This window comes from Falco cherrug, chromosome 17 (assembly GCF_023634085.1).
Source record: "Falco cherrug isolate bFalChe1 chromosome 17, bFalChe1.pri, whole genome shotgun sequence".
Lineage (NCBI taxonomy): Eukaryota > Metazoa > Chordata > Aves > Falconiformes > Falconidae > Falco > Falco cherrug.
In genome coordinates, this window is record NC_073713.1 from 2,277,784 (window position 1) to 2,564,203 (window position 286,420).

The window sequence follows — 286,420 nt, forward strand, 5'->3', positions numbered from 1 at the left end:
GTTAAAGAAGCATTGGCAGGGGTTTTGTAGGAAATGGTGTCGTTCCAGTTTGCTAATCTACTTTCCTTGCCATCATAAGTGCTAGAATGTCAGCTTCATAAAAGTGGTAGTCAGCAAAAGCCTTTGCACCACTGAAACAAATGAACGCAAACCCTGCCTGGGCACTATCATTACAATTTTCCATTTGGCCTCAAGACAGGTCTTTCAAGGGTAAATGGTTGAAAATGGTGTCTGGCTCTTGTCACTCAGAGTGCTTCTAACCTTCCTGAGGTACTGTATCAATCTTCCAGGCCAGAGACAGTTCAACAGTAGGGTACATGAGGCTTCTACATGCTATTAGGAATAGATTTAAGCAGGGAAAAGCAGCCTGTTTTGCTAGGTGCCGAACAAAAAATATATTTCCTGCCCTACAGAGTATACTGGAGGCAAATTAAGTCAATTATGGAAAGCTTAAAATAACTCTAGCAATTGCTGGCACACTGCAAAGAGGCTAGGCCCAACCACATCCTGTTCACTGGAGTTTTGTGGTTGACATCTGAGCAGCTTCTCCAGGCTGAAAGATGCAGAAGGCTAAAGAGCAAATGCTGGAGTTACTCTTTTTGAGGAGAATGCTTTTACTCAAAGGGAAAGTTTCTGCTTCTTTACAAGGGAGTGAAATTACACTTCCCATTAGAGTTTTTAAATCTTCCCTGTGGACCTGTGGGAAGGGTGGTCAGCCTACTTAAAAACCAGGGTGTGCTGGAATACTTCCTTAGTGAAGAGACTGAGCTTATAGTGCTGGTCTCTTTTCCTGTATGGATGAAAGCAGTGGCACAAAAGATGGAGCTTTTGTCAAGTAAAGCCAAAACTTTGACACCTTTAGCTGAACAGTGGTATTAATTTATTAAGATAGTCTAGGTAGCATGAGTTAAGATGTTACGTGACTATTTCATACAGGAATGCATTCATGCCTGCACAATGGTGCAAGTTTGTATTTATAGTATCATGCTCTTGTGTTAAGTGGTATGCTGTCTCTGTTCTTTAATACTCACTTTCTGTTCTCCTAGCCTCTGGTATTCAGTCGTGAAATCTGACTTCCCAGTTGTCAGCACTGTCCTACTGGCATCCCTAGAGAGCAGATGACTTGGAGTAATCAGTGTTCTCAGTAGCAATCAGTCTGCTTTTCAAGTGGGTAGCAGTTCAAGCTGTGCTTCGAAAATGTTGATTGAACATGGAAGGCAGCATGTATCCTTGAAGGAAATAAGGCTTGCTCTGAGATTAGGTGTGCTTTTTCATGCTCAGCTTACCACAAATTCCTGCAGCCCAGGACATGAGGAACCACTCTTCAGGCTGGAAAGCCATAGACTTGAGCACAACTGAGATGAATTTGAGTGCTCCTTATATGTGGAGTGAGGTTTGAGTGAAGACATGTCTGTTACAGAGAAGCTTTTCTTGACTGAAGTGGAGGTAACATTGAGTGAGGCCTCAGGTGGTCTGAAAACAAATGAGGGATTTGTAGATGAAGTGATGATAAACTTGGATTTATACTGACCTTTCACCCAAACACAATCCTAAAATATTCTCTATAGAAGCATCTTGAAACTTAAGCACAGTGACAGCCACCTCTGGGTGGCAGCTGCTGAATGCAGTGTGGCTATGCCACCTGACAGTTGGGAAAGAACACAAACCACCTCCTGTGTGGTAAGTCCATGCCCTGGTGGAATTCTCTAGCTCAGTTATAGCTTTTATGTTAAGACCTTGTATGCTAAGGACAGCTTCTCTCCTGCCCCTTTCTGTATGCAATGCCTTCTTTCTTGCTTCCGAGTTCTGTGCAGTGCAATGCTGTAGCTTATGTAGCAAAGCTCATGCCTTTCCCAGTCTACATAAATAAACTTAGGTCAGGCATGGATTTGCTGAAGGAGGCTAGAAGGGCTGGAGCCTATGACAGAAAACTGTTAAGGTAATGCATATACTCACTTCACATGATGTGATAGCAGTTCTTCCCTCGCTCAGATTGGGGAATGAATCTGCCACTGCTTTATATAAAATGGGCAACTTAGCCTCTAGGAACACACTGGATGTGGTTGTGTAATAAAGCCTAGCAGGGAAAAGACTGCAGCAGGAACATGAGTCTGGATAATACCAGCAAAAAGAACTCATCCTTCTATATTTGATACAAACCCTGTAGCTATGAAAAATGATTTGGCATGAAATCTTCAAATGAAGGTCTGTAATTTGCCATAGTACTGGAAATAATTTTGATTGTTCCAGTCTGGCAGACCTGCTACTGCAATAATGTCTCAGTAGTCAAAATAAGTAATGTGCTGCTAGCCTTGCCTGCCACATGTTCTGACCCCCAAGGCTCACAATCTCCTGCTAGTGTTCCTTCTTCATATTGGAGGCTGCCTGAAGACACCAACTCTTCAATTCTAGGAGACACGTTTTTATGCTCATTGCTATCCAACCTGTTGTCAGCCAGAAAACTCTTCTGTTTGTCACAAAGCACAAGTCCTGAAGGAAGGACATGCTAAGAACCACAGCAAGAAGTCTTAGGAGAGGAACTCCACCTTTACTTTCTATCTCCACACACAGCCCACACTTGTGTTGTTTAGAGCGTTTCACCTTAGAAAATGGTCTTGGTAAAAGATTGGTGTGACCCGAGTGCATATAAAAGTACTGTTAATGGAGCCTAAAAATATGATCGAAGTAGGGAGTAAATGAAAGGTGCTAGTATATCCTCGTGTGGCTTTTTTTGGTTAAGTTTTCATTTTTGCTGAATTAATTAGTTGTGCTGAGGGGAAATATTGGCAAATGCCACCACATCTTTTTTTTCACCCCTAGGGTGCTTGCTGATAGATCTTGCACGGAATAATTGCTATGAATATTTTACTTTGCTGTTTAACAGGCTAAAATATGTTACCCTAGGAAACCACAAAATATTAATGCTTTCTATTTGGCAAACAATGAGTAAATAATGTCTAAGCCTTGGATCAGAGGTGCTCGGGTAATCTGGGTCTAGATAAGGAATAATGAATTTGCATGTAACTGTCTTCTATTGGAAAGCGTAAGATTCAAATGCTGTACGTCATCCTGTAGCAACTGGAGGGAACTGTATGTCTGCTAGACCTCTCTAGCTGTTGTGGTGGGACAGGCAAGAGATTTCCCTCTGACAATTCTTGCATGTAAGGACTTGTCTCTTATATGATTAGTAGAATCCTCAGATTTCATATCAACTTTTCTCACTGTTACTGAAATAATCTAATCTTTACTCTTAGAGGTAAATTTGCTGTTACACTGGACTTTATTCCTGGTGTGTTGTGTTAAGAAATGACTAGACCTTTAGCTTTCCATATAACTAAGGGTAGCATGCCCCTCTCTGTCTTTTCAGTTAATAAGTTCAAAAGTTCAGTCAAAGAATACTGAAATTTTTTTAATGTAGTTTTACATGCTTGTTTAATAGGTATAAAATTTTCTGCCAAGGCAGCTCATGTGTGTGAGACTACACAAAGTAGAACTGAGAGACAGGAAAGCTTATTCAACAATAGTAATTCATTGTGTTCTCCTTGTAACCTAAGGGCAGTTTTACAAACTACCTAAAGTTTTTTTCTTTTTTAATTTTCATTTTAATTTTTTGTTTAATTTACAAATTCCTAAAGAGATTTACAGCTGAGGACCCAAAGATCTGTAGTAAAATACTACTTGCTTTATCCCAGCAAGGGCCCTTTACCAGAAAGGAAAGGAAAAGCTAAGCCATAAGGAAATGAGGGTAAGAAAGGAACATATCATCCTGTGTTTCAGCTTGCCTAAACTTCACTGATACTGAGGAAAAACACCAACGGGACTGGTTGTCGCTTTAACATAGTAGCATCCTGAATCTGCATTGGCTGTGAAGGAAGAAATTGCCCTTGCCTAATGGAAGCAGGCTGTATTTTACTGTTGATTTGAGTCTATTGAAATAATTAGAAAGCTCATGCTGTCACAACAACATGGGGTGACAGAAAAGATATAACAGGGTAGTCTCTCGCTGAGATAAAATTCACATATGCTGCATGTTGTTCTAGCTGAGTTCATTTGTATGCCAGACATGAGACAATTAATTGTCTGCACCTTGAAACCCTTGATAATTGCAGGTGCCTGGTGAGGGTTTGGGTTCCATGACTAGAATCACCTGTATTTGTCCAGCTTTCTGTTCTCTGGTTTATTCTTAATTCTTCTCTCCATCAATGGAAGGAACTCACAGAGAAGGGATTTTCACTACCTTTCTTCCAAATGGAAAGAAAAAGGAACAGTGGCATATTAGCTCTGTTCTAGTCCCTGGCTGGACACAGCTCTATTATGACTGAAATGACTTCAAAGAAGTTAAACTGATTGATCATGTTGCTATGAGCTTTTATGGAAGGTGTTAGGAAGTCAGCTAAACTTTCTGATTCAGACAAGGCTCCTCAGGTGGCACACAGCAAGTCATTAACTTACATTTAGTTTATAGTAACCTTTCCCTAAAAACGATTCCTCTCTGGACCCTTTCTAGTGGCAATAGCAACTCTGATTGAACTAAGAAACAGATGTATATGTATACTTGTGTTTGCTAATCTTGCAAGGTTACCATTCCCCTCTGCAGGGGCCTTGAAACACTGGGTGCTCTGGGGGCTTTGGAAAGGCACTTGTGGAACCTGCAGGCTTGGAAGGGAAAGAGATATGAAGCAAGCTGCCTGCCTCACTTGTGTCTTGGGTAGGCTAGGTTGGTACTCACTTGAAGCTAGCGTCTAGGGGTCAAAACAAAAAAAAAAAAAAAAAAACAACAAAAAAAATCAAAAACCAAAGCGCCAGGGAAGGTTCTTCATGTGGTGAAGTATTCATCTCATGCAATGGGGAATTCAAACAAATGAAACTTTGCTTCCTTTGGTATTTTTTTCAGTAGTTAAGGCACTAGCAGTTGCAATCAATGCTGGAAACCTCCCACAAAATGAGCAGTCAGCAGGGTTTTCTGTGACAGGGCAAGACAGCAGCGGGTGGGGTGAAGAACATGGTGGGCCTGGTACACTGAGGCAGAGGGCTGCAGAACCATAATGGTCGGCTCCCCTGACCTGTGTGTGAGGCAGTTTCACAGCCTGAGGAAAAACCTGCCTGTGGGAGGTGGTGTGGGGGGTGAAAGGCTGAGGGGGGGCTGGTTCTGCAGCCTTCCCCCCCATGCCCTCAGCAGGGAGCCTGGGCACAGCTGTGGGGACGCGGCTCCCTGGGAACTGAGAGGACTCACCTGTGTGGCCTTGCACAGCTGAGGTGATGATGATGGCGGCTCTGGGGGGCCTGCCCAGTGCCCCCTTCCTCGGGGCGGCAGCTGTGTGGCTGTGTCCCCTGTAAGCCAGGTGGCTCCAAACCAGGAGAAAGGCAGAGTGGGGGCAGCCCCTCAGGGGCCAGTGCTGCCTCTGGAAGGTTCCACACACCTCAGGTGACCCTGGGAGCCTCATGCCTGCTGCTCTGCTGTCCTCTTACATTTCAGGGTAGTTATGCAGAATGCAGTACCTTTATAAACAGGTAAATTATTATTATTTTTTTTCCCCACTGTCTGAATCCATCCTGTCTGTTGGGGCCCAGGAGGATGGGCCATGCTGAGGGGGTGACAGTCCCCCAGGCTGTGGTGTGGGGCAGCAGCTGTCTGCTGAGGCTGTGGCTTCGGTGTGCATGGAAAAAAACATTAGAAAATGAGGGAATAAAGGAGACTTTAGGACTGTTGCTTTTGGGGGTCAGGAAGCCTGAGGTCAAGTCTCCAGTCCTGTTGGTAAATCTATTACTGCTGCAGTTCTTGCTTCCTTGGTGTCTTGGTGACCTCCCTGCTGCCTCTGGCACTATAAATAGCACCTGCTGTTGTGGCTGGTTTTTTTTCCTGCCTGGAAAAGCAGGAATGAGAAGTAGTGACCTGTAAGGTTGTGAGAAGAGTGAGGTCCTTGGAAAATGAGAATTGTTTGGGTGTCTCAGGTATCCAGCCTTCCGTGTATCTGTTGTCCCGTTTGCCTCAGACTAGGTGATGTAAATGGCCATGAGCATCTGCACGGGGAGGAGGATGGAAGAAAGGACTTGCTTGCCGTGATGCCTTACGATTAAGGGTTGGTCTTGACTAGTAGTGTTTAAGGTGGGGGTTTGTCTCAACCCTGTTGTCACATTTCAGGTGGGCGCTTTTTTTTTTTTTTTTAACCTGAATTTCTGGAAACTGTCTAGCTCCTGATACAAAACCAAAAGCAGATGCTGTAAATCTGAGTTTTTCTGGTTACAAATGTTATAATCTTTGAGCCAAATGTCTCATTCCAGGGTTTGAATTGTATTAATTTGTTACATGATTTTACTCCTTTCCTAAGCTCATGGTTATTAATGTATTTAATAGCAATAACTAGGCTGCTTTGTTAATCTCTGGAACTTGAATTTGCTTCACAGCTGCAGAGTTCTTTCTGGGCAGATAAAGGCAAGTACCTGCAGTATGAAACTTAAATGTTGTTTTAGTGATGGAAGAATAGGTTAGTCTTGAAAGAAAGGTTTTTTTGCCACATGCTTTGTACATATGTGCATGTTTAACAAGTTTTTTACTGAAGCAATAGAGGGACATGAAAGTGATGAACCATTGTTGCAGCATTGCAAATCCCCAAGTGTTACTGGTGCTAAAGTAATCAAAATAGTTCTGGTGACTGTCAGAATCTGATATAATACCTTAGCTGGTGTCCTTGGTTTATAATTTGGGCAATAAAAATACATGCCAAAGTCCACAACAATTTATGTTTCTAAATATCTGTCTGGAGTAGGCATGCTTAAATAACCCTATGGCAGAGTCCACAAGAGTTGAAAAATATTATAATCAGGTGTTTCAGTGACTGGATTAATGAGGTAGGAGCAGCTGTGACTTCATTGGTGCGTTCTTTCAACTTCACTGTGTGAAATCAAAGTTTATGCCTTCTGTGTAGGGTTAAGAAACTGCCTTGCTTTGCATATAGGCATCAAAAGCCCAGTTTTTAGGTTGAAACTCCAGGTACCTGATAGTTCTTGTTGCTTAAGCACATGACATGGGAGTGTATAGTGAGATTTTAAGTGTGGTGACTTGGAGTTTGGCACCTCTGTGTAAACCAGTGACTGTCAACAGTATTCTGTGCTCCCAAGGTCAGGCTGGGAAATGTTTATCATAGTTACTTATATTCCAGAAAGACTAGGAAAGTTTGAGCTTTGAAGGCAGATGCTCTCCCCATATGCTCAGTGCAATTTCTTTTCCAGTATCATATTGAAAGCTTTATCATTAGCTTATTCTGAAGAGGAACTGTTTCACTGATGAGCAGGAATGATGCCCTTGATATACTTGCGATTTTTCACTTGCTTTGTTCTCTTTGCTGCTTTAAAGATCTTCTTGAAGAATGTGTTGTGTGTGGAAATGCTAGAAAGAAGGGGAAATTAAAGAACTAAATTTGGACAACGCATCTGTTTGGAGCATTTTTGGTATGAAGCAAGCATTGTGAATATGCTAAATAACTCTAATAAAACAGGCTCAAGCCCTGTCTTTTTCCCTGAAGGCCTGCCTTGGTGATTGAGAGCTGTGTTAATCTTGCATTTATTATTAAACACTCTGTCCTTGAAAAAAGTCTTGAGGCCACAGTTTTCCTCATGAACTTTTAATCTCTGGTATTTATTGTTTACTGTTGCCTGTCTGTCTCTAATGTATCAGCTTTATGCTTGTCTTGGCCTTGGTGGCAATGACCACGTGGATAGGAGGGGAAAGGATTATAGTGAAGATGTCATGATTCTTCTCTGCTTGGCTTCTGGCCTTTAAAACAAAAGTCATTGATGCCATTACTCTGTCAAATGACTTGGATTCTAGCCCAGGAGGGCACAACTCTTAACTCTGCCATAAAGTGTACACTTCACCCAGTGCACAATGAGCTTCTATAAGTAGAACAAAATTTTGCCTCTGAGTTTGAGCACCGAATTTATATCTGAACTTGCATAAGGCTTATATTTGTGCAGAATCTGGTACAGATTTGGCTTTTTACAGAAAGTAAAATTCTAAGTTGCAAGGCTGGAATTGCAGTTTTAAACCTGCCAGTGCTCTGATACAGAGAAGGTAGTCATTTTACAGTATGCAAGACTTAGATAATAGATTTATTTCCAGAGAAAAGGAAGCTCAAAGCTATCATGTTTTTTGCTGCCAGGTCTGTTATGCACCCCCCTGTTGTCAGGGGCCTTTGGAGACTATACCTTTTTGGCATCCAATTACTCATCTGTGCTTTTTTGTTATTTTAAGTGGGTAGTCTGAAGTAAACATCAGTTAAGAGTAGGATGCAGTGGTTCACTGAAGAAATTCAGCACCTACAGCTGAGCACTTATGCCAAGAATATTCAGTTGGAGAAAAGATACATCTGTTATAATTATTTTTCAAATCTGGCATGACCTCCATAAATTGAGGAATGTCTAGTTCTTCTGGTGTACATGGTATTTAGGCCAAGAAGTCTTTATGGAAATGGTTCAGAGAGTTAATATCTGTATTTTCGAGTTCTCAGCAGTCTACATGTGCTTTAATTTCTCCAGTTCAGCACTTAAAGGTACTAAGATGTCTTTTATCTTCGGATTTACTTGATGCCTTTATTTGAAGCTAGCTTTGGTTATATAGGAAAAAAATATGGAAGGAAATTAGGTCAAGGCCTAGGACCTTGATAGAAGCACAGTATCTCAGCAAAAAACCCAAACAGGTCCTGAAGGAACTCCTTTTGTGTTTGTGTAGTATTTATTAGCTGACAAATTGTAAACTCAACCTTGTGATCAGCTGACCCAGCTTTTCTGGTGAGGGTGTTTGAATAGTTTAAACTTACATAATATGGGATAGCAAACAGAAAATGTTTCAGCAAAAAGCTTACTAAGAACAGTATCTGAGTGCACTATTGTTTCCCAGGAGAGAAGGTGAATCCATCTTTGGTTGTATCATTTCACATTAGTGCTCCCAAAGACTGGATTGCATGTTCTATCAATCTCCAGGAGGGAACAATCCTGCAGAATGCCCAAGGGGACTGAATAGATGTCTAGTGACCTCTTAAATCATATGCAGTTGCTCAGATCCAATGCTCCAGCCACCTTGTGCAACACCAGAAGCTGCTTAATTTTTTCTTGAACTTCCTGTCTTTAATCTTCTTTCCTTTCTCCCTGCTCCAGTTCACTGATAACTGGTTTGCATTCAAATTTATGGGTGCTGGGAGGGGGAATTAATTTCACTGCTCTTACTTCCTGTTGAATGGAAGGGCCAAATTTCACTTTCTTCCAGGTGTCCCTAAAGGACTTGCAAATGAAGAATGAGGTCTTTTTTGGCTTTTTCTAAGGGGCAGTAGGAGAAGTAAAAGCTAGTCCCAGCACTTTCTAGTTGGAGGGAGCCAGCTGGAGTTGTACTTGCAGTGCTGAGCTTCCAGCTGCTTTCTCTACTTGGCTCAGGACAGAAGTGAACATGTGGTCCTAAGCTAACGATGTCTGCAAAAAGCAAAGCAATAGGCTCACTGAAAGAGTTCTCTAGTGCAGATAGGGGTTTGGTCCTAAGTTCTGATCACATCTCTACCAATTTTTTTCTTTTCTTTCTTTTTATGGGATGGTGTACTTCTGCCTCAAAGGGATACTACTGTAGCATTTTGAAAGCAGAGGAGTGCTAAGTCTAAGTCTACTTCTGTAATTTATTTCTCTGAGAGGTGCTCTTTGCCTGCTCGGTAGAAGAAAAAAACCTCACCTGTACTACTTGAGTAACAAAGCAACATGTGCCTGACTCTTTTTTTTTTTTTTTTTTTTTTTTTTTTTTTTTTTTTTCTGTGTGTCAAACCAAATGGCAAAAATGAAATGCTGGTTTTACCCTTGAGTCAAGTCTTAGCAGAAACTTCATATTAGGGGGGGAATAAATAGGAACCTGTTGTGCAGTTGGACTTAATACCATGTCTAGGTGGGCTATTTTAGATGTTTTATTCTTTGTTTGTAAAACTAGCGCTTTTTTGCAGCCTCTCAATATCCACATAAGTCTTTGAGGTCCAATTCCATTCTCAGAAGCACTGGGTTAGCTTTGGGCTGACTCCCTGCGTGCAGAAGGGAGATTAGAGCTGTGGGAGGTAAAATGGTGGAGCTGGCTGTAGGGGCACAATTTTTTTTTCTATTCCCAAGGGAACAGCTTTAGATCTGAAAATAGGCAGGTGAAATCCTGATATCCAATTGCATAGTTACTGTAAGCACAGGAAGCATGCTTTTTTTTTGGCATTACTAGCATATTTTTTTTTTACCTTTAAAAGTCACCATCCCAGCTCCTATGGAAATCCCTATGTGACTTTGTCATTTTGAGAATATTTTAAGCTGTATGTTAACAGCTCTGTCCTCAAGGATGCTTTTCTGAGCCATCAGGTGATGCGTGACTGAGTAGACTTCTGGAAAGGGTCTGCTTTTGCTTTTTATAGATGAGCACTCAAAAAAAAAAAAAAAAGAGATGAACACAACAAACTTGTTTAAGGGCTGTATTTTGAATAATAGCTGTCTCCCTTTTTTTTTTTTTCTTCAAGTCGAGGTGGACTAATGCAAGACAGGGATTACAATGTGAAATTTGCAGTTTGTCTGGATGGTCTCTTGCAGGCAGACTGGTGCTCATTTTGCTTGTGCTGTCAGTTGACAGAGAGCACAGCAAACAGTGCTTTACTTGGGTATACCCAGTTAGCTGAAGAGCAGTGGCTTTCGTTCTGTGCTTGCTTCTATATAGCAAAGCGTGCAGGCAAAACTATTTCCTTAGTAGAAGGTCGGGGGATGGAGCTATATTTTGTGGACTACTGGTACTTTATACTGTGATGGGCTTAAATGCTGGCTGTGCTCCCAAGAGAAGGCAAATCTGCAGGAAAAAGTTCTTTGAGCAAATTTTCTTGCTTACCATCTGGAGAAAAACAGTTAGCTGAAGCTGTTGGGAAGTGGCTGTGTTGCTTGTTAACTGCTATGTTGTATATAAATGTTGCTACAACCAGGTGGCAATCACAGCAGTGGTGCATCTAGGCATGTATGATGCTGCTGTTCTGTGTATCTATGTATGTAGATCAGAACAAGGTGTAAGTTGCACCCTCTGTGAAGGGGGATTTTCACACTGGGAATTAGGAAGAGACTGCTGAAGAAATTGGGTGGTATCGGTTTTTCCTTTTACTTGCTCTCTGTGCACTACTGTGCACATGAGCCAAGTGCTCTAGCAGCACGTTGTAGGTCATGCTGAGCAGGCTAATACACCGTGCTGCTCTGTCTCTGTTCAGATTGCATCTGCTGTCCAAGATACCCAGGTTATCTGTTCTGCAGTGCAGACAAACCTTTAGTCCCTGATGACAGTTTTGTCTGGCTGCTGCAGTACTCTTCTATGCTAGATAAGGTTCTTCTCTAGAAGCTACTTGTAAAACCTGATTGCACCCAGTCACGTGCCCTCACAGATATTAAAGAACAAACACTGAAGTCTGACAATGTCTGACTTAAAACTGTGGTGGAAAGGCTGAGGTTTGCTTTGAGAACAAACAGTATAGAAGATGCCCTGAATTAGACTCTCTTGAGGGGGCAGGGAAGGGTGTTGGAAACGGCTGGGCTTTGTTTTGTGGAGGTTTTTTGGTGATCTACTGTCTACATCATATGTTTTAAGGTACACTGCATTTCTTTGACCATGGTCCATTTGCAATATGTGCTTGGTTCTGAGTAAATGTCTTTGAGGAAATACGCTTTATTTTTAATTTTTATTTATTATTTTTTATTTTATTCTTTCTCTGATTAGGGTGGGGCATATCAACCTACTGGAAAAACAGTCCACCAGCTTTCTCTGGGCATTACACAAGTCAGTCTGTCCCCTGAGACTTGTCAACCACAGGATGGTTTCTGGCAGAACTGGAACTCTGAAGTGCTGTACTGAACTGTGGTAAAAAGTAGGCTCAAATATGAGCCTCAGGCTACACAGTGGATTTTGACTTGATTACAGTTAATGAGAACTCGGTGTCTGAATCCCTAGGGCATGTTTTTGAGGAAGGAAAATTTGGTCACTGAATTAAGACAGTGGGCAAAAGCAAAGTGATCATATGATCATAATTAGGAAAAGAGGATCACATCAAAGCTGTGAGCTTGTTTTGGCAGAGAAGTGTGGTATGCTCTATTCAGAAGTTGTTTAATGCTAGGATAAACCTGATTACCCATTAACCTGCTCTAGCTCATTATCTGTCTTCTGTATGTCACTTTTGTCAGGTATTTATATAGTCCTAGTGCCCTCACCTGTCTGGTGATTTGATTCTGGGAACAAATAAATACTTAAACTCCCAAAGAACTGTACCCTTGCTGCAGGTGGCAGGGACAGATGCACAAAACCTTTGACCCTCTCTAAATCCTTTTGTAAATGAAGGAAGTATAAATACTCAGAACACATGCTGTAAGATTCAAGCCACTTTCTACCTCCAGTCCTGTGTGTTTGGTAACGATGTGGGATTCAGTTAGTCTAGGCACCCTCCTTCCACAGCAGACCCTTGTTCTGCTGATAATGGGGTTTGTTTGTACCGTCTATATCTGCAGCTGCTCTTCTGGGGTTTTGTTGGTTTGGCACCCTCTTGTCATTCCTTTAAATCTCTTCTCTTTTAGATTACATCGTAAAATCCCGCCTGATGTGGAAGAGGGGTTTCTCCAGGAGTGGCTCCGAGAGGATGGTTTGGAAATCACGGGGAAAGGAAGATGCCTTAAGAAAGGAGAGATCCTGCTTCGTGCCCTGCGGCCAGAAGAGGGTTAACGAGGCGCACAGCTCCTGTGAGGGAGGCAGCGTGTGCACTTGGCAGTGAGAGATGCGCTACGGCATGAGAGGAGCGGAGCAGCGCTCCGTTCGGCGTGCCGGCCCTCAGACTGCCCCTGCATGTCCACAGCGGGTGTCCGGCTCCCACTGAAGGGTCCCCGCCTCCCAGCCCCGCATCCCACCGCTCCGGAATGGGGTCTTCCCCCCCCTCACACGGCGCTGTCTGACACGGGCGTGCTGCTGTGAGGCGCTGGCTGGTGAATGAGTGCCCCTCCGAGCAGAGCCAGGTAAGACAGCGTCACTTTTGTTCCCTTTCCAGCTGGGATTCGGGTAGCCACTGGGTTTTGGTTGTCTGTGGGAAGCGAGGCAGACACATGATGGTGCTGGTCCCTTAGCACAGAATAAAAAGTACTGGTCTTTGGGGACGCTGTTGTATCGTCCCCTCTGGAGGTGTCTGAGGACACTTGCATCGTCTTATCAGCTATGTTCTGTATTTGAAGTGTTGAAGTTACTGCAAGTCAATAGTAAAGCTATTAACATGGACTGTTGAAAAGGCTGTGATGGGAAAGATCAGCTTGTGTTTTTGGAAGGATAAGAAATTTTGTTACTCTTCACTTGTTTCATTTCACAAGATTTAAATGTCTTTGCGAGTCACAGCATCAAAATATTACCCACCATGTAAGAACAGAAGGCATGTGTCTTTTCACACAGGAGGATTGGTATGTTCAAATAACTGTATACTCTAATAACATGGTATTATTCCTGGATATAGCAAAACACCTGTGCAGATACTGCTTTAATTTCAAAACCAAGCTTTTAGCTCTGTTCTCATTTTTCTTAATTCTGTGGGAGTTTTCCTCTAATTCCTTGGTTGTTTTTTTTTTTAAAAATAGCTCTTGGCTCTGTCACCATTTATCCCTAGCTTGCACATTGAAGTGATTGCCTTGGAAATAGCACGCCACATGTGAGTTAGCAGGCTACTGAACGCAGCAGGTTAGTCTAGCCTTCTCATTTGAGTTCTCAGAAAAGCTATTGCAACAAATTAATATCAGGCTGTCCATGGTTTTTGTAGCTAGTTGTTTGTGTGCTTTTAGAATGAGCTTAAGGATCCTGAGTATTTTGTATAATTCATACATACACACATATATGTATGACAGGAGGCATTACTTGGAGTAGTAAAGGAACAGAGTTGCCAAAAATCCTTGGCTGGAGTGTGGACTGAGCTAGACAAGGATTTTGACCACACATTGATTATTCTGCGAGTACTCGTGGCTCAGAAAATGCATACCCACCTAACCTTATTAATAGCGATCCTTCTCAGAAGCAGGCATTAGGCCTTAAATGAGAGATGACACTATTAATCTTGGTTGTTAGCTGGCTATGATTCTCTGAATGTTTGACAAAGAATGTTTATAAAATATTAGCCCTGTATGTTTACATGTGTAGAGTGAATGCAGAAATTGCAGGCTTCATAAGCCACTGGAATTCCGGTAGAAATGTCAAACGCTGAAAGCAGGTGAAAGCTTGACTTAAAGTCTAGGAAGCATTCCCTCTGTGTTTTGTTTAGCTTAGTGGCCTGTTGCTTATAGATATTGCAAGCATGTAAACCAGAATGAAAGACTACTGTTATTTGCGACCAGAGCTGATCTGCTTATCTTTCATTTATCTAATTACAAAATGCTGCATCATGTGATATATAATCCATTGTGCTTGTGTGCATATTTCATAAAAACATGCTGAAGCAAATGGGAGGAAAAAGAAATTTAAGGTCAGTTATAGAGAGATCAGGTACTGTTACCATCATCTGCTTTTGAGCTTTCCCATACAGGAGGCCTGAAACAGTTGGGTGAACTTTAAATAAGGTAATTGTTACAGAATTATACAAATTTTCATATATTAAAGAATGATTGATTTGGATCTTGCTTTATCTGGATTAATGACCTCTGAATGTTTCTTGTTTCTTTCCCTTTGCAAACTATATTTGGTGAATACTAATGACAAGACTGGAGCTCAGGTCTTGGAAAACCGAAAGCTTAAGGCTTGAAGCTCCTGTTGGCTTTTTTCACCCTAATCATGGAAGCAGGGGAGCAAATACTTCAATCTCTGGCTTACCCTGGAAAGGACATGTCTCAACACTTTATAGCATCAATTTTCTTTTGCAAATGTAGATGTTTATCGTTAAAATCAATCTGGAAACATCCATTTTTTGCTGGGAAGTCAGAGGTCAAGGACACCTAGACAAATGAATATTAGGAGGGAGCACAATTAGAGCATCACCTAATGATGCTCTTGAGGGTCCTGTGTGTGCCAAGGAGACATACTGTTGAGGTGCCCTAGAGGATGTGTGTAAAAAACATTTCAGGTAATGCCATGTGGCTGGAGTGGCTGTTAAAACAGAAAAGGAGTTCCTGGCTTTAATTTAGTGACCAGCAGCTAAGAATGTGCAATACTTAAGTACAAAATATTGCTGTAGTTAACATTCCCTGGCCACCTTGGAATAATTCAGGCAGGCTGAAGAAATGCCTGATGGAGTTTCTTGGTTTTTGAGATGGCCCTTGAGAAAAGGGAGAATCTCCTTGTTAGCCATTAGCACTATTTCCCTGGGGCAGCAATAGTCAGTTGCATCTGTCATGGGACCTGGCTGGTGTTCCAGCAATGAAACATGGCTAGTGGAGTCTTGGGAGGGATGGTGGTATAAATCCCTGGGCTAAGAGGAAATGGGAGGCCTGTGCAGCGGCATAAAAACACATGTAAGTGGTGGGGAGAAGAACCTTGAAGAGAGGTTGAAAGTGCTAAAATTTTTGGGAACGTATGGGCTTTAAGTCAACACACCTGTGCACCCCTTCAAGCATCCTTACTGTTGGCTTAAAGTGTCTTTTTTATTATTCTTATTATTTTATTTTGCAAAGGAAAAAGGGCTCTGCTTATTCAGTTCAGGAGCAGGAGTGTATTTTGACATCAATGATCAGTACAAGTTGGAATACTTACCATGTATAACTAACAAGTGATTTCTAGAGTGAAGAGATATTTATGGAAAGGCTGTGCATGCTGCCGAAGGGCAGAAAATGCATGATTCTGATTACCTTGCATCTTGAAAAAAGTCTGAATGTTGGAGGAGACTGTCATCCCTGGGAAGAAAATTATTCCATGTCAGGTGTTGCACTTGACTTGCTTCATGTTATTATATGTTTGGCTAAACTTTCTATGAGTGTTCCATTTAGAAAAGACAAAGAATTTATATTTGACTGTCTGCGAAATACTACACTTGTAGCTAGATTGTAACGTGCCTGTATCAGAGGTGAATTTAAGCAGTGAGTTTGCAAACTTGTTTAATTTACTTAGAACTAGCGGTTTTTATTTCTAAAGCATCTGTTGCTCTTTAATTACATGAATGACTTATGAATGTCTTATTTAACTGTGACTATTCACACTCCTTTGGGCTTTATTTTTGGTGTGGTGGGGTTTTTTTTTGTGGTGTGGTGTGTTTTTGGTTTTTTGTTTTGTTTTGTTTTTTGTTTTTTAAATAGACTTCTAAACCCAAGCTTTTCTCTTGAAGCAAATTTGATTTATACCATAAAGGGTGAGGTGCTGGGGTTCGGGGCTCCTGGTTGAGGAAGAATCTTAAGTTGATTTGCGGGTGAGCAGTAATGTGAAACAGTGATAGTAAAAGGCACTGTAGGAGAAGAGGAAAGACGAAGTATAGTCTTATCTGACCTAAGGAATACAATCATGTTTCCATGGCATGTTTCATTTTTTGATCTAAAAAATAAAATTGCTGATAACGCTATCTCTGGCGACATGTGGTTGTCTGGCATGCCTGTGGTTAGCATATAGTGCATCATGCTTAACAAATGCTCCTATATGTATTGTTCTTGTGTACCACAGAGCAAGATGTCACCCCGCTTTCACCCATTGTCACATTTGTCATGCATGCTGCAGTCATGAGAACTAGCGCCCTGTGTATATATTCTCCTGATACCACATACTGATGCTCACTTGTCCTATGCACTTCATGTCTGTCCCAAGCTACTTAATGCAAAGGGTTGTGGTACACAGGTTGATTAATAATCCACTCTGGAAGCAGAGATCTCAGGTCTCAGAATGGAGTTGCATATGCAATGATTTTTTTTCATGGTAATGAGATGCAAATTAACAACTTTTCTGTACTTCCATGCTCTGATACCTTTTTCTGGGGGGAGGGGGGAGGTGCAGGGTGAAATTAGAGATGCTTTCAGTGCTGTAGGCTCTAAAATGTTACTGCCTTATAGGACACAGTCAATATGCAAGCTCAGCTGGATCAGGTGTGCAGACAGCAACTCACTGGGTATATATGATGAATTTCATTGCATTTCATATGTACAAATTAACAAGTGTGGAACTAACTGTGTCCTTGATCTTAAAGGCTTTGGGTTTGTCTGCGGTCCAGCTATTCATGAAAGGCAGTTCTGCTGTTCTGGGATGACAGATGAACAGTAAGATCTATATTAAACTTCTAATTAAAGATATAATGACAGGTTGGTTAGAGAGTGAAGATAGGACACTTGGAGGCTTTAGCTTTGTCCCATTGTAGACTGCTGGAGTGACAGTAAGTAGGTCATTTAAGGTCAGCCATTTTACAAGTATGGTGGTATTGATTTCAGTGGTATCCGAGTGTCTGAATACTGCTGGATAAGTGTGAGCTGTGCTGGCCCTCAGCCTCTGGCAAGGAGGATGCCAGCATCATCTTAGAAGATGTTGTAATGATAAATACAGAAAAAATAGAGAAATGCTCTATAGTTGTAATGGGAACCCGTTGAACCCTTTAATGGATAGACTACGGTTATCATTGCTTCTAGACTAGCGCAACAGTAGTCTTTGTTTTTCCTTTTGCTCTCCCCCAGGCTGCTTAGGTTTGCTTCTTTCAGAGACTGTCTTTCCTCTTGCTTGTGGTAGCTATACCAGTGACTGCCTCAGAGACCTCGCATGTCTTGGACCCCTTTCCGCTTAGCTTTGACTATTTTGAGACTGCTTGCTATGCCACTCCCATGTCTGGTTATGGGATTTGGCTTGAAAGCTTGATGTGAAACAAAGCAGTAGCCTTGTTGTCTGCAGCAGTGCCTGCTGATGTTGTTCCATTTCAGAGAATTATTCTGTTATTGTTTCTGTCAGATGTCAGCCTTGTGATGCAGTGCTAAGGATTTGTAAATATTTCCGTGTTGCGGTGGGGTGCTACACTCATGTTGCAGTGGGGTCTCTTGAGCCACTGATGATGTATGCTGCATAATCAAGATGTGGCATTCTACCACTACAAGACTGTCAAGATGTGGGTGCTGTCCTGTGTAGTGTCTCCTGCCTATAAACCAAGAATAGGTGCTATGCTTTTCAGCTGTTCTGTACCCTATCTATTTCCTGTTGATCAACAGTTTTATTTCTGTTGCCAGCCTTCTGCTATTTCTAGCACTTCTCACATATGCCCACATCTTTCCACATCCTTTTCCCACCCTCCCCTCCTTCCTTGGATGTTTGGCAAGATGGACACTAAGGAATCAGGCTTTTATAAGGATGATGGTACTTGGCTTCTTAAAATAGTTTAAAATGGAGTGACTTTTATAAGGGGTGGAAGAAGTCACGCTTCTGGCATTGATGACAAGCAAAAATTTGGGGGTGGGGATGGAGGTGTTTCAGGTCTAGCTGTAGAACATCTTGCCTAACCCACTGATGAGGCAGCAGTAATAGATGGGAATGACCACGTTGTGTTCTAGGCTTGTAGCTGCCATGTTTTGTGCTGTGGTGCATTAGGCTTTTTGATGGCATACACCCAAATGCTGAACAGTTGCCCCATATTTTTTCACCACTTCTTCCTTGTGAGATAAATGGATCATATGGTGCTACTTTTGTCCTATGCGTACTGCATTGGAAGGAAGAGGGACTGGAAATGCTATTTGGAGATAATTACGGCCATACTCATCCCTTATGTCTTCTAAGCGAAGTTAATGTAAAAGAACAAGCTGTTGTCTCTGCCTGTGCTGTGACACTTATTGCTGTGACACATGACGCAGTAGAAAGGGCAGAGACCCGCAAGCTGTAGAACCTTGCTGCCCTCCTGCCCCCTTAAGCAAGGAGGGAACCCATCCAGAAAGGAACAGTTTACCTGATCTGACAGGCTTGGTTTTTCAAGTTAATTGTATAAAATGTGGAACAGAGTAATACAGAGAAGGAAGATGCCTCTTCCCTTGTGCCTTACTTGTCTAATGCTACACTGACCAGGTGGCTCTGAACCCAAAACTGTCTGCGCCATTAAGAGGGATCTTTGCTTTTGGCAGGACAGAGCACAGGTGAGTACGGAAATGAAACTAAAGGCTGAGTGTGCTGGCGTAGGCTGTAGGGCTGATTGAGTGTGAGATTTCTGCAGCTTTCTCTCCCACATTTCCATTTCTAACTAGGTCATTTACAGTAACTATGCCTAGCTGGCAGGCCTGATGACTGCAGTAGAGCCACATGTTTTTGCTATTCAAATTCTTAGTTAATGAATAAGTTAGTTATTTTAAGCAGCTCTCGTGAAAATCTGCAGTGGGGGATAAGGAAGAACAGAATTGGCGTGCTTGCAGGCCACGATATATATGTTGGTTAGTTGATGATCCCATAGGAAACACTACTCCTGGAACTGTGTGCTACTCTTCCTTACATTTTTAATTAAGTCTGTGGTGGGGAAAGAGGACAAATAACCTCAAACAGTAACAGATATTATCTGTGTTGAAATAAAAGATTAATCAAGGAGCAGCTCTGGTGCACTGCTGTGATTAAGGTGAAACTGCAGAGTCCAGCTGATGACTGACGACTTGGCCGAGGCCAGAGTCCCAGGAGAGCACACTGTTGGGTTAATATACTTTTTTTTTTTTATGCAAATGATTCATGATCTTGCAGCATTTGCTGACACAGTATTTGTAAGTAGTAGAAATGGAGATAGGCAAAGTATGCTTATTCTATCTTAAGTTCCTTGGAGCATTTATTTCTGTGCCTACAAATATCTATATGCAGGGCACCCAACTGTGACCTTGGATTGCAATTTTTAGAAACTACTGCAGTACAACTAGTAATTGCAAGGGAAAGTGCAAGTTCAAATAAATGATTTTACGAAAGGTGGCTTGTAGACTACATAACATCATCTAGCATGACAAAGGGCTAGAAGAATGGTATTCAAAGGTATCTCAAAGCATCATGTGCAAATATGCATGTATGTGTCATAAGCTTTTTCAAAATGTACATGTATTGTGTCCTGAAAACAGTTTGTTTGAAACCTCTGCTAACTACTATTATGTTTGTGCTATAGTAGATTTCCTTAAACATGCCACTGCTGTCAAGAAAATAGAGAACTGGCTTTACATAAGGGACTAGTCACACATGGAACAAGATAAGATGTTATCCTGAATTTAAGTTCCTGTGGGGAGTTAGACTTGGTGATCCTCTCTTTCAAATTTACCTTTTCAATCTGAATTACCATTACCTTCAGGTTGCTGATCGGGATACAGGTATTACTGTGTTATAATATATAGATGCAAATTTGGTCAAGTGTTTTCCAATTTAAAAGAGGATTTGTATTTCAAGGTACACAGTGAGTACTGCTGCTATAGTACCTGTGAATGCACCACTGCGTAAATGTTGTCTGGCTATGAAAACAGCTTGGTCGTCTGATATTGTCATGTATGTATCAAAGAGCACAACCCACTTTTTTACTTGCATTATATTATTATGGATATACGAGGATGCATTTGAATATCAGTGCCTTGCACCCGAAGTTTGCATGATGCTTTTTTATGGTATGAGTCTGGGACAGTTGCATCCAGGTAGCGTTTGGTGATACAACCTGCAATGTCTGAGCTACACACGATGAAGACATGCTTCAGGAGTTGTGGCTATGGAGCAGTGGCTGGGCTTGAAAGGATACTAGTGTGTTTTTGGTAGACCTTAGGCACGCTAAGACCTGGCACTGTGGAGTTGGTGGAGGAGATGCACGGTGTATCGGTGATGCTAAAAATAGGAGATCTGTGCCCAGTAAATGACTGCAAGCAGAGAAGCTTGAGTCCTTCAGTCAATCAGGCTTGAGTCCTAGGCTGCTCTGAAAACTTTTTTTGTTGAATGCAACCCAAAGGGGATACAAAACACTGACACATTCATCCAAGGAAGGCAAGCCTCATGGAGTTTTCCTCCTCCTGTGCTGAGAGACTTAAGTAATGTATTTATGGCAAACAGAATACGAAACTAGCCAAAGCTATTTTTATCACTTGGCCCCTGTCTGTCTGTCTGCCTACTCCTTTCCTTTGCTCAGTTTTAGTTCCTGCCCCTTCAGTTCTCCTTCCTCTGAAGTTAAGCACACCTTTTCTCACACTTTGAATCTGTTTGCTCTCTATTTGCCTGTTAGATGCAAACACATTTTGTGTTACTAGTTTTTATCTTACAACCTTAAATTCCAGGGAGAGAAATGAGAGCTCTGTTAAACTTGGTCTGGATTAGCTGTTGCCTTTCAGTGAGGACGCTTTGCCCTACCACTTCTTCTGTCTTATGGCCTCAATGTGTGTTATGCTTTCTCTCTTCTATATGTGAGGAAATGGGTGGAGAAACTAATTTGTCAGTGTAATGTCAGGCATGTTTAAAGGTCACATTATGAAAACAACTTGAGGATTCTCCTTTTATTTAATAGAACTTTGTGACCATTGCTTGTGAGTTGTAACTCCTTGTAGCTTCACATTAAGGTGTTCAGAGTTATGTTCACTTTGCGGTATGTACACTTGTTTGTGGACTCTCTTGGGTGGCTTCCCTTGTAGGGTTCTTAAGAAGCGTTTAAAATAATAAAAATGCCTGTGTGGCTTGCATAAACCTGCTGTGATGTGCTTGCAAAAAAGTCAGTTTACTAACTCTTGCCTACCTTATTTGTGAATTCTGAAATTTCAGTAACATGGGAACAGAACTTCGACTTGCTGTAACCCTGTCCTAAGTCTTCATAGTATAGATACTTGAAGAGCCTAATGTAGGAAAGAGCAAGAGGCTAATGGGATTAGTAGAGATTAAAATGAATAGCTTGGTGATGCTAGCGTACTCAAAACCCCAGGCAGGTCTACCAGAAGTCTTGCTGTAGAGAAGGTTTTAAGACTTGGTTTCCTGACAGTGCCAGGTCAGTGACCATGCTTGGGACTTGCGAGGCCCTGTGCTATAAAACTCTTTTGAAATGGGACACCTGGAAAAGCAGTCAGCAAGATGGAGAAAACAAGCAGCTTGTTTGTTATGCCTGTGTGATTGTTTGCTGTGATGATGTCCATGGTTACGACCAGTCCAGCCCTAATAAAAGGCATGGGAAAGATGGCTTCATTCTGTAATGAGTTCCACCCTTTGTGCTGGGAAATGGTTACAGAATAATCTGCTTCTGATCAGCAGGCTGGAAATCACAAACCCTGTCTGGATGTAAGTATTGTAAGACTCTTAAACCTTATTTGTGCCTCAATCCACACCCCTTTGCGTACCTCTTCACCTTCAAGTTCAGCTGTGTTACAACTGAAAGAAGCATCCACATAACTGTGTAAGTTCATTTTTATCCTACTGTTTCTTGCTTCACACTCTGGAGACCTTTTTAAACAACTTGGTTGGCTGTGTGATATTTTATCATTATGAGTCACTGCAGCTGTCACCTAGCCAAAATGAACACATACAAACTTTTTATGGTAGCCTAACCTACTAAATTCTTCTTTGTTCTTCCTGATATATCTCTCTTCTACCAGTTGTCTTTTTAATATTTAGCCTTTCATGAATCTGGAATGCCCAATAATTAACCAGTATTTTGTTCTTTGCTTTCAAAGTCTGAGTGGTTAGCAAGATAAAATCAGTAGACTGGAAACCAGTTCCATGGGCCAAAGTAATCTTTGTATCCAAATTACTTGGTTCTGCCACATTTTCCACTTGGTGGCAAAGCTGGCCAGTTTCCTGTGAGTATTTTAACTGCAGAATCTGTTACCAAATCTGTGAGATCTTTCCTTAGCTTTCATTTTAATTGCTATCCTTTCTTCTACAGGATAGGGAAACAGCTATGTAACATTTGTCTTTAATCTCATCTGAATTGAACATCTGTTCTTCTTTGCTTTGCCAGGGAAAGCTTTGGGCATCTAGGATAGACAGAGCGAGGGAATCTAATTATTTAGTATTAGAGCAGTCTAACTGTTGAAAGACTGACTCCTCGCTTGTGTCACAAGGGAGAGAAAGTTTAAAAAATCTGAGTAGTGTGCATAGAAGCTCCGAGCTACCTTGGTAGTGTGAAAGAAGCTCCTCATTTTGTTTTAATGAGGCCTGGGGGTACAAAGGCAACTCTTTCATTTAGTGAAGCTGGAGGAGAAGCAAAACAGGACAGTGTCCCTAAAGCTTTTACCTTTGAACTTCTGCAAGGCAGCCTGCTGGTCTGGACTGTGAATGTTGAGCCTCTGTCCCACTAGGAGATCACTTGGTACTCATGTTTTTATGGCTGCCTTTGAGCTGCCTGTGCAGTACTGCACGAACGTTTCAGTGCACAGAAATGAGTATTTCCAGATCTAAGTGCTGCCCCTTGGAAAGCTCAGAAATGTTAGTGCTCACTTTCCAATCTTATAGCTGGAGTAAGCAGATCAGGCCAGCTGTATGTTTACTTTTTGTGTAGGTAAGCCTTTTATCTCTCAATGTTTCTTTGAGGAAGGACCTACCTTTAATGAGTAGTTAAAATTTGAAGACATGGGCTACTAGCATCTACAGGAGCTCCTTGGCTGTAACATTGTGCAGAGCAGTGTTCTTGTGTAGGTACTATCCCTGTGTATGTGAGGGGGAAGACGGACATGAGAAATTTTCTGGGGAATGGGTAATTTAACTGGAGCAGGAAACGAAAATGAGCTTTTTAACAGTTTGGCATATAAACCACTATTGAGATTGTCTTTTTTTCCAGTGGAGTGCGCTTGGTGCCGGAGCACAGATGATATAGATTACAGCTGGGGGGGCTTAAAGCCAAGCTCCCCACTGCTCTGTACTAGCTGATGCAGCTCTAAAGAAATCAATGGAGCTGCTCCAGTTCAGGCCAGCTAAGAACTTTTCCCTGGAGTGGTCTGCTTTTTAATGAGGTCCTGCAGGGCTGGCCAAGTCACTGCAAGCCTGACCTTTTATGTGGCCCCATCTTTTCATTCATTGTCTCTTTGACTGGTAATTGTGGAAATTGAGACTGAACAGAGTAGGCCAGATGATATTACTGACAGTATTTCATTGGGTGTGAAGAATAAAATGCATGTAAGAGACTTGCAGAGAAGAAACAAGTTTGGTTTGGGTTTTTTTGCAGGTATTGCCATTGAAGCCAAAATTACTTTTTAAACAGGTCTAGTGCTGTTCCCAAGTTGGCTATCTCCTTTGAATTGTTGAAATGTCGATTAATATTGAAGCTGCCTGAATTTGCATGTGGAAAGGGAGATGGCTCGATATATCTCTATTTCTACACTATTGAATGCTCTCAGTTTAAACACTATAGAGTAGAAGGGTTTAGAGTGGCTGTAGATCTCAGCCCTATATGGGAAACAAAAGAAACCTTTTGGATGTGTAAAACAAGTTGTGAAGACCCTTTTGCTAAAGCTGATGATGTCACAAAGTATTGTGGGGCTCAAATTCCAGGCCTCTGAAAACTACTCCTAATCCAAATGGGACACAGTGACTGTTGTTCTGTAACTTCTGAATGCAGCCTAGATTTTACATGCTTCTTACTATGAGGTCTGCAGGGCTACTTTAATCTGCTTGTTTTTAAGAGAGAACTGAGCTCTGCAAGCAAGGGGTTTAGACTTGTTTTGTAGCTTCCCTTCCCCTCCTATTTGTATTTGTAGGAATCTAAGGAGTTTAATGCTGCTCTGCTCTCAGCCTGTCATTCTTCTGTGATGTTTATTGATGTCTTCTCCCTCCCACCCCCCCGTGTTATAGCAAAAGCCTAAATTAAGCCTAAATTAAATTATTCTGGGCTATAAGTTAAATGCCAAGTGTAATTATTGCTGAAATGATCTGCTTACTAGTGCTCTTCACTCTCTGGAGACAACCCTTCATCCTGAAGAGTGAACAGAAATTGAGCTGATTGCTTGAGGCCAATACCTATAAGCCTTGTCCACAAGAGAGCATTTTTCTCTTGCCCTCTCTGCAATCTGATGAAACTTTTATATGAGAGTATGTAATTTATGATTAAAGGGACTATTAGGCATATAGGAGGAACACAGTCTTACTGATCTCTGGCATAACCCTGAAAGAGGGCTGAGGTTAGCTCTAGTCTAGGATTTATAGCAGCAATCTGGGAGTCAGCATCTTGTGGGTTATGCCCTTCTGAAGATGGGCACTGGTGACGGGCTGGATGATTCTGCACAATTCTGCTCTGGGTTTAGAGCAGATGCTTCTGGGATTTTTGGCAACACAGGATCACTGAATTCAGAAATCTGTATGTCTGTATCGTATCCTATCCCTTGCTGCTGTGGCAGCTGTAAGATTATCAGTTCTTCCTCATTTGTAAAAAAACGTGCTATTTAAAAAACCTGTGAAATGGCTTTCACTTAATAAGCACATTTTAGTATCTTGTATAATAGTACTCATGAATCATCATGCAATGGAGTAGAATTTTGCTGAAGTAGTTTAGCTGACTGCAAAAGTGCCAGAGAGGATTTGAATTAGTTTTAAAAACAGGAATTGGGCCTCTTCAGCTGCTACATGGGTTGGGAAGCAGAAGGAATGGCAAAGAACATCTCACCTGTAACCTCTGTGGTGGATAGAGAAAGTACAAGACATTGACTTTTTTCTTTTAAGAGCTTTGACAAGTTGGTAGAGGTATCTAAAGATCACCCCAGTGGCCACTTCCCTGAGCTGGGAGTAAGAAAAGTTTCTGAAGGTGTCCGTTCCTTTAGGTATATACTTCTCCTGGGTTTACATATTGCCTTTCTTTTTCCATTGGCTTCTGAGTCCTTCCAGGCTCAAGAGGGAGAAGAACACTAATCACAGCAACATAGCAAATCCATGTTAATAGTTTTACTATAAGCATGCTCAAAGATATGTGCTGCACCTGTGTTAAAATATGAAAATAAATGGGGTAGAGTTTTGCTGATGGCAAGTAAGCTGCTCTGAGTAACAGCTTGGAGTGTTCAAATCCAAATGTGCTGCCTCCAAAATGTCATAAAATGTATGTGTAGCATTTGACTGTCTGTGTGCCATCTGTGTGTTTCTAGTAAAGCTCTGAATAACTTGCTAATTGTTACTGTATGTTGTTCCTTTCTTTTGCACCCTTGAATGGTAAGCAGAATCCCTCAGATATTTTTTTCTTAGGGGTTTAATTCAGCTGATTATTCTGGAGCTCTTATCTGAGGAGGGAATGAAGTCAGGAACTCGTACATCTATCTGAGTGTTTTTGATTAAGGAGTGATCCCATTAAAACAAAACAAAGCAAACCAAACAAAAACCAAACGAAAAGGCCCCTACTAAAAGGTCTAGAGCTCAGCTTCTGTATGCTGAGCAACAGAAAATTCAAGCTGATGCCTCAGTATCAGAAATGGAATTGATGAAGTGGTTTGAGGAGAGAAAGAGGGAGAGAATACCATATAAAAAGTTTGGAGAAGATTTGTTAAGAGTAGAACAAATAAACGCTTGAGTACTGTGTCAAGGTAATTCTGTTCAGTGGTAAAAGCAAACCTGTTAGAAAGGCATCCCTGAAGGATGATTTCCTTTTTGGTTTAAATTTTGGTTTACTGCAAACCTGTGAATGTTGTTCCACCGCTTGTAGTTCTAAAGAGCCATCTTCATGGTGTTCATGGCATATAATTTTCCAATCAAGATGCTACAAACAAGCCATAAAGTCAAGTTCTTCCGTAACGGGAGTACTTTAAATGCAATGCTAGCCAGGAATATGGGTAACAAAATCATGAATTTGGAAGAAAATAAGGAGTTTACCATCAGGTACTTAGGTGTGTTTCAGCTGTTATAATATTGACTGGGAAATACAATTAAGGGATAAAAAAGCTGTACTTCTAAGACTGGGAGGAAAAAGAATTTTGTGTATGTATTCTTTCCAGAGAAAATACTGGTAGATGTTATCTGAGCATAGCATCTTGCCTGAGGCCCCCTCCAGCGCTTAGAGCCTGAGTGTTGCACTACCTACTGAATTTTACATTTGTGTAGATATACATTTATCTAGACAAGATAAGCATCCTCTAATATCTTAAATTTTCAGAACTAGGTGGACATAAATACTCTGGAGAGGAATATTCTATGCTGAAGATTGGGGCACAGTAAGGAGTACTTAATTAGCTGCTATCTTCATTTCTTGGCTTGAGTTTTATAAGTTTTGTGGAAAATGGGAAGGAATTAGTGAGTAAAGTTCTGACAAGCTGAAGAACTAGAAACATTTCACCAGGGACTCTGCAATGTAAATTCCCTGTAAGTTTAGGACTACAGTTGTGCACGCATTTCTAATGTACTTATGTAACTGAGGCTGTGACATGTTAATAAAATTACTAAAAACATAACTTACCCTTCCTTGTGAAGAAAACGGAACATTAGCTGTATGACACTGGCTGGACAGTTGCATCTGAGGGTCTTCAAACCAAACTTAAAAGACAACAAAATGAAACACTCCTTTGAGATCCTACTGGTATTTGTAGTCACTGATTATTTTGACCACACGTTGGCCGTGTGGGTGGCTTGCTTCCAAATTAAAGCAGCACACAGGTAGGTAACCCAATCTACTTACTGCTGGATCTGTGCGCTCCATTAAACGCAGGCTCCCGTGTGAGTGTTTTAGTGTGGATCAGGACTATGCTTCTGAATCAAAACTTCCAGCCTGACTCAGTCTGCATCACAGAGCATGCTATTTACATAGACTGGATTGCTTTCAGATGAAGCTAAATTGTAAGATGTTCTTCATACCATTAAAGTGCCTTCAATCCACAAAACCAGATTTAAAAAAAAAAAGGTGCGTCTGGAATGTTGGCAGGTCCTCAGTACCAACTGTTTTTGGAGCTCTCTTCGCTTGTGCTTCTTGCTAATTTGGATGCAGCCAACGAACTAACCTGCGTAATGTAGTCTGTGTGAGGTTTTGCTGCAGGTATGCATCTGTCTTGTTCTCTCACTGGTATCCCACTGATTATTTTACTTCAAGTAAAACATATTTTCATAGAAGAAAACAGTGTAACGTGATCCAGAGAAAACATGTAGTCTTGCGTGAAGCTCACTTGGAACTGAGGGGAAGGCCATAAAGTCAGACCCATGTCTTATTGCAAACATAGGCATTAAAACTATGTAAATTAGCAAATGTGTGCTGGCATTATTAAGGTCTTCCCTGATAAAGGAATAAAAAGGCAGCTGGAAAGGCAAAACTCTTGAGAAATTCTAGTGACGATCGGCACCGGAAAGAATGACCTGTGAAGACTTTACCAGTGCTGCAGCCCCAACTGTAGTAGTTTTTATCTGTTCAACACTTTCTGACCCTGCTAAGTTATGTTCTAAAACTTTAAATTAGCTAGAACCTGATCTTCCTACTTTGCCGTTACAGAAATAGACAAAAGAGTTACCTCATTCTTCCTGTTCTGCTAAGCTCCTGTAATACACCTGGATTTCAGGAGGCTATTTATGCCATGCCCTCACTCTTTTCTGGCTTTTCTGCTGTCCTACTTCCCCACCAGAAACATGCGTGTGAGGCAGAAGCTTGCCTTCCATGCTTGTCCTCTTCCTTCCAGATACATGACTCTTCTGTGTTCGAGACAGCACAACAAAAGCACATACCCTTAGAAAACCAAATTATCTTTGAAATGCTTTCAAACTAGTATGCTAGCCAGTACAACTTCTATCAGCCCACCTTCCTTTCGACGTTCCATAGGGCAACTGTCAGCAGGTTGCAGGTAAGCATGTACTCAACAGATAGAGTTGGTTGGAAGTAGGACTCCTTCCCCCCCCAAAAAAAATCTGTTTGCATGGCACATATCTTGTTAGTGATGCTGGGTGAAAATGGTTACTTCAACTATTCATCAACCTGTTGTAAATTTTCATGACTGTAGATAGGCAATTGGTCTAAGTGTAAAATGCCAGCTCTAATATTTTGATGCACCTCTGTCTTGCTGGGAAGAAAAGTGTTAGGTAAACAAATTAACAAATTGCATCTGTGTTTCTTAGTGTTTCTGACTGACTTTGTAGAACTGCTTGATGCTGCTTCTTGTGCTGGGGAGAAAAAAAAAAGCTCTGGCAAGAGAGAAGTTCGGAAGGTGCTCACAACTTGGAAATTGTAGAAAATGTTTCTTTGACTTCTGTTAATTGTGGCAAGGGGAAGCACAGTAGCCTAGGAACTGAGAAAGTTTTTCAGCTTCAGTCTGTACAACACTGATATCTCTTATGCTTATTTATACAGCCACGTAGCCATATGATTGGCAGTCCAAAATCAGCAAGACTTGTTTGTGCTTTTGAGATGTGACAGTGTTTATTAGAGGAGTACAGGTGTCTATTGAAGCTGTACACAGCATAGTTTTACTTAGAAGGTGTTAACATAAAATTTATTTTGACTTGGGTATTTGTTCCTGTTCCTTTCACTAAATCCTTTTTAAAATTGTTTGTCAGAAACCAAAGGCTCCAGAAATTAATGACTTCAAATTGTGAACTTGGCATCTAGTTCTTGCTGTAATAATGCTAGCTTTTCACTCAAAGCTCAGCGTTGATTCTCTTCATAAGCATATGGTGAAAACCAATTCTGAGCTCCAAAGAGACTTCAGTCCGCATAATGCTAGAGTTTCAATGGCTCTGTGTCAGTGAGCTGAAATTTACCTTTTGAGTTTGTGATGCCTTTTTTCCCCACAGGTTTGACTGAACATTCTGCAGTGGAGAAAGCAGGATTTTCCAGCTGTAAAGACCAGACCTGTTATAAGGGCTGGAGAGATGGTTTAGAAAACTGGATTTGCTGAAAGATAGACAAGTAAGGCTATTCCTGAACCTTGAAGAGAGGGGAATTTTATAAGACAAGTGTCATGTGAGTTAGGTGTTGGCAAGCAGTCAGGGGAATGTGAAATCGAGCGGGGCAGGAAGAAGTTTGAGAGTTGTGGTGTAAGGTTGCAAAAACTCCTCATCCTCCCTGCCACGTGGAGGGAGATGAATGGGGTCACTAAAAGCCGCTTTGAGATGCTCTCAGTGAGGAAGCTGTGATCAACAGGGTTTGGAAAGCTAAGGGCAGGGCAGGATGCTGTGTGTGCCTTTGAATTCTGGTCTTGTTAGAGAAAAGTCTTGCTCACAAATTTCATGAAAGATTGGAGTAGCTTCAGAGAGTCCTGTGTGTACAGTCTGTCTGGCCATGAGCTGTCGTTGTAGGTGGTTTCACAATATTTCACTAGTTAAGATTGTAAACTACAGCTGGATGGATGGATGTGAGTTTCCAAAACAGTGTCCCAATACAAAGTTCTTTTCAGGTAAATATAATCTGAGACAGAGAATGGAAAAAGGAAATCTAGAATGGAAAAAAAAAAAACCAACCTGAGAAAAGGGCTGAGGCTATAACTCTGCATCTCTAACTTTGTACCTTTTGTAACTGTGCGAAATGTTTGTTCTCAAATGAGTGACAAAGCAGTCAGACAATGGAAGAGCTGATTTTTTTTTTTTTTTTTGGAAGAATTTGTCACACTACCATATCTATTTGAATGCTTCCTATGCTTTACTTACCCTCATCAATGCTTAATGAATGAATCCGATATTAGCTGTGATAATGTTCCTGTTCTGTAGCTAGGGAATGAAGGTGCAGATAACCAGCTGCTCAGTTTCAAACAGCATTAAATAATTTGATTGAGGTTAGTAGACTAGTGTGTGTTGATTAAGCATCAGATTTGGCTCATTTGCTCTAGGCTTCTGATCTATTTAAATGCTTACGCTGTTGTCTCATGGTGAAATGTTTATCTCTGCCTACTGCAGAGGGAGCTCAGGGTAACTGCAACAGACTCAGATGTTTAGGGTAGCTACTCAGCCTTGGTGACTAGAGCTCAATCCAACAATAATATGCATTACTATGGTTTAGTCTTCCGTCTTGTGAAGAAAATGAGAATTTTCGGAAGGTTTTGGGCTGTTTCTTAAGTTAGATGGTGCCTGTTCCAGGGTCATTACCTGAAAGAATAAATACCATCTTTTTCAGAAGAGGCTGATCTGGTGATATTCATAGGCAAGTGGGATGAAAGTTTGAGATCTCTCCACATTTATCTGTCAGAGCAGGCTGGCAGATTCGTATGGCTGAGAGTACTTGTGTGCGCACACAAATGTACAGACCTCTCCTAACCTTTTTTATCTTGGATAATTTTTAATTATGCCAGGTTGCGCTGGACTGGCTCCTAGGTTTAGTAGCAGTATGGCGTATTATAACTGTAGAGACAGATATTTGTACATCTGCAGTGCCTGTAGGCACTGGAATCACTGGCCAACACCTGATCTCCAGTATGTCAGGGGTTCCTATGCTGTTAGGTCTCAGTGCCAGTCAGGAAGTAGGCAGAGACTTGAATGGCATCTTGCCTGGTTTGCATGACTCTTGTTTTACATACTTAGATGATGATCATCTTGGTGTCTTCCCACACAAACCCCCTCCTTTAATCTCTGACAGCCAGAGCTTGTTTCCATGGAGCTATTTCATCCATACCTTAGGAAACCTTTTTTCTGTTCCCCTATAGACCTAATTTGAGGTTTCTATGGCAACACCTGAGGGAAGGCCCATGATATCTCAAGCAAGTAAGAGCTGATTCTTGGTAAGCCCCATGTATGATTGTATGCTCATAACACACATGATGGCAGTGTTCGCTGCCCTATTAGTTATTCTAGCTTATGTCAAATATGGTGGAAAAAAGCCTGAGGGACTGCCTGACTTAATAAAGCTCAAACTCTGGAAGTTATGGTTCAAAAAGAAAAAAGGAGTTTTGGGTAGTTAAACTTCACTGTCATGCTGCATATAGCTGTAAAGACATTTGAGATAAAAAAATGAATGGTGTAATGTAAGTTTATTCAAGGTCAGAGAATCTTCTGGAAGGATAGTAATAAGTCCTGTAAATCCATAAGCTCTTGTTTTAATATGTAAAGATTTAAAAAAAATATATTAAAAATGAATAATTTAAAAATAATTAAATTGATGATTAACTATAGAAAAAATAGTTTTTTCTTTAAACTTCTCATGCTTATTTGGGAAAGGGAGGGAGTAAAATATTAATGATAAATTACATGAAGGCCAACACCAACAGCATTGTGTAATTTCGGGAGAATCGGGAAGCCGAGTTCATTTGTGTTGGAAGCAGAGCAGAGATCAGGAAATTGCTGTAGTTGAAACAGCGGAGTCTGATCTGAGGCTCTGTGTATGGTGGGGTTGCTACAAAACAATCTAGACTGGAGCTGGTTAGAAAAATATTCTAGAAATTTTTGGGAAAAAACATAACTGCAGGTCTTAGGCTACCTGAAACGGTTTTGCCATGTTCTGTCCTACAACGCCTGTGCTCCACAGCCAGTTATTTGAACTTCAGTTTGAACTGATGGGAGGTGAGAAGAATGTAGTATGTTTAATGAATAGTTACTGATGTTTATTTGTATCACTTAAGACAAACAGTCAAGAAGTGTGTCCTTTCTATGCCTGCATTCCCCTGCATTTCTAGAAATGCTTCACTTGGTCGGATCGAGTTGATGAGAGGTTTTATTGCTTGGAGTGGTTTCTGGATCACATCCTGTGACTTTTAATCTTGCAAGATCGTTTGAAGAATCCTAGAGAAGGTAAATGTGCCAAAAACTCCTAAGAAACATAGCCCTGCGCATGTATGTCACTTCAGTGACCCAGTTGTGTTTCGGTGGTATTAACTGAGACGAAGATGGGAAGGCCCTGCTAATGCCTTCTACATAGAGGGTAGACTGGCAAGTTTTGTGAGCTTAGCTGAAGTACTGTGAGTGTCTGGAGGCGGATTATCAACTATTGCGTTAAAGAAATGCCTGAAGAAAAATATGAACCTTGAGTCGTCTTTAAGAAAAGTACAGCTCTTTGTACTCTTGTCACTTGCCTTTTGTTGAATTGCAAGTGACTAATATGGGGTATGTCCTAGTAAGGGATCAGGTTCACATGCATGTGCATATCTGCTACTTGGATTGCTGACAGTTGTTTCACATTGTGAGCTTCTGTTCCCTTTTTGCTCCTGCGTTCTGTGTGTATTTTCCTAAGCAGCATCTGAGAGTGAAGAAACTAGCATATAAGCCAAATTCCTGCTGCAGTCCAACTGATAATTCTCAGAAGGGGGAAAGAAACCCTTTCAGCCATAACCCAGTTTTTACGCATCCAGTCAGACTGCTGAACCCTTCTAGAGTGAAAAAGGATGCATGGAATTACTATTCACTTCTGAAAAGTTGTGTCTTTAATCTTCAGTATGTAAGACACTCTCCTTTCACATCTCTTGCTCCCTTCTGTCCTAAAAACAGATGCTGCATGCTGCAGAAAGGCTGTTTCATAGAGGAGGCACCATGTGAGGGGACAGAATTTCATCATCCGAGTATGCCCGCAGGCTTGAGACCCACCTGACAGCCACCCAGTTTCCTTCTGGTCCTTGTGACAGCTGCTGCAGTAGCAGTTGCTGCTTGCAGTTGCTTTCTGCGCTTGCTGAGATGCCAGAGAAAGCTGTTAATTTACCGCACTTTCAGACAGATTAGGGCCAGTGTTATAAATATGAACTTCGTTAGCCATGGTCTTTTTTGCTGCCTCTGGCTTTGAAATATTCTCACAATAGTGCTGGGAAGGGAGGGGAAGAGAGCATGGAAGATCCTGCCTGATTCTCAACTTGATTTAGCAGGATTTCCTATGACCCAGTGATCCTCCCTACTCCACTTCCCCCCTCTTTTCTGTCCACATATAAATCCATACAGTGTGCTTTACCCTCCAACACCATTGCAGCTCCCAAAGGTAATGGAATGAATCCAATGCTGTGTTTTAGAGGTTTCTTTGATGAAGATAGCCACAGAAGACTGTCTATGCTCTCCGCTGTTTGTTTAACCCTGTAAGTGCTCTACTATCAAGCATGTTTTATACTGGCTATTTTGAAGTGTATATTCTACTGAGCATGTAACTATTTAAACTTTGGCAATTTTTAGGTTTGTGTTTTTTTTTTTTAAAAAAAGGTACTGGCTACCAGAAAGGAAAAAAGTGTGAGTAGAGGATTTGCAAATTAAACAGGCTTGTTGATTGTAGCTTATGTTTTTTCTCATGTGAGGATCTATGGAACAATAACAGCTTTCTTGATGTATCTGTGAAGGAAAATGCAATAAATGCGGAGGAATTCACTAGAGGAACTGGATTGTCAAAGTGTCATACAGAAAAAGCATTGCAATGTAATGTAGGTTAATTTTGTAAAACACCGATTCTTAATCGGTGACATAGAGGTGAAATGACTTAAATATTGTTGTGCATACTATAAATATCAGTCTGTAGTAGAATTGTATTTATATGAATGTTAGATGCTCTTATCCTCAAAAGTAAGGTAAGGGGTGAGTAATTCTTGAGATAGATGGAATTGGTCAGAAGTGTGAAGGGATCTAAGGAATGTGAATTCATACAAGCCTTTGGTGGTTACTTACATTGATGTTTGCATCTTCTGGCTTATCGGTGGCCTATTTGAGTAAAATAATGGATCTTGGTCTCCTTTCTACTTATATTTAGCTTGGGTTTAGTTTGGTTCTGGACCCCTGAAATTATTTACCTGGGAGAGGTAAGTATCACTTTCTACATTGTTTAAAAGCTTATGGGAAAGATTTGACCAAGGACATAGGGTAAGCAGAGACAGAGCTATGCACAAAATTTATGCTTTCTGTTGTGGTTCTTGTTGGCCCGTAATAGGCGGATCACGTTGGCTGTAAAAGGATGCACATCAAGTGTCAGAAGTGGTCTTGGTGTGACGGTCTTTGGAGAAATATAATTTCACTTGTTGTTTTGTCCTGACTGAATTAATCAGCCTTGGTTGGAATGTATCGCACATGCGAAGGGCAAGTACATCACTGAATGCTTCATACATTTGTTGAACTGCGACATAAATGGGAGTGTTGACTGCGAGTAAAGTTAAAATGTCAAAGTACGTTTATATGTATATAAATGTGTGTGTGTATATATATACACACATTTATATACATATATATGTGTGTATATATATGCATATAAATATACATACAGGTATGTATATATGAATAACCAGTACCAAGCTAATGTAGGGGTACTGTTTGTTTTCACCTTTTGGGATCTACCCTTCTTGCAAGTTAACAATGAACTGTGTTCCGCTGTGTAGTGTCTGAACCTAAGCTCCCTGGACTGGAACTCCTTAAATCAAAGGAGTTGAAGAATCGCATTGCAAATGTCTGGGCCAGGGGCAAACTTTTCCTAAAGTTTTAGACAAAAAAAATAATCTGACTTTGTAGTAGATGGTGATGATGATAAGACTTATACTTGGGAGCAGCTTTAAAAAAAGTAAATTTGATGGTGGCTATGTATTTTGGCACTACTTCTTACTGAAAGGTTTCACTGGACAAATATTAGAGTATGAGGAAAATAGGGGAGAGTGAGAGTGTGAATATCCATTACTATTAAGATATGAGCTGTTCTAAAACACGGTGCAACAGCACCGAAATATTTTATGTAAAAGCTTCACATAGAGTAAGGAAGAACATACCTAGGAGGGCAGAAGATAATATATTTATCCTGACGCATTCAACGTTACCATGACTCAAGTGGGAAGTCCAAAATGTGAATCACCACAAATGGTCATTGCTTAGTTTTACACGTGCTTGGAGCCTGAGCAAGAAAAATTTTTTGGCACAGGTTCATTTGAGAAAATGGCTTTTGTAAGCGCCTGCTGAGAAAGTGTGTTCGTACCATGCTGACTTCAGTAAACATCTAATTCCTTCATCTGCCCTCGAGTTTTATGTGGGGAAATAGCAGCCAGCAGTGACATGAGGTACAGATTCCCTACTCCAAGGTCAGCGCTGACTTGTATGTTCACGAGTTTGGTGCAACTCCTCTGGAGAAGAGCTGGTTTTCTTAGAGCTGAGAATCTCAGTTCTTTGTGTATCTGAGTATGCTTAAGTGATTTGAGACTGACAGATGATGATTATTTTTATTTGTGTGACAGGAACCTTCTGGATGTCTTGAGCAGATGCTGTTGAATCCTCACTTCTTGAGGGGGAGAGACTCAGCCTGCTCATCCGTCTGTCTGGGCTTCTGCCTCATTAAGTGCTCTATATTTTAAACTAAGTGGGCACATCATTTTGATCTGAGCTGTTAAATGTATTTCTATGTCTCAGGCATACAGCTCACTGTGTAGGTATTTCATACCTGATTTGCCTGTCCATCTAAGTCTGGAAAAATGGAGTAACAACTCGTGCACAGCACTATTCCACTGAGCACAAGGTGCGTTAGCAATTCTCATCCTAAAAACCTGCTGGGTATGGGAGTGCAAATTTCACTGAAAGTTGGTGAAAGTTAGTTCTAAACAGTTAAGGATATCTGAAAATCCTATCGAACTATGGCACTGCAGAAGCAAAGTGTATGAGCACAGATCTATCACTTTCTTTGCTGTCTTAACTTTATTAGGTAAAAGCTGGTGGAAGTATTAATTACTTGTGGTGTACTGGAGACGAAAGCTTAATTCTCTATCTGCAGACTTTCACTGGGATTCTAATGGTAATTCTACACAGTGGTCTAGGCAAATGCTTGAAGCTCATGAGCTGCTTTCCAACATGCTTAAACTAAGGGAAAACTTAAACACAGTGTGACTTGGGAGATGATTGCATGTCTATACATAAAGATTGAAGATGCAACAGGTCCAATCTCTTAGGTCAGGGATGACATTTAGGATCATTCTCTTTGGAGGCAGACTAAGTTATAGAAGAAGAGAATGAAGATCAACAGGTCCCCAAGCTCTGTCCCAAAAAGATGGGAAGAGATTTATTGCTTTCTTGGTACACAGTATTTAAATAAAAAGCTTCACTTGGACAACTCTTCAGGAATTGCATTGGGCAATTGGCAGTTATTGTACTGCTATCTGTGCCTTTTTAACTACGCCTAATTACAAAGCCTATTGGTTATTTTAGATCCAGATCAACCACTTAAATAAGCTCTGTGCCTTAAATTTAATTACTAGACCTTATTCCCATCAGGGACACTGATTCATCCAAAGTAGGCAATTGCCAGATTCCAATGTATTAAGGACAGACATTTATCTCATGCCTCACTGAGCTTCTGCTTACCAGGGCTTTTTCTTTTCCATTTAATCTGGGCTTTTTGATTACAACTTCATAAAGGTGTCATTGTGCAGTTTAGCTCTAGGCAAACTGATGAAAGGCCCAGAAATATAATTTACAAAAATAATTTAATGAGTGTCATTGTTTGCTTGTATCTAATACTGGTTGGCTGGGAAGAAGTGGGAGTAAAATTGCATGCAGGCAAGAATGAATGGCAGATATATTTATAACTAATGAAAAGATCCTGCAAGGAACTAAGTATTCATTCCTGCAGAGGCTGTTGACTCAAATTCTGAGTCTGGGCTGAATAATTTTGTAAATAAGGGTCAGAACTTTGAAAACTAAATTCACAGTTCAAAGTTTTCATCTCTGCCTTTCCAATTCTGTACCAAATGCAGTGATACCGTTCGTTGAAATTGGCTTTTCTCCCTACCTGTCGCTACAGCTGGAACTTGACCCTGAGAATAAGATGTTGTTCTGTTTGTAAGTTGTTAGTTCAGTCTTTAAAATGTAATGCATAACTTTAGGTAGAAATTACCACGCCACAAACCAACCGTAGACCTTTTCAAGACAGACAAATAGTTCAAATTAGAAATGTCTTGGAATGACACTATTTCTACCCCCACATCCACACGCCTTCCCTATGTCCCTCCTACTTTATATGCACTTCTAAAATTATCAGCAATTAGTATTTTAACATCCAGAAAAAGTCTGCTTTAAGAAAGGAGCCCTTGATTTCAAAATTCAATGGACTGGGCAAAATAGGAAATTCAGACACCTCTGAAAGATCCGATTCAGTGAAAGTGATTAGCAAAAGATGATTTAGCTAGTCTGTAGCAAACACTGAATTTAAAGGCTTGAGTTAACTTTGCCTTTAAGTTGGTGGGGTTTTTTTGACACACACATGCCCACACCCATTTTTGGGTTAAAATTGATATATTTTGGGGAGGGTTTTTTGCCTCTGTTTTCTGAAATGAAAGAAGCTTACTGAGGGGGGAAAAGTATAATCAAGCCTACTGTTAGATCTCTGTAGAATTAAATTTGGGGAAAAAAAGAAATCATTTTAACTCTAAAAGGTAGTGGGGGAAGAAGATAAAATCTAGAACAGAGTCTTTCCTGGTGTAATTTCTTTGACTTCATTAGTTTATACCAAAGATTAAATTGTTCTTCAGCAAACAGTATGTAGCACATCTTGCACACCTGCCTAGCAAAACCCATCTGGCCTCAGCTATGTCCTCCAGCTTTTCTTTAGAATGTCTGCCCAGGAGGAGGCTTTTTTCCTGAAGATTTTCTCAGAATAACCCTCAGAACCAGAAAAAAAAAAAATCAAAGGTCCCAGTCTGAGCTGGGATACTTGGCATAGTAGGAGGAGATACGATCAGTCAGTTCGGTCCTTGGTCTGCTAGTGCCTATTCATAACCTTTGGTCTTTCGAGTGCATCTGACAACCTCACGATATCTTGTACTCTGAGGCGAGAACCATGTGAAGATCCTTAGTTGCTGTATGAGCATTGAGATCGCTGGTAATGGAAGGACATAAGATGTGCAACTGGAGTGTTGGAAGGAAAACCTTTTAGCTTATGAAGGAGCTCCAGTGCTGAGGAGCTCAAATGGAGTTCCCAAAGCAGGTGAATAGGGTTAATAGGTACTCAGAGCTGCCAGCTCTTGGAGAATGGGGTATTCTGTGGCTTAAGGTGACATGTCTGGCTCACCTCAAGCTCTGCTGCACCCCTGGGCTTTCTGCTGTTGTCCAATGAAGTGGCTGACAGACTCCTTTGAGCTAGAGATTTATTTTTTTGCAGATGGCTTATGAATTTATGGGCTCTTCGCAAGAGAGTAGCACTTAGATGGAAAGTGTCTGGCAACACTTGGTGCCATTTCAAGTTCAAACACTTGCAATGTTGTGTTAACAGTAATTCCTGTGTACCTGTATTTAACAGTATTTTGCAGCCAAGGAACCGTTTTAAAAGCAAACTTACACTGACAGTGTAGTACAACTAGGCTGTTACACGCTGCCCGCAGCTTCTTGCCACCAGAGAGCAGCAGGGTCCCGTTGGTAAAGGGTTTTATTTCTGCCATACTTGGCCTTCAGAGAATCTGTGGGGCTGTGGGCTTTGGAAGGCAGGAGGAGGATCCTGGACCAAGTGTAAAATGCATCATGTTTTAAGGATTCATGACACATCCAAGAAATCTCATGCTGAACAAGTGATCCATTGTAAATGCTCTGCTTAAATCACAGTTCAGACAGTGAGGCAAACGGACCTGTAATGTGAATTTAAGATGCTATCTTTTCTAAAAAGTATTTAGGTGAGAAAGCCCCATTTGGAGAAAGCACATAGCCCGTGTATCAGGTAGCTTGTGTCTTCTGGTGCTTTTATGTGTAGCTAATCTTGATGTTCAAGTTATCTGGTTTTCTTCTTTTCAACTAGACAGTATTGCATGCAGTGTTGCAGTCATTTTGGCCCTTGGTTTAAGGAGACCAAGACTTTGAACATAAATTTGCGTGCTTGCATTTTGGAACTCACACATGACTGGAGGTTGTAGTAAGCATGCAGCAGGGGTGGTGAAATTTGGTAGGAGCTGCAAAGAAAAAGCAGAGACAAACAGCAGAGGGTGTGTTATTGAAGTAGTCAGTAGTGTTATGTTTACTTTGAGAATATTTTCCCTGCTGCTCACAACTTCTTCTGAGTTATATTTCAGACATGGTAGGAGAGAAATTGACATCACACATCATAATATAGCTGCAGATGCTGACTGAGAATTAAAGCTCAGCAAATAGTAGTGGCACCCCCACGCCTAAATTTCATAAAGGAAAAAAAAACCCTAGGACAGTAAGATTGTTATACTTGTGAATTAATAATTTTCAGAAAAACAGTTTTCTAGTTCACAAGCAGCTGGATTCCAATGCATGCTTTATCTCTGATCAGGAAGAGGGAAATAATAACAAACTACTTATTTTTCTATTCACCACCTTGAAATGGATGCTTGTTTTGCAATGCGGTTGCCCTTGTTGGTGACAGAACATGGAATTTTCAGCTTGTGTATCTCAGATGAACTCTTCAGATCTCTTGGACTGTACGCTTTGAATGTCTGTTGAAGATTGCTATTGCTTTATGTACTCTTAACTTACACTGTTCCAATGCTTCAGGCAGTTATCTTAATCTCAATTTTATCTGAAAGCAAATTGAATGAAAATGTGAAACTGCTTTCTCTGAAGGACAAAAGAGAAAAGCAGGACTGTAATGCAGGAACCCTGATATCCAGTCTCAGCAACAGTCTGACTAGCTCATGCCTAATCTCCCTGGTTTTAGGGGAAAACAAAGCTTTTTCAGATAGTTCTGCTTATAGAAGACTGTTACGCTGGTTGCAATCCTGGGAGAATTGCTGAGACACTATTTACAGGGTAGAAAAGGTGATGTGTGGTGCAAACCCCTCTGATCACAGATGAAAACTCTTGGTGCTTGCTGGATTAAAATATTGGTATATAAAAATAATGATTGTGCAACGTTACTTAAAAACCCCAACAGCTGAAGAACTGTCACCTGTTTGCTTCTGTTGCTACTTTATCTATTAAAAGGCAAACGACGTTTATGGCCATTTACTGGTATTTGTAGCTCTGGGGATAGATGAAATAGAGTGCTGGCTGGGCATTGTTAATGTAAGCTTCCCCTCAAAGCACTTGACTCTGACCTTGATTGAATGCCTCTGCAGTTTGACCTTGCTTTCCTGGAGAGTTTCACAAAAGCATAATAATGATAATTTTGAGGGAAAATATAGGAAGCAGACTTCTAGTGATTGCAATATTACTTGACAGTTCTAAGCTATCTCATTAAGAGATGACCATTAGCTCGGTGATCCTCACCAACTGTTTGGAACTAGGTCAGTGAGAGATTCTGTGGCACTTGAAATTGTGTGTATGTATATTTAGCTTATTTATAACCTATATTAGCAGCGTAACATACTGTGTTGCAGCAAAGACATCGCTGGCCTTAGTAAATGAAAATGTAGTGACAGATTGCTGCTGGGATGATGTGACTAGGAGGGTGGCGTTTGTCACATTTGGGCAATAGCTGTAACGACTATTTCTAAGATATACAGGATCTGCTACACTCCTTGGTGTGTTGCAGAGGTATTTATCAGTGGTTTCACACCTATGCATGCATACTTGGATAAAACTTCTGCCTGAGGGGCATAGCCAATGCATTCTGGTTATACATTACAAATGTGGCGCGTACTTGGTGATGCTGCATGTGACTGTACTTTGTGATCTGAGCTCTTCCGTGCTCGTTTACCATAATCTCGACCTACTGATATGTGCTCTGTTATGCAAACAAGAAACATGGGTACGAGTTTTATAGTCTGTGCATATTTAATGCCTCACATTTATGGCATGTAATGCACATCAATCGGGAGAGTTGTGTCTGTATCATATGATATGTGTATGTTGAGTATGTGCTAGGGAGGAAGAAATGCACGTGGCTGGCTTCATTTTCATTGCAGCAAGTGCAGCATTGTAAGTGTGAATGGCAAAGCCAGCTGGAGGAGATGTTTTTTCAATTGTCCATGAAATATTTCCCAAATAGCGTGTGCCCAGATCATGAAGAAAAATGGCAGTTGTCTTCAGGCATTTGCCTAGTTGAAAGAATGGGCTCTGTCAGCCTTGCTGCTGCAGTTGTGGATAATTGAGGTGATGGGCAGGAACAGTATTTATAAAACAATTTCTATAGGCTTATTATAAAATTTACTAATCACAGGAAAGAACCTTTTCTGTTCTACTGTCATTTTAGTGGCTCTTGGGAGTTCAGAGCTAGTTTTGGTGGTTTCCATTTAGCCTTTTGCAGAATAAGACAAGACAATCTTTTTTTGGAAGGCATTCCTTTCCTCAGTATTTTTGTTGGATGAAGAAATATTCTGCTTCTTGCTATTCCATAAAGAAATATGGGAGGAGATGACAATATTTCAGAATTGGTTTTAGTTGTCCTAAATATAAGATAGAAAGCAGAAATACTTAAAACTTCTACTTCCAACCGTGCTGTTGATACGAAAAAATGATCTATGGGTAACAGTATCATTCATTCTCTTTAGGTGTAGTTCTAGATTCCTGTATTTCCTGTATCAATCATGAGCTGGGAATCGCTGCTTTTAGCCAGATAGAAATTTAATTTGAGTCTGGCCATCCTAGAAAGGACAGTATAGTACTTGCCAAAGCATTTGGTGTTTTCCTTTCTGAGATAAAACAACGGCCCAGGTGGGAAACAGATCTACAGAACCCCTACTTATGGGAAGGGCACCACATGTGTTGTAGGCATTTGAGATTCATGTCCCTAAGCTGTTTTCATTAGGAAAAGCCATCCTTTTCCAGACTGACTGCTTTTTGTACAAGTAATTAGCTGCATGTTCCTTGAATGAGAAGAAAATTACTGATCTTGAGAGCCTCAGCCACTGGACTGTAGGGTATTCTTTAACAAAATGTCATTCCTTCTTTTTTAATTTTGTTAAAAAGTTTTTTTGTTTTGTTCAGGTGCAGAATGGAAGTAAATACCAAAATGTTGCTGTTGTTGTACTTTGCCTTGTCCTTATGAATTGTGTTATATTGCCTCTTGCCCCGCCCCCCCCCCCCCCCCCTCAACCAGTAACAGCTTGTATTTTGAGGTCTGTGCTTGCTTCAGAGGGGATTTTGATCTGTGGAAGTTTCTTCATGCTTTCTATGTAGATATTGTGCTTTTCTTCAGAATTGTCTGCTAGGTGCTGATTTTTGGTATTGGAGGGAAAGGGGCTGTTTCAGTTATTTGTCCAAAACCCACAATTGATGCTAATTCCAAAAGCATTGTGCTGGGACTTAAGCCACTTGCCTAATTTTTGGTGGCTAAACTGAAGATGGGAAAGAGTTAAGCTTTTACTGAAACTGTTTTGTGATGAACATATCACAGTAAACCAAAATGTTTGGGTTTTTTTCAGAGGGTAGGTGTGTCCGTTGCAATACCTGTGAGACTATGTATGTGTGAACCTGGGAGAAGAATTATCTTCTGGTGAGCAGTGCAGAACCTCTTTGTTCACCCCCGCTCTTGGTCGAGAGTCTGACTTTAGCCCCTTGTGCTTGAGTGAGTATTGGCTGGGTTGCTCACAAACGCTACAAGGCCTAATTACTGCTATGCTGAACACTTGTGAGGGTGTGATTTGGAATCGAGCTCTCTGCTTCTTGCATGTGGTTTAGCAGAAGGAAGCAAGAATTTATTTTAATCTTAATTTTGCCGCTCTTGGGGCGGATAAAATTTAAGCATATTAAAAATTTTAATGAGAACTAAGTTTCACAGCTGTGTAGGCAGTGGGTTTTATCTTCCCAAATAGTGAAGTTTTTTCCAGTGTGCTTGGGGCCCTTCAGCTGGTATGCATGGTTTCTCTGTGCAGGTTTAGGTTAAATGCAGCAAACTTGACTGACCTGAGCTAGGGAAGTAGATATTTTAGCTGGATAGGGAAGAATGTACTGTTCGGAGACCTTTTGTACTTAAGCTTGTTCTCTGTGGTTAATGGTGTGTACTGTGAGCTGTGACGCGTTAGGCAAGTGCTGCACAGGTAGAGGGACTCCAAGGAATTTGGAGAGAATCCCCTTGCTTCTTCATGCATAATGTATATAGTGCAAACCAAATGCCAGGCTCCTATGGAAATTCATTTTAACAGGTAGCTCTGTGTTTTGTGAGGGACCGATTTTAATTGATCTACCCTAGATCCCCTCCATTAGATTTATAAGAAGAAACAAACTTCCCTTTCTGATGCTCAAGTGAGAGTCTTGAGCAGTGTAAATAGACAATGTCAAATAATTCACTTGAGTTCTAAACTGTAAAGAAAGTACAAGCTGGGAAAAAGGTCCTGGAACCTTTGCTCTGCTGCCATCTTCTGATTAATAATTATTGCAAAGTCATGACACTATCTAATTTGTTTTGCTATCTTTGGCTCAGCTGTCCCCTTCAATTTGGAGGAAGAGCACTAGCTGAAGAAATTAACTGTGAAAGTATTGTCCTAATGCTGAAAAAATATGTAATGTGCTGGGCTATTTGAATGATGCTTGACAATTTCTGGAATTCTGATGGTATCTGAAGAATCTGGGGATAGCTACTATGTATGAGGCCAAAATTTAAATGCCTAGTCAAGTGTGGTACTCTGTTAGTAAGAATTCAGACTGAAGTCTTTAATGATTATTGCTGACATGAGAATTACTTCTTTGGAAGGGAAGACAAACAGATTATAGGTTAATCTCTAAGCAGAAAGCCCTTTTGGAATTGGCCTTTTCAAGTGTTGTTAAAATGGCCCGTGGCTAATAAGTAAGAAACATAAATTCCACAAGTGCTGTTTGGTCTTGGTAAGAGATTGGACACAATGGGGCTCAGCCTACTGCAGCCCCTTTCTGTCCCATGTTTTTATTCACACTGTTGGTGATGAGTGGTGTGATTCTGGAAGGAGTTGAGTTACCACTCCTAGCTTTTGGATTGTGTAACCTTCTGTAATGCATATAGCACGTGTAGGCTGTAAGTACGTATATGCCTGTATTTTAATTCAGAGGCCAATAATTATTGACCAAGATATCAGACATGTTAAAATCTTCTGCCAGAGGCCAGTTTATGTAATTTATCCAAAAGCTGATTTCTCACTGACTGGAGACTTCATTGAAAGCACTTTTAATTATTTTTATTCAAACTACAGCCAAAAGTGTTCTCTGTTCTATTTGGTCAGGTGGGCTGGAAGAGACATTCTGAGTCCTTTGGGGTAAGAACATGTTTATGTTCCTTCACAGCGTGTTTTTGGGAGATGAAGGAAGAGGTGCTGAGACAGTGCTGAACCCAAACAGTCAGGATTTGTGGTCATTAAACAATGTGCAAGACTGCTTTCTGAACTGGGCTGCTTCTGGAAGAGGTTGTGGGCAGTGCTGAATAAATACTGTACTGAGCAGGGAAGAATTGGGGAATGCATGACCGCAGGATTGCCTCCATCTTGCTTTGTGTTACACTGGAGTATCAGCCTGTTGCTGATATTTCTTGCCCTGTAGCCTGTGAAATTTGTCATCTGTCTTGTAACATAGTCCTTGGGTTTCACAGAACAACACGTGCAGGTATCCAGTATCACATACCCAAAAAAAAAAAAAAAATTGACTGTGTGTGTTCAAATGATAGCAACTGCTGGCTGGTAGCATGTGATTTAAAGGGACAGATCCGTAGGGAAGTAACAATGGTCAGCCAATACATGCCCCTTACATGTATCCACAAGTCATCATATGTCACATTGTAATAGACCTCATTCTAATTTAACATGTGAGGACTGAAGGATGGCTGACGACCTAGCGTCAGGAAGTGTTCCAGTACCAAGGATAAAATGACTGTTCTTGCAGAAGGCCGTTGGAATGCAAAAGTACGGGCAGATAAATGTATCAGTTTTTCACCTAAACTCACAAAATAACTCCAGAATTTTCACAGACAAAAGAAACATACAAGTTCTGGGATCTGAAAAATCAGGGGTTTGACCTAGCAGAGGCTGCTGTGTGTAGGCATGGCACGTTTCTCATGCCGAAGCAGCCACTTTGGACCGTGTCCGCAGAAAGGAAAGCAAGTGAACCGTGCCGTTGAACGAAGGGGGAGTTTGGGAAGCCACGGCTTGAATTTCTTCAAGTCTGTGAGGGCGGCAATCTCCTTGCCCGAACTGACAGAGCTTCTGTAGCTAGCTGTTGTGCATATGAGTGACTCTTAGTTTTCTGAATAAGTTGTATCTATTTCCTGTATTTAAAAATAACGGCTTTTAATTAATAAATTGTTTTCTTTCAGTGCCATCTACCTCTGTTCATTTACCAGGGATGACATTTTGCTGTCCCTTAAACACATGGGAAAGCTATTATGGAAAGAACTGCCAAAGAATCTGGGTTGGCATTAGCTCGTGTCTTCATTCAGGGAAGGGGTTTTTCTTTCCTCTTGCTTAGTCCATAAGCCCTCTTGTGAGGGTACTGGAAACCCCAGAATGTTTCAGTGGGAGAAAGGCAGAGAGGTTGTTGATCAACCTGAAGCACTGGCAACAATTTGCTGCTTTAGTAAATCCATCTAGGCAGATCCTTAAACTGCAAGGGTAGTCATTAAACAAGGATCTAGCAACACACAGGCTCGCATGGAAGCAGTCAAATTGTACTGTCGCAATTTGTACAGAAATAGTGCTTGATCATGGCTGGTATTTTTCACTTTGTGGGTCAGGTGTTTGAGCTGTCTCTCTTGTTACATTGCTGCTGCTTTTTTTTTTTTTTTTTTTTTTTTCCTAAGAGCATCAGACAGGTGGTGGGCATCCTGTCTCCAAAATAAAAATGTGCCGAGAATGTTGGAGAGCAAATAAGTGTGGCTTACTAATCGGTGAAGTACTTGGAATTAAAGGGATAGTCCCCCTGCATTGTACCCTGTCCTAAGTGGAAGGATTCTCGTGGCACAGCCTGAGAATTAATTTCAGTTTTGTGTGCATGAAGGGGGTGGGAAAGGATCCCCTGTCTTGCTGAAGTGAGTTCCACTAGTGTTCAGTGAGAGGAGGCTGAGGGTGAAGAAATTGTCCTGGGATGGCCATGGCAAGCAACAAAAAGCAGACTGGTGAAAGGGCCAGTTTTTCCTTGTCCAAGAAAATGATTGCCAAATGTGACTGTTGCCCAGAGCAATGTAGTATGAATCTCTTGTTGATTAATTAGATAATGTCTGTGGGGACTTGGAGGGTTTGCAATATCCACTGTGCAATTTATTACTAAAGAAAGCCTGCAGAAGTGCAAACAAATAAGAATATTTGCACTTGCTTCTGCAATTAAATGAGAATCCTGTCTAGTTGCTAAAAGATTCCACAGGAGATCAAGCTCATTAATACATGCAGCAGAACTTAGTTATGATAGTCCCCAAAGGGCTACTCATCCCTTCCCCCACAGTTGCACATACTCACTCTTGGTTAAAATTTAGGAATGATAGCGTGGGGGTTTGATTCCCAGATGTCACGGGAAGAAGATGAAAGTTAATTTTCTGTTTTAAGCAGGTAGCCGGTAACATTATGTACAGGTAGTTCCTGAATGGGTGTGACAGAAATCATGGCAACGGGTGGCTGAAATGCTTGGGTTGAGGTTTCTTCCTACCGCAGAGGAGGAAGAAAAGGTGTCAGCCCTTGAGAGGCAGAGATGATGGCAGCTACCCAGGCAAGTCTTCAAATATGGATATTGGTGTTTTGTCTGTCGACTTTTGTCTCTAAGACTTGGGGGGGGGGGGGGGGGGGGAAGGTGTTTTATTTGACTTTATTTCTTTAAGTAGGTGTTTGTAGAAGGCATTCTGACTGTGTGTGTGTGCGTGCAGCTGATGCGTAGATACCAAAGTGACAGGAACTCCAGAAACTGATTTGAAGGGGTTGCTCAAGCTATTTTCTTAGAGGATTAGCAGAGCAAAAAGGACAGTACAACAAAGTAGAACATAGCAACTGAGGATTAAAAAAAGAAAACCACCACATACTATTGAAATGGTTCCTTCCTCCTTTTTCCTGCTGTTATGAATCTTCCTTTTCTGACATGTTTAGTTATTCATGTCCTAGATGGCATGTTTTGATATTCAAAGTTCTTGTGAAATTTATTTTCAAAAAAACCTGAGGCAGTCTACGCAAGAAAAACTATTTTCATTTGGGTTGACAAATATTTTCTAACATGAAACTAATACTCTAAAAGGTTCAGGCAGTTGAGCAATGAAAATGAAGGCTGTGTTGGGTTGATTTAGGTATGTGGGGTTTTTTTCTGACAGCATGCTTGAAATTCACACAGCTGAATTTTAGCCGCACCCTTAGAGAATTTAAGTTCTGTGTCACTTTTCCACCTGAAAATACAGCTTCATTCAGGAGCATTCAGTGAAATTCAGGGGATCTTAATGGGGAATGTGTCACACTGTTTTTTCCTAATTTGGTTTCATTACCAGAATTTTGCAAGGCTTGTCCTGAGGCTGCTATTCCTCTTGGTGCTTGACCCTTGGTAGAGCTTCCTTAGCGTATTAAATGCCTGGGAATCTTCCATGTAGTGTATGTCTTTCTCCTGGTCTAAAAATCTGTTCTGCGTGTCTGATTGTTTCTATGTAGTGTCTTTGTTGGTTCCTGAACCTGACACCATCCACCACCCACTGTCATTTTGGAAGCAGCATTGCCCTCCAAGAACTCCTTTTATCAGCTTTCACCCTTGTGAACCTGAGCTAAAAACCCCACCACCCTCCCAGTTCTGGTGCTACCTGCTGCATCTGCTTGTTCAGCCGCTCCTCAGTCCCTCTCCTTTGCCTTCTCTGTGAGCAGTGCAACAGGGACAAAAAGATCCCTGGTTGTGACAGAAGGCTGAAAGTCCCAAGTTTGCTCGCTCCCTGCTGCCACGGGTGGGCTGTCTGAGCAGGCGGGTGGGACGAGCGCACAGCCTGTGCAATTGGCTTTTACCGAACGCTGTTAGCCCGTCTTACCCATTTTCATTTGGTTGATTTGTAGCCGCAGCGTATTTGGTAATATAAACCCTGTCTCTTAGGATTAAGAGTGCAGTTACAGTTGCAACAGCTGCCTGCGTATGTCTTACCCGCTACAGAAAAAGAACATGCTGCTCCTCCTACTCTTTCTCCTGATTTTATCTAGTATTGTTGCTTCCCTCCCTCTCTTTGTTTCTCTTTCTGACCTCCTTGCAGCTCCACGCCGCTCCACTCCATACTTGCTTCGTCTCTTGAGAAGACCACAGCTGAGTTTCCTAGCGCCAGCCCCAGGAGAATTTCTTTCCCGAGCCAACATTAGGCAAAGAGGATAGAAGGCAAAGAGGGGCCGGGGGTGGTGGGGGAAGCCAAAAGTGAGCCAAGGCACAGCTGGCCACCCTTGTCTTGGTGCTAAAGCTACTGCTTTGAGAGAGACCGGGCAGGGGTGGGACTTTGTTTTGTAGAGAGGGGAAGGTGAAACGAAACTTGAAACTGGCTTCCCTTGTAGCATGTCTGTCCTGAACATCCCCTCCCCACCCTGCTGTTTGTTAAATGAAAGCACATGAAGAACATGAGGTTTCCTGCTTGAGAGGGAGGGCAGTGCTGGACTGGGTGAGGGAGGAGGAAGGCAAGTTGTGGTTTACACCGAGATCAGAGCTAGTGTGCCAGGGGGGTGGGAGCAGAAGGAGAAAGGGCATCTGATGCCAGCTGCCAACATGACAGAAACTCTGCAGCTCCCAGCACTGCAAATCCCAGAGCAGCCGGTGGTGGAGAGTGGCCGTGCCTGGTCCAGTTCGTCCACCCCAACCCTGCGCAGGAAGCGCTTCAAGATGAGGCGGATGAAGAATGTACAGGAGCAGAGCCTGGAGGCCAGCAGGTACCAGGATTCTCCTTCCTCCAGCAAGGAATACCTGCAGCTTCCATCCATTGAAATCACCCCTTCCAGTGATGAGGATGCTCCCTGGTCCAACTGCTCCACACCCAGTGCCTCGCCACGGCGCAAGCGCTTCCTCCTTCGGAAGTGGCTGCGTGTGAGAGAGAAGAAAGAATACAGTGAGAGCAGGTATGTTTTTGGTCACTTGCCCTTCGCTGTTTCCAAGAAGATCCTGTCCACAATGGGTAGGTAGGGTCTGTTGTTCCCCTAGAAATCTTGGTGCGCTTCTCCTTGGGACTTCGTTCTCACCTGTTGGCTGGAATGGGTAAGACCAAAAGTTCTAATCCTTATGTGCAAACAGTAGGCACGTTAGAAATGGCAGTGCTAGGATCTGACCTTGTTGGTGGTCCTCTGCGTATTTTCTAGAGGTAATACAGAGCCGGTGAAAAGATCTTGCTTCTGAGTGAGGCAGACTGTTCTGAAAGAATGGGTGGTAAAACTTAACTTTATTAAGGTGTCCTGAAGAGGTACTTGAGAGAGAGGAGGTGACCTCTTTGCTGGGATTATCAGGACAGGGAGTGAGGATGCCAAGCCTTTGTCAGTGTTTATTGTGTGATGTTTGCTGCCACTGCTGAGACCTTCTTTGAAATCTTTTGTTCTGTAGCTGATACTGGGAGAACATGAGGAAAAGAGAAAAACAAAGTAGCCTTGTTGCTGGGTCTGCAGGTCAAGATGACTGGGTTCAGGTTTTGACTGCTTTCCAGACTTTGAAGTCACTCAGCCCTTTGGCTCAAAAGGGGGCAAGTAATTAAAGATCTCCAAGAGTTTGTCAACACAGGAAAATTAATGCCCAGGGAGTTATTGTGTGGCCATACAAAGAAAAAGCTGTACCTTATACGTAACCCTCTGCAGGTGCAATTCAGGGTATACAACATGCAGTGTAGTTTAGCCTTAATGGGAGAGTGGAACAATCTACCTTTCCTGAAGGCCCAAAATACACAAGATACTATAAAGGTTTCTCCAATAAATTAATGCATTATAAATCCTTATACTAGATTAGTGTGGGCCAATCTTTCTTCTGTTGCTTTGCAACTCCCATGCAGCGTATGTGTGGGTTTATGCCTGAAAGTATGTACTGCACTTCCATTAAAAAAGGAAACTTGTCTCTTACCATTACTGCGCACAACATACTAGATATAGATGCAAACTCCCTGACTGCTGTGTTGCTTAAGTGTCTATAGGACAGTGCTTTTTCCTCTGCTAATACCTGCTCTAATTACGTAGGAGCTCTTCTTGCATGAGGTCCCTTTTAGTAAGGTCAGTCCGTCATTTTATTAAGTTTTGGGGAAGTTTCATCAATAAACGCATGCCGTCAGGAATTTGATAATCCCTCGCAAAATGTTAACGTTGAAAATAATCTCTTTGGTTGAGAAACATAACTGGTTTTCGCTTAGCTGTGGTGATACAAGTAGTGATTCAGTTACAGCATAGAAAATGGGAAAGATAATGCATAAGGCATGTGCTGTTTTAGCTTATGCTGTAATAGCATAAGGCTAAAGTGTCAGAATTGCAAAGTTCATGTCTGAAGCTCAACAGAGAGGAGATGGCTGTTCAGCTGAAGGATTTAATTTGAATCTATTGATGGTGAATATGTTTGAGGCAGAGGCCAAGACATTTCTTTTGGTGCAAATGCATAAGAAAACTTAGTTTGTTCTTGTACACATGATATCTCCATGGCTATGCTGACAGCTTTCTGCTTATTCATCATTAAGATATTTCTACCATAACCTCTTCTAGTTATGTTTTTGAAGCAGTGACTGGAAAAAAAGCTGAAGTGGTTGATGGATGATTAGCATACCAAAGCTAGCATGCTGCCTCCTTTCTTCATATGCAGCATGCTCCAAATCTATCCCTTTTGCAGTGGGATACATGATGTTTTCAAATGGAATTTTTCTCTATCTAGTCCAGGGTATGGTGGGGGGGTGGGGGGGACCAGTTTGCCAGTCGCTTTCTGCTGAGCCTCTGGGTTTGCAGAAAGCAGAGGTCATCACTGGGCTTTCAAAACTCAGCAGGCATGGAAACAACTCGGAGAAAGCAGAATCTGTGGGGAGTTAGTCACAGGAAGAGTGATGAACCCTAAAGGTTTTTGTGGCATTAATTTGGAAGAGATTAGCAGCTAGTGCTGTAGGGCAAACCTTACTATGCCCCGGGGCTGTTGAATATGAAACCTTGCTCTAAAATAGCTGGGTAGAAAGCTGGCTTTCTGCAAAGCGGGTAGATACTGCCTGTCTCCCTTCCCCTGCTTTAGACTTAATCATCTAGAGTACTGGCTCGCTCTTGCTGCTGTTTCATTATCATGTTGCTGTAAGAGGTGCTAGTGATGTCACTGTACTTTTCACTTGTTTAAGGGCAACAGGGACTACTGTACTAGAGTAAAGGCTGAAACGTTTTGTCCAGTGGCTTTTCCACTGAGCCCTGTCTTGGGGGTTGAGCTACAGTGATGATGCTTGACCTGTCCTGCTGGTTAATTGTAGCACTATTGTAACGAGATTCCCAGTGTGGTCAGTGTGCTGAACATCTGCTGGGAGTGCAGCTATGCTACTAAGTATGCGGGTTCCCAAATTTCATTTGGTAAAGGGGCAGCCATCAGCATGAGGTTCCCACCAGAGCTGTGATTGCAGTTTGCTTCTAGTCACTCCCTCTTTCCAGTTCAGTTGTTGTCAAGCAGTTTGAAGCTGTGTTGTTGGTTTGGGTTTTTTTTTGAGTCCGGTAACCTTTAGTCTCATTATATGGCCAGATATCTGCCTGTTTATATGGCAGTGGTTTCCAAGGAAAGCTGGTAGCTGAGAGCAAACTGTGCACCAGCTGACTTACTCCAGTGATGCATGTGTTGCTTGCATGCCCCTAAGCAAGAGCAATAGCTCTGTGACCATTAGCATACAGTAAGCATCGAAGTGAATAAACAAATGCTTTTAGGACTCGAAATCTGTCTGTAATGCTCCAGATCCGGTGAAGGCTGGCTGCTTTTTTCATCTGGAAACTCCAGCCTACAAAATGTTCTGTATCACTGGTTAGTTTTTAACAGCCTGGGTAATTGTAAAGTTTGTTTACCTGCTGGTTCTCTAAAAGCTGTTAGGTGGCTGATGGTGAGAGCAGAAGAGAGACTGTTTTATTTCTTGTCATTAACCAGCAGAGATGACATGTAAGAGCCTTGCTTGCCTATGATGTGGTTTTGTTCAAGGTGAAAGAGCAGGAAGAAGCCATTTCTCAGGGGCAGAAGTTTCCTTGTAACTGATCCTTGTACGAAAGCATGATGATCTAACCTACAAGTTTGATGCTCTGGGGGCCTATACGCGTCATAAATAGGATGATTTTCATAAGGGATGCAGACAGCTCCTCCATCGTTTGCTACCCAGGTGATGATGAAAATTTTTTACCTGATGCAGCTTTATAAAGTATGAACTCTGTGCAAAAGTGTGCAAATTTTTTAAGCCATGATGATATTTCTTTCCTTGCAGACTAGTGGATACAATCTATTAGCATTTTGCTATGCATGTAATGAACATACAGTCTCACATCAAAAATGCATCTGCTTTAATTTATTATTTACTACTTTAAAGCCACTCTTGCTAATAATCTCTGGAGCTGCATGTAATGCTTGATGTGTGAGGCAAGAACTGAGAGGGTAGATCACTCGGGCTTAAGGGACTGCTCTTTTTTTTGGCCCAAGATCGGCATTGGAATGATATCCTGTGCTTCTGCCCTTCTGTTGGAAGAAGCTGGGAGTAAACAGGTGAGCCCTGCACTGCCATTGCCTGACTTAGACTGTGTGTATGCTCAGCACCAGTACATTTGAAATAGGTGAAGTAGGGTACATCTTCCGTTCTTTGAACACCTTCCCATCAGACATTCGTACTGGGTAAAGATGGTACTAGTGGTAATGTGAATACGCTCCCCTAGTGTGAGAAGAAAGAAGCCAGACTGCCAAGGATGGTAAGATGTTTGACCCATCTCTTACTCGTCGTTATTCCTTGCTGAATTTGCTTGTGCAGGAGGTCCTGGAAGCTGCTGTGTCCCAATGCCTGCAGCTCTTCCCTAGAGCTCCCTTTCCCTTGAGCTGTCAAAGATCACCCTGTTTGTCTTCTGTTAATGCTTGTCCTAAACATTTGTGTAGTCAATGGTAGCATCCAGACTAGTTAATAATGAAAAGCAAAATGTTGGTGCCCCAAAGAATGTAAAACTGGTGGGTTTTGTTGGATCAGTGGGGCATAGATTGTGCTGTAGCTTGTGACCTTTCTAAAGATGAATGTACTCAGTTTGATCTTCTGCTGGAAACTCTTGACACTGAAATCCTAAGTGACAGGTTCAGCTAAAGAGAGAGACTCACCTATGCCCTAAAATGCCTCTAATGCAAGATGTTAAAAAATGAGGTATATTATCAGAAGCGTTCCATCATCTTAGAGAAAAGGGTATGTGCTGAGGACTGGGAAGTTTCTTGAGCTGCTGGAGACACAACCATGGAGGTTTTACAGATGAAATATTCATAGTCTATCTGATGATACGAAACATGACACATTAGGAGAATCTTTAGCACTGTTCAGCAATGTGCTCTGTGACTGCTACTGTTCACATCCTGCGGCAGAAAAAGGTAACATAACTGTTTTCATAGTTAGGAAAAAAGTTTACTCATTAAGTCTCTTGGTCACCCTAGTGAGATACATCAGTTAACAGTGAACTGCCAATTTGTCGGAGCTTATGCTAAAATTATTGTTTAACAGTAAGTATTTTAGATATTTTGAATTTTCTTATAAAAAGGAATCTTTAATTTCAAGTAGTTCATAGTGCTTTTGCTTTCCTTAAAAACGAAATTAGCTCAACGTTTCTAGAAATAAATCAGTGTGTCATTCATCTTCCTTCTACACATGTTGTGGTGTTTTCTGGAGGAAAAAGCTCTCGTGGAAGCCTGAGATAGTGATGTGATTCTTTTCCAGAAGAGAGGGGGAGAAATTAACTGGTAAATGTTTGTTGTTTGTTTTTTTTTAAAAAAGGCAGCAGCTACACAACTAAAGGCGATAGTGCCTCACGTTATGGAAATGCAATCCAAGGTGACTGTCTAAATAATATTAGTGGCAGTATTTACTATGCTTAGAAAAAATATTTGGTGAACAGAAAACTGTTAAAGCCCTGTGCTGCTTGTGATTAAAGAGAGGACTAGAAAGGCTTGGTGAATTAAGGTTTCATTCACTTAATGCCACACAATTCCAAGAAGCTGCAAAATGAGGAACTTCATAAAAGTTGTAGTCCTCGATTTCTCTGGTGTTCGTGAACATCTCACATGTTTCAGTTTTAGGTCAGAGGAGAGGAAGTAGGGCTTCTCTGTCAGAAATGGAGCAAGCTGCTGCAGGAAGTGGTAGATGAGTGCATACTGGGGTTGCTGGTTCATTTTTGCTTTTTTGAGCTTTGATAAAATTCTTGCTGAAATCTTATTTCTGTAAGGAACTGACAGCTCCATAGGAATTTCATAATGCAAGAGGCAAATGGGTCGCATCTTTCTCATGTTCTGCTTGTAGCTAGAGTTGACTGAGGTTTTTGGGAGGACAAATGTCAAACGTGGTGTGTTTTGAAGTGGAGAGAGGTGTTGGCACAACTGATTTTGTTACGTGTTTTAATACTGTCCCAAGTGTTTAGAATGTCTATCCTTGTTAATATTTTAAACTATTTAAAACTTTGATTTCTGGAGAAAATGGAAGCACTGTGAGTGATGTGTGAATATCCTGTGGATTGAATTTGGGACTTGAATACATAGTTGGGTATACGTACTCTTTTGCATCTTTAAAGCAAAAATGGGAAAAGTTTGAGGTTTTTTTCATAGATCTCTTCAAGCAGCCCATTTTCTCTGCTTTTGGTAGCTTTGGAAAGTCCATAAGCACAAACTTCCATTTATATGATATCTTTTTTAATTTGAAACGTGAGAGTGCCGGAACGATGGCTCAGTAGCAACTTAGCTATTAATGTAATTGTTTTTCTTTTTGAACCTGCAAGTTCAAATAAGACCTAATTTCTGTTTACAGTGAACTGATTTTTTTTTTTTTTGAGGCATGTGTATCTCTTATGAAAAGTACTGATGTACCGTTTGCTGTAACTGCAGGGTTTTTGTCATTTTTTTTATGATAACATGTACCAAGTGAATATGAATCCCACCAGCTTTATCTTTGTTTTGGCTGAATCTTACTGCCTTTGTGCAGTAGTTTGATTTTCTTTTTAAACGTTTGCCTTTCAGTATTTGTGTGGATTAGGATGATCAGTCACATGAGTATCAAAATTGAGTAATTTACAAACAGCCTGGAATTTAAATGCTGTTGATCTTATCTAGTCAGCAAATATTTACCATTGGACTGTCTGAATGTCATGTCTTAGACAGCACTGTGCCTGTCAGTGGTATTTAACTATTAATTATCGTGTTCGTTACCACAGTTGTTTTCCACTGGATTGTGTTTTGAAAATCAAGATGTCTGTTGTTCATTGTTGAATATTATGTTGATGGAAGGGCTTGCCTTGACAGCTGTGAAGGTTGATGTTTTCATTTGTAAAATGAATGCAGTGAGAGGAGAAAACCTGCCTGTCCTGCTCCTTGTAAGCCTTTCCAGCAGGGAGAGAAGGTGACTACTACAGGTTCACGCTGACTCTCCAATTCTGAATATGACTGCAAAGGACACAATTTGTACTAATTATGGTGATGGCCTACATGATATTCACAACTATCTTTTCCCCTTATCTTTTTTGCCCATTACTAATGGGTTTAGACTGTAAACATTGCTTTACATCCCCCCATCTATGAAATCGAGTTAATAAAAAGATATGAAGGTCTGGAGTAGGACTGCCCCTTTGGTTCTCAGGAATACTGCCAACATGAGGCTCCAGGTAGTGCATGCTCTAAGTCTAGGTTAAAAAAGGCATTTGAAATTTCGCCTTCCAAGTCTGCCTTCCATTTGTTGCACTGATTCACTACATAAGCTTGGGTACAAATTTTCCTCTTGCCTCTCCATATCTTCATCTCAAGTTCAGTGAAATGTGTGCAGAAGCAGGGCGCTTGGTGCCTGCTGCTTTGGAGAAACTCCTTCAGAGTCAGTCCTTAGATGGAGCAGGGTTATGTGAACAGAAAGGTGCTGTGGTCCCTGACATGTTGTGGTACCTGCCTCCCATAGGGCTTGGTCTCAGTCCAGCAACTAGTTTGCTGAACATGAATCCTCCTTAACTTTTTGAATAAAGCCTGATGTTAGCTTGGTGCCTTCAGTGTTAAGGATATGTTTCCCCTGACAACTTTACACTTGTGTGCTGAGAGTGGGAACTTGCAGCATCTGTGGGAAAGCTGTGTAGCTGAAGGTGTTCTTGGTTTTTAATTCACAGACTGAAAGCTTTAGGTCTATCAAATGACAGCCCTTGTGCTGAGAGAGACTGTTGTCCCTTCGAACTTAGGTCAGTGATATCTGGATTCATGTCACTTACCCTCTTTTCTTCTTCCCCTCCAACTGACAGTTCCTTGACATTTGTCATGGCACAGTCATTTACGTATCCGTGCAACCATAGTAACATAGAGCTTTTGATGACAGGAATTTAATTTGCCAAGGACAATGAGGTACTGTTAGGCAGCTGGGACTGGGAGGTCTATTTCTGCTGTTTCATGAGAAATCGGAGGAGGGGGGCTGTGTTCTGGGAAGGATGAGCAAAGCAGGAGGGTGAAACTGAACGATAAAACTGTTTAACAAGGTTCTAAGGCCCCTGTGGGAAAACACTGAGGGATCTTTTCTGACACACCTGAGTCTTAAAAGTTCAGTCTGGTTTTATTATTCTGTGTTTATGTCACCAAAGAAAGATGGGCAAAGAACACTTATCGCAAAAGTTTTCAAATGAAGACTACTTGTGCATCATGAAATTCACTGTCTAAAATTTCTGTTTTCATTATGATTCTATTAGACTTAAAATTCTGGCTTAAAATAATACAGACTTTGACAATATAAGAATACCATTTAAAAGGCACAATGTATGTAATTTCTTTGCTAGCTTGGAAGTGACCATAACTCTCACCAGATATTAGTACTTCTATACTTTTTTTTTCTGGCGGCGGTTGTTCAGATATCCAAATTATTTTGGGATATATTAAGGCAGGTAGACTCAAGTCCTTGTGCTTGCAGCTGTAAGGATGAAAAGAACTCTTGAGTTGTTCAAATAGCCAAAAAGCTTTGTAAATTTTAACAGAAACCTTGATGCATGTTCACTGTTCTATTGATTATAACTGCATATCTATTAGTTCCCAAATCTATGTTGATGAAAATACTCGTGTATTGTGAAATCTCATAATTAGTAGCTTTTAGTTCCAAAATCTGTTGGCACAGTTGCTCAAAGCAATTGAATAATATTTGTATACCTGATTGTCAGTTGTCTGTTATTTTCCTTTTTGAAATTCTTAATACTGAACCCAAAGCCTTATGAATACAGAGGTTAATTAAGCAAAATGAATACAAAATACTCAGCTTCATAACCTTGCTTGATAGCTGTGGATAACAATAGCCTGCTGAAAGACACAGATTTTTATGAATAATTCTCCAAACTCATTAACTGATTCTATTTTCTATTTCCATAACAGCCATTTCTTTCCTGTTCCTTTGCATGCCTCATTCATGCATCACTGCTGGAAAATTTTTTCTCTGAATAAAAATATGCCAAACACATCTCTAGATATAAAAACACAGTGGATTTATCACCCACATCTAGAGGGTATAGAAATCCCAGAAGGCTCCTAGTGTGCAAACGTTGACCTGAGTGTCTGAACTTTGTGAGATCTGGACAAGTACCTATCTTCTAGTAGATGATCTGCTTTAACTTTAAAAGCCTATTCATGCATAAAATAAGAGACCTTGGTTCTGCCTTATTCAGAGACTGAAACCTCAGAACAAAATGAGACATTAAAAAATAAAAAAAGCACGAGGATAAGAATAGGACAAAATCTAGTTTATAGCTCATAAATTCCCAAGACCAAGTGAGAGAGAAGCCTTTAAATATTTAAGACAAAAAAAAAGCAAGTTTTGCACTTTTTTTAAAGTACCTGCAGTCTGTCTAGATTGACAGCTGGCAAGAATTAGAAAAGATGATTCTTTAGTGTAACTGTCTCCTGAATGTTCATCTAAGCATATGTGTGTGTACATGGGCCATGAAGTCAGTAAAAACTATTTAAGGCTTGTAACAAATTACAGGTGGTAGAACAGAAAGGTAACAGAATAAGCATTCTTAGGAATGTAATTCTTCTGTAGAACTGTGGTGGTTGGGTCTTCTGATGTGATAGAAAGATGAACTGGCAATTGAGCTGATATTAAGAAAATGAGAAGTAGAACATCAAATATAAATTTGATTTTGAAGATGTTTGAGGATCTGTTTTCTTTCATACACCTGTCAAGATACACTTGTTTCTTAAATGATACAAAACTTCCACTGTATAATTGACTCTTATTTTTTCTTCAGCAAACAGAAGTCTTGCACATGGTGCAAAACTGTTGATTTTTTTTTTTTATCTCCACATTCGAGCAAGATTTGGTGGTGTGTGTGATCAGAAAGCCTGTTTTTCAGTCAGTAGAAAAATGTTTCTTTTGTACTTGGCTACCTGGGTAAATTGTTTGGGAGCAGTGAGATGGAGGAGCAGTGGAAGTAGACTCTTCAAAGATTTAATGGTTAAAATTAATGCTTAACCTGCATTTAAAACTCTTAATCGGTTTTTAAAGTAGTGAGCAAGTTTATAAGTCTGAATGTTTGCATGAGAATTGAGGAAAAACCACAGGGTATAAGCCTTAAAGTAATGTCTAGCATCTTTTGAAACAAGAAAAGGGGCACACTGGGCCTGTGCACCCAAAGATTTAACCATGTCCAAATTCATGTTTATTATTGCTGAGCTTTGGAATGTCATAAGCTTGATTTGTTGATTTTCTGGGATTTTTAACCAGCTTTTGGCCTTCTCTGCAGATACAGAACTGACATGACTGTATCTAAAAGCTTTCCCCCATGTTACTCTTCAGTACAAACCATACCTTTTTTTTGACCTCCTTATATTATCTCTACTTTAGTGACTTGCTATACCATTTCAGAGGAGCGTTGTCTTCTTAAAAGCAGTTCAACTTAAAATGGACTAAAAATGTAAATAAAACAATAGGCTCTGCATTTCAACTGCTGTATAGATTTTAGGGTTTTTAAAGAGCTGCACTGTTGAATATTCAGAATGTTGAAGTTATTTTCGTTGTGTGAAAAGCTCATAAACTTTTGCGAAGCTTCTGTACAAAACATTTATCATGAAACATAGCTCATGTTGAGTACTGTCAAATAGATGAGTGGGTAGAAACTAATTTCTCTCTCCTGGTCTGAGTTGCATTGCTTGTAATCTTTGTGTTCACTCGTGACAAGGGGATAAGGTGGTATGTTGCAATATTTGGATTCCATTAAATTTTAAACCTTGATTTGGAGGCCTTTCTGAATAAGTTTAACTCTGGATGGATGAGCATGAAAAGGTCTAAGGTTCATCTTGTATAGCTGTCCAAAAGCAAACTTTCACATTGGATTACCAGCATTGCAGGTGCTATATTGTTGGACTGTGATATACTGGGAATTCTACCCTTGGTAAGCTTTGTTATATTTGATCTGAATTGACATGGCAAAGTTTTGTGGGAGGGTTTTTCTGTGAAGAAACACATGATAGGAATAGTCCCTGCCGTGCTTTCTCATATCAAAAGGGTGATAAATCCTTTGAATTAGGAGGGGAAGCATGGTTCCTTTTGTGCTCCTTCCAAACTAGTTCACTGGGCTATAATTAAGCTCAGAAGTACAGGAAAGATGTTTCTTTGCTTTTTGGAGTATATTATTCTTACCAAGCTGTTGATATATAGCTTGAAGCCAATATTGAATTCTGGTTCTCTGATTATCCTTTTTACAGTGAGGCACTTAAGAAAACAATGACTAAGTATGTGGGTATGGGAGGAGAAAATTATATCTGTCCCCTTGCTGAGAGGCTTTTGCAAAAAAAAAAAAAAAAAAGGTAAAACTATACACTGTGGAATGGTCGAACAAGCAAAGTATGCTCTGTGGGACCGTGTGTATGTGTCCTCACAAGACGCATGCCTATGACTTCTGCACCATGCACATACTTGGACTCTGTAGCTGAAAGTCATAAATGCTGCATGAGTTTTGTGAGTTTGTACGTCCAATATCAAAGGTGAATTTAATTTCTTTTTTTTTTTAGGATTTCATAAATACTGATTTTGTTCTTCTATAAGCTTTAGCCTGCTCTCCTTTCTATCTTAACAGTAAGGAACAGTTTTTTGCTTCACGTTCTGAACAGGCAGTAAAAAGTGGACAGTGCCAGGTGTGTGTGATGTCTCTCAAATGCTAAGTGGGTCCCCAAGACAGCTATTGTGTTTTTCAGAAATGTCACGTTCAATAAGATGGAGTCTTTGAAGATTTCAGAGAAGCAGCTGGTCAGAATCAAGGTGGCTGCTGAAAATAAGAATCATTGGCTTTTTTTCAGAGGAAACTGCAAATGTCTTTGGCAAAAACTCTGATCTCAGGGGGGAAGAGAAAGTCCTCCCACTTCTCTCCTTTTTTTTTTTTTTATTTTTTTCTAAGAAGAAAAGAGAAAAATGGTCATGTTAAAGGATTGTGATGTGCTCACCTTAAAACTTATGAACAGTCTTGCAAGAAAACAAATAAATTAATACTTTGTGGGGAGGAGGACAAGAATCTGAAGGGTTCAGATCCCTGAAAAGTGAACATGGGGGCTTGTTAGAGCCATTTACTTGTACGGATTTGCTGGAGGAATGTTGTTTAGTACCAGAGCGTGTAGTTCTCATCTGTCACTGGGGTGCTTGCTGGTTCTAGTTCCTTCCCTGCCTGCTTGGCTGTGTTTTGTCATTCCTTTGAATATGAAGACAAGATTATACATAAACTTCTAAATCTTTTCAAGTATTTTCTCTGTTAGTATTCTGTGATGGTAATCCTTTTTTTTTTTTTTTTGTATGGGACTTAATTTATTCAAGTCAATACACTTGTTACTGCTTGAGGTATCCTTTCTGTAGTTAAGTTGTAAAGTGTAAGCAGGTGTAGGTAAGAATAGCTGTAATTTCTTTGTGTGAACATTGAGTATGTCTAGAGAAGAAAAATGTCTGTTAATTTTTTTTAGAAATTAATTTAAAGAGGGAAAGACTGTATTGCTGACATGGAAACAGAAGTTAAGAGAATGCTTCTTGCATAGCAGAAGCGTGTGTTTTTTTTCCAGCAGGCAGGATCCTCCTTGTAGTGGTTAAAAAGGTCCAGGCCAGGTGAAAAAAAAACACAACCAAAACAAGCATGTAGACTTCACAGAAAAATACTATTGCAGTGTTTTAGTACTGTGGTTTTCCCCCCAAAATAGATTTCACTGGCTGAGAATTACTGCTTTTTAAAATGAAAAGATGCAATTTGATCCTTTTTGATACTGCATTTGTATTTTTGTGCCTTTGGGCAATGTGGTGTTGCAGAATTATGTACAGTGCAGTAGAAACTGTGATTGCAAGCGTGCATGTGTATACCTGAGTAGTTTTATTTGAGCAGTTTAGGTCCTACCAGTAGTGAAGCACAGCACTTTTAGTGCAGCCTGTGTGCTCAGGCAGGTGTACCCAGTGTCCCAGGTGGGACTGTGCAGTTTGTGCTAAAGCTGTGTTGCCATGACTCCGTAGCCAGTGGTACCCAGACGAAGTAGATTAAAGCGAGCCCAGGGATATCTGCTCTCTGCGCTGCAGTCTGTTACCTGCAGGCAGAATCAGACCTATCTGCTGCGCGAAGGAAAGTTATTGCAAAGAAATGAAGCTATAGGAATGAGAATCAGAAATACTAATGAGTCCCTGGAGCAGGTGGAGGCTGGTAGAAGGGACCAAGACGAACTCGTTAGAATAGATGTGCAGGAGTGAAAACGTTGCACACGCACACACACACACACACACCCAACACCCATTTAAAGGGGGAGAGTGACATCTTGTGGGCTCAGCATGCAGCTCTCCACCAGGAGTTTGGTGTTGGCCGCTTCATCCATAGTAAGGGTTTGCTTTAACTGCTGTTTTGTTTTGCTGCCTGAAGTGGGGGGGTGTATAAACAAGCAGCAGTTAGATACTTGAATGTTAAGCTGTAAGACCTTGTTCTGGGATGGCACGATGAAACACTGTGTATAGGCAATGTGTAAGGTCACTTCTGTATTTCAGAAGGTTCTTAGGAAAATGGCATGAAGTGAGGTTGAGAGGCTTCGTACCAGTCATGCCTGTTGTAAGTCATATATGAACTTACTGTCTTCTGTTGGTCTCTCTTTGCGCCCCCAAGTACGAAGTGTTCTTCTTTCTTGGGCTTTAAACCAGAGTTTTTCATAGGGACTTCCATGAATCTGTCTAATTGCTTCTGTTTTCCCATCTCATATTGCAGCAGCCAACAGAGCAGCCAGCAAAGCAGCCACGATGATGACTCGTCCCGATTCCTGAGCCCTCATATGCGCGAGGACAGGTAAGTCTGTGGCTGAATTGGGTGACTGCTGTAAACTACTCGGTGAAATTAAATGGCCTGGGCTAGCTCAGGTCCTTGTTTATTTTCCCTGTATTTCTCAGAGTTGTGTGGCAAGAAAAGTGATTTACATTGGTCTTACACCATTCTTACAATGTCTAAAAAGATGCATTTTTCATCTATTTAAAAGTAGAGGTTGTGGAACAAATAACTCCTGAAGTAGCCTGTGCTTTCTTTCGAGACTCATTCCCCAAAACTGTAGCTGGTGTAGATAGCTTCATCAAACTTGCTGTGTATTGATGATTAGCAACTCTGATCCTTGAAAATACACAAGTGAAATTTTGTATGTGGTTCTTGTCCTCAGCAAGGATGAGCCAAGCCTTAGCTTGACCGTTGTATTTAACTTCTGATATGTTGTGATAGTCCTGAGGTATCTAGAGCCCATGTATGGCAGCTGGATGAGAACTGCCATGAAGCTCCAGAAGAAACTTACGTTTCTTGTACTTCAGGTTGATTAATGGCTGCTTCAAATTGCAGCATTGGCACAAAAGCTGTTGAAAAATGAATTCTTGCTTGTGTGCATGATTTATTATTGTTGCTTTGCTCGGAGCCATATGATTAAGAGTTTTGCTGTGTCTTGTAGTTCATCTTTTGAGCCTTAACCTGCTTCATTTTCTTCTGCTCTGTGCATGAGCTATGAGCCCTGAGCTACCTCCAGCTTTTTATCTTGGGCCTGCTCCTGCAGGCCTCTTTCCCTACTAACATCCTTGGATCCAGTGTTACACCTGGACTTTGGTTTCTGAAATACCCATTATTTTGTTACTGCATTGCACAGTGGAGTTATGTTGCATTTTACTCAGCTGATCTTGTGACTGAGGGTTAGAGTGAGCCCACAGCAGGGCCTATGCTGAGATTCCTTCGTGCTGCTGCGTGGTGGATTACAAGAAGCCTCTGAACGTGGTGTCCTGCGCTCTGCATGCTTGTGTCTGGGCATGGTCCCTCAGAAGAGGGTTGTTTCAGGTCTGTTACTCAGTTATTCCACATAAGCTGTCTCTGAGGTCAGTGTTCTTTCTTACTAACTGTAGTAGGGCAAATGCTTAGTGAACTCAGATTCCCTGCTAGGATGTCAAAGGCTAATGGACTGAAAAGACTGAGTAGCAGCTGAGTAGGCATCTGAGGAACTGACTCACTTGAGAGAACATCCTGACCTGAAGAGCTAATTAATATCCCAACAGAGTTTGGCTCAGAATTAGCACTCCTCCGTATGTTTCACTTCAATTATCAATTTCTCTGGTACTGCGGAGCCTGGCATAATTGACTAGCGGGGAGTGGTGTTTGCAACCAGGAAACAAAGAATGTGGCAGCAAAGCAGATGGGTACTTAAGTCATACCTGGGCTGCTTCTGTGTAGTGCATGCTGTTGTACCATTTGATCTGGGATTTCACAGGTTAAACACTATTAGTTAATACTTGGATGGGGGATTTCTGGGTATAGCAAGAAAGGAATCATTTGGAAGTGTTGGCTGCTTCAGATGTAAACTAAACTGGAGCCTTCAGACTGGTGCTAAGAATACCTTCCTGTCCGGAAGGGACATGTTTTAGGTGCAGCACAATCAGATCTCAGACCTATTTATGCAGAGCCAGGGTGATGTTGAGCCTGCTGACCTTTCTTATTGGGGACCAGCAATGTTGCTGCTGCCAGGATTTAATTGCAAGTAACTTTTGTTTTCATGGAGGATACTGATCCGAGAATGATCCATATGAGGGATAGCAAATTGCCTTTGCTACTTCGGGTTTTTTTCCTCCTTTGCTAATGCAATTACATTAGGCTCCACTGGTGTATAGCCTTCCTGGTGGCATGGACTTAAGAAAATTAACCAGAAAATAACTCGTATGCTATTTGAGTTTTATGTAAGGTGTGAAGCTGGACATGAACTAGTGAGCAGGCTAACAAAACCACTGGGAGCTTGCTATTTACTATTCCTATTAACAAAGCTGAAGGTTTTTTCTGAGGCATCTTGAGTCTGCTGGACTTGTGAAAATTGAATGAGGAGGGTCTGTCTTACTGCTCTTATAGTGGTATTTTCGACCACTAACAAAAGGTCCTCCACCCACAGGTTGGGAATTTTCTGCTTCTGATACAAAGACCTACAGGCAGTTCTGATCACTTGGTCAATTGAATGTTGTACAGCAGCTCTTTAAAAAAAAAAAAAAAAAGGGAAAACCAAAACAGAACACAACCAAAAAACCCACTTAAAATGCCAAACAAAACCACAGCCACCCAGGGTTTCAGCAGTCCTGTAAGCTGTGACAAAAGCTGAGCTGAGTAGGGCAGAAGGGAAAGCAAGAAACCATGTGGCATATACTGAAGGGTGTACCTTCTGTTGGCACACTGCCTTTGTTATCACAGCAGCGTGTGCTGCACTTGGAGGATGAGAGCAGAGAGCAAATGAGGATCTGCACCAACCTCAGTACATCTGGGGAAGTGCTGAAAGAAGCTACTCTGGCCAAAAGTAAAGGGATGCTGAATTGCTAAGGTGACTCTGAGATTAAAAAAAAAATGGAGAGGAATACATAGCTGAGGATGGCTGAAATCTGGACTAGGCACAGCTGAGATCTGAACTCTACCCTGCTCTTACTGTAAAAGATGGTACTGGGGGTGCTGCTAGTGGAGTTAACTTCAGTGACAGATTTCCAAGGACCATGCTCCGACCCTCAAGTCTTTTCAGAGAAGACTGAGAATCTTGTCCTGCTGCTGGCAGATGCATTCGGTGCTCCCTAGCAATTCTTTTTCTTGAGGTGTGAGTGCTGCTGGTGGCCTGTACATTGTCAAGTACTGCCATGGGCCAGAACCCATACCCTGAGAAGGCATCCTGCGGCACAGCAGCGAAGCAGGTCTGCCATCTGTGTGTATCTTCTCTGAGGAAAAAGCTTTCCTTCCGCAAAGTCATGTAAGTTGTTGTGTGTTTAACGTGCCTGGTTTATGCTGGGAGGGAGCCTATACAGATTTTATTTTGGGGTATTTATTTTATATTTGGGGTAACTCTGTGCTTTATAGGTATTTTTAGAGCCACAGAAGGGGGAAGTTAGTGGGACAGGCTAGAAAGTGTCACAAGTCAGTTTTGTATGAACTTAGGGCTCAGCTTCTTGTTCTCCGATTGCCTGCGTGAGTTTGGTGAGTCGTTTCATGTTCCTCTTTATGAAATACAGAGAATTTCTTTTTTGCCTTACAGGGAAATAGAGGTGGGGAGTTAAGTGACAGTTGCTCAGATGCTGAAACACCACAACTCTATAAGTACCAAGACACGCAGAACTGAGTTACTGAGTGTCCAAATAATTGTGCTCGCAATAGCAGCTTGACTTAAAGTGATTCCAAAAGTAGGTACGGTTGGGGTGGAGACAGCCAGAGATTTGGGGATGATGTGTGCACGCAACAGACTCGGTAATCACTGTAACAAGACAAGGTTATGTGTGAATTGCCTTGAGCTTTCATCTAGATTAAGTCCAAGTTCATGAGCCTGCTTCTGCTTGATCCAAGGACTTGTTCTTTGTCATGACACTGATGTAGCCGTCAAATTTAGGATGCAGAGTATGTTTTAATTAAAAGTTAAGCTACTGAACTAGAGGAAAAATCAGCCCTTAGACTCGTACTCAGTCTAAGGAGGAGGCAGACTGTTGGAGAGGAGAGCATAGAAAATACAGGGGTGGAGAGTATCTGGCTATGGAGAAATGGAGGGGTGGAAAGTGAGTGGCAGTTCAGAAGAGATATATAAAAATAGTTAACTAAAAAAATTAAATGTAAATCAAAACTTATATTAGAGATCATATCAAAATAGAGGAAATGGGGAAAAACAGTTAGGTATGTTAAGGTATTTCCAAGTTTGCGATGTCCTACATCTTGGCTGCAGCTTAATTAAGCTCTTAATCTGTGCAGTACCTCATTCTACTAGATCCAGGCCTGCAGGGCTTGGTTTTCCTTTGCATAAGCTAATAAGGGTTTCTCAAATAATGGACCAAAAATCACAAAAGAGAGCTTGCAAGGAGATTAGGGAACATCTTAAGAAATAGACAAGTTTATGAAAATCTGTTGGCTGCTTGGATTCCCAGGAAGTTGTATAAAGATCATAGAAGTCAGACTTTAGAAATGTGCCAAAACAACATCCTTGGGGTGTGTGTAAGAGGTCAGGGTAAATTCCATATTTTATTTATGTACCCAGGGCTTGCTTATGCTGCATCTTCCTAGCCTGTGTCCCTTTCCCCTTGATACAAAGAGGCTGGCGCTAACACACACACTGTGCCCTGCTCGCCTGCAAGTTAAGGCACAGCGAAGATTGCTACCTCTGCGGCTTCAGGGAGAGTGGAGGGTTTTTTTCCATTGCTTAGGGCAGCTGAAGATAGACTGGTGAGAACAGAGAGCAAAATGTGGCCATGCATGCTGGGCCTGTTCCTGGAAGGGGAGGGTAGGGGCTAACAGAGCCCAGGGACCTGTTTGTGTGTCTGCATGTGATGATTCTGCAAGGAGCAGAGTGCAGTATCTCTGTCACCTGAGCTATGCCAACCCATGCAGCGTAGTACTGGCCTCCTGCTTTATGAAGGAGAAAAGCTTTCTGGACTAAAAGGGAGTGGATACTGTTTTAAAGGTGATGGCTAAGTAGAAGCCAGCTGCTGCTTTCCAGTACGAGTGTAAGATCAGGGGAGACTAGCTCACTACTCCTTCCAGCAGTGCTAGCTGTAAGGGATGCCCGAGTTTTGAGTCCTTGGTAGGAAGGGTCCTAATAGTAGTATGTCAAATAGCTGAGTAGCTTTAGCTGAGTAGCTTTTATCAGTCATGGATGGACGCCTCATGTATCATCTTTAGGGAGGCTTCCAAAAGTGGTGCTAAAGACCTTGCTGTGGAGAAGACTTGGAGGCTGATGAGCTCTCAGAGGGTCCTAGAAAAGAACCTTGATGCTCTTGCAATAACTTAGGGTGAGTCTGGATTTGCATCTACCTTCAAACTCTGAGTCAGTTTGACTTAATATTAAATAGAAAGTTAACCCAGAATGGCACAAGTCTCATCTGTCACGTAGGAAAGATGGTTAATATTTAGATTTGGAGCTAGTATCCTTTTTCCCCTCACCTTCTGGTTGTTCCTGCTTCCCCAGGATAGGTTCTCTGCTGTAAAAGACAAGAGCAGCTTAAGATCAGGTCTCTTCCACTTGGAATGCCAGATTGGCTACTGTCAGTAGAGTTACTGTGAATGGAAATGTCATCTGCTCATATGCCAACATTGTTTTTTCTTTAGAAGATGGGCTGCTGTTAATTGCATAGTATGCCTATGTTCTGCTGTCAGTGGAGGTAAGGCTGTTCTTTTTGTAGAAAGTCAGTATTGGATTTGATTCATCAAAATTGTGCTATGCTTGCAGTTTCCTCCATTCCTGTTCCCTTTCTATGTTAAGGAGACTGAGTTGAGAGCACTTAGATTTGAAGCAAGGGCCATAGTCCCTGTTGTTCCCCCTGCCATGACCGTGAGGGGTATGGAAGGACAGATCTCTCTCCTCTTTCTTACTGGGGCCAGAGATGAGGAGAAGACCTTGCAGGATTAACTGGCTTCCTTGTGCCTCTTCCTGTACTTGGTGGCGGTGGTTGCTCGGTGCATGGGAGCCTGAAGCTTTGAAGAGTTCAGACCAAACTTGAGAACAGGGTTATTTTACGTATCTGTAGTAATGTAGTTTAATACCATACCTCTGGGCATTAGCTGATTGCCACTCATGAGACAGTTTCATTGACATCGTGGATAGGTTTTGTTCAGACAATAAGTAAAACAGATTGTGTGAATTCCTAACATCACTAAAAAGAAGTAATTCTTAGAATTTGGCCCTTTCTTTCAAGCTGTCATGGCAAAATGATATCTGTCTATTTCCCTTCTAAAAAGTTAGCTCTGAGACAGAGCTTGTGGTGGGAGAACCCCCGTACAGATCAGTAATATAACTTCACAAGAAAAGGCATGACTTTAACACTGGATGGTAAGAGCAGGACAAACCAAGATGTGGATCTTGCTTCTCCATTGCCTGATCAGTTCTGTCTCTGCTGGGCTAGTGTTAGTTAAGACTAGATAAACCCCAATGTGCCTTTCAGATCACTGAATGCAGAGGAGGTCTGACAGACCTCACATGGCTGCGTCACTAGCTCGTGATGCTCGAGAACATGAGGAGGAGGTGAGGAGGCGTTTTAATGTCCCTCTTTCTCCTTATCTGAGACACTGGGCAGACTCCTTACCCTTCCTTCCTGTTCCCAAGAGCAGAAGTTTGTTGTGTAACTCCACTTCACTTGCAGACCTTAAGTAATGGTCACCCCATCAGCTCTGTATCCTCCGGGAGCACTGTGATTCTCAGAATAATACAGCAGCACAGCTATCTTGAAGCATGTGGAGAAGCGGCAGAGGAGGGGGTAGGAGGCTGGGATGCATTATAATTAACCATCCCCTTTCATAGGTCTCCAGTTCTGTATGTAAGCCTCCTTGGCCCTTGCTAGCAGGCTTTTTTGTGCAGTATGCTGTCAGCTGCTGAGCAGTTTGCTTGGTGTCACCTTGCAACAAAACGTTCACTGTGCCTCGGAGCCTTCCCGGAGTTGCTAACAGCAGGTCTGAGGGAGTGAGGCTACCAACTGGATGCTGAAGAGCATGCTGTTACCTATAGTTTGGCGTGAGCTAATCAAAGATATATCCCTGTGTTCCTTGGACAGGGTCTCCTGGTGTAACTAACCTGCTTAGAAGTACCCAGGTTTGGCTAACTCATATCCCCCAAGGAGCGCTGCAGTCACGCAGTGGCTGTGGTGCAGAATGTATCACACTTCCAACTTTGTTTGCCTGCTCGCATGTTCTACCCAAGGCTTTTTTCAAGTAGTCATTGCTGTGAGATGCCAACTGGCTGTTGAGAGCGAGCCTGGTTGTTCAGAAGACTAATTTAGATTTGTTCTGCTTACACCTCCTTCCGCTTCGTACCAAATGTGGAGAAGGAGGAGGGCATTCTGAGAGGGAACGTATTGGCATTAAGCCTGTTTTAGGGCCTCTTGAGATTGTCTGAAAGCTGTCCAGTTGTTGACCCAAATAACGGGGAAGATCAATAAAGACAGACAACGCCATTGTGGTCTTCTGTTGCAGCACTAAAACTTCAATCCTGCGATGAAATTAGCCGTTGGAGAGTCTGAGAACTTAACTGATCTCAGCCTCTCACAGCCAGAGCTAGGAGGTTTCAAAGATGCAGAGAAGTGAGGGTTTTTCTAGGGAGCCTGATGCTTATTTCTGTTAGTGTGTAGCCAGGTTTATGCAGTGATGCAGGGAGTGACTGCTGTAGAACCTGTATTGCGGACTTGTACTTAAAAGCTCTAGGCCAGCGTTTCCCAAGGTGTAGAACGTATCCCTTTTGATGAGGATGCCAACATAAGCTGGGGTGTGGCCTGAGAAACAGCTAGGGACTGTAACTGTCCTTCCTATTTTATTGCATGTGCTCCAAACTTGAAGGATCTAGGAATTTTAACTGTACCCAGTGATCTCTTCTTGACAGCACTTGTAGAAACAAACTGATGCTAGAAATCAGTGCAACGTTTCCTCAAAAAGGGCACTGTGTAGGCAATACCTCTTTGTCTTCCTGTCAGAGAAATCTACCTTTCTTCATGCTTGGGAACATTTTAACTGAGGTATCATCAGAAACCAAGATGTACCTATGAGTCACATCGTGAATGCACCTGGTGCTCCCACTGCGAAGAAAAGCTCTAAAAGTACATTGTTCCTTGTTTCCATCTTATGTGGTATGACTGATTAATACAGTGCACTAATCCATAGGTGGTGTTAAAATAAAACACGATTGGATGGCGTACAGCTCTTCAGGTTCCTTTCTAACCCCTTTTCCTTGGGGTGTGTGTGTGTGTGTGTGTGTGTTTAGGGAGACAGCTGGGCAAACATCAAATGTATATCTCAAATATTCTGGAGTTCTGTGTTATTTTCAGTCTTCAGCCAGGTCTCTTCTGTGCCCCCTGCCCAGGCAAAATACCTGCAAATCTACTTTGTCATGTTACCGAAATCTGTTTGTAATATTTGTATACAGCAGTGCCTGGGATTCCTGGTCATAGTCTGGGACCCGGTGTGCTATTTATGTGGAAGCCAAAGAAGATCTTAGATGCAACTGTATATTTAAGCCAACAGTCAGTTGATAGAGAAGACATACAGTACGGGAGAATGCAGATAACAGAACTTGTCCTTTAGCTGCTTCGTGGAGCTTTGGAGCCAAAAAGCCAGTTTGAAGAAGACATTTCGCTCTCCAGAATATGTAGAGGAATGAAGGCAGTGGGCTGATGAGCATTGATAACATGCAGCTGTGGCCTTGCCTCAGAGGCAGCGGGCTGATTGACATGGACGATGTGCAGGTGTAGCTTGTTCCTGCTAAATGGTTAAATAGCCCTGAGGATGGATGGGGGTGTGTGTGTGTGTGGGGGGGGTGTTTGATGGAGGAGGAGCAGTGTGGTCTGACCTCTGGAGGAAGGAGATGCAGCACAGACAGTAGAATCTGACCAACAGTAAAGCCCTGTTGCAGCCTGCTAGTTTGCTTGTGCTGCAACAAGAATACTGCCTGGGAGGTGGAAGCGAGGCCTGTGTATCTATTTAATAATCAACAATAAAAGGCTAAAATGTGATGCCAGACATCCAAGCTGAGGAGGGGACCAGGCGGTGTCTCAGCTGGTGCTACTGTTGACTATTCAAGTTGGCGGACTGAGTCGCTGGTCATGGTGTCTGTAAGGAGTACCTGGTGTCTCTTGCCACCCTTAGTGCTGGGGTTTAATTTCAAGCAGCAGAGTGAGAAAGATGTCTCGAGGCAGTAGCCACATAAGTTGCTACAGCTCTAATCTTAAATTGCTACAGCTCTAATCTGCCTTGATTGTTAATAAGAGCTCAAAACTTTCAAGCTCTACCTAACAATCCTGGAGATGAGATGGAGTAAGATCTAATTTATAGTGACTTATTTGATAATGCAGCAGGCATAGAAAAGGTAAGTGCTCAAGTGACTAGGTGGGGAGAAGTATTGCAGGGATAAGTAAGTTAAAACCCGCTTGTTGAGTCGATAAACTGACAGACAGGACTGGCATATGTTGAAGGGCAGAAACTGAAGGCTTATATTTTATAGGTTTGTTTTTTTTTAGTTCTCCCACCTCAATTTTCTGAGAGTCTGGGACCATACTATATCTAAATCGGAGCTGGCATCGCTGTTCACAGCCCTGGCTTCCTAGCTGATTGCTTAGGGAAGCTGAATGCACAGAGGGAGACTGATCGTTCTGCCTAAGCTTCAGACTGCAGCTGGAGGAGAAAGTGCTGCTGACCCGTGCTGCTGCCTCAGCTTCCCCTGAGACTGTGGCAGGTTATATGAGTGGTGGAAGGGGAGCTGGGAATAGCTTTTTTTTCAGCTTGGAATGCATGTGCTGCTGCCCTCACAGAGACCTTTACAGGCCCTTGTTTACAGTGCAGTCATCAGCTGTTTCTGAAACCCAGCTGCTCAGTGCGGGATATTTCTTCTTGCTTTTCTGCAGGGACAGAAAAATTTCCCCAAAATCTTAAGGGCACTTGTCTGAATTGGGAATTCAAATTATTTTGGATTTGCTTGCTGAAACATCCTCCTACTCTTATAAAAGATAACTACTATCTGTTGTACAGGGTGCTCTCAATGTGAGTTGCTGAACAAATCAGCTTTTCCTGAACTTTAGAGTCAGCGCATAAACACTGTATCGTCGTCTCTTCCATACTTTTAGTGTTATTTCTTTGGCGTATGCAAGTATTTGTAATGGTTACCTTGGAAAATACGTGCATCTTTACAGTTTTTAGTTGTCTGTCTACATGGGGTAAGACCAAGCATTCAAAATGAGTTGCAATACAAAATTAAGAGGTAGAAACAACACTGGGTGGGGAGGGGGGAATTATGTGGTGATGGTAAGTACGTACTTAATTCTTGTTGCATTCTATGACCATAAGAAATAAGACTCTTCGGAAATGCGGAGCACAAAGTGTAGGTACTTAATGTATGAGGTAGTTAAATGTTACAAAGACATTTTGGTTTTTATAAAAAACAAAATTTTTACAAAAAAGTTTAAAAAAAAATTTTACAAAAAAACCCTACATTTGTAACACAAAAAGTTACAAAGACCATGCTGTAACTTTATATTTTACCAGCCTCTTTTTACATACCTTCTGTCCACCCTGAGGTTCTAACTCCACTGAGCAAAGCATTGGACACAGTAAGAGAAGCTCATCTGTGTGTCTCTGGGAGGAAGTGTTAATTGGTGCTGGTTTGTTGGTGGGAGAAGGCTGGGGGTGGGGGCAGCACCTTAATCATCAAGCAGAAAGCGTACAGGGTCCTGCGGTGACCTGATAGCTCAGACTGGGCTGTTCAGGCTGCTCCATTTACCGGTGGATCAGAGTCCTAGCGGAAAAGGCAAAGAGCAGAAAAAGTACTTGCAAAGGGTCAGCTGAGCTTGGAACATTCTTTTGTGGACTTTACCTCTGCAAGCCACGCTCTGGCTTTCTTCTGAGCTAGACACTCATGCTTCTCATGAAGAAGAAAACTGGTAGTGATGTTGATGCTCAAACCAGTTTTTCTCCCCCTGTTTCCAGAGACTTGGGAAAAGCTAACACGCTTCCACCTGGTACTGGGCAGCCTAGTGCAAGAAAAATGGCAGTTGGTTAATTCTGGCCTTGAATTTCATTCCGGTAATTATTAACCTCAAATTCTTTTTGTTTTTAATAGATAACTCTTATTTCTCTTGGGTTTTTGCATCTTATTCCATAGTAGCAGCACATCAGGAAGAAACTTAAAAGGCAGCTGTGCCTTTAAAACTGAATTGCCTGTGGTGGAAGAAATCTGAGAGCAGAGGAAGGAGACCAGTGCCTCTTGCGCAGATCAAGCTCTTTGGAGATCTCTCCATAGCGCTCTGCCTTCTCATCAGCCTAGTCACTGCTCCCTACCTCGGGGGCCAAACTGCAGTGACTACAACAATAGCAATAAAAGCCATCCTAGAACTGTCTCAATGGTGGCATTACATCTTTCCACTGTGGATTCTGAGGTCACCGCTCTGTGCTGCTTTTTCCCCAAAACTACTGTGCGTGTGTGACCAAGCTGGGATTCCCTCCTCTTTCAGTTCAACAGTGTTTGCTCCCTTGCTGCTGAAGTGACGCTTCCTCAGATTGCTGGGGAGCACATTGGCACTTGGACAGGCTTCCCCATTTCTGCAGATGACTGTAACCGTGTGAGTGCTCACTGACCTCTGCGTTTCTTCTTTTCCTTCTCCTCTTTCCTTGTTTTTCCCATCAGTTTCTTTCTTGGTCTTTGCAGAGTATTTGTTGTGCATTTCACTGATGGCAGCATGTGTCTCCCCACCCGCACCATGCATCCTGACAAGGTCAGGCATTGCAATGGTACTAGATAAGGTCTGTCCCTGAGCCCCTCTGCTTTTTTTTTTTTTCTGTTCTCTTGCAAGTTCGATCTAAGACTTCAGCCTTATCTGCTGCTTGTTTTCCCTTCCTGCATAAGTACCCTGGCACAAACCTTTGGTTGTAGTATGCTCTGTTGTGTGTTCTCTCTCCCAACCCCCTTCTTGTTTAAATGGCAGACTATATGTAATACAGGCCTGCTTGAGGCATAAGGGTCTAACTAAGTTTCCAGCGCTGTAAGATTTCATTACTTCTCTACTCTGGAGAAGAATCTTTGCTTCAGGCTCAGACATGTAAGTGCTCAGACTTCTTTTTGCGAGCTTGAGCAGGCTGTTGCTTTGTGCAGCGCCTGCCATGTATCAGACCCCTCAGGAATCTTTATTCTGGGTTCCCCAATGAAGTGTAACTCTGGTATGTGACAGTGTGGGAGAAACAGGCATTCTCTGTGTATTGTATTCCTATATGCAGGCTGCCATCCTTTGCTCTACCCTGTTGGTGATGCCACTGCTACTGGAAGACCCCTTGAACATGCAAGAGGTAGTGAGTGACTCAGACTGTGGGAGGCTTTCACTGCTGATGCGAAATGCTTCTCTGCGAACTGGAAGCTTGTGTTTAAGAAGTGGGTCTTGAGCCTCTGCTTTAGCTGCTTTCTTCTGTCTCAGGTTTCAGAAATGAAGGATCCAGGGCCTTTCTCTTCCTCTCATGAATTTGCAGTCATTCCTCTAAGGTTTTTATTCTTTAAGCCAAAATATTGTGCTGTATGTTCTTGCTACAAGGTTTTGGCCTGTTTATCTAAAACATGCGAGACTAGGTTTTTGCTTGGGATAGGATGTTGCATTATACACCCCATGGGTCCAGATGTGTACACGGGCTTTGTTTCTCTGGTGTGCTACCTACATGTGTGTACAGATTATCCTGAGGCAGTGCCAGCCCAAAGAATGAAAGCTATTGGACTCCATATAAAGAATCAGCTTGATACACTTAAAAGGCTCCTAATTTACAAAGGATCCTAAGTGTCTTGGCTGTTAGGCACTTTGAAGTACTCTGATTTTGAGAGACCAGATGTTCAGCATTATCCCGAGTGAAAATCTTGTTCTGTTAAGGTGTTGGGCTATGGTGTGATGTGACTTATTTCATGCCATCAGTTATTTTAGAATATCTTGACCTAAATGAAAAGGGAGATGATCGGGCCATAATATTTCAGCTCAAGGTAATAAAGTCTTGCTGCCTTTTTGCTGGTGGCTGCCAGCTATTTACGAAGGAAGGTAAAAATTAGAAGATGGCTTTTCATTTCCTGATGATTTCAAACCAAGGAGGAATTTGTCTATGAAGCATGCCATGAGTCATGAAGTTTTCTGTTAGCTTGCCCCTTTTCAGAGTGAATGATGAGTCTCTCTTTTTTTTTTTTTTTTTTTTTCTTTGGGGGGGGAGTGAGATGATTGCACCATCTCTAGCAAATGGAAGGTTAAAAGTTCAAACATGCAAGACAATGAGAGCAAAAAGAGCCAAAAGACTGTGAAAGCAGCAGCCTTCTTCTGTTATAATACTTTTCAAGAAAGAAGCAGTAACAATCTGAATCATCCCAGTTTCTCCACCTTCCTGACACTGACCCTCTTTCTCCTTACACAATAGTATTCTTGCTCCCCAGAGCCTCTAATAGGGCATTATTTTTCTTCACCTTTTGACGGAGAGGAGCTTCTCTCCTTTCTCTTCTTCCAGGCTGCTTGGAGATACTGCTTCTCTGCTGTGATGCTGGTCTATTTTGTTCTCCCAAGACCCCAAGTTCTAACTTGCATGCTGTGACAAGCACTGCATTCACATAGCTTAGAAAGAAATGGGTTACTACAAGCACTTCGTTCTGTACAGTGTGACTACAGCTCCCATGATGCCAAGATTCTGAAATGCATTTTTTTTTTCTGGAAATGAAGTCTCATGTGACTTCCCAGCTGCTGCAGCAAAGAGGGAGTCCCTCCTGAGTGGTTTGGTTTCTTTTTTTGGTGTGTGTGTTTTTGGTTTTGGTTTTTTTTTTTTTTTTTTTCCTGGGGAAATGGAGGTGTGCCCTAGCTTGCAGGTGGTGTGATTTCATATGATTTTCTCTGACAGGAGAGGCTGTAGAGCTCCAGAACATTGCTGACTTCAGAAAGGATTCAGGAGTTTGTCCATCTGGCACACCTTCCTGGCCATCTGTACATGAAGGTCCATAACAGTTGAACTATCTCTTCCTTACTTGCTGGCATTATTTGTAGCAGTTCTTTCTCTCTCCCCATGAAGTTCCCCGAGTTGCTTCCAGTTTTCACTCCCACTAGTTCAGTTACTAATAAGTTTTGCTTTGCACGTATGTTTCACAGAGGCACAGGGATTGGTTTTTTTGCTTGTGGGTTTTTTGTTTTTTTTTTTTTTTTTACTGCTTGCCCGACGCCTGTAGGCTTTTTGTTCTTGTCATATGGGAGAATCAAACAGCTGAAGTGGTGCCTCGCAGGTAGCATGTTGCGTTTTGTGCCTGCAGGTCACGTACCTTTTCTAGTTAACTAATCTGTCTGAGCCTTCTGAGCACCCTGTTCCCACTGCATGGGTACTTGAGTAAGTAAATTTTTCAGTTATCATGAATCTTTCAGAGGTGAGTCTGCTCTGGTTAGTGTGAAGCTAGAACTGTAATGTTGTAGTAAAGCCACAACAATGTATCTAGACGGAGGACACCCCAACGGCTGTGAGTTGTGACAGTGTGTGACTATTTGAAGGGGCAGTGACATTTTTGGGTAGTGCTTTTAACAAGCAATGCTTTCTAGTTTGTAAGGTATCTTTTTGGAGGCAATGACAAGCTCAAACCCTGACCTAATGTGACTATTGCTGTAGCTATTTATAGAATTTCAAACTCCAAGCCAGACCTCAAGTATGTCACAGTGGGTTGTTCCCTTCGGAAAAGTGGACTTCCTCAGGAGATGTTTCCTGTTTGCTCCTAAGTTCATGAGCTATTGCACCCTGCTGGAACTACAGATAGCCTCTGCTGTGAAGAGACTGCAACATGGAAATTCAACTTTTTCTGAATTGCAAAGTCAGGCTTTACTGGTTTTTCAGCTTAAGATTTGCTGAAAATCTGTCATGAAGCTGTTGGGGCTTCCACCACCACCACCACCCCCTGCTATGAATACTTGTAGGAAAATGCTACACAAGTAGGCTGTGTTAAGGGAATTTGGTGGCTCCATAAAAGAGGAGTTGGCAGGTAGATTGTCCACAGTGTGTACATTTGCTCTTTATCCATCTCTGTCTGCACTGAATATCTTACAGTTTCTTTCTGGACTACCGAAATCAACGTTATAGTGTAGGAGGTATTTGGAAATCCATCTAGTGTGCAACAAGGATGACAACCCTCATCCTAGTAAGTGTAACTAACTCAGGGGGTATGATAGTCTTCTTGTGTGGCATAGGATCAGGTATGTGGAAGCTCCGTTATATCCACAGCAGTGCTTGGGATGGAGACTGAAAAAGGTGTGCTTATAAGATGGGTTTTATGTCCCTGATGAGCATGAGGCTGGTATATTTGAATATACTAAATAAAAAGTTAAGTGTGTCAGCCTTGATTTGTGTAAGCAGGTGGCTGCATGAATGCATCACAACAGAAACACATACCTGAAACATACATCTCCTGTATGCCAGGACGGGACTGGGTGGGAGTGTTCTCTGTGATGGTCCTTTTTAGAGGTGGGTTGAGTGCCAAGTACTGTTGTTTGTCTCTGGATCGCTGGGCCCCCTTTACTGTTTACACTGCACATCTGCACAACAGTGACATCTGCGTTATGTATTCCAGTGCACATTGATGGCAGGACTGCAAAACAGTATATTAAAACCCACAGGGTCTGCTCTGTGTGTGTGGGGGGTGTATACCTGTGCACAAGGTGTAGTGGTTTGGTTTTGCAGAGACTACGTAGCTGCCTTTCAATGTATGTGAACTGTTCAGTGTATTGTAAATGATTTGCCAGCGCCCCTGGTCTTTGTGTACTATGCTGTGGTGCCTGCTGTGTGCCTGAGCGCAGCCTGCTGCACTGTTGTATGAATAAGCACTTTCAAGCAGTGATGTTTCCAGCCCTCAGAGGCTCTTAATTTGACTGAGCTCTGCGGTGTTTTTCCTCCCTCCCTCCCTCCCTCCCAGCCAGGATTGCTCCAGTCAGCCTGGTTTGCCGGTGCCAGGGCGCTCTGAGGAGTTGCGTACAGCGGTTCCTGGGCTGGCTAATAGGCTCCAGACTGATTTAGTGTAGTAAAGTAGGCCAGGAGGAGCCTGCAGGACGGGGAGGGAGAAGCTGGGTGATGAATGGGGCGGCATGAAGTCACCGTGCGCCGCCAATCAGGGCTGGCCCCAGCCAGGAGGCCGCCGCTACCGATGGCTTTTGATGCTGGGACAGATTTTGCCTTAGATGATGATTTGGTATTTTCAGTCTGAGCTGAGAGGCAGCACCAAAGAGTTCCTAGTTTAGGCCCAATCATTTCTGAGGGTTACTCTGAGGTGAGTGTGCTCAGTAGGGTGCAGATGACTAGCCCCCACCTTGCATTTTTCTCTGCACGTGTAAATCTTTTTAAACGGTCTGTCTCTGGTATGCTTAATTTGCACCATTGCTTCCCTACCCATGTGGCTGACCCCTTTCACTTTCCTTTTAGAAGCTGCCTCTTCTTCCCCTACTTCCATCCTCCTCTTGTCTGATCATCCCTCCTGTACCTGTGCACTGCCCAGAACCCACTTGATTTCTTTCTTTTCCCCGATTCCTGACGTACCTGTCTGGGGGGTTGGTTGTGTCACTCTCCCTTTCCATAAAGCAAGAGGGAGAAAGAGCAGCATGTCCAGAAGATGGGTTGCTTGCTTGCTCCTACAGACTTCAGCAGGAAGCTGGGCAGAGGGTCCTCTCTGTTACTCAGCATCTTACTAGACTTTTGGGTGGTGGCAGGGGGGAGAAGTGTGTAGGGGGTGGCAATGACTTGGGTCCTGTGCCAGATTCCAGCTGGGACAACCTGCTTGAGATGCTTTATCTGCCTGTCTCTGGGGTCAGGAGGGAAAGCTCGGGACTAGCTCCGAAGTGATGACTTTATTGTTCTCAGCCTCCTGTCAAGTTGTTTCTCTTCTTCTTCATCCTCTTTTGACTTTCCCTTTCTCTTTCCTCCCTTCTCCTTCAACACTCTTGTTTACTAATAGGCCAAGCAGAAAACATGGAGACGTCTGATATGGCGACAGCAAAGGTAGGATGGAAATGCTGCCGGCCTCACTGTGCGTAAGTGGTTTCGCTTGGCAACTTCTTATTTTGTCTGTCAACCTTTTTACTTTCTCCTGATGCTGGGAGTGGTACTAGTGCTGGGGTTGATGGTGGGATTTAGGTTGCGGGAGGAACTTAGGTCATGGCCACAGTCTCTGTGTTGCTTTTTTGGGAAGGTTTGGGAAAACCTTGGGCTGTTGATGCTCTAGGGAAGGTCGGGGGTGGGTGGGCGAGGGAAGGGGGACTGCTTTGCTCTCGGTGGCGGTTTGGAGGTGCGGGGGGCGGGGGGGGGTGGGGGGGAGCCGGGGTGCTGGCAGGAGCCGGCTTTGGTGCTGTATGACTGACGGTAGAGGGTGCTTTAGGGGCAGGCTTCCCGCTCCTGGGCAATGTTGTGCGAGGAGAAATGCCTTTTGGCAGCTTCGTTCCTTTTTTTTTTTTTTTTTTTTTTTTTTTTTGGAAAGGATCTCGGGGGAGTGCCGAGTGAGAAAATAATTCAAGCTTAGAGATGCATCCGCCCTTTTCTGCGAGGTTTCTCTGTTGCCTGTGCTGCTGCTTGCTTTTACCGGGTTGTAGGCTCTGCTTTCCTGGGGGCTGGCGGGCTGGAAATCTGTGGGAATGGAACTGTAGATGGATCCAGATAGACTCGTGCGGTAGCAATGGCTTCAGCATGGTTTGGTGGGACCTGGGAGGCCCGAGACTCCCTCACCATTGAATGGTTGTATCTCCTGGCAGGGACCGCTGATCACGTCTTCATAGCAAACTGTTTGTGTTCTAGCACGAGCCTGCCACCAGTGTGACTTCCCTTGGCATCAGAACCCTCGTAAAGTGCAGGCGATGTGTCTGCAAAGTGTATCTTGTGCTTTTACCTCAGCAGGGTCTGAAATTAAGCATGGTTGAAAAGAGCCATGGCTTGCAAAGAGTGGGAAATAGCATTAGTAGTTATAAAACTCCAGCTTTTGAGCTTGCACTGAACTGGATGCTCTAGCATGGCAATATGGCACGCTGCGTTCCAGGAGGTAACTGTTCTACCTGGGGGTAGGAGTCTGTGATTTAAAAAAAACCCAGCCCCTGTGGTGCTAACAGATTATTCTTACATATCTGCTAGAATTCAAGTGGAGTGTGAGTTTTTCCTTCTCACAGTTGTTTCTGCTAAACACTGTATACTTTCCAGTTCCACTTCCCAGAAGCCTGGGTGAATGGTGGTGAACAGCTGCCCTGTTTTGCCCTGGAACTGGGTTGCATGTCAGTGCAGGTTTTGAGAATGTAGTGTCGGTCAATAAATCGTATGAATTACTTCTGGCTAAATGTTGCTCTATAAAGAGGAAATCATCCTCACTACCGGGTTTGCTCAAGTTTCAACTGCTTGTCACTGCAAACCCGCTTAACAGCTGTAGCGCTTGAAAAAAAAAAAATCACCACTGGGAATGCTGAAGGGCCACTGGCATTGGAGTCAACTGTAAATGACACTATTTCAGTTATAGCTGTTGTGGCATTTTGGTGGACTCTAGCTTTTCTGTGTTGAAAAACACATTTTCAAAAACAAAACCAACAAAATCACCTTAACTCTTTTTGTCTGTACCTGTTTTTTGTAGTTTCTTGGTTTTAATTGCAGGAAAACATGATCTACAGTGTTGAAGCAGCATTTTAGTGTGAATGTATGGGAAACCTAATTATCTTTTCAGGAAAGTATCTTGAGTGAAAAATTTAGTCTAGTTTGAACGTTCTAAAATGGATATATCTTCAAAATTAGTTACGATGTAAATATTACTGTAACATGTACAGGTTTATTTGGCCTTACACCATGGCAAGTGCTGATGTTTAGTCCCCTGTTCTTTGCTGAAACCCAAATGTTCTTCCATGGTCTGTTTTTCTTTTCTGACTTTGGGTTAGTTACCCCTGCTATGGTTGCTTTGGTGCCTCCAAGGGATGCTATTCATTTTACTTCTGTTAGGGTTAGCCTGAGCTAGCAGCAAACTTCTGAGAAGGTTTAACAGATTTATTTTCTCAGCCTGAGATGATGCCAAAAGTGGCCATGGGATGTAATACCAGGATGTTACTTCCATGGCTGCTCTCCCTCCATTGTGTTGCACTGTTGCTTCCTTTTCTGCTGGGGCACCTTTCAGGGTATCTCAAGAAGTGGCATTTCCTGATGTGCCAAAGAATGGCCCTGTATTTAGCACACTGAAAATAGAGTGCAGCTTTTACTATTTTGCAGTCTGTGGTGTTGATCTCAGGGTAATCAGTCATCCTCATGCTGAAGCTTTTCAGAACTGTTGATGGAATTGGAGACCGGGTTGTCCCCTGTATGCTCTGGGGCACTTTGATTTGGGATCATGACATGGTGCCGTGTCACCTCACAACTTTGCTTACATGGTTCTCCACTGAAAGCAGGAACCCTGTTTTGTCCCTGCTTCTTGCTCAGTGCCAAGGAGAAAAGAAATAATACATTGGGACAATGTGAAGCTAGACTGCTTCCTGGGAAAGCATGAATCACTTTCCAGGTAATCATCTAGTGGAAATGAGGAACATAAATCAGTGAGCTGATTTTCATTCCCCTGACATTGAAAAGTTCTTGTTCTCTGTACTGCAAGTACGCACGTGGAAAGCCCTCAGACCTTTCAGGGTGAGGGTAGGGGTAGATATTGAAGCACCCGATTTACTTGTTCCATCTTGAAGGAAATGTGTTTCACTTATGAGCTGTAATGGGAATGATGACTGAAGCCAGAAAAGATGCCTATTTACAGTACTGCAGAAAGACTATTTCCTTGGCTTTTATTAGATAGCAGTTGCTCAGGCTGGGATTGCTTGGTGAAGTATGTGTAAGGGGAAAAGGACAGCAGGATGCAAAATAGCTGGTATGTGAATAGAATAGTGCTAAATATTAAACACTGTTACATGACTTAATTTCTGTAGTTGCCTCTCTGCTTCCAGCTTCACCCAGACCCTGACAAGGGAGGTGGCAAAACGCTGCGTATCAACTACCTGTTTCTTGCCATCTGACCAGAATGCAAGAGAAAACCAAGACCTAATGCATTAGTCTGTCACTTGGTACAGATGTTCTTGCCTGTGCAGAGGGCGTATAAAGCACTGTTGTCATCTGGACAGTACCATTTAGAATTTCTTTCCTCCAAGTTGGAGGTCAGAAAAGAAAAAGTAACTCTGGTTTTGTGTATTGCAGCCCGAACTTTTTTTTTTAAAATCCATGTGGCCTTGGCAGTTTGTCATTTTAGGTCAGGAAAACATCCGGCCTCTTTTTCTAACTCCTTTTTTCTGCCGCTCACGATATCCAAGTCTTTCTTCAGTTTGAGAAAGTTCTGCATGGTTTTGACTTTGTTGCTGTTTTTAGTGCGTGTGCTGTATGACTTCCTCATCCTGGCTGGCAGTGGAAGCAACCAGAAGCTACAAGGGAGGCTGTATTCATGGTATTCTTGCTCTGGACTAGAAGTATTCAAAAAGTTACTGGCAGCAGGCCAGGATCCAAATTATCTTGTTTAATCCTTTTGAAGTTTATGAGAATTTTGCCAGGGGGGAGTGACGGGATGAGGTGGGGCAACAGACACAATGTAAACTTGTCTTACTATTATTAATTGTTTATACTTAGCAAATAATGAACCTAATTTTTTTGCAATTAAAAAAGGAGGTCTCTTTCCCAAACAATCAAAATGGCATCGCAATAGGCAAATTCTTTGACTTACAGATTATATGGCTAGAAGGGAAAATTAGGAACACCTGATCTAACATCCTTGTATGAAGGGTGGTTTTTGGTGCAAACATACCTATGGCTCTAAATAGGTCAGATACAAGCTACTACAAAGAAGAGATTGGTATAGGAAGAAATAATAAGAAAAATATTGGGTTGAGGGTGGGGAGAAGGTGATCTGATGACTGTGAGATGGAAGGGAGCTGAGAACAGAACACAACGCTGAGAGATTGTGAAGGCAGTCAACAAAAGTTATGAAATAGCTGATGGAGGAGGGATTTAAAATAAAGAAGGGAAAGAGAGAAGGCAGTAGGAGCAGGTGTAGGGAGAAGTGTGTTGTTTAGGGAGAGGCCAAAGATGCAGTTTTGATATGGGCACAGAGGTGGCAATAAACAGAGCCACGAGAGTCACACCTGCAGCATCCTGTATGGCGAGAGGTATGTGGGTGGGGGAGGAAGGGCTGGCGTTGACTGGGAGGTGGGTTACAGAAGCTGTAGGCACCCTGAACTTGGTTGATGATCCTGGTGCTCTAGTTCAGCATTTGTACTCTGGAGATTACTGCCTCTCTCAGCAGAAGCAAAGGGCACCTCTGTATGTTTCATTGCTGCTGTTTAATTCAGAGATTTTGGTTAGGCAAGGGAGGGGAGGCCATGGTAGGTGAGACATAAAGGAGACAGTATTATTGTGGTGTTTTCAGGATTTTGTGATTGTTGATGTTGGCCAAAAAGACACCTGCTCTCAGAAATCTTTTACTGTTTTCAATGACTATGCTTGTTTTCATGTTCCATGAAAACAAACTAAAAGGGAAACTGATGCTTACCTTTTTATTACTATTTTTGCTATTTTTTACTATTCATATGGAAAAATAAAGGAATTTTTACCAAAATAACAGTGGCTTGGGAAAGGTCTTTTTCATGCAAAACATGATAATCAAGGATCATTTGTCACCTATGTTGGACATTTATACAATCCAAAACAACATATTGTTGATGATTATTACAACCATGTACAGAAAGTTTTCTTATGACAGATAGTTCCACAGGTGAGTGAAAAACCGTGGATTATAGGGCTTACCCATTTTCAAAACAGGTCTGTAGCAGAGCCATAAATGGGCTTGTGTCTCTAGCCATAGTTATGAGTGTGCTTTTTTCTTTTTTCCCATTTTTCTGTTTTGTGGGATGGCTGCTTGGGATGGAGTAGGTAGATAAATTAGCGTAATTCAGGTTGTGTGTGACTTCTAGGTATTCTTAGCACTGTGGAGGTGGACAGGGTGGCTGTGCATAGCCTATTCCTCTTGATATCTACATATGCTCTTTTGTTATTAAAATTTAAATACCTTTTTTATTTCCCCCCCCGGAGTGGTCATGTGCAAAGGATGGAGAAAAAGGGAAGGGCTTGCCTGTGCAGTATTAGCTGACACAGATGGACCAGTCAAGTCAGTGTCGAATTGAGACTGTAAATAGCAGTGGCGGTGGGTCACCTGCTTGGGGTTCACTGAAGATGGTGTGTGACCCACAGTCCCTTCACCAAGGCTCCTGCTGCAAGGGTTTCAGAGAGCAGATCCAGCTGAACTGTGGCAGAGGTGGCTGCACCTGGCAGCCAAATGCTTAAACAGACAAACAGACACTTTCTTCTTCTAAGTGTCCTATCTCCATTGATAATTTCCTAACCCTCATGTTACTTAAAAAAAAAAAAAAAAGTACATGACTGCTTATCTCTTAATACCTTTCTTGCCTGAGCTTTGATTTCTAAACATGTGACTCTGCAGCATTAGTCTGTCCCAGATTTGCCAAGCTTGCAGGTCTCCTGACCCATTTTGCAGCATTGTGATTTGCTTCCCTTTTTGACAACCTGCAGGCCACAGATAAAAAGCATCTCATGGAGGAAAGCTGAGTCCAAGCCAGGCATCTGGTACAGGTTGGGCTTAATGAGGGCTGAATCTGGGATTACGTGGGGCCAGATTTGAGTGCGAATGTTTCCCATACTGATTGTCATGTCAAAATGAGTGTGCCCAGCTTTATGGCTAATACTTTTTGTCTAGAAAGAAACAAAAAGGTGTGTTGCAAAGTTTATGTTGGAAATGATTCATGTTCCATGATGTGCCTAGCATGGGGCTCCTGCAGGGTACGGTCCATCACTTTCCTTCACAAACGGAGTGGAAGACAGTTCTACACAGGATGCCGACTCACACTAGTCACTTCCTTCTGCGGCACCCGCTCCAAGCATGATGGTATTTAATAACGAAGCAAAGACTGCCACATGTCACAAGTGTTTGGGAAGCTATTTGGAGGGAGTTGTCACTGAGCCAGAGTTCTCCCTTTGTGACTTCACTCCCCAGAAAGATGTTTCAGGGTTACTTGCGCAGTTTCTGAAACTTCAGCCCTGCTGCCATGATCCTATTTCCTTTCACTTGTCCTGGAATTACCAAAGCCCTACAAAAGTCATTTTCTGCTGAATTTAGAACTGGATCTTTGCTTCTGTCCATCTGTTCAGGGTTTGGGAGAATTAGCAAAAAGATCTGGTGCCTTTATTAAGCAAAATAGGAAAGTGGAGAAGCATGTGTCTGTTACTTCCCAAAGAGGATGTGGGCATCACAGTCTCAATGTTTCTTCAGGCGATGAGGACAAATGTCACAAAAACTTTGTAAACCAGAGCAGAGACTCTGAAGTAGCGTCCCCAGCACTCTCCTGTCCACTGAGAGGCGAACGGAATTGAGGTGATGATTTTACAGGTCAACATTTTTGTATCGTTCCCCTTGAAGACATCAGCTGCGGTCAGTGGGGTGGAGGTGTGTGTTTGGGTGCAAGCAAATGGCAAAAGAGCCATGACACCCCTCACCCCCCTTCAAGATTAGTAACATCTTTTTATAACTGACTGCCGCCTTTGTTCTACCACCCCGAAACTGCTGGATTGCTGTAGGGTTTGTGTTCACCCTTGGACCCTCCGAAGCTTCACTTCTTGGAGTTGTTTAGATGATCCTTTACTGGGAAGTAGTCAAACTGTAGATTATTTCGAATATACTGCCATGCTGCCTAACCACTCTGCTGTGGAGCTGTCTTTAGATACTGCAAAGTAAACAGAATAAATCCCAGGAAAAGTGCGGTGTATTGCAGGAAAGGGGGGGTGGGGGTGATGCAGTAACTGGCACTTCTTTCCCCCTCCTGGTCCGGCCTTGCCCCTGCCCCAGTCCTCTGCGTGCAGCGGTACTGAAAAGCTGTACGATGTGGTGCGGGGGAAGGGGTCGTGGCCGAGGGGTGGGAAGTAACGAGTAGGGACGAGCCCCCCCTGCTGCCTGGGCCGCTGCTGGCACCGGGTGCCGTAAGGTACTCGCCCCCCGCGTTGCCTCCGGCGCAGGACTGTGCCCGCTGCCCCGAGCCCTCCCCTGGCTGCCGGCAGCCGCTGCCCCCCGCCCGCCCGGGGCTCTGCGGTCGGGGCGGGGGTTCGTGAAGCGCAGGGGGAGCGCGGGGGGCCGGCGCCGAGTGCCCTGACGGGCCGGGCCGCGGAAGGCGCCTTCCCTCGGCTGCGGCCGGGGGGAGCCGGGCCCGGGGGGAGCTGGGCGGGCAGCGGGGCCGGGCCCGGGGGGAGCCCCGCGGGGCGGCGCGGCGGGCGCAGGGCTGCCATGGCATGCTGCGCGCCGCGCTGTCCTGCCCGTGCTGCACATGCTCAGCAGAGAGCGGGGCGGCTCAGCCCCTGGCGCTGCTAGTGCGGGGAGCCCTGTGCCTCTCGGCGGGGGGCTGGGGGGGCGCCCGGGGCGGGAGGCGGCCGTGCCCCGGCGCGGGGGGCTCTGTGCATGGGGCTCGGCGCTCCCCGGGGGACGCTCGCCGGCCGGGTCTCCTCCAATATGTCCTGGGACCTCTGGAGCTGTCAGTGGGCAGACAAGGACACGGGCACCGGATTATCGTGACTGTACTAATGAAAGGGTTCAAGCTCGCCTGGTAAGCGGAGCGTTGGGGCGCGGGGGGCGACGCGACCACCCCGTTTCCCGAACCGTGTCTCTTCGCCGGCCCCGCTGCGGCGCTGCCGGCGGGGGGAGGCGGCGGGGCCGGCGCGGCCAAGGGATGCGCTCCGCTAAGTTGGCCGGTGCCTGCGCCGCAAAGCCGGGGCCGCTGCAGCAGCGCCGGGGGGACATCTGTGCGGGCTGCCGGGGGCAGAGCCGGGCTGCGGCGGGGGGCAGCCGCTGGGGAGGGCATCGGGGGTGGATGCGACGGCGGGCCGTTCTCGTCCGGGCATCTCTGCATCAGGACTGTGATGCCGTGAGCCTCCCTCTGGTCTGGCTGCATCTTCCTCCCTGCTGCCGCCACCCCTTCGCCTCCGCTTCCCAGCTTTCGCTATGGTTGTGCATGAATTTGCATCTGTGTGCACACGCATAACACCCGCACACGTGAGTGTCTGGACTTGGTATCTATTTGCAGGCAGAGAAAATAAGCGTGTGCGGTTTTTTTTTCTGAAGCGAGGTGGAGAAAATGTGTTGAATCTGATGTGCGTGCAATGGCTCCTGCTCAGCTTGTCCTTTAAATAGCTGCTTTTGGGGACGCACCTTGTTGGTATGTTTCTGTAATAATGTGTTAAGAGTTGGGAGTCGAGAGGACTAACAGCTTCCTGGAAGGTACTAAAAGCGTTCATTAATTCTTTGATCGGTGCTGGGTGTTTTGGGGGAAATCTCTCCAGGTTTGGACAAGTGGGTAGTGAAAGAAAATGTGTGGGTGAAAGTCGATCAACAAGGCTGCATGTGTATCTAAAACGTTTGCACATAAATATTTTTGTTGGTTAAGTTCGTGTTTTGTATGGGTAGGTAAGTATGTATGTATGTAATATACATGGATGCAGTTACCTAATATAAACTTGGCCAACAAAGATTTATGTAAAATCTCAAGTATATCAAAACTATTCTAAATCTACGGTATGTCAGAGCTACTTAGCTGGAATAGTCTTTGAATTACTGTGGTGGAATTGATTTAATCAGAACTTTATCAGATGGGAACAGTTCCATAGTTAATAGTGGAATGTGGCTTTGTAATTTGGATCGAAATTGCAAAGTGGATGACAAGAGCAACGTGAAGGCCTGATTCTTAATCCCTTTTTTCTGTAACGAAAAAGGAAATAATCATAGAAATAACAGCCTTCCTCTCAAGTGTGCTGTTTTGCATCAATATGAATTTCGTACTTTGAGATCCTTGCCTGTAAAGTGTGAGACAGCAGTGAAGTTATTCCTTGTTTGTTGTTTTATTTATTGCCGCTTTTTTTTTTCCCCTGTGTAAAAAATGAAAGCACTACAGCACAGCATTAGGAAGCATCTTGTACTGGGCCCCAGGGGACTGACTAGAGCCAGGGATGATTCAATAGGTCATCTCTTTTTCTAATTTCTGTAATTTTGTCTTTTATTTAATTACACTGAGAGCCTCTGAAATTTTCCTATGCATACATGGCGCTGTGCAACATAGACTGTAGAAACGATGTAGCCATTAGCATTTGAAAATCTTCCACACTATTTTTTTCTCTCTTTACTTTTTTATATATATATATAGATATATAACACTCAACTCTTGTACTGATTTGCTGCTCTATGTGGTATGCAGTTGGGCTGATGAGTTGCATAATAGCTTAGCGTACTACCAGGAGAGCAAAGCATGTGTTATAAATGCCGTGATCATGTGTATCTGCAATAACATGGCACCCCACTGCATTCATTTCTGTACCCATCCATGGGCAACACTGGGTGTTTTTGTTAATTGTGTCACTGGAGAGCTTTTGCATACCCGGTTCTATCACACCATTTATCACAATTAAGGTCGAAGCCAGCATGGCAATTTTGTCAGGCTTGAGAGCTAAGCAAGTGAGGCTGCTGGGTTCAGGAGCTGGATGCGGGGACGCAGGAAGAAGACTCCTGTGCGGGATGAAATGCCAGTGGTGCTTCAGTAGGTGACGCTCTCCCTCTTGAGTTTTCTCCTCCTCGGGCTCCTGGCAGGGTCCTAGGGGAACTGTGCTGTCCTGGCTGCCTGTGGTCTGGTGGGGAGTGCGGTAAAGGTCCTGACGGGTTCCTCTGGCTCTCCTGGAAACACTTGAAGAGTGCTGACCAAGCCCTGCTTGGGCTACCTCTTCAGCATCCACTCCTGAATCTTTCCCCGAATCCCCAAGAGAAACAAGTCAATTGTTCTGATTGCTTTCTTTAATTAATAAAAGCGTGCAGCATTTTGGAGCTTTGCAGTAGTTACTCTGTTCCCTCTCTAGGATGTTTATAGGCAGTTTTACTTATTTAATTGTGCTGCAATATCTAGGCACAGAAGGGTGAGTTAAGGATGTTATTTCAAATCCTGTCTCTTCCCTGAGTATATGCATTTGTCACCACTGGGCTGATTGGCGTGGTTCTAGAGGAGCGTAGATCTAAGTACAGAATAGAGAGTTCCCTGTTCTTTGCTCTTTGTCAGACTTGGTTGGGTTACACAGCCTCCAATATTTGCAGTGAAATGGTTTTGCAGGGTTAGTATTTGGCTGAAGATAGAACCGTGTCAAACGCGTGGTATACGAGCAGACCTTTTGGTCCTTGCTATAGAAGTGGTGACTCCAGTTCTAGATGGCACTTCTGGGGTTAATGCAGATTTCCTTATGGAGCTGTTCTCAGAAAGACACATGATTTCTTTCTGTACCAGGAAGGGCAGTAGCACAGGGACAGAATGCTGTCAGCAGGAGCAGCCCACTCTGACCGTTAGGAAGACGACTTCCTTTTGCCCGATTTTAGACCACCCATTCATTTCGTGCTGTTAGACTGCACACAATAATGTAGTGTGTTTTACCGGGGAACCTCTGGCCACCTCTGAGTCTCAGCCCAGGCTTGTTTTGGCGCAAGGCAATGTGCTGATCTCTAATACGATGTCATGCGTTTTTGCAGTACGCCACCTAATTCTGCCCAAAATGATCTCATCACCATCTGGTATCATATCACAGCATAGCTGCATACCATGGAGTCATTAGGTGGTCACAGTACACTGCAGTACAGCAGAATCCTGCTGTGTAACCATTATAGCTTTATGACATCAAAACGTGACTGTATTGTATCACGACGCGAGGTCCTGATGCACTAGTGCAGCACCATGCTGTTACAGCACCCTGCTATCAGAAACGGTACTGCAGTCCCCTGGTACGTAGTTGTTGTACGACCGCATACGTTTGTCTCAGCAGGGCCTGGTATCTTGGTTTAAGAGGCCACGTTCATGTCACAGTGTCATACTTTAATACCATTGCATATGTTTTTACATTGTGGCGTGGTACTGTGGGAGAGAACTTTTGCTTCCAGTCTTACATCACCGTTATCTCATAGATCCTTAGGGACTATCACGAGCCAAGCCCCGAGCTTTAAATTTCAGAAAGCCAGAAACTACAACAGCAGGGCAGGCAGGCTTGCCCTCCCCTCAAACCTCAGGCAGTGCTGCTTGCCGTTAGCGCTTTCCCTTGTTCAGGAGTTTTGAAGCGCTTGTAATCCAGCATAGATGGGAAATAATTTGGATCTTCTATGCAAATTCAGAATCAAATGACTGAAGAGTCTTTCAGGGACAAAAGCAAACTGGTAGCTGAACTTGATGTCCTGTAAATGGGGGTACCGAACAAAACTCTGCTCATCTGATTTTCCTTCTTATGCAGTTCCTTCTGAATTGCTTGTGCTGATTTGTTGATTGGAATAGTTCTGAGCTACAGAACCTGCTATATGGAACCTACAGAGAAAATAAGGGCCAAAGGCTCTACCTAAAAATAAAATCTGTAATTCATTTTTCTGCGAGTGCCTGTGGGTGAGAAAAAAACCTCTCAATGTTCCAACACCCTACTTATCTGAAGGAAGGATCTATTCTATAGTTGTGGGGGTGGGATGGGAACTAGGTAGGGTTACAGAACAGCAGAGCTAAAATTAGAAGTTGTTTGATGTCAGGGAGCAGTGAAGATTAACATTAGGCAGTTTCAGTTATGCATGTTGCAAGGCTGCCACTTCAGAAGTTCTTTGTATCTAGACCAGGCTAACGACATCTGCTCTTCCAATTGGTTTGTCAGTGTCTCAGGGCCAGGAGTATGTAAGAGGAGGGGGGTTCGTAAGCTATCACACCAGTCCTGCACAGCTCCGTCCTTACGGTCTAGTCTTGCAACTTACTTGAAGTCTAAAATAACAGGTTAGTGAAAAAGAGACAGGAGAAATGCATTCAGCCCTCAGTTGTAGAGAATTAGTACTTGCTGTAATACAAAAAGGTGACAAACGTGGGTGTTTGGGCTTCTTGCCTCCTTATTACATAGAGAAAAGATGAAGGCGTTTAAATCACTTTCAATTTCATATTGATACTGCAGAGACTTAAATAGGTACCCTGTGCAGTGAAAATGAACTTTGTTCTATTGCGTTGTAAATGAAAGATGAATTTCCAAATCAATTTTTCCTCACTTTTTTGGAGAAGGCCAGCTGAATAGTTCCTTTGGAGTTACATAATTGTGCTGTTGTGCGTGTTGTGTAGTTTGACCTTCACGTTAGAGGTTAAAATGTTATGTTTCAGTGGGTTTTTTTCACCTCTGCCTTCATCGATTCTTCTGCGTCTACATCTTTCTTCTTTGTGCTTTTTATTCAAAAGGAAAAAATAAGTGCTGATAATCCTCCGCTAAAAACCATCAGAGATGACCCACATACATATAAATACGGTTCTAGCATTTTGGAAGGAAGAGGCTTTCGCTTCTTATAAATTCTGCAAATGGATTTTAGGAATCAGAACGTTCCCGTTTGCTGCCGATGCGGTAGGAAGAGGAAACCATATTAATAGGTTGCTCATCTCTCCCTGCACCCAGAATATTCTGAACATTTTGACTGAACTTCTGTCCGTGAAATACAGTTTCTATCCTTTCTCTCTCAACAGGAAGAAACATTATGATGTTGTGTAAGGTGACCTGAAGAACAACGTTGAGCAGTATTGGTAGATTTATTTTGTTAATGGTTCTGTAGTACAGTGAAGTTGTAAGTAGCAGGTTTTGTGCTAATTTATCTGGGCTTTTCAGTAGTGAGAAGTGATAGTAAGCAGTTAGGGGCCTAATCCAAGTCCACTAATGTCAGGGAAAAGTTTTGAGGCAATTCACTTGGCTGGACTGTACTTGTAGTCACACAGCCAGAAATAGAACCAAGAGCAGCTCGTTACTAGTTTTTGTCCTGGACTGCATGCGGCTGTGCTGAATTAATACCTTCAGTGGCAGTATGGTATAAAGTACAAGTGAAGTGACTATTTCAGTTTTTTAAAAAAAAAATACAGTGGAAGGAGACTATTTGGAGAAAAACCGAGTCATTATGAAGCCCTTGGTCTGAGATTTGACTTGGTGTAGCTCTGTATGATGATAGACTGGCAGAAGTACCCCTTTCGTGTTTTTTGTTTGTTACGTGGTATGCTTTTGACATCAACTTTTGATTTAAAATTGGATAAACAAATACCATTTCATTCTCTGGTATGTATGTGCTTATTAAAACCTCTCTGAGGGCAACTAGACAGAAGAGTTCTTTGACTTACACCATGAAGATGCTGTGCTGTGCAGCGTTTGCTGCCAACACGCAGAATCTCTCCTTCAGATCTCTCCTTGGGCTGCAGATTATTTTGGCTAATTGAATCCTAATAATTTGTTTTGCTTTAAAATTGCCTTTTCTGCTTATCGGATGGTAAAATCACCTTGCTCTCTCTCTAGTCCTTCAGCAGCCTCATAAATGTCAAGTGAAGGGCAAACTGCTTGGAACGGTTCTGGAATTCTGCAGCCATTATTTGCTCAGGGCCTTCAGTTGAGAAGAATGAGGCTGCAGTGAGGTTCTCTGGAGATTCTTTCCCTCTCATATGCAGAAGGAAAAAGCATGGAAAGAGGAAAATTTCTCAGGAGGCTGTGGATAAAATTTAGCAGGTACTATTTCTCTCTTTCAAAGCTAACACGTGGAGCTGAGACTGTTGTGTGCCGTTTAACTGCGTGGTCCCTTCAGACGAGAAGCAAGGTCCTGGCTGTCGCAGTTGGAAGTCGCGAGGGGCCAGTTTTGTGCCTGGATCTGTCATTGACCAGTTGTATCATTATCTTGCCTCTGCCCAGTTTCCCAGTCTGCAAAATGAGGCATACCATTTGTCTCTTCCTCCTCCCCTTGTGTGCGCTCTGACTGAAGCAGTTTGATACTTACACATGACAAGTGCTAGAAAAGGGCGCGCTGAACACTGTTCCGCAGTTTGTAAGCATGTGATTCACCCTCTGTGTGTTAATAGTTCCATTGAACTAAATGGAAACACTCGTATACTTAAAAGTTTCTTCTTGATCAAGACGATTCTGCTCAGCAAGTGGGCACGGTTAAGGCCAAATGTTGCCATCAGAGGTCTTGTGGCACATTATGCAAGAATCGCTTGTGTCCTGGTCAACATCTCTTCTGCTTAATCACATTTGCCAACTGAAATTCCTCTTAGGAACAGGACTTTTCTTTGCTCTTTATTCTAAACTAGTTAGTGGCGTTCCTTCGGTTGATTAGGCAGCTGCTGTGTTTATGCTTGTATCTTCTCTTGCATGCCTCTGATTTCAGTCCTGGGTAGAAAGTGCATCTTAATGGCAGACTCCCCTTATTATTATTATAATTGATACTTACTATGAATGGTAACTGCTAATTTCAGTACTTTGAATCCGGTGAAAGTAAATTATATAAATTGAGATATAATAGCAATAATAGCATTGAAGTATAAAATATTGAAGTTCAGGAAATGGAGAGACCAAAACAAATGCTGCACACAAATCAGTAGCTTTTCTTTTCCTTCGCTAACTCTCATATGCTCTTGCAGAGCCACATGTTGAATACAAGATGGTGGAATGTTCTCTGAGCTTCTCCTTTACTAAACTTTTACGTCTGGCCAGCTTTAGGTTTGTGCTGCTGATTATACTTTTTATATTTTCTGGTGGTTTATTCTCTGTAACTGTTTTTCGTGGACAGAATGCTCTCTGTGGTTACAGCCAGGTGACCTGGGGGTAGATCTCTGCGTTCTTTCAGCTAACAGAAGATGTAAAATGCTGCCGTTCTCATTTGACAACATCACAACCACCCTATGTGTATGGCAGAGCAGCAGAGGAGGAGGAATTTGGGGTTTTTGTTGGTGGCTTTTTTTTTTTTTTTGGTGGGAGGGGTAGGTATATATTTAGGGTATATATTTTGAATCATTTTCAAACCACTTGGAATACCAGGTTTGGAAGAATGTGGCTTGACCGCACCTAATTTCAGGCCTTGGAACTGGAAGAAGGAAAATGGAGGAGAAAAGGAGTTGCATGAGGAAGACTTGGGGGGGGGGGGGGGCGGGGGGAAAGAAGGGAGGTGTATATTCAGGAGAAGCAAAGATTTGCTAACAGAAAAAACTGTCCATATATGCACATAATATAAGGGACCAGATTAGCTGTAAGGTGGGGGAGGAAGGACGACTTGTTTCTCTTTAGTGTGAGAACAGCTCTCTAACTAGAATAGTTCCTTTAATAAAATGCTAAGCAAACGAGGCTGTGTTAAATGATAGGAGGAAGAGATGGCAAGGTCTGAGGATTCCAGAGAAGTCGGTTGGAAGGTCTCATACCTTACGTGTATGGTGATGACATGTGAAGTGCTGTGAACCAAAAGGTTTGCACTGGAAACGGAGGCATTTTAGAAAGCTGGTGGAAAATTAAGAGCTGTAATTTCAGGGTATTTCTGATGCTGTAGGAATAGAAATAAAGCAGCTACAGAGGTCTGAAAAAAGTGCCCTCTGCTCATGAGGAGATTGGGTTGTGGCTGTGCAGCCCTCAAAACTGGAATTTATTTTTTTCAGAGCTGTCAATTATTAAAAAATGGTGTACTTATGTGGTGGCCTTCAATCTGATGGACATTTTAGGAATGAGGTTTGGGAGGCAAACTGTTGCTTAGCTGTAGGCTATGAAAGAAGGGATGTGTCTAGGGGTTGGAGCTTAGAGAATCTGAGCAGTATTCAGTGGCTGGTTCAAGGCAGCAAAAGTACATCATTGCTTTGAATGCCTGTTATGTTATTTTTCCAACCTTTCTAACGGGAAGAATAGGTTCCCCATTGATTCTTCTGAGTTTCTGTTTCAAAGACAGGTGATAGCACAACTGATTTTTGAAATGGATCCGTTTCTAAGACAGTGCTGTTTTACAGTGAGAGAGGCCCTAGAAGAAGGGCCTTGCTGTGCTGGGAGATTTTCAGGTGTGTCCAGTAATAGGTTGTACCCTGAAGGGCTTACATCCTACATAGTATTGGTGGTGGAAGTGGTGTTGGTCTTGGTTTGTAGATGAGGCACACGGAGATTACAGCCATTTTTACTTTTAACGTGTTTATTAATAGAGGTATACTAGAAAACTCCCCTACTGGAATCTTGGCTTAGTTGAGCAAAAACTTGTTACAGCTTAAAACAGTTCTTTAAAGGGAACAGCCTGCATTGATGTAAGAGCTAGCATCAGAAATGCAAACCGGCCAGCCATATCCCCTGTACGCCTCCAAAGTCACAAGCTGAATCCATGCAATTGCCCCACAGCAAGCTATGTCTTGCTCATATTTGGAAATACCAGAATTGCTATAAGGACATTTGTTCTTTCAAGGATCACAGCCCAAATCAAGAACTTCAGATGATTTAGATGTCGCTTTGCAAGATTTCCCATGTGAAACTCAAAATCATGTGGATATGTTTTTCTTGGAGTTTTTGGGAACAAAAATACAGTAAGTCAAACCAATTACCTAAATTGTAATGCTCAAAGAGCTGTAACACCAACCAAATGCAAACCTTTAGAGAGTCTTGCATTGCTAGCAAACAGCAGCAAAAAAAAAAACCCAAAAATTGTTGGACTGGGCTGCTGAAAATTGGGGTATATATTTTGGGGCTTTATATATTAATATATAAAGTATATATTGGGGCTGAAAGTTACAGAAAGCAGAACTGGAGACAGAAAAAATAATGGTGGAATTCTGGCATTGATCCATGCACCTGCCAATGTGGGACAGTTCCCTGTTTTGTTTTTACTAATGGTTACCTAATGTTGTTTATAAACATGACAAGTGAATGGCTTTATACCATTTCTCTTGTGCTCTTGACTGCAAGTATTTGACTTCAGCCTAATTGTTTCCCTCAATATTATCACATTGCTCGTTGTTATATAACCTTTTAATACGACTTCTGTTTCTCTTTGATATTTACATTCTTTGAATATTTGTTGACTACTTTGTTTGCCCTTTGAGGTTTTTTGTTTTGGTCTTTCCTCCCCCCATAAATAAGGTTCGTGAATAGTGTGATGTTTTTGTTGCTTTCTTTTGAACTTACTGCTCTATAAAAATATATCTGTGGTTATATGGCACCCTTATAATAAAGTTCCTGATAGAGATGAACTGATCATCCAGAGCAAATATTTCATCACCTTCCATGAGGTATGATTGATCAGACTGTGCAGCTCTGAATCACGTTAGTCTTTCCTGCTCCTGTATCATTTTGCAAGAACATGTCTAATTTGCTTTGTGCTCGTACCCTGCATGCACACTACTGAGCTCTGCTGCTTTCTTGCTTTCTCAATTCTTTGAATTGCTGGGCATGACTTTGTGTTTTCTGCATTATACCTGTTTGGAGTAGGTACAAAGTCAAGCTAATGTTCTTCATGCTTTACCCAGAAGAGAATCCGTCACAGTCTCTGTTTATTTTTCTTGTGAGACAGGTTTTTGTATGTGTTTTTATATACACTTTCAGTATGAGTCACATTGCTACCTTCTCCATTTTATAACCTCTCTGTAGAAGATGGCCTTTCAAAGGGTTTATATTTGGAAATAACCCGTGTGTTGTCAAATATTTCTCCTGTTGCTGGCTGTGCTGCCTGCTGTTGTATGAGGGAGGTTAGACGGTTTGTGTTGTGTCTGATAAGGTTTAGAGAAGGGTGCAGAGTCCCTCTAGCTCAGCGAGATGAGGAGTCAGTATGTTTGCAGAAATGACTGAGTTGTCAGAGTGCTTTGTGGGAGTAAGGAAGTTGAATCCTGGGGTAACTGGGATGCTTAGGTCCATGCTGACTGTTCTGCTCCTTTGTCATCACGGAAGTACTCCCTGGTGGTTTTTTACAGTGGGGAATAGAGGGATATTTAATAAAACTCTTCTAAAGTGCCCCTGCAAAAATGTTCGGGATGCCAGGGATGTGCAACAACATGGAGAGGCTGTACCAGGGCAGTAGACAGGTGGGTAAGAGCAGGAGAGGAGAAGTCGTCCTGAAATTTTACAGCTGTCGTCAGTGGATGGAGTGAGGAGCAGGCAGGGTTAACTGAGCTCCAGTGATGTGGGCTCCAGGGCATTCTTAAAGAGACAGGGGGTGCTTTTCTTTCCAGTGGGCAGCAGCCAGTTCAGATGCCAGAGCTGGGTAGCAAGTTGCAAAGGCGGCTTTGTTTCTGCCATGCCAAGCTGTTATCAGAGCAGGGAATCTTTTTGTCAACTACTTTTGAAAGCATAAAATGCATCGGAGCAGTAAGATTCTTGAATGGTTTAATGATCTCTCCCCCCGCAGAATTGCTTCTGTCTGCAGTTTAAATGGTGGTTTCGGAATCGGAGAGCAGAGGAGCAGGGAGGACACGCAGCTGCGCCCCAGGAAATGCGATGTGGTAACAGGTGGCGATGCGATCATTTAGCTCTTCATTTTCCATCTCCCAGGCAGGCAGGAGGACTCCTTCCTGTGGGTGCAGGTTCTTTTGTGTTCCTGCGTGCATTGTGAGGTCAGGCAGTTCCGCAGGAAAAAGGATGCCCTGGCGCAGTGCGGGGCTGCGACCCGGACACGCAGGGTTTGGCTGAGAAAGGTGGTGGAAGGTACGGGGGTGTGGGGGGAGAAGCTGAGCAAGATTCTTATGGAGCAATGTTCTGTCTTCGTGGGAGCAGGGGCTGGACTGAGTAGTAGCTCTTGAGTGTTAGTGAGTCTCTGGGTGAGCCCAGCAGATTACAGGAATCTGAGACCATCCTGGAAGAAAGGTCAAGCAAGGTGAAGAAAGTCAGTCGGTGAGAGTGGGGATGAATCCAGTGTGTGTGAACGGGTATCGGGCTTGGAAATCGGAGGTGGCTCAGGAGGAGGCTGAAGGTAGAGATTGGGGTAGTGCTTTGGGGAAGGCTTTAGGAGGCTGATTTTGGTTGGGATAAAAAGATCGGAACAGTCCAGAGGAGTGGAGAAGCAGGCATTACTGTAACTGGATTATAGGACACAGAAGCCCACGCTGCACCAGCCAGTGCTAAAGAAAGAGATCGGACCCTTTTAGGGTCCTTTTCCTCATCCTTCTCTTCAAAAATCTACTCACAGGTCTGAGCTGTTCCAGCTCAGTACAGTGTGGAGTAGGGAACGGAGGGGTGGTGGTGGCGGCGGTGGAGGGGATTGAAGGAGCGGGGCATGTCTGTACCAGGAGAGTGGCTGCAGCCCCTGGCACGGAGCAGCCGATGTGCATTTTGCTCTCTCCAATGGCGGCCATTGAAGCTTTATCCAGATGTCAGGGAATTCTGTCTTTGTGCTGAGCTTGCATAGGAGCAGCGTATATGAGGGTTGCTGCTCAATTACTGGGAGCAGGGGGGGGGGGGGAATGTGGCTTTCTCATCTTCAGAGTGGTATCCAAAGAACATAATTTGTTTGTGTTGGGTTTGAGGTGAAATTTTGCTGCTGCTTGTCCCCTGGTGGCTATCTTCTCAATGTAACTGGAAGCACAATGGCACGATATTTTACCCTTGTCCTGAAGGGATAAGAAAAGGAATATGCATAGATAATGGAGGCAGTACTGTAAGGATTCCACAGGGACCTGTAATTAATGGGTGATCACCCGTTTCTGTTGTTATTTGTCTTTGTGAGTGTGGTAGTTTTCCCCTGGTCAACCTGTTGTTTTGCTTTTCTCTTCATCCTCTCTTAAACTGGGCACTGAGATCTCGCAGCTGGGCTGCATTCAGACCCTAATGCTTGAAGGTGGCTCCGTGGATTGTGTAGGGTTTGAAATTAGTGCAGCTTCATCATGCCTTTCCCTGCACAGCTGAGGTCTTGCACTGTACGCTCCTCAGGGTGAGGGCCCCGGCTGGCCGCAAGCTGCCCAGCCCTCAGCACAGTGCTATAAAACAAATAAAAATGGGCGTTACTTTTATTAGTGCTTGATCTCAGAGACAGCTGTTAGTGTTACTGATGTGCTTGTTAATCTTCATTTTCAAGTACGCTGACTGCTGTATACGTTATCTGTCAGTGCAGCGCAAGTGCTTCTGGCGTAAAATACGCACCAGCTTATCAGTGCAGTAGAACAGAGCATCTAATGGTTTCAGAGAAAAAAAAGGAGATGGATTTAGTTTTAAGTGGAAGTCAGCAGGGGACTTAAGGATATGTAAGTGTCTTCGTAATATATGATTAGGAATTCAAGACAGAGAGCTTGTGGGAGGTCAGCTCAGCCAGCCTTTTTCACTGCATCATCCCAAGCTGGTTGTTTCCAGGCCAGGAGCTATTACCTGTCCATGATCCATGATGCTTTTGCTTTGAGCTCTCTGCTTATCCGGACCAGGATGCAGTGCCTGCACACCATGTTGGGATGTGATTCTGTTGGTCTCAGCCTACAGGGCAGAGTGGGGCCTACAGAGCAAAACCGACGGGTTCCCCTTGTGCTGTCCTTCTCCTCACTGTCAGCAGTCAGGCTGAATTAAAGAGGGCTAAAACTGCATTCCATATCCTCATGGATAAAACCGTTTATGAAAGTGATAGCTTTCAGAATTTTGGGCAGTTCCACATGTGATGACAGCAGTTGCTGAAGAAACTGTCTAGAAAGGTACTGGCCATGCAAAACACGCTTGTCCTGTGTGAAGGCTCCAGCTGTCCCTCGGACACTTCACTTGGCGATGCTGAGCCTAACTCCCCGCAGCCTCTTTCCTCACGTCACTTCACCTTTTCTGCTTTTGTTTTTCCACGTGCTGATTGTTTCAGCGTGGCCTTGAGGACAACAGGTAGGGCTCAGTTTCCTAGGCGAGGTGGGATCTGCTACTTGTGAATGTCTTTAATTCTGTGTGGTTTCATTTGTGCAATTAAGGAGAGCTAATTAGCTCCTTTTAGTGCAGTCTCCTTGCAGAGGTAGCTGACCTCTTGTTAATCCTGGATTAAGTTCTTATTAAGAACTGGCTCTTTGTGTGTCCCAGTTAAGATGTTGACACTTTGTTCTCTCTCTCCTTGTTCCCCGCCTCCCCCTCTTCCTCCCCATGCCTTTGAGCACATGATTGCCTGCCTCCTCCATCCTCCATCCCCCACTACTGTAGGAATGTAGCAGCTACTGTATCTTGCTCCGTGCTCCATGAAAATGCCATTGTCAGTTCAGAGGACTCTAAAAAGATTTTTGCTTCATCTGGTACCTGTCTAGGAGCCCATTTTCTGTGAGGGAGGAGGAAGAGTTTTGGCAGTGCTTCTTATTGCTTAATAGGGTGAGAATGTGGTGGGGTTTAAAGAGTAGCACCCATTTTGTACGCCAGGGGCTGGAAGGGTGTTCCATGGTCTGAGCACGGGCTAGCAAACAGGACCACATGTCCCAGCCAGAGAACTCGCCCTGTACTATGCTGCGCGTTCAAAAGCTGAGTCCGTACGTTCATGGCCAAAGAGAGTGTTTAGGAGAAAAGCACCTTCTGTGCTCCAGCAATGGTACGAGCGAAAAAAAAAATGAACGCGTGGAAAATACTAATTACCACCCAGATGCGTCAGTTACCCACTAATGCTAATCCTACTTGCAGATCTTGAGGTTGTAGCACTACACTGACTTTTCCCTGAGGACATGCTTTCTTGACATTCCTGATAGTCTTTCTGAAGACATGGCCAGAAGTACTATGTAAGTCTTAGTGTCCCCTGGTTCTGTTCTGAACTCAGCTGGAAAGTAGAGATGTTGGGGAATAACTGTCTCAACGGCTTTCCGTTTTCAAAAAAGATCCTATTAAAAGTGGACAAAGAATTTTTCAGGGAAGGGGAAATGAGAAACTTTATGTGGTTTCAAATCCAGGTGCTCATTGTTCCCAGCCATTTGCAGACACTTCTAAAGACTGCTGCTTGCTGCTGTATCACCGGTGTGGCTTACGGGGGGGTAAGGTTGCTCTACCTGCATACAGAGTTTATCTCAAACCCACTTGTTGCTCCGTAGACCTGGGCGTTGAGGCACTGGACTGTCCCGTGTGTATCTGTCATCAGTCCCGGTCTTTAATTTCTTGAACAGTGCATTATTTCCTCTCACCTGAGAGATGCAATATGTATGAGTATGCTTGTGTTACGGCTGGGTCTGTGGCACAGCTCAGTCCAGCAGGCAGCAAAGGTACGCCTGGCACTGTCTGCGCGAACGCGAAGGGCCTGCCACAGATAGGCATGCTCTGAATTAGAGCATCCCTGGGCGGGTGCTTGTGGTGAATGACTGTTCACCTTTCTGTAGGGCTTGGTAGTCCCTGTGGCATTCGGGGTGTGACCATGTCGTGCCGTGAATAGCTCAGCAGTTGAGCCCTCCTAAAGCTGTCCTTCATACATGAGATAATGCCCTAGTGCTTGTCCTGATTCTTTTAACATCAGTACCAGGGAGGGCTGAGAGACATACGTGCAAGTAAACCCAGTCGACATAAAATGGGTTCTGCAGCTCTTGAACAAAACCAGGAACTGGTAGCTTTATGTTCAGAAGAGCTTCCTTAAGGGCGCCTAAAGATCGTCTTCTCAGTGCAGTATTATCCCAGTACTATCATCATGAAACAAGCTGTTTGTAGTGACATGAAGGGCGCTGCACAGACCCAGAAATGTAATGAGAGTATTTGCTCTTCTGAGAGTTCTGGGTTGAATTTTGCCGGTCTGCTGAAGTTTGTAAAGCTATTGAGGCGTTACGTAATTTTTCAAATTACCCATAACTTTGCCTCTTGCACGCCATCCCAGATAAGCCTAAGAAGCTTTTCTCGAAGTAAGTCTTGCATTTTTACTACTGCTCTTACAGCGCTCTTGGAAGCAGAACTTCCGTTTGATTCATCTTCTCTCCTGACAGTCTGAAGAGTGGGTAGGTTTTAAAGTCACGTGTTGAGTCTATCCTACCACTTCATGACCTGCTTTGAGCCTTTGCATGTTCTCCATGGTTCTGAATCTGAAGTAGCCATTATACTGAATTTTGCCAGAGCCTTTGGGTAAGTGTGCCTCTCATGTGAACACTGAAAAATACTATCTCCTTCAAACCTTGACAGTCATTTAGACAAAGCATCCTAAAATTCGTAGAGGCTGAGAATCACACTTCCAGCTATTTTCATACATCTTTGAAAGCCATAAGAAAAAAAAACACTGAAAGTTTCATAGACTGTAAAACGAAATGGGACCATTCAGATATCTCTTTTAAGTCCTGTCAAATGCAAGGTATAAGACTTGCCTGAACTGATTCTGGTTTGAGGTACAGAACAGTACCTTGTGTAATATTGTTTGCTGCAGATGGATGATCTAGCCTTGAATTAGTTCCAGGGGTTAGTTTTGTTTAGTTCCGAAAATGCATCTCTCTTGTCTAGTCAGAATTTGTCAGGCTTCAGCTTTCGGCACTTGGTACTGTTGCACTTTCATCTTTTACCCAGTATTATCAAATGCTCACCTGGAACACCAGTTTAAAGCTTGCCATTCCTCGACCTCCAGTCTGTGGTGAGTGGATTGAGTGCCACTGCCTTTATTGTTCATCGCTCTTGTCTGAACCCTGTCCAGACATTTAGCTACGTTGTTCACGAGTTGAAACTAGAGACAGTCCTAGACATAGCGTTTCAGTGGGAATTGTCATCCTCAGATGCGGAGGTACCATTGCGTTGGACACAGGGAGTAGGAAAGTTTGTATGTTACATGCCATTTTCTTCAAACATGTTCGGAAATTCACCAGTTCATGAACTTTTGTAAGCACTTGAAACTTGTAATGGTCACGTGAAAATAAAAAGTCAAGGTGCAAGTTACAGTGGCTCTGCTGCTCGGACTGGATAATGAGATTTTGCTGTGTTCTTGGTCATGCCTAGGTTTGTGCTGCTCCGTTTTTGGTGAGGCACACAGGACTACTGCATGCAGATTTCTCCAGTTGCAAAACACACTAGATTTACCCATAAACACTGAAATGTGGTCCAATGGATTGAAAAATAAACTTTTGAGGAGAAGGCATTGCAAAATTAAGAGAATTCTGTGTTGGTAGAAGGTCAATATGTGGGAGGACAAGATCGTGTGGGATTTGGCCCGAACTCCTCACTGCCAGTTGTTACTTGCCTTTACAACTTTTCCTGTTAGAGACTGTGCGTTTCCACTTAGCTAGAATACTCCATCCTTACGGGGACTTGCAGATCTAAAACCTATAGTCAGATGTTACTGAGTGAAGCGACAAATATTATTGTCAGCTCTTGTGATTGTGCTTTGGATTAATTTTGCTTGGTACCCTTTGTAAATCTCCAGTACTTGTAAAAGTGTAACGACGTAAGAAACGTTCTCGTTTTGATAGAAGTTTCTCCCATGATTGCAGAGGAAACCTTGAGAGCAAAACCTGAACAAATGTGCGCTAATGGAATGAGAGGACTAAAAACCAGGTTTGTTTCTGTGAAATTAGATTTCAGGTGCCAAGTTCATGTTTGGGATGAAAGCTGGTGTGTTTTATGGTGCTGCCAATCATAAGCATCTAAACAGAGAAGGTGAAAAAGGAAGCTTGGTCACAAGATAGACATCACAAATTGACATCAAGCTGATGGATCTCTTAATGGGGCAATGCATTTATTGAATGGTGGTAATATACACAGTAAACCCGTGTACATCTCTGTATTCTTTGAGTAATATGAAAAGGGTGATGGTGCAGTTGTACTATCCAGATAAAAGCGTGTATGGTGATAGCATTTTCAATTTAAAATCATGTGCAGCATTTGAAATGCATGGTGGTGTGAGCCTGCTGGAGCACTGATTCTTAAGAGCAGAGCACCTCCTGCTCCCACTGATTGTGATTATAGCGAAATGATGCATAATCAGCCTTTTGGAGAGATGCTCTTTTGGGACATTAGCATTGAAAGCTGTGACTGATTCTTAGGAGAAGAGAAAATGGTCAGCCCTGTGTATGGAATGGGTAAAACGCAACAAAAGAAAGCAAAACGTGGAGTGACGAGCATTTCCATCACTTCAGGCACAGCACCTTCTGTTATCAGTGGGGAGCAGTAAGTCCCCGAGGGGGTCATTCGCAGCGTCTGAAGGTGGCTGTAGTCAGCCTCCTCACTCAGGTTCGCTCTGAATCATGCTCTGGAGCTGCCTGCCTGGCTCAGTTGATACCGCAGGGGACTCTGAAAATAAACACCTGAGGTGGGCGATGTGAATGTAGACTGGAGACTGCTGAGGCACAGAAGTGATACACAGTGTAAATTTTTAAACTACTGTAGCCACACTGGTACAGGAGCTTCTCTGGGTACTCTTTAAGGCTTGTTTCCGCTAGAAATTTATTTCACATTTAAAGCCCTAAGATAACCCAGAGTACTTCCACATGTGGACGCTTGGGCTTCAGATCAAGGGTGTTCACATCAAGTTCTACACTATTTCCTTGGACAGATAAGGCCCAATTTCATATACTGGAAGGAAAAATGCAGGCTAGCTGATTGTTTTGCTCTCTTCTTTTTCATCCTTCAGCCTGTGTAATATATATTGTACTGTGAGAGCGCTTGAGAGGGACTGAAACCCTTGTTATTCTAGCATAAAGCTGTCTATGAGCAGGCGTGTGGGGTTATGGTGGTCTGTACATCCCCCAAAGAAGCACTGGGTACTAATGCTACTGGAGGCTTGTAAACTTGGCTTGGTGACGTTTCTTTAAAAATCCCAGGCCTGTTCACGCATGGATGGGCATGAAAAATGAAACCAAATTAGCTTCCTAGATGAAGTAAGCTCAGCTGAGTTGAGGTCACCTTAATTCTGAATGAGTGTGTCCTCACAGTGTTTCATTCAGTTTAGATAATCCACCTTACCAGTTAGTTAGGTTTTGTTTTTCCAGGCTGTTCTTGTATTGACATGTTTACAGGTTTTGAAACTTTCTCCCCCACGTAGGAATGGTCCAGCGTGCACACAGGGAGGATGAGTATGGTTATTTTTTTTTTTTCTTCCTCCCAGCCTGTCGGACCTTAACCGGTAGGCTTTGCCCAACTTTACGGGCAGCATGTAGGAGTGACAGGTATACCCGGGGGGCCTTGGGGGGGATGGCAGGAGCCCCCCCGCCCCGCGTGTCTGGGGGCTGGTGAAGCCGCGGAGGGGGTTGCATTATGTAAAGGGGCAGCCCACGGGCTGCGTGCGTGCGCGTGCGCGTGTGTGTGCGCGTGCAGCCGCGTGTGTGAAAGGGTGGGGGTGGGGTGGGGGGCGGCCGCGCACACGGCGTGGGGCTGGGGGAGGAGAGCGGCTGAGCCATGGCAGGAGCCCGAGCGGCGTGCCAGGCCGCTGGGAGAGGGGGCTCCGCGTGCCCCTGAGCGGCCCCGGGCACCCCCGCCCCCCCCTTTCCCTCGGGCAGGGCTCTGGGATGGTGCGGGAGGTGAGCGCCCCCCGCCCCCCCCCCGCCGGCCCCCCCTGCGCTGCCCCGCCACGCGCGAGTGCACGAATGAATGAATGAATTCCTGGCTGCTCCGCGGCGCGCCGGTCCCTAATGGCTACCAGGTTAGTGTGACTGCTGCTCCTCCCGCTGCTGCCTCCCTTCCTCTCCCCTCCGCGGTCTCTGTGCTGCCTGCGGGCTCCGGCTGTGCGTGCACACGTGTGCGTGTGTGTGCGTGCACGTCTGTGCCAGAGGAGCCGCGGGGCTGCGTGTGCGGGGCTCAGCACAGGTTTGCCGAGCAAATCTGCCGTCGGAGACACGCGCTTTCAAGGCAGATTAAACCTGGAGTCCATGTTGGTTGCTGCTGCTGCTCCTTTCTGTTTGGGGGACTCGAAAGCAGACAGCGTGACATCATGTTGCGGAGATGCTTCGTGGCTTTCCCCTTCCACAGGCTGATTCCTTTTCCCCTTGTTCTTCCCCATGCCCGCGCCCTGCCTCTCCTGCAGCGGAATTGCTACAGCAGCCTTTTCGATTGTTTGAAACCACCGATGAGCAAATCTGATGGCTCCCCCCTCCCAGCTTTCGTTCCCCTCCCCCCTCCCCCTTTTCCCTTTACGCCTGCTGTATCCCCCATCCCCCACCCCCCGGAGGGGCAGTTATTACCCTCATAACATCTGGGGGTGCGGGGAGAGGCGGGAGGGGGCTGGGGTCGGGGGGGGGCTGGCAGTGCGTCACGGCAGGGCAGCTGCTGCGGATCTGCTGTATTTGTTTGCCCATGTGCTCCCTTGCTTTTAAAAGGGCTCGGAGCATGCACACTGACGTCTTGCTTCTGCTTTGCATTCCTCTCTGGGTTTGTCTGTTTGCAGTGATGGGAAGAGGAAAAATTTGTTTTGTGCTGCTTTTCCAGTCTGTCCTCCTGAGTCCATACAGGTGGCTTCCCCCCCCCCCCCCCCCGTTTTCTTTTTTAGCAGGGGAGAGCGGTAGGAAATGAGGACTCATTGCACTGTGCATGTTTATAGGCACTGAGAATCTGATGAATCCCCGTTCCCCCCAAAATTGCTGCTGCTTAAGATTACTGGTGACTAGCATTGCCCTGTCTGTTGTGGAAATCGCTGATTCGGTAAAGAGGGTACATTCCTGTTTCTTTGCTTCATTAAGGCACATGCATCTGAGAATTTTTGAAGCTGGTAGATGTAGGATGGAGCTTTTGGCTCAGTAGGACAGAAGGAAACTTCAAGCCCAATCTCAGAGATGTATTTTACATCAGTGTAATAACTTTGAATGTCAAGGGAAGCCCCCAGCTGCCTGTGCTGCTGAAAACCAGAAGGCTGGATAAAGCAAGAGAGAATATGTCATGTGGAGGGGGACAAGCCTAAACCAGGTCCTCAGGACAAAGGACAGTGTGTGACTCTTGCACTGAGGGTGTCTGGCTCTTCCCAGTATTGGCTGCGGCCCTTGACCTTCTCTATTTTTAACTTTCAGCTGGATAGTGCTGCTGCATGGTTAGAGCAAAGGGGAGAGATTGCACGGAGGGTATTGGGGTGAGGGGATGTGAAATTGTTGCATTGTTGTTTTCAGCATGGTAAAGGGATGAAACGTTAAGGGATGAGCAAAAGAAACTGGTTTGATCACAGCTTTGAAGATCACAGCATCTTCCATTAATTTATGAAAGCTGATGCTGATGAGCAGCAGGAGTGAGTGGGAAGGTGTAAAGCTGTAGCTTTGTCTTCTGCTCCTGAGGTATACAATATCCCTGTCCACCCCCGCTTTGTCGCTGATGAGATGTGGTGTGAGGCTTTGTTAGACGTTTAATCTGTGGTTTATAAAACCTCTGCCACAAGATTAGAATGTGTTCAGGGGGACACTACCTGTGCTGGGGATGAAGTCCTGGGATGCTCTTAGCCTTGGTAAAGTTATAGCAGGAGATGGGCAGAAAGGGAGAGTGCTTGTGCTCTTCTTGAGGTAACCTGGGAGTTGTATCACGCCTAAGCCCCCATCTAAAAATCGACATGGATCTTTATCACCAGCTCTTTAGTGCTATATTGCATTTATCTCACTCTCCCTTGAAACAATGCTCGTGGGTTGATGCATGACAGCAACGCAGCGTCTCCAAACCATTGAAAGATTTTGATGTTAGCTTGGAAATAATGAGGTTTAAAATAAATGTGCTTGGATTTATTTTAATTTTATATTTTATTCTTTGACCTGGCAAGTTTTCAGACTTTTCTTTGCATCGGAGATGGCTTAAGAACGTCCTTCATTATTATATTTATTTTCTGAACAAGACTTGCAAGCTCTGTTCTACGCCACGTTCCAGGCTCTGAGATTTTGAAGATGGCATCGGATACTGCAGTTCTTGCTGTTAATGATGAGAGCCGTTGGCATTGTGGGGGGAGGAGAGGCAACAAAAGCCCCTGTCTGTTCCTCCTTTGGAAGTACGGCCAGCTATAGACCAAGTGGCCCACAGGTGACCGTGCTGGGGCTGTGTCTGAAGCAGACATGCTGTCAGCTTCAGAGGGATGTGAAATTCTTATTTTGCGTTATTTCCCCTTTATTGCTTCTCAGATTTCATTGTATTATCCGTCATACTTTGTTCCATGTGGTTTGTCGTCCTCTGGAGCAGATGGAATTATATTAATTTGTGAGTGATGGAGGGGTTTAGTGTGTGATTTATAACACGTGTTGGTTCTCTGCAGATTAATGATCCTTTCTAAATTACGACTGTTGCATTATTGGACAGTATTATTAAGATCTGTCTTGTTCTATTTTGAAAACATTTTCCAACTTTTTCTTGGGATTTTTGCAATAACTCCAAGTACGAAGGGAGCGGTGGAGGAATTGTTTGAGGCACAGCACAGTGGGAGTTTCTGTAAGATACCAGACCATTTGTCCATCAGAGTTGATAGTCTGTCTCTAGTGGTAACCAGTATCAGATGATTCAGAGGGAGACAATGACATTGTTAATAATACATTTGACCAACCTTGCAGTGCTGTATGTGGGCAGAAGGCAAATACCTTCGTAATACTTGCAGTGATTTGCTAATCCCCTGAAGCATAATAATTGCATTAATTTTATCTCATGAATATGTAAACATGCTATTGAATGTCATAGGACACCATTCTGTGAAATGTCAAAATAATCAGGGTTAATCTTTGACAGGGATGGACTTCTCTGGTAAAAACTAGTTGTTTAAAAAACATGCAGAAAGTATACTATTCTTGCTATTCTTTTTAGAGCACTTGTCATGAAACACTGCTTGGTTTCTGTACAGTCTTACAGGTGTCATTGATTTTTAATTTAATGCTTTCTTTTTTTTCCTTTTCACTGAGAGATGTAATATAAGTAAGAGCATTTTCTTATTGCTTGTAGAGCAATGGCAAGCCCAGGGAATTGCTTGAGGAGATATGGAGGTTTTCGTTCTTGGATTATCAATTTGAAGTGAGTGTAGGTTGGTGGTGATCAAAAGTTGTTACCATCTGCTTGCTGTTTGGTAGACTGCATAATGAGTTTCTGAATCTCATCTTTTTCCACTGATGTCAGACTGTATCACAGAAAAGTATCTCTGTAGGCGTCTGATTAACTGCCTTACTAGCTGTTTCTGAGGAGAATTAACGCTTTTTGTACTACAGCCAGGCTAGAGGTGCCTTCTTGACCTTGTAGCTTTTTCTGCTCTTTTCAAGACTTTATCAGTACAGTTCTGTTTCATGCTTGACGATCTCCTTCATTCTTGTTTAGGAAAGCATGTAAGCACAGGCTTGACTTTGTTTGCACAGCCCGTAGATTTCAGACGTACAGAGTTGAATATGTGCTTGAGTTCCTTGCTTGTTTGGGGACACGGTGCTCAGCACTTTCCAGAATTAAGCCCAGCATTTGCAGTGCTGTTGGTAACCCCAGTTTTGGGCCTTGAAGAACTTCCTGTCGGGTGGGTGCTATGGGCTGCGGGGAGATACGAGCAACTTCAACAGATTTACTCTTGGAAAGCAAGTTCTTTTGAGAACTGTGGTGGACTTTGGAGGCTGCCGATTTGGTGGCTTTCCAGATCAGGACCTTCTTGAGGAAGCCCACAGGGTTTAGAAATACACTGCAGGGAATGGTGTCATTGATGCCCGAGAGGCTGGTGATCACAACGGAGGTAGGGAGCATTGTGTACCTGAAGCTGCCACTTGCTTAGGTGAGCAGCCCCTGTTGCTACAAATCCTTTGGTACTCTTCGTAACATAGTGATTATTTCTGGCGAAATTTTGATTCGCATCCTGCAACTGGCAGATTCAAATGGATTTACTGTGTGTCATCTTAGTCTGTATCACCACCTGAGAAGAGGACAACAAGGTACTATTGCACAGTGTAGCTGCAGGTGCTGTGACAGTGCTCTTCTGCGAGCTGTTGTGTCTGGAGGATGGCTGCTGGCTATCAGGGCGTGTGTGACTTGGGAAAGACCTGTTGCAGGGTGCTTGTCTTAAGCCCAGGGATGGCTGTGTTGTTGCAGCAGACGGAATGATTATTTCGGAAGATCTGGTAGGATGGACAGACTTTCATGTTGATTCAGGACTGCCTGAACGCCATTCATGCAGAATTTATTTAAGAGACTTGAACAGAGTCAGGTTTCTTGTTGAGTTCTCTGTTAAAGCATTGCAAAGAGTCCTCATGGTTCCTTTGTAACTGTAAGAATTCCAAGCTTAGCTTTTGGAGTATAGACCGTAGCCTTTCCCAAAAGCTACTGCTTGCTGAAGTCTCTGTTCACCAGCTGGTCCATATCTTTACAGGAAATACTCTGTTGGAGGCAGAAGTTTGGCCTTTTTGCATCTTGCCTTGTGTCCTTGCTCTGTGGAGAGTCCAGGGTAGGATGTGACTGGGTGGCTTGTCTGTGCATTGCCAAATATTCATTGTTTTTCCACCACCTAAAGAAAAGCTCAGTTCTTCACTATGCTGCTCCAGATACCGAGGCTTGTCCTTCATGCGACTGAACAGACTTTGGCCTCTTCCTGGCTGTGTCACACTTGCTCGTGTTATTTTTACTGCAGCTCCAATCGTAGGACAAGGTGTTTCTCATAGGCACAGTATGAACATAAACCAAGACGATGTACTCTGCCTTCTGTGCTTTCATATACTCTGTGCAGGGGCTTCACCTAGGAGCAAGGGGCTGCTGCTTAGGTGGGATTATTTGTGTTCTGTCCCTGACTTCATCTGTTGTGTCTACTAAAGGCTGCGCCGCAGGGGCATGTGAGGCCCTGAATGCACTCTGGTCAATTAAGTCTGTAAAGCATTATTTATTACTATTATTTTTTTTTCAAAGTGGGTCAAGCCGTTTTGGCATTTCAGGCGTTGATTCCTGGTTCAATTGCAGGCCTCGGTCACTATGGCAACCGCAGAAAGCGTTCGTCATGGCTGTGCCTTGGGTCGGATTCAAACCTCGAGACTGAGCAGGAGCAGCGAGGGTTTTGAGGGGCTCGGGGCAGGGGGGGCGCGGGATGGAGCTGCAGGCCTGGGGGGTTGTGCCCCTCCTCGCTGCGGTAGAGGTGAAAGGCTGAACAAACAGACTCGTCGTGTTCTTCACTGCGTGCACACCCGTGGGGTCCTTCGTGTGAGAAACACTCGCCACTGCCCCGTCATCGGGTGGTGTGAGGTGGATTCAGACCTCCCGAGTTTGATCGGTTCTTTGCCACTTGCTTAAGGGAGAGCCCGAGAAGGCGCCCCTGAAGTGATCTTGTTTTCCTTCTCTCTGCAAAGGCGATAATCCATACGTACTTAACACAATGTGTATGTATGGCTTTAGTTTTCTAAAGCGTGCCAGAGATGCGAAGTGACTGGGAAATGAACTTGGTGGCCAGAGTTTGCCTGAGATGGCACCAAAACATGTGGTTGCGGTAGCGTGAACTGAGCCTGGACACACACACGCAGGTTTAAAGCTAGTTAGTGTTGCTGCTGCTCCTGTGTAGCTGCGGCAGTGTGGGTTACCCAACTGTGACTGAAAAACCCACCTGAGGAGCTTTGTAAGACCGTGGGTGATGAGCTTGAATTGGCCTCCGCAGCTGCGCGCTGCTTGGCAGGACCTGTACGAGATGTGTTAAGGCAGTTCTGGTGTGTGTGCTCAGTGTGAAGACTGAGAATGTATCTTCAGTGCCTGTGTGTGCGTGAGCCTATATTGGAACCAGTATTAATGTGTTTATTGTAGTCCACAAAAGGCAAAGTTTGTGGTTTCTCATATGACTACAGTTTAAGTAAAAGAGTAACAAAGGTTTTAGCAGGTTTAATCTGAATTTCACATGCGTGTGGTGCAGCTATACTCTGGTTTTGAACGGGTTATTTTGTGTTTTACTTTAGGAGCAGTATAAACTCAGTGCTCCTTTGTAACTGGAACTTGAGAGCAAGCAGAACCTTGACAGAATTTGACTTGGTCTTTATAGAGTTGCTTGAAGCTGAAACTCAGAATGAAACTTGTGAGTATGAGCTCTCCCATGAACTGAAAATGAGAAGGAGGTTGTGCGTGGTAAACTTGGGTTTCGTAGAGCTGTAGAGGAAAACCACGTATGTCTGTTCAAACAAGTTTAGTGATGTGTGACTTGGGAACATTGGCTTTGAATTCTTGCCTTGTATTTCTGGGGACCTCTCATATAAACCAGTTCATGTTGAATCAAGCTTGCTGGGGGCAAGATTTAGGAAATTTGATGTAATGTCAGATAAGCATAACACAGCATGAGCAGGAGCAATACAGCCTCAGAATCTGGGGTTCTTAACTGTAGAAATGGCAATTCAAAACCATTTCCATCTCTGGAAGCATTGCTGATGAGCTTAAGTCTCGGTCCTGTTTGCACAGCACCTTCTGCACATGCATGTAGTTGCTGACTTCGGTTGGTACCCTAGATGCAGCTATGCTGGGTTGTTCAAAAAGTGTGTACATCTCGAGCTTAGGCAGGAGCAGGAGCAGCAGGAGGACAGAAAAGGTGAAATACCCATTTTAACTGGGTCAGCTGGATGTCTGTAAAGAAACTCGATACTTTTGTACATTTCAATAAGCTGGAAAAACCCTGATAGTTTTACTTCATGATACACCTAAACTGTTGCAGGTAATGCTGCTGGGAGAACAGTCCAGATTGTCTTTTGTTTCAGATACGATTCAGAGGGATTAAAGCTTGAATATTGCTACAGTTGTGCTCTACGTGTGGTTATATTCAGTGTTCCTGTGTCTTGACCAGGAAGGGAGGACCCTATTGGCATATTTCACTCATGAGATGTGCCATTCTTAGGTGTGAACTGTGAAGAAACAAGCTAAATGAGGGAAATTACTCTGCAGGTCTTCACACTGGAGCTAACTTGCAGTTTAGGTGGCATTTGAACAAGTAGCTTTTTATTATTATGTATCTATATGGTTCTCAGTCTGTTAAGTAGAAATAGGTAATGGAGCGGAGTCTGTAATTTAATCCGTCTTGCTTGCTGCTTACAGAACATTTTGCAAACCCGTTTTCTCCAGCCTGTTCGTTATCTGCATGAACTTCCACACTTCATATTCTTGAAAGTACCTTCTAAGAATTTTCTGCAAAGTGTCATGCTGCTGTTCTTGCCAGTTGCAAGCTCCTTGCATGTCCAAGTATGAAATTTGATTCTGTTAATGTTTGCACAAGTGACTTTGTTGTATGCTTTCCGCAGATTGTTTAGGGAAGGTTTCATCACTTGTGCTTTAGCAGAAGCAGTGAGCAAATAGAGGATAACTTATGAGGCCAGTTCTTCCAGTACTAAACCAAACTAAACGAAACCTGGTAACTACTGGAGGAGCGTTTATTTTATCTACCTGTATCTGCTAACTAACATCTGTAAAATATTTTAGGCATCCCCAGAAGTAAGAGGTCAATATGATTTTTATCTGAAAATTAATGAAGCCTCAGGTGTGAATTCAACTTTTCTAGATTTTCAGAAAGGAAACAATCCATTTTAACTACCTCATTGTACCTTGCATTGTGAGAAGCAAACTTCAGTTTGCTATATGTAATTGGGCTTAAATTATAACCTGTGAGAGTTTGATTGTACTGGCTTCTTTAATTGAGTCCCTTACAGCTGTTAATTCCCTTTTTCTATTGCTCACTCTTCTGCCGCTCCGATGTGGTCTGCTTTATAATGCTGAGAAGATAACAGGGTGCCTTAACAGCTCAGCAGGGCAGAGTTAGCACCAAGTTCATCAGCCCAGGTTCCACTGTAACCTGCGGGTTGCAGAGTTCAGCCGTGGCTGAAAAGGCCTCGGAGATGTTTGGGCCGGTCATAAATAGATTTGGCTGCTGAAGGAAATGAGTTACGTGGGGAAAAATGGATGTAGCGCATGGTATTTTGAGGAGTCTGGCAGGAAGAAGCAGCATCAAAAGAGAAGGGACAATGAGGAAATCGGAGTTTTCCTGTTCTGTATAAATGTGTAACTAGCTTTCTGATTTCAGTGTTACCTTCAGCAAATGCGCTATGGGATGAGAAGTTCCATTTCCCTAAATGTTTCATAATTTCTCTAAAAGTCTGAAAGGTCTTGCTTTTCTCCATTTTGAAAGGGAAACTTTTTTTTTTTTTTAAATCATGAAAGCTTTTACATTAGAGCAAAACATTTTCATGCCCAACTCTTAACGGGTGTGAGAAAGGATGGTTTGATGCAGGAAATCATGACTGCATTGTCTGTCATCATGACTTCCCTCCTAGTGCCCCCTCGTTTTTGATGATCTTTAATGGAGTGTTTCCTTAAAAGATATTTTGGTTTTGTGCATCCTGTTGAGAATAGTTACACTTGCTGAAATAAAATAAAGAAGGGGCAGAGTGGGACTGTATCGAGAACACGCTGACATCTCCCTCATTCTGGAGTGCAAGTGTAGGTTTTCTAAGCTCAGGTCATCATTTTAAACTCTCAGAGTTGACAGGAGACAATGAGTTCATTCTCGTAGGCATTTCATCTGTGGTCAGATGAATTGAAGAGTGGGTGGAGAAAGACACTGGCAGGCCGTTGTAGTTTCCTCTGCCGCTGGTAAATTGTAACTGTCTACAGCCTAATTTTACTGGGGACGTAAGTCCCAAGTGTGGCATTGGGTGCATTGCTTCAGGAGGTCAGATTTGTCTGCTGTGCTAGTGGAGAAATCTGCAGGTAATGCACCGCCTGAAGGCATGGGTACAGTTGCTTTCTGTTTGAGTTGAAGATGATTAACTTGCTCTTCCTTTCTTTTGCAGTACTGCCAGTAACTCAAACCGCAGCACGCCTGCCTGCTCCCCAATCCTGCGCAAACGCTCCCGGTCCCCGACACCGCAGGACTCCCAAGGAGACGCCATGGTGGAAAAAGGCTCAGACCACTCGTCAGACAAATCCCCTTCCACGCCGGAGCAGGGTGTACAGCGTAGCTGTTCCTCTCAGTCAGGACGCAGTGGGGCCAAGAACTCCAAGGTGAGAAGCAAGCAAATTACTTTGGCCAAGATGCGCACGTGTCCCCAGTTCTAAACTCTCTTAATGCAGTATGCTAGCTTTGTCTTGTGCCTTTTTTCTCTGGCTAACTTTCCTTCTTCCTCCCCTGTCATACCTGTGAAAATTCTCCCTAGCTGGGAGCCGTTTGCGTAGGTCAGACTTCAGCACAACCCTGTCATCCTTTCAGTGACCTGAGTCCATGAGTTGCTGATGGCTTGCACTGCAGTTCCACAGGGGCTCATGTAGGCTAAACTTTTTGCAGTCAAGGCCCCGTTTTCTTGGGAGGTTCTGTGGTTTGGAGAAAGACCTTGAGAAGCAGCTGTTGTGATTACTTTTTATCATCTGGATCATGGAGGGTCATGGAATAAATAGAAGTTCCTCTGTGCAGACAGCCTGTGAAGGGCCCGTGCATTTCTCCAGTCCTGTCTAAGCCCTGTGTTGAGATGAGGTTCAAGTTGCACAGAATTGATTTGCCAATCCTCTGCACATTGCCTCCAGTCGGTGCAGTGTTACGACTGTTTTGGCCAGGGTAGATGATATTTTCCCTAGAAAGGTATTTTTTGTCTTTTGACCGTATTAGAAAGAGCCTTGTCTTTGTTGTACTGAGGAAGAGGGTTTCAGGTTTGGTGACTCTTGATTTTCTGTGAGCAGTGGGGCCTGGTGAAACACACACGAGGGCCTTGGGAGCCAAACGTAACCTTTGATTATAACCCCAGTGTCCATGGTGTATCGTAAGATAGCTGTCAGGAGCACTTGTGTTTGTCCAGGTTTTTGAAGTGAAATATTTCAGCCTCAATAACTTCAGTGGTGACGCAGGCGTAACTCAGAAATGAGTTGTTAGATCTCTGCCCGATTTATTGCTGAATTGTCACGTACACAAAAGTCTACCCACTCCCCTTTGTGGTGACTGTCAGCAGGGAAAATAGGATTCACTGGGCTGAACTGATGTGTCGCCACTGAACGGGGGTGTATGTGAGTTCAAAAGAGGGGGACGAAGGGGTTTTTCAAGATGAATCATTTCAGACTCATCATTTCTGAGGTGGCCCTTGAGGTCAGACTTGATTCCTATTTACACAGGAACCTACAAATGCCACCTAGGACAGCAGGACTGGGTGACACCCGCGTGCATTGTGGAGCCAGCAGTCTGTCCCCAAAAGCGCGCCGTGCGGACGGAGGCAGGCGGGATGCACGGCACGCTGTGTTTATAGCCACGCCGGGGGATGCTCTGTCAGGGGAGCGGTGCCCTTGGTAGGGGGGATTACATTGCCCTGGGTCATGGAGTGCTGTGATTTAAGGCCACGGGAGTGTGATTTTTACCAACATCGTGACTACTAAAGCTTGGCTTTAATTATTGGTAATTTTCCCAAGGAAGGGGGGGGATGTAATGCTTTCTGTTGGGTTTGTGGGTTTTCCTTCTCTTGATTTGTGAGGTAATTTTTCTTCTTTCCTTAATTTCTCTCTTTTCATTCCTGCATGCTTTCTCTCCGATTAAGTCACACAAGCGCCTCTCCAAAGTAAGCCTTCTTTTTTCTCTCCTGTCCCCCACTGTAGAATTGTTTCATCACTGAGAAACCCTCCCTGTGGTACTGAGCGGTGACCCCAGTAAGGCATTCTCCTGGTGCGGCTGTGAGAATGTCAGCAAGAGCTCGGCTCGATGCCTGTAGCTGAGAAGCTGGTTTCACTTATATCACTGGGATCTCATTAATATTTGCTCACATGGTGTGAGAACTGGCCTGTTCATCACACTCCTTAATTACTTCCACCTAATTTTAGCTTTTGTTTTAAGGTTTGCTTTCCCTCTCCCTCCCTTGAAGCGAGCTGCTCTCTTTGCCAGGGAGAAACCTGCTGGCTTTGGTAGGCTGAACAGGACCATAATTCCTTCTCTTTTTCTCTCTTCTTACTTTATGCCTTTTAGAAACAAGAGTTGATCTCCATAACTTCTGGCCTGCTTTTTTATGATGAATAGTAGTTTTGTGGCCAGTGATCTCAGATTACTGCCCTTGCACGCTTTCCCGTGTGATGTAAATATTAAAGATCAGTGATTTCAAATGAACCCAGCTTAAACCTGTTAGAACAGACCTGTCCCAAATGAATTGTGAGAATTCATGGGCTTGCTCTGAAAGGTAGTAAGTAGAAGATCCCTCTGTGGGTGCTTGGATTGGAGATAAGATCATTTGAGATTTGATCTCACATCTCTATGCTACCCTCAGAAGAGTGTAAAAATCAGAAATGCAGATGGGATGCTTATTGGACAAAGTGCCAGGCTGTTGGCTTTTCCACATGTATACAAGTAAAGTTGAAACCAGAATGGCTTGGATGGCTTCATAATCCATGAAATCAGTGCCTTGGCTTTTCCCTGGTTGATGGCTTAGATTTCCTTCTAGGCAAGTACTCAGAGAGCAGTGAAGTCTACAGTGCTGGCTTACCATGTTCCTGTGGTCATAATGCCTCTTGTAACCAGCCTGATCTTGCATGATAGCTGGTGTCTGCTGGAAACTTCTTTATTGGTTTTTTTTTTTTTAGACAGATTGTCTTGTGCTTGGTATCTGTAGCTTGGATAACTGCAAAGGAGGACTGTGGGACTGATGTCTCAGGTGAGGTGTGAGAGAAGTTTTATGGAAAATGCAGGTCTGGAGTAGCAGAGTCCTGAAAGGGTTTCTGGTGAGTAGAGGTGTGTGCGTCAGGACAGGTCGTGGTTAGGCTGTGGTAAGCTGGAGGCGGTTTAGCTAAGCTATGGAGAGGTTTGTTAGGAGAGAGACTGGTGGGAAGGACCTGGGTGGAGAGCAACGTATGTGTAAAAGGTATGTGTAGTGGTACTGCGATGTGCTTGCAGCCAGCCCCTTGCTTTTCTGAGAGAGAAAAAAAGCCACCAACTTCAAGACAGTTAGAGAAACGAGGGAAGTGGACCTCAGGATGAGTTCTGGTGCAAGGAAGCCGATGCACAGAGGGAAGGGGATCCCGGGCATGACCTCTGCCAGCCTGCATCAGAGACCTGGTCACCCGCGGTCTGTGCAGAGGGTGAGCCTCAAGCGGTGTGAAGGCTGAATCTGTTTTCTGCGCTCCACAAGATGGCTTTCTCTGGTACAAGTGAGGGAACTCAGGCTAGTACGCCCCCTGATTCTCCCCACACGTGGTGATGGTATGTGTTGCAGCCAGGGAGACTTTAGGAACAAATAACTTCAGGACAAAGATTTTAAAATCTCCTTTCTTCTCCTCTCCCCACCCATCTTCTGCAAGAAGAACGGTCGGATTTTCCAACCTGTCTTGCTAATGAAATGAAACAGCTTGAGCCCATGAGTTTGATGCTGTGTTTATACAATTGCTGACAGATCTGCTTGAAGTCCCCTGCCCTCTTTGTCTGGTGCGTGAGTGGTCGTGCTGCGGCGTTGCCGTCAGAGGGCGCTCTTCACCAGGAGTTTTTAAGCACTGGATGACACCTGTAGGAAATCTTCTGGAGCTTCTTTTCCACCAGCGTGGCATGGACCGAACCCCCTGTAGACTTGTCTCAGCCTTAGGCTTTTACTGGCAAACACTACTGCTTCTGGGACAGCTTTCTGAACTCAGAAAAAAAAACCCCTTTTTGCTAGCAGCCAACAGATGAAATACAGATTAACTGCTTTGCTCTTGCCCAAGGGTAAAAGTGATTTCCTCTCCGTTGCAAATCCTTCAGATTTTCCCCACTGTCTATAGCTAATAATGAATGCTGAGGACAAACACCAGGCTAGGGGAAAACACAAATTTTGATACAGGCCCTGGAGCTTGTAGAGCAGTTTAGGTCAGAGGGGATCTCTGAAGGTCTCTCGCCCAAAGCCCTGATGCAGTTAGGGTGGGCTGCTCTAAAGTCTTGGCCAGCCACATTTCGCAGACCTCCGAGACTGGAAATCCCACAGCCTTGTCGGGCCCCTGCTCCAGTGCTTAACCACTCTTGTTGTGAACAGGCTTTTTCCTTCGATCTGAATAGAATTTCCCTTACTGCAGCTTATGACTGTGGCACCCTGTCCTTTCGGTGTGCGATTATGAGAAGAGTTTGGCCGTGTCTTCTCATTTACCCCTCCCATTGGGTGGTGTAATCCCCTTTTAGGTAGTAGGTCATGAAATTCTGGTGGTTTGGGACTGGGGTGAGGGATTTGGGAATAAATGTCATCAATTTCTTTGAGTTATTTGGCCAAGGGCATTTAGAAGCTGGGCGATTAGTATAGATTTTGGAAGTACACAGGTCAGGAAAAAGGGCTCTGGAATCTGTTCCGAGCTCTGCCCTCACCCTGTTTCTCTGCCTCTGTTGTAAAATGGCTTTAGGGATACTTCTAGAGTTCTAGGGCATGTCATTATTCACTTGGCAAAAGGTTTCCATTTCCCTGAAAGCAACAGTAAGTAGGAGTGAGTTGTGATCCTGCTCCCAGTAATGCTGAAAGCTGGAAACTTCTGTTGGCATCAGGTTAGTAGGCTGAACGTCATATGCGTGATCCACTGCTTCCCATCTGCACTGTAAAGCTGTAGTCTTCCATAGCAGTATATACAAATATGAGCTCGTTAACCCATGAAGATTTAGAGGCAACGCTATATTAATTAAAGGCTCAGAGAAAATAGCCCATTTTTTTGCCTTCCTCAAGTTCTCTGAAATTCTTTCTGGTTACATCCGCCATGTAACTATGAACTCGGGTATTTGCTCCTGTAGTATCGTCTCTGCAAATCAGTTACATCTTTTCCACTTCTGTGTGCAACTCCATTCCTCTGTTACTTATTTTTCTTTTTTCAGTTCTAATGTTTATGGTTTCTTTTTCCAGTATGACAGACTTAACCTGCTCAAAGTAAGAATGTTTTTCCTTTTTCTTTTTCTCCTTCATTATACCGTCTCTTGATTTTCACAGTTCACATCCCCTTATATTCTGACTCTCAGTGAGTTTAAAAAAAAGAAGAGGTAAATAAAATTGAAGGTAGATTAAGGATGTGGGTAGTCTCCTTTCTCTTTGGACTTGCTGTAGTCAGTTTTACCTGCAAAATGGGGGCTGCGGGAAGGAATCTTCTTATATTTAGAACACTTGGTGGAGGCAAAGGATGAACCTTGGCTGTCAGTATAATTGTGTGGAAGAGCTTAAGGAAGGAGGAGCTGCTGAGCTCCTTTCCAGAGGAGCTGTGGTTTGGTTTGGAGAAATTCAAATGTGAAGGGAGAAAAAAAGAGTTACTGCAATTAGCAGCAGAGGGGAATGAAGTCCTGTTGCAGTGTGCTGACACCACAGCATATGCACCCTGATTTAGAAGACACAGTGACAGTAATGTCTCTATTTTATCTATGCCAATTATAGTTTGATTATGAATTTTTTTCCTCAGGATTTTTTGAGTTATGCCTTTGCTCATTAAGGCAGACAGATGGCAAAACAAATCTGCAGGAAAATCACTCCATCTTAGACCCTGTGCTCCTGAGGACAAGGTGGTGTGTACATGGTTTAAGATTAATTCCCCTGGTTTTTTTTTTTTTTTAGTATAGGCTGAATTGTATAAGCCCTTTTTTCATGTCCTACTTGCAGCGAGGGCTGACTTCAGCCAGACCCTTTATGAATGGAGGGTATGGCCCAGTATGGAAAAGTATAGGAAGTACAAAGAAGTTCCTCTGGTTAGTTGATGAGCCTTGCTGTGTATTCAGTTCTTCAGTTCCTATCCTTTCCTCAGGGTTTCAGGAAAGGCCTTGGGAATGTTCCTGTTTTTAATGTCAAACTTCTGTATTTTGGCATAAACTATGATACCGTGGGGTTTTCCATTAGAGACCAGTGTAGCGAAACTGGCAGAAATGCCCAAAGTTGCAAGGGATCCTTCAGATATGTTGGCTCCGTGAACAAGACCCAGGTGCCTGTAAGGTTGTCTGCTGGAGCGGCACACAGGGAGCACTGGAAACTGAAAGCAGGAAGGTCTAGGGAAAGAACAGTGTGAGCACCTCCATGTCTTCATAGAAATCTCTGGTCCAGTTAAGGCTTTGCACTGACTTTTTTCCTTTGGTAAACATCCTGTACGTCCTTGGTCCTGTCGTGGGCTATCCCAGTGCAGGTACTTTCTGTGTTTTGGTGAATGTGAACTTAACTCTCTGTGGGAAACTTCCGCAGGCTCTGTTACAAGTTGGAGAACAGTATGTTTTCCTTCGTGTTCCAAACTGGGTATAAAACTGTGAAAAATACTCCCAGTCCAAGGTCAGAAGCAAGATGACTTTAAAGAAAGAAATGCAGTGAAATATTGCTTCAGTCCTTGTCTGTTAGCCTCGGCTCCCCCAAGTGTGATGTAGAGATGCCGTTGCTGGTTGGGAGAGGGGGACGGACACAGCTGTGTGGCTGTCAACACACAACGTGCCCGGCAATGTGCACTGTGGCTGACCACTGTTGGTGGTGAAAGGCTACGGTGCCCCCCGGCTTCGTAGCCCGAAGGTAAATCCACCCTGAACTGGGGGATGCCTGTACGTTCTGTGAGTTCTGCCCAGTGTCCTGACCTCGGAAAGCCAGCCTGACCGCAGCGGGACTGTGAAGCTTCTTTCTTCCTGCCTCTGCAGATAAATCTCACCTCCAGCCGAAAATTGCCAAGTGTGACTTTCCAAGCTGAGCTAGCTTTTTCATACGCTCCAGTGTGACATGTGGCCTGTCCTCCCAACCCATCTGAAAAGCCATGATAAGGACAAAAAAAAATAAAATCACATGTGCAGATGATGCAAAACACTGTGCACTGAAATTCTGAAGAAACCCCAGTGGTTTTTTTTGGGGTTGTCTTTTTTGTTTGTTTGTTTGGTTTGGTTTTTTGGGTTTTTTTTTCTTAGCTTTTCTAGCAATTTTCTTCAGCAGTTTTCCTGGCTTTGTGTATGTCTCCCTTTAAAAGTACTATTGAAAACTTTGCCCGATGGCTTTTGTGAGTAAAGTTGTGTCCCTGCCTCCTAACAGTTCTTCAAGGGCTTATTTGCACAGGGTCTATTCAATGCAATGTGATTTTTGCAACCTAGCCAGCAGGCGTGGAAGAATGAAGCCTCTAGTAAGAGAAGTGCTGGCAATACGATGATTATTTGCTCCTCTGTTGCTAGTGGGCGCTGCCGTTCTGCAAAAATGATTACAGCATGCATGCGTGAGTTTGTGTGTGTGCGTGCATGTGGACATGCACACGTTAGCCTGATTTGTTTCCAATTATGGACTCGTGCTTCTGGATTTGTTCTTTGTTCCTGTAACGGGAAATAACTGTGTTAGACCACAGTGTGAAATCCATTGAAATCATCAGTTTAATCCCACTTTCACTTCACTAATTATACAAACCAGATTGGACCTAGTTTCTCTGTCCATCTTTCTAAGATCTCTGTGCTAACTAATGCTTCTCTTTTATTTTGTCCTTACAGAAAAGCCAGAGTTGGTATAATGTAAGTACTCCAGTTTCTCTTGTCCCTGGGTGAATATGGGCTGGGTACCTGGGTGGGGGGAAGATGCAAAGGGGCTCTGCAGTGGCACTGGGGCATAGCGGCCATTTCCAAAAAGAGGAGACAGAAATGGCTTAGAACTGGCGAAGGAGGACTGACGTCCTGAGGAAAAGGATGCCAGAGACAGAGGGTAAAAGCTTTGTCTTTTCAGTCACTCCTCCGATGCTCCCCACATCCTGTACCTTTTGGTTTCCCAGCAGAGTTGGTGTTGATGTGGTGACAAACAGCTGCCACCGTGCAAACCCTTTGCATCTCTCAGGGTGGTGTGGGGTGAGAGAGGAATCCTTTTCTGATGACCTCACAGAAACACAAACCATCTCCTTGCTTCTGCCTTGATCTTCCTTTCGTTCTGCAAGCACGAGCGGTAGTGTTTTCGGTACAAAGCTGGTGGTGTGCAAATTGCCACAGTTGGTGTCACTTTTGCACAGTTGAACCCCCACCCCTTGAGCGCTTTGAAGTAGATAGCAGGCAAATGCAGCAGCCGTTCCCTGTTGAGCAACAGCTCCTACCTTACTGCAGCCTGAGGTGTCAGAACCAGTGATTTTGGCTGATAAACAGCGTGGTCAGCTTTGACAGAGGCATGAGGGGCAGACTGACTTCCTTGCTTTGTATAATCAGCACCGAGGAAAATCAGCAAGGAGAGGAAAAGAGGCGCTCTCGGAAGCGGAGAGCAGCATAGCGGCAATGGCATTAAGAATTAAGTATAAACCACGGTAGGCCCGGCTAGCGGAGAAGTGGCGGATGAAGGAACGTGGCGTGAGGCAGTTTGGGCAGATGCACAGGCCCAACCAGGCTGCTGCAAAAATCTGTGGCCACGGCTAAAGGTGCCTTTTGCTGTTACGTGAGAGCTGCTTCTGCCTGTAGCTGCTGAGATCCATACCCTGCTGCATGACGCTCTGCTGTGCTCTGCTTCTGTGGGTCGCTGTGTTTCTGTGTCCTCTCTATCTTATCTTTCTGTTCTCTTGTTTTTCCTCCATATATTTTCAGCATGAGAGACAGTACATCCGGAGAGTAAGCACTGGCTGCATTTTTTGTGGTTTCCCCCCTAATTGCTGTCCTTTAGAAAATAAAACTAAACCAAATCATGTTCTAGTTAGTTAGGGACATTCTGGCCAGATGAAAGCAGCAATGTGGAAATACAGATGGGCTGCAAACCCCAGGAAGGCAGTCGATCCTATTTGGCAGTATTACTGCCATTAAAAATTCGCTAATGCATCTCCTTGATATAGTTTCCCTTCTTTGCCAACGCCTTCCAGGCAGGATTTTTCTGGCATTTGAGTCCTTCTGATTCTTCTGTTACTCTCCATGCCGAGAACAGCTCTAGAAATGAATCTGTGGAGGCTTTGCCTTCATAAAGCCTTACAACTGCTTTTACTCACTTTCCCTCACTTTTGTTTTATGTTAACTTCACTACGCTCGGAGCAAACACCCTCCACGTTGTTCTTTGTGCCAGTTCAACAGCCCCAGGTGCCAGGCACTGTACGACCACAAACCAAAAATACAGCCCTTGCCTTAAAAGAGCACATGGTCCTCAAAGATCCCCAGAGCATCGGTGGTCAGAATGTCGGTTTTCTAAATTGATTTTAGTTTTTGCTGCTTTTAACTGGTCTTTTTGTCCTTGTAGCCCTGTATCCCTCTTTGCCAGTTGGAACCCTTCTTTTCCCTCTCCTGAATTCCTTTTTCCTCTACTTTTTCCTTAAGATGCTGCCTCCTGCTCTTACCTTGTGTGTTTTCCTTTTGATCGTACCAGTGCTTTTTGGGTTTGACATCCCTGCCAGATGGAGAATGGGAGAAAAGGGGTGAACCAAGGTCACGGACTGGTTTGGCAGACCTGCCCTTTCTTGGTCTTTGTGTGCTTTCTCTGCTTTGCTTTCCACGGGACAAAAGCAAACTGGTCCAGGCGCACTGTGAGGTTTAGAAAGGAACACCATTTTGAGAGTAAATATACTCAACCCTACGGGGTTTGCTTTGTGGTCATGTCTTCGTTGTGGAAAGGCCGACCATCACTGGGTCCTGGAGGTGGGTGTTCTTCATGCCTTCAGTGAGGAACTGCAGACACGGAGACTTTGGTTTAGAACAGCTGTTACTCTCATGGAGTAAAAAGTCAGTTTGTTGATCAGCTCTGGTTTAGGTCTCATCTATCTGCTTAGCCATCAGGGTGCAGTTTGCGTGTGTCTGCTTTGGACTTTTGTGTCCACAGGTTGGACTATTGTTAATTGGTTTATTTTTTAAAAATAATGTAAAAAATTCTATTTAAAAAAAAATAGACCTCAAAACCAGACTTTCTCTGTAATCTTATCTATAGACCAGGCGTGCTTAGTGATGTGGGAAATTCGTGTATCACTTCCCAGGTGACATGAAGGAGGAGGTCACGCTGGCTGCGAGGGTGGCAGGAACTCCACAAGTTGGTAGAAGGAATTTGTCACCCAGTAAGACATCATTAAAATTAGAGACAAACTGGAGATAATTTGCTTCCAAGGATGAAAGCTATCTCCTTTGTTCTTCTCTCTCTCTCTCTGGGCTTTGGGGCCCTTTTCCAAGCATGGAGGGACACTCAGATTTTGCGTCTGGAGGTCAGCGTGCCGTTGAGGCGCTGAGCCTAGCAAGGCTGCCGTGCTTTTTTCTGCCTGCTTCTCTCTCAATTGGACCGTCGGTCCTTCTGCTTCTGTGACTGTTCATAAATTAGGGTGTATGTCTCCAATTTTGCATAGCATTTTGAGCTGCCACTCTATAGCGAGGCTAGCTTTTGTAAATTGCCTCCTGTAGTCCCTGTGCTGGTAGACACCAGGTGTCAGGAGAAGCTACAGGGCGTACGCCCAGAAAAGAGAATGAGATGATCTTGAAAAGTTGGGGCACACAGTTGACACCAGGGAAGAGGCATGATTTATATCTGCCCATGAGGTTTTCATTTTACTATTATATCCCAGGGTCTGCCCTGCTCTGTACTCCTTTGCTTTGTCTGTGCACGTTCCTTTCACCTGCCTTCTCTTTTGCAACCATGCTTGAATCTTTTTCTTGTGACACCTTCTCCCTGACCTGAACTGCCCCCTCTCCACCTATGTGCCCCAGAGTGGTTACTGAGGAAAAAAAAATTACAGTGAAAAGACACTAACTAGTCTCTTTCAGGCGTTTTAAAATACTATTAGAAACATTTACTGGCCTGGTAAGTCTGAAATAATCAACAGGAGCGCAGTTCTCCCCACTTGCCTGCACTGAGGCTTGCACAGAGTGGGGTAGGAGCCCTGCAGCTGCAGCTCGGCGAAGGCGCGCTGGGCAGCATGCAGCGTGGCTTGCAAGAGGTGGAAGTCTCAAAAATAAATCCAGTGAAATCCAAGGAAGTAGCCATGTAAAGGAGAGAGCCCTGGGTTTTCCTGGGGCAAAAAGCATGCGTGCTAGGAGTTAGGGTGGCTGAGGATCTGTGGTGATTGTGATGCCACAAAGGGCCTTGATTTCTGGAGGTGTTTGAGCAGCGCTTGAGCTCCTTAAGAACTATGTCAAGTGATCACAAGACTGAACACTGTAAGAAATCAGCCTTTGCTGGGCTTGGTGTACTGTCTTTTTTTTTTTTTTTTTTTCCTTGCAGAACCCTCTTGGAGACCTTGTAGATACCAGGGTGGAGGGGGAGGCTTGGCTGTTGGAAAGAGTATAATGTTCCCTGTAAAGACAAAGAGAGAGAAATTATGCATCATTTTAGGGAAAACATCAGACACAGCTTTCCAATGGGTGGCAGCCCGAGTATGACTCAGCAACAGCAATCATGTAAATAGCTTTTATTGCAAAAATCCAGCCCAATGATGAGTGAGTTCGGTGTTGAACAAACAGCCTTTTTCTCTGTAAATCAGTGCAATCATCTTTTAAGTGCCAATAACCATTTTTTCAAATTGTTTGTGGAGCAATGTTAACTCATTGTCTTTCAGGTATTTTTTCATCCCTTCTGATTTTCCATGATTTTAGGTGTATGGGTGGATCACCAGGTGTGCCACAGTTACTGTGGTGTAGAGGCACTAAATCAGGAGTGAGCTTTTGCTGCAAGCTCATGTGATGATGAACTCAAATCCACTTTCCACTCCAAATGGCCAGCGATTACTTGGAAGCTTCTTCCTCTGCTGTTCATTCACTTTTAAAATGAGAAGGGGGAAAAAAAAAAAGAACACAGGAGGAAAAAAAAAACAACAACCCGAGAGACCAGACCGAGTTTGGAAGAAATGCTGTGCGACAGGTGGCCAGTTTCTTTGCTGGCATTAATCAGCGTAGCAGTCCTGCTGTCATGGGGTCTAAACTCTCCCACACAAGCAGGGACTGTTCTTTTCCAGTAATTCTCCTGTTCTGTCCAGAAGCAATGTAAATCTTCCCTAAAGGGTTAAGAACAAGTCCCATCAGTCGGGCAGATTGGATAAGATTTTCTTTCCCGCTTTTCTCTCTGCCTCTTGCCATCTCTCCTCCTCACCTGTTTTCTGTGACCTGTACGATACGGTGCCTTTCTCAGTTCTTGTGTTGTCAGACTTCCCTGTCCTGTCCCATTTCCCAGCAATGGTTGCTTTGAATGTCCTGTTGGAGGATTTGTTTGTGTATTAACAGGGAGATCTTACCATAGGGAGTCACCCTTTTCTCTCCATCTCCCCTGCAAGCCTCCTCTCTCCACCCTTTGCAGTGCCATCCTGTCTCCTCTCTGGTTGTTTGCAGTAGAGTTAATGTTTGCTGCCTCCACCTCCAGGTTAGCTCTGCTGATCACTTGTGCCATTCATCTCTGCAAAGGGAGGTGGGTGGGTGTGTAGACAGAAGCATCCTGGTGGATTTTTTTTTTTTTTTTTTTTTTTTGGAAGTAATCCCATAAGCAGTTTCCAGCAAAGAGGGCCATTCAGTAAAGCGGTGCTGGTACCTCGCAGATGTCTAATCCTAATTTTTTATCCTTCCCAACCTATGGAAGCTTTGTTTATTGTTCCCTCATCTTGGGGTGGCAGATGGATGTACTGCTTCCCTCTGACAGGGCTAACCGGGGGGACCTGTGTGCCATTTAGCACCAGCGTGAGGCACCAGTAGTGGTGCACCAGTTCGCTGTCAGCCATCCCTGTCACTGGGCAACCCGCAGCCACGGGCCCAGGAGTGAAGCATTTGCTTTGTGAAGGCTTGGTTGGTGGCGGCTTGGTGTTCTGAGATGTGTGCCCAGTTGGTTAGGAAGGACGAGCATTTTACTTCAGTATACGTGTTTCCACAGACTTGGCATCATGGCTGAGCAGCACTGGTGTCGTGGGGTGGATGTTTACCTGCACGTTTCCGCACTTGAGCAGCGGGATGGAGAGGCTGGGCACGGAGGGCAGAGGGAGACGGGGAATCCCAGTGCTCCATGCAGCCTTGCTGGGGCCTGCAGGGTGTTTGTTTGCTTGAGCCTGAAGGACCCTCACCTTCCATTGCCAAAGTCACCTGGTAGTGAATGAAACCTGGACAGACCTATGCTTTTTGAGAGGGCTCGGCGATACAAATCGGAGTAGCGGAGCCCTGAAGCTTTCTAACCGCGTGGGTCTCCCATGGCTGATTTCTCACAGCTATATGCTTTCGACTGGTCTCTCCTTACTCCCCTTGCGCCTCCCCCAGCACACTCTGTCCAGCAACTTTCCATTACAGGAAACATCTGCTGGGAGGCCGGGCTGAGGCTGGGTTACTGCAGGGCATTGGCCGACAGAATTACCCAGCTACAGTAACTTGCAGCATGTGCCAGTCATTTTGGGATCTTCCCCCCCCGGCTCCTTCCATGAGAAACACCAACACGGGCTGAAGCTGCCTTTCGGAGCAGAGAGGGATTAGAGAGGAGAGCCTGAGGCAGACACTGAAGGAGTAAGAATAACTGCTTTTCTGGTTTCAAAGGGGGGAGGACAAAAAAGTTGAAGTCTCTGAAGTGTTTACGGTCCTGGAAACTGCAGCTAGATCCGTGAGTTCCAGCTGCTCCGCTGGGGTCCTGGCAGTCGGAGCTGTGTCGGTTCCAGCTCTGGCACCCCTGGGTGCTGGGGGGTGGCACATGCCTTGCACAGACCTGCTCGCGGCTGCTCGGGCTGTCGGTGCTTTTCCAGTGTTTCTGTAAGGGATGCCCACAGCAAGAAGCTGGTGAGACTGGGGCAGAGGAGCGCACAGGTTGTCTGCCAGCACACTGACCCTAATGAGCCACTATTTCAAAGTCCTCTGGAGGGCAAATCCTCTCTCAGCTCTACAGAGCTGCTAGGGCAGGTGACCTGAATGTGAGCAAGAAAGTCGGGGAAGGCGTGTGAACTCCTGGCAGACTGCTGTATCTCTGTCGATGTTGAATCTAAACAAGAAGCAGTGACAGCAGGAACAGGAAAAGCCAACTTTGAGAACACTGGGAGCTGTGCAAGTGCTGAGGGAACGCTATGGATTCCTTGCTGGAGTGCGGGGCTCTCTGGAATCTTGTACTGGATCAAGAACTGCCCTGTCTGCGGTGGGACCTGGAGGGGCTCATCGACTTATCGCAAGAATGTGTCAGCCATGGATCAGATGAAATTCCAGCTGTGAGTGTCTCTAAATTGAACTGTTTGTCACTAACAGAAGTTCTGGTGCTAAGCAGAAGGGTCTGTTGCAGCACGAGTTTTAGACAGGTCAGAACATCCCTTACTGCGGGGAAGGGAGGGGAGCGCCGTTCCACATGGAAACTGAGGTTTCAGCTGACTTGGGCTGCTGTAATGCATTGAACCCAAAGCTCAGGGCTGATTATAATCTCTGTTCCCTCCTCCTTTCCCATCTTGTCAGCTTGTCCTGGGAAATCTTGGGCTTGGGCTCTTGCTGGAGCCTGTCTCTGACCAAGATCTTTTCTAGATGTTCAGGCAAAAGTTTGGTAAGTAAAATCCTTATTTCTGTCATCTGCTGGTTAGCAGATTTTATTCAGAAGTAAGATACTTTCCTTTGGGCCCACAAGACGGGAGCAAATATCTGAAGTGCTGATGTTAAAAAAAATAATTGTTTCTAGTTTGGTAAATTGGTGTGAAGAAGAGGAAATACTTTTGAGGGGCAGGGGGTTGTCTGTGTTTCCTTCTTTGATTTGACAGAATATGACAATTTTGTATGGCTGATGTTAAATAAACTTCATATTCCTCCTACCCCTGCGACCCCACCAACACCATTCTCAAACAGAAGCTGCCTTCTGCTGTAATCGCTTTGATTTTTGGGACCCTTGCTGGAAGGATCTGAGGTGTGCCCCCCTTTCTGCGTTGGGAGATTTGTATTGCGCATCGGGAAGAGATAGGAGAGGGTCGTTGGGTGGCGGTGGAGATAGGGTGGGAAGAGGCTGTACCCCAGGTTGCTTTGCCTTTCCTGCGTTTGTGGGAGAAAGAACGTGATAGATTAACGTGGGAGATACGGACTGCCTGCGTTTACATCTGCCTGTATGTCTGTCAGCTCTGCCTTCAAACGATGTTCTGGCTATTATGAGCAGCTGTCAGCATGGGCATGGTGTGTAGGAGGTGGTTTGACACGGACAGAGTCACGTTAAAGTTCAGTGAACACCAGAGAGGAGCCAGCTCCTGGTCTCCCTCCAGCCAACAGCACCGTTTTCTCTGAGGCCCTCCATGGGGCCAGGTGTCTGCAGAATAAGTGCAGAACCTGGCTGAATCCCTGCGAGAGCCTCGTCTGAGCCCCGCAGAAGTGTTCTCACTGTACCGGCGGGTGGTTGCGAGTTCACCGACTGCCAGGTAGAACACTTGATGGGGAGAGGAACGGGGATGACTGCGTTATTCCTGAGCTCTTGGTGACAGCGATCATCCAAGTTCCTCTGGCAGGGCTGCAGCTGTACTGAAGCGCCTGTTTTCTGGAGTTGCTGTGTGGTTCCTGGGAGAGCTGGGGACTGACAGCCAACTGATGCATTGCAAACAGAGCATGTGTCATGCCTCGTACAGTCTAGGATTACAGGAAAAGAGATTTCTCCTGCCACCGCAGCTTCCATGCAGTTCTGTTTTGCTACCTCGCAGATAAGGGTATAGCCCTTCTCTGTACTTGCTCTTCCAAGTCAGGTTCTCCTTTTCTTCTCACTCGATGCACTAAATCCCAAATTCTCCCATCTGCGTGTCTGCTGTGATGGGAGCTCCTAGCCTCATGCTTTGTAAGTGCATCTGATCCCCCTTCTCCTTACCAAGGTGTTCCGATTTTCCTGCTCCGTTCTCTGTACTCATGCCTGCCCCTCTCTTTAACAGGCACTCTGTTATTTGCAGGTGTTGAGTCCAACATACAAACAACGGAATGAAGATTTCAGGAAACTCTTCAAACAGCTTCCTGACACGGAGCGCCTCATCGTAGGTAAGGTCAGCCCCTTGCTGCAGTGCCTCTCATGTTGGCCCATGGTTTTGGGGGGAAATCCAGCACATGTACATGCAGCTTTTTCTTCTTCAGAGAGGTTGCCACCAAGGAGCAAGCCCATTGTGTTATTCTTGTGTGCAGATGGAAACCCTCCTCACCAGTTCTGATGGGTTTCATTCATTTTGCTTCAGGGAGCAATGCTGATTTGTATCGGCCACGGCTCGGTTCCCTCGTGGTTTGAGGAGCGTGTTTTCCTCCACAGTGCTCCCCCAAACCTGACAGTGTGTTAGTGTTTGAGTTTTTTCCTCATTTAGTCAGGGTCACGTGTCAGTACCACTGAGCTTCCCTTTTTCCTAACATCCCTGGTGCTCCCTATTCACACATGACTGCCCTGCCCGTATCCACTTAGGCTTTGGCCTTGCAGCTGATTAGTGATTGCCTAGTGCATTGCATCTGTTCTTTTATTTTATGTAACTGATGATCTCACACCGTATCTTGTACTGTTGAAAGATGCACATCCTAGCAGAGGAACAGAAATTGTTTTGGATGCTTAAACTGTGAGAGAAACGAACAGTGGCACTAGAAGGTGAAAAGACAGATTAAAATCTGGAAAATAGTACGTAGGGTGCAGCAGAATGACCAGCTACTAAGGCAGATCATGAGTCAGTAAGAGAGATTGTCTGTGACGTGCCCTTGGGAGGAATCAGAACCTAGTGGACAGAGCAGAGGCTGTTGGCTCAGTTCCTTCTGGCTCTGCCTTTGGCTTTCTGGAAGATTGTGTTGAGTAGCTTCTCCTCTTGATGCTGCTGCTTATCCTCGCCTTTAGGCTGTCCTGTCTTCTGGTTTTGGTGCTCCTAAATGATATCTGTTGTTCACCCACAGATTACTCATGTGCGCTACAAAGAGACATTCTCCTGCAGGGCCGCCTCTACCTCTCTGAAAACTGGATCTGCTTTTACAGCAACATCTTCCGTTGGGAGACACTGGTAAGGCTGTCAGACCGCCACGCTGAGCACATGTTTTATGTCAGCATATTTGCTGACGTTGCTTTAAAAGCACTCTCTCCGTTGTCTTTCTCATTGGTGTCTCTCTTTACCCGTGTTCTTTTTCTGCCTTCCCCTTTCTGCATGGCTCTGACTGTAGCTGACTGTTCGCTTGAAGGACATCTGCTCGATGACCAAGGAAAAAACAGCACGGCTCATTCCTAATGCCATCCAAGTTTGCACTGACACTGAAAAGGTACCTCCATCCTTGAAGCCTCCACCTCTGGGGCCACCCCTTATGGCTGTCAGGGGCCGGGGAATATGAATGTGTTGCGGGATTTTTCCAAACTGACTGCTTGTGCTACCCGGGAGGAAGCGCCAAGGGAGAAGGGCTGGGTGCAGAGCTTCTGCGGAACCTGGGCTTGAGTCCGGAACACACGTAGCTCGGATGTGAGGTGGGGGGCTGGGCAGAAGATCCAGGTGACGCAGTGGCACATCTCTAACGGGACTGTTTCTGTGCTCAGACTTGCTCCCTGAGACACTCGGCCTCTCTGCGAGGCTTCCGTGAGCTTCAGCCTGTGCCCAAGAACTGAGCAGCTGTGCTGTGTGGCTTGCTTAGTGTTTCTGTGAACTGTAGCTGGAAATGATGCGAACAGCTTGTCTCTTCTGCTTCTTCCCTTTTTTGGGCCTTTTCTGAACTGATTTTTCTCTCCATCTCTTCCTGTTCAGCACTTTTTTACTTCCTTTGGGGCTCGAGACAGGACGTACATGATGATGTTCAGACTCTGGCAGAATGCTCTCCTTGACAAGGTACAGAGACCAGCACCTCAGCGTTGCGGTGGGGTGAAAGGGAGGTGATGAAAATATGCAGAACCATAATACCTGTGGCTAATGCATGTGCATGAAATGACGTAGGGACGGTAAGCACCTGTGTTGAGGTAGAGCAAGTACATAACTGCAGGTGCAATTCTTCTGTTTCGCTTGGATTTCTGTCGATGTACAGACATGTCTTACACGCACAGTAGGTGCCACTTTGCCTCTGCTGAGGTGTGGAAGCATGTGTCTCGGGAAGGAGCTTTTTTTGAGGTCCCCAATTCCAGTGAAACAGCCCAGGAGAAAGCAGTTCAACATGTAACAGGAATAGCTCACCGTGCAGGTGAAGCTTCTGGGAAGTCTCTGCTGCAGAAGTGTAGAGTTGATTCGAGATAGGAGAGAAAAAGCTTGTGTTCAGGGCATCCCCAAACCAAACGAGATACGGTGGGTGTGGGGTGCACTGGGGAAGGGCTCGGGAGGTTGGATGTTAAAATAAGGCAGGGATGTGCACCAGAGGCCCCAGATACCCTATATTTGATCTGAGTGTCCACAGTCCATTGAGTATTTCTGGCCTCCCTGCGAGAGTAAGACTCATGAACTGATGTTACAGCACTACGAGCATTTTGAAATGATCTGGCTTGAGTTCATACCGTACTGGAAGGCTTTAAGTAATCACACACCCAGAATACTCTGTCCTGAAAATCGGAGTAGTATTTAGTATGCAAAAGGATTGCTTTGCATTGGGCAGCTTGTGTTGCTGCCATATGCTGTAATTTGATCAGCCTTTTGAAGTTTCTAACAAAATTCAGTGCCCTTGGTGTCAAGGTCAAAGCAAACGAGAACTGAGACGTAGAGTGATAAAGACAGAAAACACTTCCAGAGCTTTTTTCCAAGTGTAGGATCTGTGCCTGGCAGGTGAGAGGGAGAAACAAACTGGTCTGCTTTTCGTGATGTGTGGATTACAGTGCATGTGGGAAGAAGGTGAAACAAGAGTTAGACATTTTTCTGGATAAAAGTTTCTCATTAGAGGTTTTTTCCCATGTTTTTGATTGCTACTTTTGGTAGCTAGATTAAAAATTTCCTGCCTTATCCCATGCAGTAACTGCAGGAAGAATCAAGCCAGCAACTTGGAAAATGTTCGCTAGATTTCTTTTCCCTCATTTATAAGAAATCTTTGTCATTAGCCATAAATTTCTTATGGGTAAAAATCCATCCCCTTTCATCCCTGTACAACTTATTGAAATCACAAGTTCTCCTACCCCATTTCTTAAGATCCTCGGAATGCAGTCATATGGTGATCAACTGACCCGCATCCCTAAAAAGCTGGGCTTTTGTGAATGGTCTTGATAATTCATTTTCTCTTTTTAACTGGAAGGATATACAAGCTTTTCACAGTAGTGTCTAGTGAGAAACTCTTTGATTTCAAAGGGTAACAGGAAATGTTTTTCTTTGTTGCTGTTTTAGCTGGTTTTCCCTGCAGCTATAATTCTTTAAGCAGCTTTAACTTAAACTTGGAGGGGAAAAAACCTCATAAGGTGTTGGGGTTTGGTATAGCAGCAAACATTAAATGGAGGCACAGCAGAAGAGGCAGGGAAAATACGTGTGGAGGGAAGTGCAAGTTTATGGTTTACGTTATTATGTGCACACCATTGTGTAAGCGGGAAATGTCATTTCATGTACTGCCCCGGGTGTAGCCCCATGTTTGCTTTGCGATAGCCTTAAGTAACGTGAGATTATGGCATGAAAAAATAACAAAGTCAGATTTTAGGGCAGAACCTGGGCTGACAGTGAAGGCTTACTGGGTGAAAGGGCCTCTTACTGCTTGACGGGGGCAATCTCTAAGCCAGCTTGGCCTAACGATACAAGGATACGTATGCCTGCAGCCCCTAGCCAGCATGCGGCTGGGCCCGCGTGGCAGTCACACACAAGCCGCCTTGTAGCATCCCTGGAATTTGGAAGAGGTGAGCCCATCAGAAAGCTCTCACCTCCCATCAGGGGCTGTGTCAGAATCTCTTGCTTCTGCTTTCAGGGCAAGGAATACTCTTGATAATGGTAGTTCTAAAAATTCATTGTCTTTCATTATTCTCAGGTGACAATATGTACTGTTCTCTGTTCCCTCTTTTAGCCTCTGTGTCCAAAGGAGCTCTGGCACTTTGTCCACCAGTGTTATGGGAATGAGCTGGGTCTGACCAGTGACGATGAAGACTACGTGCCTCCTGATGATGACTTCAACACAATGGGGTGAGTGAGTGAGAAGGAGTAAAATCTGCCTGTGATGAAGAAAAGATGGCCTCAGGAGAGCAGGAGTCCTGATACATTGTATACCTCAAACTGCTGATTGTCCCCGGTGAGAGATTCTGGGTTCTGGCCAAATATTTACCTTTAAACGTGTAATGTCTGAAAAGCTGAAAGGGTACCATTTCCTTATGGAAGTCGGTACGGACTGAAATGCCTGCCTCTCTACTTGCTGAGCTAGACGAGCAATTCGTAGATGCCAAAGCATCCCAGTCACAAGGCCAGTCAGCGTGTTTCATGGTCAGAAAGTGCTGATATTTGTCAGTATGTGTATAAATATTTCAAAAGTTTGGGCCTGATCTTCCCTGCCCTGAGCCGTTTCTGCTCCCGGTCAGACTGGAAACTTCATAGAGGTGTTCTTACTTGCTCTGTGTGTCCAGTTGTAGCTGTACTGAGAGAGGTAAACATAAAAACCTGTGTTCTCTGTGGCGTCTCAGCTACTGTGAAGAAATCCCCGTGGAAGAGAATGAAGTCAACGACAGCTCCTCAAAAAGCAGCATGGAGGCCAAGCCAGAAGCTAGCCCTCAGCTGCCAAAGAAATCTGTCACTGCCAGCACACTGACATCTACGGGAAGCAGTGAAGCGCCAGCCTCGGTAAGTGGTCTTCCTCTGCTGCAGTGGGAGCAGTAATCCTTTTCTCTGGGATCCAGCTGGTGATCCTTGAACAGTGGAGGTAACTGCTTACCCTGCAGCTCCTCTTCCACTGCAGCTGACCTCAGTCCTCGAACCACCCATATCTGTGAGCATGGCATTTGGCCAAGAAGAAGTGAGCAAAGCGTGCCTGTCCTAAAAGCCAGTAAACTGGGACTCTCAGCAGCAAGTGCATTTTCCTTTCTATACTTTTAGATGAGAAGAACTGCAGTGTTGGAGCTAAAAGGGTTATGATTTTTTCTCTGCCTTTAGTTATTCCCTTGGAAACAGTGTGTGCCCTCACACTATTACGGCAGAGCAGACCTTCTTTAGATAGAACCTCAGATTTTCCTAGCTGTGTAGGACTTTTTTGGGAGCAAAACCGGGATTGTTGGTGTGCTTGCCTGAGCAAACACACAGCTGTGTGTATGTCCCAAGCTTGAGCCCGGTGTGGTTCTTTGAGAGGAGGTGATCTGATATGCACAAAACACCGTATGGTAACTTTCCTCCTCCCTCTATTAGTTTATTTCCAGACATGTCGAGGCCAAATGTCCAAAGGTATGAAGATTGGCCCACAGCTGTAAAGTTTTCAGAAATAACTGCAAGTTTCCAGGTGCTGATCTTGCTCTCACTATGCTCTTTCCTTGCTGCAGTTTGATGGAGTGCTACCAGAAGAGGAGGAGGCAGTGGCAGAGAGTCCAGTGGAAAAAGACCTTGGCATTGCAAATATCATGGGAGAGAAGATAGAGATCATTGGCCCCGTGAACTCCCCTTCCCTAGACTTCAATGACAACGAAGACATTCCCACTGAGCTCAGTGACTCATCAGAGACCCATGATGAAGGTATGCGGGGAAGGGCCGTTCCATTGGTGGTATTTCCAGCCTTCTCCTGTCCTCTTTGTTGAGAGACTGGAACGGCAAATACTGAATCCCTTTTCTGGACCCTAAGAGTTCAGAAGATACAAAGAATTCCCATCCTGGGCCACAGAAGGGCGAATGTGTGGGGTGTTGGGAAGGATGTCCCTAACGTAACCTATGTAGTTAATTACCCCTTCTGACATTCCCACTGTTATCCTGGGATCAGTGGAGGAAAAGGTTCAGAAATACCTTCTTTGGGTTCCTCTTCAAGTAACATGCTGGTCCCAGTACCGCAAAAGCACAGCCTGTGACACTGGCTTGGAGGATCACAGCTGGGCTTTGTGGGCCTGTTTCCCCACAGGGGAAGTCCAAGCCTTTTACGAGGATCTGAACGGCCGTCAGTATGTGAACGAAGTGTTCAACTTCAGCGTGGACAAACTGTACGACTTGCTTTTCACGGACTCCCAGTTCCAGAGGGACTTCATGGAGCAGCGCCGGTTCTCTGGTAAGCTGCTGGTGTGTTCCCTGCCGAGGTGGAGAGGCCTGTCCAGAAGGAAGGTCTTGGCACCGTGCCTTGGAGGTGCAGCTTTGCCCGATGGCAGAGGGACTGGGCAATATTCTGAGCACATCTTGGGGCAGCCGTAGCCTGCACCGACAGTAATCAAAAGCAGGTAGAACCAGCCTTGTTTGGCTGTCTAGTTTTGTTTTCTAAGAGCCAGATCTAAGTTATGGAAGAAGCAGACTGTCTTATTTTTTAACATCAGCTAAAGCCTGATCCTGGTTTTGGGGCTTAACTGTGTGAAGAAAAAGCTCTTCTAGCTCCACACCGGACACTGGCACAGACTGTGCAGTTGACGATGCAAAGAGAATGTCCCTCGATGTGCTGTAGTCCTCCTTTCCCTGTAACTGTAGCTTTGCTGAAGGAGATACATCCCCAGCCTCTCCCCCTTCCCTTGCACTTGAAAGAGGAGAAAATTTCCCCATTTATTACAGGAGACCTTTCTTTCACGCTCTGTTGAGCTCTAATGCTTCTGCAGCCAAGCTCTCCAAGGGGAACTCCTGTCCTGAGCTTGGTTATAGGGTTAGCCTTTCCCCTAGGGAACTGACCCGAGATAGCTCTCCAGTTAGTTGAATGAATCTTTTTGTCCTCAGATATTATCTTTCATCCCTGGAAGAAGGAAGAAAATGGCAATCAGACCAGAGTGATCTTGTATACCATTACCCTCACCAACCCTCTGGCCCCCAAAACTGCCACTGTCACTGAGACGCAGGTATGTGATAGGGAGCAGGGGTGTAATGCTTCGTAGAAACAGATCTGTGATTTATTTTCTTCTTTTGGGCATGCTCCTTTACACGTTTTCATCCTCCATCTCCATTTCCTTTACACATTTTTCTTGTGTTAACTTGCTACCCAGTATCACTGCAAATGTGTATACCTAATTTTACGCTTGCACTGCATTGCATTGCAAGGAAAGGACCATAAATTTTCTGGCAAAACCAGATGAGTTTGTAAACAAGCCAGCAGATTCTAAGAACTATGTTTGTCACCGGTGCTGGGGGTTTTTGAGCTGCAGTCAGTCCAGCGGATGTTACTTGTGAATACTGTCTGGCCAGTCCTTCTCACAGCTCTGCACAGAGATGTCCAGGCTTTAGTATTACTGGTGAGGGCAATCAGATGATGTGTTTAGAATGGTAAAAACGGGGGAGCATCTGCAATGCTCCGGGAAGAGCCAGGCCAGCTGTATCTACTCAGGCTGCAGCCAGACAGGGAGGAAAACCCTCCGTTTCGTGTCCAGAGATACGTTCAAGTGGCCGAAGGTAAATACTGAGGGTTAACTTGAGGGAATACTAAACAGGAGCCAAGAAAAGATGGGGTGTCTGAGCATGCCGTGCGAGGGAGAGGAGAGTCCCAATGGCAAGGTGTACCTTGTGAAGATGCGATAAAGCATGCTGTTCAGAAGCAAAGACTCTGCAGAGAGGGTCAGAGAAGGGAAAGAGGAGAGCAGAGTCATGGGCAAAAGGAACAGTACGCTTTCAGGCAAGCAGGGACGTGGCCTCGTTTCTTCTGAGTTTGGGGTCAACCACGGAGGCGCACTTTGCTGTGTCCTCACTGCGGAGGTGAGTGGAGGCAGTCTGGAAGAAAAGCCATGCTTTTGCATATGGCTCTGCAGTTAACTGTGTCTGTCCCCTTTGCGAGGTTTGTTCTGGGCAAAGAAAGCAGCAGATCAGAAGCGCTTAAAAGAAGTAAATGACCTGTTTTTACAGTGTTTAGAATCACAGAATAATTCATGCTAGAAAGGACCTCTGCTCAAAGTGGGGTCACCTCTGATTTTAGATGAAGTTGCTCCCTGACAAGCCAGGCATCAGTTCAGTGGGAAGAGGTACCACTTGCAAAGGTCCTACAGAACTGGTCCTCACGTGGCAGTGCACGTAGCTGCCTCTCTGATAATAAATGCTGAGGTTGAGCTGCTGGAACTGAATGGCCCTTTTGAATTACGCCCTTGGGAAACGTCTGAGCGAAACACTTGATTTCCTCAAGAATGCCTTCCCTTAAAGGCAAGCTGTTCATGGAAAAAGAGCAGAGATGGGGCTTGGGCGTGGGTGTCATCTCCAGTTTGTGGTAGAGCTGTTTTTAAAGTGCTAGTGAAGGTGCCAATCTTATCAAAGCTGTATTCTAACCAGACTAATAGTTGCCTTGCATGCTGTCTTTTATGCAGACAATGTACAAAGCCAGCCAAGAAAGCGAGTGCTATGTCATAGATGCAGAGGTGCTAACTCACGACGTCCCCTACCATGATTATTTCTACACCATTAACCGCTACACGTTGACTCGTGTTGCCAGAAACAAAAGCCGACTCAGGTACGCTTCATGTGGGATAAAGAGCATTACTGGGGGTCAAAAGTCACCTTTGGGTGGGAGTTCTGACACTTGGAACATTAGAAGGGGCTGGGGAGAACTTAGCCTTGCTTCTTTGTCCTGTTGCCAGAACGCTTCTGTCACTTGAGTTACAGCAGGGGCAGCTGCCTGCTGTGGTGACACTGAGCAAACAATAGACCCAATGCCGAGGAGTTACAGCTGGGTCAGGGAGAGGATTTACAGACCTTTCGTGCCCCCTTCTCGGAAGCAGTGGCTTGCAGGGCCAGTTGTCACACACGATCAACTACATGTGATAAGCAACAGGACATGCTTCAGGGACTGCGCCTCCGAGACGGGCTTGGGGGGACAAGCAGAGGCATTTGGTGCCAGGCGAAGCGATAGGCTTTTGTGTTGGACGTCAACAAGTAACCTAAATGCCTGCCTGCCACATGGGCGAAGGTCTCAGGCCTCCTCTGGGGGGAGGCTCTCCTTGAGGCCTTCCTGCCGCTGCCTTCAGCAGGACTTTCCATGCAGTGCTTCTCCTTGAGAAACACGGAGGCTGAGACCATTCCAGAAATAACAGCATGCATGATTATTTCTTGAATTTACATGGAGAAGGGTTGAGAATTGACATTGCCTCCAGGAAGCAAAACTGGGAGACTTTCCTTTCTTCACGTAGGGTTTCCACAGAGTTACGTTACAGGAAGCAGCCTTGGGGGCTGGTGAAATCCTTCATTGAGAAGAATTTTTGGAGCGGCCTAGAAGATTATTTCCGTCATTTGGGTAAGAGTGGCAATGACCAGAGCGGTGGTAATAGCCCACAGTGGCACCTTCCCTAGTCCGTGCCTCCCTGCAGGTGGGCAGCACGACAGTGTGATACCCGCTGCCAGCCTGCCGGGGGTCAGAGCTCGCAGTGGCTCAGAATAAAGGGGTCAGCTGCAGTCACTGCCATAGCGTGGGGAGCACTAGCTGGAATTAATCAGGTCATCGAATCCTCTTCGGCAGGAGCACAGGCAGGCTGGGGTCAGAGTTTGGCAAAAGGTGCAGGGGACGTGTGTGGTGTGTGCTCTGGCGTGGGCCTTGGACCCCGCCAACTTCTGAGCCCCAGCAGCTGGGCTGTTAGAGGGCTTCAGTCTGTTTCTCTGCAAGGCCAGCGCTGCTTCCATTAAATGCCTTCCCTCGCTGTCTCTGCAGAGAGTGAACTGGCCAAAACCGAAAGCACGTACCTGGCTGAGGTCCACAGACAATCCCCCAAAGAGAAGGTGAGCAAGCAATCGACCGTGCGCCGGAGGAAACGGGCCCATGCCCATCTGCGGGTGCCACACTTGGAGGAGGTGCTGAGTCCCGTCACCACCCCCACAGATGAGGAGGTTGCACATCGAATCAAGCACGTGGCAGGTAAGGAACTGCAGCCCCCTCACGCCTGGGGCTGGGGAGTTGGGTACCTCTGGAGACAAACTGGAGCTTTGCTTGCAGAGGGTTAATGGGAAGAGGGGCCAGGGCTTTCCAGGGCAGGGAGGATGTATTACACAGTTGAGTGAGATGGAGGGGGGGTACAGGGACGAGGGTTGACCTCCCCAACGGACAGCACTTCCTAGCCTGAACGCATCTGTCTCCTCAGGTTCCACTCAGACACGGCACATCCCTGAGGAGAGCCCCAGCGGCTTCCACCTGCAGAGTGTCTCCAAGCTGCTCCTTGTCATCAGTTTTGTGTAAGCGATTTTTTTGCTTTCCGTCATGGTCAGCCTTTAACAACCGTGGTCCTTTAGTGTTTCTGGCGTTCTGTGCTCCCCTGTGCCATTTTTTTTTTTTCCTCATATCCCTCTCTGGTCCCAGACTTCGTGCAGCACAGAGGACAGAAAAAGCAATGACAGAAAACAATTAATGGAAATTTCCCCCAAATTACCCCATTAGCTGTTTTGTCTGGCTTGATCCCAGCTTTTGCCAGTACTTAGCTGGCCACTGATCTGGCTCTGTAGGCTCTGGACCTTCTTTTATCAAAGTCTCTCCCTTCCCCTCAGTGGTGACCTTGTTTTAACCAAGCACGGGCTTTGCAGATCTGCATGTTTCTGGGAGTCCTAAATAGAGGTCAGCTACACTGCGGGGGACAGGCAACATTGACAGTCGCAAGCAGGGTGCGGGGCAGCTGTGCAAGATGTGGAGAGTCAATACTTAAAAAAGAAGAAATCCAACAAGTGGAATGAGTCTATTTTTATTTCAGGGACTCAGTTCAGAGATTTTCAGTGACATCTAGAAATATTTTTTTTTTTTTACATTTAAATTAAGTCATTTAATGTAATCTCCTGACAAATTAGGTGTTACCACGAAAGATGACCATGCAAAGCTCTCTGGGAGTTACTGTGCTGTCAGAACAGGGCTCAGCTGATGTGAGGAGTCTTGTCTGCTACTTCTTTCCTCTGGTCTGGCAAATCTATTCAGGTCTGCTCTTGGGCAGCAATTTTGACAAGAGATACCATCTCAGAAGAAGCTGGACTGTTGAGACGTGATTTCTGCAAAATAAGGATAGAAACAGATGAAGCAAGAGAGATTGGCATGATTTCACTAGTTCAGCAGCAAGAACTACATGTGATTTGGGTCCCGTTTCTGCCACCACCTTTCACAGTTGCTAGTCTTGGTCTCGGCTGGATGCGCGCTCAAAGTGAGTTGGGTACGAGCCCCTCGTACCCCCGTGGCTCAACCTTTATGCCCAAACCCAGGTGTATTTACTGTTCCTCTGCCTCTGGGGCTGATGGTAGCTTTCCTGTGTTAGTGCACCAGCAGGTGCTGTGAAGCAGTATGGTCTAAAGGAGAAATCCAGATACAGCGGGTTTTTTTCATTGCATAGGGAAATGGAAGCATACCGTTCACCCCAGAGGAACAGCAGAATTTGGGCTCATTCTTAAGCACCACCTACCTTTCCCTGAGGTGGGAAGAAGCTGAGATTTGTAGGTTGCGGTTACTTTTCAAGTTGAGCTCCTTCCTGCATTTCCTTTTCCCAGTGGGGATAAAGACTGCAGGGGTTTGCAGCAGCAGCCCAGCTAGTTGCTGTAATGATGAGAAGACAGGTTCTTGCTATCTTCTGCATCTGGAGCTGGGTGAGATGCAATTAAAACTTTGGGTAGGAAGGCAAAAAAGCTTTGTGACTATCTCTCCTGACAGGCTAATAGCTTAGCTCAGAGCGGTCCAGAGCGCCCTCCGTAATGTTTTCAGAATACTCTTCTGGCCAGTTGCCATCTGCCTGACCAAACTGGGCAATAGTGGGCCATTCTTCCAGCAAAATAGCTGCACTATTCAGAGACAGGCACGAGCATGTCATTTGGGAATCTATTCCCCAAGCGTGGCTGACGGGAGGAGCAGACACGCCCCGGCGTGGTGCGGCGAGAAGAGCGGTACAGCACCGGGTCAGAGCAGCGGCCTGGGGCAGCATCCGTCGCCGGGGGTGGGAGGAGGGGTGTGAGGCTGGACGCAGACTGCAGCATGTATTTCGACGTCAGATGGTGCCTTGCATGGGTGCGCTTCGGGCTTGTCCACACGCAGCTCATCTTTTGCTGAGCAAATTTCACCATTAATTGCAGGCACGGTTATTTGTCTGTCCTTCTTGCCTGTCTTCCCACTGTTCCTTTCTTCTCTCCTCTCTCCCTGGCCCTCCCCATCTTCTCTGACTGTCTGTGAGCCTTCTCCGCTCAGCCCAGTTTCTCTTGTTCTGTGTCAGTCCGTTTCTAACCTGCAGCTACTCCGTCTTTTCTCTCCCCTGCTTCCTATTAGGATCTGTTTCAGGTACTGTCTCTTTCTTTTTTTACCTCTTTCCTCTTCCATTTCCCTCCCATTCAGCACAACCACTCATCCAACCTGTTCTGTCTGCTCCGTCATCCCTGTCTTCCTGTCTGTCTGTCCTCCTTGCTCGCACATTTCTTCCACAAAGTGAAGTTTTGAGTTCTGATCAGCTGGCCCTTACTCAGATTAAATTCCCACTCACCTGCAGTGCGGACCTGGGCCCCAGGCGCCTTCTGAAAGTGCCAGGTGCAACTGGCAAGCAACGGCCTATGAATGCTCCCACTAAACTGACAGTTTTCTTTATTTTCAGTCTGGTGCTGCTGGTCATTCTCAATATGATGCTGTTCTACAAACTCTGGATGTTGGAATATACTACGCAGACGCTCACAGCCTGGCAGGGCTTGCGGCTACAGGAAAGGTACTGTAACGCCTGCTTTGTCTTTGCCTCTTCTTGCATGCTTCCTATGGATGTTAAGAGGCTTTCCCAGAACACCAAAGCTCTGGCCTGTCTTGTAGATTGTTTCCTGTTAGTGTAAAAGAGATGAAGCAGGTAGTTAGCTGAAGCTGTAAGGCTATCAGCATTTCCAGATCCAAAACCACTGAGCAGCTGCAGCAGAAGAGAGAAAGTTAAGACAACTGCAGCTTCTTCCCAGCATCCCACGTAACCGAGGATGCGTTATGCATAGATGTTTTGCAATCTTGGGCCAAGGTTGTTACCTCCCCTCTTTTGATGGCTAAGCTTCCCTCTGTATGAAAAGCAGTGTCTTAGAAGGAATCCTTTGTACTCAGAGGAGGATTTGGTCCTGAGACACAATCAGCTGTTAGGTAAGTGCTTTGAAGGGTATTGGTCCAGGTATCAGCAAGTTGTTAGCGCGTGGGAGGAATGGAGAAACCACGAGGAGGACACAGGGTGCTGCTTAGTGACCTGAGCATTCCCTGGCAGTACTAGATGGCAAGCAGTGAAGTGTGATTGCAGTTTGACATAAGTTTCTTTAATAACTGGTAGCGTTCTGGTAGGCTTTCTGGACACCCTGTTTCCGTGTAGTGTCCACTCGGTGTGTGCCGAGTTGTGCAGAGCTCCGGGCTGTATGGCACCATTTCTCCATGTTGCAGAACGCATGCCAGCAGCCTCCAGCCAGACTGAATTCATTGTTGGGATCAGTCTTTACTGATCCCCCCATCTTGTCTAGGGTCAAAGGCAGCCCTGCCAGTCCGCATTCCCCAGGTGCGCTCCAGAGCACTTCTCTGTAGATGGCATTTACCGCAGTGACCTGATGCCCCGTAGTTGATAGCCAGCAATTCCATGCTTTGAATTCCTTCGGCATTTTTAGGGGACTGCATTTTGTATGTACGTAAGTGCCAGGTATCCTGCCTTGAATAGTCTCTGAACAGTCTCTTCTCAGTCTTCAGAGGCTGAGACCATTCAGAGTCCACTTTACGCCGGTGGTTTTGTCCCCTTTTTGGTTGTACTTTTGCGTGGTCACAGTTGTTCCTTTGCTAAGCTGGGTTTAAATTTAAGCATCCACAACCACGTGCTACCGTCGTGGTGAATTTTTTGATTGATTTGTCTCATGTTACAGGCTGTCTCATTTCTCCTCATTAGTGAAGGGAATTATTATTTTCTTCATAATAGCTCTGCTGCTTTCCCATGGATAGATACATTAAGAGATTTTGCCTGCTTTATCTTCCTCTGGCACTCCTGGTATTTATTTGAACCACTACAATATAGTATTTAAGTACAGGCTTTACATGCTGTTTGTATGCTGCTTGTAATGTGCACTGGCATTACATGGGTAGCTCTATTCTACCAATCCTAAGCACGTAGCCTCTCCACTCAGCCAAGGAAAGCAGTCTTTATTAGTACTAGAGTGTTGACACTAGGATTATTGACCATGGGGAGCAGGTCCATTTTTTTAACTCGTGTTGTTTTTTTAATGTCGTGCTTAATGAACATTTTGGTTTACCTCTCGATCTGGAGCCAGCTGAGCAGGGCAGATGCAAGCACTGACGGTGCTGATGGGGGGATCACCGGGGCTGGGCCAAGGGTAGGATAAATCTGGGTTGAGCAGAGCGGTGCAAGGAGCAGCTGGCAGGGCAGCTGGTCTGCAGCGGCAGCCTACTCTGCCCGTTTGCTAAGGTGAGAGAGGAACAAGTTCAACTATTACATTACATAGCCAGGAAGAAAGGAGGAACCCAAGAAGTGAGTTCCAGCTGCAGATGAGCTCTCACTAACACGGGGACTTCCATGAAGGGGGCTTGAAAAGCTTTATGGCAGCCTGAGATGAGGGATTTCAGCTATGTTAGAAAGCAGCAGAGCCTGAAGTAGGAAAGACGACTTAGCTATCTTGGAAACCAGCAGAGCCCCAAGAGGTAAGCAGAAGACAAAGTAGGAAAGATTTTTAGCTGTGTTGAAAGTAGCATGACTTAGCTGTCTTAACGGGGGGCATGCAAAAATTAAAGAGCCATACCTCTCCTGAGAAACGGGCAGAGAGGGGGACTGCTGCCCTGCCAACTGCCTTGACTCCGCTCCTCGTCACTGCGCTCCTTGTGTCATTCTGCTCGACTGGGATTTATCCTTGTCTCGGCCCAGCGAAGCTCCGGTTCTCCGCTGGCACCGTCCTGGGGCCTGTCGTATGGCCCTGAGTAGCGGCTCTGGGCAGCCAGTCCTGGTGATCCTGCCTCGAGTGCTTGCATCTGTCCTGATTCTGCCCCACTCGGCAGCCTCCAGCCCTGCTCTGGAGGATTAATTGGGCCTGAAGGGAGGAGCTCACCAGCTACACTAACCTGCCGTTAAAGAAAGAGACAGTGCTGCCCATTTGTTCTAACAGACAGAGTGATGCAGCATGTCTGGAAAAGCCAAGACACTGCACAGGGCTACCTGTCCCGGAACATGACGTTGCATTGCACTATTCCCCATCCAGCCGCGGTGCCGTCTCTCAGGACAGACGTCTCCCAGGCAGTGAGAGCACGCTGCCTCCTGTCCTCAGGCTCCCTTCTGGCAAACAGCCCTTCCCTTCCACCCACACTACAACAACTTCTGCAAAAGGCACATCTTTGCTATTCATTAATTATTACAGTTAAGACAGAGCACCACTGTAGGTTGTAATACACGTAGGAAATCAGCAACCACATTTAAATCCACTTTTGCTCAAGAAAACCTGCTCCTCAAGGGTGAAATGATTAGACAGAAGCTGACATGATTTATGTGCTCTCCCAGTCCGCTTTGCTCCCCCCTGACTTCAGTCTCCCTAGATTGACTCTTGCTCATATTTTGCCTGACAGGTTACCCCAGTCTCAGACAGAATGGGCCCAGTTACTAGAATCTCAGCAGAAGTATCATGACTCAGAGCTACAGAAATGGCGTGAGATCATCAAATCCTCCGTGATGCTTCTAGACCAGGTGAGACCGCACGGCCGGGTAGCACTGGGACTAGAGGGCCACCGCGTCTCCCAGCCACCCGCTCGCAGTCCTTCCCAGTTCCGTCGGGTTGTCCGTCAGGTGCGTCACCTCCACTACTGTCTCCCTTGAGATCCGTGTTCTGATGTGGTGGGGGGCAGCAGGTCCCCAGGGCTGGTTGCAGGCTGTCACAAATTCTCGTCACCTCACAGGGTCCACGCACGTCAGGGAGGGAATTCTACAGGGGCAAACTCCTTATATTAGCAGCTCTTGTACCAAGTGTCTGGCATCCGAGTTTGCAAAGCCAGCCTTTCTTACCTCAGCCCTGCATTCCTGCGTAGCTTGTGTGGATGAAGGGGACGCGCCTTGCATGGGCCCGTGGTGGCACAAAGCCGGCGGGGTCAGTATCTGCTCCCGAGAGCTGCCTAGAACATAGTTCATACGGGAAAGCTGCTCTCCTCTGTGCAGAGCGCTGCTTGCCCCTTCTGTTATCTCGGGGAGTGGTCTCTCACGGGCTCCGCTCTTTCCAGTCCCCATTGGCACAGCCCAGCCCTGATGTGCTGCTCCCCAAAACCAGGGGACGATGGTATCGGTACTTTACATGGAAGGAGGGAAGGAAATCCCAAAGCACCCTCACCTCTAGGGTAGCATCACAGTGGAGAAATTTCTTGTCTTGCAGATGAAGGATTCACTAATAAATCTTCAGAATGGCATCGGGTCCCGGGACTTCGGGTCAGATCCAGAGGAGAAACGGAAACGTTTCCACTAACAGGCAGGAATGCAGGAGGCCAGAGGACGGTGTGCAATACGTGTAAATAGGATATATAAATATATATATATAAATATATATATATACAGAATATAAATCTATATATTATATACAGATTTTAAGAGAAAAAAAAAGCCTACGTATCGAGAGGAAGGATTGACCTCCAACACTGGCTGAAATGGAGCGTCTCGGTGGTAGCGTGGCGTGTGCGTGTGTGGGAGGGCTGTGCTCTCCCGGCACTGCGGTGCGCTTAGGGGCACGCCTGAGTGTGCTCCCCTGGGCCTGTGCACCACTTCTGTAATATTCCTGGCTGTTTGTTTGTCTGTCTGTCTGATTTGTTTTTGTTGTTTCAAAGGAAAGCATCAGAGCGAGTGCCCCCCCCAACCCCTGTGCATGGAGGTCCCTGGTTGGCTGTATTTACCTATACATACAAAGGGGACACTGTCAACTTTCTTACCTTGCTGGCTTCAGGGCAGAGAGGTTTTGGCAATCGCTGTCAATCCCTTACAAAACTATTCTGCATTTGGAGAGGAGGCCTCTGGGAGAATTGCTGTAGGTCTATAGAAAGCAGATCTCACTGGCAGTCACCTCCTATACTTCTTGGAGCAGAAGTCCAATTCGCTGTCGTGCCGGCCAGCCTGGTTCAGAGAGCAAAGCACAGAATGTAAATGGCCTGAAAAGTTCACTCCAAACACTAGTTTGCTGCCTCCTCTTATTGATACTGTGTTAATAGGCAAAGTGATGGTGGGGAGGGGAGTATCTGCCTACAAGGTGCATGGGTGGAGGAGAGCCACGCCACAGAAAGCACACTTCCATTCCCTTTGACAGTGTCCCCTTTTCATCTTCTGTAGTTCTCAGCTTTCTCTGTGCTTGGGCCCCTGCCATTAAGCCATCCCTGTGTTGAAGATCTGCATTGGTGCTGAAAGGGTGACTACCTGTGTGACTTCCCACAACAGGGGGAGTAACCCCAACTTATAAAGAAAACCAAAATTAGTATTTATTTGCAACTGTTCCCACTACCCTTATTAGCAAATTTCTCTCCCGCCCCGGGTCTGCGAGAGTATTTTGCTCGTACCACCCAGCCCTTACTTTGTTTTACAAAGTCTGCGGGAAAGCGTTAGGGAGAAAAAGAACAACCTTTCCGTCATGGGGTATTCACATCTATATAGCAGCAAGGCCTCCAGAAGCCCAGGAGAGGCTCGGAAGGGTCAGGGGACCAAAAAAGAGAAAAGGGAGTGTCAGGAGGCGGCAGGATGGATCCGGAGGGTGTGCATGCTGTGAGGCATCTGCCCGCTGACTCTCCTAAGCTGGATCTCGGAAGCATTTGCTCTGTAAGCGAGTGCGCTGGGGGGGCTGTGTTAGACAGCGTGGATTTGTACTTGTTCTAGGGCTAATTCCAGACTCCCAGTAGCAGCTGAATGAGGGAGAGGGGCAGGGAGACGGCGCCGTGTGGTGTACAGCCACCACCGTGCCTGGCTGGCAGGCAGGGTCCTTGTTTGAATGTTTCATAAATGCTTCTGCATCTTACCTAGCTGTGTAGATCAGGTGATATGTGAGGCCCTCAGTCTCCTCGTTGTTCGACACCAGGATTTTTCCACCTTCCAAATGGCAGGAGGGAGTCAGCTGCATATTCCCCATCTGCAAACGGTGCAGTTCCAGCTCACCCATTGTCTCCAGCTCCAGTGGGTGCTGAAAGAGCAGGGGACATAAGGGTGGGCAACTGGTCTTCTTACCTCTATAGCAGAAACTCTTACTGCACGGCTGGGTGGCAGAGTGGAGTGTAAGGAAAACCCTCACAAGCTCCTGCTCGTGCGTTCCAATTAGGGAAAGGTAACGTATGTAGAAGTAACCCCCCGATTTCTCCCAACCTGCCTACAATTTTCATGACCAAGTGCTGAACACATGTCCCACAGAAGACGACTCACATTTGAAGGAGCACGGATGAAGACAGGGTATCAAAAAGACATTTAAGAGTGTGAAAGCAAGGTACAAGTGGGAAAAGCATGCCTCGGCAACTAGAGAGTAATGTGTATTTATGACTATTTATTTAATTTAATGCTGCTGACTACTTCACTGCTCCCTGACTTTTTTCCAGGGAGGCTGCTGAAATAGCTACTGTACAATGAAACTGAGGTGCTAGTGCCCAGGCAGGGCATTCTGTGGCTCATCTTGGGACAGGAGGGCCCCGACTCCCCACTGTGACTTGCCACACTGGCCATGAGTCTTGTTTCCCCATTAGTCACTCCCACAATTACTAAGAACAGAAAAATCCCCCGCTGCCCATCTTCCACTTTTCTAGAATTTAATTCCAAGCACCAAGAAAGAAGAGGGAGAGGAAGCCCTGTGCTCGCCTCCTTGCCCATGCTGGAGAAGAAAAAGGCCACATCTTGAGAGAGAAGCCTGGAATGGGGGTGTCTGCCACCAGGCCCGGGAGGGTTTTGTTACATAGACAGACGTAACCCACCGAGAGGCAAACTCATTTGTCCCAAGGGGGTTGAAAATAAATGCTAGTGATCAGAGGTGGTTTCTTACCGATTTCACATTCTCTTGCTAGTTATGGAGACAAAAAAAAATCCATTCACTTACCTGTGCATCCTTCTTCCTCTGCAGCATTCTTCCAGACTGCTGTTGCGTTAGGTTCGGGATGTTCCAGCTGACGTGGTTTCCTTGGGCTTGGCCCCAAGAGACAGAATTGCACAAGGTTGGTTAAATTAGTGCAAGGCCACGCAGGGGCAGCTGTAACAGACTCAAGCACTAACATTTGTTCTGCCTGCACATCACCTTAAACTGGGTTTAACATGTTTGATAGATTCCTGACACACAGCTACGTTAAATTTTTCATAAAAGAGCACAAGGGTGATGGTCAGCAACAGAACCTTGTAGGTGCCTGCAGGGCTCTTCAGACCAAGGACGGTTTCTCTTTGAGGCCTTAGGTTTCTTTTTGCCACTTGGCAGCAAGTCGGGCTTGGAGCTGGATTGGATTCATGATCTTTTATTGCCTCTTCATTTATCACTGTAGTAATAAAAGAGAAAAAGCCCAAGGTCTTTTTCTTAAGGCAAACCCCACAACAGCGCTATAGCTGAGGGCTTAAACAAAACCTCGGTGTGTTTTCACCTAGATACCTTCCTCTAGAGAGCCAAGGTGGGAATCGCCTGCTACTGCAGTTGAGTCCCAATAGACAGATTAATTCCTTTTGCAGCCACAGACAATTGGGGACCTGTCAGCTTATGATTACATTTCCTGGAGAAATTAGTAACGCTACCTAGAAGCAAGGCCAAGCAACCTGAATAACGTTGCAGGGGGTGGTACTTCTGCCTTCCAGCAGTTAGAGCCCAGCTGGAGTTTGGGCTTCCATAGTCAGGGTTTTGCTGCTTTACTTGCTTGCCTTGCCAGAAATGCCACGTCAGGTGTTTTTACAGCACCTCGCAGACATGTTTCCCCACCGAGTCTCCCCTCTGACCCTTCAGGTGAGCACAGCTGGGGCCTGAGCTGCGCAACCTGGACAACCACAAAAGCAACATTCTTAAAAAAGCATTTCTCCAGCCCAATGTGCAAGCTAATGGCAACAGCTAGTAGCCTGATTCTTGCCAAGACGCTGCCTGTTGGGAGGAGGGAGAAGGGGTGGAAGGCTCACACAAACTGGGAAGTTGATCTGACCTGTTTATATGGGAGAATAATATACTCACTAATCCTAGCCTGATACAATCTTACTGCTGATAAATAGACGCCTTTTAATGATTCTCTTAAAAGAGCTGTTTGGGTTCCTGAGCTCAGAGTGGATTTCAGACCTGGGTGACCGCTATGCAGTCGTGCATTCATAAAGTAGAGCCCAAACGTATCGAGTGCAGCACCTGTGCGTAAAGTCTGTGAAAGACACAAGACAGAGGCTGTGCCAGGTAGTAAGATCGGATCAGAAGCATGTGCCCAAGACGGGCAGTGCGGGGGCTGCACATTCCCCTTGAAGAGAGAAAAGGTACCTGCGGTGGTAGGAATTAAGAGTTAGCTATAAATTAAATAGATAACCATCCTTTTTGGGTGCTGGAGAATTAACTGGTAATCCAAGGCACGCTTCAGTCAGAAAACCTCAGTATTAATACTGATACTGCTGCATAAATATTTCTGGCCCCCTTAAGTCCTTTTGGAGAAAAAAGTCGCATAACTTGGATCTCTGCTACCATCTCTCAGATGCTCTCATCTCTCTTACCGGAGCATGCAAACACCCAGCCACAGCCCCCCTCTGACACCGCACCCTGCCTTCTGCTTCAGAGCTAATAAAGGGAAACTGAAACGATACGCGGCGCCGTTGTTACAGTACGGCCCTGCGCTGAAAGGGGCAAGGCTGCAAAGCAGGGTGCCCTGCTGCGTTTAGAGCCACGGCACAAAGCCGCCTCTGGAATAACGGTGCCTACGTTGTCGTAACCCCTCTCAGAAAGCGTGGTGTGCGCCGGCGGTGCGCTGAGCAGAGACCCCGTGGGTTCCAGCTCACCTGGGTGTAGATGGGGACAGGCATCCAGCCTCCCTGGCTGCTCGGCACTAAACCAGGTAGCCTACATACATGCTTTTTTCCTACCTTTATACGAGAAGGTAGAAATTTGTTTTCCCAATAGTGGCTGGAGACACTTTTGGCCCAGGTACCTGAAACGAGAACTTTGGGATACACCCTACAGTCATTTCTGTGCAGGTACAAAGGCAACAGAAGGTGCCTGCGGTACACTGAGGCAGAGTGAAAGATGGCAGCAAACCTCACGCTTTGGCTTTCTGCACATCAGAAATGCCAACAGAAGGTTTTGGGGAATGCAGCACTTGTGTGGCACATGGCCTTAATCGCTCTTGCGGTAGCTTTGCCTTCGCAGGTATTCCCATCATCATGCAGTGATCCTAAGGCACCTACATAGAGGAGGCAGACAGGGAGGGCAGCCTGCAGCTCGCACCGCCCAGCACTTGGACAGAGTGGCGGGGATAGTTGCCAGCCCTAGAAAGACCAGCCTCAGGTGCAGGGAGCTGTGAAACAGAGGTTAGTGGCAGACGTTCTGGGGAAGTACATCCCTCCTGGCTCGTTAGATGGGTCTCTCCATGCTATCAGGAGTGGGAAAACACTTGGGACTCCTGTTCCTGTCGGGTTCCTTCACATGGCCACAGCACAAAGCCAGCGTGTGGGTTGATGTCTATGAAAAACCCATCTGTGAAGGCAAGGTCCCGTCTCCAGCCAAGTTCAGGGATGTGGGAAGAGGCTCTGTCCACAGCGTGGCTCAGTTGTAGCGTGGCAAACATGTCAAGTACTCCTCTGCCGCTGGTGTGGAGCTGCTGTGCTCCCGACAGGACCTCACCCTGTGTCCTCGGAGCGTTTCCGTGGCGCTTGCTGAGCTCGCCGCCGAGACCAGGAGCGCTCTGGCAGTGTGCGTCTGCTTCTCCCAGGACAGAAACGAACCACTTCCTTAGAGGTGGGCCTTTCTGGTTCCACAGCACGTGGAAAAGCAGTCGGTAACAAACATTGTACATCAGCAGCGCCTGGCTCAGGGGAGGCAATTCTGTCCCGTCTGTCCCTGCAGCTCCTGGCAGACCAGCGTGTCCCGTGCTACCTGCTGAGCTCCAGAGAGCTCTTGCCGACAGGATCGCTGCCAGCCTTGCTGCCACTGATGGCTTTCATGGCGCAGTGACCTGAACTCTGGCTTAGTCTTTTCAGACACTTTTGGCCCTAGTTAAAATATTTGGCAGGGGCTTGCTTAAAACAGTGCTCGAACCGGAGCCTCCAACCAAAGCACCCGAGGTAAGTGGCTCACAGAGCGCTGGCATCACTGTAGGTCCAGGATGCGCCCGTGCCGGCGTTGTGGCCCTCTCCCCCCGCCTGGCATGCTTCGATCTCTGTGCTTCACAGTCTCCACAGCATGAGGCTCTCTGTGCCATAATACCTTTCTTTTTCTAGACGTGCACACCGGCCAAATAATCTCCTCATGTCTTGATCAACTGCCGATTGAGATTATTTCCCGAACTAGCCAGACAGCACGGGCTTGTCTCTGAGCATGGACCCGTGGTGTGCCATGCCCTCCTCTCCCCCCTGTCTTGCAGTGCTTGTTAGGGCTTTTCCCTCTCCCCTCACACCTTCGCTGCCGGACAATCATTCCCTGTCATAGGAGGACTGACCTGGTGCTGTCCCTGCTCGCCTTTCCTTGCCGCAGTCTGTATGCTCTTTAAGTGAATGTGTTTTGGTTTGTTTTTTTTTTTGTTGTTTTTGTTTTTTTCAGTAGGGAAAAGAACTTCCTTCTGCTGAAGGAATTAAATTTGCACATGGCTCAGGGAGGTACCTCCTCTGGCCGTTTCTGTTACCTCACTCATTTAGGCCAATTCCATTGCTAACATTCAATGGCCACCTTCCCCAACCCAAACTCCGAGAATAGTTAGGGAATGAAACCAACGTGCAGCTCAGGTTCTAGAGCCATTCGGTTGCGTCTCAGTTTCGGCCCCGTCTGCCCCAGCAGCATTGGGATGTGGGAGAGCAGCTGTTGCAAAGCGGAGGAGCCTGTGCCACACGTGCGCCATTCCCCGTCCGCACGAGCCCACCACCCCTGTCACAGCGCTTAACAGAGCAGAGACGGAAGCACTAACCTGGCTCTTGGCCCCGCGAGGTCAAAGGGAGGGAGAAGCAGCAGAACCGTCGCAGCCACCCAGGAGTGGCATCGTGTGGCTGTGGCACCTCCGAGACGTTGCCATTCTCCTGGCGGTTCAGCTCCCAGCACATGCTCCAGGGCTGGATAAAGCTGCTAAAAACCTGGAGTGTGTTCTCCCCACCTGAGGCCCTGGATCCTGCAACCGCTGTTGCCGTGCGTAACTGCGGATCAACGAGGATCGCCTCGCTTCACGTCAGCAAGGAATGGGAGTGGGTTGTACGATCACCTGTAGGCACATGCTTCCCTTCTGGATCGCACTGCCGGAGCCCAGGAAGCAGGGGGCTGGTGGCCACGGATGCGCCAACGTGAACTCTGGGGTGGGGTGGGGGAGGAACCGTGGTTTTGTTTTAGGAGTTGTCTAACTGTCACAAACTTTGCGCTGTGCGCAAAATGCAGTAAAATGATAATGAAACTTACCTGCTAGAACCTAGGAATTGTCAAGGCTATGCAGCCAAAACTTAATGTAAAGTAGCTAGTACAATGGAAGTACGGTATAAATTAAAAAAGAAAAAAATATCTATCAAACAAACAGCGCAACTCGTGAGTGTTTCGTTCTTTTTATTATCCTGCCTATTCTAAAGTCTCTTCTGTCATTTTCAAATACAGAGAGAGTCTTTTCAGAGACCAGTCAGGACCATCTCTTCCAGGACACAGCCTGCCTTGAACACCACCTGTGAAAAATCCCAGATTTCTGTCTTTTCTATTTTTTCCTAGGAGATTCTTGAGCAAAATTTACACACCATTTTTCTCCTGCCTAGAACAACACAGGGCAATAGTCAGATCTGTTTGCAGGAACTGGAAAAGTGAAAGATACATCCCAAAAAATGCATCTTGAGAAGATGCGTGTAAGATACTGGAAGGTACAGGACTAGAGGACGGCCCTTCTTTACCACCTGAGGTAGCTCTCAAGAAGTTCTTAGTTTACTCCTTTTTCGACTTCACATTATGACACCAAAGGGTTTATCAATGCTTCACGGGGACTAAGGAGGAGAGTGGAAGTGGGTGAGAGGTTACGTGACCTTACCTACACGTCACCGTGGGCATCAATGCTGTGGTCAGTGATGGAAACTCTGGAGTTACAATCTAGTCCCTCCTCTGTTGCTGTGGGTTTAGAGTTCGGAGTATGCCCCAAACTGCCCTGAGGCCAGGCAGGTTGGCCTAGGGAAAATGAAGACATCCAGCTGGAGCAGAAGAGGAGCTGCTTTTCCCTTTTTAGATAGTAGGTTTGACAGAACTGGTGCCCAGACTACAAGCGTGCTTCGTCTGGAAAATGCCCTCAAGTTGCCAGACTTGGCTCGGCGCTCGAGAGCGAGCCTACTGTGAAGCCTGCATTGTAGTAGTTTACTGAAGTTGACACCCACTCTAAAAAAGGAATTTTGAACAACTGCCAGTTAGAAATCTGGCCTGGGCCCGACTGACTTATTTACAAATGGAGTAATTTCTGTGATTTTAGCAACACATAAAAAGCAGCAGAAAAAAGCAGGGGAAATTCCATAGACGGGCAGCATGCCTTGATTCACAAGCACTTTGTAACTATTTAAAAGCAGTCAGTGTAGCAAAATTTGTCAACTCTTGCAAGCAGTATAGGCTCCATTGCAGCAGGGATGTAACAGCTATATGCTGTATGAAGAACACAAACCTTCCCCCGGTTTGTCTTAAGGTACAATTCCACCCCGGGCCAATGTTTCTGCCTTTTTTTTCCTCCTTGTAATCCTAGCTGTTGAGCTCAAGTGATCTACACTTGAGGCCAGAAAACAATTTTTATTCTGCTTAATCCACTACAATTGAAAAAGTAAGTTTGCATAGGAAACATTGAATTTAAAGCACGATTCCTGTGCAGCAGCGGGTCATTTACGATGAATGCTGACTATTCAAACCAGGGACTAATTCTCACAAGAAAAAAATTACGATTAGCTAGGAAAAAGTAAGTGCTTTCTGCCTGTTCCCCTAGGTGGTGCTACACTACAGCATGAGAAGACCATCGCAGCTACAAGGAGGAGTACTACCATGTTACAGAGCTCTCCGTCCTTTTCCTGGGAGGGCTGTGCACCCCGTTTGCCTTCCTTGCCTACTCGCACCAGGCTATCTTCCTTTCAGGGGGTTTCCCCAGAAAGAGGTGAACCGCATACCTTGTCCTGCGGGCTCGCCTGTTGTTGTAGAACGTGGCTCCGCAGGTTATTCCTATCACTGTGTCTCTGCCAGCTTGAGGAGTAAACCTGCTAGGCAAGGCAAACGGAAGGAACTAAGAATTTTGACGCTTACTAAACAGAAGGGGCGGGTATGGGGGATTCTTATACTTACATCGTATGGCCTCCCAAAGTAGGAGTACTTCAGGATCTAGATTCTCAGTTCCCTCCTTCAGAGGCAAGTGTGAACATGGCACAGGGACTGATCCTTCCTACTACGCATTTGCAACAATTCTAATGCGTTACAGTCCTCATCCTACTCTGCCTGTGCACGGGCAGCCCAAGGTCCAGAGCAACTTACCAAGCAACAACTAATTAATTAAATTCTTCCTGCTTTAACATCAGTGAGACTGCTTGGGCTGTAATGTATGGCGGAGCATCACCCTAAGATGACCTCATTCCCAGTCCTGCAGGTCAGAGTGACATGACATACATACCCTTGACCTCTGCAATGGAGAACTAGCATATTCAGCAAATAAAGGTGGTGGTGACAGCAGCTAAGAAATGACACTTAACATTTACAAAGCCATTAAGGTGATGATGGGACTGAAACTTGAGAAGGAGCCGTGCTGCCCACACCCCTGCCCTTTGCTCAGCATGCTTCAAAAGACGAGTCCTTTAGCAAATGGGCAGGCAGCTCAGAATGGAGTCATGAGGCCAGAGTCAAGGCTGTACAGAGTCCAAGGCAAATGGAAGAGAATTTACACTTCCCCGTAATTCCTCCCGACGGCACAGAGCTCCCCCTCAAACCTGGCTGGCATGACGTGGTCCTTCTGTCTTCAGAGCTCCTGCAAGTGAGAGAATTCCTCTTGGAGCGCGAGTCGTTTGACCGTACTGAAGCGAGGACTGCGATATAATTAGTACAATAACTGACAGGATGTGAACAAGACTATCAGAGGCCTAGATTTTGCTCTTTTGTACACAAAGCCCTCCCTAGCAGACACCTCCTGTGGGGACAGTGCCCGTACGTTGTCCCGAGCCCAGCTCCCCATCTACAGGGGACAGTGACTGTTCCCAGCTCCACAGGAACAGGCAAAGGAGGAGTAATTGCGTCATGGCCTGAAAACGAACACGTGTGCCGATTAGGGGACTGAAGTAGTATTACTACACCCACCAACTGTATTGCTTCTGAGGTCACTGGGGAAGCTCCAGAGAAGGAGCATGGCCAGACTCCAGGAGTCTCGTTCCATCCACCTTTCCTCCACAGCCCCACGCACGCTGAACCCACCGCGCTGAGGCTGCAAGGTTGGCAAATGCAAGCAGCGGTTGACGGTTTCCTCATGGCCTACCTTGGTGCCGTTCGTTCTGCTGACTCCTCTCCTCTACTCCTCCACAGGCACGGCACAGTTCTCCTTGTTTTCCGACGGAATCGCAAGATAGTCTGTCCTGCAGTTGGAGGGAAGGAGGGAAGCGTAACCTCAAGTGCTGCAGTGCAAAAACCAGTTCAGGTCCGTTCACCCTTACAGAGACACTAAATGCCTCTAGGTATCTCTAAGGTAACAAATATCACCAGTAGAAGATGCTCGCAGTAGGGAACTCTCCTCGGCGTAGTCAGGAGCAGACACCGAGTCTTCCCTACTGTAAAATCCTACGCATGCAGCCATCCTACTGCATCCAAAGAGCACCCTGATCCAAGCCAAGTACGTAAAAAGATGGGAACGGGCCAGTATGAAAATGGGAACATCTCTGCTGTGTCAGTTGTGTCTGTGAGTCAGAGCTCTGAGCGCAGCCCTTCCAGGGGAGCAGCTATGTGCAGTTCAAACCAGGCCACTTGGGCATACCGTGCGCTGTGGCCACGCTCCCTGCCTGGTGCATTGTGCAAGCGCACCATCTCCTTTGGTACTCCTAAACATTGCAATGATTTCAGACACAGCAAACAGCAGCGAGAAACGTGCAGTAGCTCAGTTCAGTCTTCTTGCAGCCTGATCTGGACTGAGACATGCAAAGAAACCTCGCGGAACCGCTAGCATCTCGAGAGATTTCACACTTACGCATTTTCCTGGGCAGCCTCCTCCGCCTTGGAGACTTTCCTGTAGCAATAGACCATTTCTATCAGTAGCCACAAGGTGAGGAAGACCAGCAGAATATACATCATAATTTCAGAGATGACCGAGGTGAAGTCTTCTCCAGCTGTTAAGAAAACAAAATAATCTCAGATCATTTACATGCAGCTATTGGAGCACAGCAGCTCCACTGACACTTTCTACCCTCGTGACATCCTTCCTAACCCACCTTGCCAGAGATACCCAGGTGCCACTACACTGTGAGGGGGCAAAAAAGAGGGAACAGGCGAGGCTGCCAACAGGACATGCCAGCAGCAATCCCACTGCGCGTTTCCAACTGAGTCAAACATGCACAGGCTCGCATGTGCCTTGTGTTCTCTGCCGCCCACACATTCATACAGGCTGCTCACCGTTTGCTCACCGTTAGCCTACCTCGCCTTCACACTGCTTCCTTTGTGTATTCTACTCGCTGGTGTTACCTGACTCTATTGTGCCGCCAGTGATTTGAAAGAGATCAAAACACAGAGATGCTTATGGGGAAGAAGGGAAGGGAAGATGCATCAGAAAAAGATGAGGGCTAAAAGCTCTTGTACCTCTCTGAAGAAAGCAGCAGAATTCCCACTGATTCCTAACAAGCCCGGATTTCAGCTCTGAACTGAGCAAAACCAAGACAAACAGAAAGGCAGCACCGCAAAGGGAAGGAGGAACTGGGAGAAGGTGGAAGCAAAAGACTGGTATCAAAATGGAGGCTGAGTCGTTCCAAGAGGGAGGGGGTGGAAGCAAGGAAACGGGCGCTGCGGGTACCCTGGCAAAGGCTGTGCTGCAGCAGCCTAGAGCCACTGGTGAGAAGCCAGCGTTCTGAGCAGAGAAACTGGAAACCCCTGCTCGCTTCTTGTGCCTGCCCAGCTGTTCCCAGCTGGTGCCCCAGCCTGCTGAGCTTATTGTACCTTCCCACACTCGCACACAAAGGCTCTGAGCCTAAAAAGAGGACGCAGCAGGCAAACAAAACGCAGGTCTTTTCTCCTGAACCCTGTGTAGTGTTTGTTGCGGGCAAAGACAGCCACAATTATCTGGTAGCTCGGTCACCGCTCTCCTGCAATGCAATGAAATAAACTACATCCCTGGATGACGACGCCCACGGCGCGTTAAGGCACAACACACTTTCTGCCAATCCTTCATACCCTCCTCCACCACGGTGAGGTGGATCTCTCTGGAGCTTGTGAAGAGAGGCCGGTGAATCTCAAAGTCAAACTCCCGGGTGATGTTACAGGTGTAGATACCAGAATCGTTCAAGGTCACATTTAACACACTGATGGATACATCCTGCATGTCTTTACTCCCATTCCACTGTAACCGACCACTGAAGCGGCTTGGAAATTCATGGTTTGTTTTCCTGTACTCATAGATCTGTGAGGAAATGTGAAAGGGTATTCTGATTAATCACCGACTCATTATCTCTGACAACAACACAGCATATGCAAGGAACATCATCATTGTCCTGAGCTACACACATGTGTGTTCTGGGCTGTGGCTTCCTTGGTAACAGCAGCTATTCATATTCTATCACCCTTTACCTCAATTATCTCAAGAGTACTTTACACAAAACAGAAAGCCAAATTATCTCCATCACAGAGGTAGAAAAACAAGGCACTGAAAAACTGAGACACGTGGACAATGACACAAAAGATCAGCAACGGAACTAAAAAATAGGATATTGCAAGTCTTTGTGCCTAACCTGCACATGAGATCATCTTAAGAAGGAACCACAGAATAAACGTGGCAAAGACAAATGGTCATTTTTGGTAGGCCCTGGGATATTCAGGTGAAATGCAAGTGTTGCCAGATAAATATGACAGCGTGAAAATGGTGCATCAGAAGGACAGAGCTGGGGTGGCTTTCACAGACCTAACCTTTTCTAAGTTTCTGGCTGACCACAGTCCCCATCATTAAACTGCCCGCCCCAGCTCAGTTTCATTAGCGGGCTTTGGGTCACTGCAAGGGAATTCCCATCTCATTCCTTAGCACGGTCCCTTCAGTTCTCAGACAGCAGGAGAATATTTGTCATCTTGCCTGGCCCTGCTCAACCAGCATGAAACGCTACCACTGACCTAACACTTCATACTCAGATAAAATAGCTAGAAAGAAATGTGTGCACTCAAGCTTTATCTTACTCTCTGTTTTACCATTCTTTCTTGAATTCCAGTTGCCCCTCATCTGTACGGTGCCTGTTCTGATTCACTCTGAAAACGAGTTTTACCTTTTCCTGACAGGGATCCTCCCACAGTCAGGATACCACTGCTTTCTCTGAGGCAAAAAGAGGCAATTCCTCTCCTGCAGATTTATTGGAGCCCAATTTAACCTCCAAAGAACAGCTCTGGGATTCAGAAGTGTCCTAAGAAGGAAGAGGTGGCCAAGGGTACCAGGTGTCACTCCATACTTCTGTTTCCCTTCTTGATTTCCTCACACACCAGATTTCACGTATTCAAGGAATGGAACCGGACACTTGGCATTCACGTATATACAACCCCAAATGTTTGAACTCGACAACAGATTCTGGTTTTTCCTGCTATGAGTTCCTGCTGTGCCCAAGTGTGGAAATGAGCTAAGCGGGGAAAAGACACTTTAGTTACTGCTTAGAGTTGGTGCTGTGGAAGCTCTGGGTGAAAACGCTGCAAAAATTGTGAAGATCTGCAGCTTAGAGCTGAACTCCAAGCTCGTCTCTCCTCTGTGATACAAAACCAGCCTGCTGGCATTTCTAGGGACTCTGAATGAGAACGTGGCAGAAAGCTTCAGTTCGTATTTGGGTCCCTCTCCTTCCCCGAATACAGCCTTCCTTAGGGATCCTGCCGCAGGACAAACTTACGCTCTCACATAAATACCTTTTGGCTTCTCCCTCATGAGTTCACTGGACTGTGTTTCACAGTAAGACCTATGAAAACACGGGCTCAGCTACCAAACATACATACAGGTTCATCTTTTCCACCCTCCGGCCTGTAGAACCATTCCACCACCGTGCTGGCTGTGACCTCTTCCCTCTTCATGCAGGAGATGCAGAGCAGCTTCATGTGCGTTCCCTGGACAGCCTCTGTTTCTGATGGAACTTCAACACAGACTGCTGAACAAAAACCAGCTAGGGAAAAGGATCAGCAGAGAAGAAGCATAAGACAGAATTAGAGAGACGTCGGTGATCCACATCTCAGCATTTATGATCACATGGTACCTGATGGAAAGTGGAAAGCCATTCGATTCATTACTAGTACTGTCTGACAACAGGTTAAGTCTCAAATCTTACCAAGCTTCCTTTGCTGAGATAGAAATAATTCATAATAATTAACAGAGAGTGGTCGCTTCATGCAGATTTACCTCTCCTGTATCTGCTTTGCCACAACTTTAGTTTTTTCCATAGTAATTGATGCCACTTTAGAGGCATTGTTCATTCTCTCCCATGCACGCGGAGCATGCTTCTGTTACAGTAGCAGTTGCAGGCTAGTGTGATAGAAAGGCAGAATCCAAGCACGGAGGACCAGCTCGCCCTTTGTGCTGGGAGGCCTGGATGTTTTAATCTGGCAACGTGCTCAAAACAAGCAGGGAGGCCTGACCGCCCTTCCTGTCTCGAGGTCTCATAAACACTACTGGAACCAAGGGGCTCGGGTGGAGTAAACCTGGCAGCGGGAGGAGTTACTGGGTTTACACGCATTCCTGTTCAAAACGCTTCCAATCTGATCGGTGCCAGTACTGGCAACTCTAAAATACCGCCCGCCCAAACAAGACAAAAATCATTTGTCTGTGAAGCTACAGACTCGCTAAGAAAAGGAATGCTGCAGCACATCTCGGACTAAATCCCTGCCGACGTTTGTGCCCTGGGCTAACCCATACCGGGTTCTGCCTGCCCGAATCTGTCTCCGAAGCCTCGAGTGTGGCTCACTGGACACTGCTGACTTCGCTGGCTGCTCCCTCCTCCCCAGCCCGAGGTACCATTAACCCGCTCGCAGCACTGTAGCATCCCAGGACCTACCCTGGAGACAGCCAGGTTCCAATTCTCCCGTACTACCAGTGCCACGGGTAGCACCAGTTTGCTGGGAGAAATAAGGAAGCAGCTACCGGATCCTGCTTTACTCTGGTTCAGTTAGATACGCGCAGGGAGATACGGCCCACCCAGGGCTGTAGGCAGACGCATGCATCGAATAGAGCTGTACAGGCAAAGCTGACCAACCTTCTCTCGGCTGCAGAAGAAAAACTGATCGCGATAAAGCGTTTACTCCAGTTTATGTAGAGTGCACGGAAAACTAGCACTGGCACGCACGGCCAGCTGGTTTGCACATCCTCCCCGAGGCAGCTAAATGCCAAATTACGTTGCAAATTTCAAAGCAACAACGAACAAGACACAGCACGGAACTTGCACGCGTATTAAAGCGGCGCTTTGTGCCCTTAGTCTGCTTCGCAGGAACGTATTTCCCCTGCTCGTATCAACTCCCTTGCATTCACCCGAACTCCGCAGGAGCGGGATTTCCTTCTCTCGTAAGCAAAAAGGCCACTTCAGGGGCCGGTGCCGGTGGCAGCGACTGGCTCGGGGTGCCGGAGGGGAGTCCCCGGCCCGGGATGCCGGCGGGGAGCCCCCCGGGGGGGGGGTCCAGGCCCGGCGGGGAGCGCGGCCGGAGCGGAGGGAGCGGAGCACCTACCCCAGAGCACCAGCGCGGCCGAAGACGCGCAGAGCAGCCTCGGCAGCGCAGCCATTGTTGGGCTCCGGGAGCGGCTCCCGGTCCGGCCCGCAGCTCCCGCGGCGCCGCCGCTGCTCCCCGCCGGCCCGGCGCAACAGGGCGGCCCCGCCGGCCCCCCCGGCCGCCCCCGCGGCGCGCAGGGAGCGGCAGCACCACGGACAGGGCCGCGGCCGCGCAGGGCGCGGGGAGGGGCCGGGGCGCGGAGCAGCAGGTGGCTGCGCGGCTCGGCTCGGCGCGGCTCGGTTCGGCTCAGTGGCAGCCGGCGGCTCTTTGTTCGGCGGCCCGGCCCGAGGGAGCGCGCATCGCTGCGCGGGGGGCGCAGCTTCCCTGCGCGGCGCGGCCCCGCGAACGTCTGCGCGGCGCCCAGCCTAAGCCCGGGCGGGGGGCACGGCCCGCGGCAGGCATGCGCGGCCACCTCCTCCCTCCCTCCCCCGGCCCCAGCCCCGGCCCCGGCCCCGGCTCCTCCCGGCAGCGGGGCTCGGCCAGCAGCGAGCGGGGCGGCGCGGCCCGCGCGGGGGGCAGGGCTCGGGCGCCGGCCGGAGCGCAGCCGAGGGGGGCGAGCGGGGCGAGCGGCAGCGGGGTCACGGCGAGGCCGCCGCCTCTAACCCGCTTAGCGCCGGGCTGAAGGTCACCGCCGGGAATTACCGGGAATTACCTCGCGTCCCAGCCCGGCTGCCGGCGGCAGGATGCCAGCCGCGGGCCGGGCTTCCTCGGCTTGGCCGGGGGCCACCGCGCCCCGAGGGCTTCTCCGGCCCCGAAGGGCACAGGGGGCAGCGGGGGCACGGCCCGCAGTGCTGCTGACCGCGCTGCCTCGTCCCGCAGCACCGGCTCCGTAAGGCACGATCCGTGGGATCAAACCTGGCCGCACGGGCAGCTGGTGGTGCTGAGACCCACCCAGACGGAGCAAAGGGCCGGGGGAAGGCAGCGGCCCTGAGCCCACAGCCCCCACGGGCTGAGCCAGGCACGATGCTGCCAGTGCTGGTCACCGCCGCAGCCCGGTGGCCCCCACTGCGCCTGGCAGCGGGGCTCGGTGCTCAGGACACACGTGTGCCGCCTGGGCCCGGCCACAGAACAAAGCCAACCCAACGCTTTAGACATCATCAACTCCTGTTCGTACCAGCAAGCTGCATTCATCGCCTGCCATGCACACACGCAGAGCCACCGCCTCCACGTCACCCTGTGGAGCTCCTGTGACAACTCCAGGTCACTCCCACCCAAGGGCATCTTCCCCATTCCTTGTTCTGCTGCATTTCACTCACTGCACAGGCCGCTGCCCTGTGCCAACCCCCAACGCTTTTGCAGCCTGGACTGACCAAAGCCCCGCGCTGGCCAGTGGGGTTCGCTGGCTGGCCCCGCTGCTCCGAGGCTGCTTCGGGCAACTGCGCGCCCCTACCAGCAAGTTACCCAAAGAAAACACCCGCTTAGCATAGGTCCAGGAGCCAGGTGTGAGTATGGAGACCAAAAGCTTGTAAGTCAGTGGCCCGCAGATACCCATTCCCCCCTTAGAAGCCATCCATCATGAATATCCAAACCTTAAACCCCGATTTTTCCCCACAGGGAGACAAAACAGCAGCCGCGATACCCAGAGACGAGGGAAGGATGTAGCCTCCCTCGTTAAGCCCCTTGCTGCTCTCCCATTGCCCCTTGTGATATCCACAACAACCCAACAAAGGGAGGGATAAGCCACTGGATTTGCTCCTAACTCTTCCGGAACAATCCAGCCCGTGTGTGGCAGATGAGTGCTGATGGTGGGTTTTTTATAGACACAGGAACTACTGGACAACGGCCCCAGCTATCTCATTTGACAACCACCTGTCTCACGGAGTACAGTGGAAATCACATCTGTTCCCAGGAAGCCAGGTGCACTGCCAGAAAACACGGGGCACGGATCAGCAGAGCTGTACTGTTTGTGCTGCCGCTGCTCTAATTACATCTATTACGGAGCATCCTGCCAGGGAGGGGAGAGAGGGTCTGAGAGGATTAAGAGGAAGCAGCAGCTCTACAACACCGATTCAGTTGGCAGCTGCTGCCCGACCCTTCAACCCCCTTCTACTCCTGCCCTGCAGTGCCGTGGTGCTCCTCCAGGTAGGAGCAGGAGCCCTGTTCTCCTCTAACCCCGGGCACTCCAGAACACACCTGCCCACCAATTTACATTATAGCGATAAACAAACATCCTAAAAAAGTAACGAGCTCTCCCTCAGAATCACTCACGTACAGACCTCAAGCGCTCCGTGCTGGACCAGCGTTCCAGCTGCTATCTAAAGAAGGGAAACTGGGCCAAGAGGTGAAGACAATCTCTGGTGAAACTGGGTTTTGGGTGGATGGTAGGACAAAAAGCCATAGGTCAAGGCAGCAAACAGAGCTCACACCATCTCCCCCAGCCCTGGAGAAGTTTATTCTTCACCCAGAGCACGTTTCGTGTACTACAGACAAAAACAAAAGTGATTTGAAATAAATACTTGTAGTCTCTGCATTTTATTGATCTGCCAGAATCGGTTGGGTTTGGGTTTTTTTTTGTTTGGTTTTGGTTTGTGGGTTGGTTTTTTTTGTTTGTTTGGTTTGGTTTTGTTGGTTTTTTTTTTTAAGAAAAACTTCTCTGGACTTAGGGATACTGGGTGTTTTTCGAATAAAAGGATAAGATAATTTCATTCTTGCTAGAATCTGGGCTTAGCTGGGAACCACTCCAACATCTCCATGTGCCTGTTTTGAATGGGCAACAAACCCAGCCCTCCTCAGGAAAACTGTCAAAGAAATGGAATGCCACACTGGGAGCCTGTTTCAATTTTCAGCCCTGGCGTGCTGTACAAGAGATGGAGAGCCCATCTTCTCCAAACCCACCATGAGGCTGCCCCACTGCTCCTTCTTGCCCCAAGACAGCCCTGGGCACCCCAGTGAGCAGGCTGTGGGCAGGGTGAAACCTGTAGGGTGCAGGATGCTTGGCACTGCAGAGCCCTCAGCCATTTTGGCACTCCAGGGGAAACGGTGAAGGGGGCTGAACGTTGGGAGAGAGAAATCTTGAATGCTGCAAGCAGCAGCCCAACTTATCATGCAGGGGTTGCTATGGCAACCCACCCAGTTCATGCTTCACAAGGGGGAAAAAAAGGGGGGGGGGAAGGCTGGCACTTTTGCACAGGCACAACAAGACGAGGAGATAAAAATAATTTCAGCACCCTGCCCCCACTAATCCGTCACTCCTGTGGTCCTGGAGCCAGGCTACGGGAGTGGGAACACAAACCCTGCCTGCCTGGCTGCCCTGTGACAGCCACCGCGGCCGCTGCCTCTGCCACCCGCAATCACAGCACCGCATCACAGCACCGCACTTCAGTGTGAGCCTTCCCTCTGCTGTGCAGCTAAACACCAGCGATGCTACGGGCACCCTCCTGACCGCCAGGAGCCAGCACGGACCTGCCACTGCTCCCAGACAACCGTCCCCACCTCAAGGCCACCAGAGCTGTGCAACAAGCAAACAACAGCAGTGCAATCCGCCGATGCACAGCTGCTAGAAGGAGAGCATGAAAATGAAGCGAGCAGCCTTTACACTTGCTCACTGCTGCTCCCACAGAGCAGCCTCGAGCCGGTATGAAACCAGTAATGGTTTGCAGGAGAAATCTTACAGAATAATGCATACCAATTTAGCAATGTTGAATTTAATAGAAGGCGGCATTCTTCCCACGCACCTTAAAAACCATTCCACAGCAATCTACAGCAAGGGAAGACTTTTCTAGTTGCCTTTACAGGGTGCCTGGAGGGTTATAAAAGCTCATTCAGTTTTCTCTTTTTCACACCCAAGTTTTAAAACGCATTCTCCGTGTAGCTGCCAACTTCCAGAGCCTCATCGTATGCTCTGAACTACAAACAACTCCAGCTATACTCTGCACATCTTTGCATCTGCAGACCTACATCTGCAGCTGACGCACAGCTCCCCGTGCTGGGGACTAGGTCTGCCGTCTTCAAGCGCCCCTAGCCCCAGCTGCACGCCCTTCTCACACCGCCCCGATACTCAAGAAGGTCGGCCCCCGTTTATGCTCCTAAGATGCAGGTACCCAGAGTGGCCCAGCTGTCCTACGTGCCCTCTCTGCACAAAGCAGGCAGGTATTTTGTGTTGTGTTGTTTTTCCGCCAGATCTATTTCTCCAGGCAATGTAACGAAGCGGGGTTCCCCTTGCGCATACCCCTACGGTTCCTGAAAGCTCTGCTCCGTACTGAGCCACCGCTCTGTTTGCTGTCACACGCGTGCTGCAGGACCTCCCCCCACTGTATATAGATCATGCACGTTCCCGATGTACTGCTCCTGCCTGACCTGGCTTAGCTGCCTCCTTGTGCCTGCAGAAGATGCCAGCTGACCACCACAGCCTCTGTGGCGGATGGGCAATGTTCTCACCCTTTAGCCAGCTGCTTTCACCGAGGAGCCCCTTTGCCATCAGAGATGGCAAAGGGGCTCCTCCTTTACCTCCCAGAGAAAACAGAAGCTGCCCAACACGCCTCTGTTTATCCTTGGCTCCGAGAACTGTGTTCCCTTCAGGCCTAAGAATGAGGAGGATGGGATGTGAGCGTCCTCCCCTCTGTGAACTGCCCCCGCCAGCAGGCAACCTGAGCTGTGGCTGAGCCTTCAGTGCTCTTCAGAGCGGTGCTCCCTGTGGGAGAAATCCTTCCTCAAACACACAACAACCTTGCACAAGCCAAAGCCTGCGCATGCCCGGAGGACCAGCAGGGTCTGGGGACCTGGATCCCTTTGAGCAGCAGGCACGTTGAAAATTCTCCCCTCTGGGTCCAGGAAACACACCGAGCTACATTCCCACATGCTGCTAACATTTTGTGGTCAGCAACTAAATAAACATATTTTTTTTCAGACCTTTAATACAGGCCATATTTAGAAGTGTGTTATTGTATACATCCTGGAAATTCTAAGCCCTGGTGTTGGTCCAGGTGCTTTTGGGGTATTGTTTTCTGTGACTCGATGCCAACAAAATCAAGTAGCGCATATGCACAAGGCGAGCCTTTGTGTGCTGTAACCTAAGTGCTGTTTTACCAATCTGGAGTCTAATGAGGTGGCACTTTTGCAGAGATGCTTTTAGGCCTCTCCTCAGCTCATTCACTTTAGCAGTGGATGAAAATCCATTAGCATGTTAGACTGCCACATATATTCATTCACATTTGCTCATTTAATTTCTGAATTCTTACTGCTAGTAAAATACACAAATGCATTGATTGTTTTAGCACTGTGCAATGATTGCGTTTTCATAAAGAAAAGCTTTTTCAGCAAGTGTTGGTGTCTTACCTTGGCTGGACTGAAGCGCTAGCTGCTGCTTTTTTCCTTAAACAGTGAACAAGGCTGCATCTCCTTCCCAGCCATCAATAAACACAGGCATACACCTTTCAGTTCATTTCCGAGTCCCCTAGAAGGCAGCTCTGGGCTACTACTCAAATGTGGGTTGTTTTCACAGGACTTCAGGAAATACGAAGGATGCTGAGAGACTTTTCTTGTACTGGAGATGTTTGGTTGGATATACTTATTATCTTGCAGAATCAAGCTTCCCACTGTGAAAGAAAACATCTTTGGCTGTGTTCTACGCCTTCCACCTGTGGGTTTCCAGCTTTGTCCTCCTAGTCGCACAATTGTCATTGTCTTTCAACTAAAATGACAAGCACGTATGTAATGTATTAGACATGACACAAGAGAAAGGAGAAACAGTTCTTCCCAGCTTCAATACAACAGAACTGAAAGGTCTTTTGTCTTCTAGCAGCAAGGAACATCTCCCTGGTCAAATTCAAAGGTGCTTTGTAAAACAGTGGAAGTTACACAGAGCTTTGAATCTGTACAATGTCACTGCCTCCTTCAAACGCACCATTTTCAAAGGGAATTCCTCGCTAGCACTGCAGCATCTAAGCAGGCACCTTCTCCTGGCTAGGTATTCCGCTGCAGTTTGCTTACTTTTCATAGCTGTTTTATTAACTTTAAACAAAGAAACAACCAGGAAAAATCAAACAAATTTTGAGTAATCCTAGGTTTCCATCCAGAGGCCAAATAATGCACAGGAAAAGGAGAGACTATGGGGGAAAATCCCGGAGGGCGGGGTGGGGGGTGGGGAAAGAGGGAGGGAGAGAACATGTGTGTGCACGTATGTACGTAAGCGTGTGCTGTGTGCAGGTAAGTGGTGCTGAGCAGTGCCGGTGGCTGTCCCAGCCCGGCAGATAGCGCTGTCCCCTCTGCGCCCAGCGCTGCTCCCCGCCGCAGCAGCTCTCAGGCAAGGCACATCCCCGAGCTACAGAAACTTGCCGTTTCTGGACCCTCCTCGTCTTTCCAGCTGCATCCGTTTGTCATCTGATGTTATGACTGCTAATTACTCGCCTCGGAGAGTCCCCAGCACAGAGAAGGCGCTTTACAGATGCTGGGCTAAGAGCTCAGTGTAGCCTCAGTCCCACGATCTAATGACTGTCACTACTTCAGTATCCAGCTGGTGACTGGTTAAAGTAATCTCTCTATGAAAACTCTAATTTATCTACAAATAGATGATGTGCTGTATCACACCTTTCCCCCAGTTACTGTGAAACTCTACAGAAGTAGATCAATTCTCTTAGGAAAACATGGGGGTGCAACCCCCATTAAAGTCACACATAGCAACTGAATCAGCTGCAAAACTTAACACTTTGCGTGCACGTGCAAATATTCCCTTTTCACCCCAGAGATCTGAAGTTCTTGATTTAGCAAAACCATGAAGTCCCTGAAACAGAACAGCTCTTCTGTCGGTACCTGTCACATTTGAAAAGCATTTGGTCATAAAGGACTTAAGTGATGCACTGTCTTGATACAGGCTTCAGAATTAGATTTCTGTGACACAATAGAAGCAGGAGGGATGCAGAAATTCCTGTCCAGACTAAACCCCGGAACACAGTACCAACTCTACTCCACATGCTTGCCTTGCCTTCCTCCTCTCCCTCACTCCTGCTGCCCTCTTTGCCCTGCCTGACTCCTGCGCCTCCACTGCAGCCCTTACTTTCTCCTGCTTCACCAGCTTGCGTAGCATTACCTGCAGGCTTCACCTGCCCTTGTCCCCTCTCACTGCCCACCGGCAGGTGCTGACTCTTTGCTCCGTGGAGCATCTAAAGGTCAGGTGGTTTGCACTGAGCAGAGGATGCTACACAAAAATAGACTGTATTGCATGCAGTAAGCAATTACAGTAAGTCATTACTTTTTACATGAAACTACAGGCTAAATAAAACACTGGCTTTGGCTATAATTAAACCCCCCTGATGCTCTCGGAAGAATGAATCCATAACTGCTGATATCAGGTATAAACCTCAGCGTATTTCTGCCAGACATCAGCCAGTTCTTTAAGATAAATGAAATAATAAGAAATCAAAACATGTCTGTGAGACTGGCCAAGCTGGAAGGCACGTGGAATAATTCAATTGCACCAACAGCCCCTGAACAGAGCCCAACAAAAGCACTCTTGGCTCCACAGCCAGGATAGCCAGCTACCCAAGGCATGTAATTGCTTGAAGGTCACAGAGGTTGCTTATTTCAAGTTCAGCTGAAACTAGGTCATCTGCTCGAGTCTGTGCTTCAGCTAGGACTGAGGGAAAAAAAAAAAAAAAAAAGATACAGTGCCAACTGCCAGCAACGTATGGAAGATGAATCAAGTTCAAGAGTGTTCTTTGGTCCTAATGGTGCCGTTATTACCTGCCCACCTTCAAAATTAAACAAAACCAAACCCAGCTTTTTGGATGGTACTTACTTTGGAAACAGAAACAGTCTCCTTCTAGTGCCAGAGATGGGGCTGTCCAACTCGGGAGCAAGGGACGCTGTTGATGTACACTCCCTGATCACCCTCGCACATGCAGAAATACAAAACATCGGCACAATGTTGCCAGAAGGTTATTATTATGAGTACAGCTTCCTATTAAAAAAAACAAAAGGTATTTGGTATTACGCATACTTGAGAGGCAAGCTTGCTGTTCTGAAGAGAATTAAGTTTTATCTGCAACTTACATACCCTTTTCCTTATCGTTATTCTTATGCATACATTTGAATAACCAAAACAGGAAACCACTTGGATTAGATCCTCGTTCAGGTACGATTATCCAATGATAACAAGTGATTTTTGATAAGGAGTCATACTGAACGTATGGGAGAGAGAACACTGTATGAAAGGACCCTATGAACATATGTTCCACTTAGAGACGCATTTATGTGCCTCTATAAAAGCAGCTATGCTGGAAGCTGTCCACACGGTCACAAATGCCCAGTAAGAATGAGGTGAAAGGCCACTTATGTGATGCGCTAAGTGGTGGCATGATCATTTCCATTCCAATGGCACTACACACCACCACCAGCCCCTAACAGTACCTGAACTATTAAACTCTGATCATTCGTGCACTCAGGATGCTCACAATACATTTACGGCAGCTAGTTCATACTTCTGTCATTCAGTGGGAACAATCTTGGATTAAAAACATTTTTGGAAGCACAGCTTTCATTCTAAACCCCCAAGACACGGTGTATTATCCAGACTGTCTGTGGGCTTTTCTGTAGAGGATCAGAACAACTGGGAGGCCGAGGGAAGCAGAGGTCGCTCTGAGCCCGCACACTTGGTGAGTGATGGTAACGGGGGGTCCACTTGTTGTCAGAAGTGCCTTTGGGGGAAGAGACAAAATAAACTTTTCCAATGAAATACATTATCTTTAGGTTTTCATTACATTAAAAACCAAGCTGTGCACTATAAACCAGAGCCCTGACAGATGTTCTCAGTCAGCTGCACTTAACCATACTCCATTTGCCTGGCAAGGATTACGTTCTGGTCTCCGGCATATCGCAGCTACTCCAGGCTCCCGGACAGCTGCTGTGCAAGATGCTCAGTGGGGTTTGATGGCTCACCACAGAGGGCAACTCCCTGTGCTCCGACAATAATCCTTCCTCCTCTTACACCCATCCCGATGTAAACCATACAAGGAATGACACTTCCTAACAAAGGAGATGTTTGTTCTATAAATAGTCTTTTTCTCCCACACCACAGACATTCCCACCCTTTCCTGACATCTAAGAGCAACAGCACACAAATGAGTGTCAACACTGGCTGTTCCTCTAAGAAACAGAGAAATAAAATGCACCAGTGCCATGTGCTGCATGAAGCTATTTCTGAGGCATAAATAACATTTCACACATGCTCAGCAGAAGCTGGAAGCTTATTTCAATTTAGAAAGAAAAGTGCTTTCTCTAACACGCCTGAGTGCGCCTGTGACAGAGTATTAAGTGTGATTTTCTTTTCCCAGCTACTGTGGGGTCCGTAAATGTGGAATCTGAAAGACGACACAGACAAGAAAGGTCAGTGCGGCACCTGCATCTGATTTCAGGGGGTACGGCACGCACATCCACCCATAAAGGAATCAAGTCTTTTAACATCTGAACCCGTGAGGTGTTGAGTCCTCCCTCCCATGGGGAAAAGTGGAAAGAGAGGTAAGTCAAGGTGAAGCGATTTGCTCAAGGTCCCAGATTAGCTCCGGGGTTGAGGTGAGGGCCCGTAATTTCCCGTTTCCTGCTCCGATGACCAGGTTGGGAGCCTCCGCCCCAGCACTGACCCCCATACCTTCATTGCTGTCCCATGATCGCGCGTGGGCTTGTTTAGCAACGTCGGTCCTTCTCCTGCCCCTGTGCCCCTGGCTCAGCAAAACCTGCTCACCTCACTTTCCTTTCTAGGCAAAGCTTTGCAGTCCCAGCTTTTCCCCATCTTGTACCACGCTCTGGGAACACACGGGCTGCCAACACACACAGGAACTGCTGTAGTACCTTTACAGTACTGAAAACCTTTGCTTTTCGCTTTTCACCTTCGGAGAGTCCTTGACAGACTGAAACCCGGTGACACAACCAGCTTTCCTCTTGGCAATATCTCACAACGAAACATTTCATGGTTCTTTCCTCCTCTTCCCATACATTTTTCCTCTTGGGGCATTAAGTCATTTGCATTTAATGAATTGCAAATTATTAAATATGCAAATAGCTACACAGTTCTTTATATACTGACTCCACGTTCTGCTAATTTACTCTTCTCCAGCGAAAATAGTCATCAGCCAGCTCAATAGACATGCCATGCCTCATGCTCAAAACAAGCACGAAATGGAGCAACACTGAACACAAGTCTGGGAATCCACGGCACAGCTCCAAATGCAGGCTTAGATTGATAACGAAGATCTAATGCAGCCAGGAACATTTCCAGCAGCGTATAGATTTTCCTGTGTGTTATTTTAGCCTCAAAGCCAAAATGCTGGCTTGGAAGGTTCAAGTCTTCTGATTATGTTGGAAGATACAAAACACAGACAACGGCCCTGCTGCGAGAAGGAGTTAGCTCCTTGGCTTGTTCTAGTTTTGATTTGAATATTGGCATTGTCACCAAAGGGATCTATGGATGCTAATAGTGGCAGCGTTTCCTAGTCACATGGAAACACTTGTCACAGAAAAAAGACCTCACAGCTCACTCCAAAGAGCCCTCACAAACAGCTCTCAGACCCAGTCTACTCGAGCAGAACTTGGGCTTAGCTGTAAAGTCCTACCTGTCAATTAGCTAAGCAGGCAGAAAAGCTCATCAGCTGCATGTTAAGACTGTCAGTTACTAATTTTTTTTTTTTATTTCCAGCTGTTTCAGAATTATTTTTAAAAACACTTTCTTAAACCCAAAAGAATTTAGGCTCATCCTCCCTTGGCAATGTAATTATTAAGAATTTAAAAAACAGCTATTTCATGGGGTGTCCTCCACACGTCTGAAAAACCTCCCTAAACACCAAACTGCAAATTCTTTTCAGCTCAAAATGTAACAAAATGGTAGTATCGCCAGGTATGTACATGCTAAACTGCATCAAAGTGCCGAGCAGCAGCTGAGAGAAAACTTCAGAGATAAAAACCAGGCGAGAGTACAAGGCATCACTAAAACGGGTTGGAGGAGAAGACGGCACAATGACTGCAGCACGGGAAGGGGCTGGATGCATTAAATAGCAGACCCCGATGCTCATCTCCGTAACAAGACAGGAATCTTGGGAAAGGAAATGTTTTGCCGCCTGTGTCCTGCTCTAACGAGGCCAACCCAGTCTTGGTTTCGACAGGAATTTCCTCCTGCAACCAGAACAAAGCTTCCCAGCCCTTGCCTGGAGCGGTCGGGAGCGCAGCGCGCTCGCATGTGATAGAGGTTCTTGTTTTTTGGTGCAGTTCTCGGAAGTGGGAAGGAAGCAGCCTGCCCGCAATCCTTACTCCCATTACCAGCTGGTTGCTACTAAGCGTTTTATTACCCACCTGTCTCACGTGGCTTAGAATACTTTCCGTAAGGAGGCCGGCGAGTACAAACTGGCAAACCCTACTAAAATAGGGCACACAGTCCTGATGAGCGTTAAGATAGAGATGGCAGAAAACTCGCTCTCAGTTAGGACTTCAGATACGTAAACTACATACGCTCTGGGTCAGTGCAAATATTTAGCCCTTTTCATACCTTCAGTTCTGCAGGGAAACTAATCATTTGATTTTCCTTCCAGCAAATTCTCAAGAGACATCGTGATACCCCCCCCCCCCCCTTTTTTTTTTTTTTTTTGAGTTCTTCCAAGCCGCTCCGACCATCCCTGTTTAGCCACTCAGTTTTCCTGTTCCCCAAAGCAGGACTCGCACTGCTTGCAGGCAGGTTTTGTCCATGTCCTGAACTGGCAACCAACTTCTTTACCCTTGGGGCGTAGCAACCTGCTCAACCCACCATTTTGTTCAGATCCAGGCATGTTGTTTAGAATCAGGAGGAGACAAATTAGTTGCATGGGAACGACACAGGTAGGTAGGACGAGATTTACGGTACTAAGACAGTGACCAGGCTATGGGGCACGTACCCACAGGAGCACAGGAGGTTTCTGTAAGGCAGCAGAGTATTCACAGGGAAGCAAACACCTCTGACTGGGATGGGTTTCCAGGAGCAAGAGAGGTTGGACTCTGAGGAGCACATGTTCAAAGAATCAGGCAGTGAGTCTGAAAATTACGAGGTAGCGTGATGGTTTGGGACATGCTCCAAGGCAGCGTCCTGACGTGCCCCATGTTACGGGATTCTCTACTGGAATCAATGCCCAAATCCCGTCCCCTCTCACTCCTCAGGAAACGGGCTCAGAAAAGACACGGCACACATTTCAAGAGGCAATCGGCAAGAGAGCCCCGACCTGATGCTGCCACAGCCCTGAGCGCAGGCTGAACCTCCGTTCAGGTGCTGGGAGTCCTGACAAGCCTCAGGGAAGGAATTATGCCATTTAGTCTTCCCAGACATGCACAGACTAGGAGGCCAAGTTTTGCTGTTTATCAGCTTATAATGCAAGAACAGAAAGTAGGTCAGCAAGCATGGTAACTCAAAAATGAAAAAAACTTATCTTCCAGCCCCTTCTTCCAGGACTGTTCTGATCGATGTACGTAGGCATGAGCAGAGCTGATTTTTAGAACAAAAAGGCCCAGAGAAAACTGCTTGAGCCCAGGGCTGTAGCAGTCTCCCCCAGACTAAGTCAAGCAGCGGTGCAAGTAATTCAGCGCTCAGGCAGGAAGAGAAAGACGTTCACGCCCGAGTTCCTGGGGGCCCCAGGCAGAGGCACATTACCAGCTCCGACTGCATCAAAAATCAACCCAATGTACAGCAAAGCCGTGATTATAACATCAGATTTAGCACAGGCACACACAGCTTTAAGCTATTCTTCCTGAGTGCCCTACATAACAAACCCAAACAAATTAAGGAATGAGTAATGAGAAGGTAGGAGGTGGCAAGGCTTGTTTTGGTTCAGGAAAGGATTCCCATCCCTTGCTTGGAATCTAAATTAGATTCAATTTAGATTAGAGTGAGGCAAGGCCAAATTCCCTTGATGAATGAGTTGCTGCAGTAGATCACTTGTATTTTGCAGCCATTCTTCAAGAAATATATTTTTCATCTCCTGCTTCTGCTTCTGTTTCTGATCTTGTCAGCTGCATGCCATGCCCTCCCCTGCTCCTCTGGGTCAGAATATCCCTTATTATCTCTCTTGGTAAGGGAAGAACTAATTTGCTGTCTAGTAGAAAGAGAGCGTGTTCTTGGCCTGATAAGTGGATTACCTCCATAAACATGCTTTCTAATGCAACGACACCCCACACTCTCACAAAACCAAAGGAATTAATTGCAACCAATGATGTGATACCCCAAAGTGAAAGCTCCCTCCCCTGCCCAATATACCAGTATTAAAGCCAGGTTTTTTGCTACAGGAAAAACCCAAGAGAAATGCACGTAATGTGAGAAAATCCACATTTGTGCTTACCATGACTGCAAAAGGATCTCTGCCCACCGACCAGGCTTCGCGTGGTCACAGCGCTCACGTGCCCAAGGCAGACACACGGCTGCAAAGCAACATGTTTTACACAGGCAGCACTTCCACACAGTTTTGACAATCAAATCACACGGTGGGCAGTTTCAAAGATTCAGAACCTACCTTCGGATTGTAAATAACTACTGACAAACCATTGTATGAACAGAGCGCTTTACAAAGCAAAACCTCCAGCTGGAGAGCATTTAACAGTCCAGGAATATACAAAGAGCAGTGATGTCAGGAGCGTAGTGCAGAGACCACCACAACAGGGATGGGAACAGTGCCAGCCACGGGGGAAGTGGAAGCTATCCACCCCCAGCAACTGGGCGAAGTTGAGCCGTTATTTTCAGTGGCTTGCTGCAGTCTAGGCTTGTGATTTTTGCTCTCCTGATACTCTCCATCCCACAGATTATCATTTGAGATATCAGTGATATCAGCTAAGACGTTTAGTCCCTACTGCATCTCCGTCTCAGGAGAAATCAAGAACGTGTAGCAACTTAAAATACACACTCAAATCCTCACTGGACTGAAACTCTTTTGCCTCTGACTCATCTCCATGAGGAAGACGAGCACATGTAAATCATATGGTGAGCCAGAACAACGTACCTGACAGACCTTTATGTGCCACCTGCTTCAACAGAAAAGGGATTAATTAATTTCATACTTATCAAGTGTCAATTGACAACTTGTTCTTCCTGGGTAATAGGGTTTGTGTAAATCTGAAGGTCGCCACTGACAGGGCTGGCAGAGGCTGGAGTGCTGAAAAGCACTGCCTACGTCGCAGCTGATGGGAGCGGGGTTGATTCATCCAGAAACTCTGGACACACGCCTGGCTTTCCTCTCTAATACACTGAATGTTTTAGCAGTGCCACTCCAACCTATGCCAAAGGGGAATTTGCCTTCAGAATTTTGAACTGCCAAACAGTACATCCAAATATTGGGTAGGACAAATTACTTCCAGCTGACAAACTACATGTTATACTAGACGAAAGCTTTTTTTGCAAGGGGCACAATCATACAGCAAGTTATCACGAAAGCATGCGAGGCAGCTGATAAAAAAACTGGGACGTGTTCAAAGGCACACAGTATTTCTGTCAGAAGAAATGGGTACTGACCAGCATCACCTTCAGACCACCACGAGGCATACACTCATCCTGCTGCTAACACTGGGTTTCATAGAGCCCATGGAGAAAGACAAAACCTTAATGGGCAATTAAGAGCAGGAGACTGAATCTAGTAGGTCAAATCTCTGCTTAGAGGGAAAACTGCAGTGGCTAGGCTCCTAATTTTAATTCCACAGTCAAGTGACTAAAGTAGAAGGCCTAAGCAAGGAATTTATCTGGGGGTAATAAATCTTTCTGATGTGCTTCCAGTCTCCTCTGATGGCTCAGAATTAAACTGCTTTATTTCAGTGGTCCAGCTTCCTTTGCAAGTATTCTAATTTTTGCCTCTTCCTTAGAGAACCCAATTTCACGATGGGCAGCTGCAAAAGTACTAAGCTTTCATTTTTAGTGCTTACGTTTCGCTTTAACATGCTACCTTTGGCAGAACCGGTCCATTAATCATTCTGGTGAGAAGGAAAACACAGAACTACTTTTCAGAGTACAAGACAATTCCCAGAGGGCTGGTAATTTATTAAGACTGATTTTCTTTATGATGCTGTTTTCCCTTTCTGAACTTTGGTGGCCTTTGCAAAGCTGTTTTGCTGTTGTATTTCAGACTGTCTCCTACTAGCATAGCATGTAATTCTTTTTTTTTTTTTTTTTCTCTCCAAACAGATGATTTCCAGTGTTTGGTTTCGTATGCATTCACTTTGTGATGAAATGACAGTCATTTTGCAGTATCACTTCAGCAGCTGAATACAGTACTTCAGGATGGTACTGCAAGACTGTAATATTTGAATGCAATGCTGATTTTTGTGAAATAATTCAATAAAAATAGACCTTGTTCCAAGGAGCTGCTGTCTTGAGTGGATGCTCAGAAACTTCTGAAATTATTAATCTTCAAATATGTTATGTTAAAGAGTAATCTATTTTTAAATGATGCAGTAGCCTAAACTCCCGCAAGGTATGAACACAAAGCCTCATTTTGCCAAGTAGCATAAATTTTCAGGGTTCTAGAACAGCTAAAAAGAAAGTATTACTATGTAAATTTGAAATATCCAACTTAATTTCCCAGGAAGAAACACTAACTTGTGTATTTTAATTTGCCATGATTACCCTTTCCGTAGCAGAGAGGAATAACACACGTTTTGGAACTTTTCACGTCACCCTGAATGCATTATCAGAGTATACTGTGCTGCCTGCCCAAACTGCACTACAATTTAAAACAATCCCTTGAGAAGACAAAGACGGAGTTTGCTATTGCTAAAAAGCACATGGCTAGCGTCCAATAAATCCCCGAGACAGTAACTAAGCTACGCGCATGCCCGAATTTAAATTCCCATCGACACCAAGAAGGATGAAAACCTCTCAAGTAATGTCAGCATTATGGCGCTGAGCCCTGTAAATCTCATCGCACAGCGGCTCACGTTAAGCAAACCAGAAGCACAGCCGTTCCCGTGGCTTTTCGGGCACCTTGGAATCAATATCCCCAAAGGTTGCACGTTACTAACAGTTTTCTAAGCTCAAATGGTTTCACAGCCCAGCTACTCACCTGAAGAGGAATGAGCCCGTCTAGTCAGAACCAAACTGTAAAAAAGATATTTGATTCAGTCCTTTATTTTACATTCGTAACAAGTGTCTAACTGCCTAATTAACTGAGAGGGCAAGCTATACAGGCAGGCTGGAAGCCAACCTTATTTATCATTTGCATTTAAGCAATGCTTTTGTATTTGCGAAGTGCTATGCAAATACCAATTACTGCCATGATGCAGCAGAGCTTATTAACACAAGCACAGTGCTGATATGATTATGCTGCTTCCAGCTCGGGAGCCAGCTCGTTTGCCAGCAGCCCGGCAGTCTCTGCCCTGCCTGCCTCCTGTTGCAGGGTAGTTATGCTGGGACACCCCCATCTCCCTCACGCTGTCCTGGAAAGCACCTGGAATAACCACAATATATCAAAAGTGACTTCCAAAGTGTGAAGCTCGGGTTCAATGCTTTGTGCCCCCCCGATGCTTGTGCTGCAAGGACAGCTCTGCAGCCAGCTGTATTATCAAGGAAGAAGCAATAAGGCTCCTCTGGCAGGATGTCCCCGTTATCCCCTGCTCCGTCCGCTGTTTCACAGCGTTACCAAGAGCATGACCGTATGTTACACTTCACAGTCCTTTGCCTTACTAAGTTGTGAGCATTTCCAGCAACTGTTCACTTTTGCTTCCTCTCTTCCACTTCCAGAGAAAGACATGGAGCACATGGCATTTGTTCTAGGAGAGGGACAACCTCCTGCGTCCTGGGAACCACTTGGGTCAGATCCACTACCAACAGGACTCAGTTTGTTTTCCCTTGCGTCAAAGGCACAAGCTACTACCCAGCTATTTCAGCTCGTGCACTTGCTATGCCAACACTGAGCTTACATGCACCTAACTCACGGCAGACCTCAGCCACCACCTATGTCCTGACCGCAGCACTCTGCGTACTGAGCACGGATTTGGTGGCCCAGGGAGCCTTTCGTTCATAGTTAGCTTCCTCACAAATCATCTCACCCTGGCTGCATTCAAAATAATTGACTCCTGAGGCAAAACTTGATGGGACTTGCGAGATCCTCTTTGGGTAAAAATCAGCATTAACAGCAAATATTTCTCCATTGCAAATCAGTGTGACCTACCTCAGCTCAGCTCCTAGAAAACCACGTGAAAAGGAAGACCCAGGACTACCCAGGCTCACATCAGTGTCTAGTTCAGACATGTCTGTACAGAAAAGTCAAATCCAAACAGTGCAAGCTTGGGAAACACTTGTTTTAATACTTAAACCATGTCATCTGGACTCATCTATATGCATTTGTTCCCAAGGACAGGATTCCTCTCCCCTGTAAGCCAGGTGTTTCAGCTGAAGCGCTCTTCCTGGTTGCTCCTTTATTCAGGCAGAGAACAGCATGCCTCTGCCGGGTAATTATCATCTCGGGTATGCCTGACGCGAACGAGGCAAATTGCTGTCTGGAGGTGCTTCTTTCTTCCTTTTGGCTACAAAGACAACCTGAGTGACTAGCATAGCCTCAGAGTTAAACTGGCTGAGCCGTGTCCCATCCCAGGCAGCTTCATACCAGGAGATCTTACTACGTTTTGCAGCTATCGAGCAAATTATATGGGGAAGGGACGCACGCAAATCAAGCAAGCAGAAAGCTCCAGTCTCATCACTGGGCCCTTACTGCTACTATTGATTCACCTGTGGAAGCACTCGGATCGTGGGGACTGCCTGCTGTACAAGCCCCGATGCCCCCAGTAGACAGCAGCCCCCTCCGCACCGCTTCCCGCGGTAAGGCTGGCAGCCCACTCGGTTCTGTCGGCACCCAAGGGGGGGGGTCAGAAAACAGCAGGTACAAAGAGCGAGGGGCTGCGACACTGCACCAAAGGACCCCCGATTTACAGGCTGATCTTGTACAAGTCACTGCCTCTCCCTGACTCAGTTTCTTCAAATGTAAAGTGGAGATTACGCTCCTGACCTCCTTTGCTGATTATTACTGGATCCACTGATGAAAAAAACCTCCAGCCCTAACACACAGGTGTTACTACTCACTAACTAGGGGCATTTTGCACATGCCTTTAAGTATGATACTACAAAGACCCAGTCCTGGGACCCTCCTCAAGCTGAGCACAGTAAAAACAGAAACCACAGACATGACTTATAAAAGGAGAAGCGCTACAGGGGGAAAATCTAAACTCAGCTAACATTTTCCATTTAAGAGAACATTTCAGAACTGTCAGATACAAACGCTTCACTAAAACAAGGCTACAAAACACTTAAGTGCATCTTGCATCTAAGAAAATGTTGCATTCTTTGTGGATACAATAGCTTTTCAAAACATTAACCACGTTATCCCCGAGCCATTTCCAAATCAAAACAGACCATGAAAACCAGTGAATTCATTGCTAGCCGAGCCCCAGTCCGGTAACTTTTTGCATTACTCCACTGACTTTATTTTAATGGGCATCGAATGGGCGGTTGGACTGGTTCTCAGCAGCAGCTGAGCAGTATCCAGAGTAAATCAAAGTCAAGGGCATTTTCCCAAGAGGAAAGTAGGTGAAAGGTAAGGCTGGATTTTCCGACAGCATTAACTGCCCCCAGACTGCAAGCGCAAGGTGAAACTCTGCCCACGGCCAGGGACACGCGCCGCCTCGGTGCACGGGGAGGTGACAGCAGCGGTGCAGGCAGGGGCAGAGCGCCTCTCGCCGGCTCCGTGGAAGGCTTCGCGAGGGCTGCAGAGGCTTCTCCTCCCTCCATGGCCACTGCTCCCTTCAAGGCCACCACTCCGTGCCTACGAACCTACAACTCTCTGGATGGAGCCAAGCGGCTGGGGAGTTTTCACATCGTGATTTTCTGTACCATGGCGGAAGCACGAGTAGCTTGCACTAGCAGTGCACAACCAAAACGACCCATCTTTTAGAAGCTGGTGAGAACTGTGAGTTTCTTATGCTCCTTGTGCAAAGGCTCTATGACACGGCACCAGTGCTTTCTCCAGTTCTGTGTTTTACCTTTCCAATTGCTCATCTCCCACTTCCCACATCTCAGACTGCCTGGGTGACCCTGAGGTGTGACACTGGGTTACGAGTACAAGAGATGGTGGGACCAAAGCACAGGCGCTAGCAGTAAGGACATGGAGACTTGGCCAAGCCCCTTCACGTGGCTTTGACAAATATGAAACAAGTTTTTCTTGACCCTAGAGTATTTTCTGTCCAAGGCCGAGTGCAAGGTTTGTGTGGGTAAGGTTTCACACTGCTCTGGGCTGTGTACAAGCCCATGTGATTTTCAAATTCCACAGGTAAAATGCTTTTTGCAACTTCATATCACAGCTTAAACATCCCACTTGTGTAACACCTTGAACTATTTCAAGACCATTTGCTCTCACCCCAGAAACCTTCTCTGAATTTTACTCAAGGACACAAATGTGACCATTATTGCTAGAGGATGGAGTTTCAGAAGGAAATACAAATGAAAAATGAAATGCATTCACATTTTCTGAAATATCTGAAAAGGTATGATGAATTGAGTAGAGAATGCTGTCCCTCCTTCCTTCCCTACTTTTTAAAGCAGTCAACAGAATTCCACTGCAATGATATTGCATGTAAATGAAAAAAAAAAAATAAAAAAAAATAAAGAAGAGTGGGACACGGCATTCTCTATTAAATGCTTCAACAGATGCCTAGCACCTTGCCTGCTCTGGTAGCAGGTCTATACAATCCACCCACTTTTCTGGGAATGCAAAAATGCAAAGGAAAATGAAAAAAACCCCACAGTTTAAAACCAGACACAGACATTTTAAAACAGTTAACTCTTTTTTTCCACTGAGCCACTGAAGCCCACCGCTTTCAACATCCTTTTCAACTACTGGCCATTTAAACTTTGCTTCCTGCTCTGCAAATCTGCTAGCATTGTTACAGATGGGAATACCAAACACAGAGGGCAGTCTGTATCAGAGCAGTGGTGATGGCTGTCAGCTCTTGTAAACCATGAGCCATCACTTTGTCAGTCTCAGCCTTCGGCTTTGCAAGCTGTGACTAAAGATCCTGACTTGCTCTGCTAGCAGCTGTTGCAAGCTGTGAGCCAGCATCTTGGCATTCTCAGCTGAAACACTCACCACTTCTGCGCTCACAAACGGTCATTTTCAGTTAGCAGAACTCTCAGGTGACATGGCAGCAGCACAAGGACCTCACAGGGTAAGAAAAGGTTCTTCTGTTTGAACGACCCACATTCAACCAACTGACTCATTTTTAATCACTTTCCAATAGAGGTCATCCAGACAGTAAACATCTGGCTGTGGCACCTCAGCCATCTCCAAAGGAGAATTAGCTTGCGAGTCAACATCCAGTCCCACTCTATCAGTTGTCAATTATTTGTGCAGTCACAGTAGCACAATGACCCGTTTTTCATCATAAAAAAAACCCCAAAAGCCAGAGGACCAAAATTTTCTAAGCAAAAGAGCCTCTTTGCCAAATAACACTTGCTTTGTTTCCACATGAAATTAGAATTCTCAACCATTCAAAGTAATTTTTGACACTGAATGGCCAACACCCTCCCAGAAGCTGTGTGTGCAAACCTCTGCTGACCACGCACTGCCGTTTCTAGACAGCGGTACTTAAAACATATAACACACATACCACGTATTTCACAAGCAAGCCTTCCCTGAAGCTTCCTCACTTACGTTTGCACAGGTACTTTGGGGTAAACATACCTCTGCGCTGCTGTCCATTTTCTCTTCCCACGTGTCCAGCTTTAGCTATGCACAGGCCCATACTCGCATCCCTCTTTTAACTGTCACTTTTTCACCCTGAAGAGTCACCTTGCCTCTGCTGCTTGGCAGGCTGCGAGGTCTGTCAGGAGTGACATTGGGTGTGTTGTTCTAGAGGAGCAGATTCACGCTGCAAACTACAGGTTAGCTCCGCGAGTCCCAGGTGCGCCGGTCTGGCACATCAACCAGCACATCAGATAATGATTGAAAAGGAAAAATGTATCATTTTGCCTGAGAATGATGAAAGCATCAAGAGAGCGGCTGTGTGAAAGAAAGACTAGACTTTATAAATTCCTGTATATCATTTATAATTGAAAATGAAATGTTGGAAACACCACCACCTTTAAAGAAGGAGGCCATACTGTGTTTCCACATGAACTTCCAGCCCTGCCTGTACCTTTGCACAGCCCCAGGAAGTTGCAAAGAGGAAGAAGATCAATTTTCCTTACTGTTTGTATACCACGTTCAATATGAATTTAGTAATGGCTTGTCTTAATAGCACTAGGAAGCAGGAAGATAAAATATTGAGAAGAATAAAAGTCCTAGACACTGTGATTTGCTTGTGGCTTCTCTTTTCTTCTTCAGAGATGGAAAACTTCAACTGAAGATTGCTTCTAAGTAGTATTCCCCCTTCCTCACCCCCCCGAGAAATGTGCAAGTTTTACTTCTCATCTTTTTAACCTTTCCTTCGGCAGGGAGCAGCCAGCTCGGCAGTTGATAGCGTGCCCTGACAGCCACGCCGCCGCAGCTCACTACTCCAAGTAACCCAGGATTACTCTGGATGTATTAGACACAATCACGGCTTCCTGATGAGCCGTGTGAAAATATCCTGAATGAGCAGTTCCCCACATCAAAAACCAACAGAACACGAATGGCTGTATGGTAAGCAGAAACTCTGTAAACAAGGGCTAGAGATGAAAAGGCCGGTCACTTCCCCCACACCTAACTAGCTCATCTTCAGATGATGTGAAGAAAATCAATGGAATATTGAAATATATAGATGTGAAATTATTTATTTCACCCATGTTATCTCCTTGTAGATACACAAAACTCACCTCAGCGGTGTATTAGCTTCGAAAGGGTGAGGGCAGAGAAAATCCTTTTGTAAAAAAAAGATAAAACTTCCCCCGAAACAGACTGCAGCTGTGGTGACGGTGCCAAGTCCCCAGGGATAACAGGTCAGCCAGGTATTTATAGTGAGGCACACTACAGTTCACCATTTAAAATGCCATCTGAAAAGCTGGGAGTTAAATGTATTGCTTCTCATAATTTCCTGCTCATCTTTGATTAAGGAAAAGCAGAAAAAAAAAGGCACAGAAACATCTCTTTCCCTGCAGTCCGTACAGTGCTATGTGAGACAGAAGGCGCAGCTCCCCGTCCTGGGGAGACAGACGCTGCAGGCACTCAGCAAGGAGCGGTTTACAGTCACGGCCGAAATTACCAGTGTCAAAATACCGCTTAGGCTTTTGTTTTAATGTGGCTCCCGAGAGCTCTGTGCAAATGCTTGGGTCATCACTTGTGGCCTGTGAATTACAGTTTAACATCTTTGGGTTAAATTAAGAAGGAAAACCAGGTAAGATTTAGCACTTGCTTTTCCCTCTGCTGAGAGAGGCGTTTCTCCGCTCCACTGAGTAAGGAAACAAGGAATCCTCACCACTTCCCACCTTTTTAACGGATGGGACCAGAATATATTCTCAGCCCCTTCTACTTGCCCTCACTAACAGGGAGGCTGCTGCTGGAGCAGCCTTTGCACAAGGCTTTGGAGCCAGCTCCCTAAAGGAGAGGATGATCGCCCAGGTCACGCACATCCCTGCTGGTACGTGCCCCACTCGCCTGCTGTGCCATCCCACCTCCGAAGCGCGACTTCAGCACCACAACACTGTCTCCTGAAGGTCAGGCTTTATGTTACCCTTGGCCTCAAAGGAAAAAAAACAACACCCAAACCCAAACCCTTCTCTGTCACACCGGCAATGGGCCTGTGCTAGGACACCCAGACAGACACGAGCTGTGTTCTCGGAAATCTTCTTTTTGCTGGTGTGAGAGCAATGAATGAAGGAGGGAAGCGCCCAGCAGAGAGGCTGCCACGCTCCCTCTGCCGGCTCTCCCCACGGGCAGGCAGCCAGCCTGCCCCACGCCTCGTCGGGGCCAAGCCAAGCCCAGCTCCATCACCCACCTCTGCACCCCAGGCGACTTCTGCAGCTGCATGCTGCCAGCTCGGCTAACGCAGGCTCCGCTTCACACCAGAGAGGTGGCATATAAATAACACAGCCAAGTTCAACAGGCAAATCACAGGTGAACGCGCTACGTTCTCCTTGCTCCACAAGCCCGTACAAACACTGACATCTTTGCTTCACAGCCTGGATGAATTCGAGAATCTCAGCACAGCTATCAGCAGCCTGCAGTCTTCACGCACTACAAGTTAAGAAATGTGTCTCCGTGTGTTAAATAACAGCAATTCTCCTGGCTCTCTTTTTACAAGACTTGCATACACTGAGGAACTCAGAATAGGATCAAAATATGTTTTAATCCTGAGGAAGAAGTGCAAGAGCTGTAACAATTCAGAAGGGACACATTATTTTTCTAGACTGGTATTTAGAAATCAGAAAAAATATTCATTTTACCTTCTAAACAGGGCTCAGCTATGAATATTGAGACACACTAAAACCACGTGACATTTACAGCTCTCTGGCACAGACCCAAGATTATTCCTTTCTATACATGCCACATCTTGCCAAACCAAAGCACAAGTGCTTCGCTGGCAGGATTCAGCTGTGTACAAGGACTTGTGCACAACTGCAGCCCGGGTTCTCGTGCACGCTCGATTTCTTGTACCTTTTCAGCAGGGCCAAGTGACAAAGCACAAGATCATCAGTGGCAAGTGACTAATGTTAACAAGGATAACTCCTCCCAGCAGTGGGATTTTATGCTGTCTAACCACAGTATGGCGGTTGGGGGGGTGGGGAGGAAAAAAAATAAAAATCTTTTCCCAGTGCTTCTCATCTTCACTTTGTAATTTACAGGAAACAAACCTTTCAGTGGAAAAATTTAATGAAATTTCTACCGCAGAACTTTTTAACCATCAATTTTGCACTTTGAACGTGGCAGCTCAATACAGATTGTTTGTCGGCAGCAAACCTGGCTCAATACTTTGTAAATAATGTTAAGCTGTGGTATTGTCCGTAGGGCCCTTCCCAGTTCAATTAATTTGCCAAACATACCCTTAAGAAGACAGATGCATCCGTGTAACCATCGCATGCAGCCCAGGACGTATGTGGTATCTTGTTGCCAAAAACTTTTCTGATTTGCATTTCTAAAATTCGTCCCCAGGCAAAAGTAGTCATGATTTATGGAAGACAAATGCAAAAACTGCCTGAATGACCCAGATAGCATTCTAAGTCAGAAATCATTACTAAAAAGTACAGGGTAGTTGTTCCTAAAAGTCAGTCAATAGCAGGATATAACGATACACATTCTTGCTTTCCATCTACCAGCTATTTCTTGCCACTGGGTTAGAAATCTCAGTTCCCAGTTAAAAACTGTAAATGAACAAAATAAAAGTATGCTAGCCCTGTTCTGACATTTTGCAGCCCACTGTCTTTACCAATGGATCTGACGGACAACTCAACTGCATTCCTGGAAGGCATTTCCCTGTTTCCAAGCCCACGTTTCCTTTCACATATCCCCACCACTTCCAGCCTCAGCAGTCTAGTTTCATGTCAGATACACTCACTGTACCTTTTGATTGTCTTGCTCCAGTATCTTTTCCAGCAGTCCAGGGGACACTCTCAGTAACGGGTAACACAACACAGGCAGATTCACAGTCAAGATATTATTACAATATGTGCCACATGCAAGAGCAAAATCTCCAATACTTACATACATATAAAAAAGCTTTATATTCAACTCCAGGACACACTCCAGTTAGCAATACAACAAACAGCAGAAGCTGAATGCAAAACCTCTCCAGATTCACTTCTGTATCTTGTGTAACATTCTAAGATTAAAGAATGACATGGAAAAGGACCAATACACATAAACCAACAAATGGAAGTGTCTTTGCTTTTTTAATATGTGTCATTTAAAGGAGGTATGATACTCTAATCACTGGAACCCAGTCTGTGATTCGAACATGCATTTATTCATGCTCCTGCTGAAGTTGTAAAGGATGTTTCTTGGTTGTCTTCCCTGCACTAACAGCTTATACATAAGGCTTGAAACATTAAACATTACTTATCTCCATTAACATGTTGTATCTCTCACCACAATTTGAGTCATCTGCTAGCGACTGTGGTACCTCACGTCTCAAACAATGCAATTTGAAGCTCATGAATTATATAATATAAAGACCAACTGCTGAAATGGTTTGAAGTTTAGTGAGACCAGTTCTGTCAGACGCAAGACAAGCCTTCCCCCAAATAACGTTAAAGTACATAAAACCTTTCACCATGTTTGACTCATCCTTTTTGTCAGTTAAATCTCAGAGCTGAAGCAATTGTTAACTTTACTTCTAAGTGACGAGACACGCCAGGTATCAAAAGTATCATAAACCTCATTATCAGTCCTGTATGGAAGCTTGTAATTGGTACAAGACAAACAATTTAAGCAAGCTGTTCAGGTAAACGCTCTTGCTGAAAATGCACCAGGAAGTGCTTTTTTCCAGCTAAGCATGAAGGTTAAAAACACAACAAATACAATGCAAGAATTAGAAGTGAAGTCCAAGCTAAGAGGCTTGAAGGAGCACAGCTCTACTATATCCCTATTAGTACCTGAACAGGGCAGGGAGCTGACTTTTAGGGCAAGCAAAGGGAACATTATGTGAAGGGGCAGGACAAAATGTGCGCAGACTTGCTCTACCTCGCCATACATTGCCACAAGAGCTGGAAATCAGAAGGGGAGCCCCGTGCTGGGAAGTCTCTGAAAGAAAGAAACTCTTTGCTTCTAGCAAGTTGAATAATATACCCGTTCCCTAGTTGTGAGCAAACACTACAAAGGAATAATTAGAAACTATCTGACCTGAAACCCACATGCCCATTACTGTGGTATTTTTCCACCTACTACAGGTGAAACAGAAGATGGGCTGGACCTGGAAGGGGAGGGGTGGAGTGGCAGCACAAGATGCTGATTTATAAAGCACTAGCAAACAGTGCTCTTTCTCCACAGGCTTTGGACAACAAACTCGTCCTGCCTGAAGGATGCCGAAGTGCAAGCAGGATTCCAGCTAACGTCTGCTTGCCAGCTGAGAGGGAACTACCACCTCTGGGAGCTTTTGCACTCCAACAGCCAAAACTCCTCTGAGCCACTTCATTCGCCAGCTGGGCTTCTGCTTTTCATCCAGAGACTTTAGCTTGGCTGTTTCACTCATTGGGAAAGGAATACACTCCACCAGGATGGTAAAGGTGAGTACACTGTTCACAGATTTGCTCCTACTGCATATGTTTCTTCTTAAGAACAAGCATTAATTTAAATTTTAATATACACATGTATATTATAAATACGAGCTCAGAGAAAAATGGAACTAACACTAGATGCTGTTGGGCATCCAGTATAATGACTAAAGTTTTCACTGTAGATGGGTATGCACCTCTAACCCTAAAAAGTAAAGAGAGAAGATTGAATAAGGGAGAATTCTAGGACTGACTTGTTTCATAATCAAGAGATTCATGATCAGTATCCCTTTTGCAAAAAGTCTGAGATTTTGTGAAAATTTGCAGGTTAAAGATTAATCATAGATCATGCATAGAAGTGATCAATACAGTTTACTAACTTCATTAATCTTTATTGTTCTCCACCTGCTATGTTCTCACAAGAGAGAGCTGTTTTCTTTCTCTCTTGCTTCTCTACTTCATGGGGCTTTGAGAAGCTGAACAGATTTTTGGGTGGGATAGTTAAAGAGAGGGGGAGGAGAAGGAGGAGGAAGGTGAAGGAAAAAATCCCAATAGATAAACCAGACTGTGAATCTTTGGGAAGATAGAAAAAATAGAACTTCTTGTAACAGACATGTCCTTTATCTGGGTTACATTATCACCAAGCAAATTCAAATGCTTTAAGGAAAAGGATTTCAAGACTTTCGACTCCTCAAACTACTCATCAGCTCTTAGCTTTTCCCTTCCTCGAGATACAATGTCAAGACTTCAAGATTCCTGTAACAAGAGGGCATCTGAGGATAAGATGCTACTTTTCAGTTCAGAATAATATTAAGTAATAAGATGTCTCAATCCTTTTTTTTTTTTTTTTGACTTCTTGTTTCCCTTACTTGAGCGCTCTGGTTTAGCCTGGATGTAATTCAGATGTCTGCTCCCAACTCACCTGACATAGTACCTCTGCAGGAGTCCGAACACTGACAAATGCCCTGCAGAGTGTGTGTGTGCTCGTTCAGACAGACACACACAGGCAGACAGACAGCAGCAGCCTCCGCGCTCATCTGTCCCACTAATGAAGCACACCATCAGATAAGATCCAGTATGACTCTCATGAAGCTCTGTTTGTTAATCTGTAAGGAAGCCTCTGAAATGGGGTCAACCAATAGTTCTTCCAAGGCATGGCATGTAGTTTACAAGATAATTAGGATCTGGAACGTTATGATTATAGAAGCTGGTAAATTAGCAACACAGGAAGTTTGCCCTTCAGACTACAGTATTATCTTGAAGTTAGGAAACAGAACAACCCCCAAGTTATGAATAAAAGCAAAACACTAGCTCCCCTAGGTATAGCAGTTCCCTGGACCTGATACCAGATCAGCCAAAAGGAGCGAGGAGTTTGCTAATTCCCTGTCAGTTCGGAGCTCCATGTGACAGAGACTTGCTTCTCCTCAGCTACCAGTATGGTGTTTGCCTCCATCTCTCACCACATGATCGAATGTAAATGTGTAAATGTTAATTTTATTTATAAAACAAAAGTAAATCTTGAAGTCATGTATATAAAAAGCTCCGGGAACTGGCAAGTTCTCAGTGAGTGTTTTCTCTGACCCCTTTTCCTTTTAAAAATCTTCTGCTTTTACATTGATCCCTTCTTGGAGCTGGTAACTGACTTAATGGTTTTCATTAGCAATGCTGAGACCCTGGGCAGTATTCCTACACTTTGTGTTAGACCATAAACTGCTAAAGGTGTTGCACATCTCTAAAGGAATCACTGTAATTTACATCTGCTGAAGACCTGACCATAATTACTGTAACACACGCCGGAGAGATCTCAGGATAAGACAGCAACTAGCACTTTAAGCTGCCAGGAGAAGGAGATGGTAGCAACTTGTAGCTTGTCTAAGAGAAGTAGATTTTTCAGAGTATGACTTGCTTGTGGTATTTTTTTACTGCTTCCTTCAAGTCCCAGCAGATGTTCACAACAATGCCAAAACTGTATTTCTTTTACAGAAAAAGTCTGATGTTTACTCAGTCGAGATTTACGGGACAAAAGATCTAGAAAAAACAGAGATTGGAGATGAAGAGGAGAAGTACAAAGACTTAAAAGGCAACAAGAAAAAAAAGAAGACAGAAGACCTTAAGAAAGAACTGGACCTGGTGAGTGTGGCTAAGCTCCCGCCAGACCTGGTAGGACAGCCTCTGGAACGAAATCTGGTGAAGGCGAGCGAAACGCAGATGCACTATCATTTTAACAGAGCCAAGCTGCACCAAAAACCCTAGCACAGGGAAGGATTAACTTCCTCATGCTCCTGAAATGTGCCAGAAAAAAAGTTGTGCAAGATTAATACTTACAATGAAAGAATGATTCTGGCTTAATTAAGCCCCCAATGGTACAGAACATCATCTCCCTAAAGAGGAGTTATTTGCCACATGGAGTAACTGTAATCAGTATTTCTCCTGTGAACTGCCACTTGCACAGTCAGCCAGGAAACAGGGAAGGGTAGAAGCACAACATTTTGTTCCAGGGATCTAAAAGCATGCCTCAGTTATAAGCACAGGGTGGTGGTTTTTTTTTTTTTTTTTTCCCCAAACTAGCTGCCCTGTACTTCAAGGACAGTACACTGAACTCAAGAAACCTGTATTTTACTTCTGGCTTGCTACTGACCTGTTGACTGATCTTGGAAAAGTTGCTTCCCCTCTAGACACTCAGTTTCCCAATCTGAAAAATGAATCTGAAAAATATAGTGACCTTTTTTCTGAACTGCTTTGAGAACAACTCAAAGGAGATGCTATTTATGGGCTACATAGTACTTAAATGGTAAGGAAACCCCCAAACTGGCCATCAGTTTACCCACTGTGTTTCCAGATCTACCCAGTACTAAGTAAATAATTCGCAGTGTATCTTACCCTTGCCACCGGGGCACATATGATTACTCTCATGTTTCTAATGAGAAACCAAAGCACAGGCAAGTTCACTGACACATTCAAGTACCAGTGAATCATCCTGTGAAAACTATTGTGAGAGCTCTCAAACCCTTGGCTTCTAAATCTCAGTTTGAGACCAGATATAATAGGGTCAGTGATACCACAGAGGTGCCACTGCAGGGAAAAGAGAAGAGCTTTGAGATTTCCCTCTCCCACACCCTTTTTACCTGTGGTTAGAACCTGCTGCTTCTTTCTACCAGACTGTGGCGAATGATTTCACACACCGTACCTTGTCCATCAAGTGCAAAGATTGTTCATACATATTCTGACACCACGCTCTCTCTTCTATTAATATATTTCCTATGGCACTGAATGCTTGAGTCCTGTAGCATGTAAAGAGGAACTATTTATTTAAAAGAAGCACAGACATTTGTTGCAGGCAGTATTAACATGAAAACACCATTCTGTCCTTGTGACGGATTTGCTGGAGGAGGGAGCTATTTACAAAAGTACTCTTAAAAATCGAAAAGGAAATAGCATCTTCCACTGGAAGATATTTTACTTATCCATATGCAAATTGCATATTGTCTATTGAGGAAAGCGGGATGTCATACTAACCACTGGATCCCTGCTCCAAGATCCAGGTAGTTTGAACAGTCACTGGATCCTGAAATAAAGATTTCAATACTGACATTTTTCTCACGATCATCTTCTCTTTCTTTTGGAATCCAGGATGACCACAAACTCAGCACTTCAGAACTGGAGGAAAAGTACGGTACGAGCATCAACAAAGTAAGTCCATAAGGCATCACCAAGAAACCACCTTAATTAGTTGCCTTAGGTTGCCTCTGGCTTAGCCAAAGCTTCCTAGAGGCAGCAGGAAGGCATCCCCATCAACAGACGTACGTGCGGACACAAGCATTCACGCTCCCAATAAAGCCTAAACCAACAAGTCAACATGCAGCACTGACCTGGATTTAAACCGGAGTTTCTCTCAAGCCTGAAGAAGTCTAAGCTACCATTTTGAAATCAAAATCCTTGTACAAAACATGACCTCAAAGTTTGCACCAGGACCTCAGCTTTTCTCAAATTTTTACCTGCTATTTTGATTTCACTACAGCTAGTTTTTCACCAGCAGTGCCTGTAACCATTTATAGTAAAAGAGTGCACTGGAAATGATTTTACCTTGAAGGAAACACTAGATTTAAGAAACTATGCACCCGAGTCCCTTCGACACCTAACACTCGAATATCAAAGCACTGCAATGTGGCCAGAGTACAGACACGAATTTCATGACACCCATGAACTACAAATATCTTGGTGGAAATGCAGAAACAGCAGCAAAAGAACTGATGTCTCTTTCCCCCCAGCTTTCCAAACGCTTAGTACAGGTATACTTGATAGATACCTGACAAAATGGAAACTCCTAACGGACACCGCCCCAAATTCAATGCTCCAGTACAGAAAATACTTGTTTCTTCGTAACAGATAATTAAGTGTGACCACTTTGAAATCAGAACGCCTGGAAATCAAAGGTGCAGGCTACTGCAGCTGAGCTGTGATGCAACATTTAAGATAAAAACAGCATGTGAATTTTGTTCTCAGTTGAGATAAAAAAAAATAATCTGGTTTTCTGTGAATTCATTTTAAAGCTGTCATTTACTTTTGCAGGGTCTCTCTAGTGCAAGAGCAGCAGAGATTTTGGCTCGGGATGGTCCCAACTCCCTCTCTCCTCCCAAAGCCACCCCTGAAATCATTAAGTTCCTCAAGCAGATGGTGGGAGGGTTTTCCATCCTCTTATGGATAGGAGCTGTCTTCTCCTGGATTTCCTTTGGCATTCAGCTTGCACAGGGAGCTGAATCACCCTTTGACAATGTAAGTAGTTGAATAACCACAGAGTATTTGACCCTTTGACAATCTAAATAATTTAAATACTACTTCACAGTTATTCAGTAACTACAAGGAGGCCTTATACTTTTTCAGGACTCTCCCTCCACTGCTGAACAGTTCTGATAAATGCACAAATACCTGACATACCACTTCCGTCTAAGAGTGCCTATCCAAAGGTTTTATAACCACTATACGTAATTGTAAGAATTGAGTACTCATAAGAGCGATACTAAGTCCACAAAGAACTCCGGAGTCTTTTGACTCCGACTCCCTTATGATTTGAGTTACACTCTGCTAGTAATATAATTTGTCTGGGTTTGTGTCAGGTGTAGTTTAGAGAAGGCTTTTAGAGAGATGGAAAACTTGCTGTTAGAAACCCTTTTCATACTCAAAAAGCTTAATTTATATATATATATATATATTTACTCATTAGCAAGGGAAAACTTGGAAGTTCTTTTCTTAAGCCAACTTTTAACCTGACCAATACCTTATTTATGATTTATTCTAACGGAGGAATTACTGAGCGTGACTTACATTAACTGGATTATGTCTTTTATTGATTAGCTCTACCTTGGAGTAGTCCTGGCACTGGTCGTTATACTCACTGGTATCTTTGCTTACTATCAAGAAGCCAAAAGCACAAACATCATGGCCAGCTTCAGTAAAATGATTCCACAGGTGAGAACCACCCACTGCCTTTGAAACAGAAGTTCATTCTAATATTGCACCTCAAAGTGTCAAAAGCGCAATAAAGCCCAACTCGAACATACTTCTTGGTAGGAGGTTTAGAAGAAGACACAATGCTGATTGTTGTCACATTTATGTCTTTCAGCAAGCTCTTGTCATCAGAGATGCAGAAAAGAAGGAACTGCCTGCAAACCAGCTGGTGGTTGGGGATGTCGTGGAAATAAAGGGTGGAGATAGGATCCCAGCGGATATTCGTCTGATCTTTACTCAGGGTTGTAAGGTAAATAGTACTTTGAAGAACATGGGAAAAGAGGAAGAACATGGTTTAGAGACTTTTATTACATATAGAGAATTTCTGTGCACCCACTGAGTTATTAGAGCTTTAATTAGACAGAATCTAATCAAATCACAGAGTGCATAGAGTGCAGAAGTTACACCGTGATGCTCAGCTCATCTGAGACTACCATCCCCACTCCCTGGATGTCAAAGGAAGCCTTTTGGTCCATACCATGTTCTAACAATGCTCTTTGTCAGGACAGAGGCAGGAGCACCAATCCAGTATTAAGCGTTTCCACAGACCTGGAGGCAGATCTTCAAAAGACGGCTGCTTTCAGCCTGCTACTGAAAATCCCACCAACAGACACACAGCGCTGACTGAATCCCCACAGGAACAGTTTCTCTCAGTGACAATGGCAACTCTCCCAGAGAAAAGGCACCCAGAGATGATGGTCCTGTTGCCCATTAGTAGACGTGCTGCCGCCTTGCCTTCTGGGCGAGATGTAACTGCATATTGCTAACTTTAATGTGGGCATGTCTTCATTTCATTAAAGGTGGACAATTCTTCACTCACAGGGGAATCAGAACCACAGTCTCGTTCCTGCGAGTTCACCCATGATAATCCCTTGGAGACCAAGAACATCGCGTTCTACTCCACCACCTGCGTGGAAGGTGCGTACAAAGAGAGGGGACCCCAGGAACGGCACCTGCAGACAGTGCTGCACGATACTGCTAACTCATGCTAAGCAATTCTGCTTCAAGTAATTCCAGAAAGGTTTAATGGCTCACAAGAAACTCCTGTCCCAAGCACACCAAAATAAAGCCTTAAGCACTAGGCTGGTCACACTTGGTATCAACCAGTGAGATGTGTCTTAACACCTAGTCTAGTTATGGGTGCAACAATCAATTTTTTGCTTCCTTGTGGTCTTCCCATTACATTCTTTAGGAATATCAAATTGCAGATGCCTCTAAGTACTTGTGGATGCTTCTGCGTTAGGGCTCTGCACACATAAAGGTGTTGCTCCTGTTCTCAGCACTAAAAGCTACGTGTGCCATACCTGACTGACCATCTGCTACGAGGCTGTACAGTGCCCAGGATAATGCTACATTCCTACGGCAGTGCAATCAAAGATGACTAATTAATGAAAATAGTTTACATCTTTCGTGACCGACAGAGCTGTAAGATTTTTAAGGGCAATAATGTAATTCTGGGGTGAAGTCTCAGGCATCTTAAAGCTAAGGAGGGTGTCAATTGATCAGTACTGGGTACAGAAGATAGGAGTAGCCTCTCCTGGAGCTGACAGTCTTATTTCCTTGCAGGCACTGCTACTGGCATTGTAATCAACACTGGGGATCGCACAATCATCGGGCGAATCGCCTCTCTGGCATCAGGAGTAGGAAACGAGAAAACACCCATTGCTATTGAGATAGAACACTTTGTCTACCTGGTGGCAGGAGTGGCCATTTCCATTGGTGTTCTCTTCTTCATTATATCTGTTTCTATGCGATACAAGATTCTGGATTCCATCATCTTTCTAATTGGCATCATTGTGGCAAATGTGCCAGAGGGACTGCTAGCCACAGTAACGGTAAGTCTGTGTGAGAATTTGGTGGTTGCCACTGTAATCCTTCAGTCATTACCACGATTCATTCTGAGACAGCTCTGCTGAAATTTGTAGAAGTCATTTTGGGTGATGTCATGAGTATTAGAGCACAGAACAAGAAAGTGGCCGAAATGCCTTTCACACACACAAATAACTCCATTACAATGCCACACTAACCAGTGAAGAACAGTTACCTATTAAGTGACTTGGCTGAGCTGAGTCTGAAATAGGGGTGGGTTTTTTTTCCATGAAACTGAAAGGATAAACGTTTCATTTGGGAATTCTGGCATCACTGAGCCATTAATCTTAAAAGTTGCAACTTGAAGAAATAAGGCCCTCCAAGTACTGTTCTCCCTCAATTGCTAACCAGTAGAAGGATATGACTCATTTCCCCACAACCTGTTCCTATTTGGAAATGAGGATATTGCACCCTAAAAGTTGCATGAAAATTCCGCTTACTAACACAAACAAGGCATCACTAAAATCCCTGGCTGAGAAGCAGCACACCCGCTGAGCCCTGCTAGCTCTGAAGTACACCAACAATGAACATCCAGCAGGACTGCAATAATGAAGAGGATAATTTCAGGATTCATTAAGTTGATGATTAGGAGCTCCCCCCCCCCCCCCCCCCCCGTATGTTCTTCCATCTAAAACAGCCTCTTAACTGATATGACACTCACATCTCCATCAGCAGGAAAGCAGGTTCCTCTCAGCAGCAAATGTACTCGTGCTAGTTACAGCCAAACCTCTGACCTTAACAACTCTATTAAAAAAGAAAGAAAAAAAAATATGCACTGCAGTCAGCCAAAAGATAATTTTGAAAAAATGTTCTCTTCCTAAAAAAAAACCCAAAAAAACCAAACCCAAACCAAACCCAAACAAAAACCCTAGCAGAAGTATGTAACCTCATTGAATCGTTTTGTAACTGTACCTCACTGACAGCGAGCTGAACTGACTTTACTTCTGCCAGGTGAGTCTGTCCCTGACAGCCAAGCGGATGGCCAAGAAGAACTGTTTGGTGAAGAACTTGGAAGCTGTAGAAACACTCGGTTCCACTTCCATCATCTGTTCTGACAAGACAGGGACCCTCACACAAAACAGGATGACTGTTGCTCACCTCTGGTTTGATAATCAGATCTACTCAGCTGACACCAGTGAGGATCAAACAGGTAAATATGGCAACGGGCCATATGGGCAGGGGCAACTGCTTGATTAAAGCTGTGGTGTTTCATACCCACCAGCTTTCAAACGGGAATGCCTTTTGGTAGCTAAACCAGGTATCTTCCTTCCATGCAGAAGTGTAGTGTGCAACAGCGAAGTCCCTTCTTAGCCATGTAGAGATGTGAAAAAAGGAATTAATATTTGAACTCCACTCACAGAAAGTAAGTCTGTGAGCTTCTAATCCAGAGCCTTTTGCTGACCGTAAATCTAGTAGGGAAACAAATAGATAAACATAATCTAAGCAGCTTTGCCAGAACTGCTAACCAAGAGATGTCAAGGTTTGTGTCAAGTTGCTTTTCCCTAACAGAACCTCTCAAAAGAACCATTTTCTTCCGCAAATAGTTCAATCTTGTTTCAAACTTAAGCTGCTACTTCTATCACGTAATATGCTCAAGGATGCAATGTGTCTTTTGCTTTCTTTCAGCCCAGCCTTTTGATCAAAGTTCTCCATCATGGACAGCATTATCAAAAATTGTAACTCTCTGCAACCGGGCAGAATTCAGACCAGGACAGGAGAATCTCCCAATAATGAAGGTACCGCCTACGTCACATCAGCTTATTTCTCTTCCTCTGAAAGAGCAATACCTATGAGTTGTTCTCTCTGGTTTTAGTAATCTCCTCCATCTTACTGAAGACAATCTTCTAAGTTACTATTTATAGTAGTATTATTGCTATACACTCACAAAAAGACAGAAAAAAACCCCCACACAGACAAGAACAACTGCCCCTATAAGGAAAAAGGCAATTCGAGTACCGAGAATTTCTACACTAGTAATTACTACACTATTAATACAACAAAACAGAAAAGGTAAACATGCCTTAATTAACGTCTTCACACATGACTGCTGAAGGTAGCAAATTCTGGCAACGAGACTACCAGAACAAATCCCTTATTTCTACTGTTTACTCCATCAATGTTTTCCTCAAAGTCATTTGATTTTGTGCACCCGTACGTGCCTGCTGCTACCCCAGAACTGCACTACAAAGCTGCTACACAAACCTGAAAATGATTGCAAATCTGCTTTCGCAGAATCAAATGCTGATTTCATCTGGGTGCTGTAGCTTAGGTCTAGCAGCAAGTGCAAAATAGATGTCCCAATTACTGTAATAATTTTTGAGGACAGCTTGAAAATAGCAATGTAGATTCATTGCTGCTTAAGCATAGGACATGTTATAGAATCACGCAAGCTTCTCCTGATGGAAGCGCAGAAGTATGTTTGCTCTAAACGGTTTCTTCTTTTGTGCATACAGAGAGTTGTGGTAGGTGATGCCTCTGAGACAGCTCTGCTGAAATTTGCAGAAGTCATTTTGGGTGATGTCATGAGTATTAGAGCACAGAACAAGAAAGTGGCTGAAATTCCTTTCAACTCTACCAACAAATTCCAGGTGTGTTCCGTTTTTGGAAATTATGTCAGATTGTTTCCAACTTAAACTGTTTCTATCACTGGGTCTAATGCAACGATTTGTAACCTGGAAGTCTTAGTGGGATAATTCAATGACAGAGGAAAATTAAACTGTAATAAATATAGTTCATTTCACTTAATGGAATGTACGATATTCTCATGGGAAAGTAGAAACATCATTTCCATGCAAAGTGACCAAAACTAAAACCAAATGAGGATCACGTATGCTCTTTCAAATCATTTCACATTTGTGGTGCACAGCTTTCCATTCATGAGACTGATGATCCCAACGACAAACGCTTCCTGCTGGTGATGAAAGGTGCCCCAGAGAGGATTTTGGAAAGATGTAGCACCATCATGATCAACGGCAAAGAAGAACCACTAGACAGTGAAAAGGCAGAAGCTTTCCAAACAGCATACATGGAGCTGGGGGGCATGGGAGAGAGAGTGCTGGGTGAGTCCAACTAGAGGGACTATGACAGAATGGTGGTGTGAAGTGAGCTTTAAATCTTGGTACAACCCAGTGTGTCTGGACTGCATTCCTCTTGCAGTAGAGAGGAAAAAAGGAAAGCATACAGCCTCCTAAGCAGAGTGTTAAAACCACACCGATGTGCTGCAAGATCCCTGCGGCAGGGATGCCCTTACCAGGCTATACTGATGTCATCTGCCACATGGAGCAGCCAAAAATCTCCATAAGGAGTCCACAAAGGAAAACACTCTTCTGTGCTGGCAGTATCGCTAGCTTTGCCCCATGAAACACTGACTCTGGGTGGACCTTGATATGAAGGTTACAATGGCAGGTGAAAAAAAAATCCTCCAGAAAAAGCTAACTGTTAAACGCACTGGAGTTCTGTGGACAAGAACAAAGCTGATGCAATACAGCAAGCTCTTCTCTTTCCCCCACTGCTTCCTGCACATCACATCAACCTAAGTTTCCTTTCAGGTTTCTGCCATTTGTACCTGCCTGAAAACGAGTTTCCAGACACCTACCCATTTGACACAGATTCCATGAACTTCCCAACCAACAACCTGTGCTTTGTGGGGCTCTTATCAATGATTGACCCACCGCGTTCCACAGTGCCGGACGCCGTCTCAAAATGCCGCAGTGCTGGGATCAAGGTAGGGAATTTACAATGAAAAATATGGTGATTCTACAGAAAGAATCAATATAACTTTTAAGATCTTCCATCAGGATGTCATTAAGTATCTTTCTAGCAACAACTACCAGGAATCTAAGTGTTCATTAATAACATTCTACAACTGGAACTTAAAGAAATGACCTGAAAGCCCTGAGAGTCAGAACAGTTTAATTTAAGTGGAATCACATTATAGGAAGTGCATGGAACCCCAAAACTGGAAATCCAAATTCGGAAAAGCTCAGATACTGTCTTATCAGATCCATTTCTAGAGTACAGAAACTGTGCCAGCTAGAATGACTTGCTTGTAAACAGAGTAAAGATAACAGAAACAATTATTGAGAAGGCATTAGGGCGCAGGGCTACACCTGTTATGAACTTTTATGCACAGGAATTACTAATCTCAAAAGTGTTCGAGTTGAACCCGAAGGAGTAATTCTCCTAACTTCACTCCCAGGGCACCCACAAGCAAACCTGCAGAGAGGCAATCTAGCTAAATAAAGGAAAATCTGTATTTAGAATTAGTGATCTCAGATGAGATGAATCCCAAGTCCCAACCTTGAGGAAGCTTTTTGTAGTCTGAAGGCAGATGTGGCAACTGGCAACTTTTCTTCAAGAAAAACAAGAAAAAAACATCTTACCTGTCAGGACACCTCAGTCACAAGGATCCATTTTAAGATACAATATTCTAACTAACAAGCCTTTGAGTATAGCCAATATAATTTCTTATATAAAGGCTTCTTTATTCTGCACTATTCCAACCTTGCTGCCTGTGACAAGTTCTTCCTTTACAACCCTGATAAAATAGCAGCAATCACAAGAGGTAGAGACCAGACGTCAATCCAGCACTAAGTAATTAAGAGTCATAATCTGTCGTTGTTGTGTACATAGCACAGCTTTTCACGTTCAGATTCTAAACCGCTTCCTGGTCTACAAGAGTAAATATTTCCCCTTATCTCGCTCCAGCCATTACACACACATTTGTCACTCATGCTGAGCGCTTGTCCCTTCCTCAGGTTATCATGGTCACTGGCGACCATCCAATCACGGCCAAGGCCATTGCCAAGAGCGTCGGTATCATTTCAGCCACCAGCGAGACCGTGGAAGATATCGCCAAGCGCCTCAACATTCCTGTTGAGCAAGTCAACAGACGGTAAGAGCAAAGAGAGCGCAGGGGATACGTATGGGTTTGCTTTCTGAAAGCTGCACCTCACCGTCTCCCTCCACAAGGCTCTTACAGCCCCTACGTACATCGCAGCTCCTTTCTGCTTTTCTGTTTCTTGCCACGTTCCCAGCCATTATGTCCATCCAACATGTCACTTCTACCTAAATAACTACACGTCCAGGTCAGTGGCTCTCACCTTTGCTGCCCCTTGAAAGAACACCGAGCAGATTACACTCTGCAGATCACGCTGGAGTTTGCTGTCACAGCCCATCTGACAAAACACACAGAGGAAAGGCACAATTCAGAATCACGCGACCTAAGGACCCTCAGGGTCCAAATTCTTCTTCCACCCATTAAACGTGAGAGAAATAACATCACAAGAGAAAGATAAAAGCTCTTCACAGCCCAGATGCCTTCCTTCTCCACTCTCCCACCCTCCCACCAAGTGTCCTCTTTCTCTGCTGTTACGCTTGCCGGGGAGGAAGCCTCAGCTCCCCGCTCTGTATCTAGGTAACTGGCATCCACTGCATTTCTGCGGCGCCTCTCATTCAACACCTGCTGATTAACAACAAACACTTCCGAAATTAACTCAATTTGCTGCTTTCCTTACTGTCAAGCCACATGCATCCTCTGAGCGCACTATTTTTATCTAAGCCTTTTGATGTGAAAATTCACCCAGCCTTCCCCCGGCCCTTACAGAGAAGCCACGGCAGCAGTGGTTAATGGGATGGAGCTGAAGGATATGAGCTTGCAGCAGCTGGATGAAATCTTGTGTAACCACTCCGAGATAGTCTTTGCTCGGACATCGCCCCAACAGAAACTGATTATAGTTGAAGGCTGTCAAAGGCAGGTAAGAAGTGTAAAGGGTTATGCGCAGATATGGCCACAGGGCATTCACGAGGCAGTAGCTTTCCACAGAGGACATCCCCGAGGTGAGAGGATGGAAGCCAATCTCCAGTGCTCTCTAAGCTCTGTTTATATTCTTTTCGCTGTGCCAGAACATTATCTAACATTGCTGCAAACACTGCCTGGATGGAATCCAAGATACTCAAATTCCTGTTACAGACTCTGAACTCCCATTGACAGGACGAGCTTCTCCCCAGTTTAACTGGCTTGGAGCTGTACCGAGGGTTTGTCTTTTGCGTGTCATTCTGAGAAGCTGCTGCGCTGTGCAGAAAGCCTCCTGGGCAGAGACTGTACACTTTGGGAAGGAGCCTTCCCTCAGGAATTCTTTAAACCCAGATAAAAGCAACACATTACCACATCTTTTCATCTCTTGTGGCCATTTAGACCTATGCAATTCCTGCCCACAGGAACATTTAGAAGGAAAATAAGGTATGAATCCCACAAAATACCATAGCGTGATTTATGCAGGACCAAGCCTTACCTATGTTACTTTCAAAGATTGTAAAACAACCCACAGAAAGCAGGATTTCAAGAGAGTTTGTCCCATCCACATGCAAAATTATGTAATGAAGCATGGAGTGCAGCCAGCACAAGAGGCAGAAGGGAAAGAAATGACATGTATAGAGCTCTGAAAAAGATGCAAATAGTCATATCAAAGGATTCTGCCCTCAGATATGACATCCTCCGAGTAGACGCTGCAAACTGAAAACCACACTACTGCCATGCCTGAACTTTGCAGAGGAGGAGATGCAGCACAAAACATTATTTTATTTTTGTAATTATGCCAGAGCTAAGCTTTCCCATCAGAATTATCAGCTTTTTGGGTTTAAGCCTGAAATGCTTTCAGGAAAGCAAAAAAGAAGAAGAAAAAAGTATAAAATCTTTCAATTTCACCCCTCTCATTTTCTTTTTGAATAGCCTTTGGCAGATAGGGGGTAAATATATTCTGTGCTGCTTAGATACCCACACTCCTAGCAGATTTGGCTCTTCATAAAGAATGAAAAGGAATACCCTGCCCCCCTCAACTCCAGCCAGCCAGTCTACATGCTATGTTTAGTACTTAGAGCTTATAAGCCCTTCTGTACATGGCATTATTTATAGGGAGTGACACTGTGCTAAATCCCCACAGGGACAGGACATTCAGTATTTCTATTAATCAGTTTGTCAGGCTTTTTCCCCCCTTGGAACACTCTGTATTGCTATCAAGCCACAAACTTTTGCATCAGCTAGAACAGGACCTTTAGCTGCAGTAGATGGTTTCACTGGAAGAGAACAAAGAAGGTGAGTTGAATAATCAGAGTTTTCCATCTTTTGGATTACTAGCACAATTCTAGCATAGACTGGCAGAGACTAGAAGTTGTTGGGGTAAGATAAGAAAGGTCCCTAACTGAATAGTTACGTAATTTACAATTGAGATGAAAACTGATTCTATAAGCACTTCACAAAAAAAGGCAAAGAACACACTGTCAACCGAAACTCTCCCACAGATACTAGAAATGAGCCTGGGTCTGCTCAGACAGGGATAGACCATATACATATAGACAGATGTATACATTTTTAAGCCCCCTTACATTCCACAGAAAGAAATGGTCAGATTAAGTGCATTTTAAATGCAATAAATCCACCTGCCTACTCTTCAGGATCTAGTAAACCATACCCCCAAATTTCCCATCTCTCTGTGGAGACAGTCTAGATGCCAAACTCACATACAGACATCTATCACACAAAAGTCTGAGGCTGCTGTATTAATCATGCCTAGCGTCTGTCTGATCACTGGCTATGTTTTATGTGGGTACAAAGAAGACTCAAAACTTCTCATCAGCATCTTTCTTCTAGAGATTTAAAGACAGGGAGCGTGCTGAAAGCAGACTGTCCTTAGGGGAAGACAGCACCATCACCTCAAAGAACCCACGTCTGGATCCTTTTGTGTGTTCCAGGGAGCAGTTGTTGCCGTGACTGGAGATGGAGTCAATGACTCCCCTGCTCTTAAAAAAGCAGATATTGGAATTGCTATGGGTATTGCTGGTTCTGACGCAGCTAAAAACGCAGCTGATATGGTACTGCTGGATGACAACTTTGCTTCGATTGTCACAGGAGTGGAGGAAGGTAAAAATAATATTGCTATCCACTTTCTTAGCTGAAAGCTGCTGACAGCCACACAGCACTGGCAGGTCCTCCTGATCCTTCCCTCCTGTGCTCACCCCCCCTTTCTTCTTTCTGGATTTGGAAATGCGATTGTGATATTTGTAATAACTGGGAATTAATTAAATTTATAGACACATGACAGACAGATAGCAAGGAAATGACCCCCCTCTTTCACATGTAACATTGGTCTGCTGTTGCTGCTTGTTTAAGCTCCAGGCAAAAGCACTTCCCATCTTGTCACAATGCAGTTTTGAGCCTCACAAAGATACAAACTCTTTTCTTTGCATTTTCACTCCATTACTTGCTCACGCATCACCTTAACTATGCTCCACCTATGACAGCTGCCCACATCCCACTCTTCTTCTCTTGTAAAGGGCTTTCCATTAAAATTACAGCATACTGCCAAATGGGACTTTCCCCTCAGCTTTTCCCATTCAAAGATTTTTTATATTCACTTGAATTTTCAGAAGGCTCCAAGGGAAGGTAGATTAGTAGTTTGTTTTTTTTTTTTAAAAACAACAACCACCCACCCAAAATGCATGAGGAAACATATGAAGAAATTAGACATAAGCAGTACGTGTTTTCACTCCATTTAGTTTAAAACGGAACTTCTTTCTGGAAAACACTGTTGACAATTAGCTTTGACAGAAGTGTTTCCTTTTCCTCCAGGCCGCCTAATCTTTGACAACCTGAAGAAAACAATTGCCTACACCTTGACTAAGAATATTGCTGAGCTTTGTCCCTTTCTCATCTACATTATTGCCAGCATTCCAATGCCCATTGGTACCATCACCATCCTATTCATTGACCTGGGCACAGACATTGTAAGTTGGGGTCTTTTAAGTTATTTTCTGCCAAAATATCATGACAAATGAGAGGGTCTGGGTGCAAAGGGACACGCAGAACATTGGAAGATTTAGCTGCCTTACCCTGCAGCTGAATAACAAGCTAGCTGAAGAGTAGAGGGCTAGGTTAAAAGTAGGCAGGTACAGAGAAAGAAGAGTAGAAAGGAAAACCTGCAAAGGGGGAGCAGAAAGAAAAGACTTCCGATCCATGCTGACAAGCAAAACTCAGTAGTATGCAAAACAACAGTGTGTTTCAATCAAGAGACCACACAGATTGTTGCAGTTACTACAGGGGATGAATACCAGACATTTCATCAGAGCCCAGTCCAAGGGATGGGGAAGATGTTTTCGGTATGCTCTGGCCCTTTGTATCATCATATGGTCATCAGGCCTATGAAACAGTTTCAGACTTCCCTCAAATCCTCTATACCTGTCAAGAGGATACTACACGGATCCTTCTTTCATTTGCTCTCTGTATACTGAAAAGGCAACACAGAGAACAGAACCACTTGAGAACTGAAACTTTTCTGATTAGCATCTGAGAAGCAGACAAATGTTTCCAAGACTCTGAAAGCTTATTTCTGTTGTAGATCCCCTCTGTTGCATTAGCCTACGAAAAAGCTGAAAGCGATATTATGAACAGGAGACCTCGTAACAAAAGGAAAGACAGGCTGGTGAATGAGCAGCTCGCCATATACTCCTATCTGCAGATCGGTAGGTTGACCTGTTCTCTGAAATGCTATCTCATACCAGCAAACTGATTAATTTTTTAGAAAAGGGGGAGCTGAAACTCAGCTCCTCCTCCTGCTCTCCTAGGTAAACATACTAACTCCCTTCTGTTATTCATTATTCAACAATACAACAGGTTTTTATCTACAGAGGTCAAGAACCTTAGAGCACTAAGAGCCCTAAAACTACCTTTAGACTCATAGCAAGTATCATGCCCTGGCAGACAGATAACACTGATAGCCAGTGTATTCCCCAGTGCTCCTAAAATTTGCTGCTTCCTCATTGCAACCTCTTTGGTTTTGCAGGTATCATGCAGTCAGTGGGAGCCTTTGTAACCTACTTTACTGTGTATGCTGAACAAGGTTTCCTCCCTTACACGCTGCTTGGCGTGCGAGTTGACTGGGAAAACAATGCCATTAATGACTTCGAGGACTCATATGGACAGCAATGGGTAAAGAAGCACTGAAACAGCCTTGCACTGTCACCCAACAGTTTCTTTAAAATTCTGTACTGCCCTCCAAAATAAGGGATTGGGGAAGGAGAGAGAGATTTAAATGCAAAAATAATTAGTTTTCATCTAATGGTCCCTCAGGATAGGCTATTCCGAGCTTCCTGCCACCCAGCACTCTCATTCAGACTCCATTCTTTCATTCATTCTTCTATTTGCTGCCTTCTCAATCAAAGCCTCTGGAGATGCACCTTCTTCTCTGGACTTTGTGTTTAAGCCCATCACAATTTCTCAGCTCTGCTTCTGAACAGCACTACTATAAAGTACTTTGCAGACTCTTCCTCCCCCTTTCACTCTTCACTCCCCCTCACTCATTCTGCAAGAAATCACAAGATGCAGAAGCCATTAATAAGTCAGTTTAAATACCTCCTTACACCAGGCTCGTGCTTCAGCCTCATGACTCATCCACAGTCACTAGCAGACTAGAATAACTGGCCAAAATCTGATCATTATGTACCTAAATCTGGAATAACTCTGCATTTACACCTTAGTAACCGAAATCCCAATATCAAGGTTTGCAGTTGCTTGCAGAAGGTACGAGTGTCTGATATAACGCTGCTTGATTTTTCCTTCACTTTGCAGACAAAATACCAGAGGATGTACCTACAGTGGACTGGCTACACTGCCTTCTTTGTCAGCATCACAATTCAGCAAGTTGCCGATTTGATCATCAGGAAAACACGAAGAAATTCCATTTTCCAGCAGGGCCTTTTCAGGTGAGTTTTGCAGATCCTTTACCTGATGCACGAGAGGATAAGTTAGCCTGCTGCTAATTGGAAGAAGGTTAGCTCAGTTATTCAGCCCACTCACATCCAGTCTTTGAACAAAGACTAAACTAGGCTTCAAGCTACTGCAAATCTCAGACCAATATTTATTACAACTCCCCTCACCCCGCTTTTCATGATTTCGTGGTGGGGTTTTCTTTAAAGAAAGACATTGCACTGGTTACTCTGAAAATGCATCCGCTTAAAACTAACTCTCCATTCATTGAAATGTTTACTACAAAAAAGGGAGTTTCCTCTCCAGATTATTTTCTTAAGTTCTTTATGTAGTTATCAATAGATAGCACACTTGGACCTCTCAGAGATAACTTGAGCTGCTGAGGAAACACCAGCTGGTCAAACAACCCCAGACAGTGCTGGCTGCCCTCTGCAGAACACTCTGTACCCTTCAGTCCCATGGGAGCCAGGGAGTTCAAAATATCTATTGGGACTGAAATACAAAACCTGGTATTTATTCAGAGTGCTTCTGGTAGGAAAGCAAATTTTTTTCCTTTATCTGCAGGTACAGAACCTACACCTATGTATACTTCCTTCTTACATTTACATTTGAGTCACAATGCGCACATTCACCGTGTGGCTAGCAGGCATGACTAACACATGCCACATGTCTACCTAAAGCTTACCTTAATCTAGGTAGGTCAGGAATGCTACACCAGGAAGGACACGGGTGTATGCAATGTAAGACAGTGCTGCACTGTCTACAGCTTGTCTCGTGCTACAGCCTGCAGCACTCATCATCTGAGCGGATCACTCAGGCTCGCTACCGGAGCGCAAGCACTGCTCTGGAAGCGGCACAGCCTTTGCATTATGGCATGGCATCGGGTTTTTATGCAGGGCCAGAGGCGTGTAACCCTTCCTCTTCGGTTTTCTTGCAGGAACAAAGTCATCTGGGTGGGTATATTCTCCCAGATAGGAATTGCTCTGATTCTTACCTATGGTCTCGGACATGTTACAGCCCTGAACTTCACCCCGCTGAGGTGAGTTCTGATGCTAGCTTGCTTCCCTTGCCCTCCGCATATAAACAATCATGGACATACCATTCTGCCAGAAACAGATGAATGGGAGCAGGGTGCCCATGCAGCACAATTCAAGGATAAATATTTAAGAAAATTCATTGTGAAGAACAGGGTGGACAATTTATTGACCAAAAGGGGCATCATAGTTTCCCCCCTAAAAGCACTACTTTTTCTAGTAGACTTACTACAGAGGATCCAGAAACCTACTTGTGTAGAACAAACATTTTAATATTTTTTTCCAGGATCCCCAATGTTTTGGTGACATTAGATAGCATTTTACCTCGTTTTATGCAAGCAGGTTTTATTTTAAATGTATCACTGTCAGAAAAGTTCCATTTTTCTGCCATCTTCAGAGACTATAATACCACCAGGCAACATTTTCTTCCGAACATTATCTGGAATAAATTAATTTAGTAACTACTTAAGACTGGGAGGCTTACATGCACATAATCTTATTTCTGAGTGCTTAAATTAGGGGCAGGCGAAGCCAAAAAGTCCAGATTCTCTTTTAGTGGCATCAGATAGCACAGAGACCCCAGAAATGCAGCTGAGCTGTTAGATGCATCTGAATGAGAACCTCTTCTCCCACTGCCAGGTTTCAGTATTGGTTTGTGGCTGTACCATTTGCCATCTTGATATGGGTCCACGATGAAGTCCGCAAGCTGTTGATCAGAAGATACCCAGGAAGTAAGTAGATTTTTCTAGTTTAGTATTTTAATATAAGGTGTCCTTTCCTACCCTGCCCACTTACACACCTACCTTAGCTGCCTACTTAAAAATGGACCACTTTTTTCCAACAATTATTTTCCTTTCTAAGGAAAAAATAACTGATTTCCCCCCCGCCCCCCCTCTCCCTTCTCCTGCTGCAGGCTGGTGGGACAAGAACATGTATTATTGAAACAGTCCTCATCACTGGTGGTCTTCCTCCTTGTGGAGAGCTTCTTCCCCACCTGACACAGCCTCTGCTGCTTTAATGCCCTGTCTGTGCAATATTAAGCATGGGTTTGCCCCATGAAGGGGTGAAGAAATTTCATGAATTTAATGAAGAAATAAGGACTTTAGAGGTTGATAAGTTACCTCCGACTGTACTGTAAAGCTGACGCTTGTCTAGAAATTGAAGTGCTACCTATTTTTGTAACAAGCACAATCTTCCCTCATTCAAAGATGAACTTGGAGAGTGCTCAGAGGAAAACATGCATAAACGAAAAAAGAAAAAAAGACAGAAAATCCATATAATCTAAGGCATTAATTTGCACTAAAGGTGGTGTTTGCTGATTTTCTTTTTATGGTGGAACTGAATTCCAAGCAAGTGCATACACAGATCTGTATTACCCTACCAAGGGTAAAAATGCTGTATAGAAATAATTTGATAATAAAACTTCTTCCAGAAAACAGTACTCCATCTTATTTTCTTATAACGACTACGAGAAACTGAGTGGAACAGGAAAGAACCTAACCTCTGCCAGGACAAAGAGGAAAAAAGTGCACACTTGCTTTTTTGCCCCCATTAACAGACTAACATACTGCAAAAGTATGTGTTGAGTTTTGATAAACATATCTTGAAAACTAAGGCACAAGCAGTTGATTTGAACACACCGAGATACCATATTCAATACTCACTTTCCAAAGGCCACAATCTCTATGGCAAAACAGACCTTAGGATGCATTAGATAGGTACAGTTAAAGTTCAATTTCAAACCAGGTCTTTAATATGGTCATTTTAGCAAGAACCAGTAGATACCACATCTGTTAGACAAAGGCTTTAGCAATTTTAAACAATAAATAATGTATGTTGATATTTCACATTTACATACAAATCTAGATGAGCTTTAGAGAAGAAACAGGCAGAAGGAGAACTTCTGTTGCAGCAAACAGCAAAGAGGGATGGGCAATGAGAAAGAAGCCAAGAGAAGAACTGAGGGAGGGGAAAATAAGAAGAGTGTTTTCCAGCCCAACACCCACCTGCTCCAGAAGTCCACACCCTGCGTGCTAGAAGCTACTTTGCATTTTGCAAGCCTCCCTCCTCAAAACTCCTCTCCTAAATACCTGGCTGGGTATTACACCGAGTATCAATTACACTGGATGTCAGCGTTTTTCACGTACAGACGTGAAGGAGAGGAACTGAAAGCAGGAAGGAAGAGCAACAAAAAATAAACACATGAACAACGGGTGAGTCCAAATTCCAGATATATGTGCTGCTTATCACTTGGTAATGCAACCCTGTAAGACACCAACAACAACTACGCGAGGTGCCAAGCTGACTCATTTCAACACCTTGTCATTTGTCAGTAGTCAGGACTGATCTGTTTTGTCTTCTAAGACAGGAAAAATATGAGAAGCTGTACAGGCGAGCAGCATAACGCGCCCTCCACCATCTATAGATTTGCAGTTCTTAGCCAAAATGACATGTTCAAATATAGACAGAAGAAAGAAAAAAGGGGAGACTGTTTTTGCACAGCGTGTGGGCCATTACTGCAGAGAACCAGGAAATAATATAGCTACATTTGTTTCACTTCAAAAACAAAATACATGTAGTTAAAAAAAAAAACAAACCAACAACTTGTGGGAAAGATAACTGGGCAGGTGGTTGACTCACAGAACAGACAAGCCTAAAAAGCACTGAGAAATGCAGCGGCTGCTCTGCAAAACCATCTACAGAACAGAAAGCCTGTTTTCTCCTGCTCGTTGTAGATTTGGTGTTCACCGAATGCTTACAAAAAGAAGTTTCCCTGGTTGTGCTCTAACTCCTGATAGTTATCACCTCACAAATGCCTCAGTCTGGAGGAAGGGGTGAGTACTATCTCCAAACGGAGCCAGCAGCCTGCAGTTTGGTTTCTGGCCTCCCTTTGTTACTTGGAGTATCTCAGCACCTCCGACTACATTCACAGTCAACATCATTTTGCTGCCAAGGCAAAACAAAACCACACTCATAAAATTGTATACACAGAAGCCCAGAGTCTTACAACACACCGAAAGAGACTGACAAAACCACCCAGCTACAGAAGAGTAATTTTCCAGGATTTCTAGGCCAAGTGACAGTGTTAACAACTGTAACACTGGAAGCTAATCTGGCTTCTTCGTTTATTTTTCTAGGAACATTCTTTTGCTGTACAGCAAACCATTCTGCCTTTGTCTGACAAGTGCAGCCTCCCCAGCATCAGAGAGAACTCTGACACACGGATGTCCTGGGCTTGAAGGAAAAAAAAAAAAAAAAAAAAAAGAGAGAGTTAAACAAAGAAACTGGGAGGAAACAAAGTAATGCAAGCTGGAAAAAACAAACAAACAAAAACCCACTCAATAGCAGAAGGGGGAAAAAAACCCACAACAAAAAAGGCTTGAGAGAAAAACTTTAAAGACTGATGTGATGCATTGACATATGCTCCTGAGAGCAGAGCAAACTAAATCTGTCACAGTAATAATTGGAAAACTAGCAAACATATGCCTTCATGTCTCCACTGTGCAAAAGTGAGTGGGGAGGAACTGCAGCATCACATTTCCCACATGTATAATCATTTTAGGGGGGAAAAAAAAAAGCCACCTAGAAGATCAGTAACAGAAAAAAGAAAATAAGAAAAAAAGAAAAAAGCTCCAGCTGGTGTGCTCTGGAGCAAAAACCTCAAAACCAGCAAATGAATCTGAAACAGTCTGCTCCTGTACCTGTAGGGTCAGTTTTGCTTTTAACAAGATGTCCTTTGCATTTCAAATCTTGCTTTAGTTCAAAGCCCTCTTCAGTGGCTAAGAGTAGTATGCAACCTAACAGCTCCCATAATTTGGCTGCCTGTGACTCCATCTCACCAACATTTTCTTTGAGAGGACAAGATGTACTTTGCAATCTGTTTTACTGTATCAATGCCTGAGCAGAAAGTCCAAATTGGAGATTGGCAAAGCAACTGAACAGACAAGTTAAGAAATCAGAAGATTAACATCATTTCCAAGAAGGGCAAAGCCCATTGACACCTGAAGACAGATTCACTGTTTCTAAATCTAAGACTTTACAGTATTACAAAAGATCTCAAAACTATTAAGACAAAATGGACAAACAGGCCATAGGCATGGAAAGAATGAATCCTACATTTGCTCACTGGCGTGCATAGTGTTTGTTAGAACTAGTGAGTCTAGGAATCACTGTGTAGGGCAAGGCAGGTCATTGCATAACAACACGTGTGGGGAACAGCAGGTAGGACCTCCCGGTCCAGTATAGCCATCCTCTGTTGACATTAAGGCATGAGGTTATGCTATCTGATGCAAGTGAATGTGGCACTGTCCTCAAACACAGGCCCTATTTAACCCAATAAACTCAAGAAAGCATTGCTGTACCCATCAAACAACATTAAGATTATTCACAAGGAGAAGTGCAAAGAAGGTGGTACAATCCTGCTGCAAACTGAAGCAATTCAAGTACACACAGAGGCATCGTCCCTCCAATCTCATAACAGGTTTTTAAGCAGCAGTATCACACATAAATTCTTACACTTGGTGCTCCATCACTTATTTAATTCAATCTGTTTTGTATCACATTTGTGATCAGGTTAAATATATTCACCATGGCATGACATCTTCACGTTCTAGTGGCTCCCAAATCAAAAACGTTACACACATTCAGTTAAATTCCCCATCTGGGCAGAATACACAGACTGTAATCCAGAATCTGAAAACGTGAGCTGGCAAGCTCTTTATATTATAGCTGTGAAGGAAGATAATTTACTTTTCTGGTCAGGTCTACGTAAGGCTTTTCCATTTAGCCTTGCACAGTCTTTATCACAAGAAGCCTTCAACCTTGCACAGGTTTCTTACTACTGCATGCATGCCATCATTATTATAATTTGAGGGATGTGAGAACATGTAGGAACCATAGCCACGGACCACGAGGAATACTTCTGTGCTAAATACTAAAGCAAAAAGAAAACACAACTCCTCCACTCATTTCTTACTTGTAAATTCCTTTAGTCAGTTCTGCAGCCTCGACAGGAATAAACATTGTTCTCCCTCAGTCAAGTATAACTCCAAGATACGCAACGGTGAGAAGCAGCTTTTTAAACTGTAGGTTAACATACCTTCAAACAGGCTGTTTCTTTTCTGCCTACAACTATGTTGCAAGCATGCCCACAGTTATCTATTAGCTCATAAACTGAGAAATCTTTCTTTAACACAAAACTGCTTTCTTGCTCCAGCCTCAGCCAGACTAGACAGGTCAGATGTCCCCACCGATTATGCTAAACTCCACAGCTTTCCTTTACCTCCTTTTGCTCCTTTTAACAACAGCTTCTTTGCACAGTTTTCTCTAGTTTAAACTAGCTCCCACCACCTCCCCCTCCCACCTCCAAAAATCCGAACACCTTTCCCCTTTCACCTGCTATGTTACTAGACAATTCCTGCATTCTGGTCAAGAGGCAAGCGAGATGAAAAGGGCGAGCTGGCTAAAGACCAAGCGCTACTCTGCAGCTGAGGAGAAAGGGAGAATGTAAGGATGGCAAAACCTGCTGTGCGACGCAGGATGTAAGAAGCCATGTGGGCAGGGAAATTGTACTAGCTGTGCTCCGTTGTAAGGGCTGCCTTCTTGGCCCTGTTCGTATGTTGCTCAAAAAAGTATTCGTGACAAGATTTCACGCTAGAGTTAGGAAGTATCATATAAAATCCCACTAACACACAGATTTTGAACAAGTCAAGAGTTATGAGCTACTTATCTTGGGGTGAGCCGAGCTTCAAGATAGTAACAAATAATACCCACCTTCTACCATAACTGTGTAAGAGCTAAAGTTCTTGCATGTGGCAGGTCTGAATTTTCCCTTGTGCTCAAATATAAAACTGGTTGTGGCAGTAGCAGAAGGGACATGTGTAATACCTAAGCGCAGTGACGAGTACATGTAAAGCACCTTCCTTTCCCTATAAATCAGTTTTGCAGACCTCATGTAGGATACTTATCCCCTCTCAAAATTATTAAACAACTAGGAATTCTCAGTATTACATTTTAGATCACATAATATGATGCAAGAGCTGAATAATTATTTGAGAAAGCTTGTGATGTTGGCATTTCAGTGGAGACTAGAGGGATACAGTGAAGACCTGTATTTCTGTGAAGTGGAGAATGTCTTCACTGTCATTAACTTATAGGCAGTGGTCACATTTCAACACAAAAACTGTAGCCAAATTATACAGTGAAAATTATTCTTATTACCTTTTCTGGTGGCAGCACCTCCAGTGCAAGGAACCTCTTCAGCAGACACCACAAGGCTGCTGGCCCAGGTGCACCTCCACTAGAGGAGGAAGGAAAATGCAGAAATTCATTTTTTCCCCTCAAACATTTGCGGACAACTGCTCTCCTCACAACCGTGTCAATGCTTACTGAAAATAGAAATGATCGCAACATTGCTAAGAAGACACACCCAAGTCAGTTTATTTATTCTTCTAATTCAAGAGATTACCGCTGCTGTACCACCACACAAAGGACTCTGGGCTGGCTGCTCGCGAGGGTAATGAATTCTCCAGGGCCTTACTGCAGGTCTGGGATGTAGCAAAGCAAGTTCATGTAAGCCATAAGGAGAGAGACAACATTGCACTGCCAGGGGAGGATTATGGTGCCACTCTTGAGCCTTGACGTAGTCTCAGAAATCTCTTTACTGCTACACAACCTAGAGCATCCTGATTTACGGAGACCCCAATGATTTATTCCAGCCCCATCCTCTGACAAAAACTCTCAGGCACTGTTATGCTGGCTGCATTAATTTCTTCTGATACTAGAGATTTTCACAGAGGAAAAACACCTTCTCCTAAGTCATGCCTTATTACACCTGCTTTAACTAGGTCAGTTCATGAACTTTTTCCAAAACATTATTTTGCAATGACTGAAAAACTAGTCCAGACCCACCAGTCTGAAAGACCCCCTGGGAGCACATATTTTCGGGCATAATCACTCAATCCATCTAATTCCAGGTAACAGCACCAGAAAGCACAATGTAGTTTGCATTCATAATGACACGACACTCAATTTCTTACTCAGACCCATAACGAGTTTCCTTCAACTCCACATTGTGAAGTTTATTTTTAAGCTGAAAGAGTTTAATTTGAAGGTGCAACATTTGAGGCCATAAATGAAAACCAAAGACAAAGAGAAATGCTAGATGCAAAGATATTTACCCCCAGCACTCGCCTACCTAGGAGATTCTCTGGACTAATCATAATCACCACGGCAACATGAGCTACCATTTGTTACCTGCAAGATACTATCTTCAGAGCTCATTTGGCATCATTTAAATGCTCACATTACTAAGCATACCATTTAGGAAACAAAGCTCAAATGGAATCAGCTTTAGCTGCTTTAGTGCTGCTAAACCCTTGCAGTTCTGCTAGGAATTTTAAGCAGAATGCCCACTAGCCCAGTCAGAGCAACACTGTATGCTGCATTTAAGGATAAACATGGATTTTACAGCAGACCCATTTAGCAAAGCAGCAAAACCCACAGTCTAGAACTACATCTTTTATTTAACAACCTATTCTGAAACACCACTGCTTTTCAACTACTGCCACTTTAATTGGAAAATGAATCACAACAAGCGATGATTCTTTCTGAGAAGACCAGAAGACTAATTCCTTCTGTCTTGGGTTTCATAAAAATTTCAAGCAAAAAGCTAGACCAAACGAGAGAAAGCATTGTTCTTTTTCTTGAAAAACCGAATGATAAAACCTCCAACCAGATCTCTATGAAAGTGAGCTTAAAAGCCTAAGTCCTAAAGGTTTAATTAAGGACAGCAAGGTAGCCATGCCACCTCCAGGAGCTGAGCCTGAGGCTACCTGTGCCTCAGGGAGCCACCGGGGAGCCTGGCCAAGCCACAGCTCCTCCAAGGAAAATTCAGCTGGCTGGTGGTCACCCCCAGCTGGTGCCAGTATGGGTCAAGCCAGATCGTGCTCCATTTCGCCTGCATTCATGGGCAGGCAGAGGAGCATGGCCCCAGGCTCACAGGAGCCACAGAGCCAGCCAGCCTCTCACCAAGCCCTCCTGGGGTGAAGCGCCGAGGCTCCACCAGTTCCCCCCAAACCCCCCGAGTGCTGCCTGGGGACTTACCGCAACCACAGCCCAAAAAGCACCACTTCATCAGGCCGGTTAAATACTCCTTGCCTACTCAGAGGTACGGCACAAGCGAGTCTGTCCGGGGGCACCCGACATGCCTGGACAATAGCCCTGCTCAGCTGTGCCCAATGCTCGCTAACGAGGGTGCCCAGCTGCTCGCAGGGGTGGGCACCACCACACCTGGGGGGCACCTGCACCCTCCCACACACCCTGCACGCAGGCACACCTGTGACATGCTTTGCTAAATACACACACTTTTGGAACAGACATATTTCAGTATTTATACTCCTAAAACGATCCGGGTTATCAACTGAAGATAGGCTTTTACAGCCAGTACAAAGAACCTCCTAGAAGGAGGGAGAAGTACAGTGAAGCCCATTCTCAAGCAGCAGTGGGAAGGCAACGAGATGCACAAATGCCACAGAGATGGGCAACAAGCAAATGCTGCCTCTAATTCTGCGGGGGATGTGTTTTAACTCCCTGCAAGCAGACAGCCCTGCTAGCACAAAACCAAAGCACGTGCACCAGCAAGACTTACAGCCGTACAGTAAAAGCTTTCCTCTGCTCCCAAGAGGTTCTAAGAGGTAATGAATATTCTTAGGGACAAGAAACACTTAGTTAGGTGCAAAACAAGCAGAAAAGATAAACCCCAGTAAAAATGGTAACAGATTTCTCTGCCAAATGAAGTGGATTTGACAGATAGGAAATTTCTCCCCCTGTGAGCCAACAGAGCCATGTGCTGTCATGGTACCCGAGGTCTGTTCAACTTGACCAATCCTCTTCTAAACATCAAGAAAAACAGTGATTTTATAACCGCTGTGACACAAATAGCACGGCCTTGAAGCTTCACACACAATTCAACCACTGCTAAGTCTCTGTTCCTCCAAAATTCACCCCGAGGAAGAGCTTGTAACTGGCCCATTTGTACATCACAGTGGAACCCCACTGTTAGATCAATAACCATTTGGCCCAGCCTCACTCCAGTCTCAGTGGGAAAAGCAAAAGGTCTTTTATCAGTCACCTGCTGTTAGCAGGCAAGAAACACCCTAACCTGAAACTATCCCGACAATAAATATATCAGAAGTGACCGCATTATTCATTTTTCCAACCTATGATTTCTTCAGTCATTCAGCACTTCTCTCCCACTGTTCCAGCCCTACATAGTCTCCATACTTCGCCAGCCACCGCTCTCGTAAAACTGGAAAAGAGAAAACATTTTTGGGCTATGCAACTGAGAAACTACAGGAAAAACCACATTGTTCTGTACAAGCCTAGCCTCTTGGGCAGAAATTCCTATGGTGTCCGTTTGTCAGGTCTGAAGGCCTGTAAGACTGCTTCACGATCCCAGACCAGGCTTTCCAACGGAGCAGCTGATACCTACACACATCGCTTCCTACACTGCTGCAATAACCTTGGCTCCTGGCCTTATTTAGGCCAGCACATCAGTTTACTTTACGTACTCAGAAGCTGTTCCAACTTTCTTTCATAGGCAGCACTAACGCTTTCAGGGCCACAACCTCCTGGAATCTCTGCTCAGTCTTGCATGAAGCATCATTGTAGGCTATTTTGTGAATTCAAGAAGATGCCCAAAAACTGTCAAGATCTGTCACAGATCTGCAACTTAGTGGCAAAAAAAAAATGGCACAGCAAATTTGAAAATCTTGCATGACTGCAATACCTGCTTGTCTGACTTGAACAAAGGATTTACAGCGTCAGGCTGCTACACAAGTGATTGATTAGGAAGACAAGACACTGTATCTATTTTTGTGAAAAGATCTGAACACCTAGAATAGTCCTGGCTGAAGTGAAAATAAGCTTCCAACCTAGAATTAATTTTGTAGATAAGAAACTTCTCTCTTTTCCTCAAGAATCTCTCACTTACCTCCCCTCTTCCCTAGGTACACTGGCCTTCTCTTAAGTCTGCATTACGTGAGGCAGGCTGGTCTCGCTAATGTACTGGTCAACATCACACTGAAAGATGCATCCCTTCTGGCCTTTCTGTGACAGGGACAGAATGGGGATGCAGCTCAAAGCCATGATTTTGAAAAGGCTCCCACTAACAGGCGTCCCTCAGCTGTAAAAGCTGGTGCGACCTTTGTTTTAACTATGTAGAAAACCGAATTATTTTTTGTGAAACAGGAAATTAAATAAAGGCTGGCACCAGCTTAAACCTGAGTAAGGAGAATATGCTGGTACCAGCAGGGAAGGAGGAGAGAGTGCGTGCACAGATGGGTTGTGTGCTCGCTCTCTTCTCTGCTGGTACCAGCAGATCCTCTCACCTCCATGTACCACTGCTGCCCCGGGCTCCAGCAGCTCTGGGGTTCCTGCCCATCACACAGGCGAGTCAGCAGAGGTGAAGTTCCAGAGGTGAAGAATCCTTCACAGCTGGCAGACATGATGACTCTGTGCACTAAGCAGGGAAGTAAACAAAGCAAAACGGCTCAGGTGAGTCTGTGACACTCAGCTGTCTGTGTCCTATGTTACAGAGGCTGAGGGAGAGAATATGGAACATCAGTTTCATCAATCCAAACTGATGCTAATGATTTACGGATTTTAAACGCCAGAAAGGATCACTCAGAAACCAAGACAACTACAATAAGAAGCTGAAAAACATAAAGTGAATTAGGAGGCAGACAAGAACACATGGCAAGTGACATGAACTGCTGGGAGATGGAAAAAAATGAAAGAAAATAAGGAGACAATCGAGTTATCCTTCTGTAACTTCCTTGAAGGGTTCATGCCTGATAAAAATCTCCTGAACAATATCATTCATACCACCAGAAAGTCACCCCAAAAGAATGACTCAATGGCAAAGCATGTTTCAAACGTAATTTCCTATGGGATTGTAGCAGACAATACCTGAAGTCCAGTGATTTTATCCCAGGAAAATTGATCTGTTTCTTCCTGGTACATAAATAAGGCACCTATGATATGAAAGGGCTCAAAACTGCTTTTGTGTGAGTTCTGAACATTACACAAAGAAATATTCCTTGGATGTGCTGGTGGGGAGACTGCTAACTTACAGTACTACTCTGCACTAGGCCTTTCGTCTAAGGAGATCCATCTGCTTTCCAGAATCAGAGGCCCGAATTCCTCCAAGATTTGGAGAAGCAATCTGCCAGCTGGCTCTATGTACCCAAAAACCAGCCGTGGAGAAAGGAGAGCATAAACCTGTGCTCCGATAACAGCTCCGATTTTCCACCCAAGTTCAAAAGACTCACGAAGCGCTAACATTAAGAGATCTACCCCAATTCATTTCCGAGCTGAACTGGAGAAAGCAGCTACTTGTAGCAACTTCCCTATTTACACACACAAGCCCGCATGTGAGGTCAGAAGCACAACGCTGTCGTATTGCGATTTCATGTCAGGCCTCCAGGTCAGTCATTCTGGGAAACGTGTAGGACTTTGTCTTAACTCTCCCTGCCCCTGTGCCATACTGGGACCAGCACAGCCCCGGCTAGAACCAGTCTCTTCTCTTTTGTTGCGGCTGAAAAGAATTTTGCTTTAAATTCCCAGGGGTCTCAAGTCAGCTCTGCTAGATGAGGCTTGTGTTACTCTGTGCTTCTGTCTGGAATAGCCAGGTATGAGCTACCTTGGAGGAAAGTTCATGACATCCCGAACAGACAGAATGTTCCCAAGACAAATCCCCCCAGTTCCCAGCTGGCCAGCTGTAACTGAGCTTTCCTTACAGGTTACACACAGGTCAACTGGGGTGCTCAGTTGCTCCCCCGCTGCAGCACCCCCACAATGAAGCGTGAATAGTAACTCCAAGGGGAAGTAGCCGCTTGGCTTCACAGCCTCCTGCTCAGATCGCAGCTGGATCCAGCTTGCTTGTTGCTGAGATTAAACTCTTCCACAAGGTGAGTTTCTCCTTGAGTCCAGGATGTACATAACCCAGTCTCAAATTTCCTCCCAGTCCAGAAAACGAACGTGGCGGGAAGAAGAAAACCCACAAAAGAATAAAAGCCAAGGGGAGTGATTCTGCTGCGCGAATACTTCCTTTCTGAGCTTAGCTAACAGTTTTGGAACTGCAGTTTGCTAAGAGAGGGTGGAGAAGCCAAGGTAAGCAAAGGATTTACAATACTGCAAAAGTCTTCCTTGTTCTACTGCTGACCTACGAAGCACAAGTAAATACGCTGCAGAAAAACTCCTCAGGGTGGTAAATCATTGATGGGAGACATTTGCTGCCGGACTTACTATGGCTCAAATAACATTTACATCTTAAATTTAAAATTATTTCTCCAGGAGAAAGTTCAAGGGCTGTTTACCTAGTGTACAACACTTCTTTTGCTAGAAGAGAAAAAATTAACTCTGGCTTGTCTGACAAGATCAGAAAAAAGCCCCACAGGTCCTGACCTAATTTGTAGCAAAGTATATCGAAATTTCATGTAAGCAGAATAAATCCAACTTCACAGCAGCAGATACTAAGAGAGCACGACGTCTGTTTATACTTCCAATTTCTAATTTCTGCAGCCGTGTTGTAACGTAAAACCAAACCACGAATACTCACTTTTTCCTCTGATCTCCCCCCTGGTATGACTTGTGAGCACATTCATTATCTGGCCCTTTTCCAAAAAAGCCGTTAGCCCAGGATCTACACGCAGGACTGTGGTAATTCACCCCTCCTGCCTTCTAACACTGCACTATAGCTCAGTCTGGGGATCCTACAAGCTTGGTGCTTCAGGCAGGCTGCTTCTGAAAACACGGTTTCTCACACCTGCCAAAAAGCGACTGGCCTCAACATCCAGCGTTACAAGAAGCCTTTGACCTTACACACCATGTTGACTTCCTCGTTGACCACAATGCCGTTATCAGCTGCTACCTCTCCTGGCACCATTTACAAAGGGCAACCTGTCAGCCCTACGCACAATGGCTTTCCAGTAGAATTTGGTAAGAGCTGGGCACCTGGAAACTACCAGCTTTTTTAATGCCACGTTCTTCACTTTATCTGTGTTTGCCTTGGCAAATTTGCTCCAAGAAATAGGCTTATTAGCAGCTTTTCTCCCGATAAGAATACCACAGGTGTACACTTGGTATGGTTTTGGAGCTACAGAATATTGAGCTGTTTGCTTTGTTGCTCAAAGGTGTAGGAGTGATGGGCTGCAGCAGATTTCTCATAGAGAACAGTGCATATTTGTGTTATTTTGGGCTTTGATTCATCAGAACTTACATTGGCTGACAGATGGGCAAGGGGGAGACTGGGAATCAATGCCTGTTGCTTTTGGTACATGTTAAGTGGGTTTTCCAGGTCTCTTTTTCAGGGTCTAATAATGCCAGTTAGTAAAAGGTAACAAGGAAAACCAAGCTTCCCCTTCCTCAGTTCAAGTTTCATCCAGTTCTTTTAATGATTGGACTGCACGACTTACATTCAGACAAGATTTTGTCCTGCCTAATTTATGAAGTCATCTTGTCTGTCTGCTGCTCTTTCAGAGTCATCTGTTTTCTTTCCTAGGAAAAGCTAGCAGGGGTAACTATTCCCTTCATCCAATTTTAATTTTCTCAAGACTTCTTGCAAGACTGAATTCTACAAGTTCAAGAGAAAACAGAGATTTCCCTCTGAAGGAACTGTTATTTCTGATGCTACCTTAGAAAAATGCTGTGTCCCGACAAATATTAGATCTCCACAAATTCAAATCAGCTGCCACTTTTGCACTTCCCTGGTATCAGCACAGTCTGATTTTGCAGCTCCATTGCTTCACACCTTTTGCAACTGCAATCAACAACATGGCGAGTCAAAGCGTTTTGTCCTATTGCTCCGGCAAATCTCACAAAAAAGAGATTCTGTGTAGGCATTAAAATATGTCAGAACAAAACACATAAAGCAGGTGTTATACTGAATGGATTTAAAGCAGAGGAATACAGTGTGTCCATAAGCAGAGATTTCCTCCTTGAATTTAATAGAAATCAGTCGCTGCTGTTGCTTCCAAAGCCAGGAATAGGAATTTTAATTGCTGGGTGATTGAGATCTTGCCACGAGCATTAGTTCCTTGTAGAAAATATGGATGTTATTTTCCCATGACATGAACAGCTAAGTACTTCCAAGATTGTCATATAGTTCTCACATAAACAGACAGGTGAATTTCACTGTATCATCACCAGCGTGTACAGGATCTTATTGGTGAGTCCCAACAGCCATTTTCTTGTTTGGGGGCTACTGTTAAAAAATACATTTTGGATATCTTTTTGTTTAATTTGAAATATTTTCAGCAACGAAAAAAAAAAAAAGAATTGCATAAGGCCAAGCATTGCAACTTTTAAATTGTTTGTGAATGTATCCGAGATCAATGTACCACTGGGTGTTGTATAAAGGTACATTCTCGCTGATTAGGTTTTACAGCCTTTTTTTTTTTTTTTTTTAAAGAGTAACCTTGAAGATGACAGGTTTATCTATAGCTTTTGCAAGATAATCTACATTTTTATATGCAGTTGTAATACAAGGAAATGGCCTCAAATTACACCAGGGGAGGTTTAGATTGGATATTAGGAAAAATTTATTCACTGAAAGGGTGGTCAAGCAATGGGACAGGCTGCCCAGGGAGGGGGTGGAATCGCCATCCCTGGAGGTGCTCCAAAAAACGCGCAGATGCGGTGCTTGGGGACATGGTTTAGCACCAGACATGGCAGTCCTGGGTTAACGGTTGGATTTGATGATGTCAAAGGTCTTTTTCAACTTCAACGAGTCTGTGATTCTAAGTAAGAGCACAGCCAATCAGCAGGACTGTGGTATCAACTACGTGAAAGATGGGACAGGCTCTGTTCCACGGAACCACCTAGGGAGTTACAAAGTCATTTATAGAAGCTAGTCAGGTAGAAGTTGAGGAAAAGGTACTAAGGACTTGTTAATTCAATACTTCAATCATTCCAGAAAAAAACTACTGAGTTAAAGATGAACCAACCTGGGGCTGCAGCTTGTCCTGCTAATTTCTGTGATTCACCATATAAGCCCGCGTCTGCAAGAATCAAGGCTTCACTTGGCAAAGTTATTAAGCACGTACTTGGCTTCAAACCGATTCACTGATGAGCTAGTGAGACTATTTTCACATAGAAATGAGGTATTTACTATTTCAGGCTTCTGGAAGCAACCCAACAAATTGTTTAATCAAGGAATAAACCAACAAGCATAAGGACAGCCTCCAAACTCAGTACCAAGCAACTCCTTCGATTTGTCATTATTAGAGTTTCCCAGTTTCTTTCAAAGGGGAAGCCACAGTTTTATTCTTGTGGCGCTGTGGTGAATGACTCCTTTTACCTGTGGTAGAAACACAGTACCCTCACGGATAGGTGCTGGGGACCCAATGAAAGCATAAATATTAATTTCGCTCAGGTCAAGGGCTCACCTTCTGTGGATGTAACTTCCAAAAGCAAGATTGTTTGTTTATCATAATTTCGGGATTTCACTCTGGTAGGTGACACTTTCAAGTCTTCCCACTTTTCCAATTTGGCTGCAGAGAGAAGAAAAAAATTAGCTGAGAAGATCAAACGTAATCCTTGTACTTCTGTGGTACACACTACATCATCTACAACTCCAGTACTTCATGCGCAAAGGAAAGGTATCAACAAGCATTTTCTTCTTTAGTTAGTTTTCATTCTGGGAAGAACAATCGTATTTTGGCTATAAATTAAAAACCTTCTTTACTTCAGGCTTTTATTCCTCCTCTAGGAGCACAACTGATATGATATTCTCTGCTCTCATGTTGGAGAACACAATTATATAAACACCTGCTTCAGGCTGTCTACCCAGGAACTCTGGAGTGACAGTGCTGTGGTCTTTCAGCAGTAGCGTAAAACCAGCTTTTTGGGAGCCTTCATGTCCTGTGATAGATAAAAGCATGGCATTAAACCCAGAAACTTTCAAAAGAACATTTGGGACTATCAGGAAACCTCTGTCCTACACAGAGACAAATCTTGACTTCCACTAGAGCATTTTCAAAAGCAGCCTTAATTTCAATGCCCAATTTCTGGTACCTCAGCTCTGTCTTCAGTAAGTGTTCAAGATCATTAGGTCCTACTGTCTCTGAATGGAGCTAAGGATGCTCAGAGGCTCAAGCTGGGAATCCAGAACAAAAATCCTCTTTAACTTTTAACCTTCATCTGTGTGTGGGTATTTCTTGAGCCAAAAAGGAAAATAAAAGCATCTCCACCACAGACATTTGTGAATTTACATACACGTGACACAGTAGTACACAAAATTTGCTCTCATCTCACTCAGAAGTCGATGTGTAGCGGTCTTGGTTCTGAAGCAAATTCTTCACCAGGCCATTCTCATCTGCCAGTTCAATCCCACCTGCAGCACACAGAAGTCTAGGTCAGGGTTCAAGGGCAGGAAGCTATGGCAATTAAACTCAAGATATGTCTCAACGATGCAAAAGTAACCTACATCTGAAAAACAGCCCAAAGGCTGGGTGCATTTTAGTTGAGTACCATGATGCAGGACCATCTCAAAACAATTGCCTGCCCCTCATCCTAGTGGTCAGTCAGCCACGTTATATCGATGCATATACTTTATGTCAAGTCAAACCCAGCTCATACAACCCAGTGCAAACCTCTTTTGCTGTGGGATAAGCTGGCTTGTAATACACTGCAGCCGCTACGGTCTAGGAGAATTCAGTGGATGGCCAGTATGGTTATGTTCATCAGTGGCAACTTGATAGGCTTAGTTAACATGGTTGTATTTAAGGGCTGAGCATGAAAACCTGCAAAGAATCCACCAGCAGATGTGGGTTGTTAGCACATTTCAAGGTGCTGACATAGCAATGAAACCTTTATTGGGTAATTTCTTCAGATGGACATTTTCATTGAACTTTTTCTTCTAACAGCTTTTAAAAGCACTTTATTCTAGCTGCCTGTGTGTAAGAGGTAAGGATTAACCAGATAATGAGCACAGCCAGGGGCGGCCTCAGTAACTGCAACAAACACCACTGGGAACATTATCTGGCTTCATTAACACACTGGGAAGCTTGACAACAGTTTCACACTGGAAGACAGAGTCAGCAGAAACCACCCTGCTCGTTTCAGAAATCAGAGAGACACACAGAGCCATAACCCAAAGAGGTTCCTTTCCAGGGAACTCAGCCATGCCTTCCTTCTCACAGCCACAGCAGTGTGTGATGCTCTCCAAGGGAAGCTGAACTTTACACTGAATGTTGAAAAGGGCCCTTTCATTTTCTGTTGAGAGGCATGAGTCAAAGCAACCGAAGAAAAAACAACAGCCCTGTGACCCTTCTCCAAATTCCAAATTAAGTGACCCTGCACTTGATCATTCTTATCAGCAGTCTCAGGGAAATAGCACCTTTCTGAATGCGAGGGGACTTCACAGCTACTCCAGACAGCGCTGGACGTCCAGAAGATTCCATAGACCACTAGAAAAAGAGCTATCAACAGTAAATACTTCAGGAGCAGAACAAAACCACTGGTTGCACCACTCCTCTTTTTATTTGTTCTTTCCAAGTACCTATTAACAGAGCACAAATCGAAACGCTGTGTGAAAATCTGGTCTTTTCATTGATATTCTTTGGCTTTATGGGGAAAAAAAAAGAGACCCAAAATATTCTGAAACTGAATAATGTTTACTTATGACTAAAGTGTACTTGTTAAGAAAACCACAGTGGGATAACTGAAAGCTTCTAGCAAAAGTTCCATATGCATCTTAGTTTTGATTTAAAGCAAAAAAATGTTTCCATTGGAAAAATGTTACAATGAAAAAGCTGATAGATTTTATTTACTATTACCTTCCACCCTGCCTTTTACAAATATAACTTGGAACCACAATTTGCCACAGAGATAACTTTATCACCTGTCTGGGTACCATGTTTCCCTGTGGATATACAACAATCACTGAAGATGCTTACCTCCATGTAGTACTGTTACAAACATACCTGCTGATAATCTAAAAAAGAAAGCAATGAGGAGAGCAATGACAGTTTTTTCACTACTATGTTCTAGAACAGGCAATCACAGAGAGTAACCTGCAGGTGTTTTGTAGTGTTTGCCTGTAGGTTCCCATTGTCTGAAAGTCCCTTCAAAGTGTTAGTAAGCACCTAAATTCTCCCAAGGTGGAGCTGCAAAGGAGCCAGACCAAATCTTTTGTTTATGGGAGCAAGCTCAGAAAACACGGAACCACCAAAATGATGGTGGCAAAAGTCCTTGCAGTTCCTCTGGATCCAGAGACACCATTAGTGGAAGTAAAACTGAGAGCTTCTGTCTTGGCTCTTGGGCACTGAAGTCTCGCTCTCTTAATACTCACTATGGTTATGCAAAGGCAGAAGGTGCAGACACCGATTTGTGCCTAGGAACCATGAAGGAGTGGGTCCGCCGTTCACAGATAAGCAGTTCAGTAAACACTGCAGTGAGAAGAGAACGGGCTTTGCTGGTGGAAAGAGCTGGCTGAAGCCTACCTGTGGGGGTTGCCAAGGTACTGTGCTGGCTCACAGTCAAGAAATACTACGTTGCTGTACTCCACCTGGAACTAAGGAATACTGTGTAGGAAGAGATGGAGCAGGTGTTCCGATTCTGCTCCTGTTCCACAGAAGCATAGCCCTCTTCACAGCCAGGCTCTCTTGGCCTCATACAGACAGATCAAAAGAATAAGAACGGTAGGAAGGATGTTTTCATTTTAAAGATCAGGCTCCCAAAGCACTGGACACCAGCAGCTACACCATTCCCTGCAGTCACTGCTACTAGGAATAGTTTAAGTGTACTCTTTCCTCAAAGAAATGACATCTCTAGAGGTCTTCAAGGTCTCTGCCAGTAGATCTCACACAATATATTGAAAACATGCAGAAGCAATGGAGAGATGCTGGCCAAGGGCTAGAAGTATGGCTCTAGCCATACCCATGGCCTCACATATTTTCTGCTTTACTGACTTAACAATGAAAACTATACAATTAGTAAACAATGTCAAGAACCTCAGCTTCCTTCTCAAGTCTACAAATTATTAATAATCGAAGGCAAGTGTGAAAGTATTTCAATCAGATTAAGCAAACGGAATATGGACTATTCATTATGTAAGTGACCAAGCACATCTCTAACTAAACACACATCTATTCTGATACTTCAGGTACGGCAACTCTGTCCACAGACACGCACATTCTCCAATAATCCACCTTCAGCCATTGCCAAGGATAAACTAGGTTCCTCAAGGAAATGAGCTGGTGGCTATTTCACTTCACAAAAGATGAAATACTTCTGCTTCTGGTCTCTTCAATCCTCTGAGCAATGCAGCTCCTCTTCATTTCCAGCAGAGTTTCATCCCTCTTTGTGGCCCAAGAATCCAGCAGCTCAGAAGAGGGCTGAGCTCCCCATGCTTGTTTGATGTTTGCTGTCTGTTACAGAAATCCAAAACAAAAGCAGAGTGCAAATTCAGTGGACAGCACTGAGGAACTGCTATGCCACCACTAAGGCAACCTAGTCCAATGGGCAAAAAACCATAACAGGATCTACCGCCAGCACTCTGCACTGGCTCCAGAGTACGTGGCAAGCTGCACAGTGCATGTCACTCGCATATTCAGGCCTTTGCAGAGCTCACTGTATCTGAATTTCAAAATAATGCAAAGGATCCACCCATAATTACACCAAACCCACACCATTAATAAAGGCAAACTCTAAGCATCAGTCTAAAAATTCAGCAGCAGCTTGAGGAAAGCGTTCAGTTCAGAAGACACACTGCTTATTTTAACTCTTTGTTTATTTACAGCTATCAACCAGTACACATGAAGAGAACAGATGCCTTATTCCTTTGCTGGTAAACTGCTTGGTAAGATCACAGATCTTGGCTACATTGCAACATTTTCCCTGGAAACCTGTTATGATGAACAGAAAAGCTCTTACAAATGGATTAATAAGAAGCAAAAATCCTCTAAGTACCTGCTGAGAGAAAGAAGGAAACAAGCCTACACCTGTGAATTAGTTATGTACTTTGGTCTGCTTATTGGCCTTCTGCTGACTTCTTTTCAATGACCTGCATGTATGTTTTACACCAAGGAGGAGAGACAACGTATCTCCATCCCATTTTGTAATCTTATTTCCTATCCACTATAGGGAAACAGAAACCACCATACAGACTAAGATTTGTTACCTGGATTAACAAGGTCTGAAGGTTGCTGCAGGTTCACCAAAGCTTGCTTGATCTCACACAGAGTCTTGGCAAGGGGGGAAGCTGCTATCAGGCCCTCCACCTCCAACTCAGCCAGATAAGCCAACTGGAGATCGAAACCTGAAGGAAACAGGGAGGCACTTCTACTCCTCAAGTAAGTAGAGGCTCCTCATGGCTGAATGACTGCAATATACATGCTGCCATGAGCAAATACTCTATTGAGCACAGGGAACGTCTACCCAGAGGCTGTGAGGATCACAGAACTGATGGTACAGAGTTTTCCTGAGCTCCCCATAGTCGTGTTTAGTAAGTATAATGACACTCAATCTCTTCTTTACAGGCAGTCACTCAATATATGTGTAAAGGGTCTGTGGGGACAAAAGCTCCTTGACTTCACTCTTACAGAGGGACAGAGGAGGCAGAAGTGACTTTCCCCTTACTGGAGAAATTTTGTTGTCCTCAGCAGAAAGTTAAGTAAGAAATCACATAAATGGGAAAAGTAATTATACATTTGCTCTGTTAACAAACATACATATCCACTCTTAACCTAGACTTCATGGAATCAGCCTTCTACTATGATCTCTGAAAACCACCCGTGGCACCCACAACTAAGTCACTGCCCTTACCATGTTCTTCATGTCCAGGGAAGCTGAAGAAAGCGTCTTTCCTACTGAAAAGCTCACGATCCTGTGGGACAGAAAGGGCCCAACTGTTAAAATAAATGGGCAAGTGGAAAAACTAGCAAAAAGGTGAGAGATGGCCCAACAACAGACACCTGCAACTCACCTGCCCTTCCACTACTTCTGGTTTACTTTCACTGGCCAGGCTGTCCAGCGAGGATACAACTGCCACCGCCTCCTGCCCGTGGACCTTTAGCTCCATCGCTTGTTTCACAGCTACGTTCTTACACGGAGCATTCCCAAGAAGCATTTCCAGAGCTTTCATTAATTCTGTTGCCTCTTGCCATGGAGCACCTAATGAACCCGACAAGCAATTTAAAAGGCCTTCTACAGAACCACATGAAGAATGATATCTCCAGAGCAAAACCAAGGGCAGGAACCTTTCTTTGGAAATTCCACAAGACAGCTCCAAGACACCTCGTGCTGTAACACTTCCAGATAACCGTGCTTACCCTTTCCTAAGCTGACAGATCTGTCTTCCCGTTGAGCTCACCCGACAGTCTGTCAGCCCTTACAGAACGACACCACCACTGGAAGACATGATCTTGTGGGATCTCGTCTCATGTATGAGCCATGCCTTGTTTTCAACTGGTCCGCTGATGCCACCCTTACACATCACTCCTCTCTTGACCTGGTTCTCTCACCTGCCACGAAGTCGTTGCTACAGTGTTGATCGCATTGTTCGGCACCCACTGCTGCCCGGCTGCTGTCTGCATTTTTACACTCACAAATCCTTCGCTCAACAAAGATTTTCAGGCCTTCAGAGTCCTGTGCTTGCACCATGTCCTGATTACAGAAAGCAGCAGTATTAGACTCTGCAAGCCTCACAATCCACCTATTCCACATTTTGCCTTTCCTATCAAAACAGAGATTAGCGTAGTTATTTTATGCCAAAGTAAGGTACCGAAAGGATTAAGAGCTATCCCTCAGTAAACTGCCACATCAGGGAAACCACTTATCTTACAAATTACAGTTCCAAGACTCCCTTCCCTCAACTGTTCCTTCACACTGACCACAAGACTTTGAATCTGCTGGCTGATTCCATTGTAAAATGCCAACACATCCATCCTGTGCTTTGCCAGCTGAGATGCCAGATGCAAATTCTGATCTTCCAGCTTATCGTACAGGGTGCGAACACTGAAATCCTCCAGAACCCTCAGTGCAGAACGCTCTTCTGAAACACAAGGTAAGGCTCACACTTAATCACTGGCCACAACTCTATCATACTTTATTTTCCAGAGGGGGGCACTGCCTATCCATAGGAGGCAACAGCATTTTGTGTTCTGTGAAGGAGGAAAACGGATGAGGCAAGAGATGTAAGAGGTCTCGTTCCTGCGTGAGGGGGAGGATGACAGAGCGTTACTATCGACTCCTAACTTGTCCAGTAAACTGTCAGGATGCTACTTCCCTGTAAGCTGTTCTCAGCATCACTAGATGGTGCCATCTGCTGGGCTCTGGACCTGCTGTACCCTGTGAACATCCCGAAATTCCCAAGATGAGGTCACCCCCAGAAGGCGAACAAGCACCAAGAGTCATGTGCCTTCAGAGAACTGAATGACCAACAGAACCCAAGGAAGTATTTTTAAAGATCTTTATTTTCTTCACTAGTTATCTGAACCCGCTGTTGTTTTAAAGGACTTTCCAGGGCTGGCCACTTACCCTCCTAACTCTTAAAGGAGACAACGCCAACCCATTCCAATGACAGGAGGTTACACTCCCCAACTAAAGAGATCAAATAAACCTAGGACAGAAGTTTGGGGTGTGTGGTGCAAATGTGCACAAACAGGAGAGTGCTCAGTAGGCAAAGCGCCAGTGTTTGCATGCAGATTTCGAGGTATCAAAACGAGGTATCAAAATCTCATACTTGACAGTTAAACAGAAGACAACAGAATGGGGAATAAGTGGGAAGAAACCAGTGGGACACCTGGAGTTGGCACAGCACTTCACCTGCATTATGCGCAGCTCCCTTCTCTCCAAAGTCAGCATCCTCTCCAGAACCATGAGGACCAACAGTTTGATAGAACCGAAGGCTAGAGGAAATGACAAAGAGGCTGAAGAGCATCTCATTCTTCTCAGTAACATCAGATACCACAGCATCATCAGCCTAGTTCAAGCAGAAGGATAGGGTTCTTGTCTAGATTTTGAAGTCAAAACATGCAGAGGAAACCTAGGCCAGGTAATTCAGGCAATAATTGTTGTGCAGATGACAACAGAGCTGTCATACACTGCAGTGAAAGAGAGCTGGAATATTGCTGGGGAATTCCTGGGTAATCCCAAGAAACTGCTTGTGCAGCTAGAAACTCAGCATACTGTAAAGCTGGCAAGAAGTCCAGCATCGGGGAATGAGAGATTCAGGAACTGCAACAGGACATACTTTTGTACTATCAAGGTCTGAGCTCCAGATACCCACACAAGGGCGGTTTACCTGTCTTTAAGGAGGATGTACTCTGGTGGGATGTGCGGCTCGCCCAGGCTCCTCCATCGTGGCTTCCAGCTCTTCAGGGGGCTAATGATTGGGACAGCAGGCTGCAGCACTATAGCCAGGGTTGTCAGCACCACAATTAGGAAGCCCAGAACAAAGAGGACCACTGAGGAAGCCAAGAGTGATGGCAAGAAGTAAGAAACACAGGCAACTATGTGCATCAGCAACACGGTCTCCCTTTTACACTTCACTGAACAGCCTCCCTCCCCCACAAAACCAACATTTAGCAACTTTCGTATTCATTACGTGGGCTTCTGCTTCTCGCCTTGTTGATCCAGTGCACACAGGCAACGAGGCAAAAAGTTTTCAGCATTACCAGCTGAAGGGGACAGAACCAAGGATCATGCTTGCAAGTCACACTTTCATTTCTCTTTGCTTTAGCGTCCTCCCACTGATGGACAAGGGACTGGTGTGTACACAGCGCTTACACAGAGGTATGGCCTTGAGGAAAGACCTTAACTGCCCTTGTGTTTAGCTTTTAGTGAACTTTTAAACTATATTGAAATTAAATGCATCATTTATCACGGAAACACAGTGGCACTTTCTGCTTTCAAGCCAGGGAAAACAAAACCCTCAATTACTTGAATTCTTCAAGCAGGGTGTGGGGAAAAACACAACTGCTTCTTTCCTTTCTCCTTGCTTCAGCTCCTACACAGGCAGGTTCTTGGCTAGAGAGCAGTGAACTTTCAGGAAGAGAAGCTTTACTGGAAAAAGGGCTTAAAACTGACAAAGGCAGTGGTTTTATGGTATTTCAAAAAACCCACAACTAAACAACACCCAACCAAAATACTTGTTTTAACAACACCCAAAGAGGTACCAGAAAGGTCATGGCTAAGCATCAAGGTTCAAGGTCAGTGTTTTGGCTGTACCTGTGACAGCAGCCCAGTTAGGAGCCAAGTTCAGATTCTGTTGCTTCAAAACCCCACGTCTGGCCAGCTGGAACAGGGAAGAGGGCTGGAAGGACACATCTCTGGGGTCACAGCCCACATTTGCTTCATTCACAGTCACAATCAGAAAGTGTTCCTGAATGGTCTTATCCCTGAAAACATAAGTCCCAGACTCCAGGAAAACATGGGCAAACCTAAAAGGGAGAAGTAAGGAAGGCACTGGCTGATCCAAGCCTCCCTTAGCCTCCAGCCAGGATGACTGTTAAATACATGCACTTGAACACACTGAACTCTGGCGTCTTCACACACTGCTCAGTGCCAAGGACCTACTGATTTCATGAAAGACTCAGTCTTAAATCCTGCCCGTAACACATGCACTATTAATCACAGCAGATATTACCAGGAGATGTTGAGGTGAGTCTCCTGGATAAGGTGGTCTAGCCTTCGGAAGGGTCCAAAATCCCAGCCTGGGTTGTTGTTATATAGATGCTGCTTCTGATAAACAGGGTAATGGCTGGAGGAACGACCTGGGAACAGTTCAGCAGAGCGTCAGCAGCTCTGACCCACAGCAATTAGGATAGCTGACAGCGGTCTGGCAAAGAACTACATAACTGCATTTCTTTACAAGGGCCGTGCAGTGTCAACTCATTTGCATGATGCATTACTGCCCAACAAAGACTTAGCTTTCCAACAGAGAGCAAACTTCACCTCTACTCTACAGAAATCCAGTCAAAAAGTAAAAAATACACCAGGTAAGTCAATGGCAGAGCCTAAACTAAAGTTCTGGAATCCCCTGAAGGCGAGAGAGACAGGGAGGTGAAGGAATGTGCTCATACATGCAGTACTATGAAATGCGGAGTCGTTGCTCTAAACAGGTCTGGACACATATCTGTGAAGAGCGCACACAGATCCAGCAACACTCACTGTGGGAATTGATGCTAAGCTGGAAAAGGATCGTGTCTCCTGCTTCCAAACATACTACTGGGTTAGGAACAAGGGGCAAGGCATGGATATCTTTGGAGGAAGTCCTCTGGACTCGACGGCCTTTCTGCAGCAACTGATCTGATGAAAAATCTCCTGCCACAGGCAACAGATGAAAAAAGAATTAATTCTGCAAAATGATCAGCATGTGAAAACACCTAACCCTTGGCAATGAAGAACTATTTACTTCATATCTGTGGGCAGTTACTGCTCACAAAGCCAAATTCTGCTCTCAGTCACACTCCATAAATGAGGAGCAACTGGAATTGGGAGCCACCACACACTTGCCAACAGATTTGCCACCAAATGGAGTTTCCTTCTAGTTCCTTGGAAGGCCAAAATCACCCTACAATTTTATTTGACCTGTTCCCAGGGAGCTAACCAGGCAGCCAGCGTAGGTCCCCATTGTTTACTCCCAGAGAGAACAAGATCTCTCCCTACTTTGTAGACAGCTCTGAGTGTCTGACAATAAATTCCCTCTGTGCCAACTTGCTGGCCACTTGCTGTGCCAGCTTGAAAGGAAATGAATGGCTTAGTCTGGCTGGAGCTTCAGTTCCCTCTCAGGGGCTCTCAAGCCTTACCAGTGAGAAATGCATCCAGAACATCGGTGTTGGAGACAATGAAACCCAGCACCCCAGTGGGACAAAACAGAACTAAATGCACCCGCTGGCTTTTCTGCACATGTTCATCTGGGCCCAGGACGTTTGCCACTTCCTATTAAAAGCAGAGGGGAACATTGATCACTGTCAACCCTGGAGTCTGACCCTGGCTTGTGATCAGCCTTATCTTCAGTTGTACAAGACTGCTCTAGTGAGGTTTTCTTCTCCACCATTCAGAAACCGACATTTCTCAGTAGTGCACCAACCTGCTGCCTAGTCAGTACCCTGGGTAAGGAGACACACTGAGCCTCTCCCCTCTGCTCACAGCTTTGTACCCTTCTGTAATCCCAGCCCCCAGGAGTCCCTTTACCTAACCATAATCTGTAAGGGCCCTCTCCAGACCCGCACGCTGAGAAAGCATTCCCCTACTCCACGCTTACCCGCACTTCTCCTTCATTCATCCTCAGAAGCAGCTCTCTATTGATGCCAAATCCCAAGGTGATCTGTGGGGCTTTCAGCAAACACAGCTGGTCACAGAGCTCCTCAGCAGAGACATACTGCTTGCAGTGACATCTACAAAGTGGACAGAAGGTCTTGATGATTTATGATCCTTGAGCAAACAGCTACATCATCCTGATGGTCAGGCTAGCCACAGTGTCTTACGGTCTACACAATGAGCGGGCCTACTCTGTGTCCATGGAAAACAGGATAAAGCAAACTCACAGCCCATCTCGTCTAGTTCTGTGTCTGCTATTCAATGCATGTGAAAGGTCAAAATGCAACACCCACTCTCCAACAGACCTCTGTTGGTGTGCAACAGAGATCAGCTTCAGCCCTGTAACAGAGCATCATGCACCCCTCCCTAAAGTTCTGCTTTGAGAAAACGGTTGAAAGAAACAGTGTAATTTTAACACACTAGATTTCTATGTAATCCATGCCAGAAGGAGATTTTTCAATACAGAAGTTCATTCACAAAGAGAAAAAAGTAGTATCCTACGGCAAGAACTAGCTTCAGTGACTTAGCATTAATGTGGGGAAAGGAGGGAAATGACAACCGAGGATTGATTTTCCCAGTTCTGGTCTACATCTAACAGCGCGACCATCCACTGTATGGGGGCTCAACCTGAGGCAGGTGGAGAAGGCCTGCCTCAGAAAACTGCGAGCTGTGTCCACCCTCCCCTTGTCACTCAGTGCTCATTCTGGTGTCTCCACCCAGGCTTACAAAATCCCTAGGTAACGCCAAAAACACAGGCGTGCTCTCCAGGTAGAGGAACGAGGCCAATGAATGCAGACTGAAGGCCAGTATTTCCACAGAAAGGAACTCCAGCAACGGAAAGTTTCTCAGAAACACCTCCCACAGCCCTACCCTGAAATGACCTCATGGGATCCATAACTCAGGCAGTCAGAACTAATTGTGAAGTGCTTCTTAATGAGAGGCTAGCCTGAGACTTACATGCCCAGCTCTGCATTAATCTCTCCACCTGCAGGCCCACAAGAAGGAGAGCAGTCATATCGCTCAGGAAAAACGCACTGGCGCGTAGATGCCAGACGGACCTCTCCAGGAGCACAGAGCTCATCCACCTGGAAGAACAACACCCATCCAATGTGTGAAACCAGACAAGCTCTGGCACTTCAACCGAGATGCAGCATCCCTAAAATTCTCTTCCTCCCCCACCCACACTGCTGACATTCAACGTAAAGGTAATCCAGCAAGGGTCATGAAAAGACAACGTGAGAAGCAAAGAAGGAAGATCACAACCATTTCCCTTCCCATCCAAATTCCTCAAGCAGGTCTGATGAAGAACTCCATCATAACAATATAGAAGCTTACATTCCTGCATCTGTAATCAAACACACTGCGCTGCTCCCCACTGCCCTAGCACAGAAGTATCCTTTGCCTCCATCCTTTCTGAGTTTATCCTCCCAAGATTCCAGTAAAGATAAATGCCATTATCCTACAAGGAATGGTCAGGAATCTCAAACAAACCAGCTAAAAGACTTGCTCATGTCTGCAGCAGCCCAGAGAGGGGAACGTGGATTGCATGCACACACTCAGACAGGGCTTACCTAAAGCATTGAATTACCCTCCCTCTCCTGCATTTCACGCAACTGTTTTGTTTTGAAGTCAAATTTCACCTGAGGTTGGCAGTCCTGATCGCTGTTGCTGTCAGGGTCTTTCTTGCCTCTCTCATCATAGTAAACGTAACCTGCCCGGCAGATACAGGAGGCATCTGACTGCTGGAAAGCCCGGTTCAGCCCACGGCAGGTACAGCTGGTAGCACCTTAGAGAAGAGGCTGGATTTAGAGTGGTAATCTGGGTAGGAAATACAGTTTGTAAAAACCTGTGCTCTCTGAAAAGGAACAGTTCCTGTGTTGAAAGGTCTTTGACCAAATCATGCTGCTTGTTTTAGTGGCACTCCTGGAGGCTGCTACCCCACTAGCACAGCAGAGCTGAGCCAACAGGAAAGCCAGCTGGAGCCAGCCTGGCTTTTGCTCCACCAGCACAATCATTAGCCCATTTCCTGAGGTGTCCATTTAACAGAAGATGCAGAAAGGCCCAGCTGGTCATTTGCAGCAGCAGCATTTTGACAAGCACTCCATTAATTTGTACATTAAGCCACCAGATAGGGTAAGGACCCAATCAATCAAAGCTGCCAAGTTTTCCAGTTTTCCCACCTTCTCCCACTTCATCATGGCTCAAAATGGACACGGTTCAGTACCCAATTTTGGCTCAAAAGCACATCTACACTTAATGCAAGCTCCCCAGTTCAGGGCAAAAGTACTCTTGGTGACACTCTGCTGTTTTCAAAGCAATGATAGAGCAAGAATCAGTAGGGCTGATCATCCCTTCCTTCCTTGAAGGAGATCAAATCCCCTTGGCTAACAGAGTGTAAGGAAAAAAAAAATCCTCCTGGCTGGGACAGAGGAAGAACAGTCAGGCATTGGTGGCACATACAGCATCATGAGGATATCAGGGCTTGTGGTCCACCGTAAAACCACGTGGCGGGGGATCACATTTCTAGGTGATTTCCTTTTTAGCCTTTCCCTTAACAGTGATGAAAGTTTCACTCACACACAGCAAAACTCACCAGGCTGAGAGGAAGAAGAGCTGCCACAGGGGAAGCAGGCAGCCTGAGCAGGAAGGTGATTGAAGGTGCCAGCAGGACAGGCCTGGCAATCCTCTATACGCTTTGCGAAGCTGCTGCTCCCATGGGTCCCCGGGGGACAGGGCAGAGGGGCAGATGCCAGGGGAGGGCAGTAATGGCCACTGGGGCAAGGTTTCTTGTGGTAATTCTCGCTGCCTAGAGAAAGTGGTGGGCTTTCAGACACAGACACTGCTCATGGACCCAAGCAAGTAAAGCTATTGTAAAGCTATTCCTCTTGCATCCTAACTCAGCAGGTTGCAAGCAGCAATGACTGTCACACAGCAAAATGTAGAACCCTTAGGTTTACTTTTTACTTCTGGTAATATATTAACTCTGGGCCTCTCAGCTAAGCCACGAAATTAGAGAAAACAGGGCTTGCAAGGGCCTGAGAGGTCACCCTCTGAGAGACAGGACACCCATATCCAACCGACTCCTGACCCATTTCTCTATACCCTCAACCTACACACAACCTGCCACGACAAATGCTCCACAAACTGATGTGACAGCCCACACCAGGGATTTATAACCGCTAAGGATTAAGAGGTTTGCCCACACAGACCTCGAAACTCTGTGATTACAATTTAAGCTGCTTGCCCCACTCCTCCACAGCAGCTCCATTTACCTTGTGGGCAGATGAAGCCTGCTGGGCAGGGCTGACAGGGTGCCGTGATGAGAGTGTCACTGCGATAGGTGCCTGCATCACAGATTCTGCAGAACTTCTCAAATGAATCCCTTGGACCAGGCAAGCCGAGGGCCATATACCCGCCTTCACAAGACAGTGGATGGGCACTGCCTGGGGGGCAGTAGTGGGGAAATACACACCTGGAAGGCAAAACAAGGCAGGAAGAGGGAAGAAAGTCTTTGAAAATATTTTGATTTCTGGATTCAATGACCAGTGCAAACTGAGGGCAAAATTAAAAATGGTTCTCATCTGGTTCCAGGCTCAAACTAACTACTAGAAATCACAATCTATTCAGTCTTAGCAGGCACCAAATCCGTCACTGTAATTACAAAGATACCTTTGCTTTTGCCCAATGCACAGCCACCATGGTTGAAGCATTAACTCAGGTTTTATCACAGGCCCATTTCAAAATATTCAAGAATTTTTAGAAACTTAAAGCTGGCTGCACCAAACATGCTAGGTACTCACAGCTGCTCAGGGCTATTGTATGTCGACGATCCTTCAGGACAGTAATAGCCAGCAGGGCACACTGAAGGCACGGCTGTGCGAGTATCACAGTATCGGCCAGGCCTGCAAGGTTTTGGATTTACTGAACCTGGTGGAAAAAAGGGGAAACAGTGATTGATCACGTGACATTCCCAGAACAGGAGATTATGCACTGGGGAGACAGTGAGCAAGAGGACTTTAATATGTGTGACTGCCCATAAACACTGCACTCTTCCTCATGCTCACAAAAGGGCACAGGTCTGTTGGGAACCAGTTTGCTATTTAGCATGAAATGCTGACACCTGAATGCCCAGCCCTGGGCGATGAAAGGTACCTGCTCCTTCTCCAGGCCCAGACCACCTCCTCTGTGAACCTCAGCTGAACGAGCAGGAAGGGAGGGCTGAAGAACTGGAGATGGGAATTCAAAGGCCCAAAGCCAGGAAAAGAATTCAGGGTAATAAATCCACTTCTAAAGCTACTCCATCAGTGACCATTATCCTGGGAGGGCTGCTGCAAGAATAGGACTGTAGTCACTGCTAAACACCTGCTGTGCACTGTCAGCCATCTAGACTCAGAAATAGCTGCAAATAGAGAAAATGAAGGAGCATGGCCATGTCACCTGCTGGGCATTCATAGCCAGGTTCACAAGGCACCCCTTGGGTGTTAGGCAGCCCTGTCTGTGCTGGATCCGGGCAATAGTATCCAGGTGAGCAGGGATCACACTCTTCCAATGATTTTGCACCAGGCTGGATCCTGGAAGTGCCAGCTGGACAAAGGAAAACATCTCCTTTACCAGGGCACCAGTATCCAGGGGGGCAGGGATAATCCTCAAACCTGGTCAGACCTGTTAGGAAGAGAAAGGAATGAAGAAAGGGAGGCTGAATGGCTAGGAGGGGTTCTAGAAAAGGGGTTTTACCTCTCTGTGAACATCAGTTACTTCCCCCTTTCCCTGTCTCATCTTAAGGAATTCTGTAATGAGCTCTAGAGGTAGGAAAAGGCTGGCTTTCACCTGGCACTTACCCGATAAAGGGCAGTGATAGCCTGGAGGACATGGCTGGCAATCTGCCAGGCTCTGAGCCCCTGGGTGCTTGCGGTAAGTTTGTGGTGGGCATTTCTGAGGTACCAGAAGACTGCTGTGGTCGCTGCTGTTGCCTCCCAAGCAATAGTGTCCTGATGGACATGGATATGCTTCCGAATCCCCTAACAAGCAGAAAGCAGGGCTTTAAGAAGTCATTTCTTCATCGTTAATTGAAACCCCTTTCTTCTGTGTCCTCCCTGGGTCCTTTCTAAACTACTGCATGTATGTGTACAATCCACCTCCACAATCCAAGTACCACTTCTGACAGATGGCACACAGGGATATTTGGAGACTTGTTGTGATTTCAGGCTCTCCTACATTTCCAGTGTTTGCTGGAACAGCACATTATATTAACCATGTTAAATGTCTCCTCTGCAGATACTTGAACGCTTCGCTAGAGAGTGTGTCCTGCTGTGAGGGCTGTTCCACCATACAGTATCTAGTTTCAAAGCTAGTCTCACCAGACTCAGGGATACATACAACTCTTGAAAAGCAGCTGCCATGCCCTCTCCTCACTGTTTACGCCCAGGTTCTAACCTGCTTTGCACCAGTGGCCCGGTGGACAGGGCAGGCAATCTTCTCTCTTCACAGCCCCTGGAACATCTCTAATAGTATTGGCAGGACATGGTATAGGTACCTCAGATCCTTCCAGGCAGTAGAAACCTACAGAAATGGGTGAGAAAAAAAAAAGAGATGAAAGTAAAACATAAAAGTCCTCCAATGGCAAAAATGAATCAGCAAGAGCCTCCTGTTGCTGTAGAATGAACATCTGTACCCAGCTGTTGGGATGCTGCTGGGCATATGGAGCACCAAACCAGCGCCTTCAAACTCTTCTGGACTAGAATGTAGCACCAAAAATTAAAGGTGGCCTTTTTGGTCAGGTGTAGAGGAATGAAGGCAGTGGGCTGATGAGCATTGATAACATGCAGCTGTGGCCTTGCCTCAGAGGCAGTGGGCTGATTGACATGGACGATGTGCAGGTGTAGCTTGTTCCTGCTAAATGGTTAAATAGCCCTGAGGATGGGGGGGGGGGTGTCAGGTGGAGGAGGAGCAGGGTGGTCTGACCTCTGGAGGAAGGAGATACAGCACAGATGGTAGAATCTGACCAACGGTAAAGCCTTGTTGCAGCCTGCTAGTTTGTGCTGCAACAGTCAGGCGCACCTCTTTGTTCAGAAGACATAAACACAGAAGAAACCAATGACAACTTCAAACAAGGCATCACAATATATTACGCAAGAAAACAGATGCTCTCCAGTTGGTTAGCAGCAAGTCAATATTCTATATTTTCAACACTACTGAGATTCTTGCTTACCTGCAGGACACAGCCCTGCACACACCTGACCCCAGCGGCACCCTGCCAGGAGGCTCCAGGAAAAGCTGTGGCCCTGTGGAGTAGATTGAGAGCTCCCAGCAAGGCAGAAGTATCCAGCAGCACACTTCCCCTCCAGCTGTCCACGCCTGGAGCAAGGACAGTAGGAATTTACACACTGCTAATGAGACTGTGCAGAAACAGAACAAGTATTGATGCAATGAGCTCTGTGAAGTCTGCAACAAAAAATAAGAGTTTTTTTACACTGATATGAGAGAGATAACAGACACAGGTTTTCCACTTATAAAAACATGCAGATGACTAGAGTGAGCCAGGCACTCTAGTTCAAATTCCATGAACATGGGAAAATTGCTTTAAATGAAATTGTGGATGACTTTACTAGGCTGGACTTTCTGAATTACTTCCGTGTTTTCACCAATGCTACCTACTATCTCTTTCAGATGCTTCTTTGTACCACAACAATGTCCGACTGCTTTGGGATGCCTCCCCAAAATTCACAGATCCAACACCTCTGTACTCAAAAACTGTGTCTAAGCTTATATTTCTTTTCTTTGAATGAGAGATCTGGTAAAGAAGCTGGGAGGGACTTAGCATTGACTTAACAGCACAAAAAAAGGATGACAAACTGCTTAAGACAAGGCGAAAAAATGCAAGATACCTGCAGTAGTGACCAGGCAAGCAAGGCAGGCATTCCTTCTCATTCCAGAGGCCAGTCATATTTACAGGAGTGAAGGTGCCTTCAGGACACGTGAAAGGAACCCATGTGCCTGAAAGGGAGACCACAGAGACAATAAAGAGTCCTAGAAAGACTGTTGTGATTTGGCAGGACTCTAGAACTGTGTCAGAGTATAACAAATGACTCCCAGAAAAGCAAGGCGGCAACTATGCCATGCTTGCTCATTGCCACCTCCTCATCACCTGGCCTACAGGAAGACACACATTAGGTTTGTACAAGTCTGGGATCACAGTGAGGCACACGACATTTGAATCCTTGGCATAGCTGGTATGCAAGTTTCAGTGAACCTGTAGGACAGTAAGAGTGTGGTGGGCAGCGCTTGGGATCTCCTGACACCAGCTCCTGGCAGTAGAATCCTCTCTGGCATGGAATGCAGGATGCAGAGCCCCTGGCCGGCTGGTATTCCCCAGCAGGGCATGGCGTTGGGTGGGCTGCTCCTGACCAGCAGAAATGACCCTGGCAGTGGCACAGAAGGAAGAGGATTGCTAGGAGATGATAAGCAAACTTGAGAGTCTGTGTAAAGGGTGAATCCCAGAATTAGCAAAGCCTAGGGCAACATTCTTTGTGGATATAATCAAGATTTCAATCAGGGGCGTGTGTGACCCTTTGCCACTGGAAAAGTAACACCTCTTGCCCAGAGCTGGGACCCACCTCTTTCAATGCCCAACCATCACTAAGCAGTACCTTCGGGCAGAGGAATGCTGTGGGGCTGATGGAGCTGAAGTTTGCTGGGCAGTAAAAGCCCTCAGCACAAGGTCCCGTTGGAGAACTCAAACCAATGCTAGCACAGAAAGACCCAGGATAGCATGGCACACAGCTCTCTGGGGAGGTACCACCTGAGGAGGAAACCAAAAGTCAAGGCCAATGAGAGAGAGAGAGGAAAATACACTCAGTACAGTCAGAGCATCATCAGCATTTATTTGAATTGCCTCTTGCTGGCACCATCAGGCCTGGCTGAGCATACCGATACCCTTCGGTGACCCAGGGGCACCCCCTCACCATGGCTGCCAGCAATGAAGATCCCCATCACTGCGGACCACAGGAGAAACCTGTGGGTGAAGTCACACTCACCTGTGGCATTGTTCAGGGTCCCAATGGGGCAGGCAACTGGGAAGTGAGTGCCCTCTGGACAGTAGTGCCCTGGTGGGCAGGGCCCACTGAGTGGGAACGCAGGTGTCCCATGCGGAATGGCATCAGTGGCTCCTCCTTCACAGTAGTACCCAGCTGCACACAGACCTGCCATGACAGAACAGACAGGGTGGCAATTGCTAGCCCATGGCACTGTGGTCGGTGAAAAGGCACATCCCCAAACCCTCAGAAGCAGGCAGATACCTCAGAGAAGCTGAAGCCCGTCCTTGTCCTGTTTTATCACCGCTGATATCCTAGGCTTTTCACCTTTGGTTTGCCTTCCCTTCTTCCCATCAATCTTTGGCCTCTATCATTTCATTTCTTTACCTGCACTGACCTCATCCGGCATTTGCTTACCTTCTGACTTCTTTAACTCGTTCCCCGTGTTTTGTTTTCTATGGAAAGAGTTCTGCCTCTCTTTTCATGTGGCCAACCTTTGCATTTTGGCTCAGTGACTCTCTGCTTAAACAGGAGGGGAGGATTTAGGAGGACAGAAAGAACAGCAATAAAGGGGTTAAAAGCAAAGAAAGAGAAAGCAAAAAAAAATGTAGAGAGAGAAGGAAACTGATGCAGTAACATAGAAGTAACATCCAAACCAAATGCTCAGTTAAAAGAATGAAACAAAGAAATGACTGATAGGTAGAGACGTAGGGTAAAAGGGTATCCTCCAATAGCCTTTACTACCTCTTTACACTGAGTTTTCTACTGCCCTGCATCCTTCAGCCTTGAATCTCCAGCCCCTCCGTTATGGGTGGTCTGTCATTAACCAAACTCACCATCAGGTTCCCAGTTAGCATCTCCTCTGCAGTACCTCCCCACTGGGCACAGCTTGCAGGCAGTGGGGGCCAATGCCCCCTCCAAGGTGTTCAGTGTCCCCTCGGGGCATGGCATGGGGACAGCAGTCTGAACGGGGCAATAGTAACCTGTACATTGAAAGAGGTGAATGAGACACTACTCAAAAAAAAAAAAACAAAAACAAAAAAAAAACACAGAAGGAGAAAGAGAGGGGAACACCGAGCTTGCTCTAACAGCAAATACCCCAACCCCTGGAGCGAACCACTGCTATGGCTCGGCCAGAAGGAGTGGTGTAGGCATCTGTCATACCTCTTCCCATTTGCGTGGTAAGGGTTTTGCTGCACACATGTACCGCTCACCTCTGGGGCAGCCGAGTGGCTCCACAGTGGCAGCATTGCTGCAGGCCATCCCAGCCGGGCAGGGGAGGCAGGCACCGGCCCCAGGCACAGGGCTGAACGTGCCAGGTTCACAGGGCAGTTCTAGCCCAGTGCCCACAGGACAGTAGAAGCCACTGGGACATCTGTATCCACGAATCCCATCAGAAGGGCAGGGAGCAGAGTTTCCTTCCAAGCAAACATACCTGTAGAGAGAGAATTCCAACCTGAAACAATAAGCTCACAGCACTGTTCGGAGCCAATAGGTGGGGGAGGCACTAACTGAGAACCAAGGGACAGCATATTAAGAAACACCCCTTGAAAATGCAGTTTTATTTCAGTTTTGTTAACAACGTCCCCCCCGCACCCGAAATTTAGCGCCCACTTTAAAATTCTGGCAGAAGGCTTTTCTGCACTAAGCTCACTGAAAAGTGTTCTCATTCTGGAAGGAAAAGCCTTTGAAAACTGAAAGTTTTTTACTTCAAAGTACAGGGCCCAAGCGTTCAGTTCCTGCTCTCTTTGCTTAGCCTCCTTTTATCCCCAGTCCTCTTGTAGGCCTCTGCTTTAATGTCATCACTGACTCTTCCCTTTACCACCTCCTTCCCACGCTCTCACAACAAATAAAGATGAACTATAAAAGCTATGATGGCTCATAAGAGCTAAGCAACAAGGAAATGAGAGTCATGATCCCATCGTAAGCTGCAGACAGGGATTCAAAGGATGTCGTTTCTGATGAAGAAACAATTCCTAGTCCTTAAGGCAAACAACTCTGTGCAAAAGGAACAGCACTGAACAACAGAACAGCAAAGCTGAGGTTTTTTGCCCAGAAGCAAGACCTGTCTAGACGGAACAGCAGGCTACGAGAAGTGATGGATGCTACATGGTAGAGGTATTGAAAAGCAACCTGGGCAAAGCAGAAATTGTAGCCTGTTGGAGGGCAAGAACGTCACAGATTTTGGAAGTCCAGGCTCATTTATAATCATGTAATATTCATTACCATGCAGCCTAGAAAACCTTAATCAATACTGTTACAGCCAGGCTGTAACATCTTTCTAGGGTTAAAGGAATTTTTGGAAAGGCTTAAAATTTGACTGGGATGTGGCAACTCTCTCTTATTCCTAAGCAGTCTATTTCTGTGGCTAATTATTTTTAGTCATTCCAAATGTAGCCCTCACTTGTATTTCTGAGCTTAGCTTCAACTTTTAGCCACATTTCACAGCGATTTTCTCCACTAAATTCAAGAGATATCTGCTACCAGAAAGCCTTTCCCATGAAATCTCATTACATTACCATGAAATCACTTCTAAGATTCTCTTACACAGATAAAATAAACCGAGCTTCTGTAGCCTCTTGCTATGAGGCATACTCATGAGATGGAGAAATAGCGCTAACAGCATGTTTCTGCTTGCATTTTACAGGCTGGAAATGCTACCTTGTCACTGGTTTTTGCACCACCTTGTGGGAGAAGGGATAAAACACAGAAGGGAAAAAGGATGCCCAGGTCCAGTTCTCAGCAAGTGTGATTATCACGCTAAATAAAGGATTTGCAATACACTAAACCTCTTGTGAAAACAGTGCGAACACATCTATAATGCTGGGACTGGACGTCAGGCGCACATAAAGGGAAAAGGAATGGCTCTGAATGACTACTGAGGTCACCAAGTAGATGCTACATAGCTGACCTGAAGGGCTAAGAACAAAGTCCTTCACAGTTTAATTATTTGAGTATAAATATTTGCATACAAGGCATTCGATGAGATAATGAGGCCCAGTATCTTTTAGTTTGGAAGTGCCTCCACTATAGCCTATAGCAATCCTGCTGGGCTGTATTTCACCGCTAACAAGTGACAGTCTCACCGCACCCTGCGTTACACAGCGATGTCTGGGCCAGATCAGACAGTCCTGCCCCACTGCAATAGCGTCCAGCTGGGCAGGGCTGGCACTGGTCCTCTGCCTCCAGCCCCACGACGGTAGAGAAGGATCCAGGAGGACAGGGCACGGGATACTCTGTACCACTGGGGCAGAAATGCCCTACAGGACAGATGTCATTACCAGGCAGACCAAGGCCTGAAGATTCCACCTGTATCAGAAAAATATAGAGGAGAGAAAAAGCGTTATTCAAAAAAGCTTTAGTACAATGTAGTACAGAGACAGGTTCTGGAAAGGGCACATAGGAGCCAAGTCCAAGAGTTTGCTGCCACTGAAACCAAATGAAGACCATGGCTGGCATAAAAAGGGCACTGGCTGCTGAGGCGTGGCTGTGCTATCCCTGGTACCATCTTTTGGAGGAGGTACTGGATGGCACACTCCAAGTGCAATCCACAGAAACTCACGTATGGCCAGAATTTATTAGTAGGCAGCAACATATTCCAGCAAACATTAAGAGGAGCACATCACATCATCTAAGGAGCTTCCAGGGGCAGCCGTAGAAGGCATGAGCAACCCCATACAGAGCAGCAACGCCTGGAAAATGTTACACCAATAGCTGCGAGATTGTGAGAGACCAGTCCTTGTCCCCAGGTCACTAGGTTTACAGTGCTGCTGCCTGGCACACGCTCACCCTGTGTTGGAAGGGGGCTGGGCTGATGGCTCCCTTGGCGCAATGATAACCTGAATAGCAAAATCCAGAAGGCTGTGATAGACCTGGTGCTGAGCAATACATACCTAAAATGAACAGAAAAACCATCTCAGTGTGAAGACCTGCACAAAGGAGTCATCAACACCACAAAGGAAGAAGCTGTATTTTCCTCAACCTTCCCATGTATGCTCCCTGGGTTTCTTGTGCCAAGTCCCTCCTTACCTGCAGGGCAGGGCTCACAGTCAGACTCGTTAGCAGCACCAGTCCTGGGTCCAAAGGTACCCTTCGGACATGGATGCTCTGTACTGAAGTTGGTACCAGGCAGACAGAAGTATCCAGCAGGGCACACCTCAGGAGAATGTGCTCCAGAGCCTAGGAAACAAAGAACAGCATCTTGCTCAGAAGATACTACAAGAGGTGACTGGCAATGTCATTCTCTGTCAGCCATAGTCAGCCTTCCTCCGCTGTTAGTTCAGCCAGAGCCAGGTCATGAGATTCCTCGTGCGTACTTCCGATTTAGTTGTTCAGATTCCCATCACAGTAATAGGAGAGAAACAGCACTTCCAGAGGAACTGCACTTCAAGTGCAATTCGTCTCATCCTAAGGTGGACATCTAAAATGAGAAAGATAAACTCCATCTCAGAAGGGCCTCTTTCTCTCCGTTGACTGCAGAAGGAGTACAGAAAACTAGCTCAGATGCAGATGTCTACAAAGGAGCTGTCTACGGTTTTTTTTTTAGAGTAATCCCATCTAGGGAATTCAATCACACCTGTGCAGCCATATTTTCTGCATTTTTTTCTTGCATGCATAAGCTGCCGTACATGGATATCTTTGTTACTTTTATTTTCCTGGGCATGGAGTTACTTTCCTCAGATAGGAGAGTTTTGGCTTCAGCCTACTTGTTCACCTACAACTTCATATTCTTTGTAATGAGTTTCCACTTCCATTCCTGGCAGAAACTGATGCACCTGCCTGTCCTGTCCAATCCATGTAAAACCGACTTAGTAGAACCTTAACAGAACAAAGGTAGGCACGGCATTCAAAATCCCTTTTTGTTCTACTAAGCCTAACAAGAAGACTCAGCCCTCGGTGACATGGAAGCTCTTTTTATCGCAACACACAGCCCCTTCCAGACTCCTCACTTTTGTTAGGCTGTTCACAGAAGAGTCCTGCTGGGCAGAGGTCACAAAAGTCCTTCCTCTCCTGTGACCGATATGTCCCGTTCTCACAGGGTATAGGAAAAGCAGATCCCACGGGGCAGTAAAAGCCTCGTGGACAGCGATAGGGAATGGGAGTAGCTGAAGACTGGCCACGTGGGCAGTAGTGACCTGCAGAACACGGTCCTTCAGCAGTGGTTTTGCCCAGCCCTAAAACAACAAGAGCAATACCTTTCTTTTTCCTTTGCCAGATCAAAGAGAATGGAAACCCGTATCTCCTGAGATCCTGATCTCCATCATAGACCTGTAACATGCGTCAGAAAGTACCTTTTCTCTGAAGTTCTCTGTGAAGCCTCACACAGAGAACATCTTATCGCATAGGAAAGTCAGTTGTGAATTACATGTCTGGGGGAAACATAGGTTTCCAATTAAAATGCTCAGCTGTGATTCTGAGGCTCTCAGTTGTGGTTCCAGCTCTGCTGTGAACTCGTGTTAGCTCAGTCAAGTCATTTCCTCCCTGTTGCCTCAGGTCCTCACCTGAGAAAGGAAAAGCCTCTTTGTCTCATGGAAGTTGATGGATGAATCTGTTACTGTCAGAGTGACCACAAACAATTCAGTGTTCGGGGGAGCAAATAAACATCTTGTACAGACAGATGGTGAGAACCTCTGAGAAGGAGCAGCTGCCTCAGAGCACAGACCCTGGCTGCTAGCCAGTACCAAGCGCCTGTTTGCCAGGATATTTTGTTTCCCTGAGAGGCCGAAGACATACAAGACATCTAGAGGAGGTGGCTGAGCCAAGGAAGAAAGAAGGTGTAATAGCAAGCAAGCAAGAAGTGTTATGGGTGACCTGAGACTGCTACTGAGAACCCAACAGGAGTTTTGGAAGACAAACGATTTGGGGCATTTATCCTTGGTGTACATCCTGCAGAAACCGTCGCTAACCAAAGATGATGCGTGGCACTTACTGAGTTCGTTCTTCCTGTATCTGCTAAGGACAAGCTTGTAAGAAATAAAGCTGTAGCAGGCATCTATCATGACTCACATTGCATAACCCCCCAGTTCCCAAATACGACAGCTAAGACTCACCACTGCAGAAGTGTCCAGCTGGGCAGAGCTGACAGTCTGTTGACTGCCATTTGCCACTGTCAGGGTTAAAGCTTCCAGGGCTGCATGGGATTGGGGATTCAGAGCCTTCAGGACAGTAGAAGCCAGGGGGGCAGCGCTTATGATCTGGCTGCATGGATCCAAGATCACAGAAATACCCAGCGTAACATGTTCCTGCAAGAAAGAAAAGCTTTGGGATTAGGTTTAAGCAACAACAAAACACCAAAAATTCCAAACTGGGAGACAAAAAAAGATGATTAGATGCAAGCAATACACACCAGAAACACTGGCCAGACCTTCTCCTTGGCAGAACTTCCCCCCAGGGCAGGGCAGACAGGCATTACGGTAAAACGTCCCAGAGTGAATTAAAAACGTGCCAGTGGGACATGGCTCTGGCTTGCTGCTACCTGGTGGGCAGTAATGGCCTGCTGGGCAGAAGTTGCCTGTCTCATCATTAACAGGATTGGGTATACGTGCCTTTGAAGTGCAGTAATACCCAGGCAAACAAGGACCACTTGGGGATGACAGTCCTAAAGAAAAGGAGCATGAAGTCAAATAAGCCAATGGCATTACATAAATCACAGCTTCCAAACTAAACAAACCAGACAAGCCTTGTCAGCATGATGATTTCAGAGTTTACTGGCCTGTGACTAGCTCTGTCACTTAAAAGCTCAATCTACAGTCTCCGTATTTACTTACACAACTGAGTACCAGACAGCTAAAGGCCTGAACAGCTCTCTGGATCACCTTTACAGAAGAGGCTGACCAGTACCAGTCTCACCACCAAGTGACAACTGAGAACGAATGAGTCCTAGAACCCAAGCTGCTTGGTTTTTGGTTTCATAATCTTTGCTAAAACAAAACCACCTCGCTCTGACTCTTTAATTAAACTTACAAAAGATACTTTGCAAAAACCTTGAAAACAATCACAAAGAATCTCTGTTCAAGGGGTCCCAGAGATCAGTACAAACGCTACTTAAAAGTCAAATGAACTGCATGAAGAAGAACACTTCACACATTGGTGGAACTTTTTGATTCTCCCAGATACAAACCAGTCTAAGACTGTATTTAATCCATATGTGATTCCTACCTGAACTAGCACAAAATGTGCCCCCAGGACAAGGTCTGCATTCCCTGGGATTTCCCAGTCCAGTTTGGTTGCTGTAGGTGCCCTCTGGGCATGGGTACTGATTGGCAGCTTTTGTTCCTGACAGGCAGTAATAGCCTGCTGGACATTCTATTGGTGTGACCACTCCATGTGTGAAGTTCCCTTGGAGATCACCTGGGTGGTCTTTTAGGGCACAGAACCTACAAAAAAACCCCAAAACCCAACACACACCCCACAAATAAAACAACCAAAAAACCAACAAACTTAAGTCTTGCCTCAGTCCATGCTCTCCCTCTGTTCTGCCAGAGACTAAGAAACTTTTTCTGCACAACACTGACAGTCTAAGACTACACAATAAAAGGAAACAAATGGAGAGCTAAGATACAACCGGTCTTGACAGACTATTTTGTCCATCTCAGCAGACAGACCTACCAGGACGCATTTTCTACAATACTTGGGTTACAGTACAGAAAGTGACATAACAAAGGGAAAAGGGATAGGAAAACAGAAACAAGAAAACCAGCCTTGTGCATCAAAGGATACAACACACAGAGCAGCCTAAGGCAGAAGAAAATACAGGTTTACTCCTAAGGAAAGCAACAAGAGGATGGAGCACATCCATTTCACTTACATTCCTGCGGGGCATGTTTCACACTGGCTTTTACCAGCCTGGTCCTGATATTTTCCAGAGGGACAGGGCATGGGCTCTGGGCTGCCAGTGGGGCAATAGTGACCCACAGGACACAAATAGTCTAGAAGCAAAAAAAGAAATACACTTGCAATGTCACTGCTCTGCTTATGTCCTAAACAGCTGTACAGTGCCATTAGAGGAAGCATCACCACAAACCTAGAATTGGAATATTTAGTAAGACAACAGCTTTAGAAAGAACCCCCACCCTCCAGCTCCCAGTTTTGTTAAAACCGTTGCTGAGCCCAGGTTTGAGCCATGGAGGCCCACGCACTGCACTCTGAACACCAACTTCATGTACCACCGAGTGCTAGGCTTTTAACTGAAGGGCCATGCAGATGCATTGCCGTTAAGGGCTTTCAGAAAGCTGGAGGGGCTGCAGCCCCTGCACTGCCACACGGCTCACTATCGTCCTTTTCACAGAGCCACCTGCACGTTTTCAGGACATCAGGATCTGAGTTACACTTACCTCTACCTCACCCTTATGAAAGGAAGAACAGACAACTGCACATAACCTCTCGCCCACCAGCTCTTTCTAACAAAGTTGAGAATATCACAAGGAAAAAACTCATCTTTGGATGTTTTTTCAGCTTGATTATTTGCCTTGGTAAAGTCCCCTATTTTTTCTACTACATTTACACACAATTGCCCCCTCCTTAACCTGTGTTAAGTGCAATAATTTTTGTAAAACATTTTTAAATCTAAATAGCTAGCTATTCCTAAACGTAACTTCAAACTGTAAGTAAAGTCAGATTTTCAGATCATCTTGCCACTGCAAATCCTGTGGGTATAGAACGATCCCAAAGATTTCCTACCTGAATTCTGGCCTGACACAGAACCCTCTGGGCAAAACCATCCTTCTTTACACAAGCCCTCCGGGGAGCTCTGACCCCGCTGAGAACAAAACCACCCTGGGAAGCAGGCCTGGCAATCCTGTGCTGACTGGCCACCACGATGTGCCAAAAAGGAGCCTGAAAATAAAAAGCCACCAAAAGCACATTCTTACATCATCCTAGACTCTGCTGGAAGTGGCTATGGAGAGCAGCACAAGCTGCTCACATAGTAACTTCCTCGCTAAACTAGCCCCAGCTACCTCTTACAGAAGATGCCAAAAGGATGCGGGCTAGGAAGGGATTCAGGAGTGCAGTCCCCAGCACTCCCTTAGAAGAGCAGATGACAGCTGTCCTGTAAGAGGGGTCTGTCAGAGGTTGGTCCTCAGTGCCACCTGAGGTGAATTCCTATTTATTTCTGGTCTGGACTGAGCAGTGCAATTACTTGTCTAAAGTAACTACGGATTTAATCTGGGAAAGAAACAAATATTCCCATCTTTCTCACAACTTAATCCTTTATCTCACTAATAGTGATGTTAGAGGACAGCTCTCACTGTGCAGAGAGGACGGCAGAGGCTCTTGCACGCGCTCGGCTGTGTGACCTCTCCTTCAGGAGGGCTCAGCAAAGAGCTTCCTCCCAGCAGCTGTGCAGCAGCATGTAGGCACCGACCCAGGCTCCAGGGGCAATTCTGCAATTACCGACTGAATGCACATTTAGGACTGATGTTTCCAATACAACAGCACTGGATTAGAGGCTGAGCTTTCGTGCTGACAGCAGCTGTCCCTTCGGGAACATAAAGGCACGCTTCAGCACAAAGTAACAAGGGGCTGCAGAACTATGGCACAGACTCAGACAAGCTCAGCAGTGCACTGGGAAGTCAAACAACAGCATGCAGCAGCTGCCATCAAACCTACCTGGGGGGCATGGAGATGGAGAGTAACTCCCTGCAGGACAAAAATGGCCTCGAGGACAAACGTTCCCCACTGCTCCATCCACTGGGTTTGGGACTGTGGAGCCCCCCGTGCAGTAGAAGCCGGCTTCGCAGGGACCCGATGGAGCTGCAAGCTCTGCAGTTGCACAGTACAAACCTGATGCGGGGGGCAGAAGCAAGGCTGTCATTTAAGAGACACCAGAACCAGTCACAGCAAAAGACTGGGATTGCCTACTGATTTTGGCAAAAGGGAAAAAGAGTACATATGTACCAAAAATCAACTCACCACAACTAAGGAAGAAAGACTCTTCTCCTACCTGGAGTGCAGGGAAGAGGAAGAAACGAACCAGCAGGACAAAAGGTTCCTGCTTGGCACAACCCAAGAGATCCAAAAGTTGGAACTGCCATGCCTGTTAACAGAAAAGACACAGACTGAATTAAACCACAAGAACTGAAAGCACTCTGTCTTATCTAAAAAGCTCAGGAAGAACAGAACTAGAGCACGGAATTAAGGAAAGTAAAAAAGGAAAGTAAGCCATCCTGAACCTGGCTGGGTCCTTTAGGTGACTCTGTAACACCACCTTCTCAATAATAATCATCATCATGCTTTACTGTTCCACTTCATACCAGAGTAATTTCCAGGAAACACTGGTTTGCTTGATGTAGATCCAGGTGGACAAAACCACCCAGGCGCACACAGTCCATCTGGTCTTGCTAGGCCTGGCTTGGAACAGACCCTTCCAGGAGGACACAGCTGGCACTTGGAAGCAGCCCAGATATTTAAAGCTTCACTGTAGGTTCCAGGGGGACAAGGATACTGTGTGGCAAATTCTGTATTCCTGGGGCAATAGTGACCTAGGAAAGAAGGCAGCTTTCATAAAGGTTAACCCATGCCGGTAATAGCCCAGGAAGAATAGCCGACCTGCACATACAGCACTCTCTTCATCTCTTTCTGAGCAGGACTGATCCCAGGCTATGACGGTGGGCCCATCTTTGCAATTTATCACTGCTCTGCAATAGCTACATCACACTAGCTGCATAAAATGAAGCTGATCAGGGCTGATGATTAGCAGTAGTTGTAATAGCATGCAGTTTTTTAAAGAGAAGATCTTAAAGTGTGTGATAAAGGTCTCCTGTCAAAACTGTTTGCTCTAATTACCATTTTCCACATTCAGACACAAACTGAATCTCAGAGAGCTTAAGTGCTTTGACCACGGGTCACTGATGGGTCCAGCCTCACGCAACCCAGCCGAATGACAAATCTACTCCAAATAGCTGTAGGGGCATCTGCTAATCCCTTAAACAAGATTTCCCAGGATGAGCAGGTAGGTGCAATCAGACCCACCTGCAGGGCAATCCGTGTAGTTTGTGGAGACAGCTGTGCAGTAAAAGCCTTCTGGGCACTCCAAACACTGTGCCATACTCCATGATGGACTATAACTCCCTGGAGGGCACGGCTGGGCTCTGCTGCTCCCCACCACGCAGTAATGTCCAGGTGGACATGGTCCTCCACTGACTGCCGTCTTTGAAGAAAAACACCATAATTACAGTCTACAAACTCAGAGGGTGGCCTTGCAAAAAGATCTACATCAGATTCCGATGGTGGAGAGAACTAGACTAGTATGAAACCCTACGCTCATCATTCAGTCTTTTAAGGCTGCACACCTATCTTCTTCCAAAATAAGGGATCAGAATTCTGCCCATAACAAATCTTGCTGGGCTGGCTATTTGGAAGATGGCACCACCCTTTCATCATCTGTAGCCCGCAGAGAGCTGTGGCATAAAACCAGTGTCTTGTTATCATCTTTGAAAATTCTTACTGTATTTTGCCTAGGCAGTGGGCTGACAGATGCAGTATTCTAACTGAACTTGTGCACTCCTAACCTCTGTTATTTTAATCTGACATGGCATTCCACTCTACTTTGCAGCATCAATATGCAAAGATAGAGCTATTCTTGGTCACCTCTCAGATGTAAAAGCTGAAGGAAGGCCAGGTGTATTTTGCTGCCTTTAGCCTCTTTCACTATCATTAATCCAGATGCACCTGACAGAGAAGATAATGTGGTATGGGAGAGTTTAATGCAGGGGAAAAGAACTAAAGTGACCCTATGGTCTTCTGTTCCATTTTTACACTATTTACACCCCAAGCACAGCTTACCCTGGGAGGTTTAGGAGAAATGGTTCCTCCACTACAGTAGAATCCCGCCTCACATAATCCAGTTGGAGACACAAGTCCAGTCCCATTGCAGAAATACCCTTAAAATTAAGGGGCACCACAAAATGACCATAAAGGTATTGGTCACGTAAGACAGACAACAGCAAGTACATAGTGATAAATAATAATCACTGAAGCATCATGTTTGATGTCACCCACATCTATTCCCCAAATCCTTGTACTGAGAATTGCTGCAAGTACAGAGCTTACATGCCTGAACAAACAGCACTCCTTGTATCACCTCAAAAGTACCAAAGCATCTAGGGAAAGGGTGGAAAGGGAAGCTCACAGTGCAGAGGCTTGCACTTCACTGCGAGTATCCCCTTACAAGGGAAAGTGGCAGATTTAGTCTCTCTATGCTCTGCCTAACATCTCTCTCCAACAAAGCAGTTGTTTGTCATTGTCTGCTACAGAACCACAAAGTTTCTCAGGAGCCCTAGAAATGCTGGTGTCTGGCTAGAATCTTGCTAATCCTTTCTTTCAGTATTGTACCTGCATCACATAGGAGACAGTCCTCGATCCCAGTATTCCCAGTTGAGTTGCTGTAATAACCACGAGGACATGGCTGTGGAAAGGCAGAGCCCACAGGACAGTAAGTTCCCTTCAGGCATGCGTTCCCCAGAAGGCCATCTGTAGGTGTTGGACTAGAAACACCTCTGCTGCAGTAGAATCCAGCCAAACAGGGTCCTGTAACATGTGACTGCCCCGCAAGCGCACAGTAGTGCCCTGATAAAGCGATGCAATGCCATTAGTACCGGCAGAAAAAAAATCCAGAAAGATACTTGAGAGCAAGCTACATACTGACACAATTCATCCACTGAACCACTGAAGCTCAAGGGCATTCAATACACATTTTCATATATTCTCCTGTCACCATTATTTGCTGTTTACCTGGGTCACAAGGGGTGCAGTGAGACATCAGGCTGCTTCCAGTCTGTGGGTTGTAAGTCCCCTTAGGACATGGGAACTGAGTTGCAGAAGCAGTACCAGTAGGGCAGTAGTGGCCAGCTGAACACCGATTCTCCGAAAAGGAAGAAGAATTTTTGGGGCAGAAGAACCTGGTCCAAAGAGAGATTTAAAAAAACAAAAGTGGGGGAAGGAAAAAAAAAAAAAAAAGACATTTCCTAGCAATATTCTATCCACAAGTACTTGAATAATAACAGTGGGGCTAGCTAGGCTAATGTGGCTGCTGCACTGTGCTGTATTGACCACAGAAGAAACCTGCTTATGCATATTACTACATTCTCAGTTGTTTCCTCATATGCCAAATTGATAGCATAATTGCAAAAGCCACAGAGACATAATTTTCTTAACTTGAGTCATAACACATCCAGGCTGTGATTCATCAACTTGTAAAAGTTAATCAAGGTCAAATCCAGTCAGTAATTGGAGAGGAATCCCCCAAGGAAAAGGCAGGCTCAGCATCAGGTGATACACAAGATCCTCTTTCCCTTCCATGGGCCTATGCCAGCCTGTTGCCAAGGGAACCATCTACTACTTCAGACACGGAAAAAAGTTTATGGTGCCAATGGTTTCCTTGCTCTGAAGAGCCTTCTGATCTAAATTCCTTTCCAGTGTAGTTGTAACCTGGTTTAGGGCTTTGCCCGGTTCCCTAATCAACTGTACAGCGTTGCTAAACAGAGCTTAATAGTTGCTCTGCTTCCTCACAGAGACAAGTGCTTTACAGTGGTAAAATAACTCTTTTTCCCACCACATATTCCTCCATGATGACTGAATAAACAATTATTTCCAACAGTCCCTTAGTCATACGTATAATGCTAAGCTGTCACAACTCTTACCCTGCAGGACAGGGGAGGCAGCTGCCTTGCCTTTGTGAAGGGTTATAGGACCCTGCCGGACAAGCAATTGGAAGAGCTGTGCCCTTGGGACAGAAATAGCCTGGAAAAAAAAAAAAAAAAAAAGCCACATCAGAATCAGCCGTCTTTGGAAAATCAAAGACAGACATTTAAGTGTGACCTTAACTCACCCTGGGGACACGGCTGTGCCTTCTCACCAGACACACAGTATTCACCTTCTGGGCAAGCATTGCACTTCTCTCCATGAGTGTGTGGCATGTAGGAGCCAGGGGGGCATGGAGCTGGACTCCTGGATCCAAGAGGACAAAAGTGACTCACTGGACACGGAGCTCCTGAGAGGCCATCAGTGGGGGTTGGGGTCTGGGCCCTAGTGACACAGTAGTACCTGCAGCCGTGAATACAGGAACACGCTCTCTTTATTTCAAAAGGGTAAAGAAAACCCCTTGTAGAACACCTCTTCTTACAACAGCGTACATAAATACATTTGCTTTTCTACTTACCCTGGGCTGCATGGTCCTGAAGGGGCCCTCTGCCCGGAGCTATTGCAGTAATATCCCCCAGGACAAGGCTGGCATTCCTGCAAACGCCCACTGCCTTCGCTGCCAGACCATGTGCCAGGAGGGCACGGTGATGGAAGTGGTGCACCTGGCAAAATCAGTTGCACCAGAGCGAGGGAAATGCCACCTCATGCTTTCTACGAATTAAGAAAAATGATGCTTTAGCAAAGCATACCTTCAGGACAATAATGACCAGGAGGACAAGGAAGTCCTGATTCTCCGTCTTGAGGGTTTCTTACTTGGGCACCGCTTTTGCACCAAAATCCCTCAGCACAATCTCCTGGAAAACAGAATAACATATACAAACCCCATGAATATATTAAAATAATAGGCAGGTAGATGCAAGTTTCAGAATACAGACTGAAATAATCATTTGCTATGCCATCGTGCAGAGCCACTGCCAGTCTACAAATTAGTGATGTAATGGTCATCAAGCAGAGGAGCTGATTGTAACCGTAAGGAGTGCAGAATCAGCAGCAGATGCCAGACTGACAGTTCCTAGACAGGAAAGCACTTTACTGAGCTTTGACTGAGCACTGCCTCCATATTGGGCAACTACTTAAGCACACATTTCTCTTTAGGCACATATTCAACACATCCTTAAGTGAAGCCTGAAACATTAAGAAATTTATGAAGTGCTTTGCAAAAGAGCGACAACAAAATCATCAATGCCAATGTGAAAAAAACAATCTTGAAAAAAACTAGAGAGAGATCATTGCTGCATATTTTGTCCTCTCTTTCTCTGCTAAGCCTAATTACACGCGCATCACTTACGTGAAAGGATCAGTTCTTTGGGAACTAGGCTGAAAAAACCCTCTTAATTCTAAAAAGAATGCCAGACAGGTTTGACACTGGAAAACTGCCCACTGCATTTTCTGATGGGGTATCATACACAGAATTCTAGTTTCTGCAGTCCCTCTCTCACTTGCTTATAAAGAAAGAATCTTTTTCTTTCTCAGGAAGTTCTTGAATGTAAAATGGGACAGTTCACCTTAGCTGAGACCAGAACCCTAGTCCTAACTCCCTGGCACTAGCCATCAGCCATTGACACAACTCTCTAGCAGTAGCACATATACTCAGAAGAACAGCAAACACACCTGTTGGGGCAGCAAGTCCAGAGAATCCACAGTATTTTCCTGGTGGGCATCTTTGACATTCCTTGACAGTTTTCAGTTTTTGCCTTGGTCCAAAGGTTCCTGCGGGACAGCTGTACTGAGTGCTCCTGTTTGTCCCTGGCGGGCAGTAAAAACCTTGCGGGCATGGGTAAAGGGTGAAATCAATAACTGGCCCTTGCTGGCTGTCACAGTAATAACCTGCAGTGAAAATATGGGAAAGAAAACTAAATGAGTCACTGAGAGACACTAGCTATTGAGGTGCTGCTCATTAGGAGAGAACAGGTTCTCCCAGGCTTACAAAGCACCTCACTGGCCACTCAAAAAATTAATCTATTGCTGACTTAAATTACTATTGATCTGAATCATAGTCTTGCTGGGACAAATACACATCAAAGCTTTCTACTTGCTGCACTCTTTAGAAGGAGATTTACCACCCAGTGGTCCCCAGAACACAGAGTAAAACTTACAGGTAGCACAGGAAGACACTTAGGGACACAGCACTCATCTCTAATTCCTTTCAGTTACTGAAACTCTTCCAATAAAGGTTTCCCCTTGCCAGTATTTTAATTGTTTCAAATACACAGACATTACTATTTCTGCTTTCACATCTGAATTATTTGCTTTAACCTCTAAGGTTTTTTTCACACAGAACCAGAATTTGTTCTCCAGCCAAGAGAATGAAACCATTGAAAATGAAGCCAGGCATGAAGACTCTAAACTTTCATCCATAGGAAGGCTCAAGAGTCAATAATGAGCAGTCATCTCTTGTAAGAAAGATGCACAGAACAACATTTGGACATTGTGAAAATGTAACTCCTATTTTCTGGGTGCCTGTGCAGTCTACAGCACCCCTCTGACTCCTGCCAGATCTCCCAGCAAGTGAACGGCTTTTCCACCTTTGGCTTTTCCACTCTAAAACAGTGACTCACAGGAAGACACTTATTCTGAACCTAATACACACAAACACGTGCTCCTTTGAGCACATCCCCAGAGACTTTGCCAATCTGCAATGCAGTGCAGTTTATTCATGACTTACCTTCCCAGCACTCTCCGGTTGGGGCACTGAGGCCAGGTACCTCACAATAGAAGCCCGAGGGGCAAGGCTGGCACTCTGAAAGCATTTTCCTCCCTGGGAGGCTGGAAAAGGTGCCAGCTGGGCAAAGCTTGGGCACTGCTGCTGCTGCAGCTGTGAGAACAGGAGCAAGACAGAAATGAAAAATGAATGAAATTGCTGCATTCAGGGTTGGATGGATGCACAGCAGCATGGAAACAGCATCACTAAAGTCTTATTTTTCACTCATAGATCAAACAGCATTGCATGGCAGAGGACAGGCATTACTAGCTTCATTTTACCAAGGGAAACAGAGGTGAAGCCAATTACATTCTAAAGACAGATGAGTTGAGGCATCAAGACCAATATGTCACCACTTTCAAAGAACAGGCCAGGGGAAGAACAGAAGAATCTGGGACTTTGGGCACTGTGGTCAGACCCTAACAAGTTGACCACCACGCTCTCAAAATCTCCCATTGTTTTTTCGGATATTTTATGATGTGAATTTTTCAGTATTTGAGATATTATGCGACATGGCATTTTTAGTCCTGATTGATGCTGGATACTTACTGCAGTAAGTCCCCACAGGGCAGATATTCCCAGTCACACCATCCGTTGGTTTAGGCAGAGCTGCTCCACCTTTACAGTAAAACCCAGCGGTACATTCCCCACTGGGGACAGACAGACCTGGAAGACAGAGAAGATAACAGCACTGGAAACACTAAGACAAAGGGAGAAAAGCAGGAAAAACAACCGCTCCCAGCCTCCCTCTAGGGTATGCCAAAGGCATCTCGCAAGCACTGCTACAGCTCTATGGAAGTATCAGGATAAAAAGAGCTCCTATTTAAGACACTGAAAGAATACTGAAGGGACAGAAAAAGAGTAGGAGAAAATGAAGCAGCACTCAGTATCTCAGCATCTGCAGACAATACAGAGGAGTCCGACAGGAGACCCTGATTTTTCATACTGGTCCTCTGAAGAGTGGAACATGGCCACAGAGGCAAAGTGACTCATTCAAGGTCACACAGCAAATTCTGGGCAAACTCAGGTTTTTAGGGTCCTCTAATGTGTTCCGAAATAGCAAACATTTCCTCGTCTATACAACGCTTTTGGTTTCCTCCCCCCACAACAGATCACTCCTTTTCTCCAAAGACAGTAACCTGAGGCATTGCAGTAAAACCCTGGAGGGCAAGGAAGAGGCTCTGGGCTTCCTTTGGGGCAATAGAAACCAGCTATGCACTTCCCTCCAGTGGCAGTGGCTGGACAGAGGCAGTTGGCATTGGTGTAGTTATCCAAATCAAAAGGCCGTGAGGTCCAAGCAGCTGAGATGCAAAACCAACCTGAGAACAGAAAACATGACTGAGAAGCTCCAGCAATAACAGAGCCCCAGAAATTATCATGAATAAAACAGCTGGGATGGCTTTGCCTGTCATGTCTGCACGGCACAACTGCAAGCACACAGAATATGGGGCAGGTTAATACCACCAAAGTTTAACACCATCATGGCATAATTTTCCATGCAGTAGTATGTTCTATGATGCTTCTATATAATACCACAAAGATAAGAGATCTTGCATCTTTAAGTTCCATACTTTTGCTTTACACTCACAAGGCTCAATTCAGCTGCCTAAGCAGGTTCAGAACGGCAGATGCAGAGACGACTGCTTGTGACTACCAGACGCATGAAATCTGGGCCCACCTGAACGAGCAGATGGAAGTCAGGTGGATGCTCAGGGTGTCTTCAATCTTACTAGCATCTAGTTACGAACTACAGTTAGGCAAGTGAATCAAGCAAGCAGGCTGGAAAGGCTATGATAAAAGGTGCAGGATATAAGCATCAGCCTCCCAAGCGTACTGCTCCCAAGTGCTGTGCAATACGACAGCCAAACGACCCAGACTCACCTGCATCACACTCGCCGGAGGCAGCTGTCAAGTTCTCCTTCCCACAGTAGTGCCCAGGTGGACAGGGCAGGCAGCTATCCAAGCTCTGTGTCATGGGGTCAGGGTTATAGTAGCCCCGGGGGCAGGGAAACTGGGTAGCAAACCTGGTTCCTTTGGAATAAAGAGAGCAAGAATCCTTCATGAACTATAAATATCTTGGCTATTAATCCTGCAGTATCGATTTACGCCACCATTGCCAGTTTATCTCATTGCTGGTCTACACAGTGCACAGCTTGCCCTTCATGGCCAAGGCAGGCTCTGGGCACTGCTCAGCTTGCCCGTGAGGGAGTTAAGCAACAGCCATACCTATGGTTTAAAAAAATGTTGTTGTGTTGTTTTTTATTTTTCTGTGAAGAACCAGATTGACACTTAAACCTTTTGTTCACAGAGATAATCTCTTGCATTGAAGAAGGATGTTTTAGCCTGGCCAATGTATCGACTTGTCCCACATCTCACCTTTGGGGCAGTAGAAGCCAGCTGGGCAAGGATTCATACTGTAGCTGGTGGTATTTGCTGGGCAATAGTAGCCTGCAGCACAAGGAAAGCATGCAGCTTGTCTGGTGAGGTTGTTGTAAGTCCCTGCAAGGCAGGGTAAGGGAAAGCTGGTTCCTTCAGGACAGAAGTGGCTCACAGGGCAAGGGCCTCCTTTCTCCCACGTACCTAGGACAGAGAAAGGAGACACGCCAATAAAGGGCGCTGCTGAGGGAGGGGCAATGCCAACAAAGGGCGCTAACACCCTGCTGAGGAGGATCTTGTCTCCTCTGGGATCCCAGGAGAGATCAAGAGGATGTACAACACTAACTAGAATGACCACCATATCCCAGCTTTGACGTTACTCAATGTTATGTCACCATGTCTCTTCTGTCCTTGCTTCACTGGCAAAGCCACAACAAACCATACTTAACAGATCAGCTTTCTAAACACTCCGCTTCACACACACCATGAATTCTGGAAAATATGGAATTGTCTGCTGGGGACTTGGAATTCTTCCCTGGAAATTTTTATTTCCAAGACACAATAAAATGACAAGGGGAATCGGGCTATATCCATTACAGGCACACACCTGTAACTTTCGTAGTATCTCCTTTGATAACACAGATCGGTGAGCCAACTGCTGCTTCATCTTTGGCATGTATACATTGGTACAAATACCTCAAAATTAATGCAGGGGCAAGAATACTGGGGGAAAAGGTGACATTTTTTAAAGCTACTCTTTGCCCAAGCCCCTAATTATGTGACACAGCAGATGAAGATACTGACGTTCAGCCGGTGCAGCTCACCAAGTGGTGATGGCGAGGAAGCTCCAGACAGGCAGTAGTACCCAGCTGAGCAGGGTCCCGAGGGTGCTGTGAGGCCGGCAGAGCTGCAGTAATAGCCAGATGGACACACTGTGCAGCTGGAGTCCTGCCAGTTGTAGAGCCTGGTGAGGGACATAAGCGGGCTGTTTGCTGGCAAGTGTGCAAATCCAGCAGGTAGACTGTTGATGCCTACACCTCTAGCCAAGGGAAAACCACCATGAAGCCTTTATGATCAATGCAAAGATGTGTCTAATGAGCCTTACTGAGCTGCGTTCTGTTGCTTAAAGGATTAAGGGAGAGACCAAAAAGAAAAGGAAAATAAAAATTAACATCAGCAAAACCAAGAACCGGCTTACCTATCTGAGTAAGTGCCCACAGGGCATTGCTGTGGGATACTCGTGCCAGTGGGGCAGAAGTGTCCGGGTGGGCACGGGCCACCAGTGCTCGTGTTTGTGGCTCCATTAGGGTTTGGGACACTTGCTCCTACATGAAGAAGATAGACCAAAGGTAAGATATGGCTCGCTATTTATAGGCAGGCCTGTCCCCCATGCCTAAAGAAACATTTCCATACTTGACAGAAGAGAGCAGCTGATTGTTACTTACTACAATAAAGCAAAAAAAATCTACAGTGGAATGGAATAATTAAAAGCAAGTACCATAAGAGAACAGAAACATTTGGATGGTTTGCCTTTTTACTTTATTTCACCGTAGACCTGCTGCTTTAAAAGCTGGGGTGTTAGGAAGGAAGGAGACTCTGACCACACGTTATACAATGAATTCTAAGCCCCTACGAGAATGTGAGATTTAACTACAGCTCATAAAATCCTGCTCTAGCATGTATCATCAATCTCTAACGTATAGGCAGGAAAAGTGATACCCAGAAGAGAACAGCTCACAGGAGTTCCCAATGCTGCAACTAGGACTAAAAGTGATCCCAGACGCCCGTCTCTCACACTAAACCCAGAACCATTTGTTCGTTGAACAGGCCAGTAGGTACAGAAACTATTTATGTGAGAATATTGGGAGCATCTATGGAGTTCAAAGACCTGTCACCCGCATAGCAAACTATGGATTCAGAGAGAGTTGACTGCTGTTTCAGAGCAGTCTCCAGGCCTACACACTAGCTGGAAAATAGAAAGTTAGAAACAAAAAAGATGTCCTGTTTTTAATGAAAGCTCCCCTTCCACTGGCATGGCAAACAACACTCGCAGTTATCTGTTGGCGTTTCCTTTAAACTGAAATGCATCTAAAAGGTATCTTAAATTTGGACTTGATCTTGGTAAAACATTCATGGCAACTGCCTGGCAGAGAGCGCAGGAATTGGTGAAGACCTGAAAGAAATCTTGAGGAAGGCATAAACTGCCAAATTAGAACAGTCAAAACCAGAGAGCTAGGCCTCCATAAAATATGTATTTGCCTGTTTTTTCGGCTCCTGCAGGTGGCTCTCATGTCAGACTTCTCTGGATAATTTCAAGGACATAGTAACTTACTTAAAAGAAAAGGAAATGTTGGGATCCTTATTAAATCACCTAAACTCACATCCCATGCTTCTGTGACATGTATCAAATGCTAATCCTCAGCAGCACGGCTGCAGCGTGCAGCACAGAGAAAATTCAGTGCTACTGAATACTGTGCGGAAGGACTGAACGAAGTTGCTACTACCTTCCTAACGTCCTTTGTCCTTCCAAATACAAACCTTTATTTTAAACCAACAGTGGCTGAAAGCTGCCAGGAAACTTGCTCACAACAGTCAAGTTCCTATGGTAGCAACTTGTGGGAGTCTACTACTTCTAGTTTTTCCTAAGTCCTTCTTCTAACCTCAGAAATAAAGTATTTAGAGAAACTTCTGATGTGACTGAGTACAACCTTATCACATAGCTTCATTGCTCAGGACTATCTTGGCACTCTGCTATAAAAGCCAGGGAGAGATTGCACAGAGAATGTATAAAACCCAGTCCCTGAAGGGCCACAGCTTCCTACTTTTTTACTTCCCTTTTTGCCCTGTGAACGCTAAATTCAATACCTGCTGTGCAGAAGAACCCTGGCCAGCAGGGGCCACTTGGAGAGGATAATCCCCATTCTCCACAGAACATTCCTGGAGGGAAAAAAAAAAAAAAGAGTATTAGCAAACTGGGAGAAAAAACAGGAGAACTGCTGTGCTGTATACACTGATTGGAAGGCAAAGGGGAAAACTTTGAGACAGCCTCAGCATCAGCACAACTGGGACAAAACCACATTCCAACTCAGATCATGCTCCTCTGGAAAACCCCGAGTGTCAACCAAACTCTTCTTCAGAGCCTCAAAAAACCTCTGTGGCTCAATGGGGGACACCATCAGCAGATCAAGGAACCTCCTTTGTGTGTTTTTATGTTTGCATTTCTTAGAGGTGAGATACCCATCAGTGAATCAGCAAAATACATGTGCAGGAGATCACCCTCGTAGACGCTGCCCTACATGGTCAACCAGAGTCCTCGGTCACTTCCTCACCTGCAGGACACTGCTGACACCTCTCAGCCAGGCTGAGTCCATAGGAGGGGTTGTAAGTCCCAGGAGGACAAGGATAAAAACTGATTCCAGTTTTCTGTGGGCAATAGAAGCCAGGAGGACAGCGACGTCTTAGTCCTTTTGAACAGTAAAACCCAGCAGGACAAGGAAAGCATTTGTCTTGACCTGTGAAGGAAATACCCAAACTGAAAGGAACCACGTAACGAAGCAGAAGAAAAATACCACGTGCACAACCTCCCTCTGGATGCTTGGTCACTAAAAGAAACAGAAATTGAAATGCAGTTCCTCTGCAAGTCCTCCTGCAGTAACTGGCCTTCAAACAAGTACCTTCCCCCCAAAGTGTTTGATTCAGCAAGCTTCTCCACTCCACTCCACCAGCCCCGGAGTGCCAGTAACCGCCACATCTCGCCATTAGGCGGCAGGCAGAACCGCAAGGACATCTGCTTAACTGCTTACTCGCTTTCTGTGCACTGAGTGTCACTGTTCCCATCCTAATAGACCGGCTGCTGCACGGTGAAATATATTTCTCGTGTTGACACGAGGAAAAAAAGCCCAAACACCCCCACCACTCCCAAACCCCTTTCTCTACCTCACCTCCCAAATACTGAATGCTCATAACAGCCAGCAGCTATTGACATTCTTGGAGACAAACAAAAAATAGGATCTGTGTTTCTGCCTCTTCCAAGTCACACTGAAGTTGTAAAGATCCAGTTCCTGACCTGTTGCATTACTGTATTCTCCGCTGGGGCAGGGAGAAGGTGCTGCTGAGCCTGCAGGGCAGAAGTGTCCTCGAGGACAGAGATCTCCAGTGATACCATCCTCTGGCTTTGCAGTCTTTGCTCTTCCTGTGCAGTAATAGCCTTAAAGCAGAAAGCATTTGAGTCCTGTCTCCCAGTCAAAACCAAATTAATTTCTAAGCAGCTAAAGAAGTTCTGGCTTTGTCTCACCTTGTGCACAAAGTCCTACAGGAGCATCCTGGCCAGACATATTGCAAAAAAACCCAGGGGCACAAGGCAGACACCAAGTGGCATCCTGGGCTCCTCTCTGTCCATTCCAGGTGCCAGCAGGGCACGGCATCTCTTTAGGGTGTGTTGTGCCAGCAGGGCAATAATGTCCTTGTGGACAAAGATCTCCAAATGCAAACCCTATCTGAAGCAAGGAAAATAAAAATAAAATTACTATGGTTTATGAAAGCTTTTGTAGTGTCAAAAGGTCTGAAGCAATGCAAGACATTCAGTACTCACAGGTGAGGAGGTGCTGGAACCTAGAATGCAGTAATATCCTGGCTGGCAATGTCCTTCTGGCTCAGTCAGACCAGCCGTGCTGCAGTACATGCCTGCTGGGCAGGGCTTGCATGAACCTGCCCTGACTACATCTGCGTAAGTTCCCTACACAAAGGGAGAGAACCAGTGAATGCCCCCTGCCAAGGGACTGGAAGCCTGCTGAAAAGAACTACTCGAAAGACAAGTCCGTATTTGATTCTTACCGCTGGACATGGAAGGGGCAAGGAACTTCCAGCCAAGCAAAAATGCCCTTTGGGACAATCCTGGGGTGCAGCCAGGCCTGGCTCATTGCAGAACGTACCCTCTGGGCAGTCCCTACAAAGAGACTGACCATGGCCCTGAAGAGGGAACATAGGAAAAACTTGACAGATGTGGTGTATTACTTACTGCTCACCATGTAAATAAATAAACTGTGCACGTTCTACGGACTACCGGAGATTCCCTGCTACAAAATAAACACCCTGAAGCAAAGAACTGCCATCCAAATGCAACAGATTTGTGGTACCTGAATAGCACCTTGCACCACTAAATCAATGGCAGGCACAGCCCTGACCTAATACAGCAGTAAGGCACGTGCTAATTCACCCATGCTAGGCTAGAGACTCCTCAGCCCACTTCTATATTTGCACTGTGCAAGAAAACTTAAGAAAAACTACTACGTGAACTACAGACAACAGTGCTGGACTGATGGATCTGATGTCCCAGCCCAAACCTTTTTAGTCCTACACAGAGCTCTTCTGTCGCAGGGTAAAAACAAAGGAGGCGGCGAACCCAACTTAGGAGAGAACTCCAGTTCCCCTTTTTTTAAGCTGACCACTTGAAAATGCCTCATGAATTTCTATTCACATGCTTTACAGTTTCCAAGGGCTCTTATAACCCCACAAGTCTACTACACAGAGTATACGAACATACTTACAGGTTGGAAGCTTCCAGGAGGACATGGCTCTGGCTTGAAAGCTCCTGTTAGGGAGTAATGCCCCTCCATCACCACTTGCTGAAGAGCACTTTTGGCACCTCCTGTACAGAAGTAGCCAGGTTCACATGGTCCCGAGGGAGCTTGGTTATTTGTCCCATCGCAATACAGGCTGCGTGGGGAAAACCAAAAGCCTTGGGTAGCAATAGTTCCTCTTGTCACTGGATAGCACACTCCAAATACAAAAATCCCTGCAGTCTACCTGGAATCTTAAGAGACCTGGTTCCTGTTTGCTTACAGGCCTTGAAAGGGAGTTGCCGAGGATACATATCACTTTTCACACATGCTTTTTAAAGACCATAACCTCTCAGATTCAGTAGCTTTATCCTGGGAAGAACTCTCTCCTCTACAATCAAGGGGTGGCACCTGCATGTATTTCTGAATAAAGATCACACAAACACTCAAATGTTGGTTTTCTTCAAACATTCGCTGCAGCTTTGGGCTAAAAATATATACAAAGAAAGGAACTTCGGTGGCACCCTCCAACTTCTGGACAGAACATGAATTTCAGAGTAGTCTCTTGCTCTGTTTTCCTGCCTACCTCTCCCAGGAAAAGGGTGAAGTAAAAAAAAAATAAAATAGAGGGCTAGTTTTTTGAATTTGGATTCTCTCAGAGCTTTAGATTCTACCCCATGGAGATCTACGACTCCGTTTCAGTTGGTCTCCTCCTTCACAGTAAAGCACAAAACCTACAAGTTTTGTGCCACTAAGCCCCAGATGATCCTGCCTGCACTGTCTGTCAGCCCAGCATGAAGATACGGCCACTGAAAGTCAGACTGTCCCTCACTGGTCTTAACAAGATGCACATACTCAACGCACACTCACAGAGAGGTGAAAGCCACCACAATCCATACCTTTTCTTTCAGAAGCAGGTGTGCAATTTTGGTGCCATTAAAAGGAATGCAACAGTGTGGTGAATTATATTATCTGGCAATACAGAAAGGACTACCCTATTAGCATTAATGAGATTGTTTAAGCAAGAGCTACTAGGTCAAGCCATCTTGCACTACAGACATAATGAGTCTTGACAAAAACTACTGAACAGAAAAAAAATAGGGGGCAACCGAGACAGTTCAAATTCCTTATTGCATATCTACTGTTACCAGTACGTAGCCATGGAGAACACAGGTAGCGCCTTTGCACCAGAGCCCTCGGAACAGAGCTGACTCCTCTGTAAGAGGGATGAAGGTAAGGATGGGCTACTGTGGCGACAGACTCGGAAGGCTGGGCAATCCCTTTGCAATGGGACAGAACTGAGCCATATTCTCCAAACGTGATACTCACCCAGGTGGGCAGTCCAAGCACTCCTGGAGGCTTCTCAACCCACTCACGTTGCTGTAAGTTCCTGGAGGACAGGGGATAGGTAAAGGAGAGCCAGGTGGGCAGTATGCCCCAGCAGGACACACATCTCCTGTCACACCATCTGTGGGCAACTGAAATTGGAAAAGGCATCGCTCAAACAAAGGAGTAAACAGGGTTAAAATATTTAAAGCATCATACTGATTTGGGTCCACAAGGCAATAAAGAAAAGAAAAGAAAAACAGAGACTCAGCCTCTTGTACAAAGGCAATAACTACTTGAGGGAAATCTAGCAAACACAAAAAGAATAAATATGAATACCCTTTTTACAGTAGCAATCCCACTGCGATTCACACCCACTGAACTCTTCACCTAGCCATACTTTTCATTAAGGGGTGTAAGTGTTGAAAGGGAAAAATAACAATGTTGTTACAGTCCCTTTGAGGGCAGCAGGAGTGGTCCTCACACCATAAACTTGAGTGTGAGCAGTACAAAATTGTGACACAAACTCACTGGGTTAATACAAAGCGCCACAGTGGAAAAAAAACACCCCAGTGGAGCACAATTAGATGAGGAGGACAAAAACTTGCGTGACTTACTGCAGTCCAGGCGCTGCCCTGGCAGTAGAATCCAGCCTCACAGGGACCGCTTGGCCCAGTCTGTCCTGGAGCAGCGCAGTAGAAACCACGGCCACACGGGCTGCATTCCAGGGGTCCAGACAGCTCCTTCTTGTTACTGTACGTACCCTCTGAGCAGGGTTCAGGTTCAGAGCTGCCCATGACACAGTAAAAGCCCTGCAAAGCCAAGCCAGCTTAATACAGCATTTAAGGCCCTTCTATTAAATAGGGGCCCACGCAGCAGCTCCTTGGTTAGATAATCAAGAAGTAACAACTCACTGCTGGGCAAGGTTTGGGCTCTGACATGGCAGGAGAGTCACAGTAGTATCCAGGTGGACACGGTCTGCAAGCGTCTTCACCCTCAGCACTGGAATTATCCCAGAAGAAGCCTGGCATACAGGGGAAGGAGAGAGGAAATCCAGTCCCTGGAGGGCAGTTATAGCCGGGTGGGCAATCCCCCGTCTGGAATGCAAAATACACAGTCAGGCATGGCTTTGGTGTCGTCTTCTGAGTGAGGAAGAGGAATCTGTTACGATTCAACACAGGAAGATCCAAGCTTCATCTACAATTTGAATAACCTGGCATTTTTCTGGGGCAGATAAGAACAGAAGGAAGGGAATTCACAGTCTTATCAGTTAAATTCAGACCATGTAGGATAATTATTTTAGCTGAGGTGGGGTTTTGTTTTTTGTTTTTTTTTGGTTTTTTGCTTTTTTTTTTTTAAGGTAAAATCTTGTCATGAAGACAGACCCTACACATTGCCTATACAGTTGTGGGGAAGATGCTCTTCTGCACTTGGATAAGAGCTGCAACTGGGATAAGAGTTATCACCTTGCTCTTAAACAAAAGCATGTATTAATCCATGTGGAAGAGAATCCAACTGGATTTTTTACTCTTAATAGAGGCTTCTTTTTTTAACAGCTATTAATATTTGAAGGGTTCACTCTTTCCAGAGACAAGGCAATCACAATGAAAGATCCTAAACCTCATTAGATGCCGACCAGCACCAATTCCCGACCTTTCTTAGCCTGCAATGACAGGCAAAGCAGAGACAGAAACAACCCTTAAGCTTGCTCCATAACAGTTGCAGCCATTGCAAAAAGAAAAAAAGTCAGGAGAACCTGGGGCTGTACTTACAGGGTGGGAAATTCCTGGAGGATTGATCCCATCTCTGTAGCAGTACTTCCGTGCAGGGCATGGTGAGCATTCATCAGCGCTGCTTAGACCCCTTTGCTCACCATAGGTCCCATTGGGGCAAGGCTGAGCGTGCAAGCCCTCGAAACGAAACAGAAAAATGGCTCTTCAATGTACTAATATGGCTGCTGCATCCCACAAGGTAAACACAGCAGCCAAAGCTGTGAAAATAATTCCTCCCAGTAACCGGGAATACTAGGAATCTAGCGTGAATGCTGAAAAGATGGTAAAAATAGAATGGGGACCCAATATACGGCGTCTCAGGAAACGTCATCTCAAAATTATGAGCAGTTTTATGTAGGGCAAATACTGCTAAGATCTGTGAACACCAAAAAAGTACAGATATGTTAGGAAAGGCTCCCACAGCAAGACTAATCCCAGTGCAGACTGTAACTGTACAGCCAGCTTGAGAAGAGAACAACGAATCCCAAGGACCGAAGTGGATTTCACTTACAGTATCTCCGCGAGGACAATAATATCCTCTTGGGCAGGCATTTGCACTGGCATCTGGAACAACTGCCTGTCCTTCTGGGCACAGGAGACCCGCTGGGCAAATCATGGCAAGGAGCATCATCTCCCGGCTGGTGTGCTCACTGGCACAGTAATGTCCAACAAGACATGGCAAGCAGGAGGCTGAGCCTTGGTCCTACAACACGAAAGGCACACGGGTCCACTTCTAGAGCACAAAAGAATCCTCGCGCATTTGGCAAGCTGCGTCGAGGCACAAAACAGAGGAAATGAATGCAACCAACCCTACAGCAGACCCTATCAGTAAACAAAACAGTCTACAGAAACATGGCCACTGAGCAAAGATGTTGCCCTTGAGAACTGATGACAAAATCCTGCTCTTCTAAAACATTCACTGTTGTGCCCAGTAATACGACCAGAAACACAAAGACTTCCCTTTGAATATTCCACCCAACCCATGATCAACAACCCGCAGGCAATTCAGCACATTCACTCTGCAGGCAGGAAGGTCCATGCTGCACAAGTAAGAAGCAGGCCCTGTCACTGCCTGTGGATTATCCATGCAAAAGGTTCTGATCCTCAAAACAGTCAAACCGACACCCTTTGCCAGCCGGAGCAAAGGAAAAACAGATAGATTCCCTCACCTTTCTTTGTTACGCTCAACTCCAAAGTGCAAAGAAGAAATAATCTAGGTCTATTTGCCATACATAGATCTCAATTCATCATTTATCTCATGTCCAACTTTATTAAAGGGTTCCAGTGATAGCTACTAAGTTTGTGCAGAGATAGAAAACTGGCCTGGACAGAGATACTGGGGTCATTTGACAGGAGTGACAGGCTCATCTCCCATCAACAGGGAAACATAGCAATTATCACTAGAATTACTCATTACGGTTTTGGGGCAGATAAATAAGAAGCAGGCTTTAGCACCTGCTTGTGAGAATAGTTGTGCCATCACTGCTCCTTCAGTGGCTCCATCTTGTTGTTTTACCTTCCAAAACCAACTGATAATTTAACTTCATTGCAACCAAGTACTTCCTCTTGAGCAGGAACCAAATACAGGCTTTCTGCCAGGGTAAAATACATCGTGAAAACCCAAAGTAACTAGCCAACCATCCACTGCCAGACACATGACAGATGTACTTAAGATTGCTACTGCAAGATTCTGGACTGGGAATAACAGCAAGAGCAGAACTCAACACACGTGATACATACTTTCAGCATCACGTCTGGAACAGTTCCAAATCTGACTGTGTAGGAACACTCCCAGCACCTTCTCCACTAGTACTTTCACTCCTTACTCGTAGGGTCAGCACAGGTGGCCAGTATTGTTTAAAGCACTGCACACAATCACCCCAAATACTCAAGACTCATCATTGCAAGGAGATGGGCTCATTCCAGTGACTCCTTTGAGGTACTCAAAGGCTCAACCTCCCCCTGAAGCTCCTCTTTCTGCCAAAATCCAGTCCTTATGCTGAACAGATGCCAGGATAAAATTATTGCTGCTTACTGAGAAGTTGCCAGCACCACATGTCTGAGGAGTAACAGTGCCAAGCTCAGGGCAGTAATACCCTCCAGGACAAGGGATGCAGTCTGCAGCCACTTTTGCATCATGTTCCATGCGATAGGTGCCTCTACAGGAGAAAATAAAAGAAAGAAGAATCACAAACAGCAGCGAAGTGACCAAGAAAAAGATAGTGCACCTCTGGTCTGCATTTTCAGTCTTCTGTACGGAGGAAATTTACTGTTTCTGGAAGCAAGGAACTGCCTGATTTAGAAAAAACCTTGCCTGGACCACCCAGTAACATGCAAGGTGAAAGGAACTTGCTCATGTATCCAGTGCAGAAAGGTATTGCTTAAAATCAGAAGTGTTCTGAAATGCCAAGTAGAAGTATTTTTTTTTTTGTACCTGTACAACCACTTGCAGCATGTGTGGTGTACTTACACTGGGCATAGAACTGGCTTGGAGGTCCCACTGGCGCAGAAAGCTCCTGCAGGGCAGGCAGCACAGTCCTCCACTCTGCCATTTCCCTGTCTGGTACTGTAAGTTCCTGCAGGGCAGGGGTACTGCGTGCCCTTCCGTGTGCCTTTCCAAGAAAATAGGAGAGAAAAATCCTAATTCTTAACACAGCCTTGAAGACAGAAGGCCCCCCGTTCTTCATTACTATTATATATTTCAGTTACGTGTAAGTACGTATTTTGTGTATACAAAAATCACTGCACAAAGCTCTGAGAACAACAAAAAAATCAGCATTTAGCAAATATTGCAGAATCTTTGCAGAAAGTTTCAAATTTAGAATTGTCCTTGCACCAGACACTTAATGTGCATTTTCATTCTTTGCAAATTTGCAAAAAAACAATGATACAAACATGCTCAGTTCACACAGCACAGATTTAAAGTATTGGCTATACAGAAGGGACAGTCTGCTATCCTACTCCACACCAAAAACCTCTGATGCAAAAAATGTGCTGATAAAGTCATCGCGCGATTTTATCAGAGTCTACAAAATTTCTAAAGACAGAAATAAACTAAATCTCATTCATTCCTGCAAAAAGCTGCCTACCTACCCTGAGGGCAGTAATGCCCTGAGCTGCATATCCCAGTAGGGATACGGGCTCCTCCTGCACAAAACCAGCCTGCAGGGCACAGAAAACACTCCTCTCCTGAGGTCAGGCCTGTCCTATTGCTCCAGGTGCCTGGGGCACACTTGTGCTGCATTGGGTGCTTTGTGCCTGGTGGGCAGTAGTGACCAACTGGGCATGGAGTGGGAGGCTTCTGCTTGCCCCCGGTCCCTGTAAAGAGAAAGGCACATTTAGAGAAGCAACGTAGCCCAACGGGTAGCATCATGCTCGTTTCACACAATCCAGGTCCGTCATCCTGTTTCGAGCTCTGCTGGATGACCCCGAGTTAAGTCTTCTCCTCATTTTGTGCCTTTCCTCCATTTAAAATGGGATAACAATTACTTCCTCTGTTGATGAGAGGCTCCATCACAGAACTGGTTACTAAAGCAATTACTTACCAAGTCAAGTATCCTACACGGTACTCCTGTCCAAAGTTGAAACAGACATTAAAATGAAGAGGCCACCAATAAGCTAAAAACTTTGAAGAGTGTAAAAATTGGCCACTTTGAGATCTTGAAGTTAAAACAGTAACCATGGGTGGCATAAAGAGAAAACTTCAGAGCAGAATTAAAATTAACTTGTCTAGTAGGCATAGCAACCTCTTCAGTAACACTAAAGGGCAACTTTTTCCTGTTTACCATCATTGTGATACCTCACTGACCTGCTCTAGTACTTACTGGTGGGTTCTGTGATACTGGCTACCAAATAACACAGTTCTCTTTGTCACCAAGCCACATACCTCTCATACAGACAAATCCAGCAGGGCATGTTTCACACTGGGACTTATCAAAGAGGTTGAATCCATTGCCAACCGTTCCTGGAGGACAGGCGTTGCTGGGAAAATGAGGGCTGGACGACCCCGCTGGGCACACGTACCTAACAACACACAGCAGGCTAGGTGGGACAAATGTTTTGATGCCAGGAGGAGACAAACACTGTGTCCTACCAAAATATTAGGATGAATGTTGCAGCTGGGAAGAAGCTGAAGCACTTGATACTGTGGCTGACAGCGATGTAACCACAACAAATGATGCGGAAATAGTGAAAACAAAACACTGTGAAGGGACTGGTTGTGTCATACATCTTCCACCAAAAGTGGGTTTTGTTCATATTGTTCATAATCACAGGATGTGTGGCCCAGCTTCATTCTTGTCTATCTTCAGCACCTATTCTGTGGCATATGTCACACTGATTCACCAGAAACTGCAATAAAATCTTGACATAGCAGAGGATGCACCTCCCTATGCACAAAGCAAAACCAATGGAGGCAAAATGTATGCACAGGTGTAAACAGAAGCACAGAAAACAACCAAGGCTTACCCTGGTAAGCACTCCGCGTCCGGCTGGGCTAAACCAGCCTGAGTACAAGCTCTCCCTGCTGGACAGGCTCTGCAATCAGCATCTTCATCCTGTCCTTGGAGGGGATTGTATGTACCTGGCTGGCATGGGACTGGAAAACTTGCTCCAGCAGGACAGAAATACCCAGCAGGGCACTTCAAACACAATCCAGTTCCTAAAGAGAGGAGAAATTATTTAAGGTCCACAAAGGGAGTGTGACCTGCTGACAGGGGGTCCTACAAGATACGATTCCTTTGCTTTCACCTGCAGCGAGAGAGTATGCTGGAGGTTCGTTCATACAAGCAAAGTTACTACAAAGCCAGAAGGTGGTGGTATTGGATTAGACGAATGTTACTGCGGTTGAGTGGCTAATGGAAGCAGTAACACCATCTGGACTGTGTTCTGAGCCCATAACACACAAAATGAGATACATTAAAAAATAAACACATACATCAGCCTTAAAACACACTTTGATGCAGGTATATTTAATAATCACAACAGGTCTCAGTTGTAAGAAAGCCTGGGGTTTCCGTGAAAGCTGAGCTGTTTTCATGTTTGCATTCTGAATACAGAGAGAGATGAACGGGTTTCACAGACTGGAGATACACTCAGTACAAACACATGGATACCTGCTTGAATAACAAACACTCTGGGCTGTGATCGTCTCTAAGATCCCATATGTTAAACAAAAGATGCTTGCATTGTAACTTAAAGAAACACTAATAAGATCAACACATAATAAAACAGTGATCCCTTACTGGTGTTACCATGTTCAGAAAGTGCATTTCATTACAAAATGTCCCCAAATGTTTAACTTGGTGAAAAGGAAACACAAATTCAGCACAGGAGTAGTTGCTATCCTCCTGAGTCGGGCCTTTCAACAGCAAAAAAAAAAAGCAAAAGGAGCAATTCCGGGGGAAGAGAAAATACTGGCTGATGATGATGGCTCCCCAGAGTACTTGCTGCTTGAACCCCTGCTGCCTTCCAAATGCTTATCAAGGCAAGGCTCAAGCACACACTAGCGTGTACGTGCCTCTGCAGGCTGGAATAGAGCCTCACAGCATCCCCAAAATCTTCAGGATTTATTAAAATCTAGGTTTCCCCCTCCACAGATTGAAGAGATAGGTCCAGATTAGGATTCCTTACGGTGCAAAGCAAGTTTAAGGGTTGTCTCTCTCTGCCTTCCACCCACTTGCTCATTGCCACCCCTCAGAACAATGTTATTATTTCCCCGTTACATTTACTCTACTGAGCATGGATGAATACAAGGTTCAAAACCACTAATACAGCAAGATCTGCATTTCTCAAGACTATAAAATTCCACAGCTCTGAGCACAGCAGCTGAATTAACACACCTGAGGGGGGCTGCAACCTCATGGAGCTGTGGGACCCTTTAAAAAGTGCCTTAAGCTGAACAAAAGCTTCATGGTGTGGATCTGCACCACCAGCAAATCCAGTGGGACTGTCATTTTATGTAACTAGAATCCATGCCATTTGGCTATCGGGACATGAAATTTCCATTTCTTGTCTGACTTTCTGGAGATGCTGCTTCCCTTTGGAGTTTAGAACAGATTTAATAGCGTGGCTGCCTGGAGACTTCATACGAGATCAATCAGGGCACGGATTTACATCCATTATCTATTCTGGAGGACCAGGCTAGCCCATATACTTTGCGTTAAATGTGAGGCAGACAAACTCTGTTTCACTGAAGGGTAAGCGTGTCACGCCTAACACACCATAGTGCAGATGGTGGACACAGGCTAATACCATATGAGTCATCATCTACATCATGGTCGTATACTTGAAGTACTCTACGGCTTGTCACGAGTTTATTCATGTGTCCCCTGCCTATTATGCTGCAGGCATTGTCCTACCTTTGACAAGTGTTCCTTAGGAGAGCTGACAACATCATTATATAAAGTAGTACAGGCATAGTATAGCAGCTTACATTATTAAACCGAAAGTCTTTAAACTCTAATTTACTTTGCAGCTTCTGCAGTGTTTGTTCAGGTGCCACTGGCCCTGTCTCTTGAACGTTACCGTCTTGATGAAATGTGAGGTTTGTTCCTTGCTGCACCATGTAAATGTACTTCTGGTTTTAATTTCAGAAGTGGGTGGAAAGCAGCAATTTCCCTGACTTAGCTGGGGAGTAAAAAAAAACAAACCACCACATCATTCAATAGTCAAGATGCTTTAGCAGCTGAGTCATTTGCTAGAAAAGAAATGATCAAGCAGAAAAATATATGGCTCGATTTGAAGGAGACTATTATTTTCTTAGCACATGTACCTCTGAGGGGAAGAGCCCAGAAGAAGTAAAGGGAGACTAAGCAACTGAACTCTAGGTTTCTGCTTCTAGCAGTGTACCTGGTGACTTGTGACCCTGGACAAAACGTTCTGGACTTGGGCCAAAGTTTACTTCTGTGAATTGAGTTCATTCCCTCAATCTCCTGCTGACTCTATTTTCCTATTTGTCCAGCACTGTTAAGGACAGAGAGGCGTTTTGTGTACTCTTGAGACACACTGAGGTACTCTGAAACGTTGAAAACCAGGCAGATCTAGCTGCAGCAACATCTGAATTACCGTAGCAGAAAGCCAGGTCTCCCTTTCCATGTCTAAGCAAAGATTTAGTAGCAGAGGAGATTTTAACAAAGCTCTTTTATTCTGTCCTTTTACATTAGTTTATCCATTGCTAAATCGCAACATCTAGTCACTTCCAACAGGTTTCCCAATCATTAGGTGACTCAGTCCTACTATATGCAAAACAAAGTTCTATGATTTAGAAAAACAGGCCAAACCAAAAATATTTAGAAGAAACCACCACAGAAAATAGAGCTGGAAATCTGTAGAAGCCTTGCCCCTACCTCCTTGCATGCGTTTCAGGACATTACATGCTGCTTCATCTACTTGGCAGTTTAAAAACTCTAAAGGGCCTTTAAAAACCTTCAACAGCTTCTGAAGGCATAAAATTCAGTGCTTTTTTACTGTTACAATAAAAAAGTTTTGCCTAATCTGTAACCTAATTTCCCCTTGCTGCAAGAATGGGCTGGGGACTGTTGTGATTGATTCAAACACATACAACTAAAGAACTCCTTTCCCAAAGGGAAAGAATATTGTCAACTTACTTTAATTATGTTACTCCTCTGTTCCATGCATAAAAGAGCCTGAAAATGAGTCTGCATTACAGCATAACACATCTCCTTGAAGTTGACTAATAGTGCTAAAAAAAGCGTCTCACACGCAAAGTTGAATAAGCTTTAACAACAGACCAGCCGCTGACATTGGCTTCACAGCTGGCCCGTCAGGTGACTTTAGCACATCATTTCATGCTGCTCCTTGAATTTCTTTTCTTCTACTGAAAGTACAGTAATCACCTTTTCCCTCCATAGCAGCTTCTTTGAAATCTCTGCACAGGGATCTAAATACCAGGGCTCATCCTCATAAAGGCAGCTCCAATGCAATAAGTGGGTAGTAAGCACTGCTGGATGTAACGGCTTTGTAATTCCTGAACGCTTCACCACAAACCTGGTGACTTGTAGGAAATGCCATGGGTGGTTCTTTCATCCAGAGCTCTAGGACTGCCTAAGCCAGAGCCTAGTAAGTAAGTACCGTTACCTGCCAGCCCCTTTGTAAGGATGTACTTAACAGTGTGATTTACAGTGAGAATCGTTATCCCCACTGTCCAAAACGAAGATGATCTATGATACAGACCTGGCAAGCATGTGGAGCTGCTGCTGCGTGTGTGAAGTCCCTCTTTGGGTTTGAAACTTCCTGCTGGGCACAGCGGGACTGAAAGGCCATCAGAACAGGAGTGACCTATAGAGAAGAAGAAAACAACATGTAGTTCAGAAACAATATTCTGGACAGCTCAGGCTCAGAGTGGTGATGGTCTCTTGCACGCTGACATGTGTCCATTGCGGGGGAGAAATGGGAAAGCGCAAGTATTTGCTGGCTAAATCGTATCACGCTGTACGAACGTTGCACCCTGAAGGCAGACATTCATGGGCTCTGATCTGGCAGGATATAAACGACCTCCGAAGTAAAACCAGGAGAACCCATTGTGTCAGCACGGTACTCTGTCTGAGCTAAAGCACTATCCAATCAAAAAGAATTTCTTAGCACAAGCTCAAGGCAAAGCGAAGGTAGCAGTGTCCTAAAACAAAACAGATGTTAGGTGATCTAGCAGTACACAGTTTCCCAGACACTTTGCACACTCAAAAGTGGCCAAGTCCAGGATGCCCCCCTGGTAAACTGGTGCACTGCTGATGAAGACAGCCAAGAACCTGCATGTGATTGCTGGCCGGTAAGGGCACTTTCTTTATTTACACATTAAAAGGGTTTTATACCTAACATCAATGAGATGCCAGATTCATTTAAAGGAAAGAAGGCCATTTCAGTAGGCTGCATTTCACAAAATTCTTTCACAGCAGTGAGCAAAACAGAGTAATAGGTGAAGACAAAGACGGATAAGCCTTGCCCCTTCATGTCTGTCCCTCCAGCTCCAGCTCTTTTACTCCCTAAGTCAATTTATGTCAGCAGCTAAATTGTCCCACACTTGGGGCAAGGGCTATCTGGAGGAAGCAAAGGAACGTGCTCCAGACACAGACATTTTAAGATGTTTAAAGCACTTGAACTTTCAAAAGGTCACTGCATCAGATAGACAAAGGATTTGTGTGTGTTTATACTGAGAAAAGATGAAGTTCAAGAAGCACAGAGCAGAAATCCAGGAGCATCACTTTCTACTAAAGCTAACCAATAACGAAATTTAAAAAAAGCTTCAAAACTCACTAACATTTTCAAACTTCAAACACTCAAGTTTACAAATAGTTTTATGCATTTATGGCAAGATGTAAAAAAAAAAAAAGGGAAAAAGAAAAAAAGAAGGAAGAGGGCTACTGAATTTTACATTTGCTTCTGGGTTTGCTTAATTTTGAACATTTTCTTTGAGATCTAGCATTTCAGTCAGCTCTTGTTTGTTGAAGGCTGCCATTTAAATGATTGACTGGTTTTTTTTAATCCAAGAATACGTTCACCTGAGGAATACAAACAAAGCTGCTGTGCTTGGTACTGCAATATAAGCAGAGATGCATGGACATAATCAATGGAACAAAACAGCCGGCCACTTACTTTATTTAAAAGCAGTACATGACAGATAGCCCATATCTTTTATGTTTTAGAAATTCTGACAAGACTTGAAAAACAAATTCTCATGAATTTCCCGTCTAAAAATGATTCTTCCTTCTGTAAGACTGAGCTGGCAAAGAAAATTCAAACATTTAATACATCATGACATTTTTTAATTCAAATCATACAACGAAATTTCAAGCTAAAATTTCAACTTAGTTTTATTAGTTAGCATCATTAGAGTTAAATGTTCTCTGTTTCTCTGCCAGTTCTGCTCTCTCCAAGATCATGGACATCAAGGATCAGCTGAAGTGTTCCTGCTGCTGTTAGGGACCACATTTGTCTCCCTGGTTCAATACATCATCTTTCACTTAAAATCTTTCTGCCAGTTGCACATTTAGCAATGAAATGCTCATACCCAGCTAGAATTAATTACTCTTTCCAAGTAAGATTTCGTAGAATTTGATTATCAAATGGTTTACTAAACTCCAGATGGATATTTGAAGGGAGGTCTGTGGGGCTGGAGGGCAGAAAGAAAAAGAAGAGGAAAAGGTTTTAACTGTGGCATGAAAGTGCCATTCTATATTGAAAGATATTGCTATGTATCAGCATAGCCATGACACTTCATTCACAGGCACGAAATACTAAGTACACAGATTATATATAATTAAAGTCAGTCAAACGGTGAAAAAGAACCCGTGGAATCCTCCAGCCTCTCCTGCTTATGATGCTATCCAAACTCCTTACCAGGAGGGTAAGGCTTTGCGACTGGGCTCAGATTTAAGAACACAAGGGGGACTAAACCTTAACACCGAAGCACTGAAGTTCAGCCTGGGATACTCCGCATATATTTAACCTGTTCATCATCTACTCAGAGATTCTCAGTTGCTCTCTCCAGGTTTTGTGGTTGATACACTGAAGGTGAAACCTGACTGCAGCCTTTGGCTGATCTTGTACTATAAACAATACAGCAGCAAATCTGTCACTAAATTCCATGCTCTAAAATGCCAGTGTCTGTCTGCTTGTTCAAATGTTTGGTAAGTACAGTTTATAAATACTGAAGTCCGAAGAAGCCAGCATTTCCTGATGTTTTATTTTTATTTTTTTTTTCATGGAGCCACAATTAGTTCCCTGGCCCTCTACAGAGCACAGTAAATAATAAGTGTAACATGATACACAACCACAAACCCGCCATCACTTCCCATGACCTTGCGAGACATTAGTTACTTGCGGTACCTGACCCCAGGTACTGGAAAATAACAGAAATCCTCTGTTCTATTCTCTCACATGTGTATTATAACTAGATCTAAACTACTGAGACCTTGGGCTAGCACGTTCTTTTTAGCTATTCCATTTCTCCTTCTACTGGACAACACGTAAGGTACCCAGAGTACAGGAACTCTTCATTATTTAATAAGAGGGATTCTAATTACAGGCATAAGAATCAAGTTACTGAGTTCAGTGACTCTGCAGGAGGCATCTGGAGCTGTTCATTAAATCATCTTCACATGCATACAGGGCTTACAGCAGAGAGGAAAGCACGGTAGGACTGCAGATCACAAACTGCATCCCCATAGCGACGTTACGCATCTTTTTACAAATCGACAGGTACACCACACACTCCCTGTAAGGCCTTTTTGCTAGGGTTCAGGTGCGCTAGGAAACATGATTTCAAGTCTGAGGGTATTCGGAGGGGATTATTGGCAGTATGGCTGCTACCTGCAGCACCAAACTTCTTCTGTTACCAAGGGCTGTATTGAAGAATGGAACAGAATTTACGTGGAGGGCCTCGGCAGGATACCAAAGCACCACACACTTTATCACAGGAAACAAGCACAACAGAAAGCTAACCTTGGGCCACCAAATCCTCACTAGGCTTAAGATCATCCCTCGTTCCCTGGGATGTATAAGGGACATGCCAGGATTTTAATGCTGCAGAAAATATTCTCTTTATGGGGGAACTTTGCCAAGCAGCCATTCAGTACTAGAGCAGCTTAACCTGCACACAGGCTACCAGCCTGGGCACTTGCAGAGCTTTGGGTTTTTGTAACAGGATTATTCCCAAATACTCACAGAATGTAACTTAGGGTGGCTTCCTGAATTACTCCATCATTTCCTTTGATGGATGTTTTTGGTTAATTAATCATGTGAAATGACATTCTACGCCTGTCAGAATTTTAAAAGATAATCATTTTGCAACAAAACCCTAGTCCCTCCTAGTCTGTTCCCTTGCTGCCTAATTCTGCATCAGCATCTCAGTGAGGAATTTGTAACACCCTCAACGATGGCATGCTGCTATTTCCTAAACATGGGCTTATTTGGATTTCTTTGAGAATACCGAGCACAAAGAGAAATTAGCTAAGAAAATCACAGCGTGCCCTTATTTGATTCCTAATGCCTACAGCACCCACTATAAATGGGAATTTGTGATAGCCAGTGAATCAAGGTCCTGAAGTGCAGGAAGCTATAATGTGCGAGAATCAATTTTACAGATGATCAGTTAAAAAAATCACAGAGTGAGAGCTGCTTTCTGTGCAGAAAGAGAAAGCAAAAGTTTCCTTTGTTGCTCAGCAACACTTGCACATTCAGACATACTAGTTTATGGCCCATGGCTACATCAGCTGGACCTCTCCCATAAACCCAGCAAGCGCGATGACTATCAAACCAAGCTGTGATTCTCTGTGTTCTTTCATTTTCATTCTCTGCTTTTCATGAACTCTTCTGAATGGCACCTGCTTTATCTCACGAGTTATTTTTTTAACCTCCAGTTTTACTGTAACACAGGGAGCCTATCTCTGTTCCAATACTGTCCGCTAAGTTTTACCAGAGCAAAGTGTCATTTCAGTCTCTTAAAGTTCTGTATTTTACTGGCAATAGAAGATGCTTGTGAGATGCGCTTACCTGCTGGGCAGGGCTGGCATAGCACAGTGTCTCCAGCTGAGAGAGAACCAGGAGTGCAGGTTACACAATGAGTGCGGCTCGGATTTGGCTGCTGACCGGCCAAACAATGCTAAGGGGAAGAAACACAAATTCATACCACCAGAAGGTCTAATGGCCATTGCTGTTGAAAGCTGTGTCCCAGGGAGGCCTGAGTCAGGAAAAAGCCCAGTTCTGCACTGTCTTGTGCTTCCTCCTTCTCTGCGCTCTCCCTTCCCTGCATTGCTTCAGCTCTATTCTCCAGGGGCAGATTCTAGAAGTCAAAACAGTACTTCAAACTCCAAGTTTCTTTGAGTCCTCAGCTGAAGATTTTAGTGGTGGCAGATAATGTGAGCGCTAACATTCTCAGAATTTAGATGAAAAATACTTACTTCTTTTAATACAGGCAACTTGTAGAAGGTCTTAGATCTACTATACCACTGAAGTGTTTTGAATGCTTTTCTGTGATGAAGAATGGCCCCTATCCTACTATTAAACCAAGGAAGCCTGTCTTCTCTTGACAACGCACTCACATTCAGGCTCTGTGTGCCCAGGAGAATTAAAATTTGCCCTCAGAGAACACCGCACTCATTCTGTACCTCTCTGCTCCGTCCATCTGGGCAGACAAATCTCTCTGGACATTCCCGACACTCCAACTCTCCCTCTGGTGAATACTGACCAGGACCACAGCTGCTCTGCACACCAGTCCGTGGATCACATGAATAGCCATCTGGACACGCACGGCACCCGGCTCCGCTCTCTAGGCTGAGATAGCCATTGGGACAAACCTGCAGTGAGATCACAAAGAGCATCAGATCCACAGAAACTTATTATTTGCATGAATAATACAAAACAGCAGTTTCAGACACCCTCAGCTCATGTGCCAGAAAGAAAGGATCTTGGATTGGCTTCCAGATCTGGCCTACGTACTCTTCAGAGCTCCCAACATGTGCTTTCTACTGTCAGTGGTGTAAACAATAAGTGGAGGGAGTGCTGCTTGCTGTCTACGTGGAGGGACAACCTGCTTTCTCTGAGCCACATCAGAGCCAAAGAGAGTGCAGGAATTGCCTAAAAAAATGTCAAAGCAGATTGCAAAGTCTGGGAAGAAGCCTGAAATCAGACGATTCAAAATACGTGGGAGTAGAGGCAAAAAGCACTACTTCACCTGCGTGCTCTCTTCCCCTGTCCTCCCGCTTACCTGGCAGGCCGTGATGTCTGTCTGAGCAGTCAGTCCATTGGCTGTTCCCAGCGGGCATTTCCTTGGAGCTGCTTGACCCCCAGGGCAACTGTATCAAAAATGATGAAGTTATAAAATCAAATTCTTCCACTCTGGAATTCCATCCCCTTACCAGCCAGTATGGCTGTTGTGTAGTTACAGGAGCATCTCCCCTCGGCGATGGCTCAAGCAAACTCTCTTTTAGCCACCGAAGCATGGATTCACATCAGATCCCTCCAGAACCTCGGAGGGTTCCAACACATATATGGGAGCTCAAGGTGCATCACTTGGACTGCACACGCAAGGACAGAATTTGCAGTAAAAGGTGTGGCAACATGAACTCAGGGTTCAAGATAGTTTGTACGAAATCTTTCATAATCCAGTTTGAGATGGTGCCTGAAAACTCCACAATGGCCATTTCTACTTTTTTTTACAGTAAGCCATGTGTGCCAGAGAGAGCAGACTTAACGATTTTCTTGTGAAGAAGACAAGAGCATGCTGGTGACGATACACCAGAGTCTAGGACAGCTTTCCAACTGCAAATGGCTTGTTGAGGGCTTGCTTGCAACCCAGCCCAGGCTGGCTGACTGTGCGCTGGGTTCGGCACATCCAGAACGCAACCACCAGCCCCCTGCAATTCACCGTTCCTCGTCCCCAGACTTCTCTGTTCCCAAGTTATCACTCTGTGCCAGCTTACGGCAGTCAGAAAATGTGCTGTATCAGTAAGCAGCCAGGACACAGAATGAATTTTCCAGGGGAGGATTCCCTGCACTATGGGGACCAAAGACACCTCTTATTCTTTCTTTTGAGCTGAAAATCAACCTAGATTTTGCTGCTGCTACAAATACAAGTAACATTCCTGCCCCTCCTAAAAACACACTGCACAAGATACACAAACACACAACACAGAAAAGCTGTCCTGAGCAATCTCAAAGGGAGTCTAGTTTCGTACATTCCCCACAAACACAGACATTGTCACACATTTTACTGAGACTACCATGCTAAAGAACAATCATTCCCATTGACTTCAGGGGGAGCTGTGACTGCCAATTGCTGCAGAAAGCCCTAGATGCCATTTTAAGTCAAAGACAGTGGTTCTCCTGGTCAGTTGGTTATTCATCTATATTCATCTATGCTTCATGCCCCTCCTTCATGATCTGCATTACAAGATAGCTCTCAGAATATTCTGAATGTAAAAATGACATCCCAAACGTCTAACTTTCTTATTGCGGGAATGTAAGTTGCAAGCAGGAGGGAGGAAAGGAGACATACTAGAAACCCGTCGGACATTCCAAGCAGTTGCCGGCGGTGTAGTAATGTCCTTGCCTGCAGGCTATGAGACAGCGGGTCTGGCAGTCCATACTGCAATCTGGTGAGAGGGAAGAGGTCCCTAAAAGAGCAAAAGAAATAAATTTAAGCTTCAGTGAACAAACATTCAAGACTCTAACCTAAATGACCAGATATTATTACACCATAATGTAATCTCTGCACAATTTTGTCACTGGTGTTAATGGCATTAGTAGTACTATACGATAATTTTTACTATTGAGAACAATGCTTTGTCTTTGTAGTTATTTTTTTTAATAACTGCACCAGTGCAGTTACTAAAAAAAGAAACAGGAAATATTCCAAGCCTGTCTTGTTAAGAAGGAAGCTGAATTGGAAAAATCTCGTATTCCACAGTCAAATAAGCTTCTTGTTATCATTGTTACTGTTACACTTACATGAACTAGCCGACTTCTCAAAGCTACACAGAGCATTCCAAAGCTGGAAATAAACTTAACTTCCTGGGCTTTCCATTCACCAACACTATTTCCCCATCCACTACCACATTCATTCCTAAGTTATGGCGGCCAAATAAAGGAAAGGTTTCTCTTCCAGAGTTAAAATCTGTTCCCTTAAGGTTTCTAGGTAAATATTCTGAGCACAAAATTCTGGGGGAAATCTCAATTTCAGATGCTTATCAAACTAAGCCAACTAACCTCTGTAGGTAGCAGAGAGCCCTTTCTACGTCTTTAACATCTTTTGAAAAGGTCACATTCTGTTTGCCAGAAAGTTGAAAACTTAAGTTTTCAAGAGAGTGCAAACAGCACAGTCTGATGGAAAAAGCCAAGGGATGAAGGAGGTACTGCCCTGCTGTGTAATCTCAACCAAGATTCTTCTTTTTCTATTTCAGTTATTCAGTCTACATAGTAAAGGAAATTTTACTACCCCCACATTCTAGAAGAGAAAGTGATAAATACTCGACAAAGAGTAAGATAGCTGAAATCAGAACTTAAAGAATGGGACGAACACAGAGTTACTATTTCCTTCCCGCATTTCTTTCTTCCATTTTGCGAGTCTATATGCCACTTCCTAATGAATCCCTTTTTTTGAAAAGTAAGCTACACAACGGTAACTACAAGGATTCCACATGAAGTTCCTCGTGAAGGGCTTCTCTCTGTGCCTGTGCCCAAGCAAAAAAAAATGAGGGTGCAGGGTGGGGAGGAGAGTTGCAGATTTGGTTTTTTTTTCCTATGTTCCATACTCAAATAAGCACCTAGGTAGTATTATTAATATTGTTACCTGAAAACACTGACACTTTTTTTTTTTCTCTTTTTAGAAAATTAAAACCTCTTGGTGAATGCATTCCCCCCCACCTTCTCTACCTGTTTTCTCCCTGAACAAATTCCTAAAAAAGATTGTTCTTTTGAAAGAATAGCAGCCGTGTTCATCAGGTTACTACCAGAATGAGCTAAAC

At 44.9% G+C, this 286,420-nt stretch overlaps 5 protein-coding genes and 1 long non-coding RNA gene across 22 annotated transcripts; 2 read left to right on the top strand and 4 right to left on the bottom strand.

Moving 5' to 3' along the window:
* The first annotated feature begins 12,873 nt into the window (after window positions 1-12,873).
* On the top strand, window positions 12,874-154,521 carry GRAMD1B (GRAM domain containing 1B). Of its 13 annotated transcripts, none has more exons than XM_055728469.1 (23): window positions 12,874-13,032; window positions 62,821-62,898; window positions 114,984-115,194; window positions 116,706-116,726; window positions 119,997-120,020; window positions 122,570-122,590; window positions 123,635-123,658; window positions 130,858-130,942; window positions 131,825-131,928; window positions 132,086-132,181; window positions 132,655-132,735; window positions 134,864-134,979; window positions 135,471-135,627; window positions 136,317-136,506; window positions 136,883-137,026; window positions 137,674-137,792; window positions 139,239-139,381; window positions 140,058-140,161; window positions 140,573-140,776; window positions 141,000-141,090; window positions 143,463-143,570; window positions 146,435-146,552; window positions 147,229-154,521. In XM_055728469.1, the coding sequence occupies exons 1-23, from the start codon at window positions 13,007-13,009 to the stop codon at window positions 147,316-147,318; spliced, it is 2,355 nt and encodes a 784-aa protein (XP_055584444.1). In that variant the 5' UTR covers window positions 12,874-13,006; the 3' UTR covers window positions 147,319-154,521. The 13 variants fall into 13 exon arrangements, with proteins under 13 accessions (XP_055584444.1, XP_027662520.1, XP_055584440.1 ...); XM_027806719.2 differs by lacking the exon at window positions 12,874-13,032 and adding an exon at window positions 49,031-49,527; XM_055728465.1 differs by lacking the exons at window positions 12,874-13,032; window positions 123,635-123,658 and adding an exon at window positions 49,032-49,527.
* A 23-nt stretch (window positions 154,522-154,544) lies between these two features.
* On the bottom strand, window positions 154,545-210,294 carry SCN3B (sodium voltage-gated channel beta subunit 3). 5 transcript variants are annotated; one of them, XR_008735424.1, is made up of 8 exons: window positions 162,853-163,330; window positions 161,140-161,303; window positions 159,355-159,580; window positions 158,162-158,300; window positions 157,460-157,556; window positions 156,286-156,958; window positions 156,114-156,200; window positions 154,545-155,142 (listed from the first exon to the last, which is right to left on the bottom strand). XR_008735424.1 is itself a non-coding variant. In XM_027806799.2 (8 exons), the coding sequence occupies exons 4-7, from the start codon at window positions 161,236-161,238 to the stop codon at window positions 157,493-157,495; spliced, it is 528 nt and encodes a 175-aa protein (XP_027662600.1). In that variant the 5' UTR covers window positions 161,239-161,303; window positions 168,169-168,523; window positions 170,627-170,788; window positions 210,160-210,294; the 3' UTR covers window positions 155,305-156,958; window positions 157,460-157,492. The 5 variants fall into 5 exon arrangements, 2 of the variants coding, with proteins under 2 accessions (XP_027662600.1, XP_055584452.1); XM_027806799.2 differs by lacking the exons at window positions 154,545-155,142; window positions 162,853-163,330 and adding exons at window positions 168,169-168,523; window positions 170,627-170,788; window positions 210,160-210,294 and having other exon boundaries at window positions 155,305-156,958; XR_008735422.1 differs by having other exon boundaries at window positions 156,114-156,958.
* On the top strand, window positions 188,755-209,587 carry ATP12A (ATPase H+/K+ transporting non-gastric alpha2 subunit). The gene is made up of 23 exons (XM_055728464.1): window positions 188,755-188,998; window positions 190,970-191,116; window positions 192,617-192,676; window positions 193,556-193,759; window positions 194,339-194,452; window positions 194,607-194,741; window positions 195,292-195,409; window positions 196,058-196,326; window positions 197,312-197,510; window positions 197,987-198,096; window positions 198,814-198,948; window positions 199,227-199,419; window positions 199,909-200,084; window positions 201,118-201,254; window positions 201,966-202,116; window positions 204,110-204,278; window positions 204,987-205,141; window positions 205,753-205,876; window positions 206,197-206,342; window positions 206,982-207,115; window positions 208,057-208,158; window positions 208,793-208,884; window positions 209,067-209,587. The coding sequence occupies exons 1-23, from the start codon at window positions 188,990-188,992 to the stop codon at window positions 209,093-209,095; spliced, it is 3,108 nt and encodes a 1,035-aa protein (XP_055584439.1). The 5' UTR covers window positions 188,755-188,989; the 3' UTR covers window positions 209,096-209,587.
* A 15,240-nt stretch (window positions 210,295-225,534) lies between the features above and the next one.
* Window positions 225,535-232,591, bottom strand: LOC114016133 (uncharacterized). Its single transcript, XM_027806816.2, has 9 exons — window positions 232,385-232,591; window positions 231,459-231,621; window positions 230,981-231,063; window positions 230,047-230,207; window positions 229,678-229,819; window positions 229,140-229,327; window positions 228,980-229,040; window positions 228,336-228,473; window positions 225,535-227,583 (listed from the first exon to the last, which is right to left on the bottom strand). Exons 4-9 carry the CDS (start codon window positions 230,098-230,100, stop codon window positions 227,540-227,542), a joined length of 627 nt encoding a protein of 208 aa, XP_027662617.2. The 5' UTR covers window positions 230,101-230,207; window positions 230,981-231,063; window positions 231,459-231,621; window positions 232,385-232,591; the 3' UTR covers window positions 225,535-227,539.
* Window positions 232,592-232,710: 119 nt separating this feature from the next.
* LOC114016117 (multiple epidermal growth factor-like domains protein 6) lies at window positions 232,711-241,877 on the bottom strand. The gene is made up of 14 exons (XM_055695908.1): window positions 241,363-241,877; window positions 240,687-240,832; window positions 239,912-240,037; window positions 239,317-239,496; window positions 238,916-239,140; window positions 238,279-238,405; window positions 237,751-237,950; window positions 237,072-237,284; window positions 236,119-236,264; window positions 235,436-235,563; window positions 234,423-234,555; window positions 233,965-234,097; window positions 233,327-233,479; window positions 232,711-232,929 (listed from the first exon to the last, which is right to left on the bottom strand). Exons 1-14 carry the CDS (start codon window positions 241,419-241,421, stop codon window positions 232,799-232,801), a joined length of 2,100 nt encoding a protein of 699 aa, XP_055551883.1. The 5' UTR covers window positions 241,422-241,877; the 3' UTR covers window positions 232,711-232,798.
* Window positions 241,878-254,877: 13,000 nt separating this feature from the next.
* LOC114016118 (uncharacterized) lies at window positions 254,878-256,840 on the bottom strand. The gene is made up of 5 exons (XR_008729791.1): window positions 256,667-256,840; window positions 256,337-256,551; window positions 256,149-256,248; window positions 255,241-255,407; window positions 254,878-255,075 (listed from the first exon to the last, which is right to left on the bottom strand). It is a non-coding gene; the product is annotated as an uncharacterized LOC114016118 (long non-coding RNA).
* Between the last annotated feature and the right edge of the window lie 29,580 nt (window positions 256,841-286,420).

Bases quoted from the DNA above. Each gene is read 5' to 3' on its own strand.
- GRAMD1B (XM_027806719.2), top strand. From the start codon at position 49,166: ATGCCAGCTGCCAACATGACAGAAACTCTGCAGCTCCCAGCACTGCAA. The intron at 131,929-132,085 runs GTAAGGCTGTCA...CTCTGACTGTAG, and splicing joins TCTTCCGTTGGGAGACACTG to CTGACTGTTCGCTTGAAGGA. The intron at 140,777-140,999 runs GTAAGGAACTGC...CTGTCTCCTCAG, and splicing joins TCGAATCAAGCACGTGGCAG to GTTCCACTCAGACACGGCAC.
- SCN3B (XM_055728477.1), bottom strand. From the start codon at position 162,907: ATGGCTGCGCTGCCGAGGCTGCTCTGCGCGTCTTCGGCCGCGCTGGTG. The intron at 161,304-162,852 runs GTAGGTGCTCCG...CCTTTTCCCTAG, and splicing joins GGCCGCGCTGGTGCTCTGGG to CTGGTTTTTGTTCAGCAGTC. The intron at 158,301-159,354 runs GTATGAAGGATT...TTTTCTTAACAG, and splicing joins CCTCACCGTGGTGGAGGAGG to CTGGAGAAGACTTCACCTCG.
- ATP12A (XM_055728464.1), top strand. The intron at 196,327-197,311 runs GTAAGTCTGTGT...TACTTCTGCCAG, and splicing joins GACTGCTAGCCACAGTAACG to GTGAGTCTGTCCCTGACAGC. The intron at 208,885-209,066 runs GTAAGTAGATTT...CTCCTGCTGCAG, and splicing joins GATCAGAAGATACCCAGGAA to GCTGGTGGGACAAGAACATG.
- LOC114016133 (XM_027806816.2), bottom strand. From the start codon at position 230,100: ATGGATGTGTTGGCATTTTACAATGGAATCAGCCAGCAGATTCAAAGT. The intron at 229,820-230,046 runs GTCAGTGTGAAG...TTCTGTAATCAG, and splicing joins AGCAGATTCAAAGTCTTGTG to GACATGGTGCAAGCACAGGA. The intron at 228,474-228,979 runs GTAAGGGCAGTG...TGTTTCCTTCAG, and splicing joins CCCTGGACATGAAGAACATG to GTTTCGATCTCCAGTTGGCT.
- LOC114016117 (XM_055695908.1), bottom strand. From the start codon at position 241,421: ATGACTGGCCTCTGGAATGAGAAGGAATGCCTGCCTTGCTTGCCTGGT. The intron at 240,038-240,686 runs GTAAGCAAGAAT...CCATTTCTGTAG, and splicing joins TGCAGGGCTGTGTCCTGCAG to GTTTCTACTGCCTGGAAGGA. The intron at 236,265-237,071 runs GTGAGTTTTGCT...CTCTTCTCTAAG, and splicing joins CTCTTCTTCCTCTCAGCCTG to GTGCTACCAGCTGTACCTGC.